Source organism: Balaenoptera musculus, chromosome 1 (genome assembly GCF_009873245.2).
Source record: "Balaenoptera musculus isolate JJ_BM4_2016_0621 chromosome 1, mBalMus1.pri.v3, whole genome shotgun sequence".
Lineage (NCBI taxonomy): Eukaryota > Metazoa > Chordata > Mammalia > Artiodactyla > Balaenopteridae > Balaenoptera > Balaenoptera musculus.
The window spans coordinates 153,547,772-153,782,378 of NC_045785.1; the positions used below are offsets into that span (position 1 = coordinate 153,547,772).

At 40.5% G+C, this 234,607-nt stretch overlaps 7 protein-coding genes and 1 pseudogene across 28 annotated transcripts; 5 read left to right on the plus strand and 3 right to left on the minus strand.

The window, feature by feature from the left end:
• Nucleotides 1-60,960: 60,960 nt before the first annotated feature.
• Nucleotides 60,961-100,317, minus strand: C1H1orf116 (chromosome 1 C1orf116 homolog). 6 transcript variants are annotated; one of them, XM_036828288.1, is made up of 5 exons: nucleotides 73,575-73,753; nucleotides 70,825-71,006; nucleotides 68,032-68,217; nucleotides 65,156-65,333; nucleotides 60,961-63,769 (listed from the first exon to the last, which is right to left on the minus strand). In XM_036828288.1, exons 3-5 carry the CDS (start codon nucleotides 68,134-68,136, stop codon nucleotides 62,202-62,204), a joined length of 1,851 nt encoding a protein of 616 aa, XP_036684183.1. In that variant the 5' UTR covers nucleotides 68,137-68,217; nucleotides 70,825-71,006; nucleotides 73,575-73,753; the 3' UTR covers nucleotides 60,961-62,201. The 6 variants fall into 6 exon arrangements, with proteins under 6 accessions (XP_036684183.1, XP_036684190.1, XP_036684161.1 ...); XM_036828295.1 differs by lacking the exon at nucleotides 70,825-71,006 and adding an exon at nucleotides 72,319-72,691; XM_036828266.1 differs by lacking the exons at nucleotides 70,825-71,006; nucleotides 73,575-73,753 and adding an exon at nucleotides 99,002-100,317.
• On the minus strand, nucleotides 95,025-98,992 carry YOD1 (YOD1 deubiquitinase). Its single transcript, XM_036828440.1, has one exon. The coding sequence runs from the start codon at nucleotides 98,010-98,012 to the stop codon at nucleotides 97,314-97,316; it is 699 nt and encodes a 232-aa protein (XP_036684335.1). The 5' UTR covers nucleotides 98,013-98,992; the 3' UTR covers nucleotides 95,025-97,313.
• Nucleotides 100,318-101,049: 732 nt separating the features above from the next.
• Nucleotides 101,050-126,456, plus strand: PFKFB2 (6-phosphofructo-2-kinase/fructose-2,6-biphosphatase 2). 12 transcript variants are annotated; one of them, XM_036828345.1, is made up of 17 exons: nucleotides 101,216-101,254; nucleotides 101,848-101,966; nucleotides 102,346-102,453; nucleotides 108,648-108,773; nucleotides 109,290-109,386; nucleotides 109,814-109,880; nucleotides 110,013-110,087; nucleotides 110,455-110,511; nucleotides 111,410-111,534; nucleotides 113,357-113,564; nucleotides 114,183-114,329; nucleotides 115,090-115,194; nucleotides 115,955-116,084; nucleotides 116,855-116,917; nucleotides 117,177-117,241; nucleotides 117,852-118,043; nucleotides 124,423-125,749. In XM_036828345.1, exons 3-17 carry the CDS (start codon nucleotides 102,366-102,368, stop codon nucleotides 124,483-124,485), a joined length of 1,608 nt encoding a protein of 535 aa, XP_036684240.1. In that variant the 5' UTR covers nucleotides 101,216-101,254; nucleotides 101,848-101,966; nucleotides 102,346-102,365; the 3' UTR covers nucleotides 124,486-125,749. The 12 variants fall into 12 exon arrangements, 11 of the variants coding, with proteins under 11 accessions (XP_036684230.1, XP_036684219.1, XP_036684274.1 ...); XM_036828335.1 differs by lacking the exons at nucleotides 101,216-101,254; nucleotides 101,848-101,966 and adding an exon at nucleotides 101,050-101,144; XR_005016791.1 differs by lacking the exon at nucleotides 101,848-101,966 and having other exon boundaries at nucleotides 101,168-101,254; nucleotides 117,852-123,184.
• Nucleotides 126,457-128,543: 2,087 nt separating this feature from the next.
• Nucleotides 128,544-129,820, minus strand: LOC118901584 (dnaJ homolog subfamily B member 6-like; the record flags this gene model as incomplete). The annotated part of the gene is given in 2 exon segments (XM_036864828.1): nucleotides 128,544-129,639; nucleotides 129,641-129,820. Coding segments are annotated over 2 exon segments (798 nt in total), but the record flags the coding sequence as incomplete, so codon positions are not given.
• A 3,816-nt stretch (nucleotides 129,821-133,636) lies between these two features.
• On the plus strand, nucleotides 133,637-142,886 carry C4BPB (complement component 4 binding protein beta). Its single transcript, XM_036847695.1, has 6 exons — nucleotides 133,637-134,045; nucleotides 134,606-134,776; nucleotides 136,280-136,456; nucleotides 140,022-140,115; nucleotides 141,799-141,922; nucleotides 142,676-142,886. The coding sequence occupies exons 1-6, from the start codon at nucleotides 133,988-133,990 to the stop codon at nucleotides 142,817-142,819; spliced, it is 768 nt and encodes a 255-aa protein (XP_036703590.1). The 5' UTR covers nucleotides 133,637-133,987; the 3' UTR covers nucleotides 142,820-142,886.
• C4BPA (complement component 4 binding protein alpha) lies at nucleotides 141,804-198,802 on the plus strand. 6 transcript variants are annotated; one of them, XM_036847641.1, is made up of 14 exons: nucleotides 155,199-155,310; nucleotides 156,015-156,068; nucleotides 160,092-160,184; nucleotides 163,731-163,885; nucleotides 164,865-165,050; nucleotides 165,746-165,845; nucleotides 178,814-178,899; nucleotides 179,071-179,265; nucleotides 185,790-185,972; nucleotides 187,610-187,810; nucleotides 188,913-189,101; nucleotides 196,483-196,656; nucleotides 197,660-197,835; nucleotides 198,382-198,802. In XM_036847641.1, exons 1-14 carry the CDS (start codon nucleotides 155,279-155,281, stop codon nucleotides 198,547-198,549), a joined length of 1,992 nt encoding a protein of 663 aa, XP_036703536.1. In that variant the 5' UTR covers nucleotides 155,199-155,278; the 3' UTR covers nucleotides 198,550-198,802. The 6 variants fall into 6 exon arrangements, with proteins under 6 accessions (XP_036703577.1, XP_036703536.1, XP_036703547.1 ...); XM_036847652.1 differs by lacking the exon at nucleotides 160,092-160,184 and having other exon boundaries at nucleotides 155,200-155,310; nucleotides 163,734-163,885; XM_036847682.1 differs by lacking the exons at nucleotides 155,199-155,310; nucleotides 156,015-156,068; nucleotides 160,092-160,184 and adding an exon at nucleotides 141,804-141,922 and having other exon boundaries at nucleotides 163,734-163,885.
• LOC118892782 lies at nucleotides 189,511-191,803 on the plus strand (annotated as a pseudogene).
• Nucleotides 198,803-211,096: 12,294 nt separating the features above from the next.
• On the plus strand, nucleotides 211,097-219,397 carry LOC118901926 (C4b-binding protein alpha chain-like). Its single transcript, XM_036865760.1, has 4 exons — nucleotides 211,097-211,334; nucleotides 217,339-217,505; nucleotides 218,449-218,628; nucleotides 219,184-219,397. Exons 2-4 carry the CDS (start codon nucleotides 217,361-217,363, stop codon nucleotides 219,285-219,287), a joined length of 429 nt encoding a protein of 142 aa, XP_036721655.1. The 5' UTR covers nucleotides 211,097-211,334; nucleotides 217,339-217,360; the 3' UTR covers nucleotides 219,288-219,397.
• The last annotated feature ends 15,210 nt before the right edge of the window (nucleotides 219,398-234,607 follow it).

Here is a 234,607-nt window from a genome sequence, read left to right on the forward strand (position 1 = left end):
CCAGTCAATAATAGGAGTTAATTAACTCTCAGGCGAAGTAGTTTTCTGTTCAAGGGTCCTATTCTGTTTCTTCTCCACAATTTCTAGAAAGCCCTCCCGGGCCCCCAGTCCACACTGATCTTCCCCTGCTCTAGTCTCTCTCACTGGCCTGGGGAGCTCCTTGAGGGGAGAACTTTGAGCCGCCAGGCTCTGAACCAGGATCTAGGCCGGTGTAGGTGCCCAAGGCACAGCTATTGTGAACAAGAACCTTCCACTCTTTTGACAGACACCATGCTGACCACTACTCAATGGCCTTCTGTTGCTTGCTGATTAAAAAGGCAGGGATGGTGCATTATACTTCATTTGTAGTTCCCACAGGGTTTCGTGGATGCTTTTTGAGTGACTAAAAATCTCTTCTTTGAATCTATCTACTGTCTGCAGTTCCTGGGACCTGTGGACTTTTTTTTCTAAAGAAAGCAAAATTAAGTTAGCCATAGTTTTCTCCTTCCAACGCTAATACATGTCTCGCTAATGTTAAGAACAGGCTCTGACAGTCAATGGTCTGGTCCCCTCGCCCCACCCCCTGTACAACTAGACAAAGCCACACAAGGCCACTGACCAGTCTGGGCTGTGGGCTAAAGGGGGAGAAAAGGGAACAAGGTGAGGAGGAGAGGGGGAAGGCAGAGGAAGTAGGAGAAGGAGAAAGGAAAGGTAAGGTGGGAGTTGAAAGAAAGGAGAGAGGAGAGGAGAGAAGGAGATAGAGTCCATGGTTGGCCCTGTAATGCAAGCTGTCGCCTCAGTGTGGCTCTGCCTAGCCATCTCCACTAAAGCCTCTGCCTGCTCTCTCCAGGTAAGGCCCCCAGAGTGGCCAGATCTGGAAAAGTCCACGGGCTCCTTCTGCTTCCTGTGTCCTCCCCTTAGAATCTCCTGGGTCTTGGGCACCATTATGGCAGCCTCAGGCCCTCCCTGCCCTCCAGAGCTGCTGGTTTCCTGCCTGCACCTGGAGGCTTTCCCAGGTGTGCCTGCAGCTTATCTGTTGTTTGATTAATATTCACCAGGTTCAGGCTAATTCTGAGGCTGGTGCCCAGGTTCCCCCAGGTGAGTTTTTCAAAAGTGCTAAGTGCTGACACAGCACATGCTGGGGCCAAAGTCTGCACTGCCCTGCTGGGGTTCTCTGAAGTGTGCACCAGTGGGTGCAGCTATCTCTCAGCTTCAGGAGCAAAAGCCGCCTCTGAGGGGCAATGAGGAAGCACAAGGTGTGAGATAAAATGCCTCCAAGGAGTTATCGGCCTTGACTAGAGGCTGCAAGGATAACATTCAACGGAAAGTCTCCAAGTCATCCACCTGCCGATAACCTTCAGAAAACCTCCCTCCAGGAGACAGGGAGCCCCAACTCAGCAGCTTGGGGCCACAGGCCTCTATGATCGTGCACAGCATTTTAGGGGACAAGGGCACATTGGGGAATTCTCTTGTCCCTCAGACCTGCTGGGAAGGGATCTACCCCATCTTCAGCACAGGCTGTTGTATAACTCCCCAAATCCCTACTGGCCCCCTGAGCCCCACTTCTCTCCTATGCCCCCATACCTGTGGCAGGAGACAAGAAAGGAAGGAGGCAGATGTAGAGGGAAGAGCACAGAACCAGGATTCAGGAGGTTCCGCATTGCCCATGGCAATGACCTTGAGCAATGCCTCTTTTGTCTCCACTGCAACACAAGAGCTTTGACTGCAAGAGCGCCATGCTTCCTTCTCCTTCTTACTGTTAGCTGGTTCTAAATCCCTCAGGGGGCTGTAAGGAGTCATGCACTCTGGTGGGAGGGAGAATGGGGGTGAGCAGAAGAGTAGGGGGATGCTGGCCTGAACTCCAGAATCCTTCCCTGGCCCCCGGGAGCGAGGCCAGGCTGCTCTGGGATGGCCGTGGCTGCAACTCACCACCCACATCCGGAGACAAGCCCCCAACCTCTCGGGGGAAAGCCTCACCACACCTTTTGTTCTCCGGGCTTAGCTGGGGATTCTCCATCCATCTCTGTCCAGAAATAAAATCCACTTGGACTTCTTCTGTTTTTGATATGCTGGTGATTGGACGCCTTCTAGTTTCTTTTCTTTAAACCTTGAGGCTGAGTTGGCGGTCTGATGTGATGGAAGGCAGCTGGAGTTCGCACTGGAAGATGGAGGGATGAGGTATAGCCCTGCCACTCACCTCTCCACACTCCCATCAAGTCACTTCACGCTGGATCTTGGCTTTTATTTCATATAAAGAGGGAGCCAGTCCAGGTCCCTTTTTGTTCTTACTGTCACTTATCCCTGCAGAACTTTTCCAGGGGTGATGACAGTGGCTTCAAGGGAAACACACTGACCCACATCCTTCTACCTCTCATTTCCCCTCCAGTCCAGGGTCCCAGACTTTTTAGGATGCCCCAGATCAGCCAGCCCGATCAGATCTCTCCCGGGTAAGTGATGCAACAACATGGCAGAGGAGAAAATTCAAGAGAGGAATTCCCCTGCTCTCTGGCTGGCATCTGGTTCCTCCTAGCTGGCTGGGCCCCTTCAATTTCCATGGGGAGGCAGTTTGAGTCCCTGACTCCAGTTCAGCTGCATGCCTGGTAGTTACCAGCTCATGCCCTGGACAAAGCACAATAGAGTAAATGAGATGATCTCCATGGAGAAAGAACACTGACAAGTGTGGCTTATCCAAATGGATGACACACTTCAAAAATATCCCAATATTTCCCTTTGGAAGATATTTCATGGATGGGTTTTTTTTCCTTGTAGAAGATGTCATTTGCCTGCCTCTGTTGGTTTTAAACTGACATCAAAACGGAAGGCATAGGGGCTTCCCTGGTGGTGCAGTGGTTAAGAATCCTCCTGCCAATGCAGGGGATATGGGTTCAAGCTCTGGTCCGGGAAGATCACACATGCCACGGGGCAACTGAGCCCGTGTGCCACAACGACTGAGCCTGTGCTCTAGAGCCCGCGAGCCACAACTACTGAGCCCGTGTGCCACAGCTACTGAAGCCCACGCGCCTAGAGCCCGTGCTCCGCAACAAGAGAAGCCACCGCAATGAGAAGTCTGCACACCGCAACGAAGAGCAGCCCCCGCTCGCCGCAACTAGAGAAAGCCCGCGCACAGCAACAAAGACCCAACGCAGCCAAAAATAAAATTAAATAAATAAATTTATATAAAAACAAACAAACAAATGGCAGGCATAGCCCAAGCACTCAACAACAAAGGGGATCCAGAGGATACATGTGCTGCAGACTACAGTTAAAGACTCTCACCAGGACCCCTGATAGAGTATGTAGTATCCTTGAGTCAATTAGGAATGGCACTTCTTCCTTAAGAAAAATAAATTTAATTGGTATATTATTGCATAACTTGGATAACCATTGGGGCAGCATGTATTACCTACACTTTCCCCCTTCTAGGTTTGCAGACAGGGTAAGGGTAGGAACTGAGCCACTGAAAGCAATAGGAGAGGAAAAGAAACACCTCCATGGGATGCCTGGAATATGGCTGGGACAAGACTGTCTCGTGCATCCGTGCATGCCAGTGTCCTTGGGCACAGCTGTGTGTACTGCTGGCCCGGGACTTGGTCATGAGCTCCAGATCTTCACAAATACCTAGGGCCTCCCATGTAAGTTTGAACACATCTACAGTGTGGATGGCATCCCCTTAGGCGTGGCACGCTGGAGCAGTGTACAACCTGAAGAACTGTACGTGGTGGTCCTGCCTTCAGAGGCTTATCCCCAGGTTTGAATGATCTCTGTACAGGTGGTAGAGAGGGTTGATGCCTGGCTAGATTCTCCCCTCCCAGCTCTCCAGAGAGCAGTATAGCCTCATTGTTGATCACACAGACTTTGGAGTCAGGCTCCCTCCAAATTAATATCCCAGTTGTACTTTTTGCTGGGAAAGTGATATGGGTCAGATTACTTATCTTCTTTAAACTTCATTTTCCTTATCTGTAAAACAGAAGATTAATAGCACCTACCTTATAAAGTTCTTAGGCGAATTAAGTGTGATAATCCATGTAACACAAAGTGCATAACCTGCAGTAAATTCTCAATAAATATTATCTGATAGTATTAATAGCTTGGCTTATAGCAACAGGGAGCAAGTGTCTTAAAGACTATTTGATTAGTAAAGACATAAGTTATAAAGTCCAGTTAGTTTGGAAAGCATGGGCCAGTTTTCAGAGCACTGGTCCAGAGCCAAGCTGGTCCCCTCTCTGAAGATTTATGGGGGTGAAAACGGTACTGGCTACTTCTCTTGGGAACATAACTGAATTCTCTTGCTCAGCACAAAGCCACAGGTGGCCTCTTTACACAGGTTTATGACACTGTGACCTTCTGATTACAGGGCCCAGACTCCAGAAAAAGGCAAAATAATACTTAGACCAAATGTCACATCTGGGAAGAGCTTTATCCCCTCCCTGACCCCCCACCTCCAACCCCCAATCCCAGTTGTAGCAAAGGATTTTATTTGCTCAATAGACACAGTAGAGGGAAAATCAACAAACAGAATGCTAACCAATGCAAGAAAAACCATTTGTGCTGAAACAATCTGTATTGATCTCTTTCCTCTCCAAAACATGTTTTCTAATGAATAAGAGCAATGTATAGAGATGTTTTATGCTTCCATGTCGCTGGTGGTCAAGACTTACATTCCTCCTTACACATCATTGCAAATTTTTCTGCTTCCTCTACCCACACATGTAAGCTTTTTTCTATCCTTGTTATTTGCGGGAGAGACACATCCTTCCTCCCCCTCCCTCAGCCAAGCTCTGGTCAGAATACTGAAGGCTGAAGAAAACATTGTTTAACAACACTTGGATTACTACAAGTCCTTTATCACTTCCTTAGAAACTCATAGAGGGGACTTCCCTGGTGGCACAGTGGTTAAGAATCTGCCTGCCAATGCAGAGAACACGGGTTCGAGCCCTGGCCCGGGAAGATCCCACATGCCACGGAGCAACTAAGCCTGTGAGCTACAACTACTGAGCCTGCTCTCTAGAGCTCGTGTGCCACAACTACTGAGCCCACGTGCCACGACTACTGAAGCCCGCGTGCCTAGAGCCCGTGCTCCACAAGAGAAGCCACCGCAATGAGAAGCCCGTGCACTGCAACGAAGAGTAGCCCCTGCTCGCCACAACTGGAGAAAGCCTGAGCACAGCAACGAAGACCCAACGTAGCCAAAAATAAATAAATTTTTTTAAAAAAGAAACTCATAGAGGAAGGTGAACTATGCGACTTGTCACTCCTCCAAATGATAACAGAAGAAAGTAATTGTTATGCGACTTGTCACTCCTCCAAATGATAACAGAAGAAAGTAATTGTATAGAACAAATAATCGTTTTATAATGCCATTAGCAGGCTTTTACAACCCCAACCATCATTTGGCTGATAGCAAAGATTACGATCCAGCAACATTCACACCTTCCAAACACAGAAGACGTTTGTTCTGAAGGCAGCCAGGAGAGTGCTGAGATGGTTAAGTTCCTGCTGGTAAAAGCACAGAGTAAAGAATCCCAGGAGATTATTTCACAGATCATAGGAGTATACACATAGCCTAAGATCTTAGCTGAAACTCATCTCAGGATGTTGGTGTAGATCACTGTGGGAAAACATGCTCCACAGCTCTTAGCATAACCTTTCTGGAGTGACTTGAGTCTGGGGATTAAAACAAATATATTTCTTACTGGTTGGGATTATTTGCTTATGATGCTATTTGTAATAGACATTATCCTGTGATGACGAATCACTGGCCCTTGCAGGATGGAAGGGGCTCCAAATAACTAACTTGCCATGGAGGAGCAATTGGTCTCCCTGAGGAATGGTGCTGCACGGGGGACTTGGTGTTCAGCTCTGTTGCTGGCAGGTTGGACGCTCGTTAGCAACAGTGCTAAACTCAGCCTTGGTTAGTGGGAGCCCAGGCTGTTCTTGGGAGCCCAAAGTCCATCCCTCTGACCGTGACTACTTCTCTCTTGTGTCCATTGTGCCAGCACCACGGTGGCCAATGCCTGGAATTGGCTGATGCCAGATGGCCAAATCATTCTGTCTGCTTGGTAATTTAGTGCCTCTTCCATGGTGGATACTTTCTGGTGGGCATTAGCCTATGATACAAAGAGCTTCACACTTCATACAGCTCCCATGTCCATCCATGTGTCTTTAACCAATCTTTCAATCTTTCTCTACCCAGGCCTCCATCTATATTCTAACATCAGGCCATTTTTCCATTAACACAAAGTAGATGACCAGGTGCACTGCCTAAAGTTCTGCTTCCTGGAAGGACTTTCTCTTGCTCTCTCTGTTTTGCAAGGCCACTCCTTGTAACACAACCACTGGTTACTTTCAACTTGAACCCGCGTATCAAACCAACTCATCTATAAACAAAGCCTGGGTTTTGTTCCTCTTCCATGTGGTTTAATGTGTGCTCTTGTGTGGCCCCTTATGGAGGGGCACTGGTGCAGCAGTGGTCGTGGAGATGAGGGACAGGCTACTTGATCATGCAGCCTGCTTGTGCCCTCAAGCCCTTATTGTGCTTGGTCCCAGCTGTACCACTTCCCATTTATTCTGAGTTGCTGCTGGCATACTTGACCTTATGACTTAGTAGGTGTAATAGCTCTCAGTTCACGATGGGCAGTTCCACGTGCATATTCATCTGGGGTCCTGTGTTCAGGTGTTACGCCTCTCCCAGGGCCCAGTATCATGCTAGCAGTTGTTTTTCAAAAGACATATGATTCTCCCTTGCAGGTGGCATGGTCTTGCCAAACAACCACAGGGGACTATGTGACCAGGTTGTGATTCTCCCACTGGGGCTTGTCATAAGCTCCACACAGCATCTTTTCCCAACACCTCTACCTCTAATATTAAGTGACAGGACTGCTTCCGTCTCAGCCTGGACCTGCTGCCGAGGTCCTGGTTGTGGACCCTGATCTGGGCCCCACGTGGAGAGTATGCTGCCTCCAGAACCAAAGAAGCTTGTCAAATATGCTGCTTCCTTCATTGTGGTGGAAGGTACAAGATATAATATCTTGTCTTTCACTTGGGCTGGGAGTTCCTGGCTGGCCCCTGATCATTGGACCCCTAAAAACATCGCTGATGTGGCGGTCCCCTGGAATTTCCATGAGGTTTTCCTCCCATCCTCTGAGGCATGTGTGTCTTACTGGGGCCTCCAACATACTAGGTGCATCTTGCTCACCTGGCCTAATTAGCATAATACCATCAATAAACAATGGATCGATGTGACATTCTTCAGGATGTCCAGATGGTCCAGATCCCTTTGGACTGTATTATGACATAGGGCAGGGGAGTTAACATAGCCTTGGGGACAAAATTGTAAATCTATGTTGTTATTCACCCATATAATTGCAGATGGTCTCTAATCCTTTCCTCTGAAGGGAATAGCAAAGAATGCATTCACCAGACCAAGGCTTCCTACTATGTGCCAGAGGCCAGGTCAAATCTGCTGTGGTAGATAAACAGATACAGTGGCTGGAACTGGGGCTAATATTTGGTTGAGTTTGCAGTAGTTTATTGTCATCCGCCAGGTCCACTAGGTTTTCTGAAGGCGCCAACTATTGAATCGAAAAGTGACATTATGGGAACTGCCACTCTGCATCCTTTAGATCCTTAAGGGTGGTACAAATATCAACAGTTCCTCCCTACCATGCAATAATATTTTGTATTTATTATCTTGGCTGGGGATGTGCCAGTTTCACAAGCTTCCATGTGGCTTTCCCTGCTATGATAGCTCTTACCCACAAGCCTAAGACCCAATGCTTCAGCTAAAAAGCATGTCAACCCCAGTTACACATTCAGGGACTGGTGAAATTACCACTGGGTATATCTGCAGACCCAGTGGGCACACTGTAAACCAGACCTTGGCAAGGACTTTAATCATTACCCATATACCCCACTAGTTAGAACAGGGGGCTGTGATGATGCTTTGCTTCTCTGGGTATCATGTCAGCTCAGCGTCTGTGTCCAATAGTCCTTAGAACATTTGGGGGTCCCCTTCCCCCAGTTACCCAATCAAACAACTGTGGGTCCCTTTGGGAAGGACTTACGGAATCATGACTCTGTATGTTTGGTGTTGTGGGTTTTTTTCTCTCTTTTTCTCTTCGGGACCTGGCTGAATCTGAGTTTGACATTTTATTGGGGTTGCTGCCCTTAGACTCCTTGTCATCCATCCTTGACTTCTTCTAATGATACAAGCTAAGAAACACCCTTGTTGGCTGAGTGTTTATTTTGCCTGTAAAGGCACCATATTCTTTTAATCATCTCCGTAACTCTCTGGGGTCAGGCCCCTTGGCTGCCACTCTAAACTTGTTGCTCATCGTAATAACTGCATCCACCTGGCCTCTTTGGTCTGGGCCTCTCAACACCATTTGTATCACTGAGCTAATTTCTTTACCTACCTCTCCTACCAGCAGCCTGGCTTACAGAGGAGAGCCCCTATCGATCTTTTTGGTGATGCTGGTGTCTTTCTCACTAGCTCATTTCTTTTTTTTTTTTTTTAAACGATTTTTAATTTTTTTAAATTTAATTATTTATTTACTTATTTATTTATTTTGGCTGTGTTGGGTCTTCGTTTCTGTGCGAGGGCTTTCTCTAGTTGTGGCAAGTGGGGGCCACTCTTCATCGCAGTGCGCGGGCCTCTCACTGTCGCGGCCTCTCTTGTTGCGGAGCACAGGCTCCAGACGCGCAGGCTCAGTAATTGTGGCTCACGGGCCCAGCCGCTCCGCGGCATGTGGGATCCTCCCAGACCAGGGCTCGAACCCGTGTCCCCTGCATTGGCAGGCAGATTCTCAACCACTGCGCCACCAGGGAAGCCCACTAGCTCATTTCTTTTAGCTTTTGTGTATGGTGTATTCGCCGGGCCTTCTCATGGAACAGAATCATCTGGTAAGTCTTCCAGCCTTATAGAACATCCACTCTAGCATGATCCCTTCCTGAACCTTTTCATCTCTTCCTCCACTGCCTGCCGGGGCAGCTCTGGCATTGCAGCTGCATCTGGCTTGGGCCATCAATTTTTCCATGCTTCTAGGAGCCATTGGAACAGTGAGGACTTCCTGAAGTCCTTGCCAGGGTGTTAAATCTTGTATCCTTGGAGAGCGCTCCCAAAACAAGAAACCCTTCCATATCTTTTCTTATGTTTCAGCCCCCTTGGTTCAGCACCTTCTGAATCGAGTCCCATGTGAAATCCTCTGACTTTTGCTGGTTCATGCTGGCTGGGACTTGCAGCTCATTTGAGGTCTATTCCCTTTCTTCCATTATCAGGCCCAGTATATCCCAGCTGGGTGATGCTGGGACTTACCTCTCATTATAAGCCTAGTTACTAGAAACGTAGATGGTGGGGAGCGGTCTCTGTAGTGCCTTCAAGCAAGGAGGGGGTGGTGGGGTTCGGAGGGTAGAGAGAGTGGTGCTAGTTCTTAATAGGGAGAGGTGGGTCAATTCTGCAGGCTCTGAGAGTTTAGAAGAAGCTGAGACTTAAAATGTTGGAGGGTTCATCCACCAGATGTCCCCTCTCAAGCTCCCGGGTCCCATTTCTCCCACAAATGTCTCCATGCTCTTTGGACTTAAGCTTGTATACGTGTAGGAAACAGGAAGGGCAGGTTCAGCTTTCCTTTACAGAAAGAATGTTGTGTTACTTGCCCAACTTGCCTGAAATCCCACAGAAGCTGATAACAGGAGGCTCCCAAGGGCCATTTCCCCACCAAATATTGAAACAAGCAGATGGATGCATTTAGTCTCCAGATTTGCTACAATGGGACAGTCTCCATAATGATAGGACATTTCATTGAGTTGTAAGTTCTAAGTAAAGCCTATTTGTTCACATTAGCACCTTTTAAGCTCTACAGTAACAAAGCATCTTAATTTGAGAAGACAGATTATCTTCAGAGATCATTACCCTTAATCTTCCATTCACTTTTTAAAAATCTTTTAATTTTTTATGGCTCCTACAAAGATGCCTAAGGAAATGCTGAAGCCTCATTCTGCATGTCAAAAGCCGATGCCTAGGATCCTCAGAGTTCCTGGGGTTATTTCCTTCCTAACTGTTCAATTTTTGAAGCTGAGGTTTATCTTGAAGGAGAGAAGGGGCTGGAATCCTGCAGCTGCACCTACTTGGACCTGGGAGCTTTGTTCTCTAAAAGCAAGACTGGGCTGAATCCTCCCTTCCTCCCTGACCACTCTTTTTTTTTTTTGCGTTACAGGATATTGAATATTGAATATAGTTCCCTGTGCTATAAAATAGGATCTTGTTGTTTATCCATTCTATATATAATAGTTTGCATCTGCTAACCCCAAACTCCCTGTGCAACTCTCCCTGACCACTTTTTATTGAGAAGCCAGTGACTATCTGGAGCGATGCTGGGTGCCTTAGGGAGGGGGGAGTAAAGCATAAATATAAGGTATGGTCCTCAAAAACTTTACGACCTCATTGTGGAAGGAACATCAAAACTCAAATATCAATACAAACTTACATATTCAAAAAAATAAAACCTCAAAAGAGTGAGAGAATTCAATGAGTCAAAGAAGTTAGGAAAGGATTCTCTTAGAATCATAAATTACCATAGCATCATAAAATGTGAGGGACCTTAGAAGTGACCTAATCAAACTTCTACTTAACGCACAATACCTTCAAAGATTTCTTTCTTTCTTTCTTTCTTTTTGATCTTTATATCCTTTTAAAAAATTTTACACAATTTTTACAGGTTACTTTCCATTTGTGGTTATTATAAAATATTGGTTATATTCCCCACATTGTGCAATATATCCTTGTAGCCTGTCTTATACCCAATAGTTTGTGCCTCCCACTCCCCTACCCTATCCTGCCCCTCCCCCACTCTCTCCCCACTGGTAACCACTAGTTTGTTCTCTATATCTGTGAGTCTGCTTCTTTTTTGTTATATTCACTAGCTTGTTGTATTTTTCAGATTCCACATATAAATGATATCATATGGGATTTGTCTTTTTGTTTCTGACTTACTTCACTTAGTATGATAATCTCTAGGTCCATCCATGTTGCTGCAAATGGCATTATTTCATTCTTTTTAATGGATGAGTAGTATTCCATTGTATATATATGTACCACATCTTCTTTATCCGTTCATCTGTTGATGGACACAGGTTGTTTCCATGTCTTGGCAATAGTAAATAGTGCTGCTATGAACATTGGCGTGCATGTATCTTTTGAATTAGTGTTTTTGTTTTTTTTCAGATATATACCCAGGGGTGGAATTGCTGGGTCACATTGTACTTCTAGGTTTGAGTTTTTTGAGAACCTCGTACTGTTTTCCATAGGGCTGCAACAAATTTACAAACCCCACCAAAGTGTACAAGTGTTCCCTTTTTTTTCCACATCCTCACCAAACATTTGTTATTTGTATTCTTTTTGATGATAGCCATTTTGACAGGTATGAGGTGATAACTCATTGTGGTTTTCACTTGAGTTTCCCTGATGATTAGTGATGTTGAGCATCTTTTCATATGCCTGTTGGCCATCTACATTTCCTCGGAAAAAATGTCTGTTCAGTTCAAAGACTTCTGTCAGGGCCATGATCCCTCTGAAGCCTCTAGGAAACGATTACCTCTTTCACCCCAGGCATTCCCTGACCCGTGGTAGCATCACTCCAATCCATACCTCTTGCTCTTCTTATACGGACACAAGTCGTATTGGATTAAGGGTCCACTCTACTCTGTATGGCCTCATTTCAACAAATTAAATCTTCAACGACCTTATTTTCAAGAGGTCCCGGGGGTTAGGACTTCAGCCTATCCTTTTGGAGGAAAGAATTCAGCCCAAAAACAGGAAGAAAAAAGAGGACAGCTAACAATTAAAGGATCATTGGGAAAACCTTCTTCATGGGCCAGTTGAACATATCTAAGTACTGTGCACCTTCAGTGCAAGGACTAGTGTCTTTGTAGGTCAGGATCTCAGAAACTGCTGGTGGAGAGGACCCTTCCTTGGGTATCACACAGGAATGCTTGAACCAAGGTCTGACTTCACATGCTAAGAGAATCCTATGAGCTTCTCTCATAGTTGTCAGTTTTGGGGGGGTGGACAAGATGACCTCCTTGCTTTCTAAGGTACCCTCATTTCGTTGGTCTGGTGCTGTATTTCCAGCCCTCTCCTGGGTTAAGAAAGGGGGTAGATTCTTGCCACAGATGCTGGAACCACCCGCAAGCTACGGTGCTTTTTCAACCATGGGCAGATCCTGCCACCTTGTGGCAAAAGAGCTTCATAGCTAGGGTGACCATGTCCTTCATTACTCAGATTAGGACACTTTTTAAAGTGAAAGGGGGCTTTTAATCATGGTGCCGGGCCAGCAGGTGCAAACGGGGACAGGGAATGTGAGGGAACAAAAGGACGTGCTGGGATTCTCTAGAGACAATTCTGGCAGCGTTTTCCAAATTGTCCCACTCTCCTCTGTTTACTCTCAGCAAGAAGCTTCCTTCCACGCTGGCCATCACCCATCTCATTCAATGTTAACAGTACAAGAAAGAGTTTTGAGTTCCTCTGGCACAAAGTATAAGGAAATGCCAACTACGCCTATTAATAGGGGGAAGAAAAAGAATTATGTCTTTCTACATTGCTTGTGGACACAAAGTGCCCCAAGCACATTTAAAGTTTAGTTCTGACTTTAAAGGTACATTTTAGGGGCTTCCCTGGTGGTCCAGTGGTTAAGACTCTGCTCTTCTGCTTCAGGGGGTACAGGTTCGATCCCTGGCTGGGGAACTAGGATCCTGCATATGGCAGGGCGTGTCTCCCCCACCCAAAAAGATACATTTTAAATCAATAAAGGAACAAAAAGCCCAGAAAAGGCCTCAAGTGAGTGTGTGTGTGTGTGTGTTTGGTGGTGGTAGTTTCAAAATTTATATATTACTCAGAAATATAAAAGTAAAAATTTTTTTTTATAATTGCATTTTATTCTGGATGTTAACTTCTATTGAGAGCAAAGATGAAGTGGCATTGGCAAGATACTTAAACCTGATGATTTAACGGTAACTTAACCTCTTTCATTTTCAGACCTCTTTTAGGTAAAGCAGTCAATTCAAAGCCCAAACTCCTAACAGCTTGAAGAGGTCCCTCTACCCCTTCTCAGGCTGGTGTCTGGGTACAGTGACATTGCTCAGATATCACCTGGTCCCCCCCCATTCTCCGCTGAGCTATTCTTGCCCTGCGTCATACCTTTTAGAAACCAATTTGTCAACGTAACCCAGGAATCTCACTAGTTGGAATTTATCCTATGGAAATAATTTAAAAGAAGACTCAACTTATACACACTTTTTATAATCCCTTTCATATTACACTGTGATGACCATTTTACACACTGGACTCTCCCACCAGACAACGGGAGATTGTGTTCTTTTCACCCCCAAATTCCTGATGCTTAGTCCAGAGTCCGGCATATTGTAGGTGGCAAATAAATGTTGCAGAATAAATTTTTTAAATTTATTTTTTATTGAGGTAACATCAGTTTATAACATTATATGCTTCATGTATACAACCTCATATTTCTATTTCTGTACACCCTACAGCATGCTCCCCACCAGAAATTTAGTTTCCATCTGCCACTATACAGTTGCTCCCCTTTGCCCATTTCAACCACCCTTCCTCCTTCCCCTCTGGTAACCACTGCTCTGTTCTCTGTATCTGCTCATTTGCTTTTGTTTGGTTTGATTTGTTCATTTATTTTGTTTGTTTGTTTTTTAGATTCCACATTTGTGTAAAATCATATGGTATTTGTCTTCCTCTGACTTATTTCACTTAGTAAAATACCCTCAAGGTCCATCCATGTTTGCACAAATGGCAAAATTTCATCTATTTATGGCTGAGTAGTATTCCATTGTATTATATACCACATCTGTTTATCCTTTCATCTGCTGATGGGCATTTAGTTTGTTTCCATACCTTGGCTATTGTAAAAAATGCTGCAATGAACATATATCTTTTTGAATTAGTGTTTTTGTGTTCTTTGGATAAATAACCAGAAATGGGAAAGGGGGATCATATGCTAGTGCTATTCCTTTTTTTTTTTTTTTTTCATTTTCACCAAGAACTTTATTGAACAACATATTCACCCTTTTGTTCCACTACCTTCTGCCATTTTTCAGGCAACTTCATAATTCCATCTTCCCAAATCTTTTTATCTTTTTGAGTAAAGAATGGTTCCAGGTGCCTTTTACAGTCTTCCAGGGAATTGAAATTTTTTCCATGAAAAGAATTTTGTAAAGACTGAAATAAATGGAAATCCAAAGATGCAATGTCTGGTGAATACAGCGAATGAATCAGAACTTCCCAGCCAAGCTGTAACAGTTTTTGCCTGGTCATCAAAGAAACATGTGGTCTTGCATTATCCTGATGGAAGATTATGCATTTTCTGTTGACTAATTCTGGATGCTTTTCATCGAGTGCTGCTTTCCGTTGGTCTAACTGGGAGCAGTACTTGTTGGAATTAATCATTTAGTTTTCTGAAAGGAGCTCATAACAGAGGACTCCCTTCCAATCCCACCATATGCACATCACCTTCTTTGGATGAAAACTGGCCTTTGGTGTGGTTGGTGGTGGTTCATTTCGCTTGCCCCACGATCTCTTCTGTTGCACATTATTGTACAGTATCCACTTTTCATCGCTTGTCACAATTGTTCTAAAAACAGAACATTTTCATTACGTTTCAGGAGAGAATGGCATGTGGAAATATGGTCAGGAAGGCTAGTTCTATTCTTAATTTTTTTGAGCATTCGCCATACAGTTTTCCATAGTAGCTGCACCAATTTACATTCCCATCAACAGTGTATAAGCGTTCCCTTTTCTTCACATCCTAGCCAATACTTGTTATTTCTTACCTTTTTGATAGAAGTCATTCTAACAGGTTAGGTGATATCTCATTGTAGTTTTGATTTACATTTCCCTGATAATGAGTGATATTGAAGTCTTTTCCAGTGCCTGTATGGCTGTATGTCTTCTTTGAAAAAATGCCTATTCAAGTCCTCTGCCCATTTTTTAATCTGCTTGTATTTTTGTTTGTTTGTTTGTTTGTTTTGTTATTGCTGTTGAGTTGTATGAGTTCTTTAATATTATGGATATTAGCCTCTTACTGAATATATAATTTATGAACATCTTCTCGCATTTGGTAAGTTGTCTTTTTGTTTTGTTGATGGTTTCCCTTGTGCTACAGAAGCTTTTTAGTTTGATGTAATCCCATTTGTTTATTTTTGCTTTTGTTTCCCTTGCCTGAGGATACATATCCAGAAAGATACTGCCAAGACTCATGTTAAAGAGCGTACTGCCTATGTTTTCTTCTAGGAGTTTTATGGTTTCAGGGCTTACATTCAAGTCTTTAATCCATTTGAAGTTGATTTTTGTGTGTAGTATGAGATAGTGGTCTAGTTTCATTTCTTTGCATGTGGCTGTCCATTTTTCCCAACACCATTTAATGAACAGACTATACTTTCTCCATTGTATGTTCTTTGCTCTTTTGTTGTAAATTAATTGTCCCTATATGTGTGGGTTTATTTTTGGGCTCTCAGTTCTGTTCCGTTGATCCATGTATCTGTTTTTCTGCCAATACCATGCTGTTTTGATTACTATGGTTTTGTAATATAGTTTGAAATCATGGTGTCTGATACCTCTAGCTTTGTTTTGTGTTTTTTGTTTGTTTGTTTGTTTGTTTTCCCTCAAGATTGCTCTAGCTATTCAAGGTCTTTTGTGGTTCCATATAAATTTTATAATTTTTTTTCTATTTCTGTGAAAAATGTCCTTGGGATTTTAATAGGAATTGCATTGAATCTGTAGATTGTTTCAGGTTATATGGACATTTTTACAATGTTAATTCTTCTAGTCCATGAGTACAGGATATCTTTTCATTCATTTGTGTCTTCTTCAATTTCTTTCATCAATGTTTTATAGTATTCAGTGTGAGGTCTTTCATTTCCTTGGTTAAATTTATTCCTAGGTATTTTATTCTTTTGTTGTAATTATAAATGGGATTGCTTTCTTAATTGCTCTTTCTGCTAGCTCATTGTTAGCATATAGAAATGCAACAGACTTCTGTTTTTTGATTTTGTACCCTGCAAATTTATTGTATTTGTTATTATTTCTAATAATTTCTGAGAGTCTTTAGGGTTTTCTATATATAAAATCATGTCATCCACAAGTAGTGACCATTTTACTTCTTCCTTTCCAATTTAGATGCCTTTTATTTCTTTTTCTTGACTAATTGCTCTGGCTAGGACTTCCAATACTATGTTGAATAAGAAAACTACAATAAATTTTAAGCTCATTGATTAATGTATCAAAATGCTAGCCCACTACAAAATACTAAAACAAGTAAACAAACCCCCCAAATTGCATGTATGACTTCATTATAATTGTGTGAATATCATCTATGCATATATACAAACACTGTAATGGAACAGGGAAAATATTAAGCTAATTGATGTGTTGGTGAGGAGAAAGTATGGGTGATTTTTTTCTTTAACACATTTCCTTCATATTAGCTATATGTAAATACCAGTCATGTTGTTTATGAAAAAAATTAATTAATTTTACCTCCAATAATACAAAGCCTTACCAGTTTCTATATTTCCCACTTGGTCTCCCATCAACCCCTAATATGGCTTCTTCACTCCAGTAAAACCAATCTCTGTACCCACAACCTGCTCATGCCAGCTTCTACGTCTTTGCTTAGCCCAGTCGTTCTCAAACTTTAGCTCTATCAAAATCCCCTGGAAGGCTTGTTAAATCACAGATTGCTGGGCCCCACGCCCCAGAGTTGCTGATTCAGCACATCTGGCTGAGGCCTGAGAATCTGCATTTCTTAGAAGTTCCAGGTGATGTTGATGTTGCTGGTCTAGGGACCACACTTTGAGAACCACTGGCTTAGCCATACCTCCCACTTGAAATGTCTCTTTTTTTCCGCCCTCCTTCTCTCCTTCTCTTCCCTCTCTCTTTTTTCTTCCCTTCTCTCTCTCTTTTCCTTCTTCCCTTCCCTCTCTCTTCCCTTTCTTCCTTCCTCTCTTTCTTTCTTCCTTCTTTCCTTCCTTTCTTCCTTTCTTTCTTTCTTCTTTCTTTCTTTCTTTTTCTTTCTTTCTTTCTTTCTTTCTTTCTTTCTTTCTTTCTTTCTTTCTCTTTCTTTCTTTCTTTCTTTCTATCTCACCTTCTTTCCTTCTTTCTTTCTTTCTCTCCTTCTTTCCTTCTTTCTTCCTTCCTTCCTTCCTTTCTTTCTTTCTTTCTTTCTTCCTTCCTTCCTTCCTTCCTTTCTTCCTTTCTTTCTTTCTTTCTTTCTTTCTTTCTCACCTTCTTTCCTTCTTTCCTTTCTTCCTTCCAAAACACTTAATGGGAACTTAATTGCATACTAAGCATGAGGTACTCTTTAAGGAGTTTTGGGGCTGGAACCAATCCATTCATCCATGTATTTCACCTACCCTTTCTCAACAAATTCTCAAAACTCTAGTTATTTACTCTGCACCACCACTACCATTGTATAATCCAGCCAATATATCAAAATAGTTCTATATTATTTTAAATATATTACTGCATACCTTTGTAATTGTTTCATACATTTTTTTCTCTCCTTAACCATCCCTTTAAAGCTCAAACAGAATATGCTCTTCCTTCTCCTTCATGGGTACAGAACCAATGTTTGCTGATTGGGGCCCCCTGAGGGGCAAGCATACCATCTATTAATAGAGCACTGACTATAGAAACCTGTCTGATCAAACCTCCTTCCCCACCCTTGCTAGTTCTGATGTGGAATTTTTCTCGTCCTGTCCCTGCTGGGCATTTTCCACGTTCCTGCTCCCCTTTTACAATGAGAGCACCTCCCAGTACTACTCCCAACAGGCTCCACTTACATCAAAACCAATTCCCAAAGACAACTGTTCTGAAGAGATAGGAAAAAAACTATTTACTATTTTAAAGTGGATTTTATTATAAAAGTTGTGATACAATTTCATAGCTTTATATTAAAAAATACAGAAAAGCCAAAGAAAATTAAAATTTACCCATAACCCCACCACATAAAAATGTCCAGTTTTAACATCTGAATGTTTCTCTCTCATATGTATTTTCCCACAAAATTATGCTGCAAATACTGTTTTTCAAGTCATGTTTTTTTCATTTGTCGATATACCCAGGCTTATTTACTGTTGTCATTTAATCTTCTATAACATTACTTCAGAGGGTTACAAAGCATTATATCATATACAGAGACTATAAGTTATTTAACCAATCCTTTATTAGTTAGTAAGCAATCATTTTTGTTAATATAAATGTTGATTCAGTGAATATCCTTATTCATTCATCTTTGTACACCTGCCAAAGATTTCCTCAAATATACATTTTAAAGACTTTGATGCATATTGAAAAGTTGCCATCCAAAATATTCTCTTTCCTCTCAGCAGTGTATAAAAGGCCTATGCAGTCCCTTGTAGGGTGTTATCAAACTTCAAGACCTTCCTCATCTCATCAGTGAAGATGGCATCTTGTTTTAATTTGAATATATTTCATTACATGGAAAAGGAATTTTAAATAAGTATTAATTATTTGTATTTATTTTGTGAATTGCCTTTTTGTGTCCTCTGCCCACTTTTCTCCTTATTGTTCTTATTACAGCAGATTAACTTAGATAGCTTGACTGAATCACCAAGATATGAAATAAATAAATGACAGAATGAGATGAGAGGTGGATCTGCAGAAAATTCCACCAAGAGAACCAGTGAGGTGACTCCCCATACTGAGCATGTGAGAGAGTTAGGAGTAGAGATTAGGGAGGTAGTGAAGCAGATGTCTTTGCAGGGAGGTGTGCTAAAACTGAGCTCCCTCCCTCAACAAAGGACCGTGGTGGTGCTTCCCTGTGCCTCAAGTCTAATGACATGGGCTTCATTTGACCACCTAGAGTGTGGGACCCTCTGCAGTTAGGGCAAAGGCTGACTCCTGCCCGTGGAATCCAGGGGAGAGGCAAGGCAGGTTGGTTTGCTTCTATCCAGGCAAAGAATGAGTTTCCTGTGGATCAGAGCTAGAGGTGGCCCATCAGGAAGGAAAAATGGACGGTATCCATTTGAAATCCCACCCAAAAAGGCCCCCATAGCAGGCAGAATAATGATCCCCCCAAAGATGTTCACATTCTAATCCTCAGAATCTGTGACTATGCTACCCTTACCTGGCAAAAGGGACTTTGCAGATGGGATTAAATTAAGGATCTTGACCTGGAGAAATTATCCTGGATTATCTGGTTGTCCCAATGTAATCACAAGTGTCCTTATATGATGCAAGAGGGAAGCAGGAGGGTCAAAGCCAAAGAAGGAGATTTTTCCATAACTTTATATAGTTAGATAGATAGATATAGTACTTTACAAGAACTTTTTGTATTCAAAATCCTCCTTATAAAATATATGACATTTTCTTGATTCATAGCTGCAGTATCTCTTTATGTTTCCAAAGATATTAATTCTTTTTTAAAAAGAATTGTTTGTAGAGTTTTCTTTTATCCCTGCATTGTGTCTGTTTTCCCCAAGTTCCTTCTTCCTGTTTGTTTATTTTGGTGTATGGTCTGATTTTAGAGGCTTTCCTCAAATGTCTAGTGGTCCTTGTATGTGTGTTCATACTTAAGGCTGAAGCACCCAACATTGATCTGACTGCATATTTTTGGAGCTTGTCAATAGTCTTGACAAGCTTCACTGTAGGTTATCTCTTTGTTTTGTTTTTTCAGGCAGCGACCCACCCATTTCATTGGCAGAAACCCCCAAATTCAGTTGCAATGGTCATTTTCTCTTGGGCTGGTTGGTTTCTCCAGAGAATCTTCCAATTCTGTGCAGGGTGGGGCAGGTGGGGTGGGTGGAGGGGCAGAGGTGGAGGGAGGGCGGTGGTATAAGCCTCTGCTGGCATTTTTGAACCAAATGGAGGAAAGCTGGAGGTTTCAACTATTCGAAGTATACAACGAATTAATCTCCCAATTCTCAGCTGTGCCTAGTGTTTCTGTATTTAGAGTTATCTGGTATAATTATTTCCGTTTTAGCCTAATTACTCCACACACACACCTTCTGAGTACCACGTTCCTCAAATACGTGATGTTTTTGTGGCTTCAAGCACAAAAGGCTGCTTCTCCCCGGCTTCCCCTCTCTGCAGGCCTGGGGTTACATTCTCCCTGCCCCACTGAGTCAGTTACCCTCTCTTAACCTGCTTTTCATCTTTCACTGTCATTTTCTTTTCTCTTTCCTTTGTCTTTGTGGATTTTTACCTTTTTTAATTCTTTACCATTTTAATGGAATTTTGGGACAGAGTGGAGATAAAATATTGTTTCTACTCCTCCATGTTTAAGCAGAATTTGGGATTTTTCTTGCTAAGTTCAGTTTGATTATTGTCTGGCTCTGCTCTGATTAGCGATCAAGACTGCTTGCTCACTCTCTTGGTCAGTGGCAGCCTTAGCTGTAGGGTTTGCTGCCAGGCTCCTGGATGTGAGATTTCCTGTAGCATTAGAGGAGAGTGGTCCCAGGTTATCAGACTCTGGAGAAAAGGTTCTTAGCTGCCACACTGCATAGTTTTGGGTGGTTTTATAATTTGGTGAATAGAATAATTCACCTCCAATCATTTATTTAATTTCAGTGAGACCAGTGTTTATTTTGTAAATCTTTCAGAAGAATTAGTAATATACTTGGGATGTTTTGAAAGAAGACTAGAGAATCATTACCTAATAAGTCTCTTGCATTTAAAAACACACGGATGGGAAGTTAAATTCCATTTTGTATTAGAAAAATCCATAATCTTCCTATGTGTCCCCTTTACTTTTACACAGAACATTTTACTTCTGACACTTCTGGCCGCCGAACATGTGTGAGATTTCCCCACACCAAGCAATTCTGTGACGCCAGCTGTGTGCCCTACAATTTAACTCAATTCTGATACTATTTACCTGGAGATAACATCAGATCCCATAGGTAAGAGCTCAGTTCCACAAGTCCGTCCCTCCACCCCCAGATGCCAATCGCAAACCCAGTTTGTTACCTATGCTTCTGGCCAATCTGCTACAAATTGGAGGTTCCCACAACCCTTTCCTTGTGTTTGATTAATTTGATAGAATGGCTCACAGGACTCAGGAAAACAGTTTACTTACTGTTTACCAGTTTATTATAAAAGAATATGATAAGGGATACAGGTGAACATCCAGATGGAAGAGGTGGACAGGCCAGGTATGTGGGAAGGGGCACAGAGCTTCCACGCCCTCTTTGGGTACGCTACTCTCCCAGCACCTCTAAGTGTTCACCAACCCAGAAGCCCTCCAAACCCTGTACTTCTGGGATTTGATGGTGGTTTCCTCACATAGGTATGATCAACTATGAGCTCCATTTTTAACCCCTCTCCCCTCTCTGGAGATTGGGGATGGGGGACTGAAAAGTTCAAGCTTCTAATCATGGCTTGGTCTTTCTGGTGACCAGCCCCATCCAGGAACCATCCAGGAGCCCACCTAGAACAAAAGATGCTCCTAGCGCTCATATCACTTAGGAATTCACAAGGATTTAAGAGCTCTGTGCCAGGAATGGGGACCACGACCAAATACACATTTATTATAAATCACATTTCCTCCTCCAAACATTCAGTTTTATCTCATCCGCAAATAAGTGAATTTGGTATATTGGTTTGCTAGGGCTGTTGTAACAAAGTGCCACAAACTGGGTTGCTTAAATAATGGACATTTCATGCTTTATGGTTCTGGAGGCTGGAACTCCAAAATCAAGGTGTTGATTTGGTCTTGTTTCCTTTGAAGACCAGGGGAGGATCTGTTGCAGGCCTTTCTCCTAGCTTCTGGTAGTTTCTTGGTTTGTGGTAGCATAAGTCCAATCTTGACATGATGTTCACCCCTTGGCATATCTGTCTCTTCAGCTGAAGTTTTGTTTTTATTTTTGTTTTTATAAGGACACTAGTCATATTAGATTAGGAATCCACCCTATTCCAGTATGACCTCTTCTTAACTGGACCTTGTTACCAAACCAGGTTCATTTTGCCCAATGCAAAACAAACCAAAATGCTGAGACACTGCGGTTTGCAGCAAAGAGAGGGTTTATTCGCAAGGCAGCCAAGTGAGGAGACTGGAGAACAAATCTCAAATCTGCCTTCTCAAAGGTGAGGGGCTTGAGATATTTATGGGATAAAGAAGCAGGGTGGTCCTAGGCGTGGGGAGAGGTAGGGAAAAGGTGAGGTAATCAGTGTTCTGTGCAGGCATATCTGAGTTACAGGCTTTTTCCTGGTATGTACGTTTAAAAATGGAGGTGCTTAGCGCAACCAAAGGGTGGAGTTTTTGGCCTTCTGATGTCAAAAGTTCAATCATCGGACACCTATGTATGGCCCAATTTTAGGGTTAGTGGTCCCAGCCAGTCTTAGCAGGCTCAGGCTGGAACTAGACACTGCTGACTCCAAGTTCCTGGAAAACAAGTGGGGTAAACATCTTATTGTTTAGGCTACCTGAAGCTTGGAGGGTATGCAATTTGCAACAAAATAATTAAGGCAAGCTTGCTCATTGGAGGCAAGCTACAAGAGAAGGGGTGTTTAGCAAGCTGCAAGACAAACTCAAGGATTTCTATTAGTCACCAGTTTCTGTTAACCCTATGAGGCATGGCTTCAACCTCATCTACAATGACCCTATTTCCAAACAAGGTTACATTCTGAGGTACTGGGGGTTAGGACTCCAACATATGAATTGGCTGGGGGGACACAATTCAACCCATAACTAGTAACAACAACTGGAAGTTGTTGTTACTTGACATTGTGCTCTGGATACCCTGATCAAGCAGCCTTGACATTGTGCTCTGGATACCCTGATCAATTCCCAGTCCCCAACTCTAATGGACTCTGGCTTTGGCATATCAGTGGGCAAGTGTTTGTCCTGGGTCAAATTTCCCCAGCCTCGAGGATGGTGTTACACCTCTTGAATCATGCTTTTGGCTGAACACCTTCCTCCTGGAGCCCTTGGATGTCCTGCTCCACAGGGGGTATCATTTGCTCACAAGACCTGCATGTGGCATAGCTGTCCTGGTGTGTCATAGCTTTCACGAGCGAGAGCCACTGTTTCTGGGGTCCCATGTTTTCCTGTCTTAGCTGACTCCCATATTTGCTGAAGCATGTTATTAACCATTTACTAACACAGGATGTTTCATAGGTAAATTTCTTCAGCATTTCTAAAAATATTATTATGAATAAAACAATTAACAAGTTTGGTCTAATGGACATAGATTAACTACTATACTTAATAACTAAAGAAAACAGTCTTTGAAAAATATATTTAAAATTTATGAATTGACTGCCATTGTAAATCATAAATCAACTTTCAACAAATTTCAGAGTTAGTATCCAACAGATCTTAATTCTGATCACAAAAACAATTGTGCTGAATTCAATAACAAAAACATACCTATCTTTTAAAAGCCGTATGTTTGGAAAAATTTTAATAGATCTTTAAATATCTGATGGGTTTAAAATAGAAAATGATAATATGAATTAGAAAAATATTTAAATCTAAACAATAAAAATACAACTTTCAAAACTAAAGAAGAAATTTGAGGGAAATTATAACTTAAATTGCTTATTTGGAAGAGGAGAGAAGGCTGAAGATAAGTAATTTTAACTGGATTAAGTATCCAACTAAAGAATGTTAGGAAAAGAACCACAAAGAAAACCAAGTGAAAGTGGGGAGTGAAATGCAAGACAAGAGCACAACATGAAATAGAACGTACAAATAGAGAGTGACAGAAACCAAAGTAACTAACAAAACTCTGGAATGATTCTTCAAATAAGGGAAACAAAGGCCCTGTATCTTGAATGAAAAGGAGGTTAGCTGTACTACAGATTAAAGGGAGTGTTATAAATTATGCCAATAAACTTGTATTCTTAGGTGAAATGGACAAACTCCTAGTAAAATATAACTGGTAACAACTGCCTTACATAAAATAGAAAGCTAGAATGGTTTGTAACTGTTACAAAATTGAATCATAAAGAAAACATGGACCCCAAACAATTATAAAGGTGAGTTCTATCATGTGTCCAAGAGATAAAGGGAGGATAATCCAAACTTACTCAGACTCTTGCAGAAGGAGAGGCAATACTCCCAACTTCACTTTATGAGGCTAAATGGAAACTGATTCCCAAACTGTACAAAGAGTCTGAAAAGAAAAATAACAGATCAGATTCATTCACTCATATAGATGAAAAAAAAATAATAAACCGAAGTTAATATTCCAAACATAATCCAGACATTAAAAAAATATATGAGACCAGAGCCTCCCATCAAGCCTCTTAGATAGCCTCAACCACCAGAGGGCAGACAGCAGAAGCAAGAAAAAACTACAATCCTGCAGCCTGTGGACCAAAAAACCACAGTTACAGAAAGATAGAGAAGATGAAAAGGCAGAGGGCTATGTACCAGATGAAAGAACAAGAAAAAAACCCAAGAAAAAACCACTAAATGAAGTGGAGATAGGCAACCTTCCAAAAAAGAATTCAGAATAATGATAGTGAAGATGATCCAGGACCTCAGAATAGAGAATGGAGGCAAAGATCGAGAAGATGCAAGAAATGATTAACAAAGACCTAGAAGAATTAAAGAACAAACAACAGAGATGACCATACAATAACTGAAATGAAACTACACTAGAAGGAATCAATAGCAGAATAACTGAGGCAGAAGAACGGATAAGTGACCTGGAAGACAGAATGGTGGAATTCACTGCTGCGGAACAGACTAAAGAAAAAAGAATGAAAAGAAATGAAGACATCCTAAGGAGACCTCTGGGACAACATTAAACACAACAACATTCGCATTATAGGGGTCCCAGAAGGAGAAGAGAGAGAGAAAGGACCAAGAAATATTTGAAAGATTATAGTCGAAAACTTCCCTAACATGGGAAAGGAAATAGCCACCCAAGTCCAGGAAGCGCAGAGAGTCCCATACAGAATAAACCCAAGGAGAAACACGCCGAGACACATAGTAATCAAAGTGGCAAAAATTAAAGACAAAGAAAAATTATTGAAAGCAGAAAGGGAAAAACGACAAATAACATACAAGGGAACTCCATAAGGTTAACAGCTGATTTCTCAGCAGAAACTCTGCAAGCCAGAAGGGAGTGGCATGATATACTTAAAGGTGATGAAAGGGAAGAACCTACAACCAAGATTACTCTACCTGGCAAGGATCTCATTTAGATTTGATGGAGAAATCAAAAGCTTTACAGACAAGCAAAAGCTAAGAGAATTCAGCACCACCAACCAGCTCTACAACAAAGCTAAAGGAACTTCTCTAAGTGGGAAACACAAGACAAGAAAAGGACCTACAAAAAACAAACCCAAACAATTAAGAAAATGGTCATAGGAACATACATATTGATAATTACCTTAAACGTGAATGGATTAAATGCCCAACCAAAGACATAGACTGGCTGAATGGATACAAAAACAAGACCCATATATATGCTGTCTACAAGAGACCCACTTTAGACCTAGGGACACATACAGACTGAAAGTGAGGGGATGGAAAAAGATATTCCATGCAAATGGAAATCAAAAGTAAGCTGGAGTAGCTATACTCGTATCAGATAAAATAGACTTTAAAATAAAGACAGTTACAAGAGACAAGGAAGGACACTACATAATGATCCAGGGATCAATCCAAGAAGAAGATATAACAATTATAAATATATATGCACCCAACATAGGAGCACCTCAATACATAAGGCAACTGCTAACAGCGATAAAAGAGGAAATCGACAGTAACACAGTAATAGTGGGGGACTTTAACACCTCACTTACACCAATGGACAGATCATCCAAAATGAAAATAAATAAGGAAACAGAAGCTTTAAATGACACAACAGACCAGATAGATTTAATTGATATATATAGGACATTCCATCCAAAAACAGCAGATTACACGTTCTTCTCAAGTGCGCACGGAACATTCTCCAGGATAGATCACATCTTGGGTCACAAATCAAGCCTCAGTAAATTTAAGAAAATTGAAATCATATCAAGCATCTTTTCTGACCACAACGCTATGAGATTAGAAATCAATTACAGGGAAAAAAACGTAAAAAAGACAAACACATGGAGGCTAAACGATATGTTACTAAATAACCAAGAGATCACTGAAGAAATCAAAGAGGAAATAAAAAAATACCTAGAGACAAATGACAATGAAAACACGACGACCCAAAACCTATGGGATGCAGCAAAAGCAGCTCTAAGAGGGAAGTTTATAGCTATACAAGCCTACCTAAAGAAACAAGAAAAATCTCAAGTAAACAATCTAACCTTACACCTAAAGAAACTAGAGAAAGAAGAACAAACAAAACCCAAAGTTAGCAGAAGGAAAGAAATCATAAAGATCAGAGCAGAAATAAATGAAATAGAAACAAAGAAAACAATAGCAAAGATCAATAAAACTAAAAGTTGGTTCTTTGAGAAGATAAACAAAATTGATAAGCCATTAGCCAGACTCATCAAGAAAAAGAGGGAGAGGACTCAAATCAATAAAATCAGAAATGAAAAAGGAGAAGTTACAACAGACACCGCAGAAATACAAAGCATCCTAGGAGACTACTACAAGCAACTTTATGCCAATAAAATGGACACCCTGGAAGAAATGGACAAATTCTTAGAAAGGTATAACCTTCCAAGACTGAACCAGGAAGAAACAGAAAATATGAACAGACGAATCACAAGTAATGAAATTGAAATTGTGATTAAAAATCTTCCAACAAACAAAAGTCCAGGACCAGATGGCTTCACAGGTGAATTCTATCAAACATTTAGAGAAGAGCTAACACCCATCCTTCTCAAACTCTTCCAAAACATTGCAGAGGAAGGAACACTCCCAAACTCATTCTATGAGGCCACCATCACCCTGATACCAAAACCAGACAAAGACACTACAAAAAAAGAAAATTACAGACCAATATCACTGATGAACATAGATGCAAAATTCCTCAACAAAATACTAGCAAACAGAATCCAACAACATATTAAAAGGATCATATTAAAATGATCAAGTGGGATTTATCCCAGGGATGCAAGGAATCTTCAATATACGCAAATCAATCAATGTGATACACCATATTAACAAATTGAAGAATAAAAACCATATGATCATCTCAATAGATGCAGAAAAAGCTTTTGACAAAATTCAACACCCATTTCTGATAAAAACTCTCCAGAAAGTGGGCATAGAGGGAACCTACCTCAACATAATAAAGGCCATATATGACAAACCCACAGCAAACATCATTCTCAATGGTGAAAAAAAAAAAAAAAAATATATATATATATATATATGAGTCTATTCCACAAAGTTATATAGGAAAATATCTTCATATAATTTATCCCATTAGAGATTTAAAGAGACAATCATCTCAATAGGTCTAGAAAGCATATTAGATGATATTCAACATTCATTCATTGTTAAAAAAATTAAAACCAACCTCTTAATAAATTTGAAATAGAAGGTAATTTTCTTTACCTGGTCAAGGAAAACTAGTTTTTAAAACTACAGCATTAACAGCATAAGTTATTGGTGAAATATTAAAAGTATTGCTTTTAAATTCAGAAAGAAAATAAAGATTGAAGTGACTGTTTTAGCCAGCTCAAGGCAAGAAAAAGAAGAGAAAAGATATAAGAATGAAAAAGGATGAAATAAAAGTCTCATTTTGGCCAATGATATGAATATCCACATGGGATACTCCAAATAATCTAATAATAATCTTTATTATTAAAATTAATGACTGTTTAGCAAAGTTGCTAAGTATAACACTGATATACAAAAACTAACTTCATTTTATACCAGCAATAAACAGAAAAATATAATTTCACATTTCCAATGATAAAAACAGCAAAAAACAAAAATATCTAGAAATGACTCTAAAAATGTGTAAATCCTTCATATAGAAAATAATATGACTTTTTGAAAGATATTACTGAAAACTTAAATAAGTAGAAAGACAATATATTTGTGGGGAAGGAAAATCAATTTTGTAAATATTTACATTTTCTCTATCTTGATCTATAGAATTAAAGAAATTCCAATTAAAGGCTTAACATGGTTTTCCCTGGAATATGATGATCTTACCCTAAAGTCTATTTGGAAGAACAAAGGGCCAAGAATATCCAAAGCCCTTCTGAGGAAGCACAAGATTGGTGATTGGGGTGGGACAGCATGTTCTCTTCTGTCACAATTTTTAAAAATAAAACTAGAGTAATTAAAACAGTGTCATATTAGGAGAGGATAGACATAAATCAATGGAACCGAATAAATAAGAAAACCCGGGAACAGTCAAACACATAGATGAAAGCTTGATATATGAGAAGGGTGGTATTGCTGATTATTTACCTATGATGAAAAAAGAAATCAATTCCTTAATTACATCATACAGGAAAATAAATTCCAGATGGATTAAGAACTTAAATATAAAAAACAAAAAACTTAAATTTAGTAGATTATAGAAGAATTTCATGACTTCAAGGAAAAGAAGGTTTTTTTCTTTTTTCTTTTTTTGTAACAAGACACAAATCACAAACTAAAGGAAAAGGTGGATACATATGAATACATTAATACATTGTATATATTTTTATACATTGAATACTTTGATACAGTTTATCAAAGTATACCATAATGAGAGACAAGGAAAGCCACAAACTGAGGGAATATATTTGCAACACACATAGGTAACAAAAGAATTTTTATCCAGAGTATAGGAAAAACACCCACAAATCATAAGAAAAATAAAAATAAACCAAGAGGAAGACTGACAAAAGACATCTCACTTCTCACTGGAGAAGAAAGCTAAAATGGACATATGAAGAGGTGCTCAGTATGATGAACAAACAGGAAAATGCCAATTAAAAACCCACAAGGAGAGGACATTGCATACTCATCAGATTACCCAAGAGTTTAAAAATCTGATAATGCCAAGAGATGATGTAGAGAAACAGGAGCTCTTAAACACTGTGGATGGAAGTGCTTATGAGAATGAGACTTTGGAAAACAATTCAGGATTATGTAATAAAGTTGCAAATGTGCCTCCTTTTTGACCCAGCAATTCCAGTTCTGGGCATACACTTTGAAGACGTTCTTGCACACGTCCACCAGATGACCTGTGGGAGAATGTTCACAAGAGCATTGGGCAAAAAACTGGAAACAACCCAAATGACCTTCAACTGTAGAATGCATAAATTGTGCTGTGTACATAAAATGGGTGAACTATAGTCACAGGCATCAACATGACTGGATCTCAGAACATCACCTTAATCATCATACATTGCTGTTAGGAATGTAACATAGTGCAGTGACTTTGGGAAAAAAGTGTGGCAGTTCCTAAAAAAATTAAACATAGAGTTATCATATGACCCAACAATTCCACTCCTAGGTATGCTCCAAGAGTATCAAAACATACACCCAACACAGTAAAACATAAAACAAAAAACTGTACACGAATGTTCAAGCAGCATTATTCATAATAGTTCAAAAGTGGAAAAAACCCAAATTATCCATCAGATGAAGAATGGATAAACGAAATTGTAGTATAGCCACACAATGGAGCATGACTCAGCCATAAAAGGAATGAAGTACTGATAACATGCTACAATGAGAATGAACCTTGAGGACATTATGCTAAGTGAAAGAAGTCAGTCACAAAATGTTAAATACTGTATGATTCCATTTATATGAAGTATCCAGAATTGGCAAGTCTGTAGATATAGAAAGTAGATTAGTGCTTTCCAGGGGCTGGGGGAGGGGGAATGGAGAGTGACTTCTACTGAGTATATGGTTTATTTTTGGGGTGATGAAAATATTCTGAAGTTAAATGATTGTGATGGTTGCACAACTTTGTGACTAAACTAAAAACCACTGAGTTGTACACTTTAAATGGGTGAATTTTATGTTATGTGAATTATATCTTAATAAAACTGTTATTTAAAAGCAAATATAATGTTGAGTGGAAAATGTGTCACAGAAGAGTACAGAAAATGGAATTTCATTTATATAAAGGTAAAATAAGGAAAACTAAATGCATTGCTTAGGGATAGATACATATGGGAATAAGTATAAAGAAAAGCAAGGGCATGATCACCACAAAGTTTGAGCTAGTGGTTACCTTAGAGGGAGTGGGGATATGATCGGGGGGGGCCACAGAGATGTCAAAGGAACTGAGAACAAACTCTTCCTGAAGCTTGGTGGTGGTACATTGGTGTTCATGGTGGGGTTTTTTGTTGTTGTTGCTGTTGTTTTATTCAAACAGAAAGTCACAAAAATTATAATCATCCTCATCAGTTCACTCAGTCCCATGTAATTAATTTTTTTTCATCTTGATCTTTTGTTAGCACTTTTATGAATTCATCAGTTTTCCATTAGAGTTCTGAAAATGCTTATTCATTCAGTTCAGCAGTATAGTCAGTTACCAGAAACCTGTACTTGTCAGCATCTTTTCCATGAATTCCTTGAAGATGAAACCCTTTTATAGGAACATTTTTGCAAAAGCATCAGAGTACACCCAAAACTGTCTGTAAATGACAAAAGACTTAAAAATGACCACGGTTAAAGATTTGATGAAAGTTCATAACAATGCAATTGACAAGGAAATTTAGTTATTTCTGAGATACACATTTTAAAGTAATAACTAGAATTATGACTTATAACATTTTTGGATCGTTCATGGTGTTATTTTAACAGTAATATTATCCCTCAACTCTCTTTCTCTTTCATATATATCTATATATATACATATATATGAAAAAGAAAGTGTATATATATACATATATATGTTTATATCTATCTATCTAGATATATACATACTCATTTATGTGTATATTTCCTAATTATACTCCCCTCTACCCATCTCTTTCTCTATCTCATGGTGGAGGCTCTTCTAAGATATTTGGTTGACCTTGTTGTCTGTTCATCCTTTAAAACATCAGATTGGGATTTCCATGTACAGGTACATGTTTTGCTTCAGGCTCGTAGGGTGGGGAGCCAGCAGTTACGCTGGGGGACACCTAAACACCATTTTGGGAGGATCTGTTCTCTGGGACCATTCAGTTTCTCATGGGAAAAGTCCTTCTTTGTTTTTTGTTTGGGGGTTTTGTTTGTTTCTGGTTTTGGCTTGTTGTGTTATTGTCCTGGGAGGTTGCTATGTGGATCCCTGTGCATTTTGAGCAAAGGCTTTGGGTAGCATTCAACTGCTCTGTGCATAGGAGGATTTCAGCAGATGCCTCCTTTCATGCCCATGTCTCACTCTTGGCTTCATTCCACTTGGCATTTCCTAGGCCCAAGTTCACTGGGTTCTACCAAGCATGGCAGCTCCTCCTCTATTCTCTCTCCCAGGCACTCTCCCCTCTGGGCTCTGGGTTCCTGTTCTCAGCTTTGGCTACTGTCACTCCTCCATCTACTTCACGTCTTTCGAGTATATGTTGACTTATTCCATCTGCTGATAACCTATCTGTTAGTCTCTTCATTACTCAGAGTTGATACGTTTTAATTATTATACAGAGGGGTCTTTGACGGCAGAGGAGAAAACGAGTGTAGTAGATCTGTCATCTTTAATCAGAAGTTAGGTTATTTTTTTAAATAAAAATAATAATAGGAAGAAAAAGAACTCATGTTTGTTGAACACTAACAGGGCCAGACACTGGTCTAAGAACTTCACATGTATTATTTTGTTAATTTTCACAGCAACCCTATGAGACAAGTGCTTTTATTTTGTTCCTACTTTACAGATGAGGAAACTAAGAGACATGGTAAATAACTTGCCAAAGATCTCAGAGATAAGCAAGTAGTAGAACCAGGATATGGATACAGGCAGTCTGACTCAAGAAGCTATGTCCCTAACCAGCATGTGACATATATGTACAGGTAGATGATAGATAGATGATAGATAGACAGATAGATAGCTAGATAGATAGACATTCAACCCAAAGGTCTTATAATCAAAATCATCTCAGAATGAAAAATAAGAAAAGCAGCCCTGCCATTTATCAGGTTGGGAAGACAGACACAGATAAAAACTAGCCTCAAAATTGAGAGAAAGCATTCTTTCTCTCAAAGTCGTGCAGCAGATGTAAAATGTCATAAAAAATAAAGACCCTCCTCTTAGAGTGAACACCTCTCTCTTACCGATGACGCTCCTGACTCACATTGTTCTGTCCATCTATTACTGTACTGGGATACCCAGTTGCTAGACAGCCCTCGGCTCACGACAACATCCAATCCCTGGTTAATTTCCACATATCCTAATCCTGCATCAGAAACAACAGTCAAGTCAGAACTGAACCCCAATTTCCTGAGATGCTCTTCAAAATTCTTCAGCAAGAACCCAGTCCTTATAAACGATGCTTCCAGTCTTCTGTATTGTTGGGGTTCATTCTACAGTTTCTCTGGAATGCCCTTCCTCACGGCACTGAGTCAATAAATGTGATTTTGTCATGTTTGTGCCTGGTGGTCTTGGCTGATTAGGCTTCTCTGTAGGTAGGTGTGTTCTTAGAGTCATTCCTTTGGCTTAAACTCATGGGCTTACCCACAGTGCCAGAGCCCCGGAAGGGGTCAGATATGAAAACCTCATGAAAACCTTGGGAAAGAAGGGCATCCTTGAGGGAAAGCAAGGTTGGGACTTGGAAGGCACATGTAGCTACTTTATATTTTGTCCTCTGGTGGGCCTTAGTACTCTCCTTTTGCCTAGTCTCTGGGCACTGAATCCTTCCAGGAATCATCTCAATTTTAGGCATCAGTTTCAATCTTGCCTGGGACAGTTGCAACTGCCATGCCTGAGCTGATAATTATCTATACCCCCTTCCCTAGGAAGTACCTACATCAGACAGATGGAGCTTCAGGATAAGTGACCCAGCTGAGAGAGCAGGTAGTCTAGCCGTCATGCACAGTGCTGTGTCGAAGCTTCTCTAACCTGTGAGAGGCTGAGCCTCAGTCTGTCTTGACTCTGTTCGGGGGAGGTCCAGGAGGGCAAATCGAGGGTGGGAAGCCTCAGCCCTGTTGCTGGAGCACACTTCCAGAGCTCAAGTTCAAGGATTCTCAGTGCCTGAACAGACACACAGAGTCCCCGTGGACATACGGTTATTATTATTGTCTGATATTGCTATTCACTGATATTGATATTAACACCTTTTACATTGGTATTGCATTTTTAACTTTTCTAAGTACCTTCATGTAGGTCTTCTTTCTCCCCTGTTAGGTATACACAACATGAGCAATCATTCCCTTATTTTATAGTTGAAGAAACCAAAGCCAAGAAAAGTTGTGTTACCTGCCTATGCTGTTGACAGAGCAGAGGCCTAAAACTGAAGCCCCCTGACCCCAGTCAATGGTCACTCCAATTTCTCACAACAGAGGAGAAGAACCCTGAACAGTGAGTGTTGGGGGCTCCACCTGAGCCTGGGCTGTCTGAGCTGTGGATATGCCCAAGGTTTAGACCCCAATGGGGTCTTAGTGGGCAGAACTGCCGGGACCAGGAACTGGCTCTTATTTCCATATCTCCAACCCAGAAGCTGCCTATTAACCCCACCTCCAGAAGCCACCCAGCCCCAAACAAGAGAATGGAGCAATGCCTCAGGTGATGTAAGTGGAGTCTGGGCGGGCTGCTGCCAGCTGTCTGGGTAGGAAGGGGCCTCCTACGGGTGAGTGTGGGCACAAGAATGCGGTGAGGCCCCTCTGAACAAGGCCAAGTGGGTCTCTGCCTTGTAGCCAGCTCTGAACCAACAGGTTCAAACCAGTCTGTGGCTTAGCCCACACTTCAGAATGGGGTGGTAGTTGCAGTTCTTTTTTTCCATCCCCACTCTAAAGCAGGTCGTCTCACTGAGAAGGAAGAGCGTGGATAAGACAAGAGGCAGTGGGTTGGGACAAATGTGCTTCAGGAAGGAGAGGGCGCTCAGGCCTAGAGGCTGCTGCCGCTCTTCTGAGCACCAGCCCCTGCCGTCAGCCTCCGGGCCCACAGACACTTTGGGGTCTTTATTGGGAGTGTTCCAGGCACCAGTGCTTCTTTAACTCAATTCCGCTCTCCTGAATGCACCCTTGCCCTTTCATCTGTTCTTCACATACAGCCAGAGTGATCTTACAAAAACACAGACCAGATCATGTCACTCCCCTGGCCCAGGACTCCCAATGGTCCCCATTGTGCATCATGTCCAAATTCCTCAGCCTGGCTGCCAGGCTCTCCATGCTGTACAGCAGCCCACTTTCAGCTTCACCTTGCCCCACGGTCTTCATCAAGCTAATCTCAAGTTCCTGGAAAGTGTTATATGCTTTCCTGCCTTAGGACCTTTGCATTTGCTGATGCCTCTGCCTTGAATGTCCATTGTCCCCACCTCTAAATCCTTTTCTCTTCCCACTTATACTGTTCAGATCCTTCAATGTGAGCTCAGTATCTTCTTCAGAAATGTCTAATCCAATACAGTACCCCAGGTTAGGTCCCCTTACATGCTCTTAACATACTCCATATGATAATTGTCATTATTTATTTAATGCCTATCTCATCCTTTGCTGGACGGAATGCCCCATGAGGACAGGGAACTTGTCTGTTCTACTGCATGAGGGAGTCAACTGTGTCCAATTCATTGAGGACCCAATACTCAGGTTCAGCAAAGACGTACTGAGCATTTACTACTTGTTAGGCATGATGCAACTTCAGATACAATCTTAATTAATTTCATCTCCATGAACTTTATGCTAGGATTTGGGGTTCCAGGAGCTGAGCTTACTGCATTGAGATTATGAGTATTAGATGAGCTCAATATGTTGAAAACTACAGGCCTGACACATAGCAGGTGCTCAATGAATATTTATTTGATGGAAAAACACATTTGAAAAAAGCAACCCTCTGCTGAAGAAGTTAAATTATTCATTTTACAACTGAGAAAAACAGATTTCCTAAATCAGACAGCTAGGAATTCCTGGGCCTGGGATTTGGACCCAGGCCTGGAAAGATGAGTCCAGATCTCACCCCGTGTTCCCACTTATCTCTACTGGTCCAGTGGGAACTCAAAGTGGTAAAGACCTTGGTCTGCCCTGGAGGGACAGTGAAATTGATAAGAAAAAGATATAGGTACAGGAAACAATCTGAAGACCTAGGTGCCTCTTGGTGCCAAAGCAACGGATACAGACAGGAAATGAAGTTGGAAATCAGAGAAGGAAGAGCTCCACATAGTAGTGAGGGATGACTCCAGGGCTGGAGAGGCATGGAAAGGCATCCAGGAGGGGAGAGCCAGCGGAAGCAAAGGCAAAGAGGAACAAGTCAGCATGAGTGGGAATTGTGCAACCAGACCAAGCGTGTTCCCAAGCAGTGGGAGATGAAACATGGGGAGAAGAGGAGAGGGGGTGCCAGCGGCTGAGGGTCCTGCATGGCAGATGCAGAGGTGACTGGACCTGGCAATGGGAAGTCAGTTGAGATTTGTGATCTAGGGAGCAGCCTGATGCGAGTGGAGTTCCAGGAAGATCAGTCTGGGAGTTATGTGCAAAATGAACTGTAGCAAAGAAGAAAGAAGAAAAGGCAGGGGGGAGGAGGAAGGATGGACAGATGGAGGAAGAAGGGAGAGGTAGCCCTTGCTGAGCACCTAGTAGGCCCTTCAAAAGAGCTATCTCTGTTAATCTTGTCAACAACACTAAATGGAGTGTATTACCATCCATGTTTTACAGATAAACAAGCTGGAGTTGAAAGAGGTGAAATAACTTGCCCAGGATTACTTAGCCAGATAGGAACCAGACCTAGTGCTTGGGTATTTTGTCTCCAAGTCCAGCAACCTTTCCACTGCATCGCAAAGTGCAGCTGACAGAGAGCCCAGTTAGGAGGTCACAGTGATGCTGAAAATTTGGCCTCTGTGCACCGGTGCTGAATCAAATCCCAGAGACAGAGTTTTGGGTGAAGTAGAAAAGAATAGCTTTATTGCTTTGCCAGGCAAAAGGGGATGCAGTGGGCTCATGCCCTCTAAAACTGTGTGTCCCAACCCAGGGGGCTTTGGTGAGGAGTTTTATAGCAATGGTTCAAGGCAGGGTTGTTGATAAGGATCAGGGTGTGTGCAGGGCCTGCATTCCTTTAATTTGGCCCCAGGTGGTTTCCTGATGAGCTTTTGTGGTTCTTGAGGTTATAAAACTATGACCTTCTCTCTGGAATGAAGAATGCTTCATCAAGTAGTTCATCTTCCGTTTGTTGGGGGTTTTAGTTCTGCAGAAGAGCTCAAAGATATTTTTATGTGTATCCCTTGGGGTAGAACCAGGACCCTGCCCCAAGGCTGCACTATTGTTTCTTGGCTGCTCCCCCCTTGTCTCTGCATCCCCTCTCTTCCCTGATTAGCAAATGTTTGAATCTGCCCTTTGGAACTCAGGGAAGGTCATGGAGGCTGAAGCCTATTCCCTACAAATACGAAATAGGGGACACAGAAAGCCTTCTGTGCCCAAGAGTTCCACAGGGTCCTGATTGGTTTCAATAAGGTGGTGGCTTTGGGGACTTTTCTGAGCGAAAATGATTGTGTTTATCTCTGCGACCCAGCTCTAAAAGCACCATGGCAAGCATGCTCTAACAATTCTAGCAAAGAGGTCAGGAGCAGCACAAGGTCAGTCCTGGGAGAAGTGTCCCATGTGGAGCCACATGAACAGCTGAATCCAAAGCAAAGTCTCAGGATATGTAGAGCCAGGGAGTCAGCCTGGCCTGGGAGTTGGGATAACTGGGTTCTGGTCATGAAAGCATCCCTTTGGGACTTTGGATCAGTCATTTAATCTCCTTGAGTCTCAGCTTCCCCATCTGTAAAATAAAATTAAAAATCTCAACTTCCTCATCTTCCATGTTATGAGATCCAAATGAAATTGTCACTGTGGGTGTGTTTGGATTACTGAGAAATGCTGGGCTGATGGAAGAGATGGTTGTTGTTATCAGAGGTCAGGGGGTGATGGGCAGGTTAACTCCAGGGCCTGAACGGGAGCATTTCCTCACCCAGGATCCAGTGGACACTTTCATTGAGCTGTTGCCCTGAACTGGGTGTTGTCATCAACCATTTCTCCTTGACCGTCACTTCCAATCAATTCATTGCCTATTTATTAAGCACCACTTTATTTAAACTACTGTCTGGACAAGTCTTGTTCCAATCCTCTTACAACCCTTCTTTCACTTTTCCTCTTCACTGTGTATCAAAAGAGGAAGTCAAACAAATCCAATGTGCTGTTGGTAAATAGTGAATTACTCATATCCAAATCTTGAGACAGATTAAGAGGCTCCTTTCACATTTTCCCCAGTCCATCTCCCTTCTCCAATGAATTCACCATCTGTGACGTATTTGTGTTATAAATGACAGGCATAGCCTATCTGATTCCACTGTAGAAAGAAGAAAAAGGAAAAAAATACTTACCAATTTTCATTGCTGGTTAACTTTAAAACATGATGCATTTTATATGTGTGGATGAGGGAACCTAGGCATTGGCCAACACAATGCCTCACAAATTTACTTTTCACAGAAAATGCATTAGTACAGGCAGTGCCAGGCTCTCCCATCTTGCATCTGGGATGGCATGGCTATGCACAGCCCACAGCTCAATCTGTCTACTGCCCATCAAATTCCATCCTCCTCTGGGCAACTTACCTTGCCCCTCCTCACATAGTGCCCTCCAAGATGGGGCCAGTCTGCAGTCTGCCTTCTTCAGATCCTGCTGGAAGCAAGGAGAAAAAAGCAGCACCCACTTCTGGCTCAGGAGGGGAGAGTACCCAACCTTTTGCAGTCCTTCCTTACCCCCTCCGCAGTTCACCACACTTGCTCTCTTACTCCGTTTCCTTTTCAGTCTGGGAAGAGAATGACAAGAATGCTTCCTCCTAGTTCAGCCGGTTCTTCTACTTTCTGCCCCCCTCCCCAGAACACAGGTCTTATTGCCCCTCTTCCAAAGCCCAGCCCCAAGTGTCAGGCCCAGCAGAGTCCTGATTCTTCTGTTTCCAGGGAGGTGGGGCACAGGCATGGCTGGAGCAAAAGGAAGGGGGCAGGCGCTGATAATAAAGGGATGGTGGTGGGCAGGTCGGGGGGCTGTCACATGTATTTGTTCATATACTACTTCACTTTTAGAAGGCTGAGAGTCTTCTACAGTGGCCCTCTCATGTCCTTGTCCCCAGCAGTTATTCCTCCCAACCCCTCTTGCACACATATCGACTGAAAAAAAACTGCACAACCTAAAAGTTGAGAGTTTTGTTTTCTTCAGGGACCTTACTGAGGACTATAGCCTGTGAATCAGCCTCTCAGATAGCTCTAAGGAACTGCTCCAAAGAGGTAAGGGAGGAGCCAGGATACATAGGAGTTTTTGCTCAAAAAAGAAAACAATGAAAACAAACAAAAAATATGTAGTTGAACATCAAAAGATTACTGCTAATCACAAAAAACAGACATCTCAAGTTAATGATTTTAGTGCTTTTCTAAGATGCAAAAGTCTGGGTTCATTGAAATTATTCCTTTGATGTGCATCTTAACTATCCAGGGCCAGTATCCTGTTTTATCTCCAACCTGATTTCCCCTCTGGGCACACACTAGAGTGGCTACAGTGGCTGATGGCTTGATGGTAGGCAACATTCTTTGTTTACTGAAATGGCAGGAAACATGATTTTGTCCAAAACACACATGATTTTTTTTTTTTTTTTTTTTCGGATTTTGTATTTTATTCTAAACAGTATAGGAAGTCATTGAAGAATTTTAATGAGGACATGATTAGCATGATCCAATTTGAACTTTGAGGATATCAATATAAAGAATAGATTAGAAGGGGCAAGACCAAAGCACTAAGGAGCTAACTTAGGAAGTGGTTACAGTTATATGCCATAGGAGAGTCCTGATCCAAATGTTTGCTGATATTAGAAAATGGAGGGGCTTCCCTGGTGGCACAGTGGTTAAGAATCCGCCTGCCAATGCAGGGGACATGGGTTTGAGCCCTGGTCCGGGAAGATCCCACATGCCCCGGAGCATCTAAGCCCGTGTGCCACAACTACTGAGCCCACGTGCCTCAACTACTGAAGCCCGTGCGCCTACAGCCCGTGCTCCACAACAAGAGAAGCCACCACAATGTGAAGACCTCGCATGGCAATGAAGAGTAGCCCCGGCTCGCCACAACTAGAGGAAGCCTGCACCCAGCAACGAAGACCCAGCACAGCCAAAAATAAAATAAATAAAATAAATAAATTGAAAAAAAAAATGGAAAAGAAAATTTAGTGATTTCTTTAGGAGACATAAATGTTAACCTTGGCAATGATTAAATATGTGTTGGGTCTGTTAATCCTAAACTCCCAGTCCTTCTCTCCCCCACCCCCCTCCCCCTTGGCAACTGCAAGTCTGTTCTCTATATCTGTAAGTCTGTTTTTGTTTTTAGATATGTTCGTTTGTGTCATATTTTAGACACAGTTGTTTGGGATTAACAGATGCAAACTATTATATATAGGATGGATAAACAACAAGGTCCTACTGTATAGCACAGGGAACTATATTCAATATCCTGTGATAAACCATAATGGAAAAGAATATGTAAAAGAATATATATATATGTATAACAATCAAGTTGCTGTACAGCAGAAATTAAACACAAAATTATAAATCAACTGTACTTCAATAAAATTTTAAAAAAACATGTGTTGGGGAGCAGAAAGTATGAATAGGGGAATAAGTACAGGATGATGCCAAGAGTCATTTAGTGTATGATGGTGTGATTCACTGAAATGTCATCAAAGGAGGTAGTTCTTGAGAGCGAGGTAGGGGTGGGAGATGGAGGATGATGAGATTAACTTTGAAACAATTGCATTTGCGTCACCTATGGGACAGTGAGATGGAGACTTCCTGAAGGCTTGAAACTCAGGATCAAGAGCTATAATGTTTGAAATTCATCAGCAGATAGATATTAATTAAAAGTGGGGGAGTGGATTAGATCTCTTCAGCAAACACACATGATTTATACCCTGTTTTTCTGCAACCAATTCCAATGTGTGTGTGTTTGCGGGGTATGGGCAAAATGGAGCAGGACCCTGTGGGGACCTCCCAGGTACAAATCCTTTCTGTGTCCACCATTTCATTGTTTGTAAGAAATAAGCTTCATTCAGCCTCTTTGACCTTCCCTGAGTTCCAAAGGGCAGATTCAAATACTTGCTTATAAGGGAAGGGAGGGAATGCAGAAAAAAAAGGAGGCGCAATCAAGAAGCAATAGTGCAGTGATGGGGCGAGGTCCTGGTTCCTCTTCAAGGAATATACACAACAATACCTTTGAGTTCTTCTGTGGAACTAAGGCTCCCACCCAGGTGGAAGATGGTAACTGCAGGCTGAGCACAAGATTCCTGGAATGCCACCCTGTTACCTCACCACCAACCAATCAGAAGAAAGTCTGCACACAGTGGAAGATAATAAGGACCCTGACCCCCTCCGCTAATGAGTTTCCCTTTAAAAACTTTCATGGTTGAGCAGAATCTTTGGAGTTGGTTTTTGGACACAGGTTGCCAGTCTCTTGCATAAAGCAACCTTTCCATACCTACCAGCACCTGTCTCTCAAAAGTATTAGCTTTTGAGCAGCGAGCAGCCAAACCTGAGTTCAGTAACATGGGGGCAGGAGTCCACACACCACCAAGCAATTCTCGGACACCATCTGAGTTTCCTACAATCAACTCAATTCTGAAACTATCTACCTGGAGATAGCATCAGATTCTACAAGTTAAAGGCTCAGTCCTATAAGACTGCCCCCTTCCCCCAGTTGCCACTTCAGACACCAGTCACAAGTCCAGGTCTTTCTGACCCACCAGCTGTAAAATCGGAGCTTCCAATGACCCCTTCCTTGAGTTTCCGTACCAGGGAGGAGCTAAATCGGACTCCTTGTTGGATCTGTTTCTTTGAGTTTAACCTTTGCTTTTTGTTGCTTTTGTTATTATAATCATACATAATGGCCTGCCTTGGAACCCTGACCCTCTGTCTGAATGTTAAACCAAAGTGCCTTTGTTCAGGGAAACATCCTGACCCTGTCTACCTGTGAATTGCTGCAGAAAAGAAGAAATTAACACATCGCCTCCCCGAGGCTGGCCATTCTAGGAGATATTTGCAAGGCTTATGGCCTTTTTACTTTACTTCCTCACCTCCTCCCCCTCTCTGTTCTATAAAAGAAACTGGCATTCAGACCAAAATAAGGTGGTTTTTTGGGGACCCTTGTCCGCCATCTTCTCGGTCTGCCGGCTTTTCGAATAAAGTCGTTACTCCTTGCCTCAACACCTCGTCTCCTGATTTATTGGCCTGTTGTGCGACAAGCAGAGCAAGCTGGACTCGGTAACAGTTCCAGCAACCACTTTCTTGGGTTCTGATTAACTTACTAGAATGGCTCATAGAACTCAAGAGAAACATTTTACTTACTAGATTACTGGTTTATTATAAAAGGATACAACTCAAGGTCAGCCAGATGAAAGAGATGCATAGGGCAAGGTGTGAGGAAAGAGCACGGAGCTTCCATGTCCTCTCTGGGCCACCACTCTCCACTAATTTCCATGAGTACACCAATATGGAAGCTCTCCAAACCCCATCCTTTTTGGGGTTTTTATGGAGACTTCATTGCATAGTCCTGGTTGATGAATTCATTGGCCATTGGTATTTAAACTCAGCCTCCAGCCCCTCTTCCCTCTCCAGAGGTTCGGGGGTGGAACTAAAAGTTCCAACCCTCTAATCACAAGATTGGGTCCCCAGGCGACCAGCTTGAGTCTTTATGTGACCTAGGAGCATTCCCAAAGTCACGTAATTGACATAACGAAAGACACCTTCACAATTCTCCTCAGTTAGAAAATCCAAGGGTTTTAGGAAGGAGCTGCAAGCCAAGAACAGAGGTCGGAGTCAACGACCAAATACATGTTTCTTTTTATGAATCACAGTGTTACAAACCTCTAACTGTTCCTCTCCACTTCTCTTGATACAATCCAAAGGGCCCAAACAGTGGGTGCTAATCTGCAAGCACAGTTCCTCCTTCTTCTGAGAACCATTCTTAATCAACTATTCCTGAGACTAGCTGAACTTCAGCTGACCCCTCCTGCTGAAGCCCTATAAAACATTCTATTTCCCTCCCCAAGTTAGAACGGCATAAATGGTCTTCTTCCACAATGCACTCCTTGTGATAAATTGACACAGTCCAGGAAAGGGTCTTCTATTTATCCCAAGAAAAACTTCCTGGAGGGATGGGGAACTTGAGGAGAGAGGAAGGGAAGATCATTCTGAAGCTTGTGGAAGGATTAGAAAGTGTGTGTCAGGGAGGGTGATTCTAGAATAGTGGGAGGGGGTCTAGCAGGCACCACCCCCAGGGGCTGGCCCAGGAGCCCTTTTTCAGCTTCCCTCATCATCATATCCCCTCCCTCACCAGCCCCCTGAGTGGTTGGCTCCTCACCTCACCCCAGAACATTGGGCCCCACTTCTCAATGCAACTTTCCTGGCTCAGTACTCCATTTCCCTGTAGATCCACACAACTGCTTAGTTTTCTCTTCTATGTTTTGCCTTGGAAAGGTGATTAGCTGCTATAACTGAGGTTGACCAAGGAATTAGCACTTCACAGAGGGAGATGTGCCTCTAGAAATGCAAGCTCATGGTCTCTAACCTGAGGGCAGGTCCTGAACCAGGCATTGTGCTTTGGGACCCCCCAGGGTGGATGCAAGTCCTGTTCGCTCTCCACATGGTTCCTGGCCCCAGACCCATCTCTGTCAGAGCAGGTACAAAATTCCCGGGTGTGAGTAGGACCTTATCAAGGGCATCAATGGAAACTTGATAGCCAGGCCAGAGTCCAAACTGCACCCCATGCTACAGCCACACATGTCTGCAAGAACAAGGGGTCCCTCACTAACCGTTGCTTCCTGCTCCTGCGTTCCCTGAATGGAATCCAAGCTTATTCACAGAGAGGAAGAGGCTGCCAAGGCCAGGGTCCTATCAAAGGGCCTTTTGTCTCCTGAGCTAAACATTGGCTCATTGTGACCTTTCTCCCTGGACCCTTCCAGAGGTGGGAGGACTCCCAGAGCCTCTGGTTTCAGTTCATGGCTCAGAATGCAATGGAGCAGGAGGAAGAGAGTGGCCCAGCTCCAAGCAAGAGAACAACCCGGGTCAGGCTGACGTGATGCACTTGCTCAGGGCTTCTGTCCAGGCATGACCAGGGTTCCGCTGGCCGAGTGGACGCGCAGTTGCCTTTCTTCAGGATGAGGAGTTCTTACACCTTTTCCTTCCTCCCTGCTAAACTCAAACCTGTTAAAGACTCCTTTTCCCCTTGCTTTTCAGCTCTTCATCCTTCAAAAATGGAGCTCAATGTCCCTTGCTTTCAGTCAGCTTCCTCTGATCAGCTCCACCATATTCCTCAGTGGTGACATGCCTCATCTGTACTGTGCTCCTCTGCCCTCCTCTTTCTGTGGCACTGTTCATCTGTGTGCTCTGTCTCTGTTACCTGAAAACTGGATTCACCTCTTGGTGGGTGTTGAGCCAATAGACAGACCCAAGCCAAAGATTGGGGGAAGGAAGTATTTATTACTTGCAGCAAGTAAGGAGAACACCGGGGATATTTCCCAAAGCAGTGTCTCCCCAAACAGCAAAAGTGGGGAAGTTTTCAGCTAAGGGTATATGCATATTCATGAGGGAGCTTGAGCAGAGAAGAATTCAGTGAAGAATTGGGGCCAAGGTTGACAGAGTCCAAGCTTTAGCTGATTGAAGTCAGGAGGGTCAACATTATCATTCCATCCTCCACCTGGGTGAGGGCCTTAGTTCCTGCAGAACTCAAAGATATATTATGTATATCCCTTGAGGAACCAGGACCCTGACCCAAGGCTACACTACTGTTTCTTGACTGCTCCTCCCTTGTTTTTGCATTCCCTCCCTTAAGATCATTAATTACTGAGACCTGTTCAAGGGCAAGCATTGTGTCAGGCTTAGGTCACAAAATGGCTTCAGCCAAAATGTGACGAAAGGCGCTCCTGGTTCTCTTTCTCCAGGGAACCCCCTAACCTATCCCACATTGGAAGGCTTTCTTAGGGCAGAATCCATGGTTTCCTTCTTTCCAGCTTGAAGCCTGAATACAACACATCATGTTCTTTAAATGTTTGTTAAATACCAATTCTAGCCACAACTCTTCCAAGGGCAGTGTTAGAAAGGTCTGTGTGCAGACTGTCTCTCTCTCTGTCTGTCTCTCTTTCTCTCAGGATTGGACTTAAGCTGTATGTTATTTCATGTAGATCAACCATCCATCCTTCAACAAGTTACTGCCCCTGAAACTGTGTAACTCTGATTGGGACTTGAACCCACATGCTGGGACTTGAACCCAGATTGGGACTTGAACCCATGATCTTTTAATTGAGATCACACACCTGGTCTCAGAACTTAATGAAGCTCAGGTGCTTGAATTCAGAAAGAGAGACAAAGTGATAGGTAAGAAGTGGATTTATTTAGAGAGAAACACACTCCACAGACGGAGTGTGGGCCATCTCAGAAGGTGAGAGCGGCACCAGGGTACAGGGTTGCCAGTTTTTATAGGGGTGGGTAATTTCATAGGCTAATGAGTGGGTGGAGTATTCCAGCTATTTTGGGGAGGGGGTGGGGATTTCCAAGAATTGGGCCACTGTCCTATTTTTGACCATTATGGTTAGCCTCAGAACTGTTATGGCACTTGTGGGTGTGTCATTTAGCATGCTGATGTGTTACAATGAGCATATACTGAGGCTCAAGGTCTAGTGGGAGTTTACTCATCTGCCATCTTGGACCTATTTCGTTCTAATCAGTTTATGTCATGTCCTCAGGCTATGTCATTCTTTTAAAGGTTGTGCCCTGCCCCCTTCCCTCCTGTTTCACCTTGACTATAGTAAATGGTACAAAATGAGTTTAGTTAGATTCATCCAAGCCTTGAAGTCCTATTTCAGAAAGGGGTGAGGGTTATTTAGTTAATCATCTCCTCTCTACCCTGACACTCCCAACTCCCATAACTGAGAAATGAAAACTTCAGAGGGAGGAATTTACTCTCAGTCTATGTTCTGCTGTAGTAGACCCCAGACGAGCTTAACCCTAATGACACCAAGGAAGGATCTCAGCCCAGTCCAAATGGAGGCCCCTACACCAGCATTCTAATCAGCAATAGCCCCACATTCTTTATTGGACACAAAATTCTTACATATCCTCAGAATTTCACAGGCCACCCCTTCTACTTCCTGTGCTAATTGAAAGATGCCTCCCCAGCGCCCTCTCCCGGCCCCCTTATGTCAAGGGGCTGCGATGACACTGGGAGGCAGTGTCAGCATTCTGCTTACCCCAGACCATTTCTAGAACATGCCTTTTCCGCCCTCCTCCGCATAATACCAATCCTCAGTGCTTCCAGAGTAAGTCTTAAAGTCCCTTTTAAGCAGCCTTCAGGTTCTGATAGCTTCTTCAGGTACCGTCAGGATGCTGGAGTGGTTCTCACAGTTTCTGGGGATGAGTAAGTGTGGCTGCAAGAGCTGTGAATTTAGCTTAATTGTGTGGAAAATTGGGGTAATTGTTTTTTCAGAACAATTGTTTTCTGCTGGGGACTTTTTTTTTTGAATTTTTGAATTTTATTTTATTTTTTATACAGCAGGTTCTTATTAGTTATCCATTTAATACATATTAGTGTATATATGTCAATCCCAATCTCCCAATTCATCCCACACCACCCCCTCCCACCACTTTCCCCCCTTGATGTCCATACTTTTGTTCTCTACATCTGTGTCTCTATTTCTGCCCTGCAAACCAGTTCACCTGTACCATTTTCTTAGGTTCCACATATATGCGTTAATATACGATATTTGTTTTTCTCTTTCCGACTTACTTCACTCTGTATGATAGTCTCTAGGTCCATCCACATCTCTACAAGTGACCCAATTTCATTCCTTATTATGGCTGAGTAATAGTCCATTGTGTATATGTACCACATCTTCTTTATGGGGATGTTTTTATATAGTAGCTGTACAATGGTGAGTGAAGGGTCTCAGTCAAAGGACCAGGGATGGAGATAAGCCTGCACCCCCTCCAACCTGATTGACCCAATGCCACCTTCCTTTCTCTACATATTTATGCTTTCCTGGGTGGTTTCTGACCTGGTTTGGACCTGTGGTATCACCACCCATTCTTTTCTGTCATTGTTCCCAATGAACTTTGTTTCTCATCCCTACCACTATGGCTATTTTATACCTTCTCTCTTATCAAGCTCCTTACCCTTCCCCTACTTCCTTTGCTTTCAGCAATTGACATTGCTTCCAAATTAAAAGGGAAAATGCAATTTATTAAGAGAGGACTCCCTCCATTTTCCACCCTCTACCCACAAAGATTTTTGTTTTTTGGGTTTTTTTTACATCTCTCCATCCTTTCCTTCTTCTCTCTTACCTGAAGAAGGTACTGACCCTCTTTCCCAAGAATTCATTCACTAGATTCTGTCCCCTCTTTCCTTTAAGAACCTTGCTCTGTAATGATGACCTTTCCTTTATATTTAATTTTTTCCTCTGCTGACTCTTTCTTCCTAGTATATGATCATGCTCAAATCTATTTCATCTTAAAGCAAACAATTTAAAAAAACCCTCCTTGGCCCTTGATGACTCTCTGTCAATTGCCCTAGCTTTCATTTTCCTTTTATAGCTAAGCTTAAATCTATACTGTTTTAATTTCCATTCACCTGACAACCCTCTAAATTTGGGCTTCCACACTCAACTCTCCACTGAAAATGCCTTTGCTGAGACTGTTGGTGACTCAATTTCCAAATCCAGTGGAGGTGTTTTTGTCACTGTCATATTTGATGCATCTGGGGTATTTGATACTGTTGACCGTGTCTCCTTCTAGAAGCTCTTTTTTCTTTTAGCTTTCAAAATCTCTCTCTCCCTTTCAGCCTCTCTCTCTCTGTTTCTCTACTGTGTTTCAGAGAAATCCACTCATATATTCATTAAGCAAATATTTGTTGAGTGCTTACCATGTGCTAAGAATTCTTCTACAAGATAGGCAAAGTCCTTGCTTTCACAGAGTTTATACTTTCGTTGAGGAAAAGAGAAGGTAAATAAAATAAGTAAACAAATAAACAAGAAAATGTTAGATAACATTGAGTACTATGCAGAGAATTAAAGTGTGACACTATTAAAGAAAAGATTGAGGGTCATCTTTAGACTGAGCATTCAGCAATGCCCTCTCTGAAGATCTGAAATTTTATCCAAGACTTGAAGGCTGAGAAGGAACCAGCTATGTAACAATGAGGGGAAATGAATTCTAGCAGAAGAAACAGCCAAGGCAGAATCCCAGAGTTGAGACAAAATTGATGTGTTTAAAGGATTTCCCCTTTGAACATGTAGATATATATGAGCAAGGTAGTGCCCTGGGGCCCAAGAGAATGAGCTGGCAAAGGCAACTGAGAAGGAGCAGACAGAAACCAGAAGACCAGAAATGAAAGTGTTTCAAAAAGAAGGAAGTTGTCAACTGTGTCAAATATTGCCAAGAGATAAAATAAAATGAGAGTGAAGAGGACCATTGGATTTGCCAAATGGGTATAATGGTGACCTTGACAAGTGCAGTCTCAGGGACATGGAGGAGACAGATGCTTGCTTGCAGGGGGTGGAGGAGTGGGTGTGAGGTGAGAAAGGAGGGACTGTGACTGTTTCAAGGAGCATTTCCAGAAGAAGAACAGAGAGATGCCAGAGCCCTAGAAACGCGCTGTACTATATGGGAGCCACTACTCACATGTGGCTCTTTAAACATTTTCATTAAAATGAGATAAAATAAAAGATTCACTTCCTCAGTCACACGAACCACATTTGAAGTGCTTGATAGCTTGGTGTGGCTAGTGGTTACTCTATTGACCAGAGCAGATATGTTTTTATCATTGCAGGAAGTTCTATTGGACAAGCTTGCAGTAGAGGATGTGGGATTAAGGAAGGTTTTTTAATTTTGTTGTTGTTATTGGTTGGTTGGGTTGTAGTTAATTTTTTTAAAAATATCAATTTAATTTATTTATTTGGTTGTGTCGGGTCTTAGTTGTGGCATGTGGACTCTTAGTTGCAGCATGCTTGTGGGATCTAGTTCCCTGACCAGGGATCGAACCCTGGTCCCCTGCATTGGGAGCATGGAGTCTTAACCACTGTGCCACCAGGGAAGTCCCTGTAGTTAATTTTTTAATGTGGTGGATACTAGACACAGCAGTGATCACATAGAGATTGGAGGTACATCTTTCTTCCTGCACTTCTCTTTCTTTATCTCCCTTCAGCTGTTAGTGTGCCCTAGAGATCCATCCATGACCCCTGCTCTTCCTATTCTACCCATTCTCCCTTGACAACTTCATCCATGCTCATGATCACCTATCAATTGGCCCCATTATTTTGTCTCCTTCCTGGGCAGCAGATCCACAGTCCACCTACCTAGAGATCATGTCAACTTAGAATTCCCACAGCAATTTCAAACTCAGTATGTCCAAAACTGAACCTCCAGTTCCTCCTGGTTCTATTCCTATAGCACCTCCTTGAAACCCACCCACTTACCCAGGCCAGCAATGTGGGAGTCATTTTGAATTCTTCTTTCTTATTCTTTATATCTGGTCAGTCACTAAATGGCCAGTTAGGTTTGGGAACGTACGTGGAATTGATTCTCTCCACTCCATTTTCACTGACTTATTTAAACTCTCACTTGAACTGTTGGGGACATTGTGGATTGGCCAACAGAAAACTCATACCCACCCGCTTCTCCCAGGCTAGCCTCTAATAGAGAGGTTGAGGGAAGGGACACATTCAGCTAGGGGAGGCTTGTCTCATGGACCTAAAATGAAGCCTATTGAAGAGTTTCTGGGAAAGATTTTGCTTTCCTGGTTAAAAAGGACAGGTATAGCTGCTGCCACTCTTTCTTTCCCTTCTTCCTCCTTTGACTGCTGACACCATGACTGCCACCACCTTGCAATCACTGAAGGAAAGGCAAAGAGAATCTTAGTGCCTTCAGCCCTGACAAGTGCCAACAGCCACCTACCCCCAGATTTCTCAGTGTGGAAAAAAATAAACCTTTATTTAAGCCAGAGGGGATTCTGTTACTTGCAGACAAAAGCATCCTTGACTGATAGTCTCCTACCTGGTTTCCTTGTTTGGATCTCACTGCAGTTTTCCATTCTTCACAACCTTGGCCAGAGTAACCTTTATAAAATGCAAATTTGATCACACTACTTCCCTAATTAAATCCTCCACTGACTCTCCACTAAACAGGATAAAGTTCAGACTCCTTTGCATGGCATGCAGACCCTCCACAATCTCCTGCAGTCTGTCCTTCCAGCCTCATCCCGTGGCACTGTCCATCACAGACAGTTCTCCAAGTAAACCATGTTCTTTCATGTTTTCTGGGCACATGCTGTTTCTTCTGCCTGAAATACCTTCTTTTCTTCAAGCTTTTCACCTCCCTCTCTTAGAGCTATCTTCTATGGTTCCGTATCCTTACTATCTTTATCACGATCACATTTTATTGTCTTTTCTTCTCACTGGACTATGAGTACCTCTATGGATTTGTCTTATTCATCTTTGTCTTCCCAATATTGGGTAGGCGACTGGGACTAGGCAATTGTTTGTAAAATGAATAAATAAATAAATGAATGAATGAATGAGTGCCCTGAACCAGGGGCCTTGATTCTCTCCTTAGTTCTATTTCTCATAACCCCTTGAGTTCTCTGAAAATCATTTTCTTCATATGTAAAACAAGGGTATTAATTTTACCTTTGTCTATGTCTATTTGGAGTTCAAATGAAATTATGTTTGTGGCAGCTTTGTAATGTCAGAAACAGCACTGGCCTTGGTGACAAGCAGACGCAGGTTAAAAACCACCTTTCTACTAATCACTAATTTACGAACTTGAGCAAATTAGGCAAACTCTCTGAGCCTCAGTTTCTTAATTGTTAGGAAGTTGTGTATAAACCTGTGTGGTTGTTATGAGGATTAAATGAGATACAGGATGTGAGAATTTCTGGCTCATAACGGGGGCTCAGTAAATATTAGTTGAAGTGGAGGTGAGGAGGAGAGGTCTTCAACCTCAGTGGGATTCTGCCTGGGATGCCCATTTCCTGAAACCGAACAGGACCCTGTGGGGCTCCTGGGCCAAAAAGCCATTCTGTGTCCCCTTCCCTGAGTTCCAAAGAACAGTTTAAACAGTTGCTAATCGAAGAAGGGAGGGGATGCAGAGACAAGGGAGGAACAGTCAAGAAACAATAGTGCAGCCTTGGGGCAGGGTCCTGGTTCCGCCTCAAGCGATATACATAATGTCTTTGAGCTCTTCTGCAGAACTAAAACCCGCCACAAATAGAAGACGTTAACTACTTGATGAAGCACTCTTCATTCCAGAGACGTCACAGTTTGCCCCTCACCACCTGACGCCAGGTGATCTCTGGATTGAAGGAATGCAGGCCCTGCACACACCCTGATCCTTATCAGCAACCCCGCCCCTGGACTGTAAGACTCCACACAACACCCCCCCCCCAGGTGGGGACACACAGTTTTGAGGGCTAATGCCCGCCGTGGCCCCCTTTGCCCAGCAAAGCAATAAAGCTATTCTTTTCTACTTCACCCAAAACTCTGTCTCCGAGATTTAACTCAGTGTCGGGGTACAGAGGCCTGATTCAGCTTTATTCCTAGAAGAGAGGTGTGGTCCACGTGCTGCTGGGCAGCCAAAGCCACAGAACCCTGTCTGCCTCCTTTAACTGTGCAAACAGCAGCTGCCAGGCCAGCTACTCCATGCAGGGCTTCTCTGGGTCTCTCTCCAGGCTGGAGGAATAAGAAGAGCTATTAACATCCTCAGAGCACCAAAGAGGTCTCCTGGTGCTTTCATAAATATGTATCTCATGTAAGTTTCAAAACAACTCTGTGAATCACCTCTTCAAGGGTGCGCAGCAGGTGACTTGGGGCAAATCTTTTACCCTTTTAATGCCTCAGTTTCCTCTTCTACAAAATGGCAATAATACTAGGATTGTTGGGAGGATTAAAAAGAATAATGTGGGTAAAGTACCTACCTCTGTGTCTCGTATCTTGTACAGATTAACTGCAGTAAATATTACCTGTCATTACAATTCTCAAGACGAGCCCCAGGATCTGATTTCCTGAGTTTGCCCTCTTAACTTGTTCTCTGCTATCTCTCAAGGCACATGAGCATGGTCCTGGGGAGTTGGGATGAGGTTCCCCTTCTCTGTTTAGAAAGTTCCACGGTACAGTCCAAGCCCCGGGTAGAGACAATGTCCACACATTTGCTTATCAAGCCTGACTATCAAGAGGACCACTAGGCCCGCCGGGTTATCTAATACCTGGCAGGTCTCAATATGAATGGGGCATATTTGGAAAAATTGAAAAGGTGTACCTGAGACTTGGTGAATCAGAACTGACTCACTTTTTGTATGAACTATAGAAATGATGGGCCTTTGTGGCACCCTGCACCCTATTCCATCATTCATTCCTTCATTCATTCAACAAATACTCATTGAGTGTTTACTGCATGCTGGGAACTATGCAATGTTCAGTGCATAAAATGATGAGCAAAAAGAGACATCGTCTTTGATTTTGTGGGCCTTAGGCTAATGGAGGAGCAGACATTAATTAAATAGTTATAAGCAAATGCACTTTGGGGAAGAGAGTGACTAATTCCATGAACTGAAGGAGTGACTTGTAGCTCAGAGAGAGTGCAGGGGAGGCTGGAGGGATGGACTGGGGCTGCCTATGATGGAACTTGGAGATTTTACAGTCCATGTTTAAGATTTTGATCTACATCCTAAGAGCAGTGGGGAAGCCAGGTCATGTCTGCTTCAGTGTTCTCTTTTGAAAAAAAAAAAAATTCTTTCTTGAAACTTTTTATTTTAAAAGAATTTTGGATTTTAAAAAAGTTGCCACAAAGAGTTCCCACATATTATTCCCCCATCTTCCCCAGATGTTACCATCTTACATAGTACTTATTAAAACCAAATTGAGATGTTTTGCAAGATCCTAGTATTATTGCCATTGCGACGTTGACTTTGATCACTCAGTTACTATTTTTCTCTTTTCAGTGAGTAAGTATTTTGCAGGATGATGTTTCGAGACTATGCAAATATCCTATTTCTCTTCATACTTTCTTCCACTAATTATAGCATCCATTAATGATTCTTGCCTGCAATAATTATTACTGTAGTGTTTGCCAAATTGTCATTTTTCTATTTCCATCATTCTTTCTACATTTATTGCTGGAATTCCACTGTAATGAAGAACTTTTTTTTAAACTCCACTTAATTATTTATTTATATCAGTATGGAATCATGTACACTTATTTTACTCTCTGGATTATAGTCCATGGCTATCATTAATTTTGTTGCTCAACTTACTCCATACTTAGCTATTGAGAGACTATTTATGTTGGTTCTTTTGTCCTTTTGACATTTATTAAAAATAAATAAGAAAGTGAGGAAGACTAGAACAAACCCTGTGATTTTGGATTGGAATTGGAGGTATTGATCTCAGGTGGCCTTGGCCTGCAGTGGCTTGAGGCAGGATTTTGGTTCCATGGCCAGAGATTGAAGTCAGACTGCAGCAGTTAGAGTGCTGAATCCTAGCCACTAGACCACCAGGGACCAGCGGCCAGTGACAAGGCCATGGCCCATCAGCTTTGTAGAAATAAATTTCCACAAAGAGATAGAAAGTAGTGAAAAAAGTAAAGTGTTTATTAGGAGGAAAAAGAGTACATGTGGATAGACACATGGGCAGACTCAGAGAAAGAGTCACACCCTCGTGGTAGTTTGAATCACTTATATGGGGCATTTCTTCTGGGTTTCCTTTGGCCAATCATCTTGCTCTGCCTGGTTCTGAGTTCGTATTTGGTTTATCTTAGGGTCCTCCCGTGTATGCGCGTGCATCTCTTAGCCAAGATGGATACTAGCAAAAAGGCCTATGGGTAGGTTGACATCACCTACTATGGGGTGGCGGCTCCTACATTTTTAACCCCTGAGAAGCCTTTCTGTGCATGTGTAGTCAGGAAGGTCTCCTTGACCTTGAGAATGAGAAATATGTGGTCTCTTATCTCTTATCTGGGAAGGGGCTCAGCTTCTCCTCCCCCTACTATTATCTTCGTCTTGGAGTATCTGTCCACAAGGGACAAAGTCCAGCTGCTCAGCCTGGGGCCCATCTATCTCCTGCCCCAGTGTCAGTATGAACTCATGATTTTTAACATATTACAGATAGATGAATGTAGACGAGATATAGATATGTGTAGGTATGTGTACATATTCATACATATATTTCCTAGCTCTTTCTGCTGAGAGGGTCTAGAAGCAATGGGCACATCTAGCACCCAGATCTTAGTTTCCAAATATCATTTCCCAAAAAGAGGATCCATCAATCCTTGGTGAGGAATTCCTGGGTAAAGACAGGGAAAGAACAGATGGGCCTAAAACATTCTGTGGTGGCAAAAAGTAAGGAAGTAGTCAAAAAATTATAGGGGCATGTCAAAAGGACAAAAGAGTCAAAGTAAAGGATAAAATTCCAAACAGTAAATGTAGAAGGAATGGTAGAAATAGAAAAATGACAATTGGGCAAACAGCACAGTAGTAATTGTAATAATTGTTGCAGGCAAGTATCATTAATGGATGCCAAAATTAGTGGAAGAAAGTATGATGAGAAATGAGATACTTGCATAGTCTCAGAGTATTTTGTTTCTCTTCTTATTTCCCTTTTCAGACAATGAGAAATCTGGGTTCTTTTATACATAATATAGGTACTTATTGTTCAATCCAGTAATACACATAAATTCAGAATGCTAACCCGTAAACGTGAAAAACACATTCATCAAATAGAATCTGTCGTTAGCCTTTGATAGCATACGGTAAAAATACATATTTTTCAACCTTACTTAGATTAGTTCTTCCCTTCCCCACTCCCCTCAGTGTGGTTATGTTACTCATTTTTAATACAATTAGGTTTACTTTTTAAATTATTATTTATTTATTTATTTATTTATTTATTGGCTCTGTTGGATCTTCGTTTCTGTGCGAGGGCTTCGTCTAGTTGCGGCAAGCAGGGCCACTCTTCATCGCGATGCGCGGGCCTCTCACTATCGTGGCCTCTCTTGTTGTGGAGCACAGACTCCAGACGTGCAGGCTCAGTAGTTGTGGCTCACAGGCCTAGTTGCTCCGCAGCATGTGGGATCTTCCCAGACCAGGGCTCGAACCCGTGTCCCCTGCATTAGCAGGCAGATTCTCAACCACTGCACCACCAGGGAAGCCCTAGGTTTACTTTTGACTGTTTGTATTCCATTTTGGATCCCTCCACCCTCCTCCTTCAAACACACAAACATTCTGGTTGTTATTTATTTATTTATATAGTCATTATCTGGATATGTGACACATTACCATGGTTTGAAAATCTGAGCTATACAGAAAGGCATACTCAGCCAAGTTCTCTCCACCACCCCCTGCTCCTGACCGTGTTCCCATTCCTCTGTTCTTTCCACAGCCTTCCCACCCACCTTCTGTAGGTATCAATCGCACTAGTTTTTGGTTTACCCTTCCTGTATTTCTTTTTGCACAGATGTGCAGATACATGTGCAGATTCATGTGCATTTTCTTAGGGTTTCTTTTCTCTTCCATGGAAGAAAATGTACTATAGATGGAAAGACCATTCTGGTTGCTGGGTGGGACTGGAGGGAGGCTTGAGCGGATGTGAAGAGAACACTTGGGAAGCTGCTGCTGTGGACCAGGAGGGAGATGGGGAAACTGGTGCAGCTCCAGTGGCAGCAGAAAAGAAGAAAAGAGGACAGGTTTGAATGATGTTTGGAGGTGACATTATCATAATTTGGTAACTGATTTCTGACGGTGATGTCATGTGTGATGTTTTGGTTTCTGGCTTGACTGATTGGATGGATACTAGAGCTGCTACCTGAGATAGAGAACACTGTAAAAGGGTCAGATGTGGTGAGGGGTCCCTCACATGGGTCTGTGTTTGGACATGTCGAGTTTGAAGTGGCGATGGAGTAGGCACCTGAGGCATAAAGCACAGAGGGGAGGTCTAGAGAGTTATTCCTCAAGCTGTGAATTCTGCCCTGATCTTCTGGTCAAGAAATGAGTGCAACAGCATGGAGAGGAGGATCCGGTACCCAATTCCAGTGTAACACCAGCAGGGTGTCTTACAGTTCAACCCAATCCTGACACTATCCACCCTGATACAGCATCAGATTCCACAGGTTGAGGGCTCAGTCCCACAAGATCGCTCTTTACTTCTGATGCCAATCGCAAGCTCAGGTTGTCACCTGTGCTTCTGACTCCCTGGTTATAAGTCAGAGGTTCCCATGACCTCCTCCTTAGGTTCAATTCATTGGCTAGAGTGGCTCACTGAACTCAGGAAACCGGTTTACTCACTAGATTACAGGTTTATTACAAAGGATATTAAGGGATATGAATCAACAGCCAGATGAAGAGATGTATAGGGCAAGGTTCTGAACAAAGGAGCTTCTGTCCTTGTGGAGTTTGGAGCCTGGCACAGTGGCACATGGAAGCATTCTGGTTCACCAACCCAGAAGTTCTCCGAGCCCCATCCTTTTGAGTTTCTATGAAGGCTTCATTGTACAGGCACGATTGATTAAATCATTGGCCATTGGCAATTTAACTCAGTCTCCCGCTCCTCTCCCCTCCCCAGAGGTATGGGTATAGGGTGGAGGGGGAGGGAAGGGAGTGGGACTGAACTTCTAATCACCCGGTTGGTTTCCCTGGTGATCAAGCCCCCATTCATAGGTTCTGTAGGGGCTTTCCCAAAGTCGCCTCATTAACACAACGAAAGATACCTTTATTGCTTTCATCACAGGCAATTTCAAAGGTTTTAGGAGCTCTGTGCCAGAAACGGGGATTAAGACCAAATATACATTTTCAATTATAAATCACAGGGAGATAGTCCAGTCCAATGCAGAAAAACAAAAACATAAACAAAACCTTGGTGGTCACTCCATCTTCTTGGAGAAGGCTTGCTGCTCAGGGCGTGGTGCCCACCAGAGAATGTGCCTTACCAGTGGGTGATGTCAGAGGCACAGGACAATCCCTGCCTCTCCAGGTGGAGGTGGGATGGCAGAAGATTGGGTCTAGAATTGTGCCTGATTTCAAGTCTCAGTGAAAAATTTTGCTGCCGTATCAGTAAACAAAGGATGCTGTAGCCATCAAGCCATCACATGACAGCCGCCCCTGAAGGTGAGCCCTGAGGAGACTCACGATGGAAACAGGATGCCCGCCACCAAGCAGTCAGTCACTGCGGCCGCCCCCCAGTGATGCACCCTGAGGAGACTCAGGTTGAGAAAGCACAGGATACTGGCCCCAGAGAGCTGAGGTGTATATCAAAGGAATGATATCAATGAGTCCAGACTCTTACATCTTCCCATACATAGAAAAGCGCTAAATTCCTTAACTTGAGATGTCTGGTTCTCTTTAATTAACAGTAATCTTTTGGTGTTCCAACTACCCAGTCTTTGTAGCAAAAGCTCCTGTATATCCTGGCCCCTCCCTTACCTCTTTGGAGCAGTCCCTCAGAGCTACCTGAGAGGCTGCCTCCTGGGCTTAAGTCCTCAGTTTTGTCCACCAAATAAAGCATACTTCTCAATTTTTTTAAGTCAACAAAATCACCCTAAAATGCTAATGATACCATATTTGAACTAACCAGCTAAACGACATTCCCACAGCCCACAACACCTACCTGGGGCCTTGGTTAACACAGAAGAGCCCCTGCCTGAAAAACTAGGGTGGGGTGTCACTGGAAGAGAGGACCAAACTTCTCTGCTTATCCACAGAGCAGGGAGCTATCCAAAGGAGGCCCTGCTGAAGCCCTTGGGAAGAATGTAGTGGGGTCGGTGTGAGTTGGAAGCGTAGATGTCACAAGCCATCTTGTGTTGTAGACTCTCCCTGCCCCAGCCCACCCCCAGCTTTCAAGGGTGAAGATAAGGAGGTAGAGAACACTGCAGTCTCTAGAGCTCATTTCAACGAGACACCCCTATTCATGGATAAGAAATATTTTGAAAAGTCTCTTGCAGCAGATGCTCAGAGCATGAGGGGCCCTGAGTGTGGATGGAGGTGAGAGCTTCCTGGGAGCGCTGTTAACACACCAGAAGGGACAGAGAGGGAAAAAAGGGTGACACAGAGGTGGAGGTAGGCTCTGTGCCTCATGTTCGGTCCCTTGGCATCTCCCACTCAATCTTCAGTTAGAAACTCAGAAAACAACAAAATGCTTCAACTTGATTTCCCTTGGGAATCAATTAAAGGCCTGGGCTCTAGGGACAGTGAAGGTGCTGTGGGGTGGGCGGTGTGTGGGGTGGAAGGGTGGGCAGGTCGGGGGAGGCCCAGAAGCAGCACCACGGATGTAGAGGGAACACAGGAGGATTGATGGTGAGGGCTTTTGACTGTTTCAGGTTGAGGAATTTAGGTGGAGGCTAGGATTAATCCAGTCCTCAAGGGGACCTATTTGGTATCTGAATTAAATATGTATATGATGATAACAACATTAATAGAGTCCATTTATTGAGCAATGTGCTAAGTGCTTTTTATATGTATTATCTCATTTGATTCTATGCTCATAACAACTGTAACAGGTAAGTATTTCTATTGCTTCCATGGGGTTCATTCTTGTTATAAGTTCTCTTTTTTTAAACTATATTTTTAAACTAAGTGACTGTAGGACAGCATACTGTTCCCTGACAAAGGAAGTTAAAGGAATCAAAAAGAAATAAACTGAAAAGGAAGCTGAGGTGCAGAGAGCCTGACTCCTAAGCCTGTGCTCTTGGCCACTATATGTTCTCAATCCTCTCTTCCCTCTCCTCTCTTCCATCCACCCATCCATCCCTCCATCCACCCATCTATCTTTCTGACTATTTATATCCACTTATAGACATAATTCCTCTTTAGCTGGGAGGTTGGATTAGATAGCCTAAAAGTTTCCTTCCAGCTCTTAGGTTCTATGAGGTGTATTTTAGCTTAGACTACATTGTGATTATTTTTGGCAGGGTGTTAGTCTTCCTAATTAAATTGCTTGGATGTATTGAAACATACACTTCAAGGCTGGCATGGACCAGTCCAGTCCAACCCCCCATTTTATGAATGAGATGAAGTGACTCACTAAAGCTCACCTGGTCCAGAGCTTTTTAAAAAGAATCCGTTTCAGATTATTTTGAACTCTGGATACATGGCAAGTGGTGAATAAAGACAATGCTCCAGGTAGGCAATGAGCAAGAGGGAACGATGGCTGGGATTTAGAACATCACCTATTTTTACCTCACTTGTATGCTAAGTCAGTGATGGTCATGATGGTGGTGGTGGGGATGGTGATATTGGCGATGACTCCTGCAATTCATAGGGCCCTCATATCAGAAGGATTTGGAGAGTTCACCCAATATATCTTCTTGCCTCCTGCTAATGAATGCCTGGTTCATTCCTGGAAGATGCCTACCTTATTTTAGAAAATGACCCAGGAATCTTGAAACCTCTGTCTCTTCCTGATTTTTAGCCAGAGTTCCCTCCTGTTATGTTTATTCTTTTTCTCCATTTGAAAAATAAATAACTATAGAGCAGCATATAGTTCCCTGAACCACAGCAAAAAGAAGTTAAAGGAAGCAAACAGAAGTAAACTATATGGTCATGGACAACAAGAGATTGATGATAAATGGCAATCTGGGTTTGGGGATAGAGAAGGTGGAAATAGCTGGTTCAGCCTTCACGGAGACAGAAACACCATATTCACTCTGATCCCTTTGTTTTCAAATTCCGGGACTCATGGCTTGGGTGAAGTTGAGTCACTTGGAGAGCATGCCAAAGCCTACTTGTTACTTTGAACTTTTATCTGCAGCAAGCTCTCTCTGATTTCTTCAGAGCTGAACTGGGTGAGCTCTTGGCTGCCAACCCTGTCTACATTTGCTCCCTTTGAGAAGGAAGGAATAAGACCCAGAAGGAATAATTCTGTCATTTATTGGCTATCTATGCTATGTCAAGCACTAAGCTTTAGATTTTGTTTGTATCACTTGTTCATCTTAATAATCTTGATAGCCTGGTATTATTATACCCATTTTACAGATGAGAACTCTGAGGTTCAAAAATTAAAGTGTCATCCCCATGGTTCCCTGATTGGTAAGTGATGGAGGTAACCTGAGCCCAGATCTATAGGCTCCATAGTCACCCACATGAAGAAAAGAGCATGGGAGCACTGTATCTGCCTTCTTTCTTAGATTCTGATTGTGGTGGACGTGCTTTCTCCTGCCCGTCCCCCTGGCTCTCCTCCTTCTCTAGTTTATGAACCTACAGCTTTGTATTCTGACAGTATGATCCTTTTCTTCCTACAAAATGATCATGGATCAAGGATGAAGTGGTTCATCTCACATATTTACACATATTTAAATTCTTCACCTCCAGCTCTAACTCATAACATCAAGTAGGGCCTGCTCTCCAGTCTTTCACTTGCTCTTCTTCCATGGAATAAACACTAACTTTTGCACACTTACGTACCCCCAGGGTGGCATCTGTCAGACCACACTTCCCACTATGGAGAGGGCCACCTAAGAGGTGACTGGGTCCATCCCTTGACCTCTGGGTAGGATAGTGCGTGGGCCTGGAGAACTCTCAGGGTGGCATATGAGTGGTGATTCAGAGGAGTGGCTGCCAACGCATCTGAGGGCACAGACCTCACTGGGCTAGGCTGAGGAGGGGCCAGCTCCTGTATTTGGCAGATGGTTTGTTTCCAGCAGCAGCAAGACTACAGCAGGCAGGGGATAGCGGAGAAATAAGGCCATGTGAAAGTAGAGTTGTCACTGTGGTTTTTAAAACCAAATTTCTGCCCAAAATCCTTCAAAGGGGATAAGAACAACCCTGACCCCACTCTCACCTCTCCCCCAATCAGTTCAAGCTGAATGAAGAGCAGTCCTTTCTGGAACAAGAAGATGGATACAACTCAGGACAGTGGATGTCCTCACTACCTCCCCTTGATCCTCTTCAAAATGAGGACAACCAGGTTTGGATTTATTATCCTATTCTTGAATCCCAAAGACCATCCTTAGAGCAAAGCATGCTCTTTGAAGGCCAAGGACATGGGGAAGCATGGTATCTTTAAATAACAAGGGGACAGAGTATCTCAAATTGGGTGACTTGGGGAAGCAGGCAGGATGAGAATAGAGAGCAGGAAGGCAGGCTGTGTGTAACTCTTTGTCTGAGAGAGAAATTGCCTTCACCAGGGAGTGGGATTTCACAGGATGTGCCCCTGACCAACCTGTGTTAGTGAGGCTTGTGTTAATGCCAAGGCCCCAGATTCCTACCAAGTCTTACTTTATAGCTGGCCCCAAGTTTCCCTATTTATCAGGGAAATTAATAAATAATAAAGTGAGCATTCTTTAGGTCGTGTCTTGGGAAGCAGTTCAACCAAATACAGCATGTCGGACCAGTATTGCAGGAGGGGGGGGGGTCTTCTCTCTCTGGGGGGTGTCTGTGATAAGATGTGGCTCAGACAGTCATGGGTGACCCTATTGGCTGTGACAGGCCAGGTCCTCACCCAGGGCCAGGAACAAGGCACCAGCTTTTGGGTGTGTGTGTGAGAGTGTACACAGAAACTGTCACAACCACAACCCACATGCCATAGGAGGGCGCAGCCATTTGTTGTCCTTACCTTAACCTCCTCTCCACTTGCAGAGATACTGAGCCTTGATGTGCTGGGTCCCTAAGGACACAGCCCAGAAACACTCAGCAGACCTAAAGGGCACTTTTTCAACCCGGTTCCCTTTATCTGCCCCTCACATCTGGGCACCTTGGACTCCAACCAGGTCACATCTCTGAATAACATTCATTTCTTAAGGGGAAGCAGGGGTCACGTCCAGCCATGTCTGATCTCCAAGCTTGCATTCACAAGCCCACACCACCTACCCACAGTACGCTCTTCCAGCATGTTCTCAAGTTGCACAACTTGGTCAGGGAATTTGGGATTAAAAATGAGTTATTATATTGCTACTTTCCCAAACTAAGTAAAAACCCACAACACTAAATATGATCCTGAACAACGTTTAATCTCTGATGTTTCAGGAGACACTTTAGATCTTGAAGAGCTTTAAGCTTGGACCTTTGCTGGTGACTCCTTAGGGTGCTGAGTGGAGGGACAAAGGCACTGCTGGAGGGAAGGGGCATGCAGCATGGGAGCGGCATCAGGAGCTCCGGCTCTGATCTCAGCAGAGTGACCAAGATGAGTCACTTCCCTTCCCCAACAGGGTTGGACTAGGGTGTCTCTAAGGCCCCTCCCAGCTCTGATATTCTATGAATAATTAGCAGAGAATGCACTGTGCTGATTTTCCATAGGAATTGAGGAAATCAAAAAACAACTTGCAGTCGTGTAGACAAAGGCCTGTAAGAGTCCCTTGGTATTTACAAAGCCTCTGGGCTTGTGCTCCCATCTCACTGTTGGCCCAGCCCTGGGGTCACTGTGCAGACTGAGATCCGGAGCAGGAAGGAGAGGCACATCAGAGTCAGGGACCACCGTAGTTTATTACTGAATTTAACAAGCCCACAGACAAGGCCCTCCCCAGTGCAGGTGTGCTGTGTGGGCACTCATCCCGACTTCTCAGGCCAGCAAGAGCTCTCCTGGTATGAGTCAACCAAGAGTTTTTAGTGACAGGGATGTGTCTGATCCTTGGGACTAGGGACAGTGAGAAGGCAGCAGATGATGAGATAACAAACCAACTCCTCTTGGCCGCAGGCCCCTATCCAGGAGGCCAGAAGTGAGAGGGGAATCCAGCAAGGTCTGTGCCAGTCTCCACCCGCTGCAGGGGTTCTGGGAGACCCACATTTCATGTGACCCTGCATTTGCCTAGTGTCACGGGTACATCCATTGTCCCATTTGACTTTTTTTCCTCAGGCTTAGCCACCCCTCTGCACTCAGTTCTGGCTTGGCTGAACTCTACCTGATATAAGAAAATTTCCAACAAGTGAGGAATTCTGAGCAATGACTCTGTGTCATATAAATAGCTTCAGTGATAGACGCAGCCTATAGCACACACACACACCCTCCTGTGGGAATCATCTTCAGGATGGTTCACGCAGACACTCATTGGTACAGCCACTCTGAATATAAATGTGTGCTCCAATCTCTCCCTCAGAGAGAAGAGGACACTGCAGAGAAGCAGACCCCTGCCCGGCCCCTGACTTGTGAGGTGGGGAAGACTAAGTGGAGCCCTGGGTCTCTTCTCGAATGACGGGGCACGGGAGGGGTTGTGTGGGGGTGCTGGTGGCCAGCGCCTACTTCTTCAACAGGCCCAGCTTCTTGAGAGCCTCCCTTCTGTGTTCAGCAGACACGCCTTTTGGGGAGATCTTGACACTGACACAGGGGGGTCGAGGCAGCTTGTCACGGCTCTGTCCTTGGTAAGACAGGTGCTTGGAGCCCTGCTCCTGCTCCAGGTCGGCCAACTTGCCCACCTGGATCCCCTCGAAGTCCTTCCTGGTGCCCAAGGAGGCCGGGCGCGGCCGGGAGTTACGCAAGACGTTGGGTGAGATCTTGTCCAAGAAGGAGCTTTTTCCCAGAGAGGTGCTGGTTTTGGGGCTGCGATCTTTCTCCGCTGAGAGGTAGCTGCTCAGCCCCACGCCTGAACGCTCCAGCGTGTTGGACTTGAAGTTCATCTGTCTCAGGCCAGAGATGCTGCTCTCCTGGAAAGTCAGCCCAGAGTCTGGCTTGGGCTGAGTCAGGAGACTATTTACCTGTGGGGCCTTAGGGATAGGAATTGGCATGGATTTGGCAGCTGGAACTTTGCCTGGAGTGGGTTCCTGGGCGGGAACCAAAACCTTGCCTGGAGAAGACGGCTGAGCTGGAGCCGGACCCGGAGCTTGCACTGGAGAAGGTCCCCGCATTGGTGCAGGTGCTGCAGCCTTTCCTGTCGCTGCTGAGAACTGAGCTGGAACCACAGGCTGAGCCGGAGCCGGGGCCGGGGCCGGGGCCGGAGCCGGGGAGGGGGCCTGAGTGCGAGTCTCCCTGAGCCTGATGGAGGGCCTACTTAAGTGGGCGCTGGCCTCGTCTTGGTCCTGGGGCAGCCCCAGCTTCTCCAGCGCTTCCCTGCGTGCTCTCCTCTGCTCCTGCAGTGATGACGAGGCGGGGCCCGAGTCTCCAGGCCCAGCCTCCGAGTGGCAAGACAGCCGGTTCTGGGGATCACTGTGGAAACCACCTCGGCTGCTCTTCAGAACAATATTTGGTGGCAGCTTCCGTGTCTTAGGGGCTGTGAGGGGAGCCGGCCGGGCATTTGGATCCCCCCCTGACGGGCCAGGAACATCTTCAGCTTTTGCATTCTGCGAGGACACAGCTGGAGGAGGCCGAGCTTGTCCAGGTTCCCCTGTCGAGCCTTCCTCACTGGCTTTTTGGGACATGGCCTCCGAAGTGGTCTCCCTTTTTTGCTGGAGGCTGAGTGATGTGTGGAGCTGGGGCCCGTGACTCAGCTCCCCTGGCTGGCTGGGCAGGTCGTGTTGCCCACGCTGCTCTGGCTGGGTGTCCCGGAAGGCCTCTGGTGGGGGGATGAAGGCCCTGTCCAGATCAAGGGCCGTGTCCCGGGGGCCCGTCGGTGCCTGGTGGGGCTCACTGCTCTGGCTGACCTGCTCTTTCTCAGGCCCCGGGACAAGCCCCTCAGATGCCCCTGGGATGTGGCTGTTAGTCTGTGTGGTGCTTTTTCTGAGGATCTGGTCTCTGCCGATGTGGATATTTCTGGGGAGGCTGTAGGAGCCAGACCTGAGGCCCAGGCTTTGAGGCTCGGGCAGATGCGACAAGCTGAATGGAGTCACTCTTTTTGGCTCTGTTCCTTGCTGAACAGTTTCTTTCGGATGTCCTGTGAGGGTCGGGAGAAACAGGCAAAGAAGAGTGCGTGGTGAGAACCCTGCTGCCGGGGGAAAGAAAACACTTCCCAAACTCTGATCTCTAGTTAGCAATGGATGGGTTTTGATTTTTGTTGTTTCTTTGCTCTTAAAGGGCAGCACTCTTGTTTGGATGTCATTTAGACTAACAGATCAGTACTAGCAGTTTCCCTCCAACCAAGGATTAATGTTTCCTGATGACTGGGGAAAGGGCAGCCCCAGACAAGATCCATGTTCCTGACTCAGGCTCTTCCTAACCCTCTACAGACGCAGGGTTGGTTGGGGTTCAGGACAGTCCCTCTAGCTCTCCTGGGGCTCTCAGGTAACTGAGTCCAGTGGGAGCATTGAGCATGAACATTGTCAACAGTGATTTGCTCTTGCCTGACCAGGCTTCTGCCTTCTTCTGCCTTCACTTTCTATAAGCACCTGGATGATTCTGTAATGGCCACAGCTGTCCCCGCACCACAGAGTGACAGGGGCTCTTTTCTTCCAGCGAGTAAGCACATGTATCAGGCCCACTGGACCAGGAAATCAGCACCAGGCAGCAGGGGAAGCCCCATGTCCCCACTTCCTCTTCTATCTCAGGGAGGGTCTAACACATTGTCAATCAATATTTGCTAAACGAATGAATCAGTGATCACAGTCCTGATAGCAATGGGACTGTCTTCAGGAGTAAAATGCCCCCCTCACCCTGGGACATATGGCCCCGCACTCATGGCCACACTTACGTGCCATCTTGTTCCCCGTCTACTGAGCCTCAACGCCACTCCACACTCTCTCACAAGGCCCTTGAGACGTCACCCACTGAAGTTAAGGGAGCCCTTCCCTCTTCTTATCTCCTGCAGCCTCATCCTCTGGGTCACCCAGATAAGCTCCACAGACTGACTTAGCTTTTCCAGAGCCAACCACCCACCCCTCCCTGAATCTCTCCCCCACCTCTGTGGTCATATTGCTTTAGAATTTCTCCATAAGAGGATGGGTGCTGGTCAAACCCCTTTCCCTCCCAGGCCTCTGATACTTCATAGAAAGACGTAGAAGGCTGGCTTGTCGGCAATCCCTCCCCTTCCCTGCAGGGACAAGGCTTTATTCCAGCCACGAGAATGGAGAGGAGAACATTTGCTCCTTCTTCTGCCCGTGACCCTTAGAGCAGAGGGCAGACAAGATGGAGAGTGGCCAGAGGATGTACTGTTTTTTTGGGGTTTTTATTTTTTGTGTTTTTTTTGCCTCACAGCATGCAGGCGGGATCTTAGTTCCCCGACCTGGGATCGAACCCGTGCCCCCTGCAGTGGAAGCACAGAATCTTAACCGCTGGACCTCCAGGGAAGTCCCCTTTTTTGATTTTTTTAGACACTCTCTCTTACCCTGGGCGGCAGGCTGGGTCGTGGGCAGTGTTCGGGGACCTCGGGGAGTTGTGGCTTGCCCAGACTTGTCAGTGGACAGTCCACTGTCAGCCTCGGTGTCCAATGAGCCAATGGTTTCTTCTAAGAAGAGCAGACACTCCTTCTCTTCAGCGGACAGGAAGTCGTAGTTGCTGTCACTCTAGAGTGAAGAGAGGGCGCTGTGAGAGGTAGCTCCACAGAAACTGGCGGGGCCCGAGAACCACCCTGCATTGGGAAGGACTGCTGAAGAGCTGGAAACCTGTCCATCATGCCACTCTGCAGACCTGCTGGAGCTGCTTCCTGAAACTGCAGGCACCAAGGAGGGCAGAGACTGTTGGGCTGCTGTCCCACTAGCACCCAGCCGGGCAGGCAGATGGCAAATGACCTTTCTTTTGTTCACTCCTGGGTGGAATGCTTAGGGGCAAAGATCAGAAGCAGACCCAGGTTCTAATTCCACTTCCTCTGTGTGACCTATATCAAGTATCTCATTTCGCATGTCTCCAATGTTGTTCTAAACTGTATGGGCAACATAATGATTTGACCTTGAACTTGAATGGTATTGCTTTTAACTTTTCAAAGTACTTCTGCATTCTTGATCTGGCATGTCAAGGACAGTATGAGGACAAACAGGAAAGACAGCCAACTACTCGCTGCCAGGCCAATGGGAACAGTGGCATGACTAGTCACAGATAAATTTACTAAATAATTTATACTTGACTTTGAAATGCATTCCATACAGTATTTTTTTTTCCCTCGTGTATTTACTTTCTTGATAGCATTTGGCTCTGGCTAACATTCAAAAAAGTGTGCATTTCTTAAACAAATATTAACTTAAGGGAGGAAGGTGGAGAAACTGGTATGGGGTGAGGGGAAAGCAACTTAGTATTAAATATTAAGTAGAAATTAAAATAAATAATTTTCATTACGAGAAAGCACATAGGAGTGTTTGGGAGAACAGGTGAGGCCATTTCAGGTGGTTACTGCCTATGTTCTACAAGGCCAGGAAGATCCATGGAATAATCACTCTCCAAAGTTGAAGGTCGAAGGGACAACCAAAAGGGCAGATGGGAATATAGGAAATTTGGCCTGAGTCCCTTCCTGCTGTCTCTACCCCTCTTCCTAATATTTGAGATACTTCAGAGTTATATATTTTCCAGACCCACTCAGATGGCCAGGAAAGATTTTGAGAAAGCCCTAAAAATATCTTAGGGGGAGGGGAGATGGTTGTTGGAATAACTTCCCCAATTCCCCAGGCTCCTTAAAGAATCATCTGTCAGGGCTTCCCTGGTGGCGCAGTGGTTGAGAATCTGCCTGCTAATGCACGGGACACGGGTTCGAGCCCTGGTCTGGGAAGATCCCACATGCCGCGGAGCAACTAGGCCCGTGAGCCACAACTACTGAGCCTGCGCGTCTGGAGCCTGTGCTCCGCGACGAGAGGCCGCAATAGTGAGAGGCCCGCGCACCACGATGAAGAGTGGCCCCTGCTCGCCGCAACTAGAGAAAAGCCCTCGCACAGAAACGAAGACCCAACACAGCCAAAAATAAATAAATAAATTTATAAAAAAAAAAAAGAATCATCTGTCAGTTGATTGAGGGACGCTTACATTGTAAAGGGAAGTCCTGAATACAGCCCTTGGAAGCCTCGATGCAGACCCCAGAGGTTCCCTAAACAAAATCTTCTCTACTGCCCTCTTCCTACTAAAATAGTCTTCCAAAACTCCAACTCTGAATTTCTCCTTTGTGGATGATTCACTTTGAAAACCTTTAATTCCTGTCACATTCTGTGTCCAATGGTATGTAACTACTCATGTTGGCCTCTGCTTAACAGAAACTGAAAGCGGTCTGTGTGCGGCCCCATCATCTAGGGTTAAAAAGAAATTATCTACATATTCTCTGCACTTTAGGTTTTTTGTGTGTTGTGTGCTGCATTTTCTACTTCATTTTTACATATCAAAACTCACCGACTATATCAAACATCTTTGACATTCAGTAGAGATCATTACGATCCTTAAATTATCAAATACCTCTATGTATAGGATATAGAACAATAAAGTATAAATTCTCAAGGGTTATTATGTATGTGATGAGTACCTATAACAAAAGAATGCTTACATTTGGACATAGGGCAGATTTACCCTGTCACACCAACCTTATAAGAATTGAGATTTAAATTCATGCCCAGAAAAATTACAATTTATTACATGTCACTCACAAATAGTTAAACACAGTGACTTTGGAAGATTCTCAGTCTTTGCTTACAGATAGGCTATTTCTTTTCTACATAGAGGCACGTGCTAAGTGCTTGACATGCATTTCATTTACTCGCCTCAAGAACCCTATGAATTTGGTATTAATATTATGCCCATCTTAAAACTGAGACTGAAGCTTAGAGAAATTCAGTAATTTGCCCAAGGTCATAGAGCTTGTTAAGTAGAGAACCCAGATCTGTTTGGCTCCAGAACCCAGGCTCTTAACTGCTCCGTGCTCTTTGATCTTTGTAAAAGACAGAAGTAACGCTGTTCTTTGCAGAGGACTTCAGGAATCCACGTGCTACAAGGATCTACATTCTAGTTTCCACCGTAACCTCAGATCACTGACCCACTCTCTCATCTCAGTTAAACCCCCCAACCTAATGAAAACTGGGAAAAACTCTCATTTGTCCTATTACTCTCTGGGGTTGTCCCACCCTATTCTCTGCAGAACCAGGGGTGACTCAGAGGCAGAATACCGACCGGTGTGATTCACTCCCTGACGAGGAAGATGAAAGACAAGGAGCAGTGAGCCAGGATGGTGGTGGGTAGGGCAGGGCAGGGCAGGGGTGCGGAGAGCGGGCCAGGCTGCAGACAGAGGGTACGTACAGGTCCAGAGAGGGTGGAGGTGGTGCTCATCATGCTGTCGCAGCTGCCAATGCGGGTCACGGGTTCCAAGCCAGGCCCTGCTGGCCAGAGCTCTCTCTCGGGCATCGCCTGAAGCAAGGTGCAGGGGTGGTGAAAGGGGCTCTCAGAGGGGAAGCGAAGGGAAGCGAAGAATGTCCCGGGCTGGGCCTGAAAAGAGAAGAATCAAAGCCACGTGTGAGCTGAGCCAAGCTCCAGCGAGGCTCTGCCCAGGCCCTGGAGCAGCGTGGCGGCAGGGACACCAAGCAAACAGAGAGCTGGAAGGGGCCATGCTCAGCCATGCCCCAAACCCAAACCCCCAGCCTGCAGGGGGACACATAAGCTGGACATGTAAGGACACATAAGCTGCCTTACATACATGCAGAACGTCAGACTTAGGTGGTGGAGAAGCAGTCTAGTCAGAAAAGAGATTCCATCATTTCTCTTGGTCACGTTTTTTTTCTCTGAACCAGGGAGCTTAACCTACATTTTCATTACTAGAAACACTACATATTACAGGGGTTAAAGCTTGGGTTCTGGAGGTAGCTGGATCTGGGTTCAAATTCCAGTGCCACCATTTAAAGTGTTGTGACGAGGCAAATTACTCTTTGAATCTGTTTTTCTTCATTAAATAGGGTTAATAGTAAGACTAAATGAGAACAGTTAGCACAGTTTAGTTGGTAGTAAGTAAGCAAACACTTAAGGTATAAATGAGTAACTACTACTGTTTTTGTAATAAGAAAAAGACAAGATCCATCTCGGATCAAAGTAGATTGTAGCAAGGGAAATAAAAGCTTTTTTTTTTAAAAAAAGGAACAGGGCCCGTAATAGTACCTACCTTAAAGGGTTTTCGTGACTATAGAATGAAATACTCCATGTAAAACACTTTGTGCAGTGCACGGCCCTGTAACTGTCAGCTGCTACCATAGCCACATCGTCAGCACCATCACAACGACCCCCACCCCAGCCACCGTCATCCCCCTAGTCCGGGAGGGATGTGCGTGGCACCCCAGTGGTTAACACAAACCCAGCTTCCCTCTTGTGTATCACCCTCCTGATGTTGCACTTATTCCCAATGAGATTCCCTAATCTGTGTCAAATGAACAAGAGCAATGTCCTAGGTAGCTTTCTCCCAACTCCAACTCATAGGGAAAGAACAGTTTCAAGTTCATTGTGCCAATAGAAATAGCAAAGGAAGGTAGTGCCATCTCCCTTCAGGAAATCCCAGGGATTTTCATATTCCTGTTTGTGGGAAAAACTCCACCAGAGCTGGAAAGGCCAAAGGTGACTCTCCTATGCTAAAATGAAATTCTAGAAGAATTAAGATTAAAAGACAGTTCTAAGATCAAGTAGGGACCTGGGGGAAGAGCTAGAATTAGAGTATACTTTGTCTGATTCTGAATCCATATTTTCCCCGCAACGCCATGCTTTATTTTCTACCATTTTTCCCACCTTCTGAATACTAGGTAAAATGTTCTGGAAAACTGGTTTTTATTTGAGATCTTGAGGCTTGAGGTTTAGATTCCAGGGCAGGTTGTCTTTTTCGCCTCTGCCAATAATTGCTTCCAGTGCCAAAGTCAGGTTTGGGCTGTGCTGGGTGAGTCAGTCCGCCAACCACCTAGAGCTGACAAACACGAGGCCTCACAGAGCTCCCCTCCTGCTTGGGAGGAGACCTTCAAGTGGGGCAGGTAGGGAGGGGGCAGGACAATGGGGAAGGAAGAGGGAAGATCCATTATGGGCAAGACACATGTAGTTCACGTGGGTCCAGAGCCTCTCAGGAGAGAGAGGGAGAACCAGAGAGGACAGAGATACCAAAGAAGCCCAGTGATAAATCAACATGGGGTAAGATAAGTCCTGGGATTCTTTCATGAGGTTAGTTCCCCATTATCCAGAATCCCAAAGAAACAGAAACGTGAGAAGTCATGTGGATGAAGTTCAGTCACCTCAGCTAGCTTCTCCATTAATGACTGTCTAGGTTCCAAAAGTTCTAACTCATTCCTAACATTCTGAAGGGTTGAGACCACTACAACAAAGAGGATCCATTTCTCGTTAGCCTAGGCACACAGAAGGCATTCAAAAAATGCTGGATGAATAAACGTCATTTGTTCTAGTGTCTACTGAGTTGACACTAGAACTCAGTAGACATTAGAACTAGTTGAACTGTTGGAAGGTCTCTTTTTTGGCTTCTATCCTATTACTGTAAGCTCTTTTTTAAAACAATTTTTTAAATAAATTTACTTATTTTATTTATTTATTTTTTGGTGCATTGGGTCTTCGTTGCTACACACGGGCTTTCTCTAGTTGTGGTGAGCGGGGGCTACTCTTCGTTGTGGTGCGCGGGCTTCTCATTGCCGTGGCTTCCCTTCTTGTGGAGCATGGGCTCTAGGTGTGTGGGCTTCACTAGTTGCAGCACGCGGGCTCAGTAGTTGTGGCTCACGGGCTTAGCTGCTCTGCGGTATGTGGGATCTTCCCGGCAGGGCTCGAACCCATGTCCCCTGCATTGGCAGGCAGATTCTTAACCACTGTGCCACCAGGGAAGCCCCATGTAAGCTCTTTTTTAATATTTTATTTCCCAGAAAATATATGGCTTAATGGAATTTGGGCAATGCTTTCAGTTACACTAACATTTATGAGTACCTAATAGGCATGAGGCATGCAAAACTTTGTTAAGACAAAGGTGTTGTTTCCAAGAAGTCAGTGTAGATCCAAGGGTCTGTTTTTTTGTCTCTAGTTTTCCTATCTGTTACACTGGGGCCGTAACTATTAAAAGTGACTCACTGTAATTAATAGAATGTTCTCTGTGAATGGATGAGCAGATGCTGTCTTTCCCTTTCAGAGAAAAATGACTACCCTTGTTCTTCCAAGCACACTTCGGACTTTACAGTGGTATGCTAGCCTCTCCTCGCTCCCAGGGCAGCCTAACACATTCTCACTTTGGAACAAAGGATGGCCTGAAGCAGCTGGAAGAGATAGAAACAATATGAACAGCATTGCTTTAAAAAACATACCAGGGTATAGCTTACAAAGTGGTTTCAGATATGTTAATTCGGTCTTTAAAATAACCTGATACCTTAGGCAGGATGTGGCATTTTCTCCATTTGACAGATGCAAAAGCTGGGGCTCTTTCTACCTCCCCTTCCTATGGGAAGTAGGAAATGATTTATAACTGCATCTAGGGGCAGCCTGTGGCTCCCAGCCCTTCTAGAGGGCATTACAGCAGCTGTCCAGAGGCAAGAGGGCCGGGTACCTAAAGAAGGGCCATTGGCCATGCCTGACTAAACACTGAAAGCCCTAAGACCACTCTTCTCTGATTCAGATTTACGCATCCAGGCCAGCTTTTTGTCCCCATAATAGATATTTCCAGAATAAGGAAAAGACACCAAATGCCACTGAAGCTCAAGTCATAGGCACAACAAAATCACTGCAGAGATTAACCTGAACCTGAAACCAAAGTTGAATGAGCTCTAAGGTGCTCACACCTCATCTCCACACCTAGTATCCTGACCCTAAAAGTCTGAACCATAAAGACGTCTTCTCTTCTTCTCACCACTCTCTCCTTCCCTCACCAGTCTGACCTGACCTGGATGCTGCATTTCCTTCCACCAACTTTACAACCTTGAAACTTGGGGGCTATTTCAGGGCAGCCATTGAAACCTGAGGTATTTCTACTTGACCAGAAGCCTGAACAGCATGCAAAACACTCAATGTGAGAGTTCTGTATTTTTTAACCCTTGACCTCTTTGGGCAGCTTGAGGGGAGGAGGGAATGGGTTAAGAAATGTGAACAGCCTATATCGGGGCCACCCATGCAAAGGCACATTAAATATTAACTACTCCCTGAAACCAGCCAAGCCTTGGAGGAGAGTAAATAAATGGCGTGTGGAATTCTGGCATCTGGAGGGGGTGGGGTGGGAAGAGGCCTCCAGCCCCACTCCTGTTTGGCTTCTCTGTACCATCGGAACAGACCCAAGGCCCCTTATCACCCTCTTCCTGGGAGCCCATTCCTCTATCCTCCAAGAGCTCAGCTCTCTCCCCAGTGGTCAGAGAGGTTTCCTGTTTCTCTTAGACCAGGTGCCTCTGCTTTTTGCTGACCACCCAAAATGTGCCTTGGGCTGGAGAACATCCTAAGGAAAAGGCCAAGAAGACTAAAAGTTGCACTGTGTGTGTATCCCTCTCCACAAGCACAAGGGCAAGTTTCTGTCTGTGTTTAAGCAATGATATAATCGCCTCTTTCACCAGTGGGTTTGAGGGAGAGGGTGGGTGGAAATATCACCTGCACAGAAGAACTCTGCTCGACACTGCAGCTTATCTTTATTGCTGACAAGGTCGCCGTGTATGGCAGCCCTCAGTCAGTGAGCTTGGCAGGCTGGTTCTGTGGCGTGGGCTGAGCTAAAGCCTAAAGCTTCAGTTGCCAGGACGAAACCCAATATATTCACTCAGGGCTTGTGTGCCAGGCCCTGGGATCCTGGCATTGGGTCTTCCCACTTCCCTCTTTCTGGAAGCAGGAGGAAAAGGGGTGAAGTTAGGGACCACAGTGTTAATCCCCACAAGGATTGGCGGAGAGCTGACTTGTTACTCTGACTTGACTTCTACACCCAGCGTCCTTGTGCAGGGAATCCGGCCACACAGACTGCCAACTGGGACACCTGAAGGAAGGCAAAGCAAAACCACAACACTGGTCTGGTTCTCCTCTCTGGACTCTGCCACACTGCTTTGGCCTTAGCCCCACTTGGAATTCCTACTAGACTCAACATGCTACCGTGAAATATTAATGTAGCTGAGGCCCCGGCACAGTTGAGTAGCTTCCTGTTTGCCAGTCCCTGTGTCTATTAACAGGCAAAGTCAGAAATTTAATGAAGCTGAACTCAAATAGGCTCGACTTTGCAACTAGAGTATCCGTGGGTTTTCCAAAGATGAGCTGGTAGCCTGAGCTGGCATTTTCCCAATGTAACCAAACCTCACACACCCTTACAAAAACCTAGCGCAGCTCACGCCTTACACACCCATCCACAAAGAGTTCCATTATCACACTACCATTACTGAACACACACACACTGCACCCTTCATTTAAATAACAATAGACATTGAGTTCATAAAGCCATGAGAAATTTGCCTGTTAGAATGGAAAACCAAAGTACTTTTCTTCCCCGGGCGATTTTCCATTCTGACCTCCTCTACTCTAACAATTCCCTTCCAAAATCACAACGCAACTTCAATTATTCAGAGATGGAAATTTCTAAAACAAATCTGTTTTCTTGTTGTCAGCACAATATGCTCATCCAACCTAAATAGGCAGACGAAAAAAAAAAAAAGTGTCTCAGCCTGGGTCTCCACTAAAACACTCCAATCTCAAGAAGCTACCAACTCACTCTGATCCCGTACTGGACTCAGGGAGTTGAGGAACAGAGAGGAAAGCCCCCCACCTGGGGTATAAAGGGCTCCCCGCAACTCTGTAGCTCTGACTTCCCATGAAGCACCCCGCTCTTGCTACAGAATAAGCAATAGTTAGTTGGTTAGGAATTAACTCACCTTCACTGGGCGGGGGGCTGAAGAGAGGAAAGGAATACCCTTATATTTCAAAGGGCAGAGACGGAGACAGAGACTGCTTCCCCTGCTTCCTACTGTTTTCTTCTTTTGACCTCTTCCTGACTTACCTAGACAGGTAAAATCTTCATCCGCGCTGCCTCACCCCACCCTGGCAACTGACACTCAGCCAATCCCAGCCCTCCCTCCCTATTTCTCATTCCAGCTGTTTATCCAGGGAGGGCGTGGGAGGGGACGGCGCAGGGCGGTGCTGCTCTCACATAGCCAATCGTTTCTTGCCCTCCCTTCCTCGTTGAGAGCCAATAAAGAGCCTTTAATAATAGAGGAGGGCTCGAAGGTGGGGGACTGGTTTGGGCTGAGACTGGACGAAAGGAGAGTCGGCATGTTATTAAAAAAAAAAAATCTTGTTATAAAGAAACAGTCCACTAGGCAGTATGCTTTTCCGTGTGTCTGTCTGAAACTTGATTTTCTATCTATAACTGCCTGCTTCCTCTCGAAGTATTCCCCTGAGTTCTGCAAGTTAAAATCCTTTGTGGCCAGTTTTGCTACTCGCTCTTTTAGCTTTTCGGAGTCACTGTCATCCTCAAGCTTTTTCCTAGCGGCTCATAATCCTAGCAACTCCACTCAGGACCACAGAAGAAGGCGTCTAAGGCAAGAGATGCTGGCACTGAGACACCGTTGCCCTACAGTTTGCCAACGACCTTCTTGGCCTCATTTACTTCTGGGGGAAATAAAACCATTTTCTCCCCCAAGAGGTCCCTGTTCTGATGAAAAAGTGACTGGACAGCCTTGAGGGAGGGAACATGCACGCTGTCATTTGGGTCTCTGGTCTCTTTTAGCTGTGGGTGGAAGGTAGCAATGAATATTAAGAAATAAAAACAAAAGAAGCTACCAACCAGTTTAGCAACTCCTGTCTCCTTCCAGTGGCCGATTTCTGGCACCCGTAGTTAAAACAACCAGAAGAGAGTAGGGAGAAGAGAGTAGTTGGAAGAACCCAATGCTTTCAGGAAGGAATCTTTCTCCAGGAATGGAAGCCACTTTCACCAGATGTGCCTTTTGCTTGGAAGCTGGTTTTTCCTGGATATATGTTATCCTCAATACCAAAAGGCAGAAAGAAAAATTAAAATCAATGCACATAGTAATTGCCAACATTTATTAAGCTCTTGCTATGCACTGGGAATTGTGCTGTGCTAAGCATTTTCATGCATTATTTCATTTACTCTTTATCTGAACTTCAGAATGTAGACACTATTAATATACAAATTTTACAAAGAGGTTAAATAACTTGCTCAAGATCATGTAGCTAGGATGTGGCAGAGCAGGGATTTCAACTCAGGCAGTAGGACATCAAGCTTGCCATCTATCAGTATGATGCCAATCAGCCTCTATTTTGGAGAAAAATCCCAAGTAGGAAACATGAAATACACAGATAATGTGCAGGTCTAATTCTAATAACTAGATTTATCCTTTCTTGTCTCATTTCTGTCTTGTAGCTATTCATGTCTTTTATAACAAGATGACACATGGCTTTCATCTTTTCTCTGTGTGGTCTCTGCAATGTGATCATTGCAGAAGTGCAGTGACCCTGGGGCTTGGGTACAGAAGAGGTAGGGCAGGACTAGTGAGGAGAAAGGAGGTTTGAGGAAGCCTGGAATAACTCAGCACCCTATCAGCGCCATTTGGATAACTGAGCTGACTGAACATTTAAGGAGGATGACCTCTCTTCCTGATGTGTCATTCAAACATGTATGATGTCATAATATTAATAAAACAGGAAGTTCCAAATCAGTTCAATGAAACTAGAGTTACACCCATGGATGGAGTCACTGAAGTTGATCAAGCTTCATAGGTGTGTGATTTGAACATTTGTTAAAAAAATGAATTGATTTGTGAGCATTAACCTCAAAGATGAGAGGAGGCACAGTCTTGTTTGTGAACAGTTTTTCAGTTTATAATAAAAGTAGAATAATTAGGAAGGACCCCTGTCTTTTCCCAGGTAGAAGTAGGGACATAGACAAAATGATCTTTCTGTTACTCTTTCCTTTTTTTAACATCTCTTTTTGAAAATTATGAAAGATTTCAGATATTCTGGCATAAAAACACCACTGTACCTAATACCCAGTTCAAGAAATAGAACATTAACATTACAGTTCAAGCTGCTAACAAACTTTTCTCCCCACTCCTTCCTGCCTCCTCAAAACAGACATACACCCCCAGCTGAAATAAATCACTATTCTGAATTTGGTGTTTTTCGTTCTCCATATCTTTAAACGTTTTCCTTGGAATCTTTCTTCGTTTTGCTTTGCTTTCTTTATTTTTGGCTTGGAGAAATACCAAGTCTCGGGACTTCCCTGGTGGCGCAGTGGTTAAGAATCCGCCTGCCAATGCAGGGGACACGGGTTCGAGCCCTGGTCCGGGAAGATCCCACATGCCACGGAGCAACTAAGCCTGCGTGCCACAACTACTGAGCCTGCGCTCTAGGGCCCGCGAGCCACAACTGCTGAAGCCCGTGTGCCTAGAGCCCGTGCTCCGCAACAAGAGAAGCCACCGCAATGAGAAGCCCGCGCACCGCAACAAAGAGTAGGCCCCGCTCTCAGCAACTAGGGGAAGCCCGCTCATAGCAATGAAGACCCAACGCAGCCAAAATAAATAAATAAATTTATTTAAAAAAAAAGAAATACCAAGTCTCTAAGTTTCCGAGAGAATTGAGAAGGAGGTCTGGACCAGGGGAAAGAGAGGATTTCCAAAGTCAGAAACCTGAGAGACTAAGGCTCCCTGGTTGATGTAGGTCATCATTTGAGGAGCAGTGTGTGTTGTTGCTCTTTGTATATGAATTCCTATTTGATGACCTGACTGTGGAATCTAATTACAGTTCAACTCACCTGACTCATCTGTGTCCTCACTCCTTCTCCATCCTTGCATGCTGTTGTGATGCAGTCATCTTCTCGACTGTCAGAAACTAGTTTATTTCCTTTCTCAGTACCACCTCCCCACTGAGGCAACTCACTTCCCCTACACACAAACACGCACACACCACCTTAAAACCAAAATATACCACAGACAGTCATTGGTCAATCTTTCCTCTTTTGGGCCCCTTATAAAGTTGGACTCTCTGCAAAATACAGTGGACCTCCACTCTAACCATTCATGATACTTATTCATTCACATTACAGTCACATCCTAGCAGTGCTTTTCTTCTCCTTTTCCTCTCCAAAGGAAAAATGAAGTTACTTTGAACATGTATTATCACCAGCCCTAGGAAACACTGGGTACCCACTATGTTCATGGTATAGGGCATGGTACTCCGTGCTGGGTCTCTGAATGTACTTCTGTTGGGGAGAGGGAAGGTTTTATTCTTCAAGTAGTAGCGAGAACTTGCTTTAAAGAGAGAACAGTTGGGAAAGGATTCAGATGAGAATGGTTATAATTTGGCTATAAACTGTGGAATTGATAGGCCAGATTAAGAGATCAAATAGATCAGCAAGTTCTCACCAAACTGATATTAGTGTTAAGCCTAAACTAATTAGATGGGAACTAAAGGGTGTAATTAAGTGGATTTGGATGAAGTTCTGAAATGACTTAATCATTAAGTAGTTGCTGGGAGTAGCTTTTTTTCTCCCTTTTTTCTTTTTTGAGAGCAGTGTTGGCCCACCTACCATAAAAATTTAGAGGATTCAGTAGTCCTTTTCTTCCCAGTGTTAATGAAAGTCTGAGGGGAGGGCTGAGATCATCTAGTAGCATCAGTGGGTTTTGTAAGGAATGCCAAATCTTAACATGTTCAAAATGGAACCCGTCTTACCTCTGACCTCTCTCCTCTCTCCCCCTGCCAGCTAATTGCAGCACCCAGACTCAATACTTCACAGCAATCCTCCCATAGCTCCTGTGAGATCACTTTCATAACTGTCTCCGGCTCTTCGTCCTCTCTACTCTGATCAGGACTTCACTATTTGTAGGATCACAGACCACTAAAGATGGAAGAAACTACAGAAGTTCCTTGTTTCACATCTTTCATTTCATAGAGGCACATCTGAATTGTCATTCCTCTCCTTAAAATACTTTGAGGTATTTTCATAGCATTCAGGATGAAATTCAAAGTCCCTATAAGACATAAAAAACCTTCATTAACTGGGCTTATGTGCATTTCCCCACCACATATTCATCCATACTCTTTACTACAGTCACATCTAATTTTTCTGAAACTGTCATGCTTTCATGCTACTGGGCTGCACCCTTTGCTTGGACCCATTCCCACCCTGTTCTCCTGGCTTAGTCTTAGCCTTCCTTCAAGTTTCAGCCCAAGCACCACCTTTTCGAATAGGATGTTAGGTGCTGCTTCACTGTAATCTCTTAACACAATGAACACGTCTCTAGATTTAACCCACTAGGATGTAATTGTCCTCTTTCTCTCCCTGAAAAATTTGAATTCATGAAGGGCACCAAATTTTTCTATGTATAATTCTTCTATTATATTACACTAGTTATATATTAATGTCAAAACTGATGATAAACTTTTGGGAAACTGAAGTCCTTTATTTAACAATCTTGCCCTAAATAATTCATTTTTTGGAGATAGTGTCGGTAGATAACCCATCTACTGCTACAGTTTTGCTTATTGTTTTTTCCCCAAATCTTGTCCCTTGACATACTATTAAACTGTGCATAACTCTTAAAAGTAGTAGGCATTGGCTCATCAGGACTGTTTCAGAGGTTTTTGACTTTTTGATGTTATGAATATACCTATGAGTCTGAGCTATTACAAAAGCCCCCAACTGACGATACTTTACATTGCAATAATTTAAAACGCATCTGGCAATGGGCTGACTGATTTCAATTATCTTTCTTAACATGCTTCTAACATTCTTTATGTTCTTTATTTATTATTATGGATATCTGTATTGAAACATTGTTTAATAAATAAGAAATATCAAGTTTAATAGTATTTACAAAGAACTGTAGCTTATAGCAAATATTCAATACTGCAAAATACTAGGGAACACAAATGGATAATATTTGGATCTCCCAGCAAGCTCCTCATAGCTCTACACAAAATCATTTGTTGAAATTGCCAATTCAAGAATATATTTTGCTTCTCAAACTTGTTATTTCTTGGAACACTTGTCATAGAATTTGCATTAAGTATACTATGAGTATAATGTATTAATATTTATTTTATTCATTGTTAGCAGTATACAGGACCATGGAATACAAATTTATATTATAGTAACAGTTATAAGCCAGACAGATGGATTAGACTGTAACCATTTCCCTCCTATCTGCTAGCATCTAGGTACCCAGAAATGTAAACTTTAACCTTCTACTCCACATGTCAGAATTTCCTGCTCTTGCTTTTGTTTTTTTATCATTGGATTCCTTCAAATCACTAACATCTCTTGTTGATCACACAACAAGAAGACTGACACCACGAATCAATCAAGATGGCAGAGTATGAGGATGTGGAACTCACCTCCCCTCATGAACACATCAAAAATACATGTACATGTGGAGCAATTCTCTAACTGGAAACTAACTGGAAACTCGCAGAAAGACTTCTGTACAAACAAGGCTGTAAGAAAGATCCACACAAAATCAGATAGGAAGGAAAGAAAAGTGATCAGGTTGGGACCTGTGCTCCTGGAAGGGGACTCAGAGGAAAAGGGAGATTACATGGGCAGAGACCCACACTGGGGAGTAAGTGGTTTAAGACACAGATTGGGCACCCCACTCCTGGGGTCCTACACAGGGGAGATGAGCCCCTTGGCTGGTCAGAGGACCACTGGGACTAACAGGAGGGCTGAGGGAAGCCTGAACTTTGCTCTTGAGGAGTGCATGCATGCTGGCTTGTCCCCAAGGCAGAGCAGAGAGGTTGGATTGAAGACTCCTCTAGTGGCTGCTGGGTTTTCCCTGACCACCTCTGCATGTGTCCCAGTCTGAGCCAAGTAAATGGTCCAGTCTCACTTACTCCACGTTGTAGCTCGGCACTGGATCTAGGGCTGCCGTGACCAGAGAAGAATTTTGGCTGTGGGACACAGAGGCAACGGGGTCCCAGAGTGTCATCTGGGTGGGGTGGTGGTGGCCATTGTTGGCGTGTGCTCAAGCAGCGCCTCAGAAGAGACCCAGAACTCTGATGGTGGCCAGTCCACCACAGCTTACACCCTGATACACACGAAGAATCCATGTGGGCCCCACCTGCCCTGCAGTGTGGCTCCACAACAGGGTGTGGGCAGTGATCAGCTCTGGGGAAAAAGTGTACCTCACAGTAATACAGTAATAGTAGGGGACTTTAACACTCCACTTAAGTCAATGGACAGATCATCCAGACAGAAAATCAATAAGGCAACAGTGGTCTTAAATGACACAGTAGACCAGTTGGTCTTAATAGATATCTACAGGACATTCCATCCACAAACAGCAGAATACACATTCTTTCCAAGTGTACATGGAAAGTTCTCCTGGATGCATCACATTCTAGGCCACAAAACAAGTCTCAATAAATTTAAGAGAATAGAAATTATATCAAGCATTTCACAATATATAAAACTAGAAATCAATTACAGAAAGAAAAATAGGAAAAGCACAAACACGTGGAGGCTAAACAACATGCTACTTAAAAAACCAGTGGGTCAATGAATATATCAAAGAGGAATCAGAAAATCCTTCAGGACAAATGAAAATGGAAACACAACTTTCCAAAATCTATGGGATGCAGCAAAATCAGTTCTAAAAGGGAGGTTTAGAGTGATACAAGCCTTCCTCAAGAAACAAGAAAAATCTCAAATAAACAAATAACCTACCATCTAAAGGAATTAGAAAAAGAAGAAAAAACAAAGCCCAAAGTAAACATAAGGAAGGAAATAATAAAGATCAGAGAAGAAATAAATAAAATAGAGACACCCAAAACAATAGAAAAAATCAGTGAAACTAAGAGCTGTTTTTTTTAAAAGATAAAATTGATAAACCTCTAGCCAGGCTCACCAAGAAGAAAAGAGAGAAGACCTGAATAAAATAAGAAGTGAAAGAGGAGAAATAACAACTGATACCACAGAGATACAAAAAAATCATAAGAGAATACTATGAATTGTTATATACTGACAAATTGAACAACCTAAAAGAAATGGACAAATTTCTAGAAACATATAACCTGACAAGACTGAATCAAGAAGAAACAGACAATTTGAACAGAGTGATTAATAGTAGTAAAATTGAATTTATAACCAATAAAACTCCCAGCAAACAAAAGTCCAGGACTGGATGGCTTCAGAGGGGGGATTCTACCAAACATATAAAGAAGAGCTCATACCTATCCTTCTCAAACTATTCCAAAAAATTGAAGACAATGGAACACTCCCAAATTCATTCTACGAGGCCACCATTACCCTGATACCAAAACCAGGCAGGCAAAGACACTACAAAAAAGAAAGTTACAGGCCAATATCTCTGATGAATATAGATGTTGAAATCCTCAACAAAATATTTGCAAACCAAATCCAACAATATATAAGAGGATCATACACTACGATCAAGTGGGATTTATTCCAGGGTCACAAGGATGGACAATATTCACAAATCAATCAATGTAATTCACCACATTAACAAAAGTAAGAATGAAAATCACATGATCATCTCAATAGATGCAGAAAAATCATTTGACAAAATTCAACATCCATTAATGATAAAAACTCTCATCAATGTTGGTATAGAGGGAACATATCTCAAGGCCATTTATGACAAACCCACAGCTAACATCATACTCCACAGTGAAAAGCTGACAGCCTTTCTTCTAAATTCAGGAACAAGACAAGGATGCCCCCTCTCACCAATTTTATTGGAAGTCCTAGCCACAGCAATCAGACAAGGAAAAGAAATAAAAGGAATCCAAGTTGGAAGGGAAGAAGTAAAACTGTCACCATTTGCCAGTGGCATGATACTATACATAGAAAACCCTAAAGACTCCACAAAAAAACTGTTAGAATTAACAAATGAATTCAGTAAAATTGTAGGATACAAAATTATTATTCAGAAATCTGTTACATTTTTATACTCTAATAGCAGACTATCAGAAAGAGAAATTAAGAAAACAGTCCTATTTACAACTGCATCAAAAAGAATAAAATACCTAGGAATAAATTTAACCAAGGAGGTGAAAGACCTATACTCTGAAAAGTACAAGACATTGATGAAAGAAATTGAAGATGAAAGAAATGGAAACATATAATATGTTCATGGATTGGAAGAATTAATATTGTTAAAATGTCCATACTATGAAAAGTAATCTACAGATTCAAGGCAACCCCTATCAAAATATCCATAGCATTTTTCACAGAACTAGAACAAATAATCCTAAAATTTGTGTGGAACCAAAAAGACCTCAAATAGCCAAAACAATCTTGAGAAAAAACAAAGCAAGAGTTACCACACTCCTGGATTTCAAACTATAATACAAAGCTATAGTAATCAAAACAGTACAGTATGGGCACAAAAATAGACACATAGATCAATGAAATGGAATAGAGAGCTGAGAAACAAACCCTTATATGGTCAATTATTCTAGAATAAATGAGACAAGAGTATACAATGGGGAAAAGAGAGACTCTTCAATAAATGGTGCTGGGAAAACTGGACAGCTACATATACAAGAATGAGATTAGAACATTTCCTTACACTATAAACAAAAATAAAATAAAAATGGATTAAATACCTAAATGTAAGACCTGAAACCATAGAATTCCTAGAAGAGAAAATAGAACACTCTTTGGCATAAATCTCAGTAATTAAAAAACTTTGTCTCCTAAGGCAAAAGAAATAAAAGCAAAAAGAAACAAATGGAACCTAATTAAACTTAAAAGCTTTTTAAAAAATTGAGGTATAGTGATGTACAGTATTATATGTTACAGGTTGCAACATAGTGATTCACAGTTTTTAAAGGGTATACTCCACTTATAGTTATTATAAAATATTGACTATATTCCCTGTATAATATATCCTTGTAGCTTATTTATTTTATACATAAAAGTTTGTACCTCTTAATCCCCTCCTCCTCTTGCCCCTCCCCCCTTCTCTCTCCCTGCTGGTAACCACTAGTTTGTTTTCCATATCTGTGAATCTGTTTCTTTTAAACTTAAACGCTTTTGCACAGCAAAGGAAACCATCACCAAAATGAAAAGACAACCTATGAAATGAGAGAAAGTATTTGCAAATGATATGAGTGACAAGGAGTTAATATCCAAAATATATAAACAGCTCATACAACTCAATATCAAAAATAAAAACAACTCAATCAAAAAATATGCAGAAGACCTGAATAGACATTTTTCCAAAGAAGACACAGTGACTAGTGGGCACATGAAAAGATGCTCCACATCACTAATTATTAGAGGAATGCAAATCAAAACAACAATGAGATACCACCTCACATCTGTCAGAATGGCTATCATCGAAATGATCACAAATAACAAATGTTGGCAAGGATGTGGAGAAAAGGGAAACCTTGTACATTGTTGGTGGGAATGTAAATTGGTGTAGCCACTATGAAACAGTATAGAGGTTCCTCAAAAAACTAAAAATAGCACTCCTATATGATCCAGCAATTCCTTTCCTGGGTATATATCTGGAAAAAATAAAAACACTAATTTGAAAAGATACATGTACCCCAATGTTCATATGTTCATAGTCATTTACAATAGCCAAGATATGGAAGCAACCCTAGTGTCCATCAACAGACAAATGGATAAAGAAAAAGTGGTATGTGTATATATATATATATATATATATATATATATATATATATATATATATATATTTACACATGGGGAAAGGGAAGGGGGAGGGGCAAGAGAGAGGTGTGGGATTAAGAGATACAAACTACTATGTATAAAACATATAAGCAACAAGGATATATTGTACAGCACAGGGAATTACAGACATTATTTTGTAATAACTTTTAATGGAGTATAATCTATAAAAATACTGAATTCTATGCTGTACACCTGAAACTAATATAATATTGTAAATTACACTTCAGTAAAAAAATTCAAAGTAAAGATTGGCACTACTATAAACTCAAGAATAACAACCTCAAATGGGTACTCTATACTTCCAGGCAATTACCACATTTCTCTAGGAAGCTGGATTTCCCATTTTCCAAGACCTCTCTTTCTTCTCTTTCCTCAAATTTTCCACTCCTCTTTTGCTTCCTTTATTTTCAGATAATGAATTTGCCACAGAATTAGAAAAATTTGGTAAGAAAACAGCAGCCAATAGGCAGGAACTCCATATTTCCATCACCAAATTTACAAACCTACCTTCCTTTGCACCCATGTTATTCTTCTCTTTTGGTACAACAAAGGAAATATTCTTCCTATAAAACCAGATCATGTACATGTACTCTGGATCTCATCTTATGAACTCCATCCCTGTGATCCTCTCTTATACATCATCATTTTGACCTTTCCTCTATAATAATTCCTGTCAGCATTCAAATATACAATACTATAGTATAGTATATCTGGAGCCAAACTGCCTGATTTGCTTCCCTGCTTTTGCATTAAATAAATGCTATTGAGAGTTAATGCTTTGAGATATACTATGTATACTCTTCCTTTTCTATATATCTTTTTTGTCTGTCCATCCCCACCCATTATGTAAACCTCCTCTCAATACATTCAGATTTAATAGTATTCTATTAATTTCATCCTGAAGAAATATTTTCCAGGGCATTCTGATCTACTTCCATTTGGATAGGTTTTTCTCCAGCCTGTTGCATGTCTGTCATTTTGATATCTGCCTTTATCATCCTACTGGGAAAAATCCTTTCACCTCTTTCTTTTGTTGTATTACCTAGATCTCATATCTTCTTCCTCTTTCTTGAGTTAGCTCTTTTATTTTATCAAAACACATTCTCCAGTAGCTTCCTGAGAAAGAGCGCATAGGCTCTTATATGTCTGAAAATATCTTTTATTCCATCCACATGTTTGATTGATAATTTGGCTGGGTATAGAATTTTAGATTAATGTCTGCTAGCTTTCAGTGTTGCTGTTGAAAAGCCCAAAGCATTTATGATTCTAAATTTAGGGCTTTCTCTTTGTTTCCAGTATTCTCAAATTTTCATGATGATGTGTTTTGGAGTGGATCTATGTACTACGTTGGGTACTTGGTGAGTCCTTCCAATCTAGAATCTCATGACCTGCAGTTCTAGGACATTTTCTTGAACTATTAGTTGTTGGATTCCTTCCCTCCATTTTCTCTGTTCTTTCTTTTTGAAACTTCCACTATTTGGATGTTGGACCTCCTGGACCTCTATCTCTCTGTTATTGGGAGCTTTCTTAAAATTTACCTACAGCTTTCTGTTGCATTTTCTTTCTGCTATTGTATTTTTAATTTCCAATTATTACTGTTTGCTTTTGAATTTTTATCATATTTTTCTGTAGTTTCATCGATGCAAAATCTTCTCTTACTACTTTAAGAATATATGTGTAAATACAATGTTAGTATTTTTCTGTCACCATAGCCTCTGTTTATTCCATGTTATTTTTTTTTCCTAAGTTTGTTTTCAGTTTTGCATTTCTTATTAAAGAGTATCTTCAGATGTCTGATGATTCTTGACTATCCACTCAAATTTAAGAATTTGGCAAAAACTAAGTTTTGTGGTGTGGATGGGGCTGGTTTACTGTGGAATTTACTGTAGAGTGATCACGTAGGGCCAGCTGGTTGGAAAATATTTCATGTCAATATCGTTAGTCTTTTTTGTTGGTGTGGTTCCTCAGAGAAAAGTTTTCCAAAATCCTGCCTGAAGGGCATAATTCTGGCAGCTAGCATTCTTGGAGCCTAGTGGCAGAAGAAGGTTTTTTGTCTCAACATCCAGCATATAAAAACACTGCGTCATCCTCTTTATTTTAGTACAGAGACCCTCTGTTTTGCCCTCAACTAGAGGCGATGTAGCAAGCACTTAGTTGCTCAGAGTGAGAGAGGAGATCTGAAAGGTATATTTCTTAACCAGATTCTCCGTTTTCATGATTTTTTTCCACCCCTGTTTCCAGAGGTATTAACACCACCAATTCCTGAATTTGAGGGGCACTCCATGGAAAAATAGGGTTGCTGCCTTAGGATTCAGCTTTTTCAAATCTGCTAGGTCAGTTATCACTCATCCAACTCCTGGCTATCTTCCAAAATTTTGTTGGTATTATTTATCATCTCTTTGTCCTTGAGAGTTTCTGCCTTTTAAAATCCCATAATTATCATTTAATGCAGTTTTGGGAGAGTAGACGACCAATGAATATGTTCAACCTGCTATCTTTAACCAGACATCCTATTTACTCCAACCCACATCCATCTAGTTTCTTTCTCTACTATTTCCCTGAAATAGCTCTTAAGTTCATTAGTGAGCTCTAGGTTGCCTAATTCTATAGACTCCTCTAAGCTTCCTCTAATTTGATCTTTGTATAACATTCAACAAACAGTTCTGTTTCTTAAATAACCATTTCCTCTTGGATTTCATGACAAGAAATTCTTACACACCTCTGATCTCTTCTGAACTCTCAGTCATCCTTGGTGGCTCTTCTTCTTTAACAGACTTCTAAATGTTGGTAGTTTCTCTGTGGTTTAGTGATGAGCCTTCCTCTCTTTACACACTCTCTCTAGTTGATCTCTTCCATTCTTATATCTTGTAACTATTTATAGGTCAATAAATTGAAAATTTAGATCTTAATCTTTGGACATATTTTTTTAACTTCAGGCCTGCAGTTGCCTTTATGACATCTCCTTTCAGATGACTCACAAACATCTTAAACCTAACATGTCCAAAGTCGTATTTTCTCTCTTCCCTCCAAATATTCTTCCCCTCTATCTTCCATGGGTCAATAAATGTCACTTTCATCCACCAGATGCTTGAGTAAAAATCCTGAGAGACATTCTAGATGCATCCCTATTACTCTTCATGTCACCAAGTCCTGGAGATCCTATTTCCAAAATAAATCTTAAAACAATCCTCTTCTATTGACATTACCTAGTCCAAGCTATTATCCATTTATTAGCTTTTGATCCTTGAAGAAGTTATCAAACTTCTCTAATCCTCAGTAACCATATCTACAAAATACAGAATAATAATATCTATCTCATAGAGTTAATGTGAATATTACATGAGATAATACATGAAAATGTTCTGTACATTGTAAGCACTCAACAAATGCTATTATGATTATTATCACCATCATCATCACATATACATATTACTGCAGTAGCTTCCTCCTAACTGGTCCTCCACTTCCACTCTTGCCCCCTTAATCCATTCCCTACAGAGCAGTTAAAATAACTTGGAGAAACATAAATCTGATGCCTTCTTTAAAGTGCTTTGTCCTCCCAGTGCTCTTAGGATATTCCTAAATTACATGTTAACATCATTTGTTTATATGTTCATTCATTTAAATAAATACTGAATGCCTACTATATGTCTAGTACCTTATTAGGTGTTGAGAATAGAATGGTAATAAGAAATAACTGGTCCCTGCCCTCATGGACAAACTATTTGGGGACACACATAAAATAAGCAAATAAAATGTGGTAAATATGAATTAGGGTAAGTGCTTAATATAGCTTATAGATGCTGCTAATGTGAATACTTGCTTCTAAAACTTCATCTCATGTTCCTCTTTCCCTGCTTACCACACTATGGCCAGACTGGCCTGGAAAATATTTCATTTCCTCCTGCAACATAGTGTTTGCAAGTGTTATACCCCCTAATTAGAATGCTCTTCTTACTCATCAGCTAACTCCTATTCATGCGTCAGGTTTTAGCTCAAATGTCACTTTCTCAAAAAGGCTTTCCCAGATTAATCACTTTAGATTAGATTCTCCCACCCCATTATTCTCATCATAGCGCCTGCATTTCTATTTCTTTATAGCATTGTGTTTCCCCTCCCCTACCCCATGTATACCCAGCACCTAGCGCAGTTCCTAGAACAACATGAACATTCAAAAATGCTTATTGAGTGAATGACTATCCTTGTAATCCTGAGGTAGTTGATACCATATGGTACAAGAAGTAAAATTAAAGAAAACTGCTTAACAATTGATCTGAGATAAATTGACTTTAGCTGTTTCTAGCCAAATTCAAGATCATTTTCTCAGTCTTCACTGTTATAGAGTAAGAGTAAAAAAAAGATGGCTGGATGTTAAAGGAAGGGTCTAATGGGAAGAGTCACTTTGGCAGAAGGTGAACATAATTCAAAGTCTGTTCCTTAGTTTTGTAGGTTTAAAAAACTTGATTTGATTAGTTTATTCCATAATATTCAAGCTCTGGGAGAAGTAATTCAGTCTAATAAAATTCATATGAGAAAGATTTATCAATCCTAATACAAAGTATTTAAGTAGGAGCAAGTTTGGAATTCTATAGTTGTAAAGTTATGTACACAATTATGATGGATAATTTTGTGAAATATCCCACATAATAAACTCTAAAAATGATTCTTACTCTATGATAAAGGACACATTTTCTTTTTCTATTTAATTCAACATAAATATCCAACAGGATTGAAGTGAACTGTGTAAGACATATTCATTGTTACTTGATAAAGTACTTCTTCCTTTAAAATAAATACTGACAAATTCTCACTATCCCCCCCCTCCATTGTTGATGGTAAAATTATTATTATTATTTAAAATAAATTTATTTTATTTTTATTTATTTTTGGCTGCATTAGGTCTTTGTTGCTGCACGCGGGCTTTCGCTAGTTGTGGCGAGTGGGGGCCACTCCTCGTTGTAGTGTGCAGGCTTCTCTTATTGCAGAACACGGGCTCTAGGCGTGTGGGTTTCAGTAGTTGTGGTGCGCAGGCTCAGTAGTTGTGGCGCGCAGGCTCTAGAGCGCAGGCTCAGTAGCTGTGGTGCATGGGCTCAGCTGCTCTGAGGCATGTGGGATCTTCCCAGACCAGGACTTGAACCCGTGTCCCCTGCATTGGCAGGTGGATTCCTAACCACCGTGCCACCAGAGAAGCCCTAAAATTATTAAATCATTTGCTTCATACCTGATATTTCCATTTCCAACATTATATCTTTTTTTTTAATAGACTTTTACTTTTTTTTTTAAGTATTTGTTTATTTATTTATTTATCTATGGCTGTGTTGGGTCTTCGTTTCCGTGCGAGGGCTTTCTCTAGTTGTGGCGAGCAGGGACCACTCTTCATCGCGGTGCGCGGGCCTCTCACTATCGCGGCCTCTCTTGTGGAGCACAGGCTCCAGACGCGTAGGCTCAGTAATTGTGGCTCACGGGCCCAGCTGCTCCGCGGCACGTGGGATCTTCCCAGACCAGGGCTCGAACCCGTGTGCCCTGCATTGGCAGGTAGATTCTCAACCACTGTGCCACCAGGGAAGCCCTATATCTTTTTTTAAAACACATTTTATGGTAGTTTTTTTTTTAATATCATAAAAAGTGTGGCTGTGGACCTCCATTTCCAGTAATGTTGGGCTAGGCATTCAGACAAACCCTTCTTGCTGAAGCAGTGGAAAGCCAAAAACAGTGAAGAATTTGAAGAACTGCCAGGCCTGTATAAGGATGAGGATAGAAGTCGGGTGTGATGCAACCGACATTTGGGACCACTTTTATTCTGGAGACATTCCTCTATTCCAGGATGGGTGGCTGAGATGCTGAGGGATGCTTCTGATAGCTCCACAGAAGCAAGGGATCAGAGACTGGAGTCCAGGATCCACTAATGGTTGGGACCTAGTGAAGCACACTCACTGCAGGTTAGGACCTCAAAGAGCTGTACCCCAGGAGTGAGCATGAATTCTCCCAGCACTGGGATGGGGACTAGCTCTGTTGGACTTACTAAGTTATGGTTATGTCTATATACTCTACTTTGTGAGCCAGTTAAGAGGCTATCAGGAATAATGTTGTCTATATTTTGTATTTAACCTCAGCATTGATTTTGAACTTGACTCCTGAGTAAGCTTCAACTCCAAATTAACAGCTTTCGGCCTACTGCAATTATTCAAGAGGGCCATCATTAGGGTTTTAGACCTGGCCAAGTCACTGTGACACCTACTCTAATTATTAACAAGATTAATTAATGAAGCCCTTCAATTGAATACAGAGAAATGCCATCATAGTAAGATCAGAAAACTCTTCTTGTTATACAGAAGGAATTTTAGAAAGATAGAATGGCAGAGAAGCAGTTATGAGGAAGGCAGTTACTAAAGACAAAAGACTATTCTCAAAGCTGATTCCTCATGAATGCTTGATTTTTTATTAAACTCACACATATGGAAGTCATAAAAGTTTTAGTGAGTATAGGAAAATATGTTCATGATACCCTGGCACTTGATTTCATCTGATAAATACCCTCAAAATTTATAAACACAATAGAGACAAAGACAATCCAAGTCAGAACAAATTTTTAAAACATAAAATGTATTTGAGACGCTTTTCTATTCTTGAACCTCTCATTTTAGATTTAGAGATATAATAAACATAGTATATACTACTCCCAATTATTGAAGCCCTACTTTGTAGCCTCCACCTTATTACTAAATAAGAGTGTAAGCCATTCCTTTCCAAACACTAACTGGATGGTAAGAGCAGAAAAAGAGAGAAAAAAAAAAAAAGAAAGAAAACCACATGCTTTTTTTTTTCCTAGGGAAGAAGTTCTTTTTGTAATTATTCATTTCATAACTAGCATTTGAAACAAAATTTTCAAGATGTCACGGGCCTAATGACTTGTAGCTCTATTTTTCACTATGCAGGAGGTTACATCACAATACTTGACCTTAATATCAAAGCATCCCTTTCTATTTGTGTTAGGTTTTTAAGGTAAATTTTACTTTGTAATATTCACCCCTTACTGGTCTGAGTTCTTTCCTTCAGAGCCTCAGAGAATAAATGTACTTCAGAGCCTCGGAGAATAAATGTACTTCATCGTTTACACAACACTTTCCCAGATTTGAAGTTAGCCGTCACATCAATCTGAGACCCCTTTTCTCTTCTACAGGTAATTGTCTACAGTTCCTTCAGATATCCCATTACAGCTGTCAAACCTTAGATGTTCATCATGTTTTACAAGTAAAACCCTCATCCAAACCAATGCAATGTGACTAAAGCAGGATACATTAATACTATAGCTTCCTTTTTTCTAGATCTTTTAACTATTAAAATGCAACTATTTCTGCAACCGAAGTCATATCACTTCGGGATATGACTGTTGGGATCAGAATAATAGTTAAGTACTATTGCTATTTCTTCGTCGATTCAACTATAAAGCCAGGTTTTACTCATGCTGGACTCACATAATGTGTTGTGTTAGAACTTAAGGGCAGGGCTTCCCATTTATGAGTATTCAATCTTAGAATTTTTCAGCCTGTTGAGATTTTTGAATTGTCATCTATTGTTATCTATAACTTTAATAATTGTCTTTAAATAGTGGATGAAGACGGACTGCATGAGGCCAAGGATAAAGGACTGACATAAGCCATCAGAGGTCTCTGGAAGTTGACACTGATTCGTTTATATAACTGTGGTCATAGTTGTGGTTCTCAAATTTTTATTATCATCAAAATCATTTGGAGGGCTTGATAAACAGATTGTTGGTCTCATTTATTTCTGACTTCTGAGAATTTACATTTCTAAAAAGTTCCCAGGCAATGTGATGCACACACTTTGAGAAGCATTGCCTATGGGTAGTTAATTGTTCAACAAACTACCACCACATACCCCAGGAGACTCCTTACAAACCTTTTAATATGATGTTTGGCTTGACTTATTCTAAGGTTGGATTTATGTTGACCCCCAAAGATACATTTTTGTCCTGATGCACAAATTGATCAGATTGCATTATGGTTCCACTTCCATAATTTTTATGCTTTCATTGAGAAGGAAAGGGTAAGTAGTTCAGTTTAGTTAGAGAGCCGAAACTCTGGCCAATTCTAACTCCAGTGCTGTTTCAAATAAATGTTTAAATGTTGATATTATCAAAGATTAAATAAATTCTCCCAGAGAGATGTTGCAGTTTCCAAACAGATCTAAGTTCACACAGACCTCAGTCTATTACAAATGAAAGGGAACATTCAGCCTTTCCACTTTGACACTTTGTCAGCAACAGACATTGAATTACAACTTTCAGGAGCTGATTGCATACCAGAAAGTTTGGAGTCAAAGACGGGAAATTTCAAATGCCCTCTGGTGTTAAAAAGAAAAAACATTTTACTTTCTCTTATCCAAGTGGTTAAGACTCCACCTACAGAGTGAGATTTGGCAGATATTGGTACATAAGTCAAAGCAGTGATGATAAATATGTAACTTGACTGTAGCAGCTGTTCACTGGCCCTCTGCCCTCCCCAAAATATGCTCAGACAACAATATTTTCACTTCATTTATTCCTTCAAAACAAGTCAATTCATACAATATTTATGTATTTAAAATTATACACATCATAAAATCAATGCATCTTAATGACAATGGCAAAATCACATAAGAGTTGTACAAAATGAAAGTAGACATCTCCCAAGTAGCAGCAGTGCGTTAACTTCGAAAAAATGCTGGCAAATAGACAAAATATTTTTAAAACAAGAAAGCACTGTCCATCTTCATTAAGAAAAAATATTTTCTTATGCCAAGTGAAACAGTACTTTGTTCTGTTTGTCCTTCCCTATACTTTTCAAGTCATATTTTAAAGCTCTAAATTTGACAGATTTATGGGTTTCTTCTTGCTTCAAGAATTTCAACCTCTACTGCATTAATACAGGAAATATAGGACTATTGTCATTCTCTATTCCTTTTGACAAACTATATGTACTTATTCTGTATTTTAAACTTAATACTTTTTTAAAGGAAAAAAAGTTACTCTTTGCTAAGGAAATTATATTTCTTGTAAACAGCTTATGTGATGAATGGCACCAAGGTGAGCTGGAAAACTGACAAGAATTAGGTGCCCTGGTCCTTTTAAGTAACTTACAGGCTACAACTAACTACATATCCTATACCAGTATAGAGTCACGCTCATGTAATCTTAGTAGGAATTGTAAACCTTTCTTAGGTTAACCTGTTTGCCTACAACATAACTAAATCATATCTTCACTCTCCCTAAACTCTTAGACATAGATTTGTATTTTTAAAAACAAGTATAAAAAAGCATTATAGCAAAATCCTTGTAGTCATGGTTTATACTGTACTGACAAGCCTTTCCATTACGGTCTTGCTACATTCTATGCCAAGAAATGGGGGAGGAGGGTTAAGGTGACACAAAGACATAAGGCACTGCTTGAAAAATTTTCTGAAAAGCATAATTCAAGACTAGGAATGCATTTGAGGATCTCTTCTGTTTATGTGGCACTTTATCTTCTTGCCCCTTTCTCCCTTTACTCTGAAACAGCACGGCAGGGTTACCAATCTCCTCTAAATTCTATCAACCAAGACCTAAAGCAGCACCCCACAATTCAATATCAATGTAATAATTTCTTCAAAGTCAAATACGCAAAGCACTGTAAACAAAATGCCAGCTAATTTCTGGAGAAGGAAAAAAAAAAACCAAACGCTTTTCCACAATTAGGGAAGTTTTATAATCCTTTTAAGTTGGATGAAATGTGCTGAAATACCATAACTCTTAGTAAGAAAACATCTTTAGTTAATAAACTAGTTTATTCAAATCAAGTGTTTCACTTTAGACTTAATGATGTTGCTTACACATGATGCTTTTAAGGCCTTTGACTCAAAAATCAGCTCAAAATCGTAAGTTTGCTTAGAAACAAATGAAGGGTTTTAAGAATCTAATCTTTTCAAAGTTGTAGTAGTCATCTTTGTGCTACAAGGACAAATTTGAATACTGTATTGTACAATGAATAAAGAACAATCACATTATAGAAATAAGTAACACTTTGAATGCTAGGGCACAGAGCATGCTCCTAATAGTTACTGAAATGGAGTTCTACTGTTACCAAAACACCAGAATGTTGTACCATTGGATACACTATTCACTGATGGTAATTGTTGATTAAGAAGAACTGATAGTTGGCAGTTCCAGAATTATATTTTAATGTCTTTGACAAGGTTCCCGGAGAGGGCTAACATGTAAACTTTTATTTCATATTTTTAAAGTGCTGTAAATAATAACAAATGTGTGTTCTCAATACATGAAAGAACATAAAAAACTTAATAAATGAAAGTTTAGGAAGGCCACCTGACACATAATGAAAAAAAAAAATCACTCTGCTGCTAATCTTCTACACTCCCTATTCAATTTTTTCAAAAAAGACATAGAAAACTATGTTCAGTTAGGGCAACTTGCAACATTCATGTTTTAATGCCTACATAAGATAGAAAGAATAAGCTAGACATGCAAGTTAGGCGCATTTACGGGCATGTATAGATAAATAATATGTTAATTCATTCCTGATTATGATTTTGCTGGAACTTGAACTTCATGGAATAATCAAGTGGTATGACTATATTAGTTTTTGCCAAAAGGGTCAAGCTGACCAGCCCCCAAACCTTTCAAGGGTATCACTTGACTGTGCCCATTATCCATTCATGGGAAACAATTAAGAAATCAACCATGAACCACTAACAGAAGATGTACCATACTGATGTCTTCACATGGCTATCACATCACAAAATTCCCAGAGATATTAATTTTAACTTCTGAAATCACTCTATCTATCTAGAAGTACATTCATTGCCCTACATCTAATCTTTAAATCCAAAGAAGAGTAAGAAAAAGAAGAATAAGGGAAAGGAGGAGTGGGGGATGGGAAAGCACAATCTTCATTCATTCTGCTACCAATGTAAACTATCCTCGTTTTAATTAAAAAAAAAAAAATCTTGTATGGCAGTCAAAAACTGAATGAATAGGAAGAGGGGTTTCACTCTGCTCAAGAGCAAATTTAAGAAAAAGTTTCTTTTAATCTTGTTGCAAGATTTCAAAATTCTCAAGATTAGACTTTACAGACATTAATAAACTAATTTCAAGAGTATAAGAAGTGCAATTAAAAAAATCTAAGTTCTGTGAGGCTTACAAGCTTGAGTTCAGAGTTAGCACAAGATTAGGTTTTTAAATCCTCAATAATTAAATGATCTGCAAATAGTGCTTCATCTTGAATTTCCCATGATCAGAACATTACTTAAAAGTCCTAGTGCTGAATTTCAGCAGCTGATTAATTTAAAAAGTCATTACTGAGAGCGATCTATCAGTGTCCAACTGAAGAATGCACAACCTAATTAACAGGTAAAACAGAATAAACTAAGAGTCCCTGAATAAATATTTGACTTGTTATAAAAGCATAAGCTTAAATATGCAAACAAAACCACTTAAAATAACAGGTTTCATTTTATAAAATATCAGGTTCTATTTCTTTCCATTTGTTAAATTGGAAATTTGTTAAATTAAAATCAAATGCATTGACTGAAAAATTATATATATATATATATATATCACTTTGCTGTACACCTGAAACTAACACAACATTGTAAATCAACTATATATACTTCAATAAAAAATTTTAAAAAAATCAAATATATTGATAGATAAAGGATACTCAATTTTAAAGCAACAGAAATTTATGCTGGGAAACATCAATATATGCCTGACATTATAAATTACTCAATAAATATCTGTTGCATGAATAGACTTCTCTAAAATTCCAGTAAGTAAGTATCAAGTTTGGCCCCTGAAATACTTAAGAAAGGAAGGCAAGGTTTATGAATAATGATGCATAAAGCTCAATTTGATGGGTGCTACCCAGTGGTATACTCTTAACCTACAGCTTTAAATTTAATATTTTCTGGGGGAAATAAGATACAAAATCCTTTTAGACCTGATGACAGACAGGTACAAAGAGATTTTCAATCATATTCATTTGTACACATTATGATTGCCAAACATTAAGTTTCACAAACTCACAAGTGCTATTTTTAAGGTTTAGTTAAATAGAAAATTAAACACTTTTAAGTTACAGTGACCACAATAACTTATAATGCCTAAAAGACCTATTCACACAAAAGGTACTCAAGAAATGTCATCTAATGATTTCAAGCATATTTTGTAAATTGTTCCTTAAAGGTACATTTCTCCTAAATTGTTTAAATATTCCTTAATTTTATATGGCTATCTCTACCAAGTGAAAGTGCTAAAAGTAAATCTCAATTTTGAAACATTTGCCAAGAAGATATGCTAAAATATGTATGTGCTTTAAAGTATACCATTGGGTTTTTTTTTTGGTCACGCCACGTGGCTTGTGGGACCTTAGTTCCCCAACCAAGGATTGAACTCGCGCCCTTGGCAATGAAAGCACGGAGTCCTAACCACTGGACCGCCAGGGAATTCCCATACCATTGGTTTTCTAAGTGAGATACTTAATCAAAAATGAGACCAAGATAATAAAACTTTACAACATTAGGCCTCTTCACATTATGTAAGATAATACATAACAAATTATAATTTAGCATCCCTGATCGTCAGAAGAATTAAGAAAAGAGGTAGAAAACTTTTATCTGGAAGATCTCATAGTGAAGCTAAGTTTTAGAGGGTGTGCCTTGTGGATTAGCCCACCAAGCAAATGGCTACACATCTAATATCAGTAAGAAGCAGAATTCTGAGAAGGATGAATAAGGCAAAGATTTAAAAACTGTCATATTTTGTAAGTGAAACAAATTCATTCAATATTATTATCCCGATTACTTTAAAACTCTGCAAAAGTCAAGGTAAAAGATGGTGGATAAAAGTGCTAATTTTCAGAGACATGAAATCATTTAAAAGAGCATTAGTGGTGGGATAAGGCTAGCATGAAAACAAATTCTGTTTAGGTAGCCAAAGATCTCATAAAAACCAAACCAAAGCATGTTATAATTTTAGATGAAAAGTTTTTTTAGGAGTTGGAGGAAGTGCTCTTAACAAAAAGCTGAGGAAATCAAATCCCTCCAGGCAAATCTTTAGGTAGAAAGGCAAAAATAGAGCATTCAAATTTCAAGGAACTTCAATTAAAAAAAATATCCTGTTTAATTTTAAAGTTTTATCCAATGCGACAAAGATGAATAAATGAGTTGCATTAAAACATGAGGCCAACGGTCTTTTAAAGCTTCAGTAATCTGCTCAGGCACCTCCTCCCTCACACATTCTACTTTTATAACACTAGAAATCCTTAACTGGGCACTATCAGTTCTTGTTGTTAGGTAACATTCTCAAGGAGTAGACTCAACCCTGTAAAAATTGCTTGTTATGTACTTATAACTGGTGAAGTACACATCTATAAAGTCTACCAAGTTGCAATATAAAATCAGTTTTGACAGTTCTGAGTATCTTCATTTGAGGAATCAATTCATAATTTAGAAACTATTACCTCAATTTTTAAAAGGACTCAATTACCGGAGACACTGTGGTTTATGTCCGCTGGCCTCACCTGAGGCCTTTCCCATTACCCAAAATATGAAGTTGTTTTCTTCTACAAGTTAATGCTGCTGGGTGCTAGTTTATAATGCTAAAACTCAATCTTCAGGTTAGTGTCAGTAGGTAGCAAGGACCACCTATTCTGTCACCCCAGCAGAGAGAGGGCATGTATCACCACTGTAGACACACATCTGTAAACTTGCACGCTAATTTTAATCTTAAAAAGGAATTCAGTGTCTTAGTGGCTTTAGGTTAAAAGGATGGTTCAAGCATTGTATCCTTTTGTTCTTTAGGGTTACGAATAGCTTATTGGAAAACCCAGAACCTTCTGGATTTGTGAGGTAGTAGGCTTCAATCCTCATCATGCATGGATCACACTTCTCCGAAGTTGGTATGGCCTGTCTCCTTGGCATGGTCCCTTGCTTCTGTGTGCCCCGTTAATCCCTTCTGACATACCATGCATCTCAGGGTGAAGCGGTTTACATCAGTAAATTGTCTCTTGCTTCTAGCTTCATCTGCTAATTCCAGTGCTTGCACAAGAACAATATCATCATTAGAGGAGAAAATGGTCAGAGGAGGGGTGTCTGGGTCAGGGAAGACACGCTGAAGCGGATCATAGTGGATGCCATCATAAATAAGCAGGACCCTTTTGGTATATCCTGCATCTTCCCCAAAACGATCAATTCGTACTGTCTGTGTATCCACCACACATATTTCGCATTGATAAAACTTAGACAAAATGGATATCTCAATAGCTCCACCCCAAGTATCACCCCTTTTGATCCAGTCACAGTACTCTTGATTTGTCTTTCCCAGTATTGCCTTGCTATAGAAGTCTGGATCACTTGCTACAATTTGTGCTATGAGGTGTCTCATCTCAGGGGCACAAGCTGGATTCAAGACTCCGCCTTCAACAACATAGTACACACTGGTAAAGAGGCAAGAGTTGTCTGCTGGGACCACCGCTCTGGTAAGCACAGGCAAAGTTTCCCTGATGTAACTAGGAGCACCATGTTTTGTAAATGCAGGTGACATTTTGGGCCTGGTTTGGTCTTCTTCAACAATCAGCATGTCTCCTGTCAAAAATAAAACAAATCCAGAACTGCAGAGAAAGTATAGATGAAATTGGGTGTTCACTAACCAAGGCTGTAAATTACAAACAAAAGGAGTTAAAGTATAAGCTGGGGTTACTAGGGAGAATACAGCTTTGCAAACATGTGACCAGTAACACTTTCTGTTCACTGGATCTTCATAAAGACGCAAATGGAACAAAGAGCAAAACACTTTAGGTTGCACCTCATTTAGTAAAGGGGCCTGAATTATACACCTTTATACTTGCTTAAAAAGATACATTTCAAGAACAAAATTTTCTTAAGCTTGCTGTCTGCAGTTTAAAAACACTTCCGAAAGGTGTTTGTCACAGACTCGGCCACTAGGGGGTTCTCTCCTTATGAAACTTACATACTTACCCTGTTCAGTGTTTACAGGATCCTTGATACAACAACGGAAAGCTTTTAATTACCATTATTGCTGTTCAAGTTTTAATACTGGACAGAAATAACTGCTGTTGTCTAGAACTTGAAAGGGCCTTTACTGGATGTGTCAGAGCAAACTCTAAAATGAATACAACTGTCAAAGTAAGTATATATGAAGGTGATTGCAAAAATGAACCAGGAAAGCAAAAAAGTATCCTACATCCTTCAGACCTGCTGTCTTCTTTCAGTGATATAGGGGAAAAGAGCCATCAGGACAGAGAAAATAGGTCCCATTTTTAAAATACTTTTGCGGACGCAGAGGGAAACAAAATGAATGAGACGTTTTCAAGAGATCAGAAGCGGATTGAGGAAAGGGGATTCCAAGCCTTTAGGCTTCTCACAGAGGCTGGGCCCTCCCTGCTAGACACTTGCCCTGGCCTCCGTCAGAGTCCTCTGTTCTTTAATCTTTCCTATCCTGTTCCTCCAAGCCCCCAGCTGACCCACACCACCTCGCCCTGTTTGTTCTCCCTTATGCCCCTCTCCGACCTCTCAGGACTAGCCTTGGCCTAGCCTCGATTACCTTACCTGACTGAATGGGCAAATCCCCCAGAATGGTATCCCCGTTGCTGAGGTCCAGGCACTCGGGCGGGTATCCGACGAGGATTCGCTGACAGCCGGGGGCGATCCCGGTGACGGCGGCAATTTGGTCCTGGAGTTCCCGCATCCGGGTCCGGCTGGACAACCCCTGCAAAACATGGGTGCCATCCTTGGCCTTGCAGCGGAGCCGCCACATCGTGTCGGTCCGGCCGCCCACAGGCCAGACACCCTTGGGGCCAGCTTTGGTCCCGGCAGCAGGTTGGCAGACGCTGCCGGAGTAAGAAGCCGGCGGGTGGACTCCAAAATAGCCACCCTTTGCCGGTCCAAACATCGCGAGATGTCGCTGGTTGTTACAGTTCTCGCGGTACTCTGCGGCTTCTGTTTTAGCACACTCTTAAAGTGATAACTGATTCTCACCATCTCCCCCTTCAGGAGGCAAAGGATGAAGATTTATCCGTATACCTAATGTACGACTGGTCTTGCTACCTGTAGAGCGAGTGAGGTACCCTCCGCGTCGGAAGCATATATGCTTAAGGGAAGAGAGTGGCGGAAGGAGTTCCTGAATCGAATACAGTGGAATGTAACCTTGCAATTAGGTCGGAAATTATTAAATTGGGGCTTCCAAACTACACCGGGAGAAACAGAATCATAGTTCGGAATGCAAACGAATGCCAAGAATGGTCTGTGACTCAAATGACCAGTTAAAGACAAATACTCGTGGCTAGACTCATGGCTGCAGCAAACATTGACTCATTGAGGTTAAGGGGGCCGGCAGACTGGCCTTTCCACCTCCATGAGACTGTAACTTGAAAACGTCCATTTGCCACATCAGAAAACGCAATATGAGGTCAGCATCTGGTCTGAGGGCAATTGCTACATTCAGGAGGTGGTGGCAGTATAAGGAGGAGGAATGAAGAAGGCCAACACGTGTCATCCAGATTCCAGTTCAGGACCTAGGTATACAAATACCAAGACGACTCCATTCCTGCCTTCAAAATGGCAAATTACTCACGTAATCGAGAGAGAGGGTGGGGTGTAAAGGACACATAACCACTGAATTTCATAGCAACGTGATAATGCTAGATTATGTGACCCTTTTCAACCCTGTATCCCTAAACAAAGGACTGTGCCTCGCAAATATGTGCTCAGTAAATACTTGCTGAATGGATAAAACGGAGTTGTATAGGCACAGAGAGGGCAACTGTGACATACTGGAGTTGTAAAAAGCTTCAAAGAGGAGGTACTATTTGAGCTGTTTTGAAGGATGAATTTAATCCCCAGGTGAAAGAGGAATAAAAGCATCTCTGAGTTTACCTCTCTTCCAAGAAATATGTACTCGTACTTTTTTTATCCTGGATCCAGAGCAGCAAAGCCTACCCTGCGTAGAGGGGGTTTATCACCACAATCAAGCATCAAATGGGCCTGGGGGCAACTGTGAAAAGTTCACTTGAAATGTGCAAACTCACCTCCACTGTAAAAATCTGCCTCTGCATAAGTTATATGGAAACTATACATCTTTTCAAAACTTTCATGACCCAGTTTTTTCCTGGAGCAATTTTCCTCTTTTGTTCTTCAAGATGGCCATAACAGACGTTACAGCGTGGGCGGTAAGCGGGAGAATAAATAAGGTGGTAAGTCCACTGGAGTATGTGCATGGGTCCAGGGAAGCCCCTGGTTCAGCGATGAGAGTAGTGTCTGACCTAGGGGAATATGCAAACACCCTAAGATGTAATCAGCTTAAGTACTTTGGTAGTTTACTCTAGCAAAGCCTCTTCTATAGCTTACGTTCCAGTCCATGGATCTAAAGAGGTCCCGCTGGGATTCAGGGAGGAGAGCGTTAATCTCCGCGAAATTTTTTTCCGTCACCAGAAAGTCACACCCTTTCAAGACGTCTACTAGTTCACTCTCGCGAGAGTATGAAAAAAGGTCTTGCTTTTTATTAACCCCGCCCCCAGCCCTATTAGTTGCCAAGCAACGATGTAACCAACCTCCACAGTGCTGGGAAACTTGCGAGCTTGTGATCTTTCTCCTTAACAGTTCCAACCTTCTTCAGGAGCTAGCGACAGCGATTCCGATTTGAGCCCCGCCCCCAGAGCCTGCGGGCGCTCGATTGGTGGACGATTCTCTCCAGGTGAGGGCGAACGCGGGAGTGGGCGGAGCCAGGCAGGGGCACGTGATTCGCCGGAGACTGGTGTGCCGGACCCCGGCCACCGTGTCGGCTCCTGGCTATCGCGTTACCGGGTAGGTGCTGGGGCCACAGCCCGGAGGGATCTTAGGAGGGATCTTAGGGTGAGCGACGGCTGTACAGCACCTTGAAGGGGTTAGGCGGGCGAGAGAAGGGGGGCTGCGTGCACCCTGATGAGGTGCGGGAAGATGAAGCCTAGCTGTTTCGGGGAAGTGCGGGCCCCCGGGCATCAACCGGAGTGCGGACGTTTAGGGGCCCAGAGCTGCAGCTGGCGTGTGAGTTAGAGGATTTGTGTGGTCAGTGGAATAACAGTGCAAGGTCCTTGAAGCGGTAGGACTTTCCTTCCTCACGAGTCCCTTGTCTGGGTTTGCGCAGTGAACTCGGGGCTCTCCCACCCCTGTTCGAGTCAGGACTTACCCCTTATTCTGCAAGTGACCTTGGAGAAGTTATTTACCACCTCTTTGCTCCCCAGTGTTTCTTCCGTAGACTGCTTCCTAGGAGATAGATGGAGAGAGGGTGCGGACAAGGGCTTGAGAGTAAGAACACCAGAGGAGAAATAGTGACGTGCTAGGGCTGTCCCCGGGTCCAGCTACAGTTTTTCCTTCAGGGAACATGTATGAGATTTTCCCACTTATTTTTTTTTTTTCAGAACTGAATTCTACCATTGGACTGCAATTACTTTATGATAGTAAACTTGATCTATTCGCAACCCATCCCACCCCCAGCTGCTGCCACTACTCTCCCCAGATTCTTAAATTGGAATCTGAGGTCAGGAAGGAACTTGGATAAGCCACTTAGTTTGATAAATGTCAGTTTTTCAATCTGTAAAATGGGGAGAAGTAATAATGGTAGCAAAATCTGTTTTATTATGGGATTATTGGAAGGATTGAAGAAGATAATGCATGTGAATGTAAACTAAGTCAGCATTATAGATCAGGGTTCTGGTGCAACTCTTCACAGATAAGGAAACAGAGGGCTAGGGACATTCATGACTTATCCTAGGGCATGTAGCTATTAACTGGGAGAAGGAGGGCTGGACTTGACCTTTGGCCCAGGGTTTTTCACTTACACCTCACTGATCCTCTTTTGAGTGTTTTGAGGGATATTTCCTTCCTTCCCTTCCTTACATCCCCTTTGTCCCTTCCAGACGTCCCCTGAAGAGCTGCCATGTCTGGGAATTCTGCCCCTTCCTCAGAACAGAACAACAACAACTATGAAACCAAAACAAATCTCCGAATGTCAGAGAAGAAATGTTGTGAGTGTTGGGAAAGAGGAGGGGCTGCTGTCTCCCAGGATTTTATCTTGAGAATATTGTTGTAATTCTAGACTTTGCTGCTTGGTGGGAGTGAGAAATAGTTCTTCGACATGGGAATTTAAAACAAAGTCTACGGGGGGAATTTCCTTTCTGAAACAAGTAGACTCAGTGAAATGTCTGTCCTTGGGGCTAGACTGCTGGTGTAGCCCAGCATTTTCTTCCTGTTTTCTTTAACTGAATCTTTATCTCCCCCACCCTGGGGGAATCTGCACAGTTGATTGATGCTGAAAGTTAGAGCCAGTATTATTGTACACGCAGTGAGTAAGGCTGAGTGGCAGGGTGCAGGAATTCCTTGGGGTTGCTACTGTTAAGTTTCCCTTTATCTCTTGGGCTAAGTTTTGTGAGGGTGCTGCTCACCGCAGAAATTGCAGGTAGGAACCAGTAGCTTATTTCTACAGGCCTAAGGGGAATCGGCCTTGATATTTCACTTCTCGCCATGTCTTGGGCACCTTACTTTCTCACAGGTTTAGTCTTTACACTCTGCAAACTATTTTCCCTGCAGGTTCATTGCTCTGGGGATGGGTTTCACAGGAGCATTTCCATGCCCATCTTTTAGACAGAGACAGCAGGTGGGTTTGCAGAGAGATGAAGTGTTCTTTCCTGTCCCCATGCATCTGCATGCCTAAGCACCCTTATAAACTGCAAGACTGCAGAGCCCAGGCCAAAAGGTCCTGAGCAGTTGGTCCCTAGATGTTTTGGGGAACCTCTAGGAAAGCTAACTCTTGTTAGCTTCCAGGTTCCTCTGGAACCCTATCAGTCAGTTCTTCTCACTTCAGTGGTTATATATATCAGCAGGTGGAAACAGCCAACCAGCATGAGACCTGGAATCATCTCATGTTTCAAGCTTTCCCCAGAGTCTCAACTTTGATGTCATGCCCTTGTCAGTCTCGTGATTAATGATGATCATCTCTTTTCACCTAGCACTGATGAGGCTTGTTGGGGTTTGGGCTGCAGCAGAGGCAGGTTGTTTGGGTGTGATACTGGGGTTGGTGCACCTCTATGATTAGGGTCTTCTTTGTCTGCCAGGGCAGGAAGCCAGGTACTGAGGGCAAACACCCTGTGGAAGATAACTAGTATAGCATGACGTTTGAGTGCAGCCTCTGAAGTCAGACTGCCTGGGTTCAAATCTTGGTTTTACTACTTCATAACTGTGTGCTATTTTTTTTTTAAAGGAAAAGCAATTTCCCTACAATTCCAATTTGCTATAGGGTTGTTTTTTTTTTAAATTTATTTGTTTATTTTATTTTTATTTTTGGCTGTGTTGGGTCTTCGTTTCTGTGTGAGGGCTTTCTCTAGTTGCGGCGAGCGGGGGCCACTCTTCATCGCCGTGCGCGGGCCTCTCACTATCGTGGCCTCTCTTGTTGCGGAGCACAGGCTCCAGACGCGCAGGCTCAGTAGTTGTGGCTCACGGGCCCAGCTGCTCCGTGGCATGTGGGATCTTCCCAGACCAGGGCTCGAACCCGTGTCCCCTGCATTGGCAGGCAGATTCTCAACCACTGCGCCTCCAGACGCGCAAGCTCAGTAGTTGTGGCTCACGGGCCCAGTTGCTCCGTGGCATGTGGGATCTTCCCAGACCAGGGCTCGAACCCGTGTCCCCTGCATTGGCAGGCAGATTCTCAACCACTGCGCCACCAGGGAAGCCTAACTGTGTGCTTTTAACCAAGTTGCTTTTCTGCCCCATGCCCCAGTTTACTTTTTGATAAAATGGGGTTACTAATAGTATCTTTCCCCAGAGTGATGTGAGAATTGAATGAGTAAATACAGGACAGCTCCTAGAAGAGTACTGGGCATGTGGCTAAACTGTGTTATTTTTCACTGGTGACTCTATTTGCATGTTGTGTTTGTTCCTGAAACATTATATATAGATTGAATTATAGTCTAAACGCTGTGAGCTGGGAGCTCACTTTTTAAAAGAGCCCTGTGAAGAATTATATTTTCAGTAAAAAAATGTTTTCTCCTCTTGTTTGACAGTATGGTAACCCAGATTTGGGGGTATGGAATGCACACTTTAAAGAGAGGTGCCCTCGTGCTACTAGGACACTTGAGCCCAACAAGAGCAGAGAGCAGGTGGTGGTGTTTGGGGGTCAGGGGGAGTTGATAACTGTGGGAGTCTCTGACCCTGCACAATGCTCAGTGTCAGTCCTTCTAGTTCTGCTTTCTTCTCCATGGGACTCTCCTACCTGCCTTCCTGACTTTTTTTGCATTTTTTTTTTTGCCTCGAGGGCTTTTGATTAGTCAAAGAAGCAGTAATCCCAGGTCTCTTTCCTTCCTCTAGACTCTAATTCCTGATCTCTCCTTTCCAAGTTCTACCCTCTTCTCCCCCACTGGAGGTGTCTGGGTTATCCTGAAGCCACCGTCATTCATTTACCCCCCTCTCTTCTCCTTTCGTGGTTGGACTGTGAGACTGTGACAGTCTATGAGAGTATGTGTTAGTTTATTTCCCTTCTTTCTGTTATTTGCCTGTATCTTGGAACAGGCTTCTTGGGCTACTTAGTGTTCACACCCAGCAGTGGCTTTATTAATAGCTTACCCGTTATCCCATTGCTGTTAATTATACCTGTTGTTGGCTGACTTTGACTCTGGGAAGTGCCTGAACTCAAGGGCTGAAGAATGTCTTTAGGGAGCCAGAACCTCAAAAGGAGCAGTACTGGAATTTCAGCTGCTCCAGGGATGGGGGAGAAGGGGAGGTGGTGCTGGCTGAGGTGCCCTTAAGGTGCTCAGACGACTGGTTTCAGGGCTCAGTGAAAGCAGGAATTAGGGGTAGCAGGGAAGGTCTACATGCTTTTCCTTCTTTGTTTCTTTTATTCTTTGATATTTTGAATAGGTCTGGAACAAACAAGTCCCTGTATGAACCTTCTCCTAATTATAAAAGCAATACGTGTTCATGAAAAATTCACACAATACAGAAAGAAAGTAAAAAGCAAGAAAATCTCACCATTTCTCCTGTCCCTGTTATGTTTGATTCTTTCCAAAATCTTATTCTGGTGTATCCTATTAATGGAAATAGGTCCACACTGTACATATTTTGTTCTACCATTCCCCTCCCACACACTTTTTTTAAACTATATTCTGGACATTTTTTTCATGTCGATAAGTTCAAATTTACTTCATTCTGCATGGTATTGCCTTGTGTGGATATGCCAGTCTCTCCCTGATGGACATTTACATTGTTTCCAATTTTCCGCCATCACAAACAATGCTGTAGTGAGCATCCTTGCATATACACCTTTCCCTGCTTGTGCTAGCAGCTTTCCCTACAGAAATAACAGGAGGAAAGATAGACACCTTTGAAACATTGATCAGCATCCCTCAAAAGTTCTATATTGTTAGCTGTTTTTAATATTTCAAAGCACGTGATAGAAATTGGGCATTAAACTATAGCTTCGATGGTTAACTAAAACATTAACTTTCTTAGCGTTTGGCTGCAGAACTTCGATATGTTATGCTTATCAGTCAAACGGCAGGACATAATTGGCAGTTTTATGACTTCTGATGAATAAAAAGAAGATACTACTAATGAAGCACACTTTAAAGGGTAGCATATTTCAAAATATTGGGGCTGTTTAGAACAAAAAGTGGAAGATGACTTGGTCATGAGAAAGCCGGGAACCATTGGCCTTCTAGACCACCCTTCAGGTTTAGATTAGAGAGCAGAGTTATGCTGGCCACATGGCTTCCTTTTGTCAGGTGCTGACAAGAGCTGGTTACTAGGACTGATTGGGCAGTCATGAAACCAGGAGTCTGGGCAGAGCCCTGACCTTGACTTTCTATTGAGGGACTGTGGGCCAAGCTCTTCCCTTTTCTGGGCTTGAGGTTTTCTGTCCACAGAAGGGAAGTTATCACACCTTCGTTGCCTCAAAGTGTGTTCATGAAGGGAAAATAAGTTTAAGATTGAGAAAGTGAGTTCAGCCTTGTGTAAAGAAGGTAGAAGAGAATTTCAGGATTGAAACAGCTTTCCATTATTTGTCAAGGGGTAAGTTACATTGTCTCCAAAATTAATCAGCATAAAGTGTCTACTGTTCAAATTAAGGTGGTGATGGCTTTGTTTTTTAACAGGCAGAACAGAATGTACCTAGTTTTGCCCATGTGGCAATTTGAGATAGGAAGTGTGGTTTAGTTTTGTCCTTCGGAAATTGAGCAGCGCTGGTTGCAGCAGGTGTGTGTGGGTGTGCTGTGGGCAGAGGTGGGAGGTATGGTGCTGGGGGCCACCGTGGGGAGCCCTTGGTGGCCTGTGTTTTCTTTTGTTCTTAGAACTCTCTGTCCAGTTTGGTAAACATGGAGCAGCTGGTTCCCTGGTCAGCCTCAGAGCGTCTCCCAAGTATCAGTTCATTTTCAGCTTCAGGGAGGATAACAGGACCTTTGGGAGAAGTGCCTAATGGGCTGGAAGGTGTGGACCAAGCAGTACTAGAAGTGCAGGTAATGAGCCAAGCCATGGTGATTGAGAAGAGTGCAGTGCTGGGCTGGAGAAAGTGAAGACTCAGGAGGATTTCACTCCTGAAACCTGAGGCAGCTGATCTGTCTGTTAGGGGTCAGAGATCAGGCATTAACATCAGCCGAGGCTGCAGCATGGCGTTTGCTTGTCTTTGTGCTCCCTGTTTGGACAGAGATGAAAATCACTTCTGTTGCTCATTGCCTACCTTGGACGGTCTCCTGCTCCGGCCCAGGAATTTTCCATGTGCATAGTAGGTAAAGGACTAAAAGCCAACCCCTCTGACCCCAAGTCTGGGCATCCACCCCTCCTTCACCACCAGGGTGCTGTTTGGCTTCTGGGTACTTCTTGCCAAACACCCCCAGGAAACTTTCTTCCTTCCGAGGTCTGTTCTCTACCCACACCCCTCTGCCCACTTCTCCACTGAGATCTTCTTACATTCCCTTCTCAAAAAATAAAGGATGACGTTCCCATCCAAGTACCCCAGTTTTGCTGAATTGTTTCTTAGCCTGACAGGGTCACCTTGTCCCAGGGAAGAGGAGCAGCAACTACTTGTGGGGCACCTTCTGGAAAGCAGTGCTGGGAAGACGAAGGCGAAAGTGGTTCTTTCCCATCTGCACACAGGGCCTCCCTCCTTTCCCATCTGAGCCCTCCCAGATGACCTCAGTGTGGGTCTTGGCCCCAGGAACGTGGCTGGCAGCTTGCAGGGCACTCTCCCACCCCTCCGCCGTGGCAGGATGCACAGGAAGGGGCCAGCCCCTGTGAGCAAGCTGATGAGGAATCAGAGTCTCTTTTCATGGAGAAAAGCTGCCAAGGAAGCACAAGATCAGGATTCTAGGGCCAGCCCTTCCCGTGACTCATTGTGTGTCCTTAGGCAAGTCACCTGGCCTCTGAGCATCTAGTTTGCCCCCAGCTGCCCAGTGAGACCTGTCTCTGTAAATGAGCATTCCTGAAATCAATTGTTTTCTAAAGAAGGGCGGACCAGTGGCTATTCCTGCTTTTTAAACTGTATTGCTTTTACTTGGGCCTTTGAGGCAGGCTGGCTGGGATGCCCTTGTGGGCCAGCTTTACCACGAAGCTTCCTGAGGTCTAGTCAGAACCTGTGTCAGGTAGGCGTTGACACCGTCTAAGTGGTTTAGAAGTTCTGGCTTAAACTAGTGGCCTGAGCACAAAAGCCAAAACAGGTTAAGGCCAGGCTCTTTTTTCGGTGCGCAAACTCTTGCCTGTGGCTCTGAAGGGATAGATGGGATCCTCAGGATAGAAACTCTGTTGGATCTGTTATAGGAGCTGGCTCAGTGCTGCACTGGTAGAATCTCCAGGCCCGAGACTTTCCTTCATGGCTGTATCACTCCCGTGTCACTAGATACTCTCATGCTAAGGAAGATGCTATGGTTACTGTCTTTCTAATCCTGGCCACTTTTTTTTTCTCTTTCCATCTTGTGCACCTCTGTGAAGACCTTGGACAAGTGGGAAAGACATGTCTTAGTTGTTTGGGTACTTTCTGGAAGTCTACATGACCCTTTGACTGTCTTTTAGGAGGGTTTACCCGGTATCTCCTCGGTTTGCCTTTCCAGTCCTCCTGGACCCTGGCCTCATTGAGGTGTATGAGGATCAAACCAGATTCTGAGCATGAAGTCCCAGCCCCGTGCAAAAACCTTACTTGACCCGTCTTTATTTAGTTTTGTTCTGTTCCATTTCCGTCTAGCGTGGGCATCCTACATGACCAACTCCCCAACCCTCATTGTTATGATTGGCTTACCAGCCCGGGGCAAAACCTACGTGTCCAAGAAGCTCACACGCTACCTCAACTGGATTGGGGTGCCCACCAAAGGTAGGTGCAAACATGCATTCCTTGGGAAAGGAAGTGATCAGTTCCTGGGCCTCACAGGCCTCTGGGAGACTTATTTTCCCTGGCATCAAGGTTACAGGGTGCTCCTGGCAGCGATGGTGGTTGCTTCCTGGTTTACTGGATTTATTCCCTGTCCATACACTTGTTCCTCCTGGCCTGGCTGAATTGGCCTAGTTTGGGGGCAATGCCTTTGATAGGAGTATTAAGAATTAAATGAGTATAGAGCTTTACATTTCCAAAGCCCTTACATCTACATTATCTAGCAGTATCCATGTGGAATAGCCAAAATGGCTGAGGAAATTGAAAGTCAGACAGTTTAAGACTTGTCCAAATTCTAGTAAGTCAGAACTTGAACTTAACCTGATTCTTAATCTGCTGTTGTTTCCAACATACCATGGTGCTTTTTTCATCCCCTTGGCCACTCTGACATTAGACCAAGAAGTCCCCTTTGGGACATCGTATTGTTTCACTGCTGAAGGGTATGGGTGTCTTCTGCAGTGTTTAATCTTGGGGTGTATCGGCGTCAAGCGGTCAAGTCCTATAAGTCCTATGACTTCTTCCGGCATGACAACGAGGAGGCCATGAAGATACGCAAGTGAGTCTTCTAGGCCTGACTACCAGGCCAGCTCTTTCTTGGCCGTCATGAGACTGGATGTGATGGGGCTTGGTTTCCCTTTCAGTAAATATCTTGTGGGGATTTTAAGTGGAAGTTATCTGCTGGGCAGCTCACCATGGGCTTGGGTGGGTAGAACAGGGCTCGGAAAGTTGCGTGTGTGCTTGTAGGCTAAGCCTCCAGAGGGGTAAGACACGTGCATGGGACAGGGGAAGAGGAAAGATATAGGATGGTAGAAAAATCTCAATGGGCAAGTTGAAAGGTCTAATTAGGGAAAATTTTTGATCAGTGGGGAAACTGAACAGGAAGGGGCGTGATCCCTGTGGCACCCCTGCTGTTCATGTCTCTGGCTGTGCCCGAGCTTGGCCCCGGCCCAGTCCTCTGGCTGATTCCTCTGTTCTCTTGGCAGACAGTGTGCTCTGGTGGCGCTGGAGGATGTGAAGGCGTATCTCACAGAGGACAGTGGGCAGATTGCGGTAAGCCTCATCTGCCTCCTCCCCCGTCTCCCGCCTTTCAGCAGCCTGGCCGCACCGCCCCACCTTGGGTCCGCCTTGGTGGGATTTCATTTCTCGGTCCCCGTTCATCTGTCTTGTGGGCTCTCTTCCCAGGTGTTTGATGCTACCAATACCACTCGAGAGAGGAGGGCCTTGATTTTGAACTTTGCCGAGGAGAATTCCTTCAAGGTAGAATCTGCCTCCAAGCTGGAGGAGGAGGGGTGAGTGGAGGTGGGGAGTTAGGAGGGACACGCAGATCTGTTTGACTCTGGTGGGTGAGGACAGGATTGGACATCTGATTCTCTCCTCTTGGTGAGTCACCGCCAGTCCTTGAGTGTTTTCTTTCAGGTCCTTTCTCAGCTCCTTAGCCTGTATGTATGAGGCCCTGGGGATGTGGTAAGAGCTATTTTTAAATGAAGAGGCCTTGAAGGCCACTTTCATGAAAGAAAATCCCAGGGGATGTGGTGGCTCTGGTGGAGCAGATATGAGCGTGTGCTCTTAATTAACAGCCTGGCCATTACTGACTCATTGATCACTGCCTTCTCTCCCTGGCCAGGTGTTCTTTGTGGAATCCGTCTGCGATGATCCCGATGTCATTGCTGCCAACATCCTGGTAGGTGACATCCCCTCACACCACCACCTCTTTATGCCTTGTGTGTGTGTTGGTGGAGGTGGGGTGGGGAGTCAACCCGCTAATGAAAGAGAGAAATAGACATGTTTAACAACACAGGGTGATCTTTTCGATCTGCCAGAACACCGTTTTGTACTTCCACACTCTTCCCTTGGGAAAAGAAAGAGGCTTTGAGGAAGAAAGTAAGAATTAGCTGTTGAACAGAGGCCAAACTTAAACTGTAGGAGCCCTGGCCCTGTGTTCTGGGTATTAGCTAGATGTTGAGACCTAGGTGTGTTCTTAGAATAGATCAGACTCTTCATTATCTGTGAGGGCCACCTTATAGGAAGGTCATCTGCCCACCACTTGTCTAATATTGAGGTCAGCATTCTATGCACTGAGCACCTCGTGCTGTGTGTGGTCACAGCTTATGCCCGTGCCCATCTGATGGCTGTGCTGGGCTGTGCCGAGTGGATATGCATGCACTGTGTCGTGGTGGTGCTCTCCCAGCAGTGTGGGAACTTGCTGAAGAGGTGTCTGGTCTGAGTCAGCTGTGTATCAGATCAAGCACCCTATTCTCATTGCCCTTGGGGAGAAATTGAATCCCATTCTGTTTTCCCAGGAAGGTACATAAAAGGATTGGCGCCCAAGAACTGCTTCAGCTGCGTGACTGCCTCTGTCCTTCAGCCAAGGGCAGGCACATGACTCCCCAGTTGTCTTTCCCTTCTTGGTTGCCAGGGTCACAGGACAGGGAGGGGTTGCTCAGTGAATGGGGATTGCCAATGCTCCAGTGAAAGGCCACTTCTATGGCCTTCCTTTTCTTTATTTAGCAGTGGCTGTTTGGCAGGAGGGCTGTTAAGGGCAGACCTCTGACTAGGCCCTGCTCTCCCTGTGATTCCAGGAGGTAAAGGTGTCGAGCCCTGACTACCCTGAAAGGAACAGGGAGAATGTGATGGAGGACTTCCTAAAGAGAATTGAGTGCTACAAAGTCACCTATCAACCCCTTGACCCAGACAACTATGACAAGTAAGGTTTAAGGCCAAGGTTTGAAGGGCCTGAGGCAGGGGTCTCATTTGAGAAAAGAGCCTTTCTCCCCTCGTCCCTAGACTTCCCTCTGACAATCCAGACCTCTGTTTACATCATTCCAGGGAAACGAGGTATGGATTTGTGGCCTCTAGGCAGATTGAATCTTATACCTGAACACTGGAGTGGTTTTTATCCTGAGTTCTTCTGGTCTATCCTCTAGAGCATGATTTCTCAACCTTAGCATGACTGACATTTGGAACTGGATAGTTCTGTGCTGTGGAGCTGTCTTGTGCTCTGTAGCTGTCTTTAGCAGCATCCCTGACCTGTGCCCACTAGATACCAGTAGCACTCCCAAGCTGTGACAACCAGAAAGGTTTCCAGACTTTGCCAAATGTCCCCTGGGGAGCAAAATCACCCCCTGTTGAGAACCACTGCTCTAGATCAGTAGTTTTGAATTAGGGTGTTGTAGGACACCCCTTAGAGGTGTGTCATCAGTTTTTGATCAATTTTTAAAGTTTATTGTGTGTGTGTATAGGTGTATATATATATATATATATATATATATATATACATGTATAAAAATATATAGTAATACACATGAATATATGTGCATATATTCCATATGTAAAATAACATAATATGTAAATTTATTTTGCATAAAACAATATATTGTACATGTGTATGCATATATAAATATATATATTTAAGTGGTTTTTTAGATATTACTTACTATGGCAGTGCCTATCAGCCGTGTGGCATAGAACACAGGTTAACTTGATGTGTGTGAACGAAAAGAGCCGTAGCAAGATGCCAGGACCATGCTGAAGAATGACATGTGCACAGGGAGACCTGTGAGAAGGTGGCCTTTGAAAAAGCATGCAGTCAGTACAGCTCTAGTCAGATAAGAACACAGCCCTGAAGCCAAGCAAATGGCAAGACAGTGTGCATAGCCACTGTTAAGTTGCTTCAGTGGTCTGCTTCATCTTTCGAGTCTTTCAGTTCCTTCAAGTATGTTGCCCACAATGTTAGTGTTTGGAGGTGTTTCTTAATACAGAAGTTGAAAACCACTGCCCTAGATATGGCATAATAGTATATTCTTCATTTAGCCCAAAGTCCTACATAGAAAAATATTGTAGAAGAATGTGTGTGTGTGTGTGTGTGTGTGTGTGTGTGTATAAATGTTACCTCTGGTGGTAGGGTTACGGGTAATTTTTATTTACATCATTCTTTCTTAAAAAAATTTTTTTTGGAATAAACACTTATTATTTTTATAGTGAGAACAATTCCATGATGGCCACAAAGCAAACAGTCTCTGTGAGTGCCTTTGAGAGAAACTTGATTTATGTAGATGGGGGGAACGCACAGAGATCTCTGTCTATGGTTCTGCACCCCCCTCCTCGCCCCTCCCCGCCGGCCGATGCCATACTCTGACTCCGTCTTGACTGCCTCAGGTGGGCGCTGTGCTTCTCAACAAACTTCAGGGTTAGCAAAATCTTCAGGTCATCTAGTCTAGCCCCTGAGGGGAAGCCTGAATTCTGTTTATCTAACTTAGCTACAGTGCCTGGCACGGTGTAGGCACTGAGGAAATGGTACTGCCTGACGAGAAGTTCAGGAAAGTTTACTGCATCTTGGTTCTGAGGAGCGCTCCATCTCTTTCCATTTGGTTCCTTACATCTGGGTCGGGGTGTGGCAGGAGAGGCAGAAATGCTGCTGGGAGCCTGCAAGTAACTATACAGATCCTTTCCCCTCCTCCTGTTATCCTCAGATTTTCATACCCAGGGGATTTTTTTTTTTTTTTTTTTTTTTTCCTGCTCTGTTCCAGGGATCTTTCTTTCATCAAGGTGATAAACGTGGGCCAGCGATTTCTAGTGAACAAAGTCCAGGACTACATCCAGAGCAAGATCGTCTACTACCTCATGAATATCCATGTCCATCCTCGCACCATTTACCTTTGCCGGCACGGAGAGAGCGAGTTCAATCTCTTGGGGAAGATTGGGGGTGACTCAGGCCTCTCGGTGCGGGGAAAACAGGTGAGTAGTTAGCCAGCAGGCTGGATTTCTCAGGCTTAGAGTTAGAAGGGCATGGTGGATGTCATCTCTTTGATCCCCTTACTTCTTACTGAATCCTATTGGGGTTTAGGCTGTGGTTTCAGATAGTCAAACAAGTAAAGAGACATTTTCTTGTTCACTGATTCTAGCTCTGCATTGAAGGGTGCGTAACTTGGAACCATTTCTGCTGTGATCATTCAGCCATCACGTATTTATTGGGCTCAACTTGTATGCTCAGCATGGTACAGGGTGCTCTGGTTAAAGTTCATTTCCTCTTGGGTTTATTATAACTATGTAGCACCTTTCAGAGTTTGACTGGGGTCATGCACATTGTCCTTTTTAGGCTGAGTTAACGGTCCTCTGTGTGTGTGTGTGTGTGTCTGTGTGTGTCTGTGTGTGTCTATGTGTGTCTGTGTCTGTATTTCCTTTCTTTCTTTCTTTTTTTTTGGCTGTGCCACGCGCGGCTTGCAGGATCTTAGTTCCCCTGACCAGGGATCGAACCCGCGTCCCCTGCAGTGGAGGCGTGGAGGCCTAACCACTGATCAACAGGGAATTCCCTGTGTGTGTGTTTTCTTTTAAAATTTTTATTTCACACCCCAGTTTGCCCAGGCTCTAAGGAAGTTTCTGGAGGAACAGGAGATAGCAGACCTCAAAGTGTGGACAAGTCAGTTGAAGAGGACTATCCAGACCGCTGAATCTCTGGGGGTGACCTATGAGCAGTGGAAGATTCTGAATGAGATTGATGCTGTGAGTAGGAAGCTCTGATGGCTAAAAAGCCAGTAAGGGTCTCCTATTCAGGCAGGAACTCTCAGAAGTCACCATGTGGGCCGTTCATCTAGAAAACTAGAACCACCAAGTAGAGACTTTGAGGAAGCTGAATCTATGGCCAGTTTAGGGAATAAGTGGGAACAATGCACCCCCAATCAGGGCTTCCTGCCTGCTTGACACACCTGTGCCAATGATGGGACCTGAACCAATTTTTGACCTAGCCCCTGGCACCTGGAGAGAGTGAAGCTCCATTTGGATCCTTCATATATTTTCCTCCTAGGAAAAAGAGATAGCTGACAACTCACTTCTTTAATTTCTGCTTAGGCCACCTGGTCAGCTACTCTGGAAAAGTCCTTTCCAATTTGTTCTTGGCTTTCTGTGTCCTTGAACGCAAAAGTAGGCATTTCTTTTTCTTTCCTTCCTCTGTACCCTTTTATGCCTTCTACAAGAATTCCCTAGTGCCTTCAGTTTCCCCTCCTTCCCTGCTTCCTGTTCCTTTTATCCTGCTGACTTTTCTTGACCTCTAAGTTCCCCACAGCAGTAGGAGAAAGCGGCAGCTTAAGCTAGAGAGGCGGCCCCCTCTCCCAGTGGCCCTCACCCTGCTAGTCGGTCAGTTGCAGTGCATGAAAGGAGCCAGCCCAGTGCCTGGCACGAATAACTAATATTCTTTACGGCCGCCTTTTCATCTGGGGGGCTGTGTGGGTCCAGTTCGCCTCTTCCAGCCGTGTGGCTCCTGCAGGGCGTGTGCGAGGAGATGACTTATGCGGAGATAAAGGAGCAGTACCCAGACGAGTTTGCGCTTCGAGATGAAGAGAAATATCTGTATCGATATCCTGGAGGGGAGGTGAGATTTCCCTCACGAGGGGTGACTGCCCCACCCTTTGCTAGGGGCTTAGCTTTAATTTTGGGGAAGGACTGAATGTGAGTTTGGGGACCGAGAAAGGGTACTTAAGGCATCATTTAGTTTCTCTTCCTACCTTTGGGGCCTGCTGTGTTTAATTCAGCTCTGGCAGTCGGCAGTCCGATGCCTCATTGATTTGTTAAGATCTCCAGAGAAAGGGTAACAAGATAGCCTCTGTTGCTGAGTATATTTTAGAATCAGCATGGTCTTTTTTAACTTCTTTTTTTTTCATTCCACCCCCACCCAAGCAGGTATAGGACCCAAGTAAATATATGGGATATGAATGATTTTCCTCTCATCTGCGGTGTTTAAGGCTGCTTGCTGGTCCAAGTGGCTTCATAGTCTAGGGGTGTGAGGCAAAGGTAAATAAAACAAAACAACAGGGGTCTAGGAAATCCCTAGGAGCCTTTGTTGCCTTACACTCTTGCCTATTCTGTCGAGAGAAAAAGAACCCCACAGGCTGCATTCAGATTTTCTCTTCTTGACCTGCAATTTTCTCGGTCTGAACATTGCTCTTGAAAAGTCTGAATATTCTCAAGAGATAGCAGGGCTGCGGGTGGTTAGCAGGCGACACGAAGGCGCCAAACCTCCAGGAGGAAAGCCAGCTGGGGAGAAAGGAGAAGCGGCCTCTTAACTCTGGACCCAGCCACCGACTTGGCTGCCAGCTTGCGCCTCCTACCAGCCCGCCCCACTTCCCCCACAGTCGTACCAGGACCTGGTGCAGCGGCTGGAGCCTGTCATCATGGAGCTGGAGCGTCAGGGCAACGTCCTCGTCATCTCCCACCAGGCTGTCATGCGCTGCCTCCTGGCCTACTTCTTGGACAAGGGTGCAGGTGCCATTGGAGGGAAGGGCCGGGGACACATCCACAGGGAGGGGGCTGGACTTGGGGTGGCACCAGGATCCCTGGCAACGAGACCTCCCCCTCTTCCACTCAAATCAGAGTACATTCTTCAGGCAGCAGTGTGGGGCTCCCAGCAGCCACTGGGCCAACTACTTGCTGAATTTACTCTGCTGGTGCGAAAACCCCCAGTGGACAGCAGCTGCTGCTTTAGCTCTTGGTCCTGCCTGGCTAAAGGGGCAGCACTGCGCTAACACCCCTGGCAGCATTAGAAAAGTGGTTGAACATTCCCGGCTTGTTACTTGGGCTACTAGGAGGGTGATAATCTTAGAAGCATCTTCATCCTTTGGATTCAGGGTAGACGGTTTCTGGGGAGAGCAATAAGGAAGTGCTGCTGTCTTCTCTGATACTCCCCTCCCTTCCCTTCCTGGTCTACCTGAGCTGCTGGGAAGCCTGCAGGTTGACCTTTGGTGTACCCACGATGCCCCAGTCTTCCCTCCTGTGGGACCCTGGCTGCGGCACTTACTCTTGTTTTGCCTGCACGGAAGGCTCTAAAGTGGGCTTTTTTCCTTTCTTAGCCACTAAGTAGCTTGGGTGTCTTCCTTGGAGGCTATGTTGATAATTGTCTGTGGGGTTAGAGGAGGAGATGTCTAACTCCAGGTCAGAGTAAAGAAAACTCAGGAGCGCCTTAGATGCTCTCTTCCACTAACTTGACCTTGCTTCATAATACTGAGACTTCCTCTACCTGGTCTTTCTGCTTTCAGATGAGCTACCGTACCTGAGGTGCCCTCTCCATACCATCTTCAAACTTACTCCTGTGGCCTACGGTAACTATGAGCCTAGGAGCTGGGCAGGAGGTGGGGATAGAGGAAGGTCAGGATTTTTGAATTTTCTCTGAAGTTTGCCTAGAAGTTCGACTTCCTCACCTGTATATACCAGGGAAGTTCCATCAGTGCCTTCCATTTTTAAAGGGATGTATGTATGTATTTGGGAATATGTATGTTCTTTTATTACCATACTGAAACTAAGGAATTTTTCTTTGAGCTTTTTTCCTGAAGCCCTCTCCACTTTCCTCTGTTTTCTCAGGGTGCAAAGTGGAAACAATTAAACTTAACGTGGAGGCTGTGAACACTCACCGTGACAAGCCAACTGTAAGTATTTTCCCACGGATGACATGCTGGTTCCCCATCACTTCGAGTCTTGGAACCTTTGACACCGAGAGACTGGGTTTCTTTTATGTACAAAAGGAAAACTGATCCAGAACTCATGTCCCATGTAGTTTGCTTACTTCCAAAAAGAAGAGATGTTGGAATTACTATTTTTTAAAATCAGTATCTCTTTCCTGAGTCTTAACCTTGCAGATTGGCTCTTGGAAATCCAATGAACTATGGAAAGTGTTTGGCAGAAGTGAAATGCAAATCTTCCCCCCAGAAAGCACTCCCTTTAGAAAGCAGGATCCAGAGGTGCCTGTAAGCTGGGGTCAGGAGGTATAGGGTTGTTCCTAGGTCTGTCCTGGTAATCTGTGTGATCTTAAATAACCCCCTTCCTTTCTTTGAGCCTCTTTCCTGCTTTGAAGTATGGTGCTCAAGGAGCTTCTACCCCTACAACCTTTAGTCTCCCAGGGCTGGGGGACCAGGCCGTGGCCCACGTCTTAGGAGAGACCCCATCTGCAGAGGAGCAGGAGTGCAGGAGGCTGCTGTGGTTTATGAGTGAGCTTTTGGCTTGGCTTTCATTTGTGTGGTGTCCCTCGTTTCCAATCAGAACAACTTCCCCAAGAACCAAACCCCTGTAAGGATGAGAAGGAACAGCTTTACGCCTCTGTCCAGTTCGAATACAGTAAGGCGTCCAAGAAATTACAGTGTTGGGAGCCGGCCCCTCAAGCCCCTCAGCCCTCTCCGTGCCCTGGACATGCAAGAAGGGGCCGACCAGCCGAAGACCCAAGTCAGCATTCCGGTGGTGTAACCTTGTGTCTCCCTCCCGTCCTGGCCTCCTGCCCTTGTCACTAATCACCAAGGAGTCATTTAACTTCCAACTCCCACCCCCCCACCCCCGCCCCAGCCCCACACCATGGGTCTTAGCAGAGAATGTGAGGTCATGTGTTTCCAGACCAACCTTAGCTAGTGTAGGGTGTGAGACATCTCCCTGCCCAGGGGCAAGCTGGCGAGTTGGGTGTTTTAGGACAGGTCCTCAGTTGGGGGTGTCTGGAGGAGGAGGAAAAGGGATCCACTCTCCTGGGGTGATTGGCAGAGCTGGGGCTGAGGCTTAGCTGTGGTTCCTGTCTGACCACGGTGTCTAAACTCACTAATGTCCTTGTGTTGGTAAAGTGGGGGCAGGGTGGAGGGGGACACAGAAGCCCATTTCCCTTCCACCTTTGTCTCTTCCAGGTGTGCTTTACTCACAGTCCTGACCTGCCTGCTTTCTTCCCCCCTCTCATGTCCCCTTTGGATTGCCCAGTGTGATGCATGGCATTGTTGTGTGTCTGTCTAGGAGGGAAGGGGCGGTGGGTGGGAGAGAAGTCTGGCCTCCGTTGATGTTCTCTGCAGTCGGCCTAGATGGATCTGGACTGGGGGAGCCTTTCTTTTCCCTTCTCCCTGCCTCTCAAGCCAGGTCCTATAAGGGTCAGCCCAGGCTACAGAACATCCACAGAAGCTCTGGAGCCTGCAGGTAGACATAGGATGAGAGTTCTTGCCTCCTTTCATGAGAAACAATCCTAAAGTCTTCAATACCCTGGGGGAAGCTGGCTTTCAGTCTGTGTGAAATATCTTGGTTTGTATTTTTCAGACATAGGTCTCTGGGCTGCAGAGGGGTGAGGTCTCTGGGCTGCGGAGGGGTAAGGTTTTGGAGAGTAGGCTGGCCTCTAGCTCTTACAGGCCTCTTGGAGGAGTGTCATACATTTTCTCCAGTGGCTCCTGGCTTCTTTGCCAACTACAGGAACTTTCCTGCCAAAGCCAGTGACCTCCGGGACTGTTCAGAAGGACAGAGTTAGATTCAGGAGTCACCACTGAGGTTTGAATTGCTCAAGGGAAAGGCAGAGAAGAGTTCACTAGAGCTGCTAGTGAACTAGTAATTTTCAACACATTCTAGTAATTCTCAACACAGTCTCCTTTTTAAGTTAAAAAAGTTTTTGCGTGAGCAGTTTTTTTCCCCAGATATTGGGAAAGCCTGGTGACAAATTAAATCCCCCTCACTAGGGTATTATTTTATCTCATCTTGATGTCCAGAGTAGTCTTGGAATCCTGTGGGGTCTAGCTCTTGACTGTTTACGCATTTACTTGTGTCATTTTATTTTTTCTGCAAGATTAAATAGGAATTGTTTAGAGTAGGGATTCTTAGCCCCTTGGTGGCCCACGATGGCATACCTCCCCCAATTTTGTATACAAAATATATGAATATACGTATGTGCATTTTTCTGAGAGGCAAGTCTAGAGTTCTCATGAGATTTTTAAAAGAGAGAGAGGACCCCGCACCTTAAAGTTATCAATCTGTCTCTTAGAGGTGACCAGTGAGAGCAAGTTAGCTATTTGCCAGGGATGTTTTTGTTTGGTAATAGGAGACCTTTTGTTGTGCTTCTCATCTAGGAGTCTTCATTAGAATCCCCTATAGAACTTTTGAAACATGCACATGCCTGTGTTCACTCTAGGCTTAATTCTGACTCATTCTCTGGGATTACGGTCTGGGCATGCATGTGTTTAAATAGCTTCTCTGATGATTCTGAATCATACTCCAGGTTAGAACTCTATTTTATGTTGTTGGGTGGAGAAACAGTAGTTCCTTGGACCAAGCGTCAACCTGGGAATTCTGAATTCCTCATGGTTTTGAAAGGACAGTTCCCTGGAGTTAGATGTGTGAGCAGATCACAGTATTGAATGAAGTTACCCCCTCATTGTTACTTCAGGAAGCAACCTGTTCCGGCTTTAACACTTTACATTGCAGGGTGATGTGGAACAAATCACTATGTCATATAAACGTCCTATGATAATAGCTGAGAATTTTAAGCACCCTGGAGAGAGGTACTGAGATAAAACTTGTGGGATGATAAAGGTTATCATCACAGGCAGCTGGCTTGTGACCTTGAGTCCTTTATTGCTGCATCCTGAGTAGGACATCACAGCCAATTTCAAAGGCCACTTGCCTAGATTCTGCTCGAAATTGCCTTCCAGACATAAGGTAACTTCCTATTCCTGTTTAGCCATTATATAATGTGTACCTAGTGTCCATGTTTGTGGGGCTTTGGGCTGGGTGGAGTGGTGGTGGGAGAAGGAGACACCGAAGCAGGAGAAAAAGTCCTTGCCCTGAAAAAGGTTATTTTAGAGAAAGAGCATATAATTTATAATAAATGAACATTTGTGAAAGAGCAACACATTGAGTCAGTAAATGTGGATGTCCAAATGGAGTAGAGATTCCTTCTGACTTTTCTCTTGTCCTACATGTATGAGACTAAAAGGGTTGGGAGTGGGAATGTCCCCCAGAATGATGTGGTCTAGGAGGTTTGTGTGGCACTTTTACAAGGTTGTCTTGTCTAGCTTTGCTTGGCTGGTGGCATCTTTAGCCCAAATGGACATTCAGTCTTTTCTCTTGCCGTGAGGTGAGAGTGATTCAGAACTAATGCATGAGAAGGAGCATTTTGATCCAAGTTGTGACTTTGGGCTGTATATACTCCTAGCGAGAAGAGAATTCTCTAACAAACTAGCATTGTATTACCTTGTTATAAACCCCTGCATTAGACACAGGGCACTGGGCTGTTCATTTGGGCTCTCAGCCTGCTGATATTTTGCCATTCTCCCCACGTGTTAGTTTGCTTCCCCAAGAAGAGGAGCATGAGGTGGTCTTATTATTCTTAGATTGGACATGAGAAATTAGAACTTGACAACAGCAAGGATTTCAGCGTTGTTTGGTTTTTAGAGCAAGATCCCTCCAGAGAAGTTTCAGCAGAAAGGAGTCAGGAGAGCATAGAATAGAATAGAGCTCTCATTCCACATTTTAGAGAAGTCCTGTTCCCTATCTTTTCTTTCCTGTCCTCCTCTCCCCTTCTTATTTGAGTGTGTGTTGGTAGTATATACACCTTACTCTGATTATGTGTCTATCACAAATGCTAGTAAGAAAGGATGAACTCCAGAGTACCTTTTGCTGAGGCTTTCAGCTGTGTTATGGGAGAAATAGGTGAAGGCTTTAGCATTTAATCTACTGGTAGAAAATTAGGAAAGGAAAAATCACTGTATTATCTTTGATAATCACTGATTATCTTTTTCCTGCTTTAAAACTAAATGAGGAATTCCGTGACAGATATGAAGAGGAATCTAAAGCAGATTTAGACAACTAGCTTCTTTTCCTATCTCTTAATCCTTAAATTGGAATTTGGCTCATATTTATTATCTGTATTGTTTTTGCTCTTGTTTTGGTAAGGAGATTGTTTTGCATTCAGTTGGAAAGTAGAATAAGAAAATCTGTTACAATCACGCATTGTGCCAGGGGTCTGCCCCATATCCTTAACTCTGGTTTTTGATTTTTTGTGTTTTTTTGTCCATCCCCCACCTGCTCACTAACTCCCAAGAAGTTAGGGTTAGGAGCACAAGATATTTGTATCCTAGACTGAACGGTTGAGTGTTTCCTGTGAGGATCTGGGTGTTCCTCTTTGCAACCCACATTTGATCTTTAGAGACACTGACATTTTGAAGAAACATGATACAGCTGTTTGGAAATAAATCCATCTTATGGTGTATCTGTGAGTAGAAGATCTGAGTACCAGAGAAACTCACTGATGCTTGGGGTAGCCAAAGGACAAGGGGAATAAGTGCCTAATAATTGAGGGAACTCTATCTGGGTTGTATAGTCTTACGCACATTCCATTGTCTTTGTTAAGCCCAGAGGCCATGTTGTGTTTGTTTTCCAGAAATTTGATAACTTTACATAGGTTTTCCGGTATACATTTTGACTTGTGTTTTAAAATATTTTAATTTGAATTAAATAATTTTATTGGAATTAAATATTTTAATTTTAATTTGATTCACAATTGAATCAGGTTGCAACATTGGCAGGATTGATCTCTGACTTCCAATCGAGGTGACACAGACATCAGAAGTATGTCCAGGAATTTAATTTAGACTCATCATGTCTAGAACACTGTATCTAGAAGTATCTATATGCTGACTGCCTGACAGACTGTGGTAGGGTCCGCATGCTGCCTGACAGATTCTGGTAGGGTCCCTATGCTGAGTAACCAACAGGCTCTACTAAGATCTGTAAGCTGACAAGTCTGACTGTTTTCTAATTGTACCAGTTGACACTGTATGCATGTTACTACAATTCTCTGTCTATTGTACATGTCCTACAAAGAAAGGAAGTAACCACTCCACATGTTTTCTTTAGGGGGAAGTTCTATACACTATGATTTTTAATAGATACTTCTTTTAGAGTAGCAGCCAAATTCTAATCATTTTGTAGAAAATGAAGTTTGAACATCACTTGTAAGTTATTTTGTAAACTCAGCTAAGGAAATGCCTGCTCAGAGCCTGACACTGTTACCTCTACTTGAAGTCATCCTATCCATTCCCCCATTTCTGGGCAGGACTTCCACTTTCTGAACTTTCTGTGTCCTCAGCTTCCCTGCTATGGGCTGTAGCATTCCATTGGATAATGCTGCTGTTTTTAGTCCGCTACCCATTTGCCTCTTAATTATAATATAATCAATAAAAATGCAAAGGAAATTTTGGCAAAAGTATTCTTTTCAGTAAGGCTTTCACTGGGGATCCATGACCAATTTTTACCTACTCAGTGTTTTTTATATCTGAATTGCTTGTGTACATTTTTTTTTTCTTGTGTTGAAGTAACAAAATCAATTCATTCTGATATGGTGATAGTTTTGCTGTGGCAAAAGCAAAGGACTTGTCACCAGCTGTGCCCTTTGGAAGGATTGGGAGTGGGCTCAGCACCACTGGGTTAAATGGAATGGACTGAGTTGGGAACCGAAGCAGTAGAGCTATCCTGCATGTTTCCTAGGCACAGCTGTGTTGAAAGAAGGAATGTTAATCCTTAGCAGCATTCTAATTTAATCTGGTGACATTGATGTCAAAATATGACACTCAGATCCACATAAGGTATATAACTGTATTTGAAATGTGTTTTTGTGTGTGTGTGTGTAGAATGGGTAAATAAAATTGTTGAGTAACTTGAATCTATCAGAAGGCTTCTGGGTTTTTTGTTTTGTATTTTGGGTTGTGTTCTCCACCACTCCCCCACCCCCAAAACTTTGCCTCAGGTTGCTTGGCGACTGAGCCTCAGACCAGCAAAAGCCAGACCACCGAGTGACTGGAGTCCTTGGTGGAGGCGTGGCTCTCTTGCACCACCTTCTGGGGAAGATGGGAAGGACATTATAGAAGGCACCTGAACTTAGTCGTGTGTACTTTTTGGCGCCTCTACAAGAATTAAGAAAAAATTACCTTTGACCACACTGTGCTCTGACTCACACTAGCAACGTGGAACTCATTATTTATTGTGGAAAAAAAAAAACCTTTGGCGATCTCTTAGAATTAGTGGACTGTTCCTTCTAAAATACTACCTTCCTGTTTCTAAAGAGATTACAGCTGGTGAGGTAAAATGGCATTTAACTGCTTCTGGGATAGGAAAAACAGGTGGGATTGTGTCACTATTCTCATGCCTTATTTATTCCTTGTTACCTTAACAAGGACCAGGAGCTCATTAGACCTGCAGGCTCTTGGGCCCCATCCCAGGCCTGCTGAATCAGACTCGTCATTTTAACTGGATGACGAGGCAATTCAGATGCACATTTAACATTTGAGAAACACTGTTCTGGGGGAAGAATTTCTCACAAGGTCAAATGTTGGATCCCAGTTTATGGGAGGAAGTTGACTTCTGCTCTGATGACTGGTTTCAGGATGGACTGGGTTAACTACAGCGGTAGGGACCCTCCTCAGAAGCCAAGTAGCCCCTGCCCGCAGTATCGTTTTTTTGGCCTGGTCTTTTGGCTGATGTAGCCTAAATACTCTCCTTTTACCACGGGGCTCCCTACTGCTTCCGCCTCCTATCTTGAATATGTAGCTTAGCTCCAGGTCTGAAAGGAGTGCTTGGTCCAACATGGTCACAAGGTCGGTTCCTCAGGGAAAGAAGCTCAGGACTAGGCCATTAGGGTTCGTCTGACTCCCGAGGGTAGAGGGGCGTGTGCTAGCCCACCGATGTGTTCACGCACGTGTGCAGATGTGGGGATGTGAGCTGCGGGGAGCACTGGAAGGGTGGGTGAGGGGTTCTGCTCAACTTCCTTCATTAGTCATTTGGCGGCGGTGTAATGGCTTTATTTCTCTTCCTCTCTGGCTCCTAGGCGGAGACCTCGCTGGCTGTGCATAGGCTCTCCTCTCCGGCCTCCCCCACATTGCTCTTCTGATGATGTGAAGGCTGAGGCCAGACCTCTCCGGGAGACTGGCCTACTGAAAAACTTGGCATGTCAGCTCCAAAGGGGCTTGAGCAGGAAGTTCAGTGGGGATTGGACATTCGGGGCCACCCAAATGAGCCCTGAAAAAGTTGCACCACATTTCTTCCCCTCATGCCTAATGGGAATATCAGTTACACTGAAAAACTTGACTTCCCTGTGCCTCAAAACATTTCACAGCCTGAACCAATTTCGTTTTGATCATCTCTTTGTTAGGTTTGGCCCAAGTTGGTCAATCCTGTTCCATTTTGGCATTTAACATCTGACCTGTGACTGTATCCCTAGCTGGCTTTCTTTGCCTAATGTGCAAATGTACCTCTTCAGATTTAATTGTTTCCAAGTGAGAGGGCTGAACTCCAGCAAACCATTTCTGTGCTGTAAGAGCTGGTCTCTACATCCACTCCAAGTGCGCAGGCTAGGGTACAATATGCATAGCTTTGCGGTCACTTTTTTGTCACATTGGAAACGAGACAAATTCACCAGGTGAATGGAGGGTATCTGAGAAATTCAGTCCCTAAAACGTCTCTTCTGCGGTGACGGAAGAGCGGCATCAGTAGCAACCTTTTTGTTTAGAGAAGTTTTTCTTGTTTCAGGCCCCTTGAAGGCAGGATCTGACTACAAGACTCCACAAAATATGTACCTTTCTTCTGAGTTCTCTTTTGTAGCTACTGTATTTTCTACCTGATACTGTGTGCCTCTCAAAGCTGAAGAGGGCTGACGTCATCCTCTCTGGTGGTTGGAAATGAGGGCTGGAGAGAAAAGTAGGGTGCCATTTGGATCACATGAAGAAGTAAAAGAAGTTTCCTTGGGAATCGACTCGCCCAAGGAGTTCTTTTGGTTTCAGAACAGGTGCAGGGAGACATGCCCTTCTGTGGGGTCTGCTACCGTGATACGGTCTCTGAGAAAGCTGTGGTTATGACTTCAAGAGCATCTGGTCTTCTAATCCCTTCCTCTTAGCTAATTGTCACTATTGTGGTCTACTGGTCTCTCATGTAGAACCTTGGGGGAATGGGATGGGGGGGAACCAAGCCCTCAATGCATTAATCATGTGGTTTCCCTTAAAGATAAACCAGGTAATTATTCCTTAGATCAGTGATTGTCAAATATACAAATATGTCCCTGCAGATGCGATTTTAATATGTCACTGCTCTTGAAGGAAGGCATGGAAGCTCCCAAGGATACTGTATCTTACAAGCAAAATCCTTTTTTTTTTTTTAAAGAATAGTAAGTTATTAACTTTTTAAATTTTTTTCCCCTTTTCATTCAGATGCCCACTTGCTGGTCAAGAGGGTGAGTAGCAAGAAGAGTAGTGCAATGCAATTTTCCCGAATGGTTCTTTTATACTGTGGATGATACAGGACCCTGTTACCTAAGATGTGATGCGCTGGGCTGCTGGCAGTTCAGCAACCAGCAACTAGGAGCTTATTTTAAGTGCACAAAGCTGCCTTCAGAAAGTCTCCTACCCTGCTCTGTAGCAGGTAATTTTCATCTAGCTGCTCATAGCATGTTGTACTGTAATGATTTTGTTCTTGTGATGCAGGTTTCTTTCTGCATCTAAATACACTGTCTTTTGATGATCTGATAAATGTTTTTATTTAGTTATTTATTCATCCATGTAAGGTATTTTTAAGTCCCCATATTAATATCTGCATGTATTTAATCAGAATGTAAGGTAATTTGTGTTGTCAGGTTTTGTTTGGTAGAAATTTAGGTATTTTGAGTATTTAAGTTTAAAGTCCATAGTATTACCTTAAATTAAAATTTCAGAATGTAGGTACCCATCTTCTGTAAAAGGATAATAACTATGTGAAGGCACAGTGGATTTCTTTTGAATACTTTTTTTTTCATTGATTTTTATTATAAGTATAAACCAAGAGATACATTTCTCTGGAGAAAAGTTTACTTCCTGGATAAATAAGATCATGCTAAAATTTGTGAATAATATGTATTGCTTTTGTAATAAGAAATATAATAAAAGTTATTTTTAATTAAAAAGTGCAGCTAATTTTTAAAATCACACACAAAAGAAGGTAATATTTGGTACATTATACATACACAATAGTAACACCATGCAAAATATATTTGACGCGAGCTAGCTTCTTTAAAATGATTCTCAAATTATTAGGTTGTGTATATATTAACAACTGGTGGTTTTAACTGGTGACTTCTGCCTTTATCAAGTTCCATTAGCATTTCACAATGATATTAGTGGGATCATTACTGCCATGCATTATCAACATTCTAGAGCTTTATTAATTTATTTAATGAATATTTAATGATCACCTATTGGTTGCCATGCAATGACTAAACAAAGTCTGTCCTCTTTCTAGAGTTTATTATTAGAAAGGATACAGTTAACAGCAAGTCTGTAACCCATCCCTCCCTTCTGGGAGGGAATGCCTTTCCCTTATAAATGACCTTGACCAAAACCATTTTTAGATAATAGTTGGCAAATATTTATGAATAAGGAACTTGGAACACTCTAGGATGGTTAGCAATGGAGATAAAATGAAACGTTCATAGTAACAGTAAATCAATTATAAATTCTATAAGCGCAAGGGCTCTGATAGCATGAAAATGACTTAGGGATTCTCCCAGTTTGAAATTGAAAGTGCTAAATGTATGAGCTTTAGTAATGTATCTGGAGGAGTAACAATAATGAGGGTGTCAAGGGTGTGATATCCTTGGAAAACTCTCCAAGCCCTTTTGTAAGTTTTCTCTTATTCAGCAATCAAGCCACTGTTTGAAGAAGGCTGGGAGTGTCTTTGATCATTCTCCCTGTTTTATAAATAGGTGAATGAACACCCTTATTGTGTGACTCACCTCAATATTGATGGAGTTTTTGTCAAATTATAAGATTTGTGATGGTGAGGGCCCAATAAACACATAACATACTACTTTTCAATATAGCTGGAAACTTAAAAGATGATCAGGATTAGAAAATGACTGTTTGGAGAGTGCTCCAGTGTTGGGTAATGGTCATTATTTGCTTTATTTCTGTAGCCATAATTGTTACATCATGTGTTAACTTTCTCCAGGGTCTTCACCGGGGACTCACCATGAGGAGGGTCAGCCTTTGGGTTCACTAGCTTGTCCTTGTTGGTGACAACCCCACTGGTACTTCCTCTGGCAGTCTGGCAATAGCCTGTTACCATGCTTTATGGCCTTGAAGTATTCTGCACCATCCAACCTACATTCATTGTCTTGAACTCATTTGAGAATTTGATAAAAGCTAAGGAGTCTCTCCCCAGAAAAAGGTACACACACATAAGTTGTACATACAATTTAGTGGGGGGTTGTGACCTCCTGAAACCTATTCCTGGACCTCAAGGTAGGAAACCAGGAGGTAGATGATAATCTACACACATACTCATACACCTCATCTTCCTTTCTTTCCTTTGACATAAAAAATGAAGACACATCTATTTGGTATTAACTCTTAAGCAGAGAAGGGGAATATATGAGGTTCTGAAATGCTCACTTTTTTAAACTGGACATTGTGGATTAGTTAAGAATTTGAATAGATGATTGTAATAAGATAACATTGCTAATCATGGAGAGTAATGTTTTCGTTTTCTTAAAAACTTAAGGGAACAAAGTCTTTCTTCTTTTATTCTCATTAAGCCAGCTGCATTTTGGGCAGAATAACTCCCTTCTGAATTTCCAAAGACATTTAAGTACGCTTTTTGGTTGTATATGTGATACTGCACGTTTGAAAACTAAGTCAGATTCTATAGGTGAGTTTCTCCTTGCAATTAAGGGAAATAATTTCAGAAGCATAGGAACCCTTGGGAAGAGCATTCCAGATCTAATGGGACCTCGCCTCAAAAAGTGTAATGCCCTTCACCAAGTATCCAGCCTACTTTCAGGTAATAGCTTGTTTATCCGTTTGGGTTTTCTTAATTAGTGATCCATTTACCTTATTGTTTTTGTGTTTTTTTTGCATTTATTTTCTTTTTTTTTTAAGCAAATGACAAAGACCCAGTTTACCAGCTTAACTTTTTAAACCTAAGCTTAACACATTACATATGTAAACAATCGTCAAAACTTACTTAGTTGCCAGCATTCATGCACAACTAGAAAACATCCTCAATTTATATTAAACCAGAAATGTATTACCATTAATGCATTAATGTCTTTCACTACTATATACTGAAAAAAACTTGAAATTACTTTTGTGGAAAATTCGCCCTGGCGATGTTAACTTCACAGCAGGCCGACACTACTTGGCTCATGTTTCAAACACAATGGAAAAGCAGGTCCCTGCTGGTGTTAGTGTACGGAAGAGTCACGGCCACCTTGGATTACGTTTAATAAAAAAGCAAAGTGCATACAGAGATTTACAACAATTTTAAAGACAAAAAAAATGGTCCTATCATGTGGTCCCAACAATAAACTCAAAAGTCTATGACAAGTAGGGCTCCGATGAGCTGTGTATAAATACTTTAGATTAAGTACAGTTATACTGAAAGTCGAGTTCCTGTGAAATCTTCAAAAAAATGTTCCTGTCAGTCCTCCCACGCGCCAGAGGGAATGCTCCGCTGCGCACCTGCGGAGAGCTACTTTGTTATCCAAGCACAGCAGCTGCTCCTTACCATTTATCATCAAGGACTTCAGCTGGCCGTCTTCTTCGACTTCCACTCTCTCTTGACCATTCTCGACAATCCTCTTTGTAGTGATTTTTCTGCCATTAACCACTTTAGTAGAAGTTGATATAGATTTGTAGTTGCCCATCCCACTGCCACCAAATGCCGTGGAAGAGAATGAAGTGAGGCCCCCGTGACCTAGTGAACCAAAGGAAGTGAATCCTGTATCAAAAGAAGAAAATCCCCCTCCAAAAGAGGGAAATCCACTGAAAGCAGAGAAAAACGACCCCGTGCCTCGGTTCCGGCTTCCGCGGGGGCCCCTTCGATTCTCAAAGAAGTCCTCAAACGGGTCTTCGAAGAAGTCGAATGAAAATGGGTCCCTTCCACCAAAAAATTCCCTCTAGACATCATCTGGGTTTCGGAATGTGAAGCCAAACTCAAACGGACTGTTGAAATGACTTCCACCTCCACCACCACCGTTTAACCCTTCTTTGCCGTATTTGTCATAGATGTCCCGTTTTTTTAGCATCTGATAACACCTCATACGCCTCAGCTACTTGCTTGAATCTTCCCTCCGCTTCTTCTTTATTCTCAGGATTTTTATCTGGATGCCACTTCAGTGCCAGTTTCCTATATGCCTTTTTAATATCCTCGGCTGAGGCATGTCTCTGCACGCCTAGAACTTCATAGTAATCCACCGTGTTTTAACCGGCTGTTGGAAACGAGTCCGAGGACGCGGGAGCCTGCGGCGGAAGGCGCGGCGGGGCGGCGACCGGGGCTCCTCGGCTCAGACACGGCGGCGCGGCTGGCGGTGGCGGCTGGGCTGCGACGGTCCTCGCGCTTTCCTTTCTCTCCTTTCTCCTACCTTATTGTTTACATTCAGTTTTCACTTCCTAGGTTTTCTCTTTCATCCGTTGCTTTTTTAGAATTTGTGCATGGGATGGAAAACAGCCTCTGGGCACAGTTTAGTAAAGTCTATTAAACATTTTTTTCCAAATTTAAATTCCTGAGTCCTTTCACTCAAATACCAGTTGACCCTTATTTTCTTGTATTCATCAGTGTTTCAGATTAGAGTTGGTTTCAGCTGAAGGTGTCACCAAATCCAAAATAACAGCACCTTACACATGCAGAAGGTTACTACTCTCACCTACAATGTGCTGGATTCTACCTCATAGTACAATATAGCTACTCAAGCTACCAGAATCATGTCTACATTCCAGTCAGTAAAAAGGGAGCAAAAAGGGTACACCAACTTCCTTTAAGGGTGTTTTCTAAATGTTGCACGCAGTACTTATTCTCATAGCTCATGGCTATATATAACTGCAGGCAGGCTGAAATGTATTTTTTTTAAAAAAATTCCAAGTGACCTTGTGCCAGCTATAATTGTGGTTTAATTACTAAAGAAGAAGGATGGAATGGATTTTGGGAATGAATAGCAATCTGCTTCAGTAGGTAATAGGGACTTTGTAGTAAGTCTGAAGGGACATAACAAGGTGAGCAGTAGTCTTTGAAGAGTTATATTGCCACCACTTAAAGACACACTATTTGTCATTCATCAAGTCTGATCTTGCTGTAGTGCATGTCTGTCTTGACTCACAAGCAAAGCTTATTCTACAATGTTTCATGAACAGTTTGACCTTTTTAAAATTTATATATTTTATTCTCATGTAATCTGCATAAAGGCTACTTTTCTGGCCCAGGTTTTTCTTGGTGAGGCATTCAAAAAACATCAACTTGGTAAATAAAAAATAACCAGAGAAGCAATTTAGATCTTTTCTGAATTGTCTTGACAAAGACGGAAGGAAATCCATTCGTAACATACTGTAGAACTTTAAAAAATCTTTTCCTAATTCTCTTAAAATCACACACACACACACACACATCACAGGGTGTGGTCCCCTTGTTTAACTCCCCACAACTCTTCCCCCAGCCTAGGCATTGCGGACTTTTGTTTTTCTACCCCTCCGCCCTCACCTTCTGATCTCTTCCGCTAATTACTGGCGCCATCCCTTTGTAAAGTAATCAAACCAGTCTGAGTACAACTTCTGCACCTGATTTATTACCCTAGTTCTCCAGGAAACAATCTGGATTAGATCAAATTGTTCAACAGTTTAGAAAGGTCAGTTACTGCTCATTTATTAGTTTATTCAACCTTGGACACTCATAATAAAACATGTAATCCCTTATATGGAATTACAAAATTCAATACGCTTTGAAAACAAAGTTTTCTTCTAATTTATTTGACCATAAAACCTGACCTGAACTTTGTGAGGATATTTATAGTCTCTCTATATCCCACTCAGTGTAAATATTTTTACATTTCACGAAGAAACGTTAGGAAGACAGTATTATAAGCAATATAGTACCTTTCTAAAGTCCTAATCATTCTGAATCTAATATAAGCCATTGAGACGAAGACTTATTTGCAATTATTTCCTGTAATAATGCTCTATTTTATACCCATGTTTATGTAGCAATAAACAAAATTTTCTTTCATTTTTTATTATTTTTTGTACAAACATTATGTACACTAGATACTGAGGAACATGTATTCCTCAAGAAATAGAATATGTGGTATGTTAAAAATTACTCAAAACTTGTAACTAGGCAAAAAGAGATCACTGGAGACATTTTTTTATGGATTACTGAGTATTCTCTAGCAGACACTCTCTAGGGATTATTGATTCCATAAGGGTGTGTAATTTTGATTGCCTTTCTATTAACTAGGCTTTTTTACAACTCTCTTATAAGAGTAGAGGTTAATTTGTAGAAAATGGGTAGGAATGCAAATGATTCTTTTCTGAGAACAATGCAAATGATTCCCGATCAGGGCAAAGCAAAAGAATTTTGTCCAGTAGAGATTCAATTAATTTCCATCAGTTAGAAAATCTGATTTCAAGTATTACAGTTTGTTGCCCTGTATATTAACCAGTTTTGCCTCTAGTAGAAAAGTCATTTTAGAATGCCTTTGACTGACTATATATTATGTATCTGTTCCTCAAATTCTTCTTTAAATTCACTGTAGCATCTTAATGGTTCCCTCATTAATTAGTGAGTTGAGTGAAATCTTTGACACTTGTTCATTTTATATTTACATGAATGTCATGTTATTAATTTTTTGAAAATTATACTTTAAAAGATGCTTGCACTATAGGAGCTCACATATTAGTTGACCAAAGACACAGAAAAACCATAAAAGCAGTATATAATAAATAAGTTATCACTATGGATTTGAGGGGCTGTGGTAGAGTTTCTGGGTGACTGTTCTTTTCATTTACTCTGCATTGCTTTATTCATTTAGCAGACAATTTTATCAATACTTTTCATTATGCAATGCAGAGGAAGGGAATGCAAACACAGATGAGGCACAATCCCTGTTCTAGAGTTGTTGACAGTTGTTAAAGAGGGAACCACAGGTCCCAAATGACATCATCTGTGCTAAAGTCCTGATACCAAACCTGGATTTAATATTAATACTTGACCTAATTGCAATTTTGACCTTCCCCAGGAATATACTCTTAATTGGGCCCATCTGGAATTTTCTGGTCAGCACTAATGAGGTAATCTGCATGATTAGACTCTCATTTTTTCCCCAAAAGAAGGTGACCTATCCTGAAACAATTCTTCCTTTTCTTTTGCTAGTAACTTCCGTGCCCCACTCTCCTTCTATAAAACCCCTCCATTTTGTACAACTCCTCAGAATGCCCTTCTATTTACTAGGTGAGATGCTGCCCGATTAATGAATTGTTGAATAAAGCCAATTAGATCTTGAATTTTGTTTTTTAACACAGTCTAGTGTGGGAGAAAGACATGAACAAATAATTACAAAGTAATGATAATGGGTGGGAATGAGAATAACATTTGAGACCTTACTGTGTTTTTATGCTTTATGTGTATTATTATGCTTTATATTTGTTATTTTATTTAAACTTAAGATTTTGTAGGAATTTTACCCCAGTTTTGTAATTGGAGCACAGACAACTAGCTAATGGCTGTAATCATCATGAACAAGAAGCTATGGGAACCCAAAAGCAATTTTACATGCTTCATTCCCAAGACCAAACATTCCCCTCATCTCTCTCTTAGCTCATTTGGTTGACTCTGGACTCAGGTCAAATCCTGCCCAGAAGACCACGGAATGGGAAGCCTGGTGCAGACCTGGCAAATGAGGACATTGTGTCGCTGCAGGACTTTGGAGTCCTTCTCAAGTTTGGAATCCACCAGGACCAGCTCCTTTCTGGGAAGCCATATGGTCTGGAAGGTTGGAGACAGGTAAGGTTAGTTGACTTCCTTGAGCTTTCAGTCTTCAATGCTGCTTACCGTCTTAGGATACCTGGTATTTGAGAAAGGGGAAGGAGGTAGCACCCAGAGTTGGGTTTTACTTGGGAAAGCACAAGGGATGCACACCTCCACCCCCACCTCCCCGCCTCTACCCACAATGCTGGAGAGAGTTGCAGAAAGTGGATGGTAAACACTGGCAAATATCGACAGATGTGAAGGTCATGGCAAGAGCATTTGGCCCAAATCTGTTGAGGAAGGATCAGCCTGCAGTTCAAAGGGGCTGGTCACCTGGATTTGCATAAGCAACACTTGGGCCATTTCTGAAACTGAGTTTTAAAACTGGCAACTCTTTTTTATCACCCCTTTGGGTTTTTGCAAAATCCCTCTTTGTACCAACTTCCTTACAGCTACTCTTATTTCCTGTTGTAGAATTTTTTTTTCCTTCCAGGGAATAGAAATCAAGACAACCCCTTCTCTAGGAAGGAGGTGGTTGGTCTGATCTCAAGTGGTGTGAGAAGACCTATTTTGATCTAAACCAGGATCCTAGGCTGGGTTATTTCCAACCCGGGTCAAACAATTTTGATCGCAAGATGTTTTTTTGGTTTATATGCTGTCTTGTGGATATGTGGCTGATTTCTGCCTCAGATGGTACGTATGCTTTTCTAAACCTCAGTTTGTAAGGCATGTGATATCAGCTTGTGGATTATGAGGCATTCTATCTGGGGTTTTAATGAAATTGAAGTTTATAAAATATATTTCCTTTATTGAAAAATCTCAAATTACTTGGTCTAATGCTCTGAACTCAATAGGGGCATAGTAAATATTTAATGATTTTGATCTATGAAGTGGGTCATTATCTGCTACTTTCCCTTTCTGTTCTGGGAACAAAAAATGTACCAATTTCAAAATCTTGAGAGGTCTTATTTATGATAAACTCCAGGACCACTATTTGGAAAGGGGATTGTTTATTTTAGGAGTGGATAACTTATGGCTGAACTTGAGTAAAACTCCCGTTATCCTTTTGAAAACAGAACTTTGGGAATCCTTGGGCAGGAAGGAATGTGGATGTACATGGACATGGAAGAGTACAAGGAATCAGAATTAATAATCAAGACAAAAGACACTTGGATGGGGAATCTAGTAAGTGCTTCCTCAGGGCACGTGATACGTCAAACGAATCTGTTTTGTTTTGTTTTTTCCTCCAACAGAGATCTGTCCAGAACTCCCCCCAGTGGACAATAGCATATTTGTTGCAAAGGAGGGGGAAGGACAAATTCTGGGGACTTACTTATGTAACAGTGGCTACCACCTGGTAGGAGAGAAAACCCTTTTTTGTAATGCATCTAAGGGATGGAATGCCCCCGCTCCCGAGTGCCGCTGTAAGTTTGATCTTTCTGCTATTTTGTTCACCTTGTCATCCCTCTGTATTCTTTCATATCACATCGTACCTCCAGTAGGCCATGGCAAGACTTTATAAGAAAAAAAATTCTCAACTTCTAGTAATAGATTTTTAAAGCACTCTAGTTGTGGAACTTCTCTTAGTAGGTACATAATCAGCTCTTAGTTTAGTTGAATTAGTAGACGCAATCATCCCTACAAGAAGGAAAGGATTTCTTCTACTTATTAAAACTACTTTTTTGGGGGGGCTGTAATTTGTTTAATATCATATTGCTTTAAAATTTTTAAGTTATGAAAAATTTTAAACATATACAAAAGACAGAAGTGTAAAATGAACTCATATGTATGATCAACACGACTTTTTTAATCCACAATTCTGCTTTGCATTATTATTATTTTGAAGTAAATATATCTTATCATTTCATTTCATCCATCATATAATTTTTTTTTTATAAATTTATTTTATTTACTTTATTTTTGGCTGCATTGGGTCTTCGTTGCTGCACGCGGGCTTTCTCTAGTTGTGGTGAGCGGGGGCTGCTCTTCGTGTGGTGTGCAGGCTTCTGTTGCGGAGCACAGGCTCTAGGCGCACGGGCTTCAGTAGTTGTGGTACGTGAGCTCAGTAATTATGGCTCACGGGCTCTGGAGCACAGCCTCAGTACTTGTGGCGCACGGGCTTAGTTGCTCCACAGCATGTGGGATCTTCCTGGACAAGGGCTCGAACCCGTGGCCCCTGCATTGGCAGGCAGATTCCTAACCACTGCACCACCAGGGAAGCCCCATCATATAATTTTTGAAATGGGAAAATTTATGTTCTCAATTTACAAATGTGATAACTGAAATCTAAGTGATTTGTTCAGGTTCATAAAACTCATTTGTGGTGTCTGTAGAGATGGAGAATAATTAGTCCACATTCTCTTTATTAATACTGTTTTTAGGAATAGCAGGATTAGTTCTCCTTTAAACCTAGAGTGTAAAGTTCTCCTTTATACCTAAAGCACACCTGTATATTTATCCTTTATTCATACAACCAAATTCACATCCCTCTGTATTCTCCTGTTTTTCTACCTGGGCAGAACAAAAGAAAACAAAGTAGAAAATGATGACTAATGTGTGTATTTGACAGGATGAAAGGGAAGGAAACATTTGCCTCAAACATGGGCTCAAGAATTTTGAACAATGCTTAACATAAGAGAATGATGAACGTGCTATTGGTAATTTCCAATTACATGCTTAATTTTAGTATGTTCAAATGTCAGTTGTCACTTTGTGCATGATCAAGACATTTTCTACCACAGTTAGGGCAACCCAGTCTTTTCTCATTCTGCATTGATAATGGTTTCGTACCATGTACCAGTCCATATTAAAAGGTGCAGTTTTACTGCTCATTTTCAATTTTCTTGATGAAGCCTGAGGAGGTCTAGCCTTTGCTGTGGTGGGTTTCCGCTTAGCCCTTTCAGATCTCTTCCTGTTTTCTTCTTCAGTGGGCCACTGTCCTGACCCTTTGCTGGTGAATGGTGAGTTTAGTTCCTTGGAGCCTGTGAATGTGAATGACACTATCACGTTTAAGTGCAATGAGCATTACGTCCTCAAGGGCAGCAATTGGAGCCGGTGCCTAGAGAACCACACCTGGGTGCCTCCCTTTCCTGTCTGCAAAAGCAGTAAGTATAAGAGAAAAAAAGTGCAAACCCCAAAGATACTGATCGGCAGTGAAAGTCTAGCCATTCACCACATACCCACAACGCTGACCTCTTTTTTGTATCTGGGAAGGGTTTAGGATCTAGCAGGCAGCCAAGAAAGAGCCAAGCCTCAACACAAGCAATGCACTCTAATGAAATGATCAGCACCCAAACAATAAACAACACCTGCCCCCCCGCCACCCCCAAGTAGGATTCCTGTACTACTAGATCTAACACAGGGTAGTTTGGGACATCTGACTATATTTTTTTTAAATTTCAAGATTAAGCGATAACTTTTTTTTTTTTTGAAAGATAAACAAAAACGGGGAAAAAAGACTATTACTCATCATTGCAAAATTACATAAAATAAGAGTTGAAAATACCTGCTTTTGTCACTACCGTTCATAGCTCTCAGAGGTAATTAGTTGGATGTGTTTAATGACTTTTTCTTATGTTTACACAGATATTTTAAATAAATGCACACACACACATACCAACACACATATATACCTACAAAGATGGGACTTTGCTATACATATTTTTTAAATAGCTTTTTTTTCATATAACAATATACATGGGAATCTTTTTCAGATCGGTATGTATAACTCTACCTCCTGCTTTTTAACTACATGTGGATATGCCATGATTTATTCCATATCTCTCATATTGATGAACATTTATTATAGTTCCATATTTTTGCTATTACAAACAATGATGAAATTAATGTTATTGTATATATATATCTATACACATACATCTTTATGTCTATGCTACTATTTCTATAGGATAGAGTCCTAGAATGATTGGTGAGTCACAGGATATCATTATTTGCAAAATATACCTGAAAAATCCAAGAAATTCTACTAAAAACTTCATTCTTGGATACAAAATAAATATTGAAAAATCAACAGTTTTCACTTTCTAGTAATAGTTATCAGATGAATATTGAAATGTAAAAATAATTCCATTCATGAGACCTATAGGAAAATTTACCAGAGGACATAAAATAAGACATGAATAAAAGAAAAGATCCTGGATGGGCAGACTTGGTATTACAATGCACTCCTAACCAGAATTTTAAATTAAAACATAGGAAACAAAAAATTAATTTTAAAATCTCATTTGGAATGGTACACATCTAACATTGCAAATTTATTTATTTCAATACTTTATTTCTTTAGAGCAGTTTTAGGTTTCTAATAAAATTGAGAGGAAGATACAGAGATTCCCCCTATTGCCCCTGTTCCCACATATGCACAGCCTCCCCCCCGCCCCCCCATCATCAACGTCACTCACAAGAGTGGTACATTTGTTACAATTGATAGACTTACATTGACACATCATTATCACTCAAAGTCCATAGTTTACCTAAGAGTTCACTCTTGGTGTTGTACATTCAATGGATTTGGACCAATGTATAATGACATATGTACATCGTTATAATCTCATACAGAGTATTCTCACCACCCTAAAAATCCTCTGTGCTCTGCTTATTTATCACTTTACTTCCCCCACCCCTCTCAACCACTGATCTTTTTATTGTTTCCATAGTTTTGTCTTTTCCAGAATGTCATACAATTAGAATCGTACGTTGTGTGGCCTTTTCATTTTGTCTTCTTTCACTTAGTAACATGCATTTATGGTTTCTCCATGTCTTTTCATGGCTTGATAGCTCATTTCTTTTTAGTGCTGAATAATGTTTCATTTCTAGATGTACCACAGTTTACTTATCCATTCACTTTCTGAAGGACATCTTGGTTGCTTCCAAGTTTTGACAATTATGAATAAAACTGCTAAAAATATCCATGTGAAGGTTTTTTTCTATGATGTAAGTTTTCACCTTCTTTGGGAGTTAGATCATATGGTCAGAGTATATTTAGTTTTGTGAGAAACCACCAAACTGTCTTCCAAAGGGGCTCTACCATTTTGAATTCCCACCAGCAATGTATGAATACTGTTGTTCCAAAACCTTCCCAGCATTTGGTGTTGTCAGTGTTCCAGAGACTGACCATTCTAATAGATGTGTAATAGTATCTCACTGTTGTTTTAATTTGCATTTTGCTGATGACATATGATGTAGAGCATCTTTTCATATGCCATCTGTATATCTTTGGTGAGGTGTCCATTTGGGACACTGGAGTTCCTTAATCAACTCATTGAAATTCTTTTTCCTTTCTTCCACACAACTTTTGAACTCAGGTTTTGATCTTTTAAAAATTATTTATTAACTGCTCAAGTAATACACCTCTGTTGTGGAAAAATACAGAAACTAAAAGAAGAAAACATTTAATTACCTACAAACCTACCACCCAGAGATAACAGAGTACTTTGGTATATAATTTTCAGACTTTTTTTCTGTTCATATATGTTTGTATGTGACTGTGTTTTACAAAAATAGTATTATACATGCTCTTTTATGCTTTGCTGTTTTAGTTATCTATTTATTTTGAAGACTTTGTGTTTCAATAAATACATAACTACATAATTATTCTTAATTTAGCTGTTAATCTTGATCAACAAGTTTAGACTCATATAACCTCAGAGCTGAAAGGGACCTTAGGGATAATATTATTTAGCCTGCTCATCTTATAGATTAAGAAGGAAGCTGAGGACTTCCCTGGTGGCGCAGTGGTTAAGAATCCACCCGCCAGTGCAGGGGACATGGTTTCAAGCCCTGGTCCGGGAAGATCCCACATGCCGCGGAGCAACTAAGCCCATGCGCCACAACTACCGAGCCTGCGCTCTAAAGCCCGAGAGCCACAACTACTGAGCCCACATGCTACAACAACTGAAGCCCAAGGGCCTAGAGCCTGTGCTCCGCCACAACAGAAGCCACTGCAGTGAGAAGCCTGCGCACCGCAACGAAGAGTAGCCCCCGCTCGCCTCAACTAGAAAAAGCCTGCGTGCAGCAACGAAGACTCAACGCAGCCAAAAAAAAAAAATAATAATAATTAATTAATTTTTAAAAAACAGAAGGAAGCTGAGAAAGGTAAAATGGCTTTTTTCATGCCATGTGGTCAGTGGAAGAGCCAAAACCAAAACTCACAACATCTAGTACCTTGTCCAACTCTCTTTCTATAATTTTACAGACTCATCCTCTTTCCTCCCAGCTCTGTTCTCCTTTTTTTGCTGAATCTCTCATATGGTACAACTGTCACCCAGGGGTAGTCAACCTCCATTTGAGCTCACACTATTTACTGTTTCAGGAGTTACTTCTTTCATCTCTACCTATAGCCTAATTTTTCCCTTCTTATACACTGACAATTAGCATCTCTACAACTTAACCTTCCTTTCCTCAAGTTCCTGCCAATCACAAAGTACTCTCACGTCACTAATGACTCAGAGAATGAGCCAGGGGAGGGAGTCTTTCCCGTGGATAAATATGATTTGACCAGAAGGAAATGAATGGAGAACATGTCCCAGATCCTACATGGGCTGCTGTGAAGGCGGCAGGTGCTGGCCTACACAGTTGCACTTACGGGGCTGGTGTTGTTAATTGAGCATTACTGGACTTCACAGCTGTCATTCTTATACTTCTGTCTCTCAGGAGACTGTGACCCTCCTGAGAATCCAACTCATGGCTATTTTGAAGGAATAGATTTCAACTCAGGATCTACCATTACTTATTACTGTGAAGCGAGGTAAGTGTATTGCAGCCTTTTAAATAATGAGACCTTTCCCATTGACTAGTAGCCTTGTTTTGGAAAAGACCCAGTCTGTCTCAACCTAGTCCCCTGATTACCTAGCACATTCTGATATATTTTTTTTTGAATTGATTTTTTAACTTTTTAAAAAAATTAATTTATTTTTGGCTGCGTTGTGTCTTTGTTGCTGTGCGTGGGCTTTCTCTAGTTGCAGAGACCGGGGGCTACTCTTTATTGCAGTGCATGGGCTTCTCATTGCGGTGGCTTCTCTTGTTGCGGAGCCCGGGCTCTAGGCCTGCGGGCTTCAGTAGTTGTGGCACGTGGGCTCAGTAGTTGTGGCTCGCAGGCTCTAGAGCGCAGGCACAGTATTTGTGGTGCACGGGCTTAGTTGCTCCGCGGCATGTGGGATTTTCTCGGACCAGGGCTCGAGCCCGTGTCCCCTGCATTGGCAGGTGGATTCTTAACTACTGTGCCACCAGGGAAGTCCTGCACGTTCTGATTTTGAGAGCTGCTTTAGCCCACTGCCAGCTCTCCCCAAGCCCTAGAAGACAGACTGATCCTCCTATTTATCCTAGTAGAAGTATCACTCTTTTTTTTCTTAGCTAAGACAAGATAAAATATTTAAAATGTATGTTTTTCTGGGGCTTCCCTGGTGGCGCAGTGGTTAAGAATCCACCTGCCAATGCAGGGGACACGGGTTCGAGCCCTGGCCCAGGAAGATCCCACATGCCGCGGAGCAGCTAAGCCTGTGCACTACAACTACTGAGCCTGCGCTCTAGAGCTCGTGTGCCACAACTACTGAGCCCGTGTGCCACAACTACTGAAGCCCATGCGCCTAGAGCCTGTGCTCTGCAACAAGACAAGCCACTGCAATGAGAAGCCCACATACAGCAATGAAGTGTAGCCCCCACTCGCCGCAACCAGAGAAAGCCTGCGCACAGCAAAAGACCCAATGCAGCCACCCCCCCCAAAAAAGTATGTTTTTCTAAACAGTCACAGAACAAAAAACTCAAAAAAAACACAGAATATATGGAAGTACAGAAATAGAATTATTTAGAGTAGAGATCCTCAGGACATAGTAATTAAAGTCTAACCTTAACTTAGACTGCCCCGTCACCCCCTTACAGATCTCCTAACCTTTTCTTTCCCTGGCCTCAATCTTATTAACTCAGAGTCATGTGACCTCACCGGCATTTCAATCTCATTATTTACCTCCAATGCATTTTGCCATCAACTCTCATGTTTTTCTGATTAAGAGCTGAGGCTCCTTTTAAGCAGTTCACCAAGGTTTATTTGAAGGCTGTCTCTAGCTTTCTACTCCTTTTTAGAGCATAGATGACAGATGCTTTTTTAAAGTTACTGAACAATGAAGAGGTTCCTCCCTCACCCTTCCCACCCAAAAACTGTGTGCGTAAAAACACATATTTAGAATTTTTCACTCCTCCATGTCTTACAGTCTGACTCATCACTTGGGTCCTCTCCACCCCCAGGAGAGTGGTTTTACTTTATGACTGCTTTGTAATATTGAGATAACTTAAGCGTGCATTAGGGCTCTGGGGCAGAAAAGTAGATTCTATTACAGTGTGAAATACTGAAATACTAAAATACTAAAACCAGCTTTAGTTGCCCAGTTCAAGAGGTGGAAGTGTAAACGTTGTTGCCATTCTAACTTGCGTCCAGGTACTGCCTGGTGGGCACACAGCACCAACAGTGCATTGATGGAGAGTGGAGCAGTACCCTTCCAGTCTGTGAGTTGATCCGAGAAGCTCCCAAACCAGCTGAGTTGGAGTTGGAGAAGGCACTGGTAAGAGTGGGCTCTTTTCTGTCTTATTCACAGCTGTGCCTCCAGGGCCTGGTGTCGCTCTTGGCATATGCTCCGTAAATAGCTGTTCAATTTGGAATGTCTTTGAATGGATTGGTCTTGGCCTGATTGTAGGGTGGGGCCTATAAACTAGTAACTCATGTTTTTGTATATGAATTCCCATTCTCCACCATCATCATTAATACCTCATGAGGCCCTTTTGGTAGGGGTTGTTGTCTCATGTGTTTTAAAGAGCAAGGTACATAAACTTATGTCTTAGACTTGGAAGTATTGCTGTGAAAAGTCTCTAAAATTTTTCTAGACTTCAAAAAAAAAAAATCAAAAAATGCTGAACAGATCCATTTTCATGGAGACTCCTCTCTTAGTCTATATTTATTACTGGGATGACAAGTAGATTTAAGCCACTAAATTTTATTTTCAGAAAATAACAATGTACCCCAGGGGCAGGCAGTGATAACTTCCCCCGAGACACACCAAGTTGCAAGATTTTATATATATCTCTGTACCCCAGGGGGAAGAGAGGGACACTTGGCAGCATCCTGAAAGGGGCCCTAGGCAGGCCCCAGCCATCCTGCAAATTTAAATGATTCATCATGTTGAAGACCCAGATCCGTACTGAAGCGAGCCTTGTTCTGAGCCCCCATCTGGGCACCTAAACACTACTCATTAGCTTCCAAGTGTAGAGCTGAGTCTCAGTTCCTAAATTGTTAACTTCAAAAAATGTTCTTTCTTCAGCTTGCCTTTCAGGAGAGTGAGGAAATTTGCAAAGCCGTAGAGAACTTTACACAAAGATTAAAGAAAAGTGGCCTAATGATGGAGAAAGTAAAATGTTCTCTGGAAATAAGGAAAGCTGATTTGAAGGCAAAAATGTTGCCCTGACATTGTAGCTGAGCAGACTGGGTAATAGAAATACTCCTATGAATAAAATTTCCTCTTGGTTCTGAAATTGGTTTCAGATTTTTCTCTCTTTGGGCCGAAATGCAGCTTCATAGTAACCAGCTGCAGTTGCATAACTCATGGGGTGTGTGTGTGTGTGCTGGATGTAGAATGACCAAGTGTGGTGATTGTGTAGGACCAGAATTAGAAACGCATTAATGGGGAGGGAAAGGTTTAATTTCCTGTCTGAAAGAGAATGGGAAGCTCAGATCACAGCTAAGGTACATGCCTTTTTTTTTTTTTCCTCTTTTCTTTTTTTGGCCGTGCCGCACAGGTTGGGGGAATCTTAGTTCCCCAATCAGGGATTGAACCTGGGCCCTCGGCAGTGAAAGCGTGGAGTCCTAACCACTGGACTGCCAGGGAATTACTGTTTCATTTTTTAATATGAGATGCAAATTATGAGGCAAAAATTAACCGCAAATTAACCAAAACTTATGAAGCAAAAATTAATGTCTCATTTTGGGAAAATAGGCTCAGAACAGCTATATCCTTAAAATGACTTATCGAGACAAAAGTAGAGTTAGAACCCAAACTCTCGCCTGGATCTCCCAGACATCCTGTTTATAAAACCAGGTTTCCAAATCTTCTGCGGTAATATTGCTCACTGCCTTTTGGATGAAACTTAGCCCTCAATTTGAGATGTTGCAACACATGTGAATATATTTCCTTATTCTTTTTTCAATTTGAGATGTTGAAACACATATGAATATATTTTCTTATTCTTTTTTCAGAGGGCGAAAGAAATAAGAATCCTTAGGTTTTCTTGTCAAGATTTTATACTGATCTGGTATGACAAGCTTCTCCTATCTCTGACTCTGACCTCTACTCCAAACGCATAGGAACTCTTGGTAAAATACAAACAAAATACAGAAGAGAGCCTGAAATAATGGAAAATCTCTAGGGGAAGTTATGAGGGAGAACAAGAAACAGCCTCTCGGGTAGCCTACAGTCTGTTAATAGACACATATATACATATCATTAATTCAGTGTGTTTAGAATGAAGCACATCCCTCTCATGAAAACTGTGCTATGGGCGCTTGCATGGGAGGAGGCTGACTTCTGTCTTAAGAGGAGGACGAGGCAGAAAAATGGTCAAGGTAGACGGCATAGTTTTTTGGGCCCTTGAAAGTGATTATGATTTAGAAACAAAGATTAGGGAGAAGGATGTTCCAAGTGGAAAGAAGATTTGAGAAATGTAGTAAAGAGTCAGAAGCTTTTTTTTTTTAATTGAAGTAGAGTTGATTCACAATATTATATTAATTTCAGGTGTACAACATGGTGATTCAATTGTTAATAGATTATATTCCATTTAAAGTTACAAAAAAATAATGGCTGAATTTCCATGCTCTGTACAATATATCCTTATTGCTTAACTATTTTATACATAGTATTTTGTACTTCTTAATCCACCCCTATCTTGCCTCTTCCTGCTTCCATCTCCCCACTGGTAGCCACTAGTTTGTTCTCTATATCTGTGAGTCTGTTTCAGTTTTGTTATATTCATTCATTTGTTTTATTTTTTAGATTCCACATACAAGGGATAACATAGAGTATTTTTCTTTCTCTGCCTGACTTATTTCACTAAGCATAACACCCTATAGGTCCAACCACATTGTTGCAAATGAGAGTCACGAGCTTTTTAACCAAGTAAATGGTTACTCCTACTCCTACGATTAATCTAAATTGACCAAAATGATTTTAAATTTTAAGCTGTTCATTATATTATTGCCTATATTGTCTATACTAGCAAGACCTTGTGAGCATTAGAAATGTCCAATCTAAGGAAAATATTTAAAAAATTATGATACATCAAATGTAATACAGTCTTTTACAGTGATAATTATGGACAGAAAATTTTCAAAACATAATCTTTTTTTTTCTCACATTTTACAGATGCTTTTATTCTACAAAGAACAGAGTTAACATGTAGAAATGTTTGGATTACAGTCCATAAGATAGTTACACTATAACATTTATACCGTTAGATCTAATAGATACTATTTTTAAAAGATTACAAGGAGATTCTCTGCTAAACCACAACACACCACTTTATGAGATGGTAGAAAGTATTTCACAATATTACTTGTAATTATATATTGTAAGGTCACATAATATAGGTAATATGTCCACTTTGACCTTCTGGTACCTGTTTCATACTTATTTTCATAACTTTTTTATTAATTAAAAGATCATTATTGTATATTTTCTTTTCTTTAATGACAGCCTATATTAGAAGACATGTGTATATCCCAGATAGAGGGTCTAGAAATGTATTACACATTAGACACATGACTTCAGGATCTGGGATGTAGGCTCGGAAATGCTGCACTATGGGACAGAAGGCTTGACCCCTTGTTAACTGTGAGGTTTTGGTCAAGGGTCAATTCTCCAGTCTTTGTTACCTTATGTGATAAATGAGGATTATAATTAATATGAATGACATGGAGATGTTATTTGTTTTATAAAGTTATATTATGAGGTGAAGTGGGGAATAAAAATAGCACAAAATTGCATATGTAGTACAATATCAACTGTGTAAAAAAAATGTGTTGAGGAAAACCTGGAAAGAAGTAAACTGTTATTTTATCAGTGTCTATTTCTGGGAAGTGGAATCACTGCTGATTTTTATGAAAATGTTCTGTCTTCAGTAATTTTGAGTTTTCTATCCTGTGTTGACTTTAAGGGAAGAAATAAATCTCTCTTTCTCATGCACACACATACACACACACACAAACACACACACATACATTTCACTTCTCTCAAGTCCTGGAGCTGGTCGTCTTATGGATTCTCTTCAGCTCTGAGATGGAAGATTCCAATGTTTACTGTATCTCACTGCTATAGGCATCAACTAAATCACTCTCTTCTCTCAGGTCTTCAGCCATTTGCTGCCTTTGCCGTCCCGACCAGAGCCCACTCTTCTGGTTTGCTCTCATTCTCAGCGGCGGTGTATTGCCTGCGTTCTGTTCTGCGATTAGACTATCAGTCTCCTGCACATAGCAGTCAAGAATAATCTAGTTATCTCCATGAAAAGCAAATCTGGATCCTGTGCCAATTATACCCGCCCCCCCCCCCCCCCACCTCTAATATAACCAAACATGTCAATGGTTCCTGCTGAGCAAAATTACCATGATGGGAGCTTTGCATTTGGAGTGTGATTAATTTTATTAAGGTTCATTAATTCTCTCACGGGGCTGTAAGCTCCTTGAGGTTAGGTATCCCATTAGTTTTTATCAGCCATTGGATTTCCAGCCCTAGCATGAGCTCAGGATTCAAGGTTCTAGATCTGAAGTTCCCACTGTGTTGAATGAGTTTTCCCCAGATATTTCTCACTTCCTTGAGGACTCTGCTTACTTCTGATCATCTCAATCCTTGACCAACCATCCTGTTTAGGATACAACCTCCCCTCCATTTCCCCTCAACCTGCTTTCTTTTACTTAATAGTACTTACCTCCATCTGAAATTGCCTCAGATGTTTATCTTTTTCTTTATATTTATTCTTTTTTTTTCCACTTTTATTGAGAAATAGTTGACATACATCACTGTATAAGAATAAGGTGTACAACATGATGGTTTGATTTACATATATTGTGAAATGATTACCACAATAGGTTTAGTTAACATTCACCATCTCATATAGATACAATAAAAAGAAAAGAAAGATTTCTCCTTGTGATGAGAACTCTTACAATTTACTCTCAGCAACTTTCCTATATATCATACCACAGTATTAATTGTAGTCATCATGTTATATATTACATCTCTATGACTTATTTATCTTATAACTGGAAGTTTGACTTTTTTTTTTTTGCATGTAAGTATTTTATTTATTTATTTATTTCATACAGCAGGTTCTTATCAGTTATCTCTTTTATACATATTAGTGTATATATATCAATCCCAATCTTCCAATTCATCACACCACCACCACCATCTCCCTGCTTTCCCCCCTTGGTGTCCATACGTTTGTTCTCTACATCTTTGTCTCTATTTCTGCCTTGCAAACCCGTTCATCTGTACCATTTTTCTAGATTCCACATATATATGCGTTAATATACAATATTTGTTTTTCTCTCTCTGACTTACTTCACTCTGCATGACAGTCTCTAGGTCCATCCACGTCTCTACAAATGACCCAATTTTGTTCCTTTTTATGGCTGAGTAATATTCCATTGTATATATGTACCACATCTTCTTTATCCATTTGTCTGTCGATGGGCATTTCGGTTGCTTCCATGACCTGGCTATTATAAATAATGCTGCAATGAACATTGGGGTGCATGTGTCTTTTTGAATTATGGTTTTCTCTGAGTATATGCCCAGTACTGGGATTGCTGGGTCATATGGTAATTCTATTTTTAGTTTTTTAAGGAACCTCCATACGGTTCTCCGTAGTGGCTGTATCAATTTACATTCCCACCAACAGTTCAAGAGGGTTCCCTTTTCTCCACACTCTCTCCAGCATTTGTTGTTTGTAGGTTTTCTGATGATGCCCATTCTAACTGGTGTGACGTGATACCTCATTGTAGTTTTGATTTGCATTTCTCTAATAATTAGTGATGTTGAGCAACTTTTCATGTGCCTCTTGGCCATCTGTATGTCTTCTTTGGAGAAATGTCTATTTAGGTCTTCTGCCCATTTTTGGATTGGGTTGTTTGTTATTTTAATATTGAGCTGCATGTGCTGTTTATATATTTTGGAGATTAATCCTTTGTCCATTGATTCGTTTGCAAATATTTTCTCCCATTCTGAGGGTTGTCTTTTTGTCTTGTTTGTAGTTTCCTTTGCTTTGCAAAAGCTTTGAAGTTTCATTAGGTCCCATTTGTTTATTTTTCTTTTTATTTCCATTACTCTAGGAGGTGGGTCAAAAAAGATCTTGCTGTTATTTATGTCAAAGAGTGTTCTTCCTATATTTTCCTCTAAGTGTTTTATAGTGTCCAGTCTTACATTTAGGTCTTTAATCCATTTTGAGTTTATTTTTGTGTATGGTGTTAGGGAGTGTTCTAATTTCATTCTTTTACATGTAATTGTCCAGTTTTCCCAGCACCACTTATTGAAGAGACTATCTTTTCTCCATTGTATATCCTTGCCTGCTTTGTCATAGATTAGTTGACCATGGGTGCGTGGGTTTACCTCTCGGCTTTCTATCCTGTTCCGTTGATCTATATTTCTGTTTTTGTGCCAGTGCCATATTGTCTTGATTACTGTAGCTTTGTAGTATAGTCTGAAGTCAGGGAGTCTGATTCCTCCAGCTCCATTTTTTTCCCTCAAGATTCCTTTGGCTATTCAGGGTCTTTTTTGTCTCCATACAAATTTTTAGATTTTTTTGTTCTAGTTCTATAAAAAATGCCATTGGTAATTGGATAAGGATTGCATTGAATCTGTAGATTGCTTTGGGTAGTACAGTCATTTTCACAATATTGATTCTTCCAATCCAAGAACATGGTTTATCTCTCCATCTGTTTGTGTCATCTTTGATTTCTTTCATCAGTGTCTTATAGTTTTCTGAGTACAGGTCTTTTACCTCCTTACGTAGGTTTATTCCTAGGTATTTTATTCTTTTTGTTGCAGTGGTGAATGGAATTGTTGCCGTAATTTCTCTTTCTGATCTTTCATTGTTAGTGTATAGGAATGCAAGAGATTTCTATACATTACTTTTGTGTTCTGCAACTTTACCAAATTCATTGATTAGCTCTAGTAGTTTTCTGGTGATATCTTTAGGATTATCTATGTAAAGTATCATGTCATCTGCAAACAGTGACCGTTTTACTTCTTTTTTCCCTATTTGTATTCCTTTTATTTCTTTTTCTTCTCTGATTGCCATGGCTAGGACTTCCAAAACTATTTTAAATAATAGTGGTGAGAGTGGCCATCCTTATCTTGTTCCTGATCTTAGAGGAAATTATTTCAGTTTTTCACCATTGAGAATTATGTTAGCTGTGGGTTTGTCATATATGGCCTTTATTATGTTGAGGTAGATTCTCTCTATGCCCACTTTCTGGAGAGTTTTTATGATAAATGAGTGTTGAATTTTGTCAAAAGCTTTTTCTGCATCTATTGAGATTATCATATGGTTCATTTTGTTAATATGGTGTATCACATTGATTGATTTGCATATATTGAAGAATCCTTGTATCCCTGGGATAAATCCCACTTGATCATGGTGAATGATCCTTTTAATGTGTCGTTGGATTCTGTTTGCTAGTATTTTGTTGAGGATTTTTGCATCTATATTCATCAGTGATATTGGTCTGTAATTTTCTTTTTTTGTAGTATCTTTGTCTGGTTTCGGTATCAGGGTGACGGTGGCCTTTTAGAATGAGTTTGGGAGTATTCCTTGCTCTCCGATTTTTTGGAAGAGTTTGAGAAAGATGGGTGTTAGCTCTTCTCTAAATGTTTTATGGAATTCACCTGTGAAGCCATCTGGTCCTGGCCTTTTGTTCGTTGGAAGATTTTTAATCACAGTTTCAATTTCAGTGCTTGTGATTGGTCTGTTCATATTTTCTGTTTCTTCCTGGTTCAGTCTTGGACGGTTATACCTTTCTAAGAATTTGTCCATTTCTTCCAGGTTGTCCATTTTATTGGCATAGACTTGCTTGTAGTAGTCTCTTAGGATGCTTTGTATTTCTGTGGTGTCTGTTGTAACTTCTCCTTTTTCATTTCTCATTTTATTTACCTGAGTACTCTCCGTGTTTTTCTTGATGAGCCTGGCTAATGGTTTATCAATTTTGTTTATCTTCTCAAAGAACCAGCTTTTAGTTTTATTGATCTTTGCTAGTGTTTTCTTTGTTTCTATTTCATTTATTTATGCTCTGATCTTTATGATTTCTTTCCTTCTGCTAACTTTGGGCTTTGTTTGTTCTTCTTTCTCTAGTTCCTTTAGGTGTAAGGTTAGATTGTGTATTTGAGATTTTTTCTTGTTTCTTTAGGTAGGCTTGTATTGCTATAAACTTCCCTCTTAGAACTGCTTTTGCTGCATCCCATAGGTTTTGGATCGTCATGTTTTTGTTGTCGTTTGTCTCTAGGTATTTTTTGATTTCTTATTTGATTTCTTCAGTGATCTCTTGATTATTTAGTAACGTATTGTTTAACCTTGATTATTTAGTAATGTATTGTTCAGCCATGTGTATGTGTTGTTTACGTTTATCTCCCTGTAATTTATTTCTAATCTCATAGCGTTGTGGTTGGAAAAGATGCTTGGTATGATTTCAATTTTCTTAAATTTACTGAGGTTGATTTGTGACACAAGATGTGATCTATCCTGGAGAATGTTCCATGTGCACTTGAGAAGAAAGTGTAATACGCTCTTTTTGGATGAATGTCCTATAAATATCAATTAAACCTATCTGGTCTTTTGTGTCATTTAAAGCTTGTGTTTCCTTATTTATTTTCTGTCTGCATGATCTGTCCATTGGTGTAAAGGAGGTGTTAAAGTCCCTCACTATTATTGTGTTAGTGTTGATTTCCTCTTCTATAGCTCTTAGCATTTGCCTTATGTATTGAGGTGCTCCTATGTTAGGTGCATATATATTTATAATTGTTATATTTTCTTGGATTGATCCCTTGATTTTTATGTAGTGTCCTTCCTTGTCTCTTATAACATTCTTAATTTTAAAGTCTATTTTGTCTGATACGAGTTTGCTACTCCAGCTTTCTTTTGCTCTCCATTTGCATGGAATATCTTTTTCCATCCCCTCACTTTCAGTCTGTATGTGTCCCTAGTTCTGAAGTGAGTCTCTTGTAGACTGCATATATATGGGTCTTGTTTTTTTTAAAATTTTATTTATTTATTTATTTATTTATTTTATGGCTGTGTTGGGTCTTCGCTTCTGTGCAAGGGCTTTCTCTAGTTGCGGCAAGTGGGGGCCACTCTTCATCACGGTGCACGGGCCTCTCACTATTGCGGCCTCTCTTGTTGCAGAGCACAGGCTCCAGACGCGCAGGCTCAGAAATTGTAGCTCACGGGCCTAGTTGCTCCGTGGCATGTGGGATCTTCCCAGACCAGGGCTCTAACCCATGTCCCCTGCATTGGCAGGTAGATTCTCAACCACTGCACCACCAGGGAAGCCCTGGGTCTTGTTTTGGTATCCATTCAGCGAGCCTGTGTCTTTTGGTTGGAACATTTAATCCATTCACATTTAAGGTAAGTATTGACATGCATGTTCCTATTACCATTTTCTTAATTGTTTTGGGTTTATTTTTGTAGGTCCTTTTCTTCTCTTGTGTTTCCCGCTTAGAGAAGTTCCTTTAGCATTTGTTGTAGAGCTGGTTTGGTGGTGCTGAATTCGCTTAGCTTTTGCTTGTCTGTAAAGCTTTTGATTTGTCTGTCGAATCTGAATGAGATCCTTGCTGGGTAGAGTAATCTTGGTTGTAGTTTCTTCCCTTTCATCACTTTAAATATATTGTGCCACTCCCTTCTGGCATGTAGAGTTTCTGCTGAGAAATCAGCTGTTAACCTTATGGGAGTTCCCTTGTATGTTATTTGTCATTTTTCCCTTGTTGCTTTTAATAATTTTTCTTTGTCCTTATTTTTTGTTAGTTTGATTACTATATGTCTCAGCATGTTTCTCCTTGGGTTTATTCTGTATGGGACTCTCTGCGCTTCCTTGACTTGGGTGGCTATTTCCTTTCCCACGTTAGGGAAGTTTTCGACTATAACCTCTTCAAATATTTTCTCGGTCCTTTCTCTCTCTCTTCTCCTTCTGGGACCCCTATAATATGAATATTGGTTCATTTAATGTCCCAGCGGTCTCTTAGGCTGTCTACATTTCTTTTCATTCTTTTTTCTTTATTCTGTTCCACGGCACTGAATTCCACCATTCTGTCTTCCAGGTCACATATCTGTTCTTCTGCCTCAGTTATTCTGCTATTGATTCCTTCTAGTGTATTTTTCATTTCAGTTATTGTATTGTTCATCTCTGTTTGTTTGTTCTTTAATTCTTCTAGGTGTTTGTTCTTTAATTCTTCTAGGTCTTTGTTGAACATTTCTTGCATCTTCTCAGTCTTTACCTCTGTTCTTTTTCTGAGGTCCTGGATCACCTTCACTATCATTATTCTGAATTCTTTTTCTGGAAGGCTGCCTATCTCCGCTTCATTTAGTTGTTTTTCTGGGGTTTTATCTTGTTCCTTCATCTGGTACATAGTCCTCTGCCTTTTCATTTTGTCTATCTTTCTGTGAACGTGGTTTTTGTTCCACAGGTGGCAGGATTGTAGTTCTTGTTTCTGCTCTAAAAACATAGTCTTTTTTTTTTAACATCTTTAGTAGAGTATAATTACTTTACATTGTTGTGTTAATTGATGCTGTATAACAAAGTGAATCAGCTATACATATACATATATCCCCATATGTCCTCCCTCTTGTGTCTCCCTCCCACCCTCCCTATCCCACCCCTCTAGTTGGTCACAAAGCACCGAGCTGATCTCTCTGTGCTATGTGGCTGCTTCCCACTAGTTATCTATTTTACATTTGGTAGTGTATATATGTCAATGCCACTCTCTCACTTCATCTCAGCTTACCCTTCCCTCTCCCTGTGCCCTCAAGTCCATTCTCTACATCTGCATCTTTATTCCTGTTCTGCCCCTAGATTCTTCAGAACCATTTTTAAAAACATAATCTTAAGTAAAAATAGAGTACAGAAGAACAAGTACTTACAATTGCATTTATGTAAAACATTTATTCTTGTAGAAAATGACCAGGCAATAATAGGCACAGATGAAAACAGTTGTCTTAGAATGATGAAATTCTCTTCAAATTCTTTAATGTTTTAAATTGAGTTTTTAATATTTTTTTTTTAAAAGGTGCTGCAAAGAGGAAGGAGGGATGGAGCATGTTTGGGGTAATCCACATAACCTGGATTACCTGGATAAAGCATGGGAAGTGATGATAGAGGAGGATGGAAAGATACATTAAAGCCAGTTTATGGAGGCTTTTAAACGGCAAGTTAGAGAATTTAAGCTTTATTTCGTAGGCAGTGAGTAGAGATGGAAAACTTTCAAGCAAGGAAGTGATAAGGACAGAACATAGATTTCTGTCACAACAGTATGTAGGACAGGTGTAGTAGGAAAAGAACTGAAACAGAGAAACAAATGAAAAGTCTACAGCAATAGATCTACCCGAGAGACAATGATGACTTGAACTGGTTTGATGACATTAGAAATAGAAAAGAGACAGCAGATTTGAGAGACATTGCAAGATCAAAACAACTTGTTAACTGATTGAACGTTGGAGGATGAGGGAGAGGAAGTGTTTAAGGGTGAGGCTGAAATTCCATTCCAGGAAGCCTGGATTAATCTTGGGATCAGAAGGTAAAGTTTCTGGGCAGGAAATGAGAAGTTCTCCTTTGTTGAGTATAAAGGTGCAATGAAAAATGTAAGCCTGAGTTTAGGAGAGTAATGAGAGATAAAGATGTAGTTATGGGGTAGTCCTCTTATAGGGAATAGTTAAAACCATGAGCACAGGTAAGATAAAAAGATGTAAAGAGAAACATTTTTTAAAGGAAGAACTTGGGATTTATCTATATTTAGGGTTGAAATGTAGGAAGACAGGTAATAACAATGAAAAAAGAGCAGTTAGAAAGATAGGAAAATCAGGAATGTTTAGGGTAATGGGAGCCAAAGGAGAAGAGAGTTTCAGAAAGGAGATGATCCGCAGCATTAGAGGCTGCCGAGAAGTCATAAGTGATGAGTTAAAGAAATGTTGGATTTGGAGACAAGGGCACACCTCACAGAGGTGTGTCAGTAAAGGTGGGAGGAAGCCAGATTGAAGACCACAATGGGAGGGGTGGGGAGTGATTATAGAGAAAAAGTAGGCAGGAAACATAGGAGATTCTTTTGAGAAGTTCAACATCTCACAACAGAAGAAAACTTGAATTTGAGGTTTTGGCAAGACTGAGGGAACATTTCAAGATGGAAGATACATTGAAAATAAGGAAGGAAAGAAAAGAAACCTCTTCTGAAACAGGAGTGAATAGGGAAGACAATTTGAGGCAGATAGAAGCTAACGTGGAATGATTTCTTAGTAAAGTAGGAGGCAAGATCATCTGCTGAGAGTAAGACAATTTGGTGACCTGGAGAGAAAAATTTGGAACAGTCACCATGGCAAGTAAAGAAAAGGATTCCAGCTGATTGAGAAATGTATTTGAAGACCCAGCCTTAAAGGTTATATTTCCTCCAACTTCATTCTCAAGACTGCATAGTTTTGTATCCTCTTTTATACTCATTCTTGTCTAATCAAAAATCAGCAAATCAGTCTCACCTTTGTGACTTGGTCCATGCTTAAACGCTTCACTCTCTTTTTTTTTTTTTTTTTTGGCCCTACCGCATGGCTTGCAGGGTCTTAGTTCTCTGACCAGAGCTCAAACCCGGGCCCAGCAGTGAAAGCACCAAGTCCTAACCTCTGGACCACCAGGGAACTCCTGGTCTATGTTCTCTTTACCTCTAGTATCTTTCTTATTTTCATCTAATAATTTCCACTTTTCATTCAAAGCCCTGCTCAAATCTCCTATCTTTTGTCAAAACTTCTGCTGTAGTTCAACTATTTTTCTGAAAACTTTATAGGACTTTTGGTGTTTATTACAGAAAAAGTGAAGTGGTCAGGAAGAATTGCTCTTTAGTAGCAGTCCCCTGAGCACACAAACCTTAATCCTGAGGATTAAGAGCTTAATTGGATAATGTCAGGGTTTGTGGTCCTTCTTAGGACCACATGTGATAACAAACATGGCTGGCCCTTTGTTGCTTCCTTCTGAGAAGCACTCAATGATAGACCAACTTCTGGAGGTCATGCATTTCTGGAGTACTGATCATGTGCCAAGCAACTCAGCATATTGCCGGAACTCCTCACCCTCTGTACTTTCTTGGAGTGGGATGGAGACCAGTACAGGGGAAGGTCATCTGTCCCTGTGCCCCAGGAAAGCCTGCTGGACCTAGAATCACAGAAAGTGGATCATTTTTGTGGACCTAGTCTGAACCCTGCAGTATCTAAGGTTTCCAGGCTAGCTGGTTTGCATCTTGTATAACCTTCTTTTGTTTATAAAAAGAAAAAAAAGAATTCTGGCATCAAATTTATATTACCTTTCCACTTAGGGGAAATGGTTGGCAGAGGAGAAAGTAAACAATTGCGACATGTTATCAAGAAAGAGGGCTAGTGAAGAGGAAGGGGATTAGATAAACACTGTTGCTTTATTTATGCTGTTAATCATTTACTGAGCCAGTAGGGAGTCTCTGCCCATCCATTTCTATTTGGCCGTCCCTGAACAGCCAATCACATGGCTGGAATTCAGGGACTTTTTGGTGGAGCAATTACTAGCCAGCTTCAGGGTGTTCTGGTAAACTCTTATCTGAGGAGGAACTAAGGCTATTACAGATCAAAGCAGTTTTCCTCATTTACAAACTGCCCAAGGCACGATGACAGAGTCTTCTTCTTCGGCTACCTGCAGGTCAGTGGAGAATCCAGGGCACCTTGGGAGAAAGGCTGGTAGTTTAAGGAATACAAGATTAGAAGAATAATGCAGAGACCAAACTTGGGGGTATTTTTGACAGAAATCTTTTCAGGGGTACTGCATTAGGGGACAGTGTGACTTGGAAAGTACTTTTAACCCCTACTGAGCCTCAATTTTCTATTATAAATGGGGGAATAATAATGCATGCTAATAAAATACACTGAAGCAAAAAAGAAGTAAGAAGTTGCTCTTACTATTGCATCTAAAAGTTGAGTGTGTTTGTTTGTTAATCCTTTACTACCTCTCCACATAGGGCAGCTGAGGCAGGATGTAAGCCAGATGTCCCAAAGGGAGTCACAGGAGACCTGGTTTTCATAGTCTACATTCTGAAAATTGGTGCAATTTCCTTTAGAGGTTTTATTAACCCCTCCACATCTCCTCCATCACTGATAGCAAAGTCCTTTAGATTTAATCATAAGGAGGATATTGGTCAGCCTCCAGTTAGTTTCTGAAGCTAGAAGCCTTTATTGTCCTCATCTCATTTCTCTCCCTCACTTTTTGAATCTGGCAATGTTGATTAACTTTACTTCTTGAAATTCCCTTCTCCCTTGGTTGGGCAAGACGTAGTACTTCTCTGGTTTTAGTTTTAATTCTTCAACCACCCTTCTCTTTGCTGACTCCTGTTCTGTCCCTAAATGTAGAAGTAAAGGAGAATACAAAGTAGAGTGCCAGAAGAGGAAGAAGCATCAAAGAAGGTTTGTATTAAGTGTAGAGATACATTTGAATATAATATGGGTACAGAAGGAAGGAGCTGATAGAAAGATAAAGAAATTCTAGGAAAGAAGAGAATTTTGTGGAAGCAAGTTCCTTCTGGAGTCTGAAAGTTATGTGATTGGGAATGCAGGTGTAAGTCAGGAGACACTCCACCTGAGATTGGAGAAAAATTAATTCTTTCCAGAGGTATCTGAATTTTTAAAAAGGGAGTTTAGGTAAAATAAATACATTGACTTAAAAAGTAATCTCTAATGGGAGGAGAAATTTGGAGGCTGAGGATTTTCCCAGAGCCTCTCAAATTGTACTGCCTTGGCAAGTGCTGATGGTATTTTTCATAAGAGACCCTCCATGGTGACTATAGTTCTTGAGTTGGTTTCATTTCTATAGGAATTTAAAAGGTGATGATGTCATTGAAATATGAGGGCATTTGCTAGGGAAGTCTTAGATCTTCAGTGGACAATTACAGAATTCTAGGGTTTGTAGGGAATAGAAAGATAATCCAAGTTTAATGTCATCATTTTAAGGATGAGAAACTGAGATCTGAGGTGCTGATGTAGCTTCTTCAAGATCACAGAAATTGACTGGTATTGCTGGGACTCAAATTCAGGTCTCCTCAGCTCACAAGTACTAGGCTCCATCTCCATACTCTGTGGTTTGCTGAGTCCTGTGCAGGCTCTGCTGAGGGACCACAGTAGGTCATGATGATGAACTGTAAATGCTACACCTGGCCCACCGAGCCACCGCACATCCTGAGAACTAGTAAGGGAAGTCGAATCACTGAATCATCTCTTCAAAATTTATAAAGCACTTCCTACATATTATTTCATCTGGTCCTCAGTAGGTATTTAGTCATTCTCACTCTGAAGATAAAACGAAATTAAATTTCATTTATTTCACATTTATTGGATAACTATTAACATGCCAGTTAATATTGGGTTAGAAAGTGGAAAGCTGAAAAAACACATTCTTTGTCTCCAAGGGACCTATAATCTACTGCAAAAGGCAAAAGTGAATAGTTACAATACAGTGTGGTGTTACAATGAAGGTATCAGCAAAGTATTAGGGAAGCATAGCAGAGACTGATATTTCCTGGGGAGAGGGTTGGGCAATTCTTCACCAAGGAGGTGGCATTTGATCTGGATAGTGCATCACGGGGAGGCTGGAGGTAAGAGTATTCATGCACAAGAGACATCATACGATAATGCTTGAAGGTGTTTAGAAAGTTCCAGGATATGTTTTGGGAAAGGTAAGCACTTGCATGTGGTTGAAGCACAGTGTTTTAAGTGAGCAGAAGTAGAGGGAGAGTTGGGAGAGTTATGGGGACCTAGAAAATTGGGGACCATGGATATTTTTAAGTAAATTGTTTTTTAGGAATATAACAGCATCAACATGGAAGCTGGCTTACAGTTGTTGAAGGCTTTTGCTGTGGTGTAGGGTAGGGTGAAGGGAGCTAGGAGAACATAAACCAGGACTATGGAAGTGGGTATAAGAGAGAATGACAGATTCTAGTGTTGCTACAGCCAATGTGACAAGACTTGGTGACTCTGAATATGGAAAGGTGGCAAGCGAGAGGAGGCTAGGATGACTCAGGTTTCTAGTCTGGGAGATTGGGTGGTGATTATTACCTTAGCTGAGACGGAAAGCAAAGGTCAAGCAGTGTTGAAAGGAAGATAGTGTGTTTAGTTTGGGATATGTTGGATTCAAGGTGCCTGGGAGATACAAATGAAGCAGTTGGAAATACTGAGCTGAACCTTGAGTCGTATTATAACAAATTTTGAAAAAGTGTTTTTGTTTTGGTTTGGTTTGGTTTTTGCTAAAATAAGAAATCTAAGAAGTGGTTACCAGGAACTGGGGGGTGGGAGAAACATGGAGAGGTTGGTAAAGGGATATAAGCTTTCAGCTATAAGATGAAGAAGGTTTGAGGATTTAATGTTAAACATGATAACACTGTATTGTACAATTGAAATTTGCTAAGAGAGTAGAACCTAAATGTTATTTCCAGAAAAAAAAAGGAAAGATACACTTCTATGTGGAATCTAAAACAAACAAACAACAACAACAACAAAAAACCCAGAACAAATTTATAGAAAGAGACTTGTGGCTACCAGAGGTGGAAGGTGGGGGTGAGGTGGGGGGAGGAATTGGAAGAATGTGGTCAAAAGGTACAAACTTCCAGTTATGAGATAAATAAGCGCTAGGCATGCAATGTACAACATGATGACTACAGCTAACACTGCTGCATGATATATAGGAAAGTTGTTGAGAATTAATCATAAGAGTTCTCATCACAAGGAAAAATTTCTCCCTTTTATTTTCTTTGTTTTCTTTTTTTAAATTTTAAGTGTTACTGCATTTTAAAAAAAATATTTATTTATTTATTTGACTGCATCGGGTCTTAGTTGCTGCATGGAGGATCTTTGTTGTGGCGTGTGGGCTCAATAGTTGCAGCACGTGGGCTCTCTAGCTGTGGTGCTCGGGCTCCAGAGCACGCAGGCTTAGTTGCCCCGGGGCATGTGGGATCTTAGTTTCCCAACCAGGGCTCGAACCCACATCCCCTGCATTGGAAGGAGAAGTCTTAAACATTGTACCACCAGGGAAGTCCCTCTTTGTTTTCTTTTTATTGTATCTATATGAGAAGATGGATGTTAGCTGGAACTATTATGGTAATCATTTCACAATATGTATAAATCAAATCTCCATGCTGTACAACTTAAACTTATGCAATGATGTATGCCAATTATTTTTCAATGAAACTGGAGGAAAAAGATAAATATGTGATGTGATGGATGTGTTAGTTAATTAGATGGGGGAGCAGGGAGAAATCCTTTCATAATGTGTACACTTGTCAAATCACCATGATGTACGCTTTAAGTATCTTACAATTTAAGTATGTCTCAATAAAGCTGAAATTAAAAAAAAAAAAAGAAATCCAACAGTCAAAAGTTTTAATTTGGGGCTTCCCTGGTGGCTCAGTGGTTGAGAATCTGCCTGCCAATGCAGGGGACACGGGTTCGAGCCCTGGTCTGGGAAGATCCCACATGCCGCGGAGCAACTAGGCCCGTGAGCCACAACTACTAAGCCTGCGCGTCTGGAGCTTGTGCTCCGCAACAAGAGAGGCCGCGATAGTGAGAGGCCCGCGCACCGCGATGAAGAGTGGCCCCCACTTGCCGCAACTAGAGAAAGCCCTCGCACAGAAACGAAGACCCAACACAGCCATAAATAAATAAATAAATAAATAAAAATTGTATAACTTAAAAAAAAAAAAAAAACAGATTTATTAAAAAAAAAAGTTTTAATTTACATTCAGGATTTCAAGTGAAGAAGAAAGTGTAACAATTTATTTTTGGATTTACAAAGAAAACTCACAAGTATTTATAACTTTCAAAAACAGAAGAGTTAATTTATTTATTTATTTATTTATTTTTTTTTAAGCACTTTTCTTTTTTATAGCTACTTTATTTATTTATTTTATTTTATTTTTGGCTGTGTTGGGTCTTCGGTTCATGCGAGGGCTTTCTCTAGTTGAGGCAAGTGGGGGCCACTCTTCATCGCGGTGCAGGGACCGCTCTTCATCGCGGTGCGCGGGCCTTTCACTATCGCGGCCCCTCCCGTTGCGGGGCACAGGCTCCAGACGCGCAGGCTCAGTAGTTGTGGCTCACGGGCCCAGCTGCTCCGTGGCATGTGGGATCTTCCCAGACCAGGGCTCGAACCCGTGTCCCCTGCATTAACAGGCAGATTCTCAACCACTGCGCCACCAGGGAAGCCCAGAAGAGTTAATTTAAATATTATCCAAGACAAAAAATAATTTGCTAAGATAACCAGTCAGAATTATAGACTTTTCCACGGTTGAAGACTATGTTCAAGAGGCAAAGAAACAATCTCCTTTGTTAGATATAACATTTGCAGGTCAATTTTATGATGTAGATATCTGCTTTTCTGTAGCTTCAGGGGAAGAGAAAATAATTCCTTCTTATTTTGCTGAGATTTCTTTCACCAACTTTTAGAAAGATCCACAGTCATAAGGATCAGCACAGGAATTTTCTAATTATCAACAAGAGTAAAGGAGGCAGGCCTGAATGGCTCAAGATTGACACGTGGTAAGTAATAGGGCAGAGTAAGATTTTTTATTAACAATTGAGTTTATGGAACATGTATGTTTCTGCACTTACAGGAGACAATGGGGCCCAGAAGTCTGTGAGTGATTCATGGACGATGGTCGAAGTCATGGGGTGGATGAGTTCCTTCCAGGAAGACATCCTGGTGAGGGAAGAATAAGCTCAGGACGGACCCCTCGTGGGTGCCAGCTTTGCTGCTCTGGGTGTGGTACTGGGTTTCACTATTATCACGGGCCACGGTGAAGACCTGACCAAGACTTCTGGCCCAAGTCCAGAGTGTTTTCCTCTTTATCAGGGCTTAGCTAAAGTCCCCTGGAATTGCAGCCATTATAATTTTATATCATTATCATGATGATGTTTTGACTCTAGGAGTTCTCGTTCTGTCGGAATCACGTTCCAACACCAGTTCTGTCACCCTTTTCCTTAACGTTTCTCATGAATATTTACTATGTGCTGTCCATGCACCAAACCAAGCCCTCTCAGCAATTCTGGGAGATGTGTAGTTATTTTTATTTTATGAAAAAGGAAATTGAAGCTTAGAGGAGCTTAGAGGGCTGACTATCTTGCCCATGGGTACACATTTCCCATGTGGTGGAACCAGGTTTGAACCTGCATGGCCTGGGTCTGATTCCATGCCCAGGGTCTGGCCACATACTATCCTGCTGTGTCCCCAGCACTGTGTCTGTGGCTCTGTTACAAGACTGCATGATGTAAATCCCTCACCGCAGGGTAGGGTCTGTATGTGGCTGCCTTTTAGCTCCTGTCATAACCTGTGGTGTTTGTTTATTCCTCCCCTCCTTACTATCCTATGTTTTATGGTTGATGATATGATAACTTCGGGTTAAGGATGGGGAACACCCTAGAGTAAAATCGCTAGGGTCTGTTCTTATTAAGATATGCCTTTTTTAAAAATCAGCTAAAATCTGACCTTGACACAGCAAACACTGTAAGAGTAGATATGGAACAGTATTATATTTCTTTAAAACATATTTTAGCACTAGGTGTTTTTGAGTGTAAATTCAACAAACATTTATTGAGCACTTTGAATGAGGCACAGTGCTAGGTACCATGTAGGGCATGATTAAGAGCCCACCTTCTGACTTCAAGGAACTTATGGTCCAGTGGGGAAGACAGACTTCAGATGTCAGTTAAGCCAAGTCAGAATCAGAGTTATAAACACTCACTTGTAATTGGAAGTTGGAGACTGGTCTGGAGGATAGGAGGGGACATTGGAGAAGGGACTGCTAGAATAAGTAGGAATTAAAGAGGAAAGTGTGAGAGGGAAGATGATACGGGCAGGGGTGGGAGGTAAGAAAGTGTTTGGAAATGTCAGGGATCCAGGGTGTCCGGACCAGCTGGATTATAACTAAAAAGTTAGTCATTGGAAACCAGTTTGGTGAATGCCCATTCCTGAAGGATCAGTTCACTGAAATCGATCTGCTGAATTTATCACATTATCAATTTACTTAATGTTGTTCTAAGATATATTCATTTTGAATATATTCAATGATTATAAATATTCTTTTTGAACATAGCTAATGAATATGTTCTTTGAAGCAGCATTTTCAGTATTTTTGTTACCTGCAACTGTCTCCAGTCTCATCAGACTGCTAGAGCAGGAGTAGAGACTAGAGATCAGGAGGGAGGTATTAGGAAAAGAGAGAGGGGGAAACAAGAAAGAAAGGGGCTCAGAACGCTGGTCCTGGCTCTTCTCAATTCATTCAGTACAAATTCTGCAAACATATTTTTAGTAACCAACGTATTTGATAAATTGTTCAACGGGTTAAACTTATTTTTTGGTGGAATTGTTCTAGTGGCCATGTCCAGACTCATGGGATAGGATGTACGTGGGGTGGAGTTGCCCACAACTGACAGCAGGGGGAGGACTGAATGTCAGAACTGAGTTTTGGAAAGATAAGTTTAGATGAGTCCTTGCTCAGTGAAGAAGTTGGGGCCCTCCACATAGTGTGAGGGGCCACTATGAACTTCTTCCCCCTCAGTTTGGGACAGAAACATCTTTGAGGGACATATTGAGGGGACTCCCTTTATCTAAATGGATATGCAATTAGTATGAATTATGGACACATGCAGAGCGTAAGAATCGTGTGGATCTAACAGAAATATCAGAATAAAAGATGAAATTTAGTATTTCATTGGGACTTAACTTCATATATTCCTTTGAGGACAAAGACTATTTCTAATATAAATTTAAGGTATACTGTTTATTTCCAACGGGAACAGGAGTGTGGTGAAGAGACAAACATCCTTCGTGATTTTGCTTTAAATATGTCTTTAAATAATCTGAGTAAGTAATGAAAGTACATTTGTCACATATATTTTTATTTTTATTTATATATCTATATATATCTACATATATCTATATCTATAGATAAAACGATTTTTTTCAAAACTGCAAATTGCTTGGTTTATTGCCTTGGTTGACAGTTGTCATGAGGAACTCCCAATGTTATACATAATGATCCAACTCTTTTTCTCTATCTTATCATTTTCTGCTTTTTAAAAAAAATTTTTTTGAACTATTATTATTATTATTTTAATTTTTACAAATTTATTTTTGGCTGCATTTGGTCTTTGCTGCTGCGTGTGGGCTTTCTCTAGTTGTGGCAAATGGGGGCTTCTCTTGTTGTGGAGCATGGGCCCTAGGCACACAAGCTTCAGTAGTTGTGGCACACGGGCTCAGTAGTTATGGCTCACAAGTTCTAGAGCACAGGCTCAGTAGTTGTGATGCACGGGCTTAGTTGCTCCATGGCATGTGGGATCTTCCTGGACCAGGGATCAAGTCCATGTCCCCTGCATTGGCAGGAGGATTCTTAACCACTGCGCCACCAGGGAAGTCCTGTTTTGTTTTGTTTTACATTTGTTTCCTTTTCTCTAACTCCTCTGCTGTTTCCTTGGTCAGATCATCTCTGTGGCTCACCTGGCCAATCACAATTGTCTTCTTAATCAACCTCTCTGTTTCTCCTCTCTGTTCACTTCAATCTATCATGTATGCATCCACTCTAGTGATCTTAAAGCACAATTATGTGTCACTGTAAGGACATATTAAAAACAAATAAACCAAAACCAAAATCTAAACAACAAACAATGGCTCTTTACTCCCCAAAGAATAGTGTCCACAAATTCCTAACCTTGGCCCTTACAACCCATTCAGACACACCTATGAACTGCCCTCCTACTTAACAACCATCTCCAACACCTTACTTTCCAGCCAAATTGTAGTGTTATCTACTGTTCCCCCAATTTGTCCTGCATCCATTTTCTAACATTTACAGCATACCTGACTCAGATTCAGCCACCTACCATCTCTCCACTTGGAATTAATCTCTCAAGAGCAGAGTGCTTCTGCAGAGGTTAACACCCACTGTTTTGTGTTGTAACATTTGTGCGCCTATCTTTTCTTTCACTCTAGGCTGTAATTTCTTCAAGACATGGATCCCATAGTATTGATCCTAGTGCTTTATGACAAGTAGGAATTCAATGATTGTTTATTAAATTGAGTTCTTTCCGCAGAAAAGTGTCAGCGAAGCACCAGAGAGCTCCAGTTATGATCCTTCATAGAAAGGGGACAATGGCATCTTGGCCTTTCTCTGGGCCCTGGAGAGTCTCTGATCCAATTCTGTTCCAAGTGACCTTGGTTGCTGCTCTGTTGGCTACTGTTCTTGGTGAGTAATAGGGAGACAAGTTCAGATTGTCAACAAACATTCAAGATCATCTACTCATTCACTTTCAAGACTAGCGAAGAGCTGATTAAGCTTTTAGCAGAAATCCAGCTTCAGCAACAAAGGGTTTATTTGATCAGAAGTTTGGAATTTATTTGGAATTCTGAACTTAAGGGGATTTGGAATTATTTAGAATATAGGGGGAATTTGCTTTACCCATAAAAGAGTCCGTTTTATAGACATTTTCCCTTAGAATTTCTTCTCCAGGAATTTCCAAAACTATTTGTCCCCAACCAAGACTTGAAACAAATCTGTATTATCTGTCAGCCTGACTAAACAATCTTCACTGTCTGTGGGTTTATCCAGAATGGACAGGGGAAGTATATTATTCTACTGTGGCTCCTGAAAGGTAAATCAGCCCTATATTTCATTCTTGCAGGCAAAGCATGATGAAGATTTTTATGCTTCAAGGGCTCTATATGTCTCCCTTCAGATCACTCAAAATCCAAAGCGTACAAAAAAGTACAAATGAGAAATGTTATTCTCATTCTTCTTCCAGCCACTTAGTTTCTGTTCCCTGAGTCAACCTATGTTACATAATGTTATTATTAATGAAATAATGTTTCCGTTGAAGGAAATTGTAGGACTTCTGTATTTGCATGGATATATCTGAGTCAGCAGATATGGGGAAACTGGTAGGCTGATGAAATCATGTCTGCCATCCTTTTAATTTAAATAATCTCATTTACGGGAGAGAAAGGGTGAAAAATTTATGGCTTTTATCAGTATCGTTGTCATTAATCAACAAACATGTATTAGTAATTACTCACTGGATTCACTGAACAGTGGGGATAATAGGAGTTACTATTTTTCTTGATTAGAGGAGAAAAGAATTGTTCCTGCTCTAAAATAATGCTACTGAAATTTTAAGATGCTGTGTCCCAAGCTATAACTTTTGGTGTTTTGTCATTTTGGTGTCCAGGCAATTGTGGTCCTCCACCTTATTTACAATTTGCTTCTCCAATAAATGAGTTGAATGAGACAGAGTTTGAAACTGGAACTACTCTGAGATACAGCTGCCGCCCTGGCTACAGTAGGACAAGTTCAAAAAGTCACAGTCTTACCTGTGACTCAGCAGGCAATTGGAAATACAGGGACTTCTGTGTCAGTAAGTATGAACATTTATTTTTCTTATTTGTGCTTTTTCCTTCTTTGCAAATTTATGTCAGGAACTAAGCTTTATGAATGCAAATGAGTGTCTTTGGTCACTAAGAAACAATTCGGTTTGTCAGTTACTGATTTCAATGTACACATGTGTGCCACTTTTTGAAAAACATAAACAAACAAATGAATAAAACAAAAAAATTAGGAGCCACCTAGTTGCATTGGAAAATGTCTATCCTTTACAATGTATTCAGTAAGAAATTTTTTTTGGAAGTGAACTACAAATTCAATTTTAGTACATTGAAAACTAGATTCACTCCATAAAATTATAAAAAGTTATGTTGCTAGAAAATGGCAATGCAGTTTTCAAAGAAACCTCACCCCAAATATATGCTGTGTTTGGAAGAAGATGCTGTGATTCACTTAGTTGAGAATAAATTCTGTGATGTTTTTCCAGTAGTAGGGGTATACACGCACAATCTATACTTTTTTGTTTCTTTTGTGACCAAGGACATGCATTTTGAGTGGCTTAAGTTCAAAGTACACGCTGGAGATGTAGAATGGAGCTTAGCTCCCTGGTCAGTGTGTTAAATCCTGGGCCATAGACTTCATTACCACAGTGATCCATCAGCTCTGTTTTCTAATGCCATATCCACGAGTACATGGAATCACTAATCATCATTTTAATTTTTCTCTCAGAGAAACGATGCGGAAACCCAGGAGAATTACTTAACGGGCAAGTGACAGCTAAGACAGATTACTCTTTTGGATCACAAATAGAATTCAGCTGTTCAGAAGGGTGAGTGAGAGGCAAGCTAGAGACAATACTTTTCTTCCAAATTAATTTTTAAAAATAGCTAATGTATTCATATATTAACAAAAAAAAAGATATAAAAATGTATACACTGAGAATTCTCACTTCCATTCCATTGCCATTGCACCATTCCTTTCCATCCTTAAACAGGGACCCACCTTTACTGGCTTCTTATGTACCTTTTTAGTGTTTACTTTTACATATACAAGCTAAGAAATTAGTATATATATATATATATTTTTTTTTTAGTATATATTTTTATTTTGCACCTTTCCAATAACAAAAGTAGTTTTGAATCTTGCTTTATTTTTTACTTACCAATATAAACAGGAGATATCTCTATGTTTGTGCATAGAGAGGTCTCATTAATTCCCTTTTACAACTGCATAGAATTTTATTGTGTGATGTATCATGGATTAGTAATCTCTTTGATGGATCCATGAATATTTCCAATCTTTTGCTGTTCTAAACTATGTTCTAATACATAACCTTGTACATATAAGTTATATCTGTAGGGTAAATTCCCAAGGTGGGATTCCTGGGTCAAAGAATACATATATTTGAAAATTTGAAAGTTATTTCCAAATTGCTCTCTGTAGGAGTTATATGGTTTTGCAGAGTATACAAATGTCTGTCTCTCCATAAACTTTCCAACTAAGTGTGCTGTCAAACTTTCAAACCTTGTAAAAATTTTGAAAATTTTCCTACTTTAGAGGTAACAATGAAATCTTACTATAGTTTAAATGTATACTTCTCTTATTCTGAGTAAAATTGAGCATATTTTAATATGTTCAAGAGATGTTTGCACTTATTGTGAATAAATATTTGTGAATTACTTGGCATGTACTTTGCCTATTTTTTCTATTAACCTGATGACCATTTTATTCTTAATTTCTAAGATATATACATACACATATTCACATGAATCTATGTGTGTTAGGGTTTAGACCTTGTTTCTGATATGAGCTGCAACTTTCCCCCCAAGTATATTATTTTTCTTTTGACTTGGCTTTGGTATGTTTTTTCTTGAGGATAAATTTTTTTATGTTGTTAAATTTATCAGTCTTCCTTTTAAAAAGTCTTCTGAATTTTAGGTCTTAATTTAAAAGGCCTTCCCAAATACAAGATTTTGACCTATTTGCTTAGATTTCTTCTACTACTTTTTATGTTTTCATATTTTTTAATATTTAAAGCTTTGATCCATTTGGGTCATTATAGAGTATACAGTATGAGGTACATGTCCCAGTCTGTATTTTTCCATATGGCTTTCCTGTTATCCATACATTATTTATTAAAAAGTCTATCTTCAATTTACTGACATGAGAGTGCTTTTTGATACTCTATGAAATTCTTATATATATCTGAGTTTATTTCTGGACTTTCTATTCAATGCCATTGTTTTGCCTATATATTAATATACACATTTCACAGTCATCTACTTACTGATTTTTTTTTTTAATTTATTTTTTATATTTATTTTTGGCTGGGTTGAGTCTTCATTTCTGTGCGAGGGCTTTCTCTAGTTGCGGCAAGCGGGGGCCACTCTTCATTGTGGTGCGCGGGCCTCTTCACTATCGCGGCCTCTCTTGTTGCGGAGCACAGACTCCAGACGCGCAGGCTCAGTAGTTGTGGCTCACGGGCCTAGTTGCTCTGCGGCATGTGGGATCTTCCCAGACCAGGCTTGAACCCATGTCCCCTGCATTAGCAGGCAGATTCTCAACCACTGCACCACCAGAGAAGCCCCTTACTGATGTTTTATAATATGCTTTAATAATAATATGGGTAGTCCTATCTTATTACTTCTCTTTTCTAGGATTTTCCTGACAATATGTATTTGTTTATTTTTCTACGTGAACTTTAAAGTTAGGCATATTTAAAAATCAGTGTTGGACTTGGAGGCTAAACAATATGTTGCTAAATAAGAGATCACTGAAGAAATCAAAGAGGAAATCAAAAAATACCTAGAGACAAATGACAATGAAAAAATGACGATCCAAAACCTGTGGAGTGCAGCAAAAGCAGTTCTAAGAGGGAAGTTTATAGCAATACAAGCCTACATCAAGAAACTAGAAAAATCTCAAATAAACAATCTAACGTTACACCTAAAGGAACTAGAAAAGAAGAACAATCAAAACCCAAAGTTAGCAGAAGAAAAGAAATCATAAAGATCAGAGCAGAAATAAATGAAATAGAAACAAAGAAAACAATAGCAAGGATCAATAAAACTAAAAGCTGGTTCTTTGAGAAGATAAACAAAATTGATAAACCATTAGCCAGGCTCATCAAGAAAAAGAGGGAGAGGACTCAAAACAATAAAATTAGAAATGAAAAAGGAGAAGTTACAACAGACACCTCAGAAATGCAAAGCATCCTAAGAGATTACTACAAGCAAATCTATGCCAATAAAATGGACAACCTGGAAGAAATGGACAAATTCTTAGAAAGGTATAACCTTCCAAGACTGAACCAGGAAGAAACAGAAAATATGAACAGACCAATCACAAGCACTGAAATTGAAACTGTGATTAAAAATCTTCCAACAAACAAAAGGCCAGGACCAGATGGTTTCACAGGTGAATTCTATCAAACATTTAGAGATGAGCTAACACCCATCTTTCTCAAACTCTTCCAAAAAACTGCAGAGGAAGGAACACTCCAAAACTCATTCTATGAGGCCACCATCACCCTGATACCAAAACCAGACAAAGATACTACAAAAAAAGAAAATTACAAACCAATGTCACTGATGAATATAGATGCAAAAATCCTCAACAAAATACTAGCAAACAGAATCCAACAGCACATTAAAAGGATCATACACCATGATCAAGTGGGATTTATCCCAGGGATACAAGGATTCTTCAACATATGCAAGTCAATCAATGTAATACACCATATTAACAAACTGAAGAACAAAAACCATATGATCATCTCAATAGGTACAGAAAAAGCTTTTGACAAAATTTAACACCCATTTATGATAAAAACTCTCCAGAAAGTGGGCATAGAGGAAATCTACCTCAACATAATAAAGACCATATATGACAAACCCACAGCAAACATCATTCTCAATGGTGAAAAACTGAAAACATTTCCTCTAAGATCAGAAATAAGACAAGGATGTCCATTCTCGCCACTATTATTCAACATAGTTTTGGAAGTCCTAGCCACGGCAATCAGAGAAGAAAAAGAAATAAAAGGAATACAAATTGGAAAAGAAGAATTAAAACTGCCGCTGTTTGCAGATGACATGATACTCTACATAGAGAATCCTAAAGATGCCACCAGAAAACTTCTAGAGCTAATCAATGAATTTGGTAAGGTTGCAAGATACAAAATTAATGCACAGTAATCTCTTGCATTCCTATACACTAATGATGAAAAATCAGAAAGAGAAATTAAGGAAAAAATCCCATTTACCATTGCAACAAAAAGAATAAAATGCCTAGGAATAAACCTACCTAGGGAGACAAAAGACCTGTATGCAGAAATCTATAGGACACTGGTGAAAGAAATTAAAGGTGATACCAACAGATGGAGAGATATACCATGTTCTTGGATTGGAAGAATCAATATTGTGAAAATGACTGTACTACCCAAAGCAATCTACAGACTCAATGCAATCCTTATCAAATTACCAATGGCATTTTTTACGGAACTAGAACAAAAAATCTTAAAATTTGTATGGAGACACAAAAGACCCTGAATAGCCAAAGCAGTCTTGAGGGAAAAAAATGAAGCTAGAGGAATCAGACTCCCTGACTTCAGACTATACTACAAAGCTACAGTAATCAAGACAATATGGTACTGGCACAAAAACAGAAATATTGATCAATGGAACAGGATAGAAAGCCCAGAGATAAACCCACGCACCTATGGTCAACTAGTCTATGACAAAGGAGGCAAGGATATACAATGGAGAAAAGACAGTCTCTTCAATAAGTGGTGCTGGGAAAACTGGACAGTTACATGTAAAAGAATGAAATTAGAACACTCCCTAACACCATACACAAAAATAAACTCAGAGACCTAAATGTAAGACCAGCCACTATAAAACTCTTACAGGAAAACAGAGGCAGAACATTCTATGACAAAAATCACAGCAAGATCCTTTTTGACCCACCTCCTAGAGAAATGGAAATAAAAACAAAAATAAACAAATGGGACCTAATGAACTTTAAAAGCTTTTGCACAACAAAGGAAACCATAAACAAGACGAAAAGACAACCCTCAGAATGGGAGAAAATATTTGCAAATGAATCATCGGACAAAGGATTAATCTCCAAAATATATAAACTGCTCATGCAGCTCAATATTAAAGAAACAAAGAACCCAATCCAAAAACGGGCAGAAGACCTAAATAGACATTTCTCTAAAGAGGACATACACATGGCCAAGAAGAACATGAAAAGCTGCTCAACATCACTAATAATTAGAGAAATGCAGATCAAAACTACAATGAGGTATCACTTCACACCAGTTAGAATGGGCATCATCAGAAAATCTACAAACAACAAATGCTGGAGAGGGGGTGTAAAAAAGGGACCCCTCTTGCATAGTTAGTGGGAATGTAAATTGATACAGCCACTATGGAGAACATTATGGAGCTTCCATAAAAAACTAAAAATAGAATTACCATATGACCCAGCAATCCCACTACTGGGCATATACCCAGAGAATACCATAATTCTAAAAGACCCATGCACCCTAATGTTCATTGCAGCACTATTTACAATAGCCAGGTCATGGAAGCAACCTAAATGTCCATCAACAGATGAATGGATAAAGAAGAGTGGTACATATATACAATGGAATATTACTCAGCCATAAAAAGGAATGAAACTGGGTCATTTGTAGAGGCGTGGATGGACCTAGAGACTGTCATACAGAGTGAAATAAGTCAGAAAGAGAAAAACTAATATCGTATATTAATGCATATATGTGGAACCTAGAAAAATGGTATAGATGAACTGGTTTGCAGGGAAGAAATAGAGACACAGATGTAGAGAACAAACGTATGGACACCAAGGGGGGAAACTGGTGGGGGGTGGTGGTAGTGTGATGAATTGGGAGATTAGGATTGACATATATACACTAATATGTATAAAATGGATAACTAATAAGAACCTTCTGTATAAAAAAATAAATTAAATTAAATTAAAAAAAAAGAAAAAAAATCAGTGTTGGATTAGCTTTTAAGTTAATTTTAGGAGAATAGATTTTTTTTTTTTTTAATGTTGAGTCTCCCTAGACAAGAATATGTTACTGTAGGGAAGGGAAAACTTTCCCTTTAACCTCTTAGGGTCTCTGGCTAGGCTTGAGAATTAAGTTGACATAAATTAATAGGAGAAAAGTATATCAATCTTACTTTTATATGTACATGGGAGCCTTCACAGGAAAATGAAGGACCTCAAAGTGGTTAGGCCTAAGTGCTTATATATTAGATTGATGAAAGAATAATAATTGTGGAAAAGTACCAAAATATATAGGGAGGCTAATGGGAGATAAGCATTATTTTTAACAAGGCCTTCAGTACAGATTTCTCTGTGAAATCAATACTCCATCTCTGGTGATAAAAATGTTCTTTCCTCCTGGTATAGAAAAGGCATCTTTCACATGGGAGTTTGATCTGCTTTCAGGAAGAAAAGGGGAGGTCAGAAACCCCTTCTTGCATCTGCTGATTTTCAGGTGTCTTTAGCTGAAAATAATCCTATGCCAAAGTGGCCTATTTTGGGGTGGCATGTTCTGCCCCATTCATTTTAGTGTTTTTCTCGTTTCTTCAGGAATGTTTCAACATTTTCTTAACATAGATTTTGCATTTCTTGAAGTGTTTAAACCTAGGCATTTTATTTTTGCTATTTTAAATTGGGTCTTTTCTTCCATTAAATATTCTAACATTATATATATATATATATATATATATATATATATATACTATTGATTTCTGCATGTTAACTTGATATCTAAGCTAACTTTCTGAATTCTTTTATTATTTATAATAGTCTTTCAGTTGAATTCTCTTGGGATTACCCAGTTTGCAGTCATATCCTCTGCAAATAGTGATTATTTTACCTCTTACTTTCCATTTTTTGTTTCTTTTATTTTAATTTCTTTTTCTTGTCTATTTATATCAGTTAGTTATATTAGGACTCATTCAGAGAAATATAAATATAAATATAAATAATATTATATCTATGTTTCATATATATACATATATATACACATACACATATATAAAAAAACCATCCAGTTAGGGTTAGGGTTAGGGTTACAGTTAGGGTTAGGGTTATATATATATATAAATATAAAATAAGGGATTTACTACAGGAATCTGACTTGATACAGTACTGGCAGCTGGTGAAACAGTGTACAGGAGGCTGTTTCTTCTCTGTTTGCTAACGTGGCCTGAGGTCAGCAGGGCAGGCAGTCAAAAAGGGAAGGTGGATGTGAAGTGGGAGATGCAAAACCAAAATGGGACCCGCATGGCTGAGTGGAGTATAGACTGGAAGTCACAGTATGGATTAGAGTATACCCATGAGTATAGACTGGGGTTCACATTGTACTTTCACTGACCCTTAGCCTTCAGCTTCAAAGATGGGAATGTCTTGTAGAAGTCGTTGCCCTTCCCCACAGTGCTAATGTACTTAGATCAGAAGTTGGAGTACATGAAGGAGGACATCCTCTAGGAGCTGGGTTTGCTGTAGTCCTGGCTGTGCCCAATGCCAACAAGGTGACAGCACGGAGAAGCAACAATATGTGTGAACTGCAGTCACGTCTTGTGCTCTGCTCTGACCTTTCAAGCATATACAGAACTTGGCTATTAATTCACTTCCATCGTCTCTTATGGACAACACTAACTTGGCACTATGCATGGAAGAAAATTCTGGAAAAAGTAATTTCTGCTTAGTTAAGTTGACATAATTTGAATCTACCAGGGTCCATCCCTTGTCAAATTTGGTATTTATACACACTTGTTTTAACCATACTTAGCTTAACTTCCATATAAAGGCAATAGCAAAATTATGCTTCCAACTTACATAATGCAACTATTCCTCATAAAACTGAAAACATGCTAACTCTCTCCCCCAAAGACAATCCTCTTTAAGCAAAGTCATACCTCCCCTTTGATATCCTGTAATTTAAATACCGAGATATAAGCTAAACTACTATTAACACATCTTGTTTAGATGGTAGAGGGGTGAAAAAAGTAAAGAGAAAAAAATTTAATTTAGACCAAATCTATTCATATGAAAATAAGAAAGAAATGTTTATAACTATTATGGTCCTTATTTCTGCAACTGGTCATGTGGTTGTAGTTAGTATTTATAACTACCTGCTTCTTTTACTCATTCCATATCCACTATACCCTCAGCAACCACTTCATCTGATCCTGGCTCCTTGCCTAATGGGATCACCTGAACTTATATTCTTGAAGGGTCTGGGCCATTAGCAGTCCTGCCTGTATTGGTTTGTTATAGTTTTCATTGACTTTAATGAGAGGGCATGAAAATAGTACAAAAAGGTGCCCAGGAAATCTCCCTGCATTCCAGATGTATACATCATCACCATTGTTGCTTTTAAGCAACCCAATTTCCCATGGCTAATCAGGATTAATCACCTCAGTCAGGAAAGTAACACCCTTCTTTGTCTGTTTGTTCATTTGCTTGAGGACCCAGACTTGATGAGACCCAACTTCAAGTTTAATTTGCCAGGTAATTTGCCAGATAAAATAGAGGATTCCTGGTTTAATTCTAGTGCAAGTATGTCCCATGCAATACTTGGGGCATGCTTATACTAAAAAATGTTTATTGTTTACCTGAAATTCATGTTTAACTAGGTATCCTGGTTATTTATTTGCTAAATTGAGCAACCTTAGTTTAATGGAACTTTTGCTGTGTTAAATGGTAGAAGCATTCCTCCATTGGTTGCTAAGACTTCCGGACTAACAGAGAATATTACTTGTATTATTTCTACTTTTTAGAATTTGTTAAGGTTTCTATGTTTTAGAATATATGTACTTCATAATATATAATCAATTTTAATTGATATTCCATAGGCACTTGAAATGAAGTTACATTGTTTACTATTAGTATACAGACTTTGATATATACATACCAGGTATACTTTATTTATTAGCACTTTTGAATCTTTATGTTTTCCTTTATGTATCTCAAGCTTAAAGATAAGAATTAAAGTAAATTAATTTCATAATTATTTAATATCACAAAAATTCTTGATAAATAATAGCATACTTTTCTTATGTCCCATGTATTTCTTTTGTTAAAATTGCTGCTACATTTTTTGGTACATAAATATTTATAGCTCTTCACTGCAAATCAAAATCTTTAACACCATAATATGCCCATTTTGTGTAATTTAAGGATCTTGATTCTGATGTCCAGTTTATAGGATATTAAAACCAGTATCCCTTATTTTCTTTTTGTTTGCATTTGCTTTATATAACTTTGCCCCTCCTTTTGTTTTTAACCTATCTGTGGTACTTTTAGATTTGTCTCCTGTATACAACATAGAGTCGAATTTTGTTGCAACTAAAAGGTCTTTTTCTTTCAAAAGGAGACTTAAGTCCAATTACATTTATTGATCTTAGTGATACCTATAGGTTTAATTTTCTCATATTATTTCATATTTTGTACTATATGTATATATGTGAAGTTTTATATGTATATATATTTAGGAGAGTTCAAAATTTGATTCTAGTGGTTACCTTTATATAATTATATATACCTTTAAACATCTTCTTTATTTCTATCTTTATTTTTAAACTTGTTCCCTGTTATGAGTAACAGTAAACTTATCTTGTACTCTCTCCTTCCCTCCCCAACCCTCTGTCTTTTCTACCAGTAAATTTATGTCACTTGTATTATCTTAGTGTTTACTTTGTATTCAACAGTAATGATAAGTACTTATATATGTCTATAGCTTGATTTTACTTCCAGCACTTACAGATGAGGCAATCAATGAGTTTGTTTTTTTTCCACTCTCTCACTCATCTCCTATTTTTCTTTTTTTTTTTTTTTTTTTACAATTATCCATTTTATTTATAGGCATTTACTTATTAAGGAAAGATAGTAAAGAGCACTAGACCAACTGTGAAATGACTTAGAAAGTTCTATGAGAGCAGAAACCATATGGACTATTTCCATTTCATCCTACCACCACTATACGCCCCCCCCAACTCAGGACCTGTGACTTAAAGATTTTTTTTTTTTGCACACAGAGGTTATTCTAAACATAGTGATTGCAGACTGCAACAACAGGCTGTAACTCTAGACTCTTACTCCATGAATACATCATGGCTTTTTGTTCTCAAGATATATTACCAAGGTGAAATGGCCTAAATTGCTTATATATTCCAATTAAACTCAACAATCACTTTGCATTGAGAAAGCCAAGTAATTTTATATTAAATAGTAAATAGGCTTAAAATGACCTTTGGGATTGGAAGGACTCAAACTGATAAAATTGAAAGTTACAGCCTATCTTAGTTTCCCATAATCTCTTAGGATTATTCAAAAGCAATGCTTAAGTATACATAGTAAGGGAAATAAACAATTATAGAGAAAGAAGAGAAAAAATGAGTGTGGTTAAAATTATCCTACATTAAAAGAATTTTAATATCCTGCATTTCATGCATCTGTAATGAAACCACAATTTTGTAGGTGCTTCATTCTTTTAAGATGAAAAGGTTTTTAATATATATTTGGACAAGGAATGATATCTATATCCATGTATCTATATATCTGTATCTATGTATAGATATATATGCTGGTTTTTAAATGAGTAAAGATAAGCTATATTGACATAGTGAAGAATGTGCCAGTTTTGGCAATACAGAAGGACTGAATAGAAAAAGCATTTAAATTTAAATCAGTAAACTACACCTCTGGTTCTAACACAAACTATGTAATCCTAAACAGATCAAACAAATTCTTTGTAGGTCCTTTTCTTCTCTTGTGTTTCCCGCTTAGAGAAGTTCCTTTAGCATTTGTTGTAGAGCTGGTTTGGTGGTGCTGAATTCTCTTAGCTTTTGCTTGTCTGTAAAGCTTTTGATTTCTCCATCGAATCTGAATGAAATCCTTGCCTAGTAGAGTAATCTTGGTTGTAGGTTCTTCCCTTTCATCACTTTAAGTGTATCATGCCACTCCCTTCTGGCTTGTAGAGTTTCTGCTGAGAAATCAGCTGTTAACCTTATGGGAGTTCCCTTGTATGTTATTTGCCATTTTTCCCTTGCTGCTTTCAATAATTTTTCTTTGTCTTTAATTTTTGCCAATTTGATTACTATGTGTCTCAGCATGTTTCTTCTTGGGTTTATCCTGTAGGGGACTTGCTGCACTTCCTAGACTTGGGTGGCTATTTCCTTTCCCATGTTAGGGAAGTTTTCAACTATAATCTCTTCAAATATTTTCTCAGGTCCTTTCTCTCTTTCTTCTCCTTCTGAGCCCCCTATAATGCGAATGTTGTTGTGTTTAATGTTGTCCCAGAGGTCTCTTAGGCTGCCTTCATTTCTTTTCATTCTTTTGTCTTTATTCTGTTCCGCAGCAGTGGATTCCACCATTCTGTCTTCCAGGTCACATATCCGTTCTTCTGCCTCAGTTATTCTGCTATTGAATCATCCTAGTGTAGTTTTCATTTCAGTTATTGTATTGTTCATCCTGTTTGTTTGTTCTTTAATTCTTCTAGGTCTTTGTTAAACATTTCTTGCATCTTCTTTTTTTTTTTTTTTTTTTAAAGGAAGAGCCTCAATTAGCCATTTTTTTTTAAGTACATTTTTTAAAATTAATTAATTTATTTATATTTATTTTTGACTGTGTTGGGTCTTCACTTCTGTGTGAGGGCTTTCTCTAGTTGTGGCAAGTGGGGGCCACTCTTCATCGTGGTGCGCGGGCCTCTCACTATCGCGGCCTCTCTTGTTGCGGAGCACAGGCTCCAGACGTGCAGGCTCAGTAGTTGTGGCTCACGGGCCTAGTTGCTCCACGGCATGTGGGATCTTCCCAGACCAGGGCTCGAACCCGTGTCCCCTGCATTGGCAGGCGGATTCTCAACCACTGCGCCACCAGGGAAGCCCTTCTTGCATCTTCTTGATCTTTGCCTCCATTGTTTTTCTGAGGTCCTGGATCATCTTCACTATCATTATTCTGAATTCTTTTTCTGGAAGGTTGCCTATCTCCACTTCATTTAGTTGTTTTTCTGGGGTTTTATCTTGTTCCTTCATCTGGTACATAGCCCTCTGCCTTTTCATCTTGTCTATCTTTCTGTGAATGTTTTTTGTTCCACAGGCTGCAGGATTGTAGCTCTTCTTGCTTCTGCTCTCTGTCCTCTGGTGGATCTCCTATTTTTGTTAGTTATATCATCTCAGCTTGTCAGAGCATATAACACTTATATTTCATTCAGTCACTCTTAACCGCACCTTTTTGTCTTAGATCTGCATGCTCAGTACTCACTATCAGTTGTTTTTTTGTTTTTGTTTTTGCTAGTTTCTCCTGTAATCTCTTGGTTGGCTATAGTTTGTCCTCTGGTGATTTCCGAGGAAAAGTCTCCAAGTGAAAATTACTGTTGGATTATTGCAGTTTTAAATACTGTCTGAGGCTTTGCTACTTAAAAGATAATGTGGCTGGATATAAAGTCCTTGGCTCATACTTTCTTTTCTTGAATATCTTATAGATATTGCTGTGTCTGTTTTTCTGGAGGATGTTGCTTTAGAGAACTCTGGGTTTCTTACTCTTATATGTGACTTAGTCTTTGCTTGGCTGTCCAAAGATATTCTTTATCTTTGAAATCTAGTAATCCTACTCTTAGTTGTTTTGATATGGACAATTTAGTTCAGTTTTTCATGCTATATGAGGTACAATTTAAAAATGTAGATTAAAATATTATTTTATTTCTGTAATATTTACCAGAAATATATCTAAAGATAGCTATTTTGTTCTGTTTTATGTTCCTTCTTCAGGTTGTCCAATTAAGTATATGTTGATTCTCCTATGCTTGTCATCTATATCTAACATTTTTTCTCCATTTTTTTGATATTATTGTTTCATTTTGTTTGATTTTCTCATGTTTATCCTGTTTCCCTTACTGTGTATGGCTCCCAAGAGGGAAAGTGAGAAGATTCAGAACTAACATGCTGTTGGAACACCAAAGTGTTCCTATTGGAATAACCAAAAACAACACTTTTCACTTGGTTTCCTGCCTAGGTTAGAAAAATTACATTTTTAAGAAATTTCAAGGTAAAGAAATGCTTAATTCTTATTGTAGTTTATCTTATTAAAATTATTATTAAATTATCATTAAAAAGTTATTAAATAAATTTCAGGACCTCTTAGATTGCTGAAGGTAACATTTATATTAGTGTTCAGTCACATCATAGGTTTATTCCTTGATAATAGTACAATTTGAAATTGTACTAATGATGTGTTTTTTTTTTTCTGTTACCGTAATTCATATGGGGTAGTAAAACAAACTGAAGAAAGCTTAGGACTTGTCAAGAGCCATAGAAATGGGGGGGTCATGAAGAGGGAGTTAATGGTGTATGAGAGAGGGCAAGCATCTGGACATCAGGAGGTGGCAAAGCAGAGGGCAAGAGAGTTTGGGGCCAGTAATCTGGCTGGTACACTCATCCAAAGAAAACTGCAGAACACACTCAAATGAGTCTTTTACTCTACATTGTCCTGCTTGAGCTCTGAATGAACTCCATGCCTGACATCTAGTCAATGTCCAGTAATAGATTACAGAATAAAAGAACAAGTGAACACACACATCTCATTGCAGTGATAAAATTTTACAAAATGAAGTTCTCAATAGGAAATGTTACCTGAAAAAACATTATTTCTTCATTTTTAATATTGAGTAATAAATCCATTTGTTCAGACTCCTTTATTCAACTTAATTTATAGTAGGAAGAATTCCATTAAAATCTTTGATCCTATCTTACTCAGGTATATCTTAATTGGCTCAGCCACTAGTTTTTGTGAGGTCCAGGATAAAGGAGTTGGCTGGAGTGATCCTCTCCCCATTTGCGAAAGTAAGTAAAGACTTTTTTTGACTTGCCTCTAAACCTAAACCATGTTAGGTAATAAAACTCCTGTGCATCTTTGCTGCTTCTTATACCCTTCATTAGTATTTGCATCATGAATGTTAGATTTGTAAGGATGCTTTCCCTAATTATTTCTTCCTCTTCACTCACTCATCTCAGTTGCCAAGTGTGAGCCTCCTCCAGCCATCAGCAATGGGAAGCACAATGGTGGAGATGAAGACTTCTACACATACGGCTCTTCTGTCACCTACAGCTGTGACCCTGACTTCTCAATGTTAGGCACAGCCTCTATTTCTTGCAGACTGGAAAATAAGACAATAGGTGTCTGGAATCCAAGCCCTCCTACTTGTAAAAGTAAGTCATAATGATGAATTTTGATTTGAATTTTTTGTTTAAAAGAAAAAGGAAGGTAAATGTATTGGGGGAAGTGAAATGATTCAAAGACAAACTAATTATTGCAATGATGCAGTCAATTTTTTGGTAAACTGATGCTTATGCATGCAGTACCAGTATATGGTAATAAATAGCACTGATATCTCATTGGCTTTGTAAAGTAAAAGTTTTTTTTTTAAATTAAAGTATTAATATAATTGACTCACAATATTATATTAGTTTCAGGTATACTACATGGTGACTTGATATTTTTATACAGTACAAAATGATCACCACAAATCTGGTTACCATCTGTCACCATACACTATTACAATATTATTGACTATATTCTTTATGCTGTATGTTACATCTTGAGATGTATTTATTTTATAGCTGAAAGTTTATACCTCTTAATTCCCTTCATCTATTTTGCTCTGCACCCCCTTCCCTCCTGCCACTTCCCTTCCTTGACCACCAATTTGTTCTCTGTATCTATGAGTCTGTTTCTGTTGTATGTTTTTTGTTTTGTTTTAGATTCCACACATAATTGAAATCATATATTTGTCTTTCTCTGCCTGACATTTCACTTAGCGTAATACACTCTAAGTCCATCCATGTTATCGCAAATGGCAAGATTTTATTCTTTTTTTATGGCATATATATATATATATATATATATATATATATATATATATATATATATATGGCACATCTTCTTCATCCATACATCTATTGATGGACGCTATGGTTGCTTCCATACCTTGGCTATTGTAAATAATGCTTCAATGAACATTGGGGTCACATATATCTTTTCAAATTAGTGTTTTTGTTTTCTTCAGATAAATAGTAAGGAATGGAATTCCTGGATCATATGGTAGTCCTATTTTCAATTTTTTGAGGACGCTCCATACTGTTTTCCATAGTGACTATACCAATTTACATTCCCATCAATGGTGCACAAGTGTTCTTTCTTTATCCGCATCCTTGCCAACAGTTTTTATTTCTTGTCTTTTTGATAATAGCCATTCTGACACATGTGAGGTGGTATCTCATTGTGGTTTTGATTTGCATTTCCCTGGTGATTAGTGATGTTGAACATCTTTTAATGTGCCTGTTGGCTATCTGTATATCTTCTTTGGAAAAAATGTCTATTCAAGTCCTCCGTCCATTTTTTTAATCAGATTTTTTATATTGATTTGTATGAGTTCTTTATGGATTTTAGACATTAACCCCTTATTAGATATATCATTTTCAAATATCTTCTCCCATTCAGTAGGTTGCTTTTTTGTTTTGCTGTTGGTTTCCTTTGCTGTGTGAAAGCTTTTTGGTTTGATTCAGTCCCCCTTTTTTTTTTTTTTTTTTTGCTTTTGTTGCCCATGCCTGAGGAGACAGATCCAACTAAAAAATACTGATAAGACTGATGTTAAAGAGGTCACTGACTATGTCTTCTTCTAGGAGTTTTATAGTTTCAGGTCTTACATTTAAATATTTAATCCATTTTGAATTTATTTTTGTATATGGTGTAAGAAAGTGGTCTAGTTTCATTCTTTTGCATGTAGCTGTCCAGTTTTCCCAACACTATTTACTGAAGAGTCTGTCTTTTCCCCACTGTATGCTCTTGCCTCCTTTATCCTAGAATAACTGATCATATAAGGGTTTATTTCTGGGCTCTCTGTTTTGTTCCATTGATCTGTGTGTCTGTTTTTTTTCCAGTACCATACTGTTTTGATTACTAAAGTTTTACAGTATAGTTTCAAATCAGTGAGCATGATAACTCTTGCTTTGTTCTTCTTTATCAAGATTGCTTTGGCTATTTGAGGTCTTTTGTAGTTCCATACAGATTTTAGGATTATTTGTTCTAGTTCTGTGATAAATGCCATGGGTATTTTGATAGGGATTGCATTAAATCTGTAGATTGCTTTGGGTAGTATGGACATTTTAACAATATTAATTCTTCCAATCTATGAACACATTATATGTTTCCATTTTCTGGTGTCATCTTCAATATATTTTTATCAATGTCTTGTAGTTTTCAGAGTACAGGACTTTCACTTCCTTGGTTAAATTTATTCCTAGATATTTTATGCGTTTTGATGCAGTTGTAAATGGGATTGTTTTCTTAATTTCTCTTTCTGATAGTCTGCTATTAGTGTATAGAAATTAAACAAATTTCTGTATATTAAATTTGTATCCTGCAACTTTAATGAATGCATCTCTTAATTCTAATAGTTTTTTTTGTGGAGTCTTTAGGTTTTCTATGTATAGTATCATGGCACTGGCAAATAGTGACAGTTTTACTTCTTCCCTTCCAATTTGGATTCCTTTTATTTCTTTTTCTTGTCTGATTGCTGTGGCTAGGCCTTCCAATACTATGGTTAATAAAAGTAGTGAGGGGGGCATCCTTGTCTTATTCTTGATCTTTGAGAAAAAGCTTTCATCTTTTAATGATTGATTTTGATATTAGCTGTGGGTTTGTCATATATGGCCTGTGATATCAGTTGTAACTTCTCTTTCACTTCTGAGTTTGTTTGAGCCATCTCTCTTCTTTTCCTGAGGAAACTGGGTAAAGATTTATCAATTTTGTTTATCATTTCAAAGAACCAGCACTCAGTTTCATTGCTTTTTCCTATTTTTTTTTAGTCATTATTTTATTTACTTTCACTGTGATTTTTATTATTTCATTTCTCCGACTAACTTTAGGGTTTGTTTTTTCTTCTAATTCTTTTGGGTCTTTTAGGTGTAAAGTTTGATCGTTTATTTCAGATTATTCTTGTTTTTGATGTAGGCCTATATTGCTATGAACTTCCCTCTTATAACTGCTTTTGCTGCCACCCATAGATTTTGGAAAGTTGTGTTTCCATTTTTATTTCTCTCAATGTATTTTTTAATTTTCTTTTTGATTTCTTCATTGACTGATTGGTTGTTTAGTATCAGGTTGTTTAGCCTCCACATGTTTATATTTTTCCATTTTTCTTCTTATAATTGATTTCTAATTTCATGTCATTGTGTTTGGAAAAGAGAATTCAATCTTCTTAAATTTATAGAAACTTGTATTGTGGCCTAATATGTGATCTATTCTGGAGAATGTTCTATATGCACTTGAGAATGTGTATTCTGCAGTTTTTAGATAGAATGTTTTGTATATATCTATTAAAACTATCTGATCTAATATGTCATTTAAGGTCAATATTTCCTTATTAATGCTCTGTCTTGATGGTCTTTCCATTGATGCAAGTTGGAGATTAAAATCCCCCACTATTATTGTGTTACTGTCAATTTCTCCCTTTGTGTTTGTGAACATTTGTTTAATATATTGTATTTAGGTGTTTCTATGTTGGGTGCATTGATATCTATAAATGTTATATCCTCTTCTTAGATTGACCCTTTATTATTAAGTAATGTCCTTTGTCTTTTGTTATAGTATTTGTTTTAAAGTCTCTTTGGTCTGATATGAGTATTGCTATCCCAGCTTTCCTCTTGTTTTCATTTGCATGGAGTATCTTTTTCCATCCCTTCACCTTCAGTCTGTGTACGTTTAGTTCTAGAGTGAGTCTCTTTTAGGCAGTATATAAAAGGGCCTTTTAAAATTTTTTATCCATTCAGCCACCTATGTCTTTTAATTGGTGCATTTAGTCCATTTACATTTAAAGTGATTATTGATATGAATGTACTTGCTGCTATTTTGTTAATTGTTTTCTGTTTTGTTTTGGTTTTTTTTGGTAGTTCTTTTTTGTTCCTTTCTTCTTCTCTTAGTCTTTTCCCTTGTGGTTTGATGATTTTCTCTAGTGTTATGTGTTTGCATTCCTTTCTCTTTAATTTTTGCATAACTATTGTAGGTTTCTGTTTTGTTGTTATCATGATGTATATATATATATATATATATTTATATAAAATAAACTGATATATATCAGTTTATTTTAAATTGATAGTCACAAGTTCGAATGAATTCTAAGAGCACTACATTGTTACTGCCCCCCCCCATTCTACATTTTTCACATTAGAGTTTACAACTTTTTATTTTGTTTATCCCTTAAACTACTTATTATAGTTATAGTTGATTTTGCTACTTTTGTCTTTTACCTTTTATACTACTATTTTAAGTGGCAGATCCACTGCCTTTACTATATATTTGCCTTTACCAGTGAGATTTTTTTCTTTCATATATTTTCTTATTTCTAGCTATGGCCTTGTCTTTTCTGCTTACAAAAGACCCTTTAACATTTCTTGTAAGGCTGGTTTAGTGGTGATGAACTCCTCTCATTTTTGCTTGTCTGTAAAACTCTTTATCTCTCCTTCAATTGTGAACGATTCCCTTGCTGGGTAAAGTATTCTTCGTTGTAAGTTTTTTTCCTTTCAGCACTTTAAATATATCTTGCCACTCCCTTCTGGCCTGCAGAATTTCTGCTTAAAAATTATCTGGTAGACTTATGAGGGGTTCTCTTGTACATGACAAGTTGTTTTTCTCTTGCTGTCTTTAAAATTCTCTATCTTTAACTTTTACCATTTTAATTATGATAATGTCTTGGTGTGGATCTCTTTTGGTTTATCTTGCTTGGGGTTCTCTGTACTTCCTGGACCTGGATATCGGTTTCCTTCCCCAGGTTAGAGAAATTTTTAGCCACTATTTCTTCAAACAAATTTTCTGCCCCTTTATCTTCTCTATTCTCCATTAATGAAAATGTTAGTTTGCTTGATGTTGTGCTAGATGCATCTTAAACTAGCCTCATTAATTTTTTTTTTCTTTTTGCTGTTCTGATTGGGTGATTTCTACTATTCTGTCTTTCAGATCACTTATCCATTCTTCTGTACCACCTAACCTGCTATTGATTCCTTCCAGTGTATTTTATTTTATTTATTGTATTCTTCAGCTCTAATTGGTTCTTTTTTATATTTTCTAACTCTGTGTTAAAGTTCTCTCTGTGTTCCTTCACTCTTCTCCTGGGTTCAGTGAGCATCTTTATAATCATTATTTTTTACTCTTTATTAGGTAAATTACTTATCTCTGTTTCATTAGGGTTTTTAAAAATAAGGTTTTATTTTATTCTTTCACTGGGAACATATTCCTCTGTCTCTTCATTTTGTTTGACTTTCCATGTTTGTGTCTACGAATTAGGCAAAACAGAATGAGCATGGGCTGGGGGACCCTGGCACTCATTGCATTGGGTCTGCCTTTGTGGTACAGTTGGAGCTGGAATGGGTGCATGTGGGAGGGGGTCCCAGGGTGCTCTGCCCAAGAACCACCCTGGGGGGATGGCTGGAGCTGCAATGGGCATGGGCTTGGGGTAAGGGTGTCCCAGTGGCAAAGTAAAAGTTGATTCTCATTCATATTGAGTTTGCTGCATGTCCAGGAAACTCTCTAGGGCAGCTATAGTTTAGGTGTTAGTTTAGCAACCATCTCAGCAATCCAGATTGCTTCAATCTTATGATATCAAAATGTGCTTTCACAATCTCTTTAGTAGAGGAAGAGAGAAAATCAAATTGTCCCCTGGCTTTAAGAGCTTTTTTCCTGGAAATGACCACATATCACTTTGCATTTCAGCCTTTTGTCCAAAACTAGTAATGTGTAGACCCTACTCATCCTAAGGGAACTGAGGAATATCACCTTTTGTCTGTGCAGGAAGCAGAACTGGAAATACTGGTTAGCACTGTTCATGTCAACCACATATGCCTACAGAGCAAGCAAAACCTATTACACACCAGAAGTTCAACAGGACAAAGCAAACAGTAATTGAGCAAGAAGAAATATTGTGGCATTGCTAGTTTGCTAATCTAAGACATCTTCCTTTGCAACTAAGCACCCACACAGTATCACTTACTATTCTGACTCAGCACAGGACACAATCAAATCGGGGATAAGCGATCATGATATTGCAAACCGTTTAAAATGCCTGAAGAACTCTCATGAGTTCAGAATGAAGGTGAAGGGCAGGCATTGAAAGGCTTTAACCAAAATGTGCTGAATGTTAGAAAGACAACTCTGGCTGCAGAATGGACAATTTGAAGTGGGACAAAACTTAACCCATAGGTAACATGTTGCAACTATATAGCTAAGTAGTGAAGCTCCTTCAACTGTTGCCATGGCAGTGGGCCTGGAGAGAAACTGGGGAATCCTAGAGGAATTAAAGTGGCAGGACTGACAGGACTTGATGACTGACTGCTGTGGGGTAGGATGCAGGGGTAGTTTGTTCTTTGCTTGTGATAGCACAGCTCTCTGATGCCCTGGCTACCTCTGCATCATGGCTATCACATCATTACCACTGACCACTGACCCACCATCAAAATCATCCAGGAGAGCAGGTCATTATAGGGAGAGGTTTTGAGGACCTCAAGATATGTTTTTTTCCTGGATTATATATGGCTACTTTTTCTTGGGAAAGTGAAGAAGTTAGAGTTATCCACAATCATCTCACAATAGAACCTACATGATGGGATCTCATTTTACTGAGGCTTTTAAAACTTGAAAAAAAAAATATATAACCCATTTGTCTTTTCTTTTGAGTTTTTAGAAATCACTTGTCCTCGGCCAGTGGTTAAATATGGAAGAATAATCTCTGGATTTGGACCCATCTATACTTATAAACAGTCTATTGTATTTGACTGCGATAAAGGTTATCGTCTCAAGGGCAACAAGTTAATCCACTGTGGAGCTGATAACAGCTGGTATCCTCCTCCTCCCATTTGTGAACTCAGTAAGTATGGACCATGAAAGAGTTTCAATGTCTGGCATCTAAAGATATCCAGAAATATTGATGGGGACATACTTATATGCCTAAGCCCATTTGAATCACAGTAAAAATTTAAATTTAGATCAATCCCTCTATTTTTTTCTTGTTGGAAAAAAGAATGATTACAGTACACTGTGCAAGGTCATATAACATCACAAAAGGCTGCCACACGCAGTTGTGCACACTACAACCCTAAAGAGAGATGTTAGCATTGTAGACATTGTGGATTAGTATGTTTATTTCAATAATTTTCTTGCAGTTGATAGAAAATTGCTTTGTTCTCACAAAAATCTTTATATTATGGTGATTGTTTTAAAAGATATATAGTAAAGTGTCCTGAGGGAAAAATGCCTTTTTCTAACTGGCACAAAATTATTGTATGGACTAACTATGATACTGACACTCTGAAATTATAAACTCATGTGGATCACTAAAAATTATCTTTTTTTAAAATTAATTTTTATTGGAGTAGAGTTGCTTTACAGTATTGTGTTAGTTTCTACTGTACAGCAAAATGAATCAGCCATACATGTATATATATCCTCTCCCTTTTGGACTTCCCTCCCATTCAGGTCACCACAGTGCATTAAGTAGAGTTCCCTGTTAACAATTATCTTAATAGTAACAATGATAACTTGGTGCTAGTCTAAGTACATAGCAAGAATTAATTCAATGAATTCTGTCCAGAATTGTGGGCACTATTATTATCCTCATTTTAAGGATGAGAAATCCATTCACAGAGGTTGTTTGACATGTCCAGAATAGGCAAATCCATTGAGAGAGAAAGAATTTTAGTGGTTTCAAGGGCCTGGGAGGAGGCAAGACTAGGAGGTGACTCCTAACGAGTACAGAGTTTCTTTTTGGGTTGATAAAATTATCCTAAAATTGGATACGGGTGATGGTTGCACAACTCTGTGGATATAGTGAAAACCATTGGATAGTGTATTTTAAATGGGTGAATTTTATGTTATGTGACTTGTGTCTTAATAAAACTTAAAAAAGACCCTTACCCTTGAAGATAAAAATAAAATAAACATCCAACTTGACAGATGTTTCTATTACATTTCCATACTGTGAGCCAGTAGCATCAGCAAAGAGTGAAGAGGACAAGATACAAGGTTTAGGCTCAGAAGTCACTTTGTGCTTGGTTTGTTCTTGCCAAACCCTTAAATGATAAAGCTTCTGGTGTCATCTGGATAAGGGGAATGACTCTTGTTTATTTTCTCCTATCAGCCAGGAAACAAGAGAGTCAGATTTATTTGTCTGCAACATTTCTCCAGTCATATCCACCTAGCAAGCCCAATGCTTCAATTCAGATACTAAACTTTCTGAAGTAAAATGAAGAGGAAGAATTCATATTTTGAATAGTTGGCACAACACACAGAATCCACTTGTTAGTGCCCTTAGTAAGAACCTCTCTGATGCCTTGCACATTTGGGTACATGTCCATGTGTGTTTTCTGGTGTGGCTGATTCATCAGCTATGGCAGGCTGGTTCCTGGCTGAATGAGCACATGACACCCTTTGATAGGACAGGCTCATTGATCACTGTTGCATCCCTAGTAACAGTGTCCTTTTCCCTTTTTCTTCCTTTATGGGTAGATGGCTGTGCTGGCTTACCATACATCCCCCATGCCACGTGGGGAAAATATGGCTACCAGAAGCCAACAGAAGAGGAAGTGTATGATATTGGGACTGCAGTGAGGTACTACTGCCATTCTGGCTATAAACCCAAGGCAGATGGGCCCACGACTGTGACTTGTCAGAGAAATTTGGAGTGGACCCCATACATACAATGTGAGGGTGAGTTTCTTTTTTTAAAATCTTTTTGTATATTAAATATCCAGTATGTGCTAGGATTTTCCATCTTAAATGAATATAATGTTTTTCCTCAAGATAAATTTAGAATTATACTAATTGAACACAATAGTGAACAATTATTGCCAGAAGGGACCATAAAGGTTTTGGAGCTTGAGGAGCTGAGAAATTATAATCTTATCCTGGTTCAGAATCAAATGAGACAAAACACAGAAGTCAAACATTATGAAGATTAAGTATGAACTTCATTACTGGTATAGGTAGAATGGAGAATACAGCTCCACCACCACCCAAGTCAGAACTCCGTCACAGCCCTTTCCTCCCCAATGTAGATTTTGGGGTGCTTGACAGAAGGAAAGTCTGTGAAACAGTCATGAACTCAAGCAGCTGCAAGGTGACTTGTGTCTCATGTCTCTTGAGCCATGAGACTGTGGGCTGAAAGACCTGTCTCTAGATGACAGACTCTGACCCCTGACCCAGTGCTTTTGCCTCAATAGGATAGAAAGGAGACTTTCTCTAGTCTCACTTGAGAGTAAGTGAGGGGCTGAAAGATATATGGATGCAATTTTATGGGCCTCAATGGAATTGACAACATGCATTTTTCTACACATCTATCAGACTCTTGCCATTTTAGAGGTAAAGACACTGAGGCCCAGAATACAGGGAACTTTATTCTGTAGATTGCAATTTGAAAAATATGTGAAATGTACAAATAATGAAAAATGGTAATCCACTTATTGAAAGATTAGTCATTTCATATTAGGACTTAAAGTTCAATTGCAGTCGTTCAGACTCATTTTGGGGAAATAGAATGAAAGATTTTAACAATATCACTGAATTAAAATATATTTAATAAAAATTATTGCCACCACTTAAATAACAAAGTATTGGAAACTACTGAATTGTAAACAAATGAGGTGGAGTACTTTAGCAAATCAGGGCCAGGGAGAGCAGACTCAAAGTGCCTCTGCTTTCCCAATCTCTCTTCAGTGGTGAGATCTTCTAAAGGTAGAAATTAAACTTTTAGCCATAGGAGCCTCCTCATGGTGATTTTACTAACCATTAGCCTTCTTTTATATTTTTTTAGAGGTTTGTTGCCCAATACCAGAACTGAGCAATGGCAGAATCACTCAACTGAGAAAAAGCGGCATTGACAATAGCTGTACCTATTTCTATGGAGATGAGGTTTCATATACATGTAATAAGAAATATACATCTCATGCTAGATGCACAGGAGATGGCACGTGGAGTCCCAAAACACCAGAATGTTACCCAGGTAAGAGCTTATGGAAGCATGTTATTTTAGAAGTTTTTCATATCAAAATGATGGAGATTGTTATTTTTTAATTAAAGTGTAGTTGATATTATATAAGTTATTATATAAACTTATTATATAAGTTTCAGGCATACAGCATAGTGATTCACAATGTTGGAAGGTTACGTTCCACTTATAAAAATTGGCTATATTCCCTGTTTTGTACTGTATATCCTTGTAGCTTATTTATTTTATACATAGTAGTTTGTACCTTTTAATCCCCTACCCCTATCTTGCCCCTCTTAGCTTCCTTCCCCCCACTGATAACCACTAGTTTGTTCTCTATATTTGTGAATCTGTTTGTTCTGTTATATTCATTCATTTTATTTTTTAGATTCCACATATAAGTGATAACATAGAGTATTTGTCTTTCTCTGTTTGACTTATTTCACTAAGCATACTACTCTCCAGGTCTATCCAGGTTGTTGCAAATGGCAAAACCTCATTCTTTTTTATGCCTGAGTAATATTCATATATAGATAGATAGATAGAACATAGATATAGACACACATCTTTTTCCATTCATCTGTTGATTGACACTTAGGTTGCTTCCATATCTTGGCTACTGTAAATAATGCTGGTATGAACATTCAAAATGATGGAGATTATTAAGGGAAGGTTTCAAATTAGGTAAAAGAGACATGGGCTGGTTGGCCCTGAGGACATGGTAAGCCCTCACCTGGAGCCCCTGAGAAACTGGTCTCTAGGGGAATCAGCCCAGGATGCTTTTTTGTGTCAAGCATAGGGGTTCCAAGATGGTTGAGTCTGTGAGCGTCAAATACAACAGTCCCCAAGGCAAGGTCATATTCAAGTGTGGAGCAGAAAGTTTTCATTCTTTCAGTCTCTCTGTGAAATGAAAAAACCTCAGTAAATTTGCCTCTAGCTTTGGGAACAGAGTTACAGTTTGGATGTGAAACCACTGCTACAGCCCAACTTAGAGAAGACTGTTGACACACAAGTTGGAATGGTTTCAATAGCCTACCTTGCAAAACACTTCAGATTTGCAGAATTTCCTTTATAAAAACAAGGGAGGCGTCAGAGCTTTCCTTTTAGGTCAACAACTTCAAATTCTTAGCATGGAAAATTCAGAGAAGACAGAAGTGGTTCTCCTTGCTTGTGGTTTTTTAATCCTATGATCAACATGCACCTCGGGTTGTTTGAGCTGGCCAAGGACTGCATGAATGGAAGAGGAAAATTAGAATTGTCAAAGGCATAATTTCTTCTATTGGTGATACATATAAGAAGAAAAGACTCATCTCTGCCCATCACTGAGTTATGGCAGAACTTGCCACTAAGAACTCAAAATGGGTGAAAGTTGATACATGGAAAAGTCTTCAGAAGGATTGGGTAGACAGTTAAGTAGCTGTGATCAACAGCAGGACTCACCTATGCTGGAAAGGCCTGGATGGAAGAGGAAGTGGACTGAACCAAGACAAGGTTTTAGTAAAAAAAAAAAAAAATCCTTAGAGCCAGAAACAAATGTTGTGCCCAAGGTAAAGTTGCTATGTGGGGCAGATTTATTGGAGTCCTTTGGTGTTCCCAATCTGTGGAAAAGTGAGGATATCACCAAAGTTGCAGGAGACTACAAGCTCATATATATTACTTGGGCTGGAAAAGATGCTCAGAAATTCATTGATGAATCCCATGTGATGTGGAAGCATCAGAACAACAAGATCTGGCCAGCCCTTCACTGCTTGGTACCAGAGCATTTGCTATTTGATACCAGATCTTGTCCAAGAATATACTGAAAACCATAACTATATAGCTCTGGGAGTGAAGAGAGGAATGTTGGGGTTATCCTGGCTCATTTGCATGAAAGCACTGCAGAAGCTAACTCATAAGAAATTCTACAGCATGGTATCTTGGACTTCCCTTTTAGGAATTTGAAACAACCTGGTTAGTAACTAGGGAAAGGAATTGTGATCCTTTTTCATAAACAAAAGCTTAACAGTTTGGTAAGAAACAGTGGTAAATTAAAATCAGGTTTATCTTTTTATCAGAAGTTGCCAAGATGTAAGGTTTCAATAGGTCTTCTCTTTGTTTGTTTTTTAAGAATGTACCAATCCCTTTATCTTTAAAACAAGAGGCTAGCAGCACTAAAACCAGAAGACCATTCAATCAAACTAACTACAAAAGTAAGTCAAAAAGGACATCTTGGCTTTACTACATAAGAGAAGCAAAGTGTGAAAAGCAAGAGTTCATTTAAAATCCTAACTTTAGTCATGAAAGGAACTAACAGTTTTCGCATGCCTATTTCTGGGCAGTCTTCATCCAGAGTGGCTAAAGAAGTAATTCTTAAGGTAGTGATCTTGCAAAATGCACCACTGATTAGTCATCTCTTCTCCAGCTATGCAAAAAACAGGATGTGAAAGTGCCTCGCAGAAACCTGATGCCAAAAATTCGTTCTCTCTGGCATATATCTCAAGACAAATTAAGCTTTGCCAAGACACACTGCAGACACACTGGAGCATCACCTTTGGATGCAGGGAGAGAGGTCCAAGCCCTTGAATGCTTAGAAAGGTGCACAGGTGTTTCTGATGCCCAGCAGAAACAGAGAGCCTCTGCCTTACTCTGTATAACAATATATTCTCTTAACATCCCACTGTGGCTCATGTTCTAGCCCTGGCCATCTGTCATCTTTTTATCTTCAGGAACAACTTCAGAGATGACATCATGCTATCTGGAGCAGAGAGAACCACAGAGAATGAGAGATCTCATTCAAGAATTTTATGAAGTATGAATGCTCTTAGCCTTTACTGATAGCTTAATAATCATTAAAAATGCCACACTGGGTCAGCCCAGCAGTTTCTTCAGCTCAGATTTTTTGGCACTGATGAATGGATTGTGGAAGAACACTGTGATCTCAATCTAAAACTCTAGAGTTTTTGTAAAGCCTGCTGTTTCTATTCCAACCCACTGTAAATCTGCCATTTGTGAATTTAAGCAGAAAAAGAGTCTGTTTTCTTATACTTTTCTCTCCTTGTTCTTTTGTACAGACTTTCACAAAGTAGAATTCTCAAAAAATAATTAAAGTCACAGCTTCATGTTAAAAACACAAGCTTGTTATATGGTTTGCTACTGATTAAAATTTTGTGAAAGTTTTATCAATTGGTAAAGCAAAAAGACCAGAAATAGCTTCTTATAGACCAGTTTTATGGTTCATGAAAATCATTCTGTGATAGAAATAGGACTATGGTTAAATTTCTAATGAAAATAGAATAATTTCCCTTTTTGCAATTTGTATTTCATATCTACACCATTCTAGTGGAAGGACTTATAACTCTGCATGATGCCAAAAGCTCGGCCTCTGTGTATTGGTGCCAAATAGAATCTTGGAGAAAAGAATAACTTTATGGCTCTGCCAGGCAAAGGGGGACACAGCAGACTCGTACCTCTCAAAATTGTGTGTCCCAACCCAGGAGGATTAGATGAGGAGTTTTATAGTAATGGTTCAAGGGTGGGGTTGCTGATAAAATTAGGGTGTGTGCAGGGCCTCCACTCCTCTAATCTGGTCTCAGGTAATCTTGAGAGTTTCTCTGGTTCCTTTAATGTAGCCTCAGGTGGTCTTTCTCTGGTATTAAGAATGCTGACATCTTAAAGAGCTTAAGGACATTGTTATGTGTATTCCTTGAGACAGACCAGGACCCTGCAGAAGGCTGCACTATTGTTTCTTGGCTGTCCCTCCCTTGTCTTTGCATCCCTTCCCTTCCCAGATTAGCAGCTGTTCGAATCTGCCCTTTGGAACTCAGGGAAGGTCATGGAGATTGAAGGTCTGTTCCCTACAAGAAGCGGGGGACAGAAAGGCTTCTGTACCCAGGAACCCTACAGGGTCCTGCTCAGTTTCATGCAGAAGAAAAAAATACTTATAACTGTGCAGTCGTATAGTCAGATCTGAATCCACAATTTTAAAAAGGGGAATGTTAAATAAAGCTGGCACAAATTCTATAGCTCTTGACATATTCTCACTAAAGCCAATTGCTGACTTCTTAAAGACAGGGAGGGGTGAAAAGCCCAGTAGGTTTCAGTCTCTATCTGCTAAATGAATGAAAGGATAGAAAATCAGATCTTACAGATGAGTGTCATTCTTCCCATAGCTTTTTGGAGGTTAAGAGTTGGAGCAGTACTAAAGAAGAACAATCTAGAAGCAGATGAAATTATCAAATTTAAGTTTGATTTCTTCTCTTGGAAATCTACTCTTAGTTCATCTGAAGTGTGTGTGAACTGCAGAAAGGCTCCAATGCTAGAATCTCTTATTCCGCCTTTTTACCTAGAAGTTCCTATACCCTGATCAGCTGTGAGTATATTGATCTTGGAACCCACTGGTTGAAGCATGTGGGCACCCTCCCAGGAAACCTGGTAATAGTGAAATGACCCTATTATTGTGCTGTTTATGGATCAACAAATTGAACATAGAACAAACTGCTTGGCTTTTGTGCCAGTATCAAGGATGCTGCTAATACCACAGCATCATAGGGTTTTGGGTATCCTTAAGGACAGACTCCCTCCTTGGATAATGGAAATTAGAACAATGAACTTCACAGGGTGATAAATATGAGTAACTGTTGTGACTTCTATTGAGAAAGAGGAAGTATGCCATTGTTTATTCCCTACCATGCCTTTTTCATAATTTGCTTTTATAATGTAAATTTAGAATTTAAGAAATGTGTAAAGCTGGTGTTTTGTTTGATGCTGATGTTTTTTATGTGTTGTACTTTTTAACCCTTAACATTGTTTGTATAATTTGAATGCAACAAATGAACTTGCAGTGAAAGTCCTTTACTACAGCCTCATTCAGTTGGAAAAATGAAACAAAACAAACAAAAAAACCCCCACATTAGGTAAAAAAGTTCATATACCCTGAATGATTTTTAGAGTGGATAAATTTGTTAAAAAATACTGCCCCCTCAGTCCAACTTTCTCTTTTTCCCCCACTGCTTGTTCCCATTCTTTTGAACTTCCTGGTTTCCTTCTTTTTTCTGAATCAATGAAAATAGCCCACATCTAAAAGATAAGCTAGACAGTTCAGTTATTACCTTTTATTTCTTGGTATTTATTCTTTTTTCTTCTCTTCCTTCTGGTCCATATGCCTTCATCTACAGTGTAAAACCTGCCCACATCTAGTGAACCTGCCTTTCTCAGCTTACTTCCTTTCTTCCTTCTCTACTTTCCATACTCTGGAACATCATCATGCCATCTACTTTTTGCTTATTCAGTAGAATTAACGTGATGCCATTGATGTTCTGTATCAGTGTGGTATTCTGTGGATGTCCACATGGTCATGATATCTTCAGACTCTATTATGACAGGGACAGGTGAGTTATCATAGCCAAGGTCTTAAAATGCAGATATATGATCTTGAACCTTCCATGTGTATGCAAACTGTTTGTGATCCTCTTTTCTGATAGGGATGGAAAAGAAGGCCTCTGCTAAATCAGTGGCCTCGTTTATCCAAAGACACACGAATCTGCTCTAGCAAAGATTCCACATCTGGTACAGTGGATGCATGCAACAGGGGCTAAAATGCTGTTGGGTTTTCAGTAGTTGACTGTAATTCTCCAGAATCCTAATTTTTGTAGTAGACAGACTGGTGAAGTACATGGGGATATGATGACCCCTCCTGCATCTTTAGTTCTTTAAGAGTGGCACAAATTTCTCCTTCTCCCCTACCCCTCAGTACATGATATTTTACAAAACTTACCTCCTTTGCCTCCAGGGGGAGGGTATAGGTAGTATCAATGGCTTCTACTTGGCCCTCTTGGATAGGACAGCTCTAACCCCATAGGCCAAGGACCAATGTGGAGGTTGTACCAATGACCCATTTTGTCTATCCTGTTTATACCTTCAAAGGTAATGGAAATGGCCACCAAGTGGTCTAATAGCAGGGCCATGATGTTTCCAGGTGTCCACGTCAACTCAAGCTCTATGTCCAATAATCTTTGGATTATTGTGCACCTCTCACCTGTGCACAGTTACCTATGTAAATAGACATAGGTCCTCTTAGAAGACTGGGGCACTCATTCCTGTGTATTCTTCCCAAGGTGCTGTAGTATCTTTACTCCTGGAAACTGTCTTTTTTCTTTAGTCGATGATCTCCAGACCTGACAACTGGCACAGGTCCAGAAACTGAACGAGGGATTGTAACTTTTTGTTGGACCAAATGCCATCAGCCTCCTGATCATCCATCCTTAATTTCTTTTGATGGTACAAATTGCGTAGTAACTGGTTGGCTGCTCATTTATTTTCACCCTTATGAATGCCATGTTCTATTAACCATATTCCTAACTCTCAGGCACCTCTGGTTGTCTCTCTAACTTGCCACTCATTATGATGATTACACTTACTTAGCTTCTGAAGCATATAAGCACCTCTCAGACTGCGATTGCTAAGAGTGAAACTTGTTCTTTAATGTTCTTCCCATCATCAGCTCTGGCCTTTGATATGGGTGCTCGTCTTGTTAGGATATTCCTTCTGACCTTGGTACATGTATCCTCCAGGCTTTCCCAGGCAACATAATCATTTGGTGAGGTTTCCAGCATGCGTGAGGTGCTTCCACTCCAGCATGCTCTCTTTTCTGAGTCACTTCATCTCTCCTTCCACCACGTGCCATGGCAACTCCAGCATTTGAATCTCATTGTCAGCAACATGTTTTCTATGCCTCAAGGAGACATCTGAGGATAGTACTTGTAGATACTATAGCCCATCAGTTTAATATTTTACCTGACTTTCCTGATGGCCTGTTTTATTTAAGTTTCTCATGCACTGTTTGTGGATCCTGACAGCATTCCCTTTCAGAGAGGTACTCAGCACCATGCCACGTCTATTATTCCAACCTGCAAGCCATCTTTTTAATTCTTTCTATGAGCTCTTTTCTCATAGATATTTTAGAAGACAGTAAGTATATTCTTGGGGGGTTGGATGGACAGGTTTGAATGGGAGCAATGAGTCAGAGATTGTGGATTTATTTCACATCTTTACAGTCTCTCCCAGATGTACATCTCTGCATTTAGCCTGAAATCAGTGGAGTGTACCACTAGTACAATGAGACTTTGGGCCGAATTCAGCCTTCATGCCAAAATGGCTCCTAAATAGTGTCAAGTTTAGTGAATTGTCAATAAAATGAAACAAATCTTAAGTGCTTGTCATTCCATTGGAGCCTTTCTAAGGTTCCCCAGCCTCAGGCCTACAGAAGGGCAGCATAGATCCTGGGTTTGGCTAAGTGAGCAGATGGGCAGAGAACATAGAATGACAGAAGGAAGCCTCCTACAAACCACACAGATTCTGGGAAGTGTAATATAAGCATCCGACATGCTGACCCTCTTTCACTTTTATGTCTCACATCAAGATTGCGATTCTCCCCCTGTCATTGCCCATGGACATCATGAACTAATCAGTTCATTCCTTGGATTAAAAACTGGTGATGCTATATACGAATGTGATGAAGGGTACACCCTGGTTGGAAAGAACAAACTCTCCTGCACTTCTTCAGGCTGGTCACCTGCAGCCCCTCAATGTAAAGGTAACTCCAGCTCCCTCTTCAGCTTTGTGGGGGGCGAATTGTCCTGAAAGGCTTGAGAGCACAGTTTCTTCTCTGTCAGAGGCAGCAAAAAAATATTTGATTCAATTTGATTTATTTTAAATACTTACTATATTCTGATGGTACCCAAAGCAAAAAGTACAGAAGGCACAACAGAAACATTAATCTCCCCTACTTCTTTCTCCCAGGTGCAAAATTCAGCCTTTGTGAGGCAGCCCCTATTCTTCATTTCTTGTATGCTTCCAGAAATATTCTACAGGTGGTACATCTTATCTGAGTGTAGTTGTGACCCATAGCAAAACTGTCATGGAAAGTTGGTCTAGCATGAATGTCGACTCCCATGGGATAATTGCAAGCATCGTGGTGAGGTCACAGGTATTTCCATCAGAGCCAGTGCAGGGCACCACCAGCTCAGGACATAGGCATGTTGTGGGTGGGGTACTCCTAGTGTGCCAGCTGTGTGGCGACAAGAGGGGTAAAGATGGGGTCTGATTGTTACATGCACACAGGTTTAGTATCACTTTGTCATCAACAACCGCAAGGATTACTTGCCACCATTGTCTCCATTGCACATGGGAGGATAATAGGCGAGAGGGAAAATCTTGTATCCAGCATCTTACAGGGATCAAGATATGAGAGATAGTTGACTTAATAGATGAGGATTTGGGGTCACATGCCCTTTTTATATTCTGTCATGTTGTTTAAAATTGTTATGTCCTTGGGCAAGTTACTTAACTTTTCTGTATCTCACTTTCTCCTAGATAAAATAGTGAGACTTAAATAAGGTAATCACATAAAGTACTAGCCCAAAGTCTAATACGTAGCCAATGCTCAATAAATATGTTAATGAAAATTATTTTTATTCTCAAGATGAAAGATAAGGTAAAACAACTAGCATCACTTAAATATAGTTCATTCTTAGTACCGTAGAGTCATATCTTTTTCTTAGATCTACAGATTGCTTAAAATTATGTTTCCATTTCAGCTTTGTGTCTGAAACCAGAGATAGAACATGGAAGGTTATCTGTGGATAAGGATGGATATGTTGAACCTGAAAATGTCACTGTCCAGTGTGACTCTGGCTATGGTTTGGTTGGTTCCCAAAGTATCACTTGTTCAGAAGACAGAACGTGGTACCCGGAGGTGCCCAAGTGTGAGTGGGTAAGTGGCACAATTCAAGGCAGTTTACAATCTATCAAACCCTAAAATGGCTGTCTCCCTCAAAGCACTGTCCTGCCAGCAAAGGTGACATCTGACTTGTCAAGATTCATTCATACAAAGGAACTCTCAATTTTGCCTTGAAGCCCTCTGGTCAGAAAGGAGTGGCAAGTTTTCCTGCTCTCACTTGAGAACAGGGAAAACTGAGCCCCTTTGGAGTGGAGGGTCTCAGAGACCTCGGGGTACTGACTCCTTAACTTTACTTTTCTAGGGGATATGGTATACTGTTGTCCCATTTCTGGATGGTCAGCAGAAATAGTCTCTGTTCCCACAGAGGCTTTCTGCGAAGCCATCTCAGAAAAGAGTTATATTCCTCTTAGGAAGACGATGGTGGGGTCCAAGGTGTTTTCTGGTTTTCCTGCTCATCCACCAGTTCTAGGTGGGTCTTGGTCCTGAATCTGTAGTCCTGCCTTTATCAGCATGAACTATGTCCCCTAACAATTGGGAGAGAAGCCTTTTAAGCACACGCATCACATATTTCTCTTTTAGGAGTACCCTGAAGGCTGTGAGCAAGTGGTCAAAGGCAAGAAACTCATGCAGTGTCTCCCAAACCCAGAGGAGGTGAGATTGGCCCTGGAGGTGTATAAGCTGTACCTGGAGATTCAACAACTGGAGCTTCAGAACGATAAGGCGAAGCAAGCCACTCAGGAGTGTTGACTGTAATGTTTCCCATGAAGGGGAGGAAAATGTGCCTTGCTGCCTTAAATCCAATATGGATCACTTCAGTTAATCACCTTTACCATCTCTTTTACACCATCAATTGTGCTAATAATTATCTAGAAAGGATAATTGGTTAATATTTAGTGCTTTGAGACTGTAGAATTATTGATCATTTTCTGATTCATATTTTTGTTTTTCTGGACACAGAGTACACATTTTATCAATTAAAAAATTTACATATCCAACAGTATTTTGTCTTCATGGTCATTAGGACTCTGTGAAATGAGGTCTATGAAAAAACCCATACATAAAGTTGATACATTTATTTTACGGTAGGGACCTTGGACATATGAACGTGGGTTCACACCAATACATTTCCCTGGATTGCCTTTACTCCACAGTTCCACATGTACAAGTCACTCAGGTGTTCAGTATTTAGATTAAACATCAACACACCCCAAAAGCCTTGTCCGTTGTCCCCCATTTGAAGCAGTCACGCCCTTTTCTAAACTCCCATGCACTTGGCCTCTGCCTCACTAATGCTCCCTTTTGGCTTTTGGCTTGTAAGAAGGGGATTCATGTCTGTGTCTGATCTCCTGATTCCATCCTCAGGAACAAACTCTGAAAGCCTGATGAGTGGAAGCCCACCCGACAGCCACCTTTGTGCTCCCAAGTCCTTGTTCTGATATGGTCCTCATTTTCCTTAATAGAAAGTAAAATGGCTCAAGCAACTACCCCCCACATGAGGAGAAACCCCATATTAATCACACTTATGTCTTGGGGTTTTCGGAGACTTCCTCCAACACTTGCATCCTCTAAAATCTCTCTCTCATTCATATCTCAGTTCCTTTGGTTGTTCTATTTCCTTTGTACACAGAACTCTATGGGGGAACAGTGACCTCTTTATTTTAATTCCCCCAAACATACTCCAATGAGACAAGGGTGTGTAGCAAGCTTTCACTAAACTTTAGATAGGTTTGAATTGCTATAGTAACCTACTTAATATAGAAGATATCTGTCCATGGTCTTTTTTTTTTATTCACTATTTTTTAATTCCAATACTGTATTTCACTCTATGTATAATATGTTCATTCATCTTCATATAGAAATACTGCTAAGTGAGTTGCCATACCATGGTCTTAAAAGCCATTTGTCTGGTCCTTTTACTCAGAATTTCTTTTGGTTGATGTTTATTTTGGGTTTCTCCTGAGACAAGTGGGGAACTACTTTCCTTGGGAGGTGCCCCAGAAAGCACTGTGATTGAGTGGGGTAGTAAGATGGGGAAGTGAGGACAGCCTCAAGAGGTCATTGCTGTTGCAAGCAGAAGCTTAATCATGCTGACTGCCTTCTGGGAGCATGGGGAACACAACTCCGAGTTGTCTTTCTAAGGAGGATGAGCCGGGGTATTTATTCACCAGTACCCTCCTCTCATTGGTAAAGACTTGCTCTAGCAGCACTGGCACCCAATCACATCTGACCCCACTGCGGGCCGGTGGGGCCGGCAATGAGACATCAAGGCAGAGACACACGGGTAGCCAATGGCTCTGTGGGGACGCTTGTGGTAACCCCCAGAGCAGGGATGTGGGGAGAGCATAGATGATATCTTCTCCAGTTGCTTTTTCTCTGCGGACATGTTGTTCCAGTCTATGTTTTTTTCCCTACTCAAATCTCTCATTTGCCTTTATTAGACTCCTGCAACAGTTGGATTTTGTAGCCCTTAACACAATTACCTTCATTTTTTCACAGTGAGCAGTTTAGTTCTTCATCCTCCATTGGGCTCTTTTCCAATTCTGGTATTTCTTGTTATATGAATTCTCACAAATCAAATATTTGCTCACACTGCCTACAAAACAGTTAAAATTCACCAATCCCCTGTAACAAATATTATGCCTCCTTTTTTGGTTTGGGATGTGAGGATGTAGTATGAGCCTCAGGGGTTCTTCATACATTTTGTGAATAGGATTGCATCATCATCTGCTCTCATTGTCCAAATGCCTTGTGTATTATAATTATCTTCACATTCATCATCAAAAATATGATCTAAGAAAGTGGAATATCCTGTTAGGAATGTGAGTGAGCTGAGAAGGCTTAGGAAAGCTTTTTTAGAAGAATCTGCAAGAGAGGAACTTGTTCAATTTGGTGCTCATTGAGGGTTTGTGTGAGAGGAAGAAAAGGGACCTGGATCTTTTATATCAAAAATTTAAAGTTTAGAACATATGGAAAAATAATTGCCATTGCCTTATGAGGAAGGAGTAGGGCAGATGTATTTATTTTTTAAAAAAACTGAATTGCCAGCATAGTCTCATGTTAGCAGGAGCTGTATAATTGTAAGCAAAGGAAACCCAAACAGATGTCCATTCTGTTTATGTCTGTGTCTTCCTGCAATGGTTCTCTCTACTTCCAGCATCAGCAAGGACTGGAGGAGAAGACGCTGGCCAGTTCCTTGGGATTAGATGTGGATAAATATCTGGCAATTGTTTCACTCACTGGCTTTTACTACTTCTCACTCATCTTCTCTCACCAGCAGGAGTGATTATACGCTCCCATCTCCCTCCTTTGCCAGCAAACTTCACTCAGAAAAGCCTTCATTCATTAAGTACTGTAATAATTTGAAAACCATGTCTTTGCTTATTTATTTTATTTTGTTATGTGCTGATTGAATTAATTTCCTACTTCATTATAATTTATATCATTTATTATTTATATCACATTATTTTTTTTACTATAGTATGTATCTTCTCTACAATTGAATAAAAACGTAATTTCTATTTCATACTATATAGTATCATTGAACACTGCTTGCAATTATACTCACTAATGAGTTCACTGATTATTAGATAAAGATAGTTGATGTTTTTAAATGTATTATATACATAGAAGTCCTTGGTAGATTTTTGTAGCTGTGCTTAAGATTGTTTTACTGATACAGAGAAATTGGTTTGGATATTGGGATATGTTGGGAAAGAATAATTTTTCTCATTTTCATAAATGAAATTAAGATTTCTACTATCTGATTCTTACTTCCACATCATTTTATTAGTGGATTAGAATTGAATAGCTAAGTATGCTTATATTTTGGTATTATTTATGTGCTCAGATAAAGAATTCTACCTCAAGCTTCATTCTTTAGTTGTAAAGCAGAAATAGTTGAGGCTTTTAAATGTCAATCCTTCATGTTTCCTTCCTTGCCATTCTCTGTGAGTATAAAGGATCAGTACAGAGACTATAATTCACACTGATATGAATTATTTCTCCATTCTTTACTTTATTCTTTTATTTAAATGCCTCTCAAAATATCTAAAATAAATGCGTGTACGCATAAACAAATTTTTTAAAATTAATTAATTATTTATTTGTTTGTTTTTTGGCTGTGTTGGGTCTTCGTTTCTGTGCAAGGGCTTTCTCTAGCTGTGGCGAGCGGGGGCCACTCTTCATCGTGGTGCACGGGCCTCTCACTGTCGCGGCCTCTCTTGTTGCGGAGCACAAGCTCCAGACGCGCAGGCTCAGTAGTTGTGACTCACGGGCCCAGTTGCTCCGCAGCATGTGGGATCTTCCCAGACCAGGGCTCGAACCCGTGTCCCCTGCATTGGCAGGCAGCTTCTCAACCACTGCGCCACCAGGGAAGCCCAGCAAATATTGAAACAATAAAGGTGGGTGTAAACAGTGCAACTCCATTACATTTTTCTTTTCTTTTTTCATTTTAAATTTAAATTTCACACTTAAAGTTTTAATTTTTATATAAAATTATAAATTTAAAGTTATAAATTATATAAAATTATACATTATATAAAAATTATAAATTGTAAACCACATTACAAGTGAAACTATTTCTTGACTTATCAATCTTATTTATCTTTAAAATTAATTTAAAACCTAAGTACACTTAACAAATTAGTGCACTAACTGGACGCACACAATCCCTTTTCCCTAGTCTCAGAGAAACACTGTCACTTCTTGTAACATTTTTTTTTCCTGGTATTTATCACCATATTTTTACCTAACTTGTTTTTTCTACTTTTTAATGAATTGTCCATTTGTCTATTGAATACAAACAAAGTTTCAATCATCTTCTAATTTAATCATCTGCATTTCTTCCTTCTTCTCGTGTAGTTATTGCACAATTTCAGTTACACGTTGTGACTGAACTAAATCAAGTAGTGTTCTGTGAGCATGTTCCTCTCTTTACAACTTTCTTTTGTTCTATCCTGTGTTGATAGTGCGCTTTTTAGTGAAGTTGTCTGCTTGCTTGCTTAGTTTTCTATATTTCTATTTCCAATTCCTCCTAAATGCTCCAAGAGATTTTTCAGTCTACCAAGATTGTTCCAATGTTCAGAGACATCAGGTGCTTATCAACTCCCTTCTAGTCCCAATAGACCCTCCTCTCAGAGCCCTCCACTCTCCCACTTGGCCTTAGTTTAGGTTCCACCAGGAGCAGACCCTGAAACAAGAATTAAAGTGTAAGTAGTTTGTTTGGAAGATGCAGGAAACACCAGGAGATGAGTAGGGCAGTGAGACAGGGAAGGAAAGACAGCCAATAAAGGTATGTTATCAAGCCAGTTAAGATGACAGGAGCCTAACACCAGGGGAAACTGGTAAAGATGTTCAACTCACACCTCAGGGTAATCACCCAAAGGTGAGGGAGCTGGGGTAGTGATACTAACTTCCATCAGTTGTTAATTGAGAGCTGCTTCTGGGAGGTGTTACTTACCTCCATTTTTCCTGCTAAGCGAAAATCAGAGTGGCTTTAAAGAGTTCTGGAAAAGCGTAGGCAAAAGGAAGCTGAACTGGCATCTGGAAGTTGTCCAGACTGTGCTGAAGTGGTAGGGCCCTAGTGACATGGACAGGATGCTTGATAAAAAAAAATAATTTTTTTTCTTTTTGAGATTTCTTCATTCATGTATTTATTCCACTATTAAAATAAATCATAATTTAAAGCCATAACATTTTTAAAAGGTAAAGGAGAATTTGTGTCACAGCTGTATTAATAAAACAGACATTGGTCTAAAGTGCAACACTAAACAGGTGTTCTCTGTTCCCATGGTGGATTAAATACATAACAATTACACATAAAATTTCACTAAAGATCTGCTACACACTTCAGCACATGGTGGATGCTCTCACACCTGCAGGCTCACTTTTGTTACTTTCTCTGGTTCTTGGATCCATGTTTTCCTCTTTCTTGAATTTTCATTTTACTAAAGCCCATCCTTTGGGAACTGCCCGAGAAATGATGCATAGGAAGTAAAAATTTGGGTCTTGGCATGTTTGAAACTGTCTTCATTTTCACACTTGATTGATAGTTTGGCTGTGTGTAGAAGGCTAGGTTAAAAATAATTTTCCCTCTCATTTTAAAGGGATTTCTCCACTGTCTTATTACTTCCAGTACAGCTATTGAGAAGTCAGAGGACATCCTGACTTCTGACCTGATTTTCTCCCCCCTACTCTGGAAGTTTAAAAGATACACTCGTCACCCGTGACGTTCTAAAATATCATGTTGATGCACTTTGCTATATTTTATCTCTTCATTCATTTTGCCGGTTTTTGATGAGTGCTTTCAGACTGTAAACTCATGTTCTCCTGGTCTGAGAAATTTTCTTATGTAATTTCTTCAATAATATTTCTTCACTGTTTTCTCTTACTGAAGTCCAATTAGTCTGATATTGGATCTCCTTGTTGATTGGTTGATTGTCTACTTTTGCTATGTTTTCTGTCTTCATTCTTACCCCCAGCCCTTCACACACTTCCTGGGAGATTCCCTTGGCTTTATATTCCAACACTTTTGTTGAATTTTTCAATTTCTTTTAAGAATATTTAATGTTTTCCGAATGATTTCTATTCTTTTCTTTTTCTTTTAAAAAAAATAATATCCTGTTCCTTCTACCTAGATTCATTCTTGACTCCATGGAGCTATTTGTAATAGCTAGTGTTATTTTGCTCCCTGCAAACCTTTTTTAATGATCACTGGTCAGTTCTTTTTGAAGAGTGAGGCCTGAATAATCTCATTTAAAATTCTGTGTATATGAACAAATTTTGCTGACTGTAGGCTTACTTGCAGTCTGATGGGACAGGTGAGGCATTTTAAATTAAATTGTCATAACAGAGACTGCTAATTGTTTTTCTATATTAACCCCCTTTTGATTTTAAGAAGCAGAACCACTTCCACCATTTTAAATATCAGCAGGACACATCGCCTCTCTTCACTAGAGCCTACCTTGGAGCAACTTTCCAATGGGTGTGACTTCCTGGTCACTTACTTAAAAAAGAAGCTGCTTGACAGAGTTATAGATACAGAGAACAAATAGGTGGTTACTAGAGAGGAGAGCAGTGGGGGAAGGAAATAAATAGGTGAGGTAGATTAAGAGGTACAAACTTCCAGTTGCAGAATAAATGAGCCACCTGTATGAAATGTACAGTGTAAGGAATACAGTCAGTAACTGTGTAATATTTTTGTATAATGACATATTGTAACTATATTTATCATGGTGCATTTTGAAATGTATAGAAATATTGAATCACTATGTTGTGCAACAGGAGCTACCATAGTGTTATAGGTCAATTATACTTCAAAAACAAACAAACTGATAGAAAAAGAGATCAGATTGAGGTGGAAGGGGGAATTGGATGAAGGCAGTCAAGAGGTACACACTTCCAGTAATAAGATAAATAAGTGTTAGGGATGTAATGTACAACATGATAAATATAATTAACACTGCTGTATGTTACATATGAAAGTTGTTAAGAGAGTAAACCTTAAGGGGTTTTATCACAAGAAAAAAATTTTTCTATTTCTTTAATTTTGTATCTATATGAGATGATGGATGTTCACTAAACTTATTGTGATAATCATTTCATGATAAATGTAAATCAAATCATTATGCTGTACACCTTAAACTCTCATAGTGCTGTATGTCAATTATATCTCAATAAAACTGGGAAGGGGGTGGGGTTAAGAAGCTGCTTGCACTCTGCTTCCTTTTTCCCCATGGTGAGGGCTGAAATGCTGACAGAGTGCTGGTGAACCAACTTCCGCCATGCTGAGGAGGGTAGCATCCCGTGGGATGCTGAAGCAACAAGGAGGAAGGGACCTGGTCCTTGGTTAATCATGTGGGCAGAACTGCTGACCATCCTAAATGCCCTTATGCCTCCTCTTTCGTGAAAGACAAATTTCTGTCTGATTTGAGCCACTGAGCTTTTGGCTGTCCTGTTTCCTGACAGAGTGGGGAATCCCCCAATATTAGTGTTTATTAGTGCCTTCTCTGCTGCTGTCTAGTTTCTCCAGAGAAAGAGCTTCTGGTCTCCTGCTTGCTTATTTATAACTTGAACTTCTACCATGCAAGATGAGAAGATTATTGCTTCTATATTCTCTTTGAATTCTGTTTTCTCCCTCTACCCCTCAGCCTATCTCCATCACATTACTTTTGCACTATCAACATTGAGAGAACTTTCATTTTTCCTGAAATAGTTGCTCCCTTTCCTAAAATGCAGAGGATTTGCATTTGCCTCTTTGTTTTAATGAAATGTTTTCCCTTCCACTATGATTAGTTCATCTTTGCATTTCCCTCAGAGGTTTGCTCACAGTGGTGCTGAATAATTATGCTGTGAGTAAAAAGTGTATACAGTGGTATGAAATGTTAATTTGGTGCTAAAGTTTAGTTCAGTCTAAGAAAGTCAACTACAAAGCCTCAGCTGCCAAATATTCTCTGACCACAGGAAAATGAATTACAACTAAGTGGATTATTTCTATTCTAGGTTTAATAACCCTGGGGAGAAGGAAATTGGTAAACCAGAGGCTCTGCCATGAAAAATTTTAACTAAGGGGAGACTCTATTGATTGTACTGCCATTTTGTATTTATGGGAGCCAAAAAAAGGGGGATATTATTTTCTAAAATTCCTCTGAATCCAGGAGTTATTCTTCTTAGTCCTTTTGTCACCAATTTTAGGCAAATAACCAATTTTCTGATACTGATAATGAGCTGATTTGCAGATTTAAAGATATGATGAGTTCTCTTATATTCAAAATATATTTAAATACTCTACATGAATTTATGTAATTTAAAAAATTTTATTTCCAAAAAGTATTTTTTCTTAGAACCTTTAGATGTCATCTAGCTCAATACCTGATAGAAGCTTGAGTATTGCAAGTTTTAAATTACATCCATTTTTAAGGTATACCAGAATGCACATGTATCAATCTGGGTCTAATCAGGAGAGAGAAACCACACAATGATTTAAACAGGGGAAGTTAAATATAAAGAATTATTAAATTGTGATAAAAGAGAAGCTATAGGCTATAAGAAAACTCTGTATGGTTCCCTAGGGCTGTGGGAAGGTACTCAAGAAAGGACAAACTTCAAAGGGGGGCCTTTTCCAATGCTTGGGTTTAGATCTCATTGGAAAAGGTATAATTGCAACCTACTAGATGCCGGGGAAGTTCAGCAAGTTGCCTGGACCAGAGCTGGTCTACAGAAACCACGCTTGGGAATGCAGGCAGGGCATAAGTGAGCTGCAGCTGGTGAGTATGCACGTGGGCCTGAAGCTGGCCCAGGGGCACTAGAGCATTCTGTGTTAGTGAAGTGACTGCCGATGGTAGCCAGGAGCATAGGTGTGCAGAGTGATAGGGAATCCAGTGGCAAGCCTACAAGACAGAGATGGGGTGCCAGGCACATGGCAGCTGGTGGCCAGGTGTGCAGGCATGCAGAGAGAGTGCCAGTGTGGCAAGAGGCCTGGAATAGCACCGCTGTCAGGAGAACCACAGGAAGGTGGTGGCCAGGCCAGTTCAGGGCTGCAAAATTACCATGGGATTCTGCATTCTGGGCACAGGGCTGGGGCAGAGTGCTAATGGGTATCCTTACATTCACAGTGCTAACCCACTGTGAAGCAGCAGGAAACAGCAGGAGCGTACCTTCTTTCCACAATGTTCCTCTAGCACCCTCTACTGAGAAAACTTAGCATCATGCTCACTGCAAAGCAGAAATGTTCAAAGGAATTCTGTTCATGATCACAGAGTTGTGTGTAATAAATGGTGAATTTGGAGCTAAAGGCAATACATTGATAAATAGCAGAGCATGAATAACTTAAAGTTGCTAAAATAAAAATGTGAAGTCAAAATCACTCAACGATTGCTTAGAGTTAAATCTATAAAGAAGGAAATGCTGGAAGAGTAGCAGCAAATTTATTAAAATTTAGGTTTATAATCTAAATTTTGTTTATTTTCCACCAAGGAAAAAATGGGAAATACAATGGTTATGTATTTCCTGTTGGTGGATAAAACTAAAAATATTTCTCACAGAGGACCTTATTTGCTCTTACTAAAATAGATAATATTAAAATAGAAAATTAAAATTTATCTCATGAGTTATTTTATAAGAAACCATGAATAACGTCATGGACAACACCATCACCAATTTCAAAGCTATTCTTCCAATAGCCAAATATATAGCCTTTTATAAGAACTGAGTTGATCTATTAAAACATAAGCTGAGATTGATGTTTTTGCAAGGAGTTAAGTTACTGTGCGTCTATCCAGACACATAGCTACTAAAGCTCTATTTTGAAGCAAAGATGGACCATGGAATATATAGAGAAATGAATAAATAGCATCTCTGTTAGACTAGTGGTTCCCCAACTTGTTGCATATGAGAATCACTGGGGGCATTTCAGTAATAATTCAGATCCTTGAAGACTTACCAGATGTATTTGTAGGGGATGGGGCCTGAGAGTCTGGATTTTTAACCACCACAAGGCATTTTTGGGGAACTGCCTGAACCAAATTTGCAATCTCTCCTTGAGGGCGTCCCATAATCATTCACAGGTTGATACAGTGGTTCAAAGGCCCACTCCCCTTGACCCAATCTTGGACATTTTCAAAGGGCCATCCAGCTTTTGAGTACCCTGGAGATCTGCTGAAACTTCTGATGCCACTGCTTCCCAGTTCAACTCTTCCCTCCACCCAATCCTGCCCCTCTCACTCCTTTATGGGCCTTGTTCCTGAAAGGACTCCTCAGTGACCCACCTGTGTGCAGCCTCCATCTCAGAGTCTGTTTCCCAGGGAACCGAACGTATGAACTGTTCATAGGTTAACCTAACTTATGAAATGTCTTCTTTTTTGATTTACTTGTTCTTTTCTCATGATGTTATTTGCTAGTTCTATTTTTGGAATGATTTGTAAAGAAGTCTTTTCTATTTATGGCATTAAATCTTACTTTGTTACATATGTTTTAATTATTTTAGTATATTTTTATTATCTTTTCTATTTACTTAATAATGTTTGATATATGAGTGGTGTAAAAATTATACCTGAGTTAAACATTTTTCCCTTTGTTTTCACCTTTGATACTGTGCTTAAAAGCTTTATACCACAAAAGTATGTGACTCTTCATGGACATTTAGAATGCTCCCAAGGGACTTATTGAAAAACAGAAAATCAGTAGATAAAAGCAATCTTCAATTGCCTACAGTTAGATCCATGGAAGAGGAAGTGTCAGGAAAGTAGATCGTGAACAAAATGACAAAGGGACAGAGTGAGTATCAGATGGAACAGACTGGGGATTCTTACCCTTACTTCTGAAGTTTTGTTATAAAGAAGAAAATATTGGAGATCTCGTCAGCAAATGCATAAGTACCCTCGTGTTGAAATTACAAAGCCCTGAGAGGATCCGACTCCAGCAACAGGGCACTTACAGTCAGAACACCTTTGATATGGTTAATATTTGAGGATACAAATATTTAATGATAACATTTGTATCATGCTTTAATTGCCAGCAACAAAGTTGGTCTTAGACTACAACTGATATACCTATGCGTTTGGTTTTAATCGTCTCACTTCTGAATCCAAATCTTTCAAGAGTGTTTGGAAACTAATACTGTATAGATAGATATGTTTATGACTCAGCATGTAGGAGACTCTGGTTCAATATCATAGTATTTCTTACCTATTCAATTTCCATCCACCTCCAAAATATATCTCTAATTTACTTCAGAAAGACTCCAGTTCTGTCTGTCACAACTTTCTCTTACAAAACCGATTTCCTCATGCCTTACCCCATCACTGCCCTATCACTTTTTTTTAAACATCACCGCTCTTTTGATGTGTAGTGGTCACTTCCTTTCTGTTGTTTATAGTTTTACAAAATAAGTGTGCATTCTTAATCACTAGCTTAATGTTGATTTGTTATTCCTTTTTATAAATGGGATCATGCAACGTGTATTATATTGTGTCCGATTTCTTTTGCTTATATTCCTGAGATTTATTCATGATGTGTTATAACTGTAGTTCATTCATTCTCATTGTTATATATCGTTCTGTTGTGTAAGCATACTGCAGTTTACTTATCATTTTAATAAGGATAGAATTTATGTTTTCAGTTCTTTGGCTACTACACAACTATGAATATTTCTGTACATGTCTTCTGGGGCACATGCCGGTTGTAGAGTGCACATACCCAATTTTCATAGATAAATTTCCAAAATCTAGGTTTATATCCTGGCTATGCCACTTAAAAGTTATATGACCATTTACAGTTACTTAAACTCTTTGTCCCTCAATTTTATTTTTGATAAAATGGAGAGAATGATAGTACTCGTCTCAGAGTTAACAGATCAGTGTTGTATTGATACATATAATTTAACACATAGCCATGCTTAGTAACTGTCATTATAATTATTAATATTATTGTTATAAAAAGAATGCATGGAGAGAATAATTCACAGTAACTATTTATAATTTGTATTTAGTATTTCTCATCTCTAAATGTCTTATCCTCTTTTGATATCTTTTCCTGCACATCATAAAATGCTCAAAAATAGATTTTCAAGGGACTTCCCTGGTGGTCCAGTGGTTAAGACTGCGCTCCCAATGTGCAGGGGGCACGGGTTCAGTCCCTGGTTGGGAAACTAAGATCCTGCATGTCTCACGGTTAAAAAAAAAAAAAAGATTTTCAACATATCTCTGGGTCCGAAACCAGAGCTTTGGCTTAGGAATTGCCATCATTCACTGCACCTGAGTTTTTGCATCCCATCATATTACTTGCTAAACAAAACCTGTGTCCAGAGGTACCCAAGTTTGAGTGAGCTAGTGACATACATTTAAGAAACTTCTTTTTTATTACTCTCTAAAATTGTGGCCCACTTAAAATTTACTATCTCAATCACTGCTGCTGAGATTGGATTTAATATGGGTATTATTTATGCGTTTTTTAAACTCAATTATAAGAGCTAGTTCTTCATCTTTGGCACATTCTGAGTTAGAAGTAGCAGGTTTCAATGCTTTCATATTTTTCAGCAAATAAGATCCAGACCCCAGGACAGGAAGAAATCATAGACCCAGCTTTCCTAGCCTCCAGCTTTACATTTTTGTCCAATGAACCCTGTGTCCTTTTTTGGGTAGGTCATTTGAACCATCCTTCCAATTGTCCCTCATGGGTAAGGGTAAGCAAAGGGAACAATGGACTATTATGACGTTATCAATTTGAGTACTGGCTAAGGGGAAGGAGGAAATTCAATATACACTGCCACTTTTTTTTCTATAGTTAATCATTTGCGGGAACAATTAACTGTTACTTCTTATCTATTCTTGCTTATTTTTACCCGACCAGCCAACCACCAATCACATTGCTGGAACTCAGGATTTTCCGTTGAGCATTTGCTTGAAAGGCAAGGATGTAATGATAAATTCTGTTGTAGAGAAGGCTAAGAATATCTGAGATCAAAGGTTCCTCATCTTGAGAGAAACAACTCAAGGCAAAATTACAGAGTCTTCTGTTCCTTGCTCAGAAACCTACAGGTAAGTAATTTACTAAACACTCAGATTACCTTGGGGGAAAGGCTGATGTTTTGTCTCTTTGAGGAGTGAAGTCTTCAAAGGATAAGGCAGAGAGATATACTCAAGCATCTGTTCATCAGAAATCCTTTCAGGATTCCTGTATTTTGTGGTAGAAAAAAATGGTTTGTGTGACTTGAAAAGTACTTATAAATTTTTGAAGACAATTATTTAATTATAGACATGGGAATAAGAATGCCTGGTAATGAAATAAATTGTAAAGTAAATCCGGAGTGTAAGGTGTTATTTTTATTGATTCTAAAATATGTGTGTTGGTTGGTTTTCTGCCCATCTCTCACATCTGGGAGAAGAAGCAGGAAGTAATTCAAGTTTCCTGGAAGGGCAAGGGTGGTTCAGTGAGAGAGTGGGACACAGAAGATCTGGTTTTCAGAGTCTACATTCAGCAAAGTTTTTAGGTTTCTCTTTGGAGACTTCATCCACCTGCTATCAATCTTTGAGAGCAAGGAGATACTGGTAATCCTCTATTCAGTCTTTTAAGCAAGAAACCATAGTCTTCCTCACCTCTTCTCTCTCCCTCACTTTCTGTAATTGGCATTGTTCTCTTCTGCCTTGAAATTCTCTTCTACCTTGGTTGAGCATGGTATAGTCCTATTTTGGTTGCCAATTCATTCTTTCAACCACTTCTGTCTTTGTTGCCTCCTGTCTGACCTAAACTGGTAGTAAAAGGAGAGTGAAAGTAAAGTAACTAGAATAAACAGAAGCATAAAAAAAAAAAAAAACTCGAAATGGATCTCAGACTTGAATGGAAGAACTAAAACTATAAAACACTTAGAAGAAATCATAAGTGTAAATCTTCATGATGGGTTAGGCAATGATTTCTTATATAAATAAGCAACACAATTAAAAAAATAGATAAATTGGACTTCATCTAAATTAAAAACTTTTGTGCTTCAAAGGATACCATGAAGAATAAATAGAAAGCCCACAGGGTGACAAGTGACTTGTATCCAGAATATATAAGAAACTCTTACAACTCAGCAATAAAAAGGCAATTAACCCAATTAAAAATGGGCAAATGATTTTAATACACATTTCTTTAAAGAAGATATCCATATAATAATAAGCACATAAAAAGATGTTCAGCATCATTAGTCATTAGAGAAATGTAAATAAAACCCACAATGAGGTACCACTTCATACTCACTAGGATGGCTAAATGAAAAAAGAGAAACAATTACAAGTGTTGAGGGAGAATGCGGAGAAACTGGAGCCCTCATTCACTGCTGGTGGGAATGTCAAATGATGCAGTCACTTTGGAAAACAATTTGACAGTTCCTCAAAATATTAAACATAGAGTTACCATATGATCCAGCAATCCTGCTCCTAGGTATACACTCAAGAAAAAATGAAAACAAGTGTCCACACACAAAAAAATGTACGTGAATGTTCATAGCGGAATTACTCATAATAGCTCAAAAGTGAAAACAACCGAAATGCCCATCAGCTAAAGGATGGATAAACAAAAGGTGTTATAGTCATACAACAGAATATTATTCAGTCATAAAAAGGAATGAAGTACTGGTCCTGTGACAGTGATGAACCCTAAAAATATTATACAAAGTTTAGGAAGCCTGTCACAAAACCCCACATACTGTATGATTCTATTTATATGAAAAGTCTAGAACAGACAGATCCACAGAGACAGAAAGTAGGCTAGTGGTTGCCAGGGCCTGGGAGGGAGGTAGAAACAGGGAGTGACTGCAAATGGGTGTAGGATTTCTTTCTGGGGTGATAAAAATATTCCAAAATTTGATGGTGGTTATGGTTGCACAACTCTGTGAATATATAATACTAAAAGCCACTGAATTTTACACTTGAAGTGGATGAATTTTATGGTTTGTGAATTATTTCTCAGTAAAGCTTTTATAAAATAATTACATGTGGGAGGAAAGAGGGCAGAATAAGATTTTTATGAACAACTGAGTTTATGGAGCATGTAAGTTTTTGCACCTACGGGAGACAATTGGGCCCAGAGGTCTGTGAGTGATTCATGGATGATGGTCAAAGTCATGAGGTTGATGAGTTCCTCCCAGGAAGACAGTTAAGGTGAGGGAAGAAGAAGCCCAGGATGGACCCCTGTGCGCGCCAGCACTGCTGCTCTGGGTGTGGCACTGGGTTTCACTATTACCATGAGCCATAGTGAAGGCCAGACCAAGGCTTCTGGCCCAAGTCCAGCATGCCTTCCTCTGCACCGGGGCTGGGTTAAAGACCCTTGGAATTGCAGCCACCCATCACTATAATTTTATATCATTATTGTGATGATGTTTTTGTCTTCTAGGAGTTCACCTTCCACCAGAGTGAGTCCCATGTTAATTCCAGTTCTATTCCTCTCTTCCCTAGATTGAACAATTGCCAGCATTCTTTTCTTGATGCTTACCATGTTTCAGGCACCATGCCAAGTCCTTTACAGAAAATATTCTTATTTAATTCTCTCAACAATTCTGAGAGAATTGTATAGTTATCATTCTTTTTTTTTTTTTTAAATTGGGGTAGAATTGCTTTACAATGTTGTGTTAGTTTCTGCTGTACAACAAAGTGAATCAGCTATATGTATACATGTATCCCCTCCCTCTTGGACTTCCCTCCCACCCCACCCCCAATCCCATCCACCTAGGTCACCACAAAGCACCAAGCTGAGCTCCCTGAACTATACAGTAGGTTCCCACTAGCTATCTGCTTTACACCTGGCAGTGCACATACGTCAATCCCAATCTCCCAGTTCATCCTACCACCCACCCCGTGTCCACACACCCGTTCCCTACATCTACGTCTCTATTCCTGCCCTGCAAATATGTTCATCTGTACCATTTTTCTAGTTATCATTCTTACTTTATAAAAAAGTAAATTGGGGCTTAGAGGGCTGAGTATCTTGCCATGGGAACATAGTTCCTTTGTGGTGGAACCAGGATGAAAACCCACATGGCCTGGGTCTGACTCCAGAGCTCACGCCTGGGTTCCAGCCATACACTGTCCTCCTCTGTGGATAGCACTTTGGCTGTGGCCTTGTGAGTTTGAGGTAAAAGGAGTGAAATCATTTCCTCACCACTTTCCATCTGCCATCATTACCTAACTTGGCTGTGAATTGCGGAGAGAGGAGAAGCATTTTTTACTCCTCTCTCTCACTCTACTTTTACTGGTCTTGTGTCATTGTTCTCCATTACCTGGTTGGTGATATAAAGACTCAGGTTAAAGGTGGGGAAGGGGAATCTTGGAACCTGCAATAAAATCACCTATTAGTTTCTTATTAAAATAAAGATGTACCTATCTTTAAGATAAATACAATCTGACCACACACACACACACACACACACAATATAAGGATAGAAGTGCACATGAAACATTTTTCCCTTTAAAACATATTTTGTCACTGTGTACTTTTGAATTTAAATTTATAAAACATTTGTTCAGCACCTTTTCTGTGCAAGGCAGTGATGAGTGAAAACCTACCCTCTCACTTCAAGGAGTTTATGGTTTAGGGGAAAGACAGACTTTTGACTTTAGCTGTAATCCAAGTCAGAATTAGAATAGAATTCTAAACACTAAATTGTAACTGGAATGTGGAGGCTGGAATGGAGGATAGGACCAGTTTTTGAGATGTGTCTGGAAAATGAGTGGGATTTGATGGGGGAAAGAGTGAGAGAGCAGAAGATGTGGACGGGGGTAAGACAGTAGGAAAGTGTTTGAAAATTTCAGAATATATTCAAGAATACAAATATGTTTTTACTGAAGATAGTCATGAGAATATACTTTTTAGCACCATTTTAAGACTGTCCAATGTGTCACATGAGGGTTAGTGTTCTTGAGTCTATCGTTTTTAATGAATGCATTTATAAAGGCTTTCTTCCTAATAAATTCAATGCATATATTTTTCTTATGAATTTAAGTACAAATACAGAGATCTTTAGGGGACATTTTCACTTTAAAGTGTCATTAAACATTTTTTTAAAGCCATTTACTTTTTTGCCAATATTTTAGCATTTTAAGATTTTTGTTAATTTCACTAAATGACCAATTTACCACAGCTACCAAATTACTGACTTACTGACAACTTACAATTTTTTTTTCTTGGGAAGATTTTAATACTTTTGAAAATTTCTGTGAGCTTTGAGTTGTCTGGTTTTCATCATGTACAACTTGTCTTTGAGACAGCTCCCTCTGGTTTAGAGGTAGGTGGTAGAGAGAGAGAGGGCTTCTAAGGAGCACGGAATGGGGAACTGGATGAAGATGGTCAGTGGTCCCACTTTTCCTGCGACTGTCCCAGTTTTAGTACTGAAAGCCTCACATCCTGGAAGACCCCCTCAATCCCAAGCAAACAGATGGTGACCCTGTGCTGGAGAAGTGGGGCAGTGTGAAGATTTTTGTTTCTTCACACTTTTAGACCAGGCTGATTTATTCCATATACATTCAACATTAATTGTTATAAACAAGTTTGCTGTTATGTTCATTGAATTTTTGGCAGAACTGAAGTCATGAATAGGGCATGTAGGATGAGGCGTAGGGTTATGTGAGTATACAGGTAGCAGGAGATTGGGTTGGAGGAGTGGAATGATCACAAGTTTTAGAAAGTTAAGAATCTGACTTGAGTCTTCACTCAGTCAAAGAGTTAAACTTCTGCATACAGTATGAGGGGTACCATAAGCTTCCCCCTGCCAAGGAGCACGGTGACAGCTTTGGGAAAAATAGTGAGAAAATTGCCTTGACTTAAGTGGGCATCTGCTGACAGTTAGTATAATTAAGGGTGAATATGAAACCATCTCAATCTATGTCAGGTTTTAGAGTAAAAAGTGAAACCCTATATTTTACTGAAAGTTAATTTCATATATCATTTTAGATATAAGGACTATCTTTTAAGTAAACTAAGGGTATGTGAGGTTTTTCCCAGTTATGGGGTAAAAATGACCCAATAGAGCTATTAAAGGCATCTCTGGTTAATGAATGACCAGAACCAAGAAACACACCAGCAATTTTTCTCTCTCTCCCCCACTTCCTTCCTTCCTTCTGTCCTTCCTTCCTTCCTCCCTCCCTTTCTCCTTTCCTTTCTTCCTCTCTCTCTCTCTTTCTTTCTTTCTTTTTGGTGGCAAAATTGATGCGTTGAAAATTTTGAATTGACCCAATGGATTATTGTTCTTGTTGATAGTTGCCATAAGAAACTTACATAGATATAAATAGACATATAAGTAGGTAAATAACAGATCGATAGATATAACTCCTTTTCTCTGTCTCATCATTTCTCGCTTTTCTTTCATTTGCTTCCATTTCCCTAGTTCTTCTGCCATTTCCTTGTTCAGATCATCTCCGTCGGCTCACCTGGCCAATTGCAATAATCTTCTAAATCAATCTTCCTGTCTCTTCTCTCTGCCTCTTTCAGTCTATCTTGTCCAACTCTGTCACAGTGATCCCTCAAAACCACAGCAAACATGTCACTCAAAAAAAAAAAAAATCAGTGGCTGTCCATTTCCTAGGTCCAAACTCCTGATCTTGGCACTGAAAACTCAATAAATCTCAGTTCTAATCAGTCCTTCTCTCTTTCACTATTTTTTCCCTATCACACATTCCTTACCTGCCAAACAAATTGAAATACTAAGTACTGTTGCCCAGAAATAACATTTACCTTCTATACCTCACTGCTGTATCTTTCTCAGTTTTCACTTCTGGCATAAAATGTCTTGCATCCAATGCTCCAAATTTCATAGCAACATCTGCTACCTCAGATACAGCCACCTCCATAAAGCCCACTCCCTTCTCTCTACCTGGAAATAACTGGCCTCCTGAATATGCCCCTGAAGCAGATAATATATGCTATCTTTTATTGCAAATATTTGTGCTTAATGTCTCTTCTTGTACATTCAGTTATAATCTCCTTGAAGGGATGGTTCCATGTTTTTTCCTAGTGATTATGACAAGTGAGAATTCAATAACTATTTATTAAGATGAGTTCTTTCAACAGAGAAATATTGAGGAAACATCAGATGATGTGTCCTCCAAGAGTTCCACATGGGGCCCTTGATACAAAAGGGAAAATGAGAGCCAGGCCCTCCTCTGGGCCGTGGAGAGTCTCTGATCCAACTCTGTTCCAAATGACCTTGGTCGCTGCTCTGTTGGCAACTGTTCTTGGTGAGTAATGGGAAGACAAGGTCAGATTGTCACTATACAACTGCGTTCATCAACACATCCTACATAAGAGATGACTAATAGATACCCATCTTTAACATTGTAGAGTGTATTTGACCACCTGAAATTTAGAGAAATTTGCTATAACCCCCCTCCCCCCCCACAAAGGGTTTATTTATGGTCCCTTTTGATACTCCCTTTTAGAACTTTCTCTCCAGGAACTCTTCAAACAACCTAACCTCAAAGCAAATCGTGACTTGGAATAAACACATATTATCTGCCACCTGACCATGAAGAGCTTTCATTGCCTGTGTGGTTCTTCAGAAAGTAGTGGGATGGGTGTAATTGTGCTGGGGCTCCTGCCCCTTTATTTAGTTATTCCCAGGGAAGTAGAATTAAGACTTTACGTTTTAAAGACTTAATGAATCTCTACCTTGTGATGTTTTTTGAAAAACATCTGATTTTCAAATAAGCAGTCTATTCAAAATCCAAAAGGTCCAAAAGGACATAAAGGAAATACCTCCTCCTTCCTGACTCCTGAGGCAACTAATCTTATATAATGCTATTATTAATAAAAGATATATTTTTGCTCAGGCAAGAAGATAGGATTATATGGCATGGTATAGATGCCAATGTTCTGAGTAGGTAGATTGGGGAATCTAATAGCATGATGAAATTCAGGTCTGTTCATCCATTTTCTGACAAATTATCACATATACAGGAGAGGATGGATGAATTTTTCTGCCTTTTTCCATTATTATTGTCATCGCCATCAAGTAACAAACATGGATTATGGATTATTCACTGTGTTCATTGAACAGTTGGATAATAGGAGTCATGATGAAGGAGAAAAGCATGATCTTTGTTCTAAATGTCCTACTACTGAATAACTGAGATGCTGTGTCCCAAGCTATAACTTGATTCTCCTCGTCATTTTGGTATCCAGGCAATTGTGGTCCTCCACCTTATTTACCGTTTGCTTCTCCGATAAAGAAGTTGTATGACACAGACTTCAAAACTGGAACTACACTGAGATACACCTGCCATCTTGGCTATAGTAAAATCAGTTCAAGTTCAGTTACTTGTAATGATAGAGGCTCATGGGACTATAGTGCTTTTTGTGCTAGTAAGTATCAACATTTGTTTTCTCACCTGTACTTTTGTTTTATTTGGGAAAGTTATCTTAGGAACTTAATAAATTCTTTAATTCAAATGAAAGTCTTTGATCAACGTAGTCTTCAAAATTAACATTACCTACAGTATATGGAGAAAGTCAGTTTGGAATATACACTGAGATATTTTTCTAACAGTAAAGATATAGAATCTATTTCCCTTTTTTCCTTCTGTTTCCCTGTGACAAAGGGCATATATTTTTGAGAACATACATTTGTGTGGATAACTGGTCCATATAACACATCCTTTATTATCACACTGATCTAATCGAGCAAGCAAATCTGAGCACATTTTTTTTCTTCTTTTTAAAATGTACTCAAAAAATGGTATGAATGTTTACACTTACTTTTCCTCAAAATAAAAAATTCAGCAAGTCAGGATCAAAAATAAGCATTGAAAAAATTTTCTGGCTTTATGTGGAAGCAGAAGTTAAAGCCAATCAGGTTTTTTCCCCCCTAGTTTTGTCAGTAATTGTAATCATTAGTAATTATTTTCATTTTCCTCCTAGAGAAACGATGCAGAAGCCTAGAAGACTTACCCAATGGGAAAGTGGAAGTTAAGACAGATTTTCTTTTTGGTTCAACTATAGAATTCAGCTGCTCAGAGGGGTAAGTATAAGGCAATCCAGAAGCAATACTTTTCTTTTCAATTAGTTTTTATAAGTAGGTAAAGTATTCTCATGTTTCAAAAATAAAATTTTGTAAAAAGGTATACATCCAGAACTTTCACTTCCACTCCATCTCATTCCTCTCTGCCCTCTGACAGGAAGTAACGTTAGTTTCTGATTCTTCTTTTTGTGTTTACATATGTAAATACAAGTGAGTACACATATTTTTATTAATATTTTGTCTCCTTTATCAACACAGAAGACAGCAGACTGCCTATGTTAGTTTGAGCCTTGCTTTTATTTTGTTCACTTAACAATATTGCCATGGATTGAATGTTTGTATCCTCCCCAAATTTATATGTTGAACCCTAATCCCCAGTGTGATGGTATTTGGAGATAAGATCTTTGGAAGTTAATTAAGTCATGGGAGTGGAGCCCACATCATGGGATTAGTGCCAGTATAAGAAGAAACACAGAGCTAGTTTCCTTTCTCTTTGTTTCCACCATGTGAGGACCCAGCAAGATGACTGCCATTTACAAACCAGGACAAGCGCTCTTATCAGAACCTGACCATGCTGGTACGTTGATCTCCAAGTTCCAGAACTGTGAGAAATAGATTTCTGTTGTTTAAGCAACCAGTCTATGATATTCTGTCATAGCAGCTCAGACTGAGATAAATATGTACTGGAGATCTTTGATATTCATGTACTGTTTCCTCATTTTGTGTATGTATGTTTACAGCTATATAGTTTTCAAATGCATATATCATAGTTTATCATAGTTTATTTAATGGTTCCTACTGATAGACTTTTGTGAGTTTCCACTCTTGTGCTGTTACACACAATGTCCTGATGCCTAATTTTCTGTACATGTTATTTTACATGCGTGCAGTTAGGTCTGTAGGATAAATTCCCAGAGGCAGGATGGCTGGATCACAGAGAAGATACTTTAAAATATTGATAAATATTGCCAAATTTCTCCTCATAGACTTTGTACAATTTTGTAATGTAAACAAATGTCTATTTCTCCACCACCTCTACAATTGAGTATTTTATCAAACTTTTGAATTTTTGCCTACTTAGATGGGAAAATAAAACTTCCCTGTAATTTTTAAAAACTTATTAATTTGAGGTGTGTAGATTGATATGCAGCTATAAGAAATAGTAAAGAAAGATTCTATATACCATTTTTTTCCAGTTTGCCCCAATGGTAACATCTTGCATGACTGTAGTACAATATCACAATCAAGAAATCAACATTGATATAATCCATTCACCTTATTCAGATTTCATTTCTCTGTGTGTTTAATGCTATGCAGTTTTATCATGTGTGTAGATATGTGTGACCATTACCGTGGTCAAGATTCAGAACAGTTCCATTACGAGGATCCTTGTGTTATCCTTATATAGACAACTCCCTCCCTCCCCTTTCCCTAACCTCTGGCATCCACTAATCCATTCTCCATTTCTATAATTTTGTTATTTCGAAAATGCTATATAAATAGAATCACATAGCATGTCACCTTTTGAGGCTGACCCATCACTCAACATAATTCTCTTGAAATTCATCCAAGTTGTTATGCTTGGATACTTTGTTCCACTTTATTGCTGAGACAATATTCCATGGAATGAAATTTGTTTAGCCATTCACGTGTTGAAGTATACTTGGGTTGTTTCATTTTTGACCCTTAGGAATAAAGACGCTATAAACATTTACATACAGGTTTGTGTGTGTGTGTGTGTGTGTGTGTGTGTGAACTTAAGTCTTCATTTTTATTTTTCTGGGATAAATGCCTAGGTAGGTCACATAATAGTTACACGTTTAGTTTTTTAAGAAACTGCCTGTTTTCCAGAGAGGTTGAATCATCTTATGTTCCCATCAGCAATGTTAGACTGATCCATAACATCCACACCAGCATTTGGTGTTGCCATTTATTTTAGCCATTCTGATAGGTGTGTAGTAATATCTCATTGTGGTTTTCATTTGGATTTCTGTAATAGCCAATGATGTTGAACATCTTTTTATGAGCTTGTTTGCCATTTGTATCCTCTTCAGTGATATACCTGTTCACATATATTGCCCATTTTCTAACTGGATTATTTGGCTTTTTACTGCTGAGTTTCGAGAGGTTTTTTTTTTTTTTTTTTTTTTTTTTGCATATTCCAGATACTCGTCCTTTGTTGGATATGTGGCTTACACGTGTTTTCCTCCAGTCTGTAGCCTGTTTTTTCTTTTCTTTCTTTTTTTTTTAACATCTTTATTGGAGTATAATTGCTTTACAATGGTGTGTTAGTTTCTGCTTTATAACAAAGTGAATCAGTTATACATATACATATGTTCCATATCTCTTCCCTCTTGCGTCTCCCTCCCTCCCACCCTCCTTATCCTACCCCTCTAGGTGGTCACAAACCACCGAGCTGATCTCCCTGTGCTATGCAGCTGCTTCCCACTAGCTATCTATTTTACGTTTGGTAGTGTATATATGTCCATGCCACTCTCTCACTTTGTCACAGCTTACCCTTCCCCCTCCCCATATCCTCAAGTCCATTCTCTAGTAGGTCTGTGTCTTTATTCCCGTCTTGCGCCTACGTTCTTCATGACCATTTTTTTTTTCTTAGATTCCATATATATGTGTTAGCATACGGTATTTGTTTTTTTCTTTCTGACTTACTTCACTCTGTATGACAGTCTCTAGGTCCATCCACCTCACTACAAATAACTCAGTTTCGTTTCTTTTTATGGCTGAGTAATATTCCATTGTATATATGTGCCACATCTTCTTTATCCATTCATCTGTTGATGGACACTTAGGTTGCTTCCATGTCCTGGCTATTGTAAATAGAGCTGCAATGAACATTTTGGTACATGACTATTTTTGAATTATGGTTTTCTCAGGGTATATGCCCAGTAGTGGGATTGCTGGGTCCTATGGTAGTTCTATTTTTAGTTTTTTAAGGAACCTCCATACTGTTCTCCAGAGTGACTGTATCAATTTACATTCCCACCAACAGTGCAAGAGGGTTCCCTTTTCTCCACACCCTCTCCAGCATTTATTGTTTGTAGATTTTTTGATGATGGCCATTCCGACCAGTGTGAGATGATATCTCATGGTAGTTTTGATTTGCATTTCTCTAATGATTAATGATGTTGAACATTCTTTCATGTGTTTGTTTGTAGCCTGTTTTTTCATCCTTTTCACAGAGTCTTTCACAGAGTTAAGGTTTTTAATTTTGATGAGGTACAACTTTTCAATTTTTCTTTTATGAATTATTGGGCATTAAGCCTAAGAATTCATCACTTAGTCTTTGGGACTGTGTGCTTGTGTGGGTCTGTTTCTGGGTTTTCATTTTGTTCCATTGTGTCTATTTTTCTGCCAATACTGTGCTGTCTTAATTACTAGAGATATATAGGAAGTCAGTGTTGGGTAGAGTGATTCCTTCCACTCCCTTTTTGCTTTTCAAAATTGTTTTAGGTATTCTAGGTCCTGTATATTTCCATATAAGTTTTAGAATAAATTTCTTTATGGCCACAAAACTTTGCTAGGATTTTGGTAAGATTTGCATTCTCTATAGAATTTGGCATCATTAAAATGTTTAGTCTCCCAATTCATGAACACAGTACTCCTTTCCATTTACTTAGGTCTTCTTTGATTTCTTTCATCAAAATTTTGTAATTTTCAGCATACACTTTATGTACATATTTACTATACTTATATCATTTTCTTTGGAGCAATTTTAAATGGCATTGACTTTTAAATTTTGATTACCACATGTCTGTTCTTAGTATGTAGTAATGTGATTGGTCCTGTGTGTTGATCATTGTCCTGCTGTCATACTGAACCCACTAAACTAGTTCTAAAAGGTTTTTTTTGTTTGTTTTATTTCATTTCTGTAGGTTGCTTGTGATCTTCTACTAAAACACTAATGTCCTCTGCAAATGGAAGCAGTTTTTTCCCCATTTACAATGTGTATGCCTTTTATTTCTTTTTCTTTCCTTATTGTGCTAGCTAGAACTTGTAATTCTATGTTGAACAGTGGTGGTGACTGTGGACATCCATGCCTTATTCCCGATCTTTGAGGAAAGCTTCAGTCTTTCATCATTAACTATGTTAGCTATAGGCTTTTTGTAGATGTTCTTTATCAAGTTGAGAAGTGTTCCTCTATTCTTAGTCTACTGAGAAGTTTTATCATGAAAGGTTTTGGATTTTTTTTTAACATTTTTATTGAAGTATAATTGCTTTACAACAGTGTGTTAGTTTCTGCTTTATAACAAAGCAAATCAGCTATACATGTACATATATCCCCATATCTCCTCTCTCTTGCGTCTGCCTCCCACCCTCCCTATCCCACCACTCGAGGGGGACACAAAGCACCGAGCTGATCTCCCTGTGCTATGCAGCTGCTTCCCACTAGCTATCTATTTTACATCTGGTAGTGTATATATGTCAATGCTACTCTCCCACTTCGTCCAGGCTTATACTTCCCACTCCCCGTGTCCTCAAGTCCATTCTCTATGTCTGCATCTTTATTCCTGTCCTGCCCCTAGGTTCTTCAGACCCTTTTTTTTTTTTTTTTAGTTTCCATATATATATATATTAGCATACAGTATTTGTTTCTCTCTTTCAGAGTTACTTCACTCTGTATGACAGTCTCTAGGTCCATCCACCTCACTGCAAATAACTCAAATTCATTTTTTTTATGGCTGAGTGATATTCCATTGTATATATGTACAACATCTTCTTTATCCATTCATCTGTTGATGGACACTTAGGTTGCTTCCATGTCCTGGCTATTGTAAATAGTGCTTCAATGAACATTGCAGTACATGACTCTTTTTGAACTATGGTTTTCTCAGGGTATATGCCCAGTAGTGGGATTGCTGGGTCCATGGTAGTTCTATTTTTGGTTTTTTAAGGAACCTCCATACTGTTCTCCATAGTGGCTGTATCAATTTACATTCCACCAACAGTGTAAGAGGGTTCCCTTTTCTCCACACCTTCTCCAGCATTTATTGTTTATAGATTTTTTGATGATGGCCCTTCTGACTGGTGGGAGGTGATATCTCATTGTAGTTTTGACTTGCATTTCTCTAATGATTAGTGATGTTGAGCATCCTTTCATGTGTTTGTTGGCAATCTGTATATCTTCTTTGGAGAAAAGTCTATGTAGGTCTTCTGCTCATTTTTGGATTGGGTTGTTTGTTTTTTTGATATAGAGCTGCATGAGCTGCTTGTATAGTTTGGAGATTAATCTTTTGTCAGTTGTTTCATTTGCAAATATTTTCTCCCATTCTGAGAGTCATCTTTTTGTCTTGTTTATGGTTTCCTTTGCTGTGCAAAAGCTTTTAAGTTTCATTAGGTCCCATTTGTTTATTTTTGTTTTTTTTTTCCATTTCTCTAGGAGGTAGGTCAAAAAGGATCTTGCTGTGATTTATGTTGTAGAGTGTTCTGCCTATGTTTTCCTCTAAGAGTTTTATAGTGTCTGGCCTTATATTTAGGTCTTTAATCCATTTTGAGTTTATTTTTTGTATGGTGTTAGGGAGTGTTCTAATTTCATTCTTTTATATGTAGCTGTCCAGTTTTCCCAACACCACTTATTGAAGAGGTTGTCTTTTCTCCATTGTATATTCTTACCTCCTTTATCAAAAATAAGGTGACCATATGTGCGTGGGTTTATCTCTGGGCTTTCTATCCTGTTCCATTGATCTATATTTCTGTTTCTGTGCCAGCACCATACTGTCTTGAATACTGTATCTTTGTAGTATAGTCTGAAGTCTGGGAGCCTGATTCCTCCAGCTCCGTTTTTCTTTCTCAAGATTGCTTTGCTTATTCAGGGTCTATTGTGTTTCCATAAAAATTGTGAAATTTTTTGTTCTAGTTCTGTGAAAAATGCCAATGGTAGTTTGATAGGAATTGCACTGAATCTGTAGATTGCTTTGGGTAGTAGAGTCATTTTCACAGTGTTGATTCTACCAATCCAAGAACATGGTATATCTCTCCATCTGTTTGTATCACCTTTAATTTCTTTCATCAGTGTCTTATAGTTTTCTGCATACAGGTCTTTTGTATCCTTAGATAGGTTTATTACTAGGTATTTTATTGCAATGGTAAATGGGAGTGTTTTCTTAATTTTTCTTTCAGATTTTTCATCATTAGTGTAGAGGAATGCAAGAGATTTCTGTGCATTAATTTTGTATCCTGCTACTTCACCAGATTCATTAATTAGCTCTCGTAGTTTTCTGGTATCATCTTTAGGATTTTCTATGTATAGTATCATGTCGTCTGCAAAGAGTTACAGCTTTACTTCTTGTTTTCTGATTTGGATTCCTTTTATTTCTTTTTCTTCTCTGATTGTTATGGCTAAAACCTCCAAAACTGTGTTGAATAATAATGGTGAGAGTGGACAACCTTGTCTTGTTCCTGATCTTAGTGGAAATGGTTTCAGCTTTTCACCATTGAGAACGATGCTGGCTGTGGATTTGTCATATATGGCCTTTATTATGTTGAGGTAAGTTCCCTCTATGTCTACTTTCTGGAGGATTTTATAATAAATGGGTGTTGAATTTTGTTGAAAGATTTTTCTGCATCTATTGAGATGATCCTATGGTTTTTCTCCTTCAATTTGTTAATATGGCTTATCACATTGATTGATTTGCATATATCGAAGAATCCTTGCATTTCTGGGATAAACCCCACTTGATCATGGTGTATGATCCTTTTAGTGTGCTGCTGGATTCTGTTTGCTAGTATTTTGTTGAGGATTTTTACATATATGTTCATCAGTGATATTGGCCTATAGTTTTCTTTCTTTGTGACATCTTTGTCTGGTTTTGGTATCTTGTTCAGTCTCAGAAGGTTGTGTTTTTCTCAGAATTTGCTAATTTCTTCCAGGTTGTCTATTTTATTGGCGTATAGTTTCTTATAGTAATCTTACATGATCCTTTTTATTTCTGCATTGTCAGTTGTTACTTCTCCTTTTTCATTTCTAATTCTATTGATTTGAGTCTTCTCCCTTTTTTTCTTGATGAATCTGGCTAATGGTTTATCAGTTTTGTTTATCTTCTCAAAGAACCAGATTTCACTTTTATTGATCTTTGCTATTGTTTCCTTCATTTCTTTTGTGTTTTTCTTTATTTTTTTCTATCACATCACAACCCCCACCCCCCACCGCTTTCCCCGCTTGGTGTCCGTATGTTTTTTCTCTACTTCTGTGTCTCAATTTCTGCTCTGCAAACTGGTTCATCTGTACCATTTTCTAGGTTCCACACGTATGCATTAATATATGATATTTGTTTTTCTCTTTCTGACTTACTTCACAATGTATGACAGTCTCTAGATGCATCCACATCTCTACAAATGACCCAATTTCATTCCTTTTTATGGCTGTGTAATATTCCTTTGTATATATGTACCACATCTTCTTTATCCATTTGTCTGTCAATGAGCATTTAGGTTGCTTCCATGACGTGGCTTTTGTAAATAATGCTGCAATGAACATTGAGGTGCTTGTATGCTTTTGAATTATGGTTTTCTCTGGGTATATGCCCAGTAGTGAGATTGCTGGGTTATATGGTAATTCTATTTTTAGTTCTTTAAGGAACCTCCATAATGTTCTCCATAGTGGCTGTATCAATTTACATTCCCACCAAATGTGCAAGAGGGGTCCCTTTTTTACACCCCCTCTCCAGCATCTGTTGTTTGTAGATTTTCTGATGATGCCGATTCTAACTGGTGTGAGGTGATACCTCATTGTAGTTTTGATCTGCATTTCTCTAATTATTAGTGATGTTGAGCAGCTTTTCACGTGCTTCTTGGCCATGTGTGTGTCTTCTTTAGAGAAATGTCTATTTAGGTCTTCTGCCCATTTTTGGATTGGGTTCTTTGTTTCTTTAATATTGAGCTGCATGAGCAGTTTATATATTTTGGAGATTAATCCTTTGTCTGATGATTCATTTGCAAATATTTTCTCCCATTCTGAGGGTTGTCTTTTCATCTTGTTTATGTTTTCCTTTGTTGTGCAAAAGCTTTTAAAGTTCATTAGGTCCCATTTGTTTATTTTTGTTTTTATTTCCATTTCTCTAGGAGGTGGGTCAAAAAGGATTTTGCTGTGATTTATGTCATAGAATGTTCTGCCTCTGTTTTCCTCTAAGTGTTTTATAGTGGCTGCTCTTACATTTAGGTCTCTGAGTTTATTTTTGTGTATGGTGTTAAGGAGTGTTCTAATTTCATTCTTTTACATGTAACTCTCCAGTTTTCCCAGCACCACTTATTGAAGAGACTGTCTTTTCTCCACTGTATTGTATATCCTTGCCTCTTTTGTCATAGATTAGTTGACCATAGGTGCGTGGGTTTATCTCTGGGCTTTCTATCTTGTTCCATTGATCAATATTTCTGTTTTTGTAGCAGTACTATATTGTCTTGATTACTGTAGCTTTGTAGTATAGTCTGAAGTCAGGAAGTCTGATTCCTCCAGCTCCATTTTTTTCCCTGAAGACTGCATTGGCTATTCAGGGTCTTTTCTGTCTCCATACAAAATTTAATATTTTTTGTTCTAGTTCTGTAAAAAATGTCATTGGTAATTTGATAGGGATTGCATTGAATCTGCAGATTGTTTTGGGTAATATAGTCATTTTCACAATATTAATTCTTCCAACCCAAGAACATGGAATATCTCTCCATCTGTTGGTATCATCTTTAATATCTTTCATCAGTGTCTTATAGTTTTCTGCATACAGGTCTTTTGTCTCTCTAGGTAGTTTTATTCCTAGGTATTTTATTCTTTTTGTTGCAATGGTAAATGGGAGAGTTTCCCTAAGTTCTCTTTCAGATTTTTCATCATTAGTGTAGAGGAATGCAAGAGATTTCTGTGCATTAATTTTGTATCCTGCAACTTTACCACACTCATCGATTAGTTCTAGTAGTTTTCTGGTGGCATCTTTAGTATTCTCTATGTATAGTATCATGTCATCTGCAAACAGTGACCGTTCTACTTCTTTTCCAATTTGTATTCCTTTTATTTCTTTTTCTTCTCTGATTGCCATGGCTAGGACTTCCAAAACTATGTTGAATAATAGTGGTGAGAGTGGACATCCTTGTCTTGTTCCTGATCTTAGAGGAAATGCTTTCAGTTTTTCACCATTGAGAATGATGTTTGCTTTGGGTTTGTCATATATGGCCTTTATTATGTTGAGGTTGGTTCCCTCTATGCCCACTTTCTGGAGAGTTTTTATCATAAATCGTTGTTGAATTTTGTCAAAAGCTTTTTCTGCATCTATTGTGATGATCATGTGGTTTTTCTTTATCAGTTTGTTAACATGGGGTATCACATTGATTGATTTGCATATATTGAAGAATCCTTGCATCTCTGGGATAAATTCCACTTGATCGTGGTGTATGATCCTTTTAATGTGTTGTTGGATTCTGTTTGCTAGTATTTTGTTGAGGATTTTTGCATCTATATTCATCAGTGATATTGGTCTGTAATTTTCTTTTTTGTAGTATCTTTGTCTGGTTTTGGTATCAAGCTGATGGTGGCCTCAAAGATTGAGTTTGGGAGTGTTCCTTCCTCTGCAATTTTTTGGAAGAATTTGAGAAGGATGGGTGTTAGCCCTTCTCTAAATGTTAGATAGAATTCACCTGTGATGCCATCTGGTCCTGGACTTTTGTTTGTTGGAAAATTTTTAATCACAGTTTCAATTTCAGTGCTTGTGATTGGTCTGTTCATATTTTCTGTTTCTTCCTGGTCAATCTTGGAAGGTTATAACTTTCTAAGATTTTGTCCATTTCTTCCAGGTTGTCCATTTTACTGGCATAGATTTGCTTGTAGTAGTCTCTTAGCATGCTTCGTATTTCTGTGGTGTCTGTTGTAACTTCTCCTTTTTCATTTCTAATTTTACTGATTTGAGTCCTCTCCCTCTTTTTTTTGATAAGTCTGACTAATGGTTTATAAATTTTGTTTATCTTCTCAAAGAACCAGCTTTTAATTTTATTGATCTTTGCTATTGTTTTCTTTCTTTCTATTTCATTTGTTTCTGCTCTGATCTTGATGATTTCTTTACTTCTGCTAACTTTGGGTTTTGTTTGTTCTTTTTTCTCTAGTTCCTTTAGGTGTAACGTTAGATTGTTTATTTGAGATTTTTCTTGTTTCTTGTGGTAGGCTTGTATAGTTATAAGCTTCCCTCTTAGAACTGCTTTTGCTGCATCCCATAAGTTTTGGATCATCGTGGTTCATTGTCATTTGTCTCTAGGTGTTTTTTGATTTCCTCTTTGAGTTCTTCAATGATCTCTTGGTTATTTAGTAACGTATCATTAAGTCTCCATATGTTTGTGTTTTTTACGTTTTTTTCCCTGTAATTGATTTCTATTCTCATAGCCTTGTGGTCAGAAAAGATGCTTGATATGATTTCAGTTATGTTAAAATTACTGAGGCTTGATTTGTGATGCAACATGTGATCTATCCTGGAGAATGTTTCCTGACCCCTTGAGAAGAAAGTGTAATCTGCTATTTTGGGATGGAATATCACATAAATATCGATTAAGTCTATCTTGTATTTTGTGTCAGATAAAGCTTGTGTGTCCTTATTAATTTTCTGTTTGGATGATATTTCCATTGGTGTAAGTGAGGTGTTAACCTCCCCCACTAGTATTGTGTCACTGTCGATTTTCTCTTTTATCGCTGTTAGCAGTTGCCTTATGTATTGAGGTGCTCCTATGTTGGGTGCATATATATTTATAATTGTTATATCTTCTTCTTGGATTGATCCCCTGATCATTACTTAGTGTCCTTCCTTGTCTCTTTTAACATTCTTTATTTTAAAGTCTATTTTATCTGATATGAGTATTGCTACTCCAACTTTCTTTGATTTCCATTTGCATGGATTATGTTTTTCCATCACCTCACTTTCAGTCTGTATGTGTCCCTAGGTCTGAAGTGGGTCTCTTGTAGACAGCATATATATGGGTCTTGCTTTTGTATCCATTCAGCAAAGCTGTGTTTTGATTGGACAGGTTAACACAGGTTAATCCATTCACGTTTAAGGTAATTGTTGATATGTATGTTCCTATTACCATTTTCTTAATTGTTTTGGGTTTGTTTTTGTAGGTTCTTTTCTTCTCTTGTGTTTCCCACTTAGAGAAGTTCCTTTAGCATTTGTTGTAGAGCTGGTTTGGTGGTGCTGAATTCTCTTAGCTTTTGCTTGTCTGTAAAGCTTTTGATTTTCTGTCGAATCTGAATGAGATCCTTGCTGTGTAGAGTAATCTTGGTTGTAGGTTCTTCCCTCTCATCACGTTAAATATATTGTGCCACTCCCTTCTGGCTTGTAGAGTTTCTGCTGAGAGATCAGCTGTTAACCTTATGGGAGTTCCCTTGTCTGTTACTTGTCGTTTTTCCCTTGCTGCTTTCAATAATTTTTCTTTGTCTTTAATTTTTGCCAATTTGATTACTATGTGTCTCAGCATGTTTCTCCTTGGGTTTATCCTGTATGGGACTCTCTGCACTTCCTTGACTTGGTTGGCTATTTCCTTTCCCATGTTAGGGAAGTTTTCGACTCTAATCTTTTCAAATATTTTCTCAGGTCCTTTCTCTCTCTCTTCTCCTTCTGGGACCCCTATAATGTGAATGTTGTTGTGTTTAATGTTGTCCCAGAGGTCGCTTAGGCTGTCTTCATTTCTTTTCATTCTTTCTTCTTTATTCTGTTCCACAGCAGTGAATTCCACCATTCTGTCTTCCAGGTCACTTATCTGTTCTTCTGCCTCAGTTATTCTGCTATTGATTCCTTCTAGTGTATTTTTCATTTCAGTTATTGTATTGTTCATCTCTGTTTGTTTGTTCATTAATTCTTCTAGATCTTTGTTAAACATTTCTTACATCTTCTCGATCTTTGCCTCCACTCTTTTTCTGAGGTCCTGGATCATCTTCACTATCATTATTCTGAATTATTTTTCTGGAAGATTGCCTATCTCCATTTCATTTAGTTATTTTTCTGGGGTTTTATCTTGTTCCTTCATCTTTTGGTTGGAGCATTTAATCCACTTACATTTAAGGTGATAATCGATATGTATGTTCCCATTACCATTTTCTTAATTATTTTGGGCTTGTTATCATAGGTCTTTTCCTTCTCTTGTGTTTCCTGCCTAGAGAAGTTCCTTTAGCATTTGTTGTAAAGCTGGTTTGATGGTACTGGATTCTCTTAGCTTTTGCTTGTTTGTAAAGGTTTTAATTTTTCTGTCAAATCTGAATGAGATCCTTGCTGGGTAGAGTAATCCTGGTTGTAGGTTTTCCCTTTCATCACTTTAAATATGTCCTGCCACTCCCTTCTGGCTTGCAGAGTTTCTGATGAAAGATCAGTTGTTAACCTTATGGGGATTCCCTTCCATGTCATTTGTTGTTTTTCTCTTGTTGCTTTTAATATTTTTTCTTTGTATTTAATTTTTTTATAGTTTGATTAATATGTGTCTTGGCATGTTTCTCCTTCGATTTATCCTGTATGGGACTCTGCACTTCCTGGACTTGATTGACTATTTCCTTTCCCATATTAGGGAAATTTTCAACTATAATCTCTTCAAATATTTTCTCAGTCTCCTTATTTTCCTCTTCTTCTTCTGGATCCCCTATAATTCGAATGTTGGTGTGTTTAATGTTGTCCCAGAGGTCTCTGAGGCTGTTCTCAATTCTTTCAATTCTTTTTTCTTTATTCTGCTCTGTGGTAGTTATTTCCACTCTTTTATCTTCCAGGTCACTTATCCGTTCTTCTGTCTCAGTTATTCTGCTATTGATTCCTTCTAGAGAATTTTAAATTTCATTTATTGTGTTGTTCATCATTGTTTGTTTGCTTTTTAGTTCTTCTACGTCTTTGTTAAACGTTTCTTGTACTTTCTCCATTGTGTTTCCAAGATTTTGGATCATCTTTACTATCATTACTCTGAATTCTTTTTCAGGTAGACTGCCTATTTCCTCTTCCTTTATTGGTCTGGTGGGTTTTTACCTTGCTCCTTCATGTGTTGTGTGTTTCTCTGTCTTCTCATTTTGCTTACCTTACTGTGTTTGGGGTCTCCTTTTCACAGGCTGCAGGTTCGTAATTCCTCTTGTTTTTGGTGTCTGCTCCCATTGGTAAGGTTGGTTCAGTGGGTTGTGTAGGCTTCCTGGTGGAGGGGACTGGTGCCTGTGTTCTGGTCAATGAGGCTGGATGTTGTCTTTCTGGTGTGCAGGACCACGTCCCTTGGTGTGATTTGGGGTGTCTGTGACCTTATTATGATTTTAGGCAGCCTCTGTGCTAATAGGTGGGGTTGTGTTCCTGTCTTGCTAGTTGTTTTGCAGAGGGTGTCTAGTACTGTAGCTTGCTGGTCATTGAATGGAGCCGCGTCTTAGCTTTGAGATGGAGATCTCTGGGAGAGCTTTTGCTGTTTGATATTACCTGGGGCCAGGAGGTCTCTGGTGGACCAATGTCCTGAACTCGGCTCTCCCACCTCAGAGGCACAGGCCGGACATCTGGCCAGAGCACCAAGACCCTGTCATTCACACGGCTGAGAAGAAAAGGGAGAAAAAAGAAAGAAAAAAAAGTTATTAAAATAAAAAATAATTATTAAAAATAAAAAAAGTAAAAAGAAAGAAAAAGAAAAGAAAGAAAGAAAGAAGAGAGCAACCAAACCAAAAAACAAATCCATCAATGATAACATGCACTAAAAACTGTAAAAAAAAAAAAAAAAAAAAAAAAAGGACAGACAGAACCCTAGGACAAATGGTAAATCAGACAAAATCATACAAAGAAGCATACACATGCACACTCACAAAAAGAAAAAGGAAAAAAAATTGTATCTATATATTAAAAAAAAAAGGAAGAGAGCAACCAAATCAATAAACAAATCTACCAATGATAAGAAACTCTAAATACTAAACTAAGATAAACATAAAACCAAAACCAAATTAGATGCAGAAAGCAAACCCCAAGTCTACAGTTGCTTCCAAAGTCCACCGCCTCAATTTTGGGATGATTCGTTGTCTATTCAGGTATTCCAGAAGTGCAGGGTACATCAAGTTGATTGTGGAGATTTAATCCGTTGCTCCTGAGGCTGCTGGGAGAAATTTTTCCTTTCTCTTCTTGTTTTGCACAGCTCCTGGGGTTCATCTTTGGATTTGGCCCCGCCTCTGCGTGTAGGTCACCTGAGGGCATCTGTTCTTTGCTCAGACAGGATGGGGTTAAAGTGGCAGCTGATTCGGGGGTTCTGACTCACTCAGGCCGTGGGGAGGATGGGGTATAGAATGCGGGGCGAGCCTGTGGCAGCAGAAGCTGGTGTGACATTGCAACAGCCTGAGGTGCACCGTGTTTTCTCCCAGGGAAGTTGTCTCTGGATCATGGGACCCTGGGAGTGGCAGGCTGCACAAGCTCCTGGAAGGGGAGGTGTGGATAGTGCCCTGTGCTTGCACACAGGCTTCTTGGTGGCTGCAGCAGCAGCCTTAGCATGTCATGCCCGCCCCTGGGGTCCTCGCTGATAGCCGCGGCTCTTGCCCATCGCTGGAGCTCGTTTAGGCGGTGCTCTGCATACCCTCTCCTTGCACACCCAGAAACAATGTTCTCTTGCCTCTTAGGCAGTTCCAGACTTTTTCCCGGACTCCCCCACTGGCTAGCTGTGGCGCGCTAGCCCCCTTCAGGCTGTGTTCACGCAGCCAACCCCAGTCCTCTCCCTGGGATCTGACCTCTGAAGCCAGAGCCTCAGCTCCCAGCCCCCACCCGTCTCAGTGGGTGAGCAGACAAGCCTCTCAGGCTGGTGAGTGCTGGTCGGGAAAGATCCTCCATGCAGGAATCTCTCCGCTTTGCCCTCTGCATCCCGTTGCTGTGCTCTCCTTCATGGCTTCGAAGCTCCCCCCCCCCCACCCCTTGTCTCCACCAGTGAAGGGGCTTCCCAGTGTGTGGAAACTTTTCCTCCTTCACAGCTCCCTCCCAGAGGTGCAGGTCCTTTCCCTATTCTTTTGTCTCTGTTTTTTCTTTTTTCTTTTGCCTTACCCAAGTACATGGGGAGTTTCTTGCCTTTTGGGAAATCTGCGGTCTTCTACCAGCATTCAGTATGTGTTCTGTAGGAGTTGTTCCACATGTAGATGTATTTCTGATGTATTTTTGGGGAGGAAGGTGATCTCCACTTCTTACTCCTCCTCCATCTTGAAGGTCTCTGCCTGGAGTTTTTAAAATGCTTTTTGTTCATCACTGTGCATATGATGACATAATTTTCCTTTTTAACCTCTTGGTATAATGGACCACATTGATTAGTTTTCAAATATTAAGCAAGTTTACCTCAAATAAGTTTCACTTGGACATGGGACATGATGCATCATTG

Excerpts from the sequence above, each read along its gene's own strand:
- C4BPB (XM_036847695.1), top strand. The coding sequence starts at position 133,988 with ATGTTTTTTTGGTTTATATGCTGTCTTGTGGATATGTGGCTGATTTCT. Across the intron at positions 134,777-136,279 it reads CCCCGCTCCCGAGTGCCGCT|TGGGCCACTGTCCTGACCCT; the intron begins GTAAGTTTGATC and ends TTTCTTCTTCAG. Across the intron at positions 136,457-140,021 it reads CTTTCCTGTCTGCAAAAGCA|GAGACTGTGACCCTCCTGAG; the intron begins GTAAGTATAAGA and ends TCTGTCTCTCAG.
- LOC118901926 (XM_036865760.1), top strand. The coding sequence starts at position 217,361 with ATGATGTGTCCTCCAAGAGTTCCACATGGGGCCCTTGATACAAAAGGG. Across the intron at positions 217,506-218,448 it reads TCTGTTGGCAACTGTTCTTG|GCAATTGTGGTCCTCCACCT; the intron begins GTGAGTAATGGG and ends TTTGGTATCCAG. Across the intron at positions 218,629-219,183 it reads CTATAGTGCTTTTTGTGCTA|AGAAACGATGCAGAAGCCTA; the intron begins GTAAGTATCAAC and ends TTTTCCTCCTAG.
- C4BPA (XM_036847641.1), top strand. The coding sequence starts at position 155,279 with ATGACAGAGTCTTCTTCTTCGGCTACCTGCAG. Across the intron at positions 155,311-156,014 it reads TCTTCTTCGGCTACCTGCAG|AAGTAAAGGAGAATACAAAG; the intron begins GTCAGTGGAGAA and ends CCCTAAATGTAG. Across the intron at positions 165,051-165,745 it reads ATACAGGGACTTCTGTGTCA|AGAAACGATGCGGAAACCCA; the intron begins GTAAGTATGAAC and ends TTTTTCTCTCAG.
- YOD1 (XM_036828440.1), bottom strand. The coding sequence starts at position 98,012 with ATGCTGATTGTTGAAGAAGACCAAACCAGGCCCAAAATGTCACCTGCA.
- C1H1orf116 (XM_036828266.1), bottom strand. The coding sequence starts at position 99,433 with ATGGTGAGAATCAGTTATCACTTTAAGAGTGTGCTAAAACAGAAGCCG. Across the intron at positions 68,218-99,001 it reads GGATTTGCCCATTCAGTCAG|GCCCAGCCCGGGACATTCTT; the intron begins GTAAGGTAATCG and ends TTCTCTTTTCAG. Across the intron at positions 63,770-65,155 it reads GACCCAGCCTGCCGCCCAGG|GACATCCGAAAGAAACTGTT; the intron begins GTAAGAGAGAGT and ends CGACCCTCACAG.
- PFKFB2 (XM_036828335.1), top strand. The coding sequence starts at position 102,366 with ATGTCTGGGAATTCTGCCCCTTCCTCAGAACAGAACAACAACAACTAT. Across the intron at positions 109,881-110,012 it reads AGGACAGTGGGCAGATTGCG|GTGTTTGATGCTACCAATAC; the intron begins GTAAGCCTCATC and ends CTCTCTTCCCAG. Across the intron at positions 110,088-110,454 it reads CCGAGGAGAATTCCTTCAAG|GTGTTCTTTGTGGAATCCGT; the intron begins GTAGAATCTGCC and ends CTCCCTGGCCAG.